General features: G+C 36.9%; 1 protein-coding gene, 2 long non-coding RNA genes and 2 other non-coding genes across 9 annotated transcripts; 4 read left to right on the forward strand and 1 right to left on the reverse strand.

Annotated features, from left to right (window-relative positions):
* Positions 1-1,021: 1,021 nt before the first annotated feature.
* On the reverse strand, positions 1,022-44,229 carry IL7 (interleukin 7). 4 transcript variants are annotated; one of them, XM_010951596.3, is made up of 6 exons: positions 43,574-44,229; positions 38,057-38,190; positions 10,493-10,573; positions 9,349-9,480; positions 6,726-6,779; positions 1,022-4,721 (listed from the first exon to the last, which is right to left on the reverse strand). In XM_010951596.3, the coding sequence occupies exons 1-6, from the start codon at positions 43,581-43,583 to the stop codon at positions 4,602-4,604; spliced, it is 531 nt and encodes a 176-aa protein (XP_010949898.1). In that variant the 5' UTR covers positions 43,584-44,229; the 3' UTR covers positions 1,022-4,601. The 4 variants fall into 4 exon arrangements, with proteins under 4 accessions (XP_010949898.1, XP_010949890.1, XP_074211139.1 ...); XM_010951588.3 differs by lacking the exon at positions 10,493-10,573; XM_074355038.1 differs by lacking the exon at positions 6,726-6,779.
* Positions 9,674-170,115, forward strand: LOC123615789 (uncharacterized). Of its 2 annotated transcripts, XR_012503205.1 has the most exons (6): positions 9,674-9,814; positions 36,192-36,303; positions 39,878-39,911; positions 41,782-41,842; positions 132,508-132,885; positions 169,439-170,115. It is a non-coding gene; the product is annotated as an uncharacterized LOC123615789 (long non-coding RNA). The 2 variants fall into 2 exon arrangements; XR_012503204.1 differs by lacking the exon at positions 169,439-170,115 and having other exon boundaries at positions 132,508-133,351.
* Positions 62,874-62,951, forward strand: TRNAA-CGC (transfer RNA alanine (anticodon CGC)). The gene has a single exon. It is a non-coding gene; the product is annotated as a tRNA-Ala (tRNA).
* A 32,877-nt stretch (positions 170,116-202,992) lies between the features above and the next one.
* LOC141575523 (uncharacterized) lies at positions 202,993-219,270 on the forward strand. The gene is made up of 3 exons (XR_012503157.1): positions 202,993-203,076; positions 207,624-207,696; positions 217,259-219,270. It is a non-coding gene; the product is annotated as an uncharacterized LOC141575523 (long non-coding RNA).
* A 23,866-nt stretch (positions 219,271-243,136) lies between these two features.
* TRNAS-AGA (transfer RNA serine (anticodon AGA)) lies at positions 243,137-243,211 on the forward strand. The gene has a single exon. It is a non-coding gene; the product is annotated as a tRNA-Ser (tRNA).
* Positions 243,212-288,358: the final 45,147 nt, after the last annotated feature.

Genomic DNA, 288,358 nt, shown 5'->3' on the forward strand with positions numbered 1-288,358 from the left:
ATTTTTAAGATTTTCTTTTATCCAATTAAAATTTAAAGTAAAATGTTCCTGTTGGAATCAGATCATTTCAGACATAAGAAAACTTGTTATAAGCGTTAAAGGTGGAAACTGGGAAACACATGTCCATTTTCCACATGGCAGTCTTTGGTAGGTTATTGAGTTGTTTGCTGAGCTGAGCAGTGGAGGCACAAATTAAGGCATTGTTAACCACCGCCCCGCCCCCCTGCCCCCCTCCTCAGGAAGGTGTGGCAAGGCTTCAGAAAGGCTGGGACCCTTAGAATGGGTCTTGAAAGAAAAGGAATAATCAGCAAGCAAGAGTGGCAAGCCCTGGATGTGAATGTTATCACTGATCTGAACTTTCTTTACTTCGACTGTCATAGAAAATTAACTCACTTTTAGGATAATATCTTAAAGAACCCTAAGATCTCTCCCACATAGAAAATTTCTTATACAGAGAATGTACTTCTTTCTTACCATTTTGTATGGAGGGGTTGCAAAACGAGCACCAGGTTATTCCCAAACCAGAATAACCGTCTTTGCATTTTTCTCAAAAGCTAATTTTGTGGATCTAAGTGAATACATGTATTTTGATATTTAGACATTAAAAATTGTTGGAATTGGCAATTATCAATGTGTCTACCTATTTTGTTTTTCTTATCCTATAATATTTCCACAGATTCCTTTTGATCAGAATCACAAGTGAAAGATAATAATGTTTAGAAATCAAAGTTTCATTGAGATTGTGAGGTTGTTTTTTGTAATAATTTATAAGAATTGTAATTTAAAAGAATGCTGTCATATCCTTTTAAATTAGCTATATTTTACGGCCCTTGTCGTATCTATAGTAAATTATATTGTAGAAATATATTTTCTGGATTATTTAAATAGGCTTTATTAATGAATTTCTAAATTAATGGAATTCATCTTTATTAACTACCATATGTGTGGCTTTTTCCATTAGGTGATGAAAGGAACACAAAAGATCATATATTCTTTCAGGAGAGAGAAAACATTTTAAAAGTGAAGAGAAAAAATATTTAATAATAATTGTATTTAAAATAAAGTGATAAGATGAATCAGATCAAATAATACATGATACAGGCAATAAAGTGTTATGAACAACCAAAGGAAGAAATATTAACATTACAGGCAAACCTTGGCGATATTGCAGGTTTGGATCTAGACCACCGCAATAAAGTGAGTTGCATGAATATTTTGGTTTATCAGTGCATATAAAAGCTATGTTTGCATTATTCCATAGTCTATTGTGTGCAATAGCATAATGTCTAAAAAACAATGTACATACCTTAATTAAAAAATACTTTATGGGGGGAGGGTATAGCTCAAGTGGTAGAGCGCATGCCTAGCATGCACAAGGTCCTAGGTTCAATCCTCAGTACTTCCTCCAAAAATAAGTAAACCTAATTACCTCCCCCTACCAAAAAAACAAAAAACAAACAAAAATACTTTATTGCTAAAAATTGCTAACCATCATCTGAGCTTTCAGTGAGTCATAATCTTTTTGCAATAGTAACATCAAAGATCACAGATCACTATAAGAAATATAATAATAATAAAGTTGGAAAAATTGTAAAAATTATCAAAATGTAACCAGAAACATGAAGGAGCAAATGCTGTTGGAAAAATGGTGCAGATAGACTTGCTTGACACAGGGTTGGTACAAATTTTCAGTTTGCAACAAACCCAGTATCTGTGAAGCCCAATAAAGTGAAGCACAGTAAAACATGGTCTGTCTTACCTAGAATTATCATGGACTCCACAGCAACTGAGGAGAAAGGAATCAAGGTGCCTCTTGACATTTGAACAGGATGTGGATAGAATCTGGAAGAACTTTCTCAGCAAGAACATGACTAAAAACATGAAGATTGCATGGACAGAGTACCATAAGGGTTGTCAGACTTAAAGTAGAAGATGTGTGTTTCTGGAGAAACATTTACAATAGGTTTGATGAAATGTCCTTAAACTGGTTGTCACTGAAAGTATGGCTTAAAAGAAACACTTCTAGTTTCAGTAGAACTATCTTAATCCTGAAAGGAGTACATTCTTCAGCAAATTCCATGAAAGCTTGTTTTAAAAGACTTTTAAGTCAATCCCTTTGTATAAGGTAAGGCAATATTCCTCAAAGTGTGCTAGGTTAGTGGTTTTTACATACAAGTGGTGTTCTCTACTCAAAATTTGGAAATTCTATTAGTGTTAAACTTTTTTTTTTAAGCTATGAGTTTACAGAGCCTTTAATAAACATATATTATGTAGTATACATACTACATAATATACTTAAATTAATATACTTCTATTAAAATTGTGAATCTCCAGAAGTAAATTTATCTGACCTCAGAGCTGAGAATCCTGAGGTTTTTGTTTGTTTTCTGTTTTTTATTTTTTAGAACCAAAAAAGATTGGGGTTTCTTGGGATAAACTTTAGAAAATGCCGATGTAAAGCATCCACATACACATTTGAAAGAAAATGTTAATTGAGAATTAAAAAGTCTAGCTGAGGAGTAGAAATAATAAAAATGTCAAGTCCAAGACCATTATTAACCAGGCTGCCTTGTCTTTCCTTGCCTTGTTAGTGGCTAGGAAACAAAGAAAAGGGGAAATGCGGCCAACCGTAATTTTTTTCCCAAGCATTTGACACACTGTATGCTAAATAAACTTTTTTGAGTGTGAATTTTCTCCAAAGCTCAATTCTATCATAAACACATGATAAAAGTCAAGGCCAAAAGATTAAAATAAAAATCAAGGAAGAAAATTTTATTAACTTTCAACAAAGCATTTTAAAATATTATTCCTTCTTTTGCCACAATCTCAGAATGTTAAGAATGTTATAGATGGCCTTCAAGGAAATACTTTCAAGGACAGTTTTAAAAGATCCCTTTAGAAACTTAGTATGTCCCCATTTCTATAGCTGATGGCTTACCAACAGCACCAGTTCATCAGGGTGGGGATGTACCACATAGCTGACCATGTCTGGTGGTAGAAAGAAGCATAGCCCACTGAGAAAAGTCCACCTGAAGAAAAGTCTTGGTGAAGTCATTTGCTCCTAAAAAAGTGTCAGTCAACTCCCTTTTCTGGAGTTAATAATGGAAACCAAACAGAAAACATTTGGTTCAATGCCTCATCAAAGTGAATTCTACACAACTGTCTGTACAACTCCATCCAGCTGTCTGTACCCGTGAGGAGGAAATTCCACGTGGGTTGGGGAGAGTGAGAAAGAGATGCAGGATGACACATGAACTGAGAGGAAGGTCCTACATCCACACTTTGAGGATGGCACTGTCTGTAGATCAAATAAAGCCAGTCAGCACTTAACCAGGTGGCTATGAGGCTGTGGTGGCTGTTTAAGAACTCTGGCCTACCTAGAATAGTGTTTTCAGTTCCCTTTATAAGTAAGTGAAGACTATTGGCAAATCTTTCTGGGTCTGTTTAAAAGGAACAAAAAGTTTCTTTTCAAAGACTAAAATTCAGCATAGAAAGTAAAGCACCGTCCTGTTCTTATATAGTTTGGAGGTCCTGGTCTCACGTACATTCTTGGTAATAAGATATTAAAGGTCATATTTCAATGAAAGTGAGAAATCTAATAATTGTACAGCACTAAAAATCTTGTCTTAAAATTTCCTGTTGGGATTCATTAAGTGAATCTGACAGTGTTAATACATAGGCCATTTATTATCAAAGGAGAAATGTTATCCAAAGTAAGCAATTTGTAATACTGTATGAAAATATTTTATATACAGATATACTGTCAAAATTAAATACACAGTCCATTAATTAAAAGGCTAACATATATTATTCTCTTAAAAATATACTTCCCAAATTGCTAACTCATTTAGACAAATTTTATTACATATAAATGACAAGAGTGACTCAGTACTATGGTCTAGCATCCTTAGAACAGATGACTATTTTGTGAAATTATTCTTTATTTTCATTTAAAAACATTTGCTGAATCATTTATTAAAGGCACTCTGTTACACATTCATACTTAATTACATCTCCTGATATCTTCTTGATAAAGGAGTATCTTGGGCCCTTTATGCTTATTGCTTCTTTAAGGTATATGAGTCTTGTTCTCATGGGCTTATCCATATCTCACTGTTAGTGAAACGTTTCCAGCACAGAAGACAACAATTTCCACTCTCGTTGCAATATACTGATGCATAGTGGGCCATAAAATTATTTTGGTCATAATGCAATGTTATTTTTTAATTCTTGTAACCTTTATATACTTCACAGAATTTATATGTCTTCTGGAAATTTTAAACAGGTTTAAAAAGTATTAACGCAACTAATATCTTACATGGATTGCCTTACCTAAGCCAGCTCAGAATCAATACCGATTGATTAATACCGATGTCTGCATATATGTGAAATAGTTTGTTGATTGCAACATTCAGGTTCCTTTGTTTATGTCCATCTTCTAGTACTACAGTAAGGATTTCTCAATTGCTGTAATCCATTTTTACCAGGATGCATTCAGTAACTTCCACGAGGCATTCTACCCTGGAAAATTGCATGAGCAGAGAGATCCTTGGAGTATACAACTTAAGCTCTTAAGTTTTTATATTGCCACTCCATATTTTTCAGTGTTCTTTAGCACCCCTCAAAATTTTATTCCAACAAGTTTTTATCTTTTGTAGTAGTATCTTTAGGAAACACAGGTCATTCAGTTTTTTCTGTTCCTTTACAGATTTATTTTCTTCCTAAAGAAATACATAAAAAAGTTTTTAAGTTCACATTTTTATAAAAAGACACATTTTAAAATATTCAATCTTTCTATCATGCTAGGTTATACCAAAATTTTGGTTTAATTAAAAAGGAGAAGCCTCCATGATATTTTTTTCAACTATTATTTCTAACTATAATTGTGATCACTGATGTGTAGGAAATTCAAGGTTGTTGTGGTGTAAGATCTAGGGTTAAAGAGCTGTCAGGTGGCTGCCATTTTCACCACTGCAGCAGTGGACATAAGAATGCTGTTTAAACATTTGTGAGGAAGGTTTGTTTATTACTCAACTGAGATTTTTTAAATGGAAAAAAATGTATTTTTGTGGAAGAAATAATTCTGAAAATATTTGGTTTCTTTTGGCAAAGATTAATAAGAATCTGCCTGATTGAGCTTGTGCACTCGTCTTCACTAGAGTATTATAGAAGCCTGCTTCATAAGCTAGTTTTCAGCCCCTGATGAAAATTTTAAAAAGGGTTACCTGTACCATATTTACAAAAAGTGGAGAAACAGACACCTCGCATGGAATAGACTTATAAGAGCAGCTGTGCCGAAACTGTTATATTCCTCTGAGTCCCTGGGAAGGGGATGAGTACTGGATAGAGTAATTACTTCATTTAGATAACAACCAATTATTGGGTGTTTTCCAGGTCAGCTACTGTGTTCAGTGCTTTATATACACTATTTCATTTTATCTCCTTAATAACTATGAAATTGATGATCTCATCTTTCCCATTTGAGGAAGCTGATGCTTCAAAGAGGATAAATCAGCTACCACAGTCACATGTCAAGTAAATATAATGACTGGGTCTTGGGCTTGTTTGTCCTATTTTTAGTTTAGTCACAAATTCAGATCTCTTACTTATATATTTAGTAACACTAACACATACCCTTTAAATGATGTATTTCAAAGATTAAAGATTGCAAAGATATATACGAAGGAGGAGAGTTTCTCATATTCTTTTTAATGAGGGTCCCAGGACATCTTTTAAAAATACAAATTGAAGTTTATGTGACTAACAAGTTTGAAATACATAGATGTGAAAATGTCATGACTTCTCAAAGACCAAGAATGAACATTCATTAAAAAGAGAAAGAACCATGATTTTGCCTCTGTAACCCTGGGAACAAAGATGTTATCTCCTTTTTCTAAACTTTCTTCCCGAATTCCCTCAGTCAGAGGTCCTCAATGTAATATTATATTGCTCATGTATTCATTTCAACTCTTCCACTTCAGGTGGAATTCCTAGTTTCCTGAGTCCCAGGGTGTGCAAACTCACCCCACTTCTCTAAGACAAATAAGGAATTTCCATGCTCCCATATATATAGATCAAGTAACAATGCTAATGGGAATGTGAATGGAGAATCTATCATTCTCATGAACCAGGTATGTTCATTTTTCCAAGTCTCATTCTAGTTAATACATCATTTTAATGTTCAATCAGATTTAATTAAGTATTCTGACTTTCATTCTTAAATATTTTCTATATTGCTATATAATTTAGTGTAATACCCAATAGTATATATAAATACATATAAATATAAAATGTTCATATCCTGTTATACAGCATGTATAGTACATTCTGTGAATACTAGTAAAGTAGGTGTAAAATGGGTTCTCATTTTTAATTTGTGTTTCTTTATTAGAGTGGCTTTTTTCTTCATATACTTGTCTTCTGGTTTATTTTCTCCTACTTTGTTCATGTCCTTTGCCTATTACCTATTAGTGTTTTAATTTTGTTTCTTTAAAAAAAATTGATGCTCTGACATTTTCCCTAGCTTCTTTAATTTTAAAATAGTGTTTTCTAAAAATGCAGTTTAAAGGGATCCAATTCTTAGGGGTATCCCCCTTCTCCTTTTACCAACATTATAATGAATATTTTCCAAACCAACCGTATAAAAGGAAACAATACAAAGAGAAACATAAGGAATTAATTTGAGTAAAAATCTGATAAAAAAAGAAAAGTACAGTCACTCTCACCAAATTCTTAGTGGGTTGGGCTTCACCCAGGGAAGGCGGTTTTCTTCCTTTAACCTTAAGAAAAAAGTCACATGTACAGTATTGATTATTAATCCTTTTTTGCTCCTCCCATTAGTGTAATTGCTAATTTTCATATTATTCTCAGCTCACCTAATCTGAGAATCTACTTTAAATTATTTATTATTAGTATGGCAGAATACTAATTTCATTTAGACACAGACTATCAGGGAAAAGGAAGAAACAAGAGAGGCTGGTCTTCTGAATAACCTGGATCTGTAATTTTGCAGGGATGCCCAGCACTGTGTTCAATTGCTGTGAGGTATGAAAAATTAATATAGAAGGGTATACTAACAGAGACAAAACTAGAGTTTTAATCAACATGAAAATAACATTAAGTTGTTAAATCCTGACCATAAATTGTATTAAGCTTTACCCATCAGAAGCAAAATGAAATAAACACAGTAAAAAGCTTATAGCATGCCTAGCTCATGAAGAAAACTCAGTGTAGCTGAATGTCTTTAACATCTTGCCTTATCATTTCAAGAAAAAGGTGGATTGTATCAGGTTAATTTTGTAACAGAATTTTGTTTAATCTCAAGATTTAAATTATTTGTGTATTTTCTTTATCTATAATTAGTTGATTTTGGAATATGGTGGTCCATGCAAACCTCAAAACATGAGAGAAAGAATTGCAAATATACAGCATATTTATAACTGTTAACCCTTCCTAGGCCAAAAGGTGATATTGCTAGTTTGCTCTGCCATCTTCTCAGTTAAGCCCTCACTTGAGGCTTATACTCACCATAGTGTTTCCAATAGTCACTACTAAGCAGTCGGATGTGTAAGCAACATGAAAACGAATTTGCTATTCCTGCATTAGATGGTACAGTAGTCCCCTGTTATTTGTGTTTCGTTCCAGGACCCCCCTGGGTACTCCACTGGATACCAAACTCCAGGAATAGATGCTCAAGTCCCTTATATAAAATAGCGTAGTATTTGCACATAACCTTCACACATCCTCCTGTCTACTTTAAATCATCGGTAGATGACTTGTAACGCCTCATACAATGTAAATACTATGCAAATAGCTGTCAGTGTGGCTCGACAAATTGAAGTTTTGCTTTTTGGAGCTTGCTGGGTTTTTTTAAAAAATGTTTTTGATTCGCAGCTAGTTGAATCTGAGGATGCAGAACCTGTGGACAGCTGACTGTACATCAAATCACTCTAAATAAGGATTAAGAGCTGGTATGCTAGAATATAAAGTCTTCATGAATCTTAAGCTTGGTCTTGAAAGATGCATAGGACAGGACAGATCAGATTTACAGGAAAGAGAACAGCAGAAATTCTATGGAAGGGACTAACATTCATAAGGGGACAAAAACGGAAATAAGCTCAGCAAATCCAAGACACCAAGAGGAGACTGGCTTGCATCAAGCAAGTAACGTAATGATAAATGAAGTGGTCCAACTTATATCATCTTATGGCCTAACATGTATTTTCATCCCCGTCGGTAAGGTCAAAAACAATCTTACCATTTTACCTTCTGTGGGCAAGTACTAGTATTAAAAATTAGGTACTTTGAGATTTGCGGATACTGGTATATATAAAATAGATAAACAAGTTTTATACTCTATAGCATAGGGAACTATATTTGATATCTTGTAGCTTACAGTGAAAAAGAATATGAAAACAAATATATGTATATTCATGTATGACTGAAAGATTGTGCTATAAACCAAAAACTGACACAACATTGTAAACTGACTATACTGCAATAAAAAAAAAATTAACACACACAACCCTTTTCCTATCATAAAAAATGTTAAAATTTTCTTTTAAAAAAATCATGAGAAATCTTTTGGCTTTATGTGGCAGCTGTAAAATTCCTGAAGAAGGAGTAATAATAATAATAGTAGTAATAATAATAAAACACTTACTGAAACCTTTTTAGCACTAAGCACTCTATATAAATTATGCTATCTAACCTTTTCAACATCCTATTATATTTTTCTCCATTCAGTAGATGAAGAAACTGTTCTATAGTCTCAAGATAATGTCTTCCAAATTCTATTTTGTTGTTCATATTTCATAACCACTAGTAGAGAAGTAGGGAAAAAATTAGCCTTATACTTACCAAATCACTGAAGCAAAAAAATTGAAAATTGTTGGACGTAAATATGCCTGTTTTTTATATACAGAGTATTTGTTAAACACATTTGATTACCTGTTTTATGAATTCTTATGTGTACATATATAGATTGAAATTATTAAGACATTTCAGAAATAAAAATTTACCATTTCTCACCCAACTTATCACACTAGCTGCCTTAAAAGTTATCATGGCAATAAAATACGCTTTCATTTATTTATTTATTTTTAATTGATGTATAATTGATTTACAGTGTTGCTGTAATTTATTTTTAGTCTGCTTTTATAAACAATTTACCCTAGCCAAGAGATAAATAGATACTTTACAAGTTGAGACTTTCCTTTTCTAGAGCTGAGTAGATGTATTTCAGCTTCCTTATAAGCACTTAGATTTCTATGCTCATGGATATGATCATCAGAAATGGTTAAGATCCTATCACAGGAGTCGTTTCAAAGTAAACAGTCCTCAGCTTACCTTGCTGCTGCAGTTCAACAGTTGTAACGTGCCCTGTGAAACTCTTGATAGGTGGAAATTGAAATCCTCACTGTTATTCATTTTAGGAAACTGCTTCAACTTTCGAGCAGCACGATATAAAAATGAAGCTTCCTATTACAGAAAAACATCAGAAGGGCTGTGGTTCAAATAAAATATTAAGAAATGATAAGCTTTCCTATGGAGCCTAAAGCCAGCACTGTGTTGCTAAATACTGCCCCACCTCCACCCCACGTTCCTTCTATTCCCCGTAATCACATGACTGACAAGTAACTAGACTGAAACTGCAGCTCCTGGGTGACAGCCTGAAGTGCTTAGAACTTGGTTTAATGATTATCTGACTTTTTTTGTGTGATCTTAACGCTTATGAGTGAACATGTAACAAGTTTATTCAATTTTGAACAAGATAACTAAAGGAAAGTGCTTCTGGAAGCAATGATAATGAAAGGTATGTGTGATTTTTCTTATTGTTATTATTTTTTGCCCCTTTTGATCTATGGGTGAATAACTGTCAATAAGAAAAACAAGTTTTTCAAATATTTAATGTAAGACAATTTTTTAAAAAGAATGTATGGATATACTATTAAATGCCATAACGTTAACTCATCTATTATGAGTTTTTTTAAAAGGCTACTGAATAGTACACCAGTTTTTGCAGAAAGAAATGAAACAAACTTTCGTTGGAAGCTTTGCAAATTGTAGTATTACATTAAATAGAAGTAGTAGTGTTTTGAAGATAAGTAAATATTAAAAGAAAAAAACAAAATGTTTACAACTAAGTTACGCCCATTACTTATGTTTGTGTCTGTGCAAGCAATCACTGACAAGCATTTTCCTGCATAAAAATTTCAGAAATAAGAGATATGTGTCTTTGAATTTAGCAGTTCTTCTAGTATTTTCAAGGTGAAAAATGAAATGCTAAAACTGAAAAGGATATTTATCAAATAAGCATTTATAAAAGTATAAAAGACCATAGTATAACTTAGGAGATCAGTGGGAATTTTCGAGTTAGAACCAAAAAACTATATTATTAATTTAATCAGTATAATTAACAGAGATATGAAAAATATAAGCTTCCATGAAATCAAGCTTGAATGACATATAAACTCCAAATAATTATCATTACCTTATTATCACCACATGAATGTTTTTTAAAAAAGTTAGATTCGTTATTCAGGCAATTGCTATCAAAGTCTATCATGCTGTCCTGTAATAAATAATATAAAATAATATGGTTAAACTGGGGACTTTTCTGATATGTAGTAATTATAAAAATAACAATGTTATAATACCTGCTATTTATATGTGCATTTTAAGGAAAATAACTAGCCTAGCTTAGCTGACTAGGCATGAAGAATAGTTTTCTGTAGTTGAAGAATAAACAAGTACATACACAAACCCTCACATTTTTAGAGCTTCCCCTAGACTCCACAGTTTAATCCCAGAACATGTTGAGAGAATCTGGCTCATTTGGAGAAATAAAAGTACCTATTTAGCAGTTATATTCTATAGGCAAAGTACTATGAATTTTGAAATCATGAAGTTAAGATGCATTTAATAGGTTTTTTGGTCCAATTTCCTGCCACTATCAAATAGCTAAAAATGGGAATTTACATTAGAACGAAGGGAAAGCCTCTTGACATGTGAGAGTAAAGTTGAAATTCATTCTACAGCATTTTTAACAATCCAGTTTGAGGGAGGATTTTGCTGGGAAAGAGTGGGATTGAACAGGTGAATTGTAGGAGTGGGAAGGCAGACTGGCGCTTCCTCATTTTTCTTTTCTAAGGAATGTAATATGAGAAGGTAGGGATTACCTGCAACAAGAATGTAGTTGACATACCAGGAAGAATTTTCTAAGGATTCAGATTCTTTATACACAGGGCTGTACTAACTCTGTCCAGCAAACTAGCAATCCCATGCTGTCAGGGCTTCTAGAAGGACTTCAAGCAATCTTAGTCTATATGCTGTCCTCAGAGGAACAGATAAAAAGTGGAGTAATGGCAGGATTTAATAATGGGCTTCAATATTCCTCTGCCTCCCAGAAAAGTATGCATTACTCTTCTCGCCTGTGCAAAGTATAAATGATCCCTGGGTTTATATATATTATCTGTTTTACCTGTAGGAATTATAGCCTGAACACGTAATCATTCATAACCATTCAACACTTACTACAGGCCAATGTGCGGGGACCTCTGCCAAGCTCTCTCAGGAAACAAAGATAAGAAAACACAATCCCATTTTCCTGTGCCGTTCCATATAAGGGCCGACACTGTATCCCTTAGACACTTCCACATCATTTCCTATCTTTGGAAAAGTATGCTTATGTCAATGGAAGATTTGTTTGTGCCAACCACCCCAGTCATGCTACAAATATCTCAAGTGCTAATGGATATATTTTCTATAACTATCTTCATGTTGCCATGATACACATTCCTGACGAGGTAGTGGAGAATATTTGCCTGTTAAATTATTTTCCTGTTGACTTATATTTAACCCCAAGAACATGCATACACTTCTCTTTAATAAAACATGCATGTCCTTTAATCCATACCATCCCTCAGAAAAAGAAGATAAGCAAATGTGCAGCTAATCTGTATGATATTTTCCAATTTACCAAAAATATTATATGAAAATATGTCACAGAATTAGTACCTATTTCTTGGAGCATTTTAACAAATCACATGACACATGAATATTTGAAAAACCATATTGGTTAAGCCAATGCTCCAGGTATTTAACAAAACTCTTTTTTGGCAGATACAGAAAGGTAATATTATACCAAGTGATTTGTTTGCCAAATGTTTGCAGCAGTAGATAAAGCTGCTACAATATACTTAAAAGGTTGACTCATCTAAAAGTTACAATTATAATTGACTAGTTGACTTTAGCGCATTTTGTGAATAAATTTAACATAAGCATACACGAATGCCAACTACAGTCACTTTCTGAAGTTGTTTTCATTTAAGCCCTATAAGAAAGATGGTTCAGTCTAAGACTTAAAGAATCATAGAGTTGGAAAGAGCCTTGTATATCCATCTTTTGATTTAACAAGTAGTAGAATTACTTTATCAGTAATAGTTTTTATAGGCATCTTGATATATTGGAATATTTCCTCATATTTATTTTGAATATGGAAAACCATGAGAGATAAGCCAAGATCACATGGACTGTGAACTCAGTATTTTCCAGTATAAAACATTGTTATACAAGTTGTTCCAAAATACATAATGTCCTTTCAATTTGTAGAATTACATCATCTTTCATTTCAGCATAGTTTTCTTCTATCTTTTAATTTTTTTCTATTGCATTTGTAGCAGTCTCTTCCTCAGAAATACTATTATATATACAATAGATTTTCTATTTCACTTTTTCTTTTGTACATTTTCTTTGATTTTTAAAAATTCCATTTTTGTGTGGTTTTCTCTAGCATGTCTTCCATATGCCTGTTCCAATGCAGCACTCATTTCTGATTTTTCATTTTTTCTCTATTTCCCCCCAAACCTACAGCTCACTTTCATTTTTTCTATTATCTGTTCTCTGATATTATATTGTTTTTAGCTCTTTTTACTTGAGTTCCTTAGAGAGTGTTAAGAAGAAAAATTTTGACATTTTTTACAACTTTTATGGATAATTAATCTGTGGTCTGAATTCCTCATTTGCTTTATTTATGTATTGATTTGATTATTATGCATTCATCTATTTATTCACTTATTTTAGTAATATCCGTATTTAGTGTTTCCTTTTTGATTTTCTAATTATTTTTTAGAGTGATGTTCAAATAAATTAGATTGTTGTTCAGCCAATATTCAACTCATCCCCTTAAGCCATGGGAGAATGTATTAGTTTCTTACAGCTGCTATAACAAAGGGTACCAAAAACTTGGTGACTCAAAGCAACAGGGTTATTCTCTCACAGTTCTGGAGGCCAGAAGTCCAAAATCAGGGTGTCAGTTAGAGAGTTATAGAGAATCCATTGTTTGCCTCTTCTATCATCTGGGAGCTGACAGCATTCTTTGGTGCTCCTTTGCTTGTGGCTACGTGGCTCCAGTCCCTGCCTCCACCTTCACATCACTTTCTTATGTGTGTGTATGTGGTGTCTCCCTCTGCTTTCTCTTAATGAGGACACTTGTGATGGCATTAAGAGCCCATCTGAATAATCCAGGATAATCTCACCAGGTCCAAATGCTTAATTTAATCACACCTGCAAAGACTCATTTTCCTTATAAATTTCCAAGGATTAGAACCTGATACCTGTGGGTTACCATTATTCAGCCTACTACAGAGAAGATTTCCCTGCCCATTGATGTTGAGTTTAACCAAAAGATTTTGCTGTAGGTAGTGGATATTTGCAGATTGGGCAAGAGCACAGACTTAAAATATACCTGCAACTTGCACAACTAAGTTTGGTCCCTTGCATTCTTGTCTTTCAACATTAGGAGAATAAGCCTGTGGTAGCAGCTTGTGTTCATTACCTATACTGCACAATAAATTATCACAAAATTTAGTAGCTTAAAGCAACAAACATTTTTTATTGCACAGGTTCTGTGGGTCAAGAATTTGGGAAGTTAACTGGCTCTGCATCTTCCATGAAGTTGCAGTCAGGATGTGGGTCATGTCTGTACTCACCTCAGGCTTAACTAGGACTAGAAGATTGATCCACTTTCAAGATGTCTCATTCATCTAGCTATTGGCAGGATGCCTTAATTTCTCCCCATGTGGCCTCTCAATAGGCTTAACTGAATGTCCTTTCAAGACAGCGCTGGCTTCCCCCAAAGTATGCAATTCAAAAGACAGCAAGGAGGAGGCCAGAATGCCTCTTATGACTTAATCTTGAAGTGACACACTGCCACTTTCATTTTAAGTTATTGGTTCGAAGTCCAAACTCAAGGGGAAGAGAATTAAGCTCTCCCTGTCAAAAGGAGGAGTGTCAGAGAATTTTGTGGATGTATGTTAAAACTACCTCCCAGCTGCTCCTCCATCCAGTGACCCAGAATGATACGTGTGGAGGCAATCGACCCCAGCCAACTTGCATACCTGTGAATCTGAGATAAATGCATATTGCTCTCTATATTTTGTTTGTTATGAAGTAAAAGCTGACTGGCACAAAATTATTGCTTTTTGGATTGATTAATTGTTCAAAATGAGGTGGGAAGGTGCAAGGGTAATGGACTGGGGCAGCCAGCACTTTCAGTTCAAGTGTATTGCCTCAGAACACATTCCTAACCAATTGCTGTATTCTCTGTCATAAAGAGACAGTCATCTTCTTAATTTTTTCATGTTTTCCCCATCAGGAGAGATAGTCAGTCTGAGTCACTGTGAATTGTTATGGTCACATGTGATCTCAGTGAGCTAATGTCTATTTACTGACTATAAATCTCACCAGCAGCTACATAACTGATGGCTGTTTCTTTTGTGTTCACCTTCTATTCATTTTGTAAGTCTGGGCCTAAGGACTGGGGTTTTGACCTAGAAAAGAAAGATTCAGTCTCATGTCTTACTATTCTTTGGAAATGGACTTGGTCCCTACAGAAATATTCTTTATTTCTGATCATCACTATCACAACCCATCCATGGCCCAAAGCCTTGTAGCATATAAAGACCCATATGGAGGACATTTTGAAAAGTGAGACTTATTTTTAATGAAACTTGAACTCTGTATGAAATTTGAAATGGTCTATATCATTCTTAGAATCCTATTTCAAATGTTACAAATTTTTGCCATTTTTCAGGTAGCTTCTCAGATTATAGTATGAACTGGTAGTTGATTCCTAGCTTAAATGAAAAGTCATTCATTTATTCTTCGTTCAAATACTTGTTGAATATCTACCATGTGTCATATAATAGTGGAGACAGAACTGTTATCAAAATCACAGATAGGTTCTTCCTTGTAGAAGTTTACTGTCTGGTGGTAAAGACAGATACCCATCCAATAACCACAACCACATCCTAACTTGATAATTGTTATGAATGAGAGTTATATGCTACCGTGAAAGCCTATACAGGACGTATTTTACTTAGGAACTTCAGTAAACGCTCCCCTGAGAAAAGAACTTTAACTGAGATCTGAAGCTTGAGTGAACTAGAGAAAGAGAAAATAGAGGAGGACTGAAGATGTAGAAAACACCATGTATGGCTATAGTTTAGTGGGAGGGAGCAATGGCAGGGGGGCTGCTGGGAGAAAGAGACCAACAGAAAGCAGGTTTAAAGCTGAGAAAGCAACAGAAATCACTGGTTCAATATGAAACCAGAAGGTCTGGAAGAGACTAAATTATGCAGGAGGGGCTTAAGGACATGTTCAGGAGCTTTGTCTTGATCCTAAAAGCAATGATTGTTGACTAAATACCTTTTACAAAGATCATATTAATAGCAGCATGGCGAATGGTCTGGAAGGGTTCAAGAACATATATGTGTTAATATTTAGGAGGCTATTACTTAGTGCTCGAGATAATGGTTTATTGGACTTGGTGGTGGGAAAGACCGTAGAGATAGGTGAACAGATTTGAGAAATATCTAGAAAGCCAATATAACATGATTTGAGAATTAAAGTTAAGGAAGATTGACATACCAGGGATGATTCCTGGGTTTCTGGTGTGTGCAACAGAATACACTGTGTTGCCATTCACTGAGATAGGGAATAGTAGATCAAGTGGCGTGAATAAAGTATGTGCTTGGTCTCAAACAGATGAAGTCTGAGTTGACATTTAGAGATGCAAGAACAGATGCCAAATAGACGTATACATAGAGAAGCCAGAAAGTTAGAAAGAAACCAGGGGATAGATTGTTTTAAGATGGTGGTGATCTGTAGTGCACAATGCCAATTAAAAGGCCAAGTAAGTTGAGTCCCATATAAAATCTATTCACATAAAGAAAGCAAAGCTAAAATAGAAAAATAACTGATAATAGATGGTAGAATTAATGGTGAAACATAAGGTGAAATATTAAGCAGATATGATATTTGTTTTGAGGTAATATTTATAAACAGGGGCATATGCTTATAATAAAACTTATGCCTATAATAAAATCTTTCAAAAGAAAAAGATATTATGTATAAGCATATATTCAAATGTATATGCATATGCACATATATGAGGATTGATTAACTAATCCCCATTTAACTAACTTTCTGAGATAATCAATCCCAATCAAACGTATTGACTAATGCCCACAGTATACAAACTAGCAGTCTAGTTTCTGATGTATTTGTGTATTTTTGCACTCACAATTTGAGTTGCATATGTACTAAGTCAATTCCTTAACACTAAGTTATATTTATTATTTAATTATATCACTTAATTAAATACTATATAAATCAAAGAGATAGTATGAAAACAGAGTTGCTTGTAGGACTTCTAGTTTCCAGTCTGGCACATAAGGAGCTCAGAAGTCACCACTCGATCATAACAACAAATAAAAAGCTAAACAATACACAGTATAGCAATACTACCCATATCCATACAATAATATATCACCTTGTATTTATTATATATTACACACACACACACACACACACACACACACACACACACACACACTTCTCTTTGAAAACAATGCTTGTAAAATAAACTATTTTTAGGGACTTGTTTACTAAGATTGTTCACATAGACCAGTGGAGGAATCAGCAGAAAGTTAACATGCTATCCTTTAAGGACTGCACCTGTGATTAGTCTTGCAGCCACAGTGACTGATTTCTTAAGAAGTTAAATGTTTTTAAATATCATTTAATATCAGCATTCCACCCAGAGGTGATTTTACCCAGAGAGGTGAAAACCAAGATAGGAGTGTAACATTTCTCTTGCCTGTAAAGCGGCCCACCATACACTGAAAGCATGAATTCCAGCCTTAGCTACATCAAACCCCAGACTTTTAAAAAACTGAGACATTACTGACATTTGACATTAGTTTCAGGTGTTCAACAATATATGATATTTGTATATATTACCAAATAATCACCACAGTAAGTCCAGTTTGATAGGTCTGGTTAACATCCATCACTAAACATAGGTACAATTTTTTTCTTGTGAAGGGAACTTTTAAGATTTACTCTATTAGCAGCTTTCAAATAAACAATACAGTATTATTACTATAGTCACTGTGCTGTACATTACATCACCAAGATGTAATCCCAGTTTTCTGGGATTGTTCTGGATCATACCAGAATGACAGCCTATTTGGTTAGCTCCCCCGTTCATTCTTAAAAGTGTTGTGAACAAAAATACTGCAATGTGAGTGAAAATACTGCAGACATATCAGTAAACAAAGAATGCTGAAACCAAGGCATCAGTGGCTGCCACCACCCCCCAGCGGGGACAAGCCTGCAGCCCGGCCTCTGCACCCACTCACAGTGGTGCACTCTGAAGGGACTCAGAATAAGAAAGGACAGGACACTGGCCCTAGATAGCTAGGTGCTTGTCAAAGGAATGAATTCAGTGAGCCCAAATGTTTGCTTCCTCCCATACACAGAAAAGCACTAAATTCTTTAACTTGAGATGCCTGGTTTTCTTTAGATAACAAGTAATCTTTTGTTGTTCCAACTACCTGGTTTTTATTGTAAAGCTCCTATATATCCTAGATCCTCCCCCACCTCTTCAGAGCAGTCCCTCAGAGCGATCTGAGAAGCTGTCATCCCGGCTCGAGTCCTCCCGCCAAATAAAACTAACTCTTAACTTGTAGGCTGCGCATTTATTTCAGTCGACAGTGTTTAAGTTTGGGCAATAAAGTATTTTCTCGCCCTATTTGTACTATGGTATTTTGATTCCGGTTTGCATGATATAGTTTTCCCATCTTTTAACTTTTTAAATTATTTTGAACATAACTTTAAAATGTTCTAATGCCATGTATATTGCTGGCTTGTCATTATTCAAACAACACAGGTATATCATGAAAAATTTTTCAGTTTCTCCCCATTGCCCCCACTAGAATCACCTATCTGAAGTGATTAATATTAGCAGTTTATCTTTAGATTAGAGAATATCTTTCTTGCTTGAAAAACCTATGCATATGTGTAATGTGCATACATGTATACAAAATTCACACATACACATGCATACAGAGGGCTTATGAAGGTACTTTCCTTTACCATTTAAAAAATAATATAGTATATACATTATTCTTCAACTTGGTTTGTATTATTTTCACTTAATATTATGATCATCATTCTAGGTCAAACACATCTAGAACAGTTTTTCCATAGCTGCATAATATTCTATATTAGGTATATTATTCCAAGGTTTAGTCCACACTTCTCTTACTGATGAACAAGGTCAACATTTGCTACAACAAGCAATGCTATAATAGACGTCGTTGTGTGTGAATGTGTGTGTGTGTGTCTATGTGTATATTATCTCCTTTTACATAAATGTTTGTATTTTTATAGAATTGGTTCCCGTAATGAGATTTGCTGAAGGAAATGGTATATTCATTTAAAAATCGTGATGTTTGGTAAAAACGATTCACGCTTCCACTAGCAAATAAGGGAGCCCATTTTGTCACATCCTTGCTAGCACCAGATGTCATAAGCCTGTAACAATTTTACCAATCCTGATATGTGCCTCATTATAGCTTAAATTTGCATTTCCATGACTACTAAGGGATTAGCATCCTTTCATGTTAATCGACAATTTGCATTTCCTTGCCTGTGAATAGCCTGTTCTTAACTGTTTTCTTAGGTTGTTTGTCTTTTAATGATCAGTTTCTACATTTTACAGTAAGAATTTTTTTTTTTTAAACTTTGCATGTTTCGTTTCAGGAGTATCTCTCATATAATGTATTTTTTTCATACAATTAGTCCTACTTAAGTTCAGAGTTTAAAATAATTTATATTTATTGTCAGGTATTCATTACTATTTCTTTATGATCCTTTTCATTTGTTTTGTAATTTTGGTTTATAAAGAAGAATTCTTTTGAAAGTGTTTTCCAAAAACTTAAAATTTCGTTCTCTCTCAATAGAAATAGTAAACATATCTATTGGTCATTCTGCTATAAGAAAAGAAATTTATCATTTTGTTTACTTCCTCTCAGACCTTCAGTAACCACATGGTTGAATTTTAGTTTTTAAGTGAAGCATATTATTATTGTGTTTCTGTTATTACAATAATTAGACATCACTAAATAGTTCAATATTTAATGGTGGTCATTTTATATCACCATTCCTCTATTACTGATGTTTATTAATATCTTGTTTGGCTGAACTAATCTGAGGGTCAGTTTTTGTTGTTACTGTTTAAGATACGTAAGTTGTATCCTTACTGAGATTTGTGTATCTTTGTGTTCTTTGGCACATTGAATAAAATTTCCTAGGACTAGGATTGTGGATTCATGCCCTTGCAATCACAAATCAAAGTAGAAATTGGTCAACTAGAGATAAAAATTGGTTAAAAAAAAAAAGTAGGGTAACTTAACTTTATTTTTCTTTATTGGAAACACTTTCTCTTTATTCTTCCAGAAAGGATGCTTGTTGAAAAATTTCTCCTTGATTTCTCCTAGTGTTTGTCTCTTGTTATTATTGTTGATATATAATCAACAGACTATATATATATATGTGTGTGTGTATATATATATACATATACATATTTTAATACAGAAATATATCTCAACTCTGGAATTGTTCCGTCTTTTTCATTTGTTATATTTTCTTCAGAATCATTCATTATTCATAGATTAGCTCTCTGGACTCTATGGTATCAATTACCTTCTCTTAATTATACATATCCATACATACATAGACTAATAAGCATATATATATTTTTGGGGGTGTTGGGGAGGGAGATAGGTAGAAGGAGATATATATATATATAGTTGTATAAAGTCTTTGCCTTTTCTTTTTGGGAAACTTTTACATGTGTGTCTATGCAACGATTATAATATAAAGTCACTCTTCTTTTTTATACACACATTATCATAACAAAAGCCTTTAACTTCCTACCCTCTGAAGATGAACTCCTCTCAAAGTGCCATGTCATTTCTGAAATTTCCCGTGGTTTATCTCATGGGTGCTCTGTGATAAACTCCTCAGATTCTTCCTTTTGGTCTCCTCGACCTGCTGACAGGAGCTGCCTCTAGGGGTGGTGACCTTCATGAAATCACCACTTCTTTCGTGTAAAGCTGTTTCTCTAGTGACAAGCAGGAATGTTTCCCTCCAGCTGTGGAGAAGGATCATGGCCTTTACTATGTCCAAGTCATTTTTCTGGCTGCTGGAACTACTTACACGCCTATTTTAATGGACATTGTGGTTTTCTTTCCACATCTTACCTCTCCCTCCTGTCTTCATTATTGTGCAGTCAAATGGGCTTTTTTTAAATGAAACTTAAAGCCACTCCTACCTCTGGGTTGGGCTTTGAGTGGTCTAAGACTTAGATACCACGTCGATAAGAGTTATCCCATCTTCCCTCCTAGGGCAACTGCCTCAAAAAAACCGAGGTCTAAATAGTAATCACTGCCTTGGAGTTCTACTGGCATAAGGATTGTTTCATAGGTAACCCAACGTGAATATAGTTAGCATCTTGGTTAGTGAGTTATAGGCAAAAGAATGTTCATTTTTATGGATCTGAAAGAAGCAAGAAACCCTGGTTGCTACTGATAGGCCACAGCTTAAAGCCAAACGACTCATGGTGATACAGTTCTCAGAGCTTTCTGAGATGCTCTTCCTGGGTTATAATCCTCAAATTTGACTCTAATAAAATTTTCTATTTCTTTCTTAGATCGACTGATTAATTTTTCATCAACATATCGCAGAAATGTCCTCTTCTTAGAATGATTGATGATGTTAAACAATACACAACACCACAACAGTCACCAAAACCATTACACCGCATAATCCCAGACAAAGCGAGTTCATAAATAGGTGGGAAAACTAATGATAGGCAAAGCTACCACACAGACACAGGTTCGCCCAGTTACAAAGCCCATGCTCTTTCTACTACACCACGTTTGCCATCGAGGTAGTGTGAGCTTCCAAAGGGACCTGCAGTGGCAGAGTGTTTGGATCTGAAAGGATGCCAATCCTTGCACTCTTTTCCAGAGTAAACTTCCCCCAACAAATATCTTGAGCCTCGTGTTAAGTCCAGGTAACCAGTCAAGATTCCTTTCCCTTGCAAAGAATTCACCCTGTCAGTGGATATCAGCCAGGAACAATCCACTCTTTCATAAATAATCTAATATCATGGGACCTCAAGAAATAAGAGGTTGGTTCTTAATCTCATTCCACCTAGAAAACTGTATATAGATGTGTAATTATCTCCTCCTTAGCAATCAGTTGTGCATAAAAGAGCACATTGGATTTGTAGAATTTATGTAGCCATAAAAGAAGTTCTACTAGTCTTTTATTTTTTAATTAATTAATCATTTTATGCCATTCTTTTAAAATAGACTTCACTTTTAAAAGCAACTTTTGGTTTACAGAAACACTAGAAAAACAGAGAGTTCGCATATATCCCCACCCTCCAACCACTGTTTCCTGTATTATTGATGTATTGCATTAGTATGGTAGCTTTGTGACAATTCATCACATCAATATTGTTACATTATTATTAACTGAAGTTCATAGTTTATATTAGGGTTCACTCACTGTGCTGTAAAGTTCTATGGGTTTTGACAAATGTATGTCATGTATCCACCATTAAAGTGTTATATTGAATAACTTCACTTCTCTAAAAGTTATCCTGAGCATTACCTAGTAATCCCCACCCTTCTTCCCCAATGCCTAGCAACAATTGATCTCTTTACTGTCTCCATAGTTTTTTCATTTCTAGAGTATCATATAGTTGGAATCATACAGTATGTAGCCCTTCAAGAATGGATTCTTTTGCACAATATGCATTTAAGATACCTCCATGTCTCTTTGCGGCTTGATAGTTCATTTCTTTTCATCACTGATTACATTCCACTGAATGGATATATCACATTTGTTTATCCATTTACTTGTTGAAGGACATCTTGATTGCTTCCATTTTTGGCATCTATGAATAATCAAAGTCTCTATGAACATTAGCATGACACTTTTAATGTGAACATTAATCTTCAACTCATTTGGGTAAATACCTAGGTGAGGTATTTCATGGTATGATTACGTTTACTGTTGTAAGAAACTGCCAAACTGTCCTCCAAAATGGCTGTACCATTTTGCATTCCCACTGACAATGAATGAGAGTAGCTTTTACTCCACATCCTTGCCAGCATTTGGTGTGAGGGTTTTCAATTTTAGTAATTTATTAGTTGTGCGGTGCTATCTCATTGTTTTAATTTACAGTTCTCGGTGGCATATGATCTTGAGCATTGTGTCATATGCTTATATATTATGTGTATATCTTCTTTGGTGAGGTGTCTTCCAGTATTTTGCCCATTTTTTTTTTTTACTGAATAGTTTCCTTTGTTATCTCTGAGTTTTAACAGTTCTTCGGATATTCTGAGTGCAAGACTTTGATCTGATACATGTTTTGAAAATATTTTCTCCCAGTGGCTTGCCTTTTCATTCTCTTAACAGTGTCTTTCTCAGGGTAGGGCTTTTAATTTATTGAAGTCCAACTCCATTTTTTCTTTCTTTCATGGATTGTACTATTGAGTGTTAAACCTACAAAGTTATCACAAAATCCAGGATTACCTAGTTTTTTTCTTATGCTATTTTCTATGAGTTTCATAGTTCAGTTTTCCATTTAAGATTATGATCCATTCTTAGTCAATTTTTGTGAAAATTGTAAGTTCTGTTTTTTTGTGTGTAGCTGTTCAATTGTTCTAGACCATTTGTTGAAAAGACTATCTTTTTCTCCATTGAATTGGCTTTGATCATTTGTCAAAGGTCAGATGACTGTATTAGTGTTGGTCTATGCTGGGCTCTCTATTATGTTCTATTGATTTGTATATTCTTTCATCTATACCACACTTTTTTGATTATTCTAGCTTTATAATAAGTCTCAAGTTTGGGTAATATCAGTACTCTGACTTTGTTTTCTTTTTCAATATTGTGTTGACTAGTCTGGGTGTTTAGACATTCCATATACTTTGGAATCAGGTTGTTCATATGCACAGAATAACTTTTGAATTTTGATTGGAATTGCCTTGATCAGACTGGGAAGAACTGACTTCTTAACAATAGTGAGTCTTCCCACCCAGAAACATGGAATGTCTCTCTATTTATTCAGTTCTTTTTGATTTCTCTCATCAGAGTTTTCTAGTTTTTCTCATATGGATATTGTACATATTTTATTAGATTTTACACCTGATTATTTCATTTTTATGTTAATGTAAATGGTGTTGTGTTTTTAATTTTAAATGCCAATTGCTCATTACTGAATGTATATAGAAAAGCATTGTCTTTTGTAATTAATCTTGTATCTTGCAACCTTGTCTTGCTTAATTGCTTATTAGCTCCATGAGTTCTTCTGTTGATTCTTTTGGATTTTTTTATGAAGATAATCATGTCATTTGTAAACAAAAACTTTGTTTCTTCCTTCTGTATGTATGTTATTTCCTTATCTTATTGGATTAGCTAGAACTTCAAATGATGTTGGAGAGGTGAGAGGGTACATTATTAACTTGCTCTTAGTTGTAAGGGAAAGCATCTAGTTTCTCACCATTAAGTATGATATTAACTGTAGGTTTTTGAAAAATAAATGTTATCAGTTTGCATAAATTATTATCCATTCCTAGTTTACTGAGAATGTTTATAATAAATCCCTATTGGATTCCTAAAAGAGCTTTCCTATCACATAAGGCCATCGTCAGGTTTTGGTATTAAGATGATGCTGGCCTCCAAGAATGAGTAACTATTCTCTCTGTTTCTATTTTTACAAGAGTTTGTAGAGAGTTAGCATATTTGCTTTCTTAAATGCTTGGTAGAATTTATCAGCGAAACCATCTGGACCTGGAATTTTGTGTTTTGGAAAGTTATTAATTGCTGACTCAATTTCTTTAATAGAGAAAATAGACCTATCCTCATCATCTATTTCTTCATGTGTGAGTTTTGGCCACTTGTGTCTTTTAAGGAATTGATTCATTCATCTAAGTTATCAAATTTTTGGACATAGAATTGTTCATAACTGTATTAGGCAATGTTCTCCAGGAAAACAGAACCAGTAGAACCATTGTATATATATAAAGTTTTAAAGTAACTAGCTCATGTGATTGTAGGGTCTGGCAATTTCAAAATCTGCATGCTAGGGCCATAGGCTGGTTGTCCAGGAAAGCTGATGCTGTAGTCTTGAGCCTGAAGGCAGTCTGGAGGCAGAATTCTTTCTTCTTTGGAAGAACTCAGTCTTTACTCTTACAGCCTTCAAGAGACTGAATGATGCCTTAGTCTGCTCAGGTTGCAATAACAAAATACCACAGACTAGGTGGCTTAGATAACATATTTATTTCTCACAGTTCTGGAGGCTGGAGAGTCCAAGATCAAGATGTCAGTCAATCTGGTTCCTGGTGAGAACCTTCCTGCTGGCTTGCAGGGAATCATCTTCTCACTGTACCCTCACACGATGGAGAGAGGAGGCTCTGGTGTCTTCCTCCTCTAATAATGGCACTAATCCCATCATGAGTAGTTACCCTTATGACCTCATCTAATACTAATTACCTCCTACAGCCCCCACCTCCTAATACATTTGAGTTCAGGGTTTCAGTGTATGAATTTTGGGAATAACATACACTTCCAGTCCATAACAAATGAGGATCATCCACATCATAAAGGATCCCTTAACCTGTTTTCCTCATAATCTATTGATTTAAATGTTAATAACATCTAAACAATATCTTCACAGCATCATCTGAATTGCTGTTTGACCAAGCAACTGCAAAGCATAGCTTAGCCAAGTTGACACATAAAATTAACCATCATAATAATACTCCTCTTTATTATACTTTTAGTATCTGTGGAATTAGTAGTAATGGCCCCTCTTTTATTTCTAACATTAGTAATTTGTGTCTTCTTTCTTATATTCTTGGTTAGCCTGGATAGAGAGTGGTTTACCAATTTTATTTATCTTTGCAAAGAACCAGATATTGGTTTCATTGATTTTCTCTATTAATTTCTTGTTTTCAATTTCTTCAAAATTTTTTGCTAATTCTTTTCTTCTAATTAATTTAGTTTTAATTTGCTCTTTCTTTTCTATTCTCCTAATATGGAAGCTGAGAGAAGTAACTTACATCTTTCTTCTTTTTTAATATATGTATTCAGTGCACTAAGCACTGCTTTTACTGTGTCACAAATTTTATTAATTTGTATTTTCTTTTCATTTAGTTCAAAATACTTTTAAATTTCTCTGAGATTTCTTCTTTGAGCCACTTGTTATCTAAAAGTGTGTTTTTAAATCTCCAAATATTGTGGGATTTTCCATCTATCTTTCTGTTGTTGATTTCCAGTTTAATTACATTTTGGTTTGAGAGGATAGTTTGCATAATTTCCATTTTTTTTAATTTGATAAAATATGTTCTGTGATTCAGAATGTGTTCAACCCTAGTGAAAATTCCATGTGAGCCTGCAAAAAATGTGTATTGTGCTCTTGTGGATGAATTATTTTACAAATGTCAATTAGGTGTGGTTAATTTATAGAGCTTTTTAGCTCAATTACATCCCTACTGATTTTCTGCCTGCTGAATCTTTCAGTTACTGGTAGCGGGTGTTGAATTCTTCAATTATGATAGTGGATTTATCAGCTTCTTCTTGCAGTTTATCAGTTTTTGCTCCCCAGATTTCAGTGCAGTTTTTAGGCACAATCACATTAATGATTGTTATGTTTTCTTGGAGAACTGACCCCTTTCTTATTATGTAATGCCCCTGTTTATTCCTGGTAGTGTTTCTTATTCTGAAGCCTTCTTTATTCTGAAGTCTGCTCTGTCTGACATAAATATAGCTACTGCAGCTTTCTTTTGATTAGTATTAACATGGCATATCATTCTCCATTTTTTCACTTTTCATCTATGTATGTATTTATATTTAAAGTGGGTTTTTTGTAGACAACATATAGTTGGGTCTTATTTTTTTTATCTACTCAGAGAATCTCTGTCTTTTAATTGGTATATTTTAATTTAATTTTTATAACTTAAAATGTCATTAATAGAACAAAAAGACTCATCTCTTAAAAGTTTACTCCTGTTAAATTGCAACTGCTTCAGTCATGCTGTTAAATTTTGTACACAGGAAATGTGTTTTATCTTCTAGCATAACTTGATTTAGTAAAGAATTTACCTTTTATTTTAGTCAATTTAAATATTTTCTCTGTTAATTACAATTTTTTAAACAATATATTTATAGATATTTCTAAAATAATCTTTGATTGGAATTTGATCATTTATTTTCTTAGCTGCCTCTGTTAGCAAACCAATCAAATGCAAGATCAAAGTCTGATTGGTATTAAGGGAGAGAGACTTTAAAGTATTAGAGAGTTACTGAAAAGGAGAGAAAGAGAGTATCAGATTTGAATTTTGGGAAGATAACGCAAGTGTAGTGAAGAGGACAGATGCATACAAGAGGCAGGGAGATCAGCCAGGGGTCTACTGAAGGCTACAGAAGTGGTTCCAGTAAAATTTGATGAGTACTTGAACTAAAGCTAAGGTAGTGGAGGTTAACAGAGTAAATAACTCATACACGTGTTAAGGAGATATACTTTGTAGGATTTGGTGATGGGTGAAATGAAGGAGTAAGGATGTCAAGAGTGATTCCAGGATTTCATGACTAAATGAGCAAATACTGTTCCCTAAGACAGAGAATGTAGAAGGAGGAACATGCTAAAAGTGATGATAATTAGTCTTTAGTTATGCATGATCTCCCACAGTACATCTGGGTAGAGATTTCTAATTGGTATTAGAATTGAATGGTTCTAAAGTTCATGGAAGAGGTACAGATCTGAGGTTATTTGAGAATTACCTATGCCAAGATGGAAGTTAAATCTGTGAGAGTTGCTGGAATAGAGACACAGTTAAAGATATTGGAAATTGTAAAAGCCAGTTATAACTTATTAGTCATTAGACCTTATAATTTAATAACATAAAGGACAGCTCTTTTTATGCCTGCAACTAGACATACCTAGAAAGTATTTGGCCTTCTCTAATAGCCTTTATATTTTTAACCAGACTTTGCTGTGCTGACTAAGAGTTACATCATTCAATCATGAGTTATGTTTAGGCAAAACAATTTTTTATGTATAAAGTAGTATTGTATAACATCTAAAACTAGTTTGTATTAGGTATCAGAAAAGTATCTGACATTTGACTCAACAAATTTCCAAACAAACATGTTCAAGAAAAAAGACTTCTTAGCCTATTTGAAACAAGTTCTGGGTTTCCATTAATTTATGGTGTTGATTTACAACTCACAAATTATTTATTATATATTTTTACAATTAATATTATTATTTATATGAAAAACTACTCTGTGTGTTGGATACAAAGATGAATCAAACATAAGCAGTCCTTCAGATACTTACAGACTTGTATGGGGAAATAAGCCACAAACTTAGGGAAGTATACAAGGAGTACAGAGTTAAGAATCACAGACAACTTTAAAATAAAATTAAGAAAACAATTCCACTTATACCAACATCAGAGACACATAAAATATTTAGGAATAAATTTAACAAAATGAGCTCAAAGCTTACAGTCTGAAAATGACAAAATATTGTTGAAAGAAATTTTAAAAGATCTAAATAAATGGAAAAAATATCCCATGTTCATGGATCAGAAGCATTATTATGTAGTGTTAAAAAGACAATACCTATCAAATTGATCTATAGGTGGAATAAAATCCTTGGCAAAATCCCAACCGACTTCTTTTTAGAAATTAACAAGGTGGTCCTAAAATTAATATGGAATTGCAAGGGACAGAAATAGCCAAAACAATCTCGAAAAAGAACAAACCAGAGGTATTCACACTTTCTGCTTTCAAAATTTACTCCAAAGCAATGATAATAAAGACAGTGTGATACTGGAATGTAATTGAAGAGTCCAGAAATAAACCCATACATCTGTGGTCAACTGATTTTTGACAAGGGTGCTAGGACTATTCAATAAGGGAAAGAAGAGTCTTTTCTTCTCCAAATATAGTTTATTTGTTGCCTTGTAAGATAACTATCTCTGAATAAATTTCACTCCAGTCTTTGATTATATGGCCATTGGAGACTGACAGTTTGTTATTATTTTATTATTACTGTTATTCTTTAGAAGCATAATGTTTAACACAGAGCATTCCATATAGTAGAGAACTGATAAATATTTATAAAAGGAGGAATATAATCAATTTCAGGCCAGTAATAAGGAAAAGGAGGAAGGGAAAGAAGAAAATAAAATGTGATTTTTTTTCCCATGTCTCAAAAAATTTGAGCACTATAATAGACCCCAGAGATAATTTATAGGGGATTGAAAAGTGCCAAAGAGGTTAAATGAAGTATATAAGATCACAGTGCTTGCTAATAACAAAGCTAGTAACAAATTAGGTCTTCTGATCCTTCACTCAGTGTCCCTTACACTGCACTGCAATGCTGTTTCACAGAAAAGCAATCTAATCAAGGCTGTCAATGAAAATATATTTTCCCATGCTGCAGAAGATTGCTTTATTTATCCTTAAAATAGATGTTTAATCATGGATTCTAAAATGAAAAGGGGTAACTTTAAAATAATGGCTAATTGAATGTATGGTCTGTTTTTTAGTTACTTGGCTGAGCTAAATACTGAAAAACAAAGAAACCTCTTAGCAGCCGATACCTAAAGTGTAATACACAGCTCTGCAGTCCTGATGCAATAGAATTTAAGAGTCAGACTGAAATCAGGGTATTATTTTAAATTCTGTTCATAAGAATTTCTGAATTCTTTCCATGTGAGTCAGGGACATGCATGAAGTTATCCAGTGGAATTCCCAGATCATGAAAATTCCTCAAAAATCAGAGTCTCTAGGAGTAGGGCCCAGCAATTTGTGTTTTAATGAAACTTTCAGTTCATTCTGAATCATCCTAAATGAATCACTGCCTTGGTCCACACACATCGATAATCTTCATCTAAATTACTGAAGGTGTTTCCCACTGTCTCCTTGCTTTCCATTCTAAGCCACAAATTATCTACATCATTGCCAGAAACCAGTTATAAGATAAAAGTCTGATGGTGTTATTCTTCATTCATTCATCAAATATTTATTGAGACTTCTAGCCCTTTGGGATACAGCAGTGAACACAAAGGACAAAGATTCCTATTCTCGTGGTGCTTATATTCAGTGTCTTTCCCTGCTCCAGACTCCTCAGTGACTTCCTGGTACTTAGAAAGAAAGTCCAAATTCCTTTGTACGATGGGCACAGGACTCAGTGGTCCAGGCTTCCTCTGAGGATTTGGTTCTCATCTTGCATCCCACAACCCAACTGCACCATGCCAGTTGGTTTCTTACTGACATTCCTTTACAAGATGATCTATCCCCTCCCTGGGGGAGCACCCCCCCCAACTCTGCTCTGCTCCTTTTGGCAAAATCTACATGTGTTTTAAGATTCAAGAATCACGCGTGACCAAAACTCACAGAAGAAGAAATAGATGATCTTAATAGTCCTGTATCTATGGAAGAAATTGAATCAATAATTAATAACCTTCCAAAACAGAAATCACCAGGTCCAGATGGGTGCATGGGTGAATTCTAACGAATATTTAAAGAAGAAATTAGGCCAATTCTCTATAACCTCTTTCAGAGGATAGAACACTTCGTAACTCATTCTATGAGACCAGCATTACTTTAATACTAAAACCAGACAAAGACATAACAAGAAAAGAAAACTACAGGCTAATATCTCTCATGAAAATAGATGCACAAATTCTCAAAATATAAGCATATCAAATCCAGAAAAACATCAAAAGAATTATATTCCATGCATGCAAAGCTGATTCAACAATGGAAAATCAATTAATGTAATCCATCACATAAACAAACTTTAAAAAAAAAAACCACATGATCTTATTATTTGCTGCAGAAAAAGCACTTGGCAGAATCCAACACCCATTCATGAAAAACCTCTCAACAAACTAGAGAAGAGGGAACTTCCTCATCTTAACAAAGACTATCCAAAAAATCTATAGCTAATGTCTTACTTAATGGTAAAGAACACGAAATTTTCCCACTAAGCAGGTAGAAGGCAAGGATGTTTCCTCACACCACTCCTTTTCAACAGTGTGCTGGAAGTCCTTGCTAATGCTCCTACCAAATGATGGGATTATCAATAGAAGCCAATAAAAGAATGGCAAAGAATCTTGAGGATGATAGGGAGAAGATTTCCTTAAGCTGGTCACCACTCTGTCCACTGTCATTGTTTTTGTCCATGCCTCAGACTTGGCTGTCCTTGAAAGTGTGTTTTGTGGTGTTTTGTGGTTTTTTGTGGAGTTTTATGGTTTTAATTACTGCACAGAGGCATGGCATCACCAGAGTTTTGTACTGTATTTAAATTCTAAAGTTTTGTAATAATGGAATCCCTTAAAAATGTAAACAATTCATGGAATAAATATCAACAATTGACCTAGTATAAGTGATGAGGATCCCTAAGAGCCAAAACAATCTTAAAAAAGAAGAAAGTAGTTTGAGGACTCACACTTCCAATTTTAAAACCAACTACTGAGCTGCTGTGATCAAGACTTGTGGTACTGACATAAAAACAATGGAATGGAATTGAAAATCCAGAAATAGACCCGTATATTTTGGTACAATTGATTATCAATAAAGGTGCCAAGACAATTCAGTGGAGAAAATAGTCTTTTCAACAAAAGGCATAGGAACAACTGGAAAAGAATGAAGTTGGATCCCTTCCTCATATGTGTACATACATTAACTAAAAGTATATCAAATACCTAAATATGAACCAAAATTATAATACTGTTAGAAAAAAATATAGGCATAAATCTTTGTGACCTTGGATTAGGCAATACTTTCTTAAATATGATGTCAAAAGCTTTACCAAAAACAGAAAGCATGACTTCATCAAAATAAGCTTTTGTACTTCAAAGGACAACATAAAGAAAGTGAAGACAACCCACAGGATGGGAGAAAATATTTGCAAATTGCAAATCTGATAAAATGCTCTAGTATCCAGAATATATAAAAAATTCTCACAACCAAACAATAAAAAGAGATTCAAATTTATTTTTAAATTGTTTATCCTCTTAATAGATTTTATTTTTATTTTTTATTAAAGTATAGTTGATTGACAATGTTGTGCTAGTTTCTGGTGTATAGCATAGTGATTCAGTTATACATATATATGTATTCTTTCTCATTATAGGTTACTACAAGATATTGAATGTAGTTCCCTGTGCTATGCAGTAGGTCCTTGTGGTTTATCCATTTTATATATAGTAGTTTGTATCTGCAAATCTCAAAATCCTAATTTATCCCTCCCCCTTACACCACTTTCCCCTTTGTTAACCATAAGTTTGTTTTCTATGTCTGTGAGTCTCTTTCTCTTTTGTAAATAAGTTCATTTGTATCATTTTTTTAGGATACACATACATTTAGGGTTCCACATATAAATGGTATCATATATTTGTCTTTCTCTGTATGACTTACTTCACTTGGTAAGAATAATCTCTAGGTACATCCATGTTGCTGGAAATGGCATTATTTCATTATTTTTTATGGCTGAGTAGTATTTCACTCTCTCCCTGTATATATACCACATCTGCTTTATCCATTCATCTGTCTGTGGACATTTAGGTTTCTTCCATGTCTTGGCTATCATTAACAGTGCTGCTATGAACATCACTGTGTATGTATCTTTTCAAATTGGAGTTTTCTCTGGATGTATGCCCAAGAGGGGGATTGCTGGATCATATGGTAAGTCTATTTTTTAGTTTTTTAAGGAATCTCCGTACTGTTTTCCATAATGGCTGCACCAAATTACATTCCCAACAGTGTAGCGGGGTTCACTTTTCTCCACACTCTCTCCAGTGTTTATTGTTTATGGTCTTTGATGGGGTTTGATGGCCATTCTGAGCAGTGTGAGGTGATGCCTCATTGTAGGTTTGATTTGCAGTTCTCTGATAATTAGTGATATTGAGCATCTTTTCATGTGCCTATTGGCCATCTATATGTCTTCTTTGAAGAAATGTTGATTTAGGTCTCCTGCCTATTTTTTGATTGGTTTGTTTTTTTGTTATTGAGTTGTATGAGCTCTTTGTATATTTTGGAAATAAAGCCTTTGTCAGTCGCATCATTTGCAAATATTTTCTCCCAGTCCGTAGTTTGAAAAGACAACCCAATGTAAAAGTGGGCAAAAATTTGAAAAAAAATTCTTCAAAGAAGATACATAAATGTATACTGTATCAATAATAATAGTCAATATTGAAGAGATGATTGACATCATTTGTTATCAGGGAAATGTAAACCAAAGGAACAGTGAGATATCATTTCACACCCACCAGGATGACTAAAGTTAAAAACAAACAATAAGTTTTGGTGAGGATTTGGACAAACTGGAATGCTCATACACTGCTGGTGTGGTGCTGGTGTGAGTGGCTGCACCACTTTGGAAATAGTTTGGTATTTCCTAAAAAGTAAACAAAGAGTTACCATATGACCCAGCAATTCCACTTGTAGGTATGTATCAAAGAGAATTGCACAAAAACTTGTACAAGCAACATCTGAAGCCAAAGAGTTGAAACAACTCAAATGTCTATCAGCTGATGAATGGACAAACAAAATGTGGTAAATCCATTCGATAGATGATTGATCTATAAAAAGAAATGAAGTACTGATTCATGCTATAATATGTGTGAACTTTGAAAACATTATGCTAAGTGAAAGATGCCCAATACTAAAGGCTACATATTGTATTATTCCATTTATATGAAATACCCAGTAGAGGTAGATCAGTAGAGACAGAAAGTAGATTAATGGCTACCAGTGTCCAGTGATGGGGAATGGAAAGTTACTGCTAATGGTTTTATCATCCTTCAAGGTGATGAAAATGTTCTAGAAGTAGATAGTTGTTGTGAATATACTTAAAGTCACTAAATTGTACACTTTAAGAAGTATATTGAAGTTTATCTCAATGCAAAATAAACAAACAAAAACATAAATGATGAATATTGCAAAAACAGTCAATATCACTAGCAACCAAAAAAATGGTTGTTTTTCCATTGCCTTGGCAGATATTATCAAAAATAAAAATACTCAATGCTAACAAGAATGATGATCTCATATACTGCTGTAAGAACTGTAAATTGATAGGTCCTTTCTGGAAAATGATTTGGTAATATATATTAAGAAGCTTAAAATGCTGGCTCTATTTAACTTAGTCACCCCAGTTCTAGGAATCTGCATTCCTTATTTAGTAGACCATATAGAAAAGGGGCCATTATTTATTAAACACCTCCCATTCCTTCTGAGGTAGGTAGAAAAATGAGTCTCACCCTTACCCTACACCCTATTTGGTCTCTATGTAATAGTTCCCATCATTTCTGTTTTCTTCCTTCTACAACTAATTCCACCTTACTGGTCTGCTCTGGATGATTTTAACAGTATTCAAAACATCTGTTCAGCTCCCCATCACCTTTTCCTGCAGTTCAACTGGTCCAGTCACCCTCTTGCTGTTTCTGATACCCTTCATTCATTATGTTATCATCACAACTCTCTATCATGTGTTCTCCCTCAAAGGAACAGGGCTATTTCCTGTTTTGCCTCATAATAATGAGGGCTTTTTCTGGGTTTGAATTCTGGGTTTGATTCAGGTCTCAGTTTCCTCATTGCATGGTGTTGTCATAAGAATTATATAATCAATACACGGAAAGTGCTTGGAGCAGAGCTGGCACAGAGTGAAACCTGAATGTGTGTTAGTTATTATTATCACCTCGTAGAGATGCTGCGATGCTCAAATAAGATACTGTGTGTGAAACTGTTTTGTATTGTACTGCCATTATTATTTTGTATTATAGTGACATGTGTATCCCTCACCCTCATAGATTATAGAAAAACAAGGAGTATTACTTATTTTTAATGGCTCACATTTCACATAATAACTGCTCAAAATTTAAATTTTAGTTAAATGTTACTTTGATAATCAAATCACTACTGACCCTTGGTTATGTCTAAATACCATCATATCAAGGCCACTCACAGTCTTGCTATAACATGTTTCCACTCATGTCTTCCACTATGTCAGGGGTGTTTTCAAAGCTGAGTCCACAATGGACAATCCACTGCAGTGTGGGAGGAAAATTTTTAGAAATTCTATCTACATTAAGTTTTTTTCTCATCTTTTCATTTTCATTAAATTTTCTCAAATTTTCATTATTTGGTATATACCATTACTAATGGATGCAAAATTACTATGAAATTGCTAAAATGTGTAAATAAATGCTAAACGTATATTGGAAGTGCAGGTTCAAAATATTTTTACTAACGCGGTGTACTGTCTAAAAAGTCTGGTGATCTTCACAGTATCCTACAACATGGTTTCTCTCCTAGTGCCAGACAGCTCCTCCTAGAACACAGTTTATATCTCTTTGTTTCCAAATCTGACTCACAGCCAGCCTGTCTCAAATGACAGTATGGCAGCCACTCCTTTTCAAGCTGCAGCTTGCGCTCGTCACACCAAGACTTAACCATCACCAAATGTAAGCTGCTTAAAAGAAAGGCTTATATCTGGTCCATCATTGCAACTACTTCCAAACCCCTTCCACCCTCCACGCCAAAGGGTTTTCCATAATAACTGGCACGTAACAGGCTCTACATAAATGGTTGCTGAATAAATAAACTGACACAGAGATTGCTACTGGGAAGCCGGGGCGTGTGCTGGTTAACAGGAGAGGCTGAGATCCTGGCTCTGCCTCGTGAGTGGGTGGCCCCAAGCCTTAGATCTTTCCTCTGTGAAATGAAGGTGATGAGAGCACCTCTCTCACAGGGGCGTTGTGAGCGTTAAATTAGTCAACACCTGGAACATAAAAAGCACTTCCTAAAGGCTAGTATTATTATGGTCTCCCTGAGATTTAAACCCAGTAATGCCTATAAAGCATCTAATACACACTGAGTAAGTGACTGAATCTTCTCTACCTGTCATGCTGATAGAATAATTCTTTGTGACTTTCCCCTTTTCTCAAATTTATTACCTCATGTTGATAGAAATCTTGAGATGATCGTGGTGCTATTCACTTGGGTTAATTTGTTCATACACTCGTCCATGTCTCGTAAAATAATTTCCTTAAGCAGAGGAGCCACAGTTTGCTTTGTGAATAGCGTCGCTGTTGCTGCTGCTGTTCCTGTTGTTGCCGCGTATTCTAAGGAGATAGGCTGCTTTCAATTTCCAGAAAAGAAGTGCTATCAATCTGGTGGATAAAATTCTCCTTCTTTTGAATTGCCAAAAGCATCTTTTCTTTTTTTTTTTTTTTTGCAGAGTTTTACACACATATCATTATTTAGAAATGTTGTAGAACTAATAATAGTTGATTCCCTACCCAGATGATAACATTAAATTTTAAAAAATTATCTTGATGGAAAAAGATTAATTTAGTAGATCAATTAATGCAGAAAATGTCAAAATTTTATGAAATATGAAATGGAGCAATTAGCATTTAGTGTGCACTTTTGTTTTTCTTGTCAATGGGCAAAATCAGCAGTTCTCTGTGGTACAGTGTTTAATAACATCTTGAATTTCCCACGTCCCTCCAAGAGGTGCAACACTGAATTTCCCAAAGTGGTATGCCACTTCAGTCTGAGAATTTGGAGAAGACAGTAGAGTGGAAGGAGGAGAAAAATTAGACAATTTCTCCCACCTTATGAACATTTAAGAGGGTTTTTCTTTGTCATTTGGGTCTTCAAGTACTCATTACTGCTAAATCAACATATCCGATTATATTAATACAGCACTTAAACTGTAAAAAAATTAATTTTTGTAGGTAACATGATTGTCTATGAAGAAAACCCCAAAGAATCAAGAGCAGCAACAACAACAAACAACAACAACACCTCCTGGGAGAAAGCAATCACAGCTAGGCTGCAGGATACGAGGTTAATATACAGAAGTCAATTGTTCCCCTGTATACCTACAATGAATATTTGGAATTTGAAATTCAAAACACAACACTGTTTACAACAGCATCAAAAATACGAAAATACTTAAATACAGCTCTAGCAAAATATGAACAGAATCTATATGAGGAAAAGTAAAAAACTCTGATGAAAGAAAGTTTTTTAAAAATCTAAATAAATAGAAAGATAGTCTATAATCATGGATAAGAAGATTCAGTGCTGTTAAGACGTCAGTTAAGATGTGACTTCAGATACCTCACCAAAGAAGATACATAGATGGCAATAAGTATATGAAAGGATGCTCAACATCATATGACATTAAGGAATTGCTAGTTAAAACTACAATGAGGTACCATGACACACCAATTAGAATGGCTAAAACTTAAATCACTGACAACACCAAATGCTGACAAAGTTGTGAAGCATCAGGAGCTCTCATTCATTGCTGGTAAGAATGCAAAATGGTACAGTGACTTTGGAAGACAGTATGGCAGTTTAATACAAAGCTAAACATAGTCTTACCATATGATCCAGCAATCATTCTCCTACGTATTTATCCAAACGAGTTGAAAAGGTATGTCCACACAAAATCCTGCACACGAATGTTTACAGAAGCTTTATTCATAATTGCCAAACTTCAGAAGCAACCAAGACATATCCTTCAGTCAGTGAATGGAGAAACAAACTGTGGTGCATCCATTCAATGGAATTTTATTCAATAATGAAATGAGTTATCAAGCCACAAAGAGTCATGGAAGAACCTTAAATATACATTGCTAAGTGAAAGAATCTAAAGGAGCTGCATACTGCATGACTCCAGCTGTATGACATTCGAGAAAGGTGAATCACAGAGACCATAAACAGATCTGTGGTCGCCATGAGATCAAGGAAAGGGAGAGAGGGGTGAATCAGTGGAGGACAGGAGATTTTTAAGGGCAGTGAAACTATTCTGTATGATACTGTAATGGTGGATACATGACACCATGCATTTGTCAAAACCCATAGAACTGTGAGACACAAAAAGTGAACCCTGATTGATGTCAACTATGCCCTTTAATTCATAATAATGTATCAATTTTGGTTCATCAGTTGTAACTAATGTACCATACAAGTGCAAGATGTTAATAATAGGGGAAATTGTGCTGAGAATGGGTACATAGGAATTCTCTACTTTCTCCTCAGCTTTTTTGTAAAAGTTGTAAACCCAAAATTACTTTAAAAACTAATCTCTATTATCAATGTCCATAGCAAGTAAAAAAATAACTCACAGCCAATTTTATATATACACATATGTATAAAAATATGCAATATACATGCATATACACACATTCAGATAAAATAAAATAACTATACATCTCTTTTCATGATAATTTTAAACGTCAAATCCTGTTATTTTCCCTCTCCTAATATAATGCTTTTACAGAGACCATCAATAGGAGGTGAGGAAATGCACATAGTTATGCTAAATTGTTTACAAACATTGTAGTAGTGAAGGAAACCAAGATTTAGAAGGATAATTGTGAAAGTCTGAAGGTCTATGAAAGAATTATTTTTAAAGATTGTAATAATGCCAACTCTAAAAATATATTATAAGCAGCTCATTCACTTTTATTCTTTAGTTAGTTCACTTTCTTTCAAGAAATATAAATTAACACTTGAATATGAACTGAACGCCAACAGTACATATCAAATTTTCCCAATGAGTTAAAATGTGAGGAAAAGAAACACATACCAAGTCATCGATGCTGATCATAAGAACATTCTGATACACTCTGCCGTCTTTACCTCCAATATCACAATCAGATGATGCTACTGGCAACAGAACAAGGATCAGGGGAGGAATTCCAAAGATATACCTAAAAGAAACTAAATTAAACAGTAAGTAAGAATAGGCCAAATGTCGTGGGTCATGTTAAATCATTTGATAGAGGTGTTTCAACTGGCCTGACCACTTATTTCCAATAATTAAAAAAATGCATCTTGATTTTTGGATAGTGTGGGAAGAACTCTAAAGTTCAATATTATGTAACAACCAAAGTAGGACACCTTTTTAGAGTTTAGGTATCTTTCAGTTTTTATTTAGAAATGAATCTTTGGGAAAGTGCAGAACAGGTGTCATGACAGCAGAGTCCCTCTGATTCACTGACAGGAAAACAGGTAAATTATTGGTAAAAAGTTATACATTTTTGAAATTTTATAATCAATGGCATGTGATTGTGTATTCATGTAGAACGTGATGGTTGTTCAAGTGTCCAGCTGCTTCTTAGAGACAGGGAGTTTAGCTCCATGCTACTGCACTGGGTTGTATTCTTTCTTTTTAATGCTGGACATTAAAGGGCTTACTCATCCCAGGACTGTGACAAAGTTGATATTTACATTATGAGAATCCTTATCTTTTCAGTATTTTCTAAGTGCTCAGAGACCCATATTCTCTTCAAACACAGTTCTGTCTAGCTTCGTGATATATTAGAAAAACCCAGTAAGTAAATTCATACCCTGTTAACTAATTATTTACTTTTTTTTAAATAAGTGTTTTCAATTAGGGGCAATTGTTAATCAAAAGGAATGGAATTATAAATGATGTCAATTGAGGCAGCACTAATACACTGATAGAAAGCATTAAAATCTGGTTACACAGGGACTTGTTTCTTCATAAGCCTGCCAGTGTCTTTTTGCATCTTTCTATGAACTCTTGAATTATGTTGACCATATATTTCCTGTGAATTTCACCAATGAATTTGACTGTACTTGTTGAGTGCAAGACATTTCACATGTACACCTTCTCCCGACTAAAATTCCAAACAGTACCCCTGGAACCCAAGGAACTAATATTGTGACAACAACCTAAAGTCTGTTAAATATATCGTAAGTTTCCCAATAACATCATCACTTATTACATAATTATCTGTCATATAAAAATTAGTAGCACTTCCCAATAAATTATGTGCTATTGGTGCACAATATTTTTACAATAGAGAATGTAGGAAACAAACATGAATTCCACATCTCATCTTCACATGTCACTACCACTTGACAAGGTAAGAAAGAGGAACAAGTGAGACATAGAACCTATTCACAGCTCTGCCACCAAGTGTCTATATACATGATGAGCAAGGATTTACTTGGGAGATTAATAATGATGATCATGCTATTTACCTTTAACTGAGTAGCTACCATGTACTGAGCACTGGTCCCTGCCTTATACTTACTATCTCTAAGGGTCAAAAGGGTCCTGCCTGCTATTTAATCTTTTTGTAAAACAAGATAGTAGGTACCAAGTCTGGATTCTAACCTGAGCTTGCTGCCTCACCCGGACTTGATTGTTAATGTCCGTAATCTTTTGATAACATGTAATCACACTGTTCTTCTGAATGAAAATCACTTCCAGGCACTATTACAGAACTCTGTCTCCCTTTGTCCTACTACTGTCCCTTCATCCTGAAGATTCTCAAACAATGATACCTTGCTAATTATTTACTTGGTGCTAACTTTATAACCAGATTTGTATAGACTGCACAGAGCCAAACCTTTTCTTTTCTCTGTCATCTTACAGATGTCCAGCAGGTAGACTTTGGGAGGAGCAAATGGTAAGGAAAAGTTACACAGTATATAACTTGAAATGAGCTTTAAAGGAAATATAACAAAATAATTAAACATTAGAATGAAAAAGAGCCATTTTAACCATTATACAGAAATGTTATTTCAAATGTCCACATTTTATGTTTGAATAAAGGAGGCTGTTTTATTTTTTATGAGCATGAGTTATTATCTCCTCTTCATTACAATTTTCAGTAAATGATGCTCCCAAATTCATATCAATCATTCACTTGATGGCATTTTATCAATGCGTTCAAATGATGGCTTGGAAAATTCAGTCTTTTTTGTATACTACAAATAGTTTCTCAATTTTAAAACATTATTTGCCTTATCTGTAAAGAGGGTCTTTGGTTGTGAATAAGTTAGTCCCAGATAAACTCTGGTGATGCAAAACACAGAGGGAGATCTGGGGCTTCTGTCTTGGTATGACAGTGGTTGTGTGACTGAATGAGTGACAGAGCATCTTAAAAGCTTCAGTTACCTAATTTGTAAAATGAACACATGATCTCTTGATGTCCCTTGCAACCCTCAAGCAGCCGAATTCTGTGAGTCTACCTAGCCAACCTATTACAGTAACTTTATATTTGAAACCACCTGATGGACAATGTTGCAAACACACCCAGGGTTTTGAACTCACATTTCATTGGTTTCTAGTTCTCTCATTAATGACTTGCAATTTGATCTGCAATTGAAGTCTTTTCTCTACACCACATAGAGTGCAACATATTAATATTGCCTAGTTTGAGCATGCTTTTGACATTGTTGTCACAATAGGAAAGGACTCCGTTTTTATTTTTGTTTTTAGATTATACAGAGAGATCCACCCCCTCCTCCAACCTTGAACTTTCCATTAGTTTACAAAAAAATAAATAAATAAATAAATAAACCATAAGGAATAATGCGAGGCAAGCTTGGGCTTGTGGAATTTTCTTTAGATTTCCTGAAGGGACTGAAACTAGAGAGCTTGTTTTCAGTAGGGAATTTGGTTAAACCAGAATGAGGGCTCTCTAAAAAAAAAAAATTCTTGCTGGTTTTTAATTTAAGCCAAATCATACATCCAATCCTCAGATGCTTAAGTTATGGGGTCAAAGTGAACATAAACAAATTCGTTTCTATAGTCCAGCAACCCCAATCTTTCATTAGTCTTTAAGACCCATTAGTGTTTATTGACTGTCTATCATAAATGTTACATAGACCTATTTTCACTGTGATTTTTAAAAAAAATGGTCAAAAGAGATTCAGGATAGAATGACATTGTCTGAATATGTAAGAATTAGCTTTAATATGAACAATTGGCACAAGTGAGTGAGTACAGTTAATAAACAGTAGGAAATAACCATATGTTATATGGAAATCAGCTTTTTAAGGTCATAAAAATGAGTTTGATTATGCTCACATGAGGAAATCTACTATTTGCCACAAACATATTACAACTATATTATAAATTCTATCCACAAGTCCAATGATAAACAGTTAAAGACATTTCTGAAGCCATCCTCTAATATTGCATACAGTGTTTCATTTAATCCCATAACCATTTCATGAGGTAAGTACCACCAATTATTAACACTTTTGCAGATGGAGAATCTGGGGCCCAAAATTTTTCCCCACATAAAATAAGCCAGGATGCAAATCCAAATTTGTCAGGGTGAAGAATCCAGAAACTAAGATTTTAGCCACTGAGCTACACTGCTTCCTACAAAAATAACTGCATGTGTGTAGTCCAGGGAAATGTACAAAAACCCATGTTCCTCCACATGAACCTCACTAAGGCACTTCCTTGGCCAAGCTCTGAAACACTGCATCACACACTTTTATTTCAGGAAACAAGACACTAATTATTTGCTCTTATTACACTAGGTTATGTGTCAGAGGTGAGGCCAGAGAAAACATCTCACATGCAAGTGTGTGAATTCAGCATGTAAGTTGGTCCTATGAAATAACCTTTTCTATTTTTGTTCAAGATGTTTCAACATTTATGTGTCACTGTGTGTGCTTCTCTTTTATACTTGTTCAGGCTTTCTAATTATTCTCAGTTCTCCGTTTTTTATTACTATTCCAGTTTTTTGGTCTTCAGATATGATTAAATTACCTAAACTAGATAGCACAATCGAGGACCACATAGCAGGTCCTCAACTACTTCAACTTTCAGAAGAAGTAGCAAAGAAAAAGGGTAAAAAGTAACACTATCCGTAAGCATCTAGTGAAATCTCTTGGAACGAAGAGCAGAAAGCCATTCATAATCATTATTATTAGTTTAGAATTCTAATGCTTTGGTGGCTGACAACTTATGATACATGATGAATATAGATATACTTCAGGAAATAAAGGTTCCTTGTTAGTAATGGGCACCCAGCTTCCTTTTCTTGTTTTACCTCTCCACTTTAGATCAGAGGTGACAGAATTAGAACTGGGAAAGGCCCAGAAAGAAGCAATTGCAGGAGATCCAGGGGCATTGTAAGGAAAACAGGGGTACACCTAACATCAAATTCATGGGCTTCTGGAGGACACTCATTACAGATCTTCTATCCTATAAACCCGCTCCCCCTTTATTTTGTTCCTGATCTGGTACCTCTCGGCTGTCAATTTCTGATGCTTTAATACCGATGAGAGGGGAAAGGACTCTTTTGATATAACGGTGCAGCCAGAAAAGGGCACAGACCGGGCATCAAACACAAGGACAGTCTGCTCCCTATCCCTGCACCCTCCCCGACCCGTCTCCTTTTGCTTGAGGAAGCATTTACTGTAAGACACTAGAATTGCCCTCAGCAGATCCTCTCCCCTCACACCTCCTTTACCCCTTTGTCCTTCCAGTCGACTTTTTGACTCTCCACGTTGGCCATACGGCTGCCAGCGGAATCCAGCTCGCCTCAACTCTGCCCTTGTCCAGTTTAAGTCCGTATTCCGCACAAATAAAATACAATAGATCTCAGCAAGGGTCTACAGCTTAGAATTATGCCTGTTAATCCTGCCTCCAACAAGGAGCACCCATACAAGGAAAAAACCAAACATCCGAAACTGGCCTTTCTCAGTGCCGGTCCGAGCACTTGGGTTCCCAGCAAAAGACATAAGGCACAGCCCCAGTCGGAAACTCCCAGCCTCAGAGCGGGGAGAAAATGGGTTTTTCCGGAGACTTGTCCCCTTGGGGTTTAAAAGCGCGTCCCATGGGAGCTTCGCTTTCACTTCTATAGGGAGTTGGAGCTGCAAGAGCCCAGATCCTCGCCGATCCCGGGGGGCCCGTGAGTAATGCGGCGCGGCCAGGAGCCCGGGGAGGGTCGGCTGGGCGCCGGGTTGACAGCGGGCAGCACTGGGGGAGACTGGCGGACAGCACTGCCACCTCTGGGACATGGGTGCGGGCTGCCGCCGCTGAGCGGCGCGGAGGCTGCAGCGCTGGGGCAGAGAGCAGGCGTCGGGGACTGCTGCTCGCACGCAGCCTGCCGGGCGCAGCAGCCCCAGGTGCAAGTGGCTACGGGCCAGGGTACTCAGGCGCGGCTGACGGCTGCCCGGGGCAGAGCCAGCGCTCTCCGCAGGTGCAAAGTGCAAGGCCGGGCTGTTCCCGGACGCGCCCGGGCGCGGGGCCCCGCAGCGCGTCCCGGAGTCCCCGGGGCGTGCCGGGCGCGCGAATGTCTGCGCCCGGGAGAGGAGCGCTTACCATGGAACATGGTCTGCGGGAGGCGGGCGTGGTCATGATGACCGCAACTGCAGCAGGAGCAAGCTCTCACCGCCCATAGTCACTCCCAGGACCCTGGTCTTCCGCGGAGTTGCCGGGAGTCCGTGCCGGGTAGGGCCGTCTCTGCCGCTGGTTCCTCCTACCCACGCCGCGCCTGCTGTTTCATCCATCCCAAGGGGGGCGGCACACACCACGGCCCGGCTCTGCGCTTCGCCTTTCCCATAACTTCCGTAGGATCAGCCAGCAGTGTACTTTCAGTTTCTACTTTGCGCTTGGTCTGCAGGTTCGATCTCTGAGTTAATCACTGGGACGCCTTTCTTGCCACTCTTCTTCCCTCTCCCGGTCACCTGCGTCCTCCCCTGGCTCTTCCTGTGCACCTGGACCAGGACCAGAGGAGGGCGCGAATTCCCAAAGCACCTCAGGAGGAATGAGTTGGCCTTCTAAATCAGGGCGATTCGAAGCAAAGGACTTTCCAGATGACCTCTAACCGCCTTGGCAAAGCCAGGCGACTAGGATCTAAAAGCATCAGTTGTTAATGTGTCCACGAAGCTACAAATGTGTAGGACGAAGGCTGGGCTATCACAGGCGGACGCCAGGGAGGAGGCGTCGCAGCTCTTGCCGCGGATGTGGTGGACGATGCCAAGTCGTCTGGTAAAAAAAAAAAAAAGAAAGAAAAGAAAAGAAAAAAAAGGAAGTAAAGAATGATTAAGAGGGCCACTCCCTCAGCCTCCCCAACCTCTCTAGGCTTTTTCATCTCTGCCTTTTGTACATGCACCTGCCCAGGTGAGACCTCAGAGAAAAAAAAATCCACTGCGTCAGCCTAATCTGGTGCTATCTTTGGACCTGAAAATCAAAGCCCAAATTAGGTGGAGGAAGTGGAGACTGCCCATAATAGTTCATAACAATGACTCCAACGTGTGCATTCATCTGAATTGGCTAATAAATCAAATTATCCATGTTGAGTGTGTGTTATGGTGAAAACCTTTTTCTAGTCCTGAATTATTTAGGTATTTTCTGTTTTGGTTTGATTTCTGATATTCTGCAGTTACCTGCTTAAATGAAGGGGGGGGTAAAGTAAAGTATAAACAGTGATGATAATATTACGACTCATTTATGTAGCATTTGCTCTGTGCTAGTATTGTGTATTGTCTCATGCTTTTTATGTGTAGCATCTCATGCAAAATTTTCTGTGCGGTAGAGAGTTTTCTTACCTGCACTTCACAGATGTGGGAACTGAGGCTACCTTAAGTATCTGCCAGAATTCACTTAGCTGGTTAGTAACAGAGCTTGGACAAAAACCTACCACACACAGGTTCTAGAGTGGGGGCTTGGACCCCCTGAGTTGGGAGTTCTTTTGAACAATGTGGAAATTGATACCAGGAGGAAGCTAGAGTCACTTGTCATGTGGATGTGCCTTTGCTCCAGTATGGGGACCTCAGGATAGATTTCTGGAGTTTGTGAGGTCTCAATTGAGACTCAAGCAGGAATTAACCTGGGGATGTGCGCATTCCAGATTCTGCTATAGTGTGAACAAAGAAACGAGGAAAAGAAAGGAGAGAGAGTAACAGTGAAATAGAGTGAGACAGCATTGCTCAAGGCTGAAACTTGGATTTCTGATTCCTCTTTTAGTCTCACTTCCCATGTCCAATCCATAGGTAAATCCTGTCAGCTCTACCTCAGAATTAAATTCTGAATCTGATCTGTGCACCTGTGAATTGCCTGCTGTCTAAATCTTTCAGCTTTCACTCTTGCCCACATGCCCTTGATTCGCTTCATAGCAGCAGAATATCTGATTTACATTTGCCACCCTCTGTGACCACCCTCTGGCCACTTCGCACTGCGTACCAGGCTTTCCAGGCCCCGCTGCTGTCTCTGACCCTCTCTGGTACCCATGGCCTTTCTCCTCCCTGTGCCCAGCCAAGCTGACTTCCCGTTAGAAGAGAATCTAGCGCACAGGCACGCAGAAAGTGACAGAGAGAGAGAGAGAGGACAGTTGAGTGGGATGCATGAATGAGAACATGTGTGGAAGAGAAAGTACGTGAAGGCAGAAGGGAAATAGAAGGAAAGGGGTAATGAGAACAGGAGGCAGAATGGAGTGGGAAAAGTCACTATTTGCATCTGACTGCAACTTAGCATGGAGGTGGACAGTGGAGAAACAGAAGGCCGGAGCGACTTGTAAAAATGAACTCTGTAACAAAACACAACTAGGTGGGTATTTATGTAAAACCCCTGACAGCAGCATTGAGGTAGATAATTGCACAGAGCCTGCACTTTTTTCCTTTCTAACTTGTCAGGGACAGATGAAAGAGTATCCATCAGTAACTTGTTCAACAGGAAATCCGTCTTCCTTTTTCACGCAGTCGCCATAAAACCTGGCTGAGAAAGGGCTTGTGCGTAAGTGAACTCTTGGGAAGCATGAGGGGAAATTATTCACAGTGCCAGGAGAGACAATGTAAATTCCTCACTAGCTCTGACTCCAAATGTGAAGAATCACTCTGAAGAGAATAATATTCATAAAGCATTTGGAATTTTTATTGTTATATGAAAATGGGTGCATTCTAACTACATCAACTTATGATTTTTCTGTCTAATGCCACTTGGAAAAAATTCCAAAATGTAGTCTTAAATTCGTAGTTGATATTTTGATAAAGTAAACATTATTTTTCATAAGACAGATGGATAAGGATAAATTGTTTTATGAATTTTTATATGCTAATGTTCTGTGATTAGAGAACTGGAGTGCTTACCATCATGTTCACTCATAGATTCAATGAACTGTGCAGAAAAGTCAACATGAAAACAAAATAGTATATAAAGTTTATGGATTATAACTCATGAATATTAAGAAGGAAGATAGCATTCTCAGAATAATCCATACAATGTACTAGAAAAAAATTGAAATAAAATAATATGAATGTCAACTTAAGGGAATTGTTAAAGTTTGACCAATATCTTTTGAAATGTTCTACAATCTTTGATCAAAATAGTCAATTATTGGTAACCCGAAAATCTTTTCTTGATAATTATCTGAACTATTTTTACCCAACTTAATATGACTATTCTCTGTAGTCTGAGATCTGAATGCTAGCTGTCATTCTGTTTATAGATAATTATCTGAAGTCCCTACGACTCAATTTTCCAGGCATAATATTCAACATATTTCAAACACACACACACACACACACACACACACACACACACACACACACACTCACCAGGATTACTTATGGGCATGTGTTCTGTGTGGAACACATGGGGCCTATGCTTAGAAGGGCTCTGTGTTTGGTTTAATGTTCTGCTGTCACTGTCCTGAAATTCTTAATTATTTTCAAACAAGAGGGCTCTCATTTTCACTTTGCATTGGGCCCCACAAATTCTGTAATTGGTCATGCACACTTACACATATTAAGCTGCACATTGTGGGTAGCAATGCATGTCTTAAAGATAGTTTCAGTCTAGTGGGGAAAACAGATGTTAAATGTGTAACTTCAAAAATAAATAATATTATGGAAAGGTTAAGGTTTATTTCAAACCAGAGTTTTAAGGCAATCTAGATCCATTTTAAAAATTAGTGAAGGTCCAAAAAAGGTTAATATTCCTGCCCAGTGGAAAAATAGCCATAAGAGGATAACCTGTAACTATAAATCAGATCTGTTTGATTTTCAAGCCTGAGCTTGAGGATGAATTTTAAATTTTATCGAGTGACTACTTAACATCTATTTACATGTTTTTTCTTGTCGCATTCCTGAATAAACTGCAAATTTATCATAATGTTAAATTTAAATTGCTAACATTTAACTTAGAACTTTGCAATTGTATTCATAATTGGTGTATGTTTGTTCTTCATATTACAGTCAACTGAGCCAGGTCTATTTCTGTCAAATTTTCTTAACTTACAAAAGAATTTGAGAATTCTGTTGTTTTCTAGAAACTGTAACTGTTTAAGCATTATACAAATGACTAGAGTTCAACAATAGAACACAACGTAATTTTATAGGATGTAGCCTAGGGGTAGGATGAGACTGCCAGTTTCGAGCATTATAAGAGTGAAAATAAAAAGGTTTCTTCTGAAGGTGGAATCAGAAAATGGCCACATCAAAATATCAGGGACTTGGCTGAAAGTGTATGTCAGCATTTCAGTGACTGCTTGAGCTATGGAAATAAATGAAGTGACCCAACCTGAAACTGAGGAGAGGGGAGAGAGAGAGAGCTAATGCCAGGAGGAACGCTGAGACATGGACGCTAAGAGGAGATGGAGAATTGGGTGCCAGCCAACTACCTGACAAACAGTAGGCAGCGAGGCAGGAGAGGCAGAAGTCGGCGTCCCAGAAAGTAAAGGGAGATAGAATTTCAAAACAGATTAAGTCGTCAGTATTTCCAAATATCACAACGAGATTGAACAAGATGAAGACTGAAAAATGTGTCTACTGAATTTGTCAGAGTAGAGGTTGTCCATAGTCCTCATGACAACAGTTTGAGGAGAGCTGTTTAGTTGGAAGCAATATTCCAGTTTGTGGGAAGTCAGGGAAGATGCAAATAAAATGAAAGGAGACAACTTTTTAATACATCTGGTAGAGAGCAAAGGAATCAGGTAACGGTTTGAAAGGCATGTAAAGCATAGTGGAAGTTTCCATTATGTATGAGAGGTACAAGAACTTATTTACATATTAATGGATGAAATTAGGTTCTTCTGAAGAAGTAGGGCAGGAGGGAACCAAGAACCCAAGATGTGATTAATTTTTTTCTTATACTCCATTTCTCTCTCCTCTTTCATTTCATTTTATTCTGTAATTCTAAATCACCAGTATCCACTATAAATCCACTATAAACCCACTATGCCTAATTTTATATTCCTTATTGAAATGTTCCCAATGACACTCATTTGTCTACTTCTGGGTTGAGTACTGGCTAGTCCAAGGGAAAAGTATTGCCTGAATTGCCTTTCAGAAGGAGCAATGGTAGCTTCTGTAAATTTTACTATCCAATCCTTCAGTACACTAGTGGATGTGTTGTTGACAATCGCCAGGGAATTCCATTTACTGATACAGTCTATTGAATTAGCTGCAACTGCACAACAGGAAAAGTACCAAAAGGGGTCTACTTGCAAGAGTAGGTTTGCCATCAGGTTTATTTATTTCCTTTCACAGTTTTTCTTGCTGTGTTGTATTTGCATGCATTTTTTAAAAAATTGAAGTACAGTATAATATTCAATAAATATTTACGAGGAGAAAGAAGAGAAGGCCACCAAAAGACCTAGAGAAAACTAAGGTCACAATAATATGGTGGTCTCAATGAAGACACAAAGCAACTATAACAATAACAACACTAGTGGATTATGAATTTGATCTGTTCCATAGCTCCTGGCACGTTTCTAGATTCAACTTCCTGAGATTTCTTTGAGCCTCTAAACTTCTTTTTTTTCCTTTAATAGTGATCTTTGTGGCTCTTGGAAGCCCTCAGTTTTGTTTTGTTTTGTTTTGTTTTGATTGTTTTTACTTAAAGTCACTGATTTATATCTGGCTATTATTGAAGAATGCCTGCAAAAGCCTCTAGTCTCAGAGGATCATTCTTAAATGACCAATGTACAGAACTCACAATATTCATTTTTGTCCTTTCTTTATGTTTGGGCCTCATTGTGGGCCACTTAGACCATGTATACTAAGTGAAAATATATATACTTAAAAGCTTAAGAAATAAGTTGAAATAGCTTTATACATAAGGACCTATCTGTATGTGGTAAACAGCCCTAATTTCATAAAGTTTACTTTAGAATAAAAAAGTTATAATATGGTTAGTTTGGAATTAGAATCAAAGAAGCCTTACTTTTCTAATCTGAATGAAAATTTATAAATCTCAGGGAATGAAAATGACACAGAATATCATTTTGAAAGGAGGGAAATAAATAGAAAATATTACATCACTGGTAAAAACAGTGTCTTACTTAGGACAAATCAGGGAGAAAAAGTGTTGGTCAAAAAAAAATCTAATGAGGAAGACATGGTTAGAAAACCTGTTTGTTAAATATTAGGTGAATAGCTAACATAATAAAACAAACAAGGAAATCAGAGCATATAGTCGCTATTTCTTAGGGTTTATCAATCAAGACATATGTGACAACTCCACTCCATTGTTTGAAGAAATTATTGAGTCTTCCTGGGAATAGTCAATATATACATAAATGTGCTCAAATTTCTCTCAACCCTAAATAACCCTTTTAATTCAACATATAGTTAGGTAATACTATGTGTCACACACTGTTCTATATACTTGGGATCTATCAGTGCACGAAACAAAAATAATTTGTTACATTGAGTATACATTCTATTTTTTTAAACGTTTTTTTTTATTGAGTTATAGTCATTTTACAATGTTGTGTCAAATTCCTGTGTAGAGCACAATTTTTCAGTTATACATGAACATACATATATTCATTGTCACATTTTTTTCACTGTGAGCTACCACAAGATCTTGTATATATTTCCCTGTGCTATACAGTATAATCTTGTTTATCTATTCTACATATGCTTGTCAGTATCTACAAATTATGAACTCCCAGTCTGTCCCTTCCCACCCCCCACCCCCTTGGCAACCACAAGTTTGTATTCTATGTCTATGAGTCTATTTCTGTTTTGTATTTATGCTTTGTTTGTTTGTTTTTTTTAGATTCCACATATGAGCGATCTCATATGGTATTTTTCTTTCTCTTTCTGGCTTACTTCACTTAGAATGACATTCTCCAGGGACATCCATGTTGCTGCAAATGGCGTTATGTTGTCTTTTTATGGCTGAATAGTATTCCATTGTATAAATATACCACATCGTCTTTATCCAGTCATCTGTTGATGGACATTTAGGCCGTTTCCATGTCTTGGCTATTGTAAATAGTGCTGCTATGAACATTGGGGTGCAGGAGTAGGATTCCATTGGAGGTATATAACAATAAGAAAGTAAAAATTATATAAAATATTTGAAATTTACTAAGGTCTATGGAAAAAAAGTAGGATCAGGATAGGGAATTTGTGTATGTGAAGGCAAGTGTGGGATAGGGGAAAATGTGATTTTTAAATGGGCTTCAACAAGTAGGTGACATTTGAACAAAGACTGAAAGGGGGATTGAGTGAGTCACCTGGATGTCTATAAGAGGCATCTTCTGGAGAGAGGAAAGCCAACACAAAGCTCTATGGCAGAGAACGCTTGGAGACTTTGATCTGTCTGCTTCTTTTTCTCTTTTTTTTTCCTTCCTTTTTTCTGTACCTGACACATTCTGAATAGCTCACACTTACAGTTTCCACTCCTATTCATTCATTCTCCATTCCCCTGCACCCAGGGGCTCTGGCTCCCATCCTAGTTCATCAGCGAACTGGTTGGCTACTTGTCGGTGATGTTACTTCTTAAATTATCTTTTAAAAACTATAAAAACAGAACACGTAAAGTATAAACATTTAATAAATGGAGACAAGCAAAATTTTAGAAAATTGATCCTCCATGTAACCATCACACTTGTGACAAGCATGCTGTTAATATGCATTTTTAACCAAAACAGGGTCATACTGTACATGTTGTTCTGCAACATGCTTTGTTTTCAGTCATCTCTCTCTTTCCATAGTTCAATAAATTCTTATCTAATACTCAGATATTCCAATTTCCAGAATTTCCCCCCAAACAGTCATTGCACTGGAGCGCTCGTTTTTTTGGCAGATTAGTACAGTAGAAACCACAATCTGGGCACTAGAAGTGCTTGTTGCCTCTGGGCCCTTTTAGTGGTTGCAGCTGGAAACATCGTGAGTTAGTGTTGATCTTTCTAATTACACTTTAATAGTTCAGCTTTTGTCACTTAATTGTTTTAATTTAGAATGTTATCCGTTTTCTCTTCCACTGAAAAGATTGACTCCTAATATCATTAACTTAATCACTTCTTTTTAAATAATTTATATAAAATAATCATAAATTATTAATGCAAATATTACATTAAATAACAAATTCTAAGGGAATTTTAAACCATCTTCATGGTTCTTTCTGGTCCTTGGGTGCCTCCCTCTAAGGATATATAACATCAAAATTCTGTATTCCAAAGACACTTAAAATAAATCTTTTCTGGGGGGGAGGGTATAGCTCAGTGGTAGGGTGTTCACTTAGCATGCACGAGGTCCTGGGTTCAATTTTCCAGTACCTCCATTAAAAATAAATAAAGAAAAAATTTAAAAATCAATCTTTTCTATTTATATTTATTTAAACAATTTAACATATGATAGGTTCAGTTGTTTTCAACGGTATTTTTAAATTTCACCTTATAGGAAGCATAGTACAGAGGAGTTCTATGTGGCAAGTCCTGCCTCTCTTTCCTCTTCTATTCCCTGAGTTCTTCCCCTAGTAGGTAAATATTTTCTCCATACCAGACCATAAAAACTTTTTCTGGTTTTTGTTTTATTTTGTAATAGCTGCATTATATATAAATGGCCCATAATTTTTTTAAACCTATATTCTCCTGCTGGCCACTTGGTTTGGACACAGTCTTGTAAAAACATTTCGGGTACCTTTCACCACTTGGCTTACTTGACATCTTAGAAGCACTGGACACTTAATCACTCTTTCTTGGTTTTTTCCCCTCCTATGTTTCCATTGAATCATTCTCCTAATTCTCATCTTGTGGACTTACAGTCTTTCCTCATTCTTTGGGTTCTCTTCCTCTGCTTGTCTGTTGTAGTATTTCTTCTCCTCGGGGTTCTGCCCCTGGCCCTCTCCTTTATGCTGTGCTGACTTCCTGAGTCACCTCATCGACTCCATAGTGTTAACCACTGGTTTATGCTCCTTGCCCACATTTTACATGTCCTGCCTTGTCCGGTATGACCTTAAATTGCAACCCTGTTATCCAACAGGCTATGGTGCATTCTCTATCTGACTATCTCAAAGGTATTTCAAACTCAACCTACACAAACACACACTTATTTTCGACTTCATTCTTCCCACCTGATATGCTTCCAGAATAGATACTTTCATTGTACATTTCAGCCCCAGGCTAGAACCCTGGGAGCCATAAAATCAATCACTATATCCTATTTGATGACATTTGCCTGCTATTTACTGTCCTGTCTTATCTTTTCCTGCTGTCTTTCTTTAGGTCCTCTTCCTATGTCTCCTCAATTACAAAAATCTCCTTAGAAGATGTTTTTGACTGAGATACAGATAACAAGGAATAGCAAAATGAAGGGGAAGGAGAATTAAGTTAAAATTAAATCATTATTATGTCAAACATTTATTTAAACATTTCTATGTTTAAATAACACCTATTGTTAACTTGAAAGTGTTGTCATTTTGGTTGTAAGACCAGCTTCAGTTGTTTTATCCTCCTCCTGTTCCTTCCCACAAACAAATGAACCATTTGAAATTGAAGAGACTGGCTCTAAAAATTATCCCAGAATCACTTGTTTTTATTTGCAACGTCTGGTTTGTGGGAATTATTTGGTTATAGTAATATTTATGATGACTAAGAGTGGTTTCTAGGCAGCATTGTAAATAGAATTTTGTAAGTAGGTATCTTGTCAGTTAGAAGGTGATGTTGCATCAACTGAGTTCATCAAATATGTTTTACAAACTAGTACAGGTATCAGTTTTCACATTATTTTAAAATTTATTTGCATTTTGGAATTGTGAATTTGAAAAACTATTCGACCTGAATTGGATGGGTAATAATTTGATAAACTTCATACTGCATCCATTGATGAAAAGATATTTGCATTGATTGGTAATTTAATTTGGTCATAATTCCTCCATGTTGTCAATATATATTGAATACTTTCGAAGTATGAAATGCCACTTTTGTTTCATTATATTTTAGTAATTATGGTAAGGTAAGGGTGATCACAAGAAGCAACTGTGCTCTAAAATCAACAACTTATGTTGAAATACAAATATACCCATTGAACAAAATGAATATCTGTATAATATTATATATCTTGATTACTAACAGAAGCTATTAACACTATTTTAACACTTGGGAAAATTAATTAATTAATTAATTAATTAACATTTTTTATTGATTTATAATCATTTTACAATGTTGTGTCAAGTTCCAGTGTACAACACAATTTTTCAGTTATACATGAATATATATATATTCATTGTCACATTTTTTTCTCTGTGAGCTACCATAAGATCTTGTGTATATTTCCCTGTGCTCTACAGTATAATCTTGTTTATCTATTCTACGATTTTGAAATCCCAGTCTATCCCTTCCCACCCCCCCACCCCCTTGGCAACCACAAGTTTGTATTCTGTGTCTATGAGTCTGTTTCTGTTTTGTATTTATGCTTTGTTTGTTTGTTTTTTTTAGATTCCACATATGAGCGATCTCATATGGTATTTTTCTTTCTCTTTCTGGCTTACTTCACTTAGAATGACATTCTCCAGGAGCATCCATGTTGCTGCAAATGGCGTTATGTTGTCAGTTTTTGTGGCTAAATAGTATTCCATTGTGTAAATATACCACATCTTCTTTATCCACTCATCTGTTGATGTACATTTAGGCTGTCTCCATGTCTTGGCTATTGTAAATAGAACACTTGGGAAATTTTAACTTCCTGATGGTGTTTTCCCTTCAAAGTAACTACTTTATGAATTTATAAACCTATTTTATTATATTCTTGCTATCATGCTTCAAAATGTATCTTGGAAATCCTTATAGAGTAAGTCGAAAAAACCTCTAGTATGTTATTTAAATTTTCTTCTATTGTGATTATGGGCTTGATTTGCGAAAACAGTGAAAAAATAAATCAGAAACAAAAAGAATTATGGAAATTCTTGAAAACTTAATTATTAGTTGATTTTTGCCTGGTCACAAATTTAAATGGCTGCAGAGGGCAGGTAGGTAACGTAAGGTGCATGCAGACAGCCTGCTGGGGACTGTGATGACTGGAGAGCTCAGGCCTCGTCCAAAGGAGGCCAGAATGCATGGTCAGCATTGCCTGGTTTTCCAGTCTTGAGGGTAAGGCTGAAACTTTGCATATTTATTTACTGGACCCTCCCAATTTTTAAATGTTGGCTCAGTTCTTTTGAACACTTGATTTGCAATCTTGACTTTACAGTAAGACCTCTTCATAGTGCTTATCCTCTATGTAAGCTTGTCTTACATTTTCATACATTCAGCTCTCTTCACACCGACTGTTTTCCTCTCTAATTAATCAATAGCATTACAGCGAAGAGTGAGAGCAAAGGAGAAACATATAATGGTTGTTTCATCAGTAAGGCCTTCCCCCTTATAAAATAGCAATTCCCCCCGACCTTACCCCCATATACTTTTCTCCATGTAATTCATCAACATTTGACAGATTGTATATTTACTCGTTTGTTCCCTTTTTCTCTCCACCATAACATAAGCTCCATGAAGACATTTTTTGTTGTTGTTCAATGATGCATAATTAGTTGCTAGGATGTTTACTGGCAAATAATAGGTCCATATTAAATATCCATTAAATGAGTGAATGTTTCATAGATAGTTGGCTACATAAGGGAAATAACTAAAGAATCAGAGATATTTAACCTTGACAAGAAAAGACATAATCAGGGATACAATCAAAGGGTGCTGGCACTGGCTCTTACTGGCCTGGAGGAGCTGACTACGCACATCTCTTCTTAGCTCTGCATTCAGTGACATTCCATTGGTTGCTTGAAGTCAGCCATGGTGAAAGTATTTCTGTTACAGAAACCAGCAAATGATAAAAATGTATCATTTACCAGCACATCATTCGGTACCAGTTGTGAGAGAATGTCTTAGCAAAAGAAAGCACTTCGTTACATCCAACAGTGGAATGGCCTAAGTCACAGGCAGTAGTTAGCTCTATTTTAGAGATTTGCTTATTGAGGATATACATTGTAAAACTTATTCAGGCATGTAGAGCTAATGGGTCATAAGATATATCGCAATTTTGAAAATAATCTGTGCCTTTCCCTATGGCCCTTTAAACATTTTCCTTATTGTTATTAATTTTTATAAAGTCTTACTATGGTGTGTAGTAGGTGTGGATTTCTTTTTATTTATCCTGCTTTAGATTTTTAGAGCTTCTTGAGACTATGGTTTGGTATCTTTTATCAGTTCTACAAGATCTCAGCTATTATTTCTTCAAATACTTTCTCTGCCGCATTCTCTATCTCCTACTTCTTAGATGTTGTATTTTCTCATTGTACTCTCAAAATCTCTTACCACTTCCTCCGTATTTTTCATCCCTTTGTCTTTCAGTGCTTTACATTGTTTAGTTTCTTCAAATTCTTCTTTCAGTTCACTAATTCTTTCTTTAATTACATCTAATCAAATGATAAATCCCATAGAAAAAATTTTCCCACAATTATTATGCTCTTCTATTCTTGATTATTTTTTAAAATTTGGTTCTTTCTTAATGTGCTGTGTCACATTCTATAGTTTATAGTTCCTGCTGAACTATGTAATATTGGTCTTTTATTTTTTGTTGAATAAAGTAAGTACGTATGTCTTATAGTCTTTCTTGCACCTCCACTCATTTAGGATAAGGATAGTATATAAGTGCTTGTAGGTGTGTTTCTGTCTCCTGCTTTTTTGCTTATTTGCACTCATGGTGCCTTGCTTCTTTGCATAGCTGCTTATGGCTTGTCGTATTGTGTGCTGCACGTCATTTTAGAAACCTCATTTGTAAGAATAATTTGAAGCCTAGAATGGTGAATATCCTCCTCCAGAAAGGACTTTGGTTTGTTTTTGTCAGGTAACTGGAGGCACTTCCAGTGTGCGACCACCTTAATCTGAGCTCAGATTTGGAGGTTTCTTGGATCATCCAGATGATGAAAAGCCTGGCTATATAGGTCTGTGCAAAAGCTATGCTACTTACAGTGCCTGCTTACAATGAGGATAAACCTTTTTGGTGTCTTAGTTTAAAGTAGTGAGTGCTTAGTTAGAACCCCTACTTTTGAGTTATTCTTTGATTCTTCCCTTTTTAGTATAGAAGCTTTTTCTTGATTTGTGGCCGCCATGTTTTCTTTTATGTTGAGAGACAGGGACAGAGAAATTGGGGGAGAGTATAGCTCAAGTGGTAAAGTGCATGCTTAGCATGCATGAGGTCCTGGGTTCAATCCCCAGTACCTCCTCTAAAAAAATAAATCTCATTATCTCCCCCTACCCCACCAAAACAGAATAATTAATACAGAGGCAGAGAGAGGTTTAAATCTCCATTTTTAACTTGCATTATTTCCACTTTTTTGAGGTTTTTTTTTTTTTTTTTTTTGGTTGTGTTTGCTTTGCCTCTTGCTAAAAGCAGACAAGAGTCTTATCTCTTAGATGAGGGTAGTTGATATAAACCTGTCTACCAATGCCAGGATGGAAGGGAGCGGTCTGAAAAGCTAATGCAGACTTCTCCTTAACCTCCTTTTTATCTTCTCTTCACCATAGTCCTTCCTTCTACTTTGCTTGTGGTTCCGAAGTTCAGTCCCTGAGTTTCTGTTTCCCAAGAAAATAATCTTCTGACTCCTATGAGGGGCTGTGGAGGTGGGTGGAAACAGTAGTGGTCTGTCTCTCCTGGTTGGGTTGTGAGACTGGAGTCAAACTAAGTTGCATGGACGCTTGTCTCCAGTGCCTCACTGTCAGCCATGCTCCTTACTGTTGCCTTCTGTACACAGAGTCTGACACAGGGCTTTGTGCTAAGGAGAACCCGTTCTCTTCTAATTGACATCACTTTTTTCATTCTGCTAACCTCTTGTTCTCATTGTCTTTGTGGAATTTTATGATCTTTTTTATTCCTTTAAATGTTAAGATGTTTCTGGACATAGCAGAAATAAATGCATGTTTCAATCCACCAAGTTTTAAAGTGCAGGTGAAATTAGGTTTTAAAATGCTGTATATGGGTCCCACTTACCATCATGTTCATGCTTGCTCTTAGATCTGTGTTTCCAATTCCAAATCCCATTCCTGTACAACTACTATTACTATACAAAATAATAAGTTCAAAATTTACATAACACTTACTAAATGTCAATCACTGTTTTAAATATAACATGTATTAACTCATTTAAACCTCAGCCCCATGAGACAGTGTGTCAGTTATGGCAGCAAGAATGCTGTATGGCAAACCACTCAAAAACTTAAAAATGTAACACAATTTACAATAGCCATAAGTTATTTTTTATAGGACAGTTTCTGCTGATCTGGGCTAAGTTCAAAAGACCTTGGCATGGCTCACTCGTTTGTCTGCAGTCAGCCACCACCCTGGATGGGAGCTGTGGGTCTAGGATGACCTCAGGTAGGACAACCTGGCTCTATTCTATGTGGTCTCTGATTTTCCAAAAAGTACCCTAGGATTATTCCCATGGCCACAACAGGATTCCAAGAGAGAAAGAGTGGAACATACAATGCTTCTTGAAACCTAAGTTCCTGCTGCACACGGTCACTTTTTACATATTCTATTGGACAGAGCAAATCAAAACACTAGTTCAGGCTCCAGAGGTAGAAAATAGACTCTGCCCCTTAATGAGAAGCACTACAAAAAGCCAAAGGGCTATGTGTATGGGTCCAGGGAGGACCTGGAGCCTCTCATGCAGCTTTGACCACATGTTGGTTTTATTGTTATCCTCATTTTAGAAGAAACTGAAATATGGAGAAGCTAAGTAACCAGCTCGAGGTCATGGAGCAATTCGATGGTGGCACTAGTGTTTGATTTCAGGCAATCTGGCTTCAGTCTGTGCCCTTAACTACTGTAATTTACTCTCTCTCAAGTGACACATTGAATCGGTTGAAAGAATGACAGAGAAAGAAAGACAAAAGATATCAAAGGGGCTTTGAAGTAACTCTACAGAGAGAAAGAATGAACAAGCCACAGAGAAGAAGAAAACAGCTTTGTGAGAAGATGGAACTGAGACTCCTCTTCCCTTTGTGAAATCAGGGAAAGTTTGCACGTAGCCTCTGGGGTTTGGAAAGAGAGAAGGCACACTGTTGCAGATAGCTGGCTTCCTGAAGTCTGCAGCTTGTTAGAACCCATCAAGCTACAGTAACTGGAAGGAGGGCACAGTATCCAAAAGCATCACTCACGAGGATGAGATCTGGGTGGTGTGAGTAGTTGGGAAAAGGATTTTGCAACCCGTAAAACATACTTGGCTCTACCTTCTCAATTAAAAAGACGATTTTGGTGCTGTGCTTTTGAGTTATTTCTTAAACAGCATCATCATGACATTACATATCCATGCATGGCATTCAGGAGAACCTGGCCATTTAGCACTTCGCTGAAGGTCTGTCCAATCCAGGGATGCAGAGGACACCAGAGGAGGGTGGGCAGGAAGCAGAGACGTTTCCAGTCACGAGGGGAAATGCCTGATTCAGTGAGGCAAGCAGTCTGGAAGCAGAACGGGAAGCACCTCTCTTCCTCAGAGCCTTTGTAGTTAACACTTTCTTTCTTCATTTGGTCATTCAGTCTTTTACATGGTAGGAAAATACAGATTGAGGACTGAGAAGCATTTGCCAGCCTAATGGGAAACACCCTTGGTTTTTTTCACTGTTATGTGAGTGAAACACTCTAGTAATTTACCTTCATGGCAACTTTCACTATGCTTTGAGATAATCACAGTATAGACAGTGAAAAGTTATCTCACTTTTTTTTTTCAGTTGCCTGTCGTGTATTCTAAGACTTACATGAGGAGGTAGTAATACTCAGCTCTCTAACCAAGACACAAAGAGCTGATCAGGACCATGAGATCTCTAAGAGCCTACAAGACTGAGAGTCTACAAATTGCAATCAGAAATGTGTCTGAGTAATGGTGGTGGGATAAATGTGATGTGTGTGTGTATGCGTGTGTATGTGAGAGAGAGAGAGAACCTAGGCAGTTGCAGCCTGTCCAAAGGCAGGTTATTTACCAGCTCCACAGTCTTTTGCTTTAGTAGTGAGTCTTTGTCTGTCATGAGATGGAACCCTCACCTTATCTTAGCATGACATTTTGCAAAGAATTTCTGGTGACTCTGGGATACAGTGATTCTGGGAGAAAAGGAAGATGGAAGATGAGCCTTTTCAGCAGCACTAACACAGAGAGCTGGTAATACAGCCACATTACCAGTTTTCTGCATTTGTAGAACCATCAAGTCCTACAGTGTCAGCTTAAAATGCTACTTTCCACTGTAATTTCCCAGGAGTTGCAACTGGAACTCTTCATAGACTTGGTCTGTTAGTTTAATATTAGAATGAAAAATATTGACATTTGTTTTGTCAGTTATTTATTTATTTATTTATTTGGAAATCCTTTGTATTTTAAGATCCAGAAAAGATGAAAACAAGACAAAACGAAACACATGCACCAGCGATGTTTTTGTGCATTAAAGACAGGTCTTCCAAAGTTTAACAGGGTCACATTTCTAAGTTTCTCCAGAAACAGACCAATTCTTTAAATAATCTGGTCTCATTTCTCCAGTTTGATATCTTTGAAGCAGGTTTGTATATTCCACAAATCAGAAAGCATGATCCATTCTTTATCACAAATTGATACTTGTTTTAACATAAAAATTTAGTTGGAACATGTCTACCTACAGTCAGCAGATGGTCTGAATTCTTCCAGGGTCGTGTGGGAAATTACCTTGGGGCAATTTATACTTGTAACCTCCTAGTGAGTTTACCACCAGGCAAATTATCTGTACCAGAGGTCACAGAGCAGATGGGCTTACAGACTAAATTATGTTATCTTGAGCTACATGTTTTATCAAATAAATTTAAAATATACTGTGGCAATCAAAAGGAAAGAATGGGGTAAGTCAACAATCTGAGGATATCAGGCAAGCAGGGTGGAAAAGCCACAACTCCTGAATCCTGGGTTTTCAAAAATCAAGCTTAGGTTTCAACAAAAATTCAGCTGTTTGGAAATATCTTGTTGATTTTATCAGCCTTAATCTGTTTTTCTAGAAAACCATTTTGCTAACTGTAAGAGTAGAAAGACCTATGGAATAAAAACTTTATGTACACAATGAGTAAAGTGCTCAGCAAATGTAAGATGTTACTATTTTTGATATTAATAATAGGGTACAATGACAGCATGACATTCTTCTTCTAAATCCCATTGTGGTAACGACCTACTCAGTTAGATTAATTCATTTACTCGCTCACTTAACCATTTATTGATTTACTAGGTATAGTTCTGAACAGTGGAGATAAGGCAGTGAACAAAACAGCAAATATCCTGTCCTTAGCAGATCTTCCATTCTGGTCAGGGAGAGAGACAATAAAATATAGTAAATAATTAAGTTGTGTGCTATGTAAAAGCATTGTAAGTACAATGAAAAAAATAAAGCAAAATAAGAGGGTTTGGGAATACCCAGAGGGCTAGGGTGTTGCAAAGAGATTGGGCCTAATTCTGAGCAGAGCAAGCCCTACAGATATTTGAGGGGAAATGTGAGAATGTTTTTGTGTTAGGAAGAGTTAATTTGGAGGTGGAGTTATCAGGGTATGTTAACAGATTGCACATGTAGGCTGTGAGAACAGCAAGTACAAAGGCCCTGAGGTAAAAGGTCTCATTTCTTTTAGGAGCAGCAGCGAATCCATTGTAGCTGAAGCAGGAGGACCAAGAGGAAGCAATCAGGAGATCAGAGAGGCAGTGGTGGGGCCAGATGTGTAGGGCTTTGTAGGCAATATTAAGAATTGGGTTTTGCTCTAAAGTGGAGGGATATTTATTTTATATGTAAGGTGTTAAGCAGAAGAGTGATATGATATGATTTGCATTTTAAAATGATAATCTAACTGCCTTGTTGAGAAACAGACTGGACTGGGTTGTGGATGAAAGCAGGAAAACCAGTTTGGAGGATGTTATAATAAGCCAGGTGCAAGAAGTTAGTGACAGTCTCGGGTGACAATAGTGATATTAGGGGGAGGTTAGGTCCTATATATAATTTAAAGGTTGAGTCATTAGAGTTTGTTAACAGACAGGATGAAGGGGTGTGAAGAAAAGCGAGGAATCAAGATGAGTTTAAGGTTTTTGATCTGAGTACCTGAATGGGTGATAATCCCATTAACTGAGATGGGAAGAGAGAGGGAAGGAAGATGGAATTTGGGAGAGGAGAGAAGCTCTGTTTTTGGATGTATTACTCTAAGTTGTAAGTGTCACCTTAGTTAGAACCTGAGATTTATGAATATGTGGTTCAGGGGAGAATTGTGAGCTGCACAAATAAATTTGAGTGTTGTCCATGACAGGGGAATATTGAAAGCCATGGATCAGGATAAAATCACCAAGGCAGTGTGGTTTAAGGACTGAGTGTGAGGCTTGTAAGCACTGAAAAGTCTGGGAGAAGAGGAAGGATTGTAAAGGAAACAGAGTAGGAATAACCAGGAAGAGGGGAGGAAAATAAGAAGTGTGTTTTGAAAGCCAAGTGGATCAAATAAGATGAAACCTGAGAGTTGACCAGGGGATTTAGGAACATGGGGAACAGTGGAAACCCTGAGCTGAATGTGATTCAATGGAGTGGCAAAGTCAGAAGGAGAGAAACAGAGGATGGCATGGACAAGAGGTAGAGTGGTGGATGGAATCTGAAGGAACAGATAGGAATGTCAAGAGAGTGGAATGTGCGTCCTTTCTTGAAAAATAATAGTAATACGGAAGAAAGAACACAGCTTGAACACTGATGGAAATGATCTGGTATAGAATGGGAAATTGATGATGCAGGGAGAAGAAGAGAGATTTGAGGAGCTGTATACTTCCATCGCTAGGTTGGCTGTGACCTGGTGCCTGACTAAGGGGTTGCCTTAGATACGGAGGCAGGGAGTTCATCTATAAAAACAGGAAATCAGGGTGGGGGAGGGTAGTTACCAAGGGCAAATATGATGGTGGGAGCCTGTGAGGATGTCTTCTGATTGTTTCAATCTTTTCAGCAAAGTAGGAAGCATAACCATCAGCTGAGAGTGATGACAGGAGAGGTATTTGGAGGGATAAGGAGGGAAACATTTATGAGAAGAGTCATGGAGGAGAGTGGATTCGGTAATCATAATGCACAAGTGCAGGTGGGCGGGAGGTGGCCTTCTCACCATCACGGCGCTCGGCAATTCGGTACTCTAAGGGGGGGTCAAAACTTGCTGGACCCCTAGCCTCTCTCCTCTTCTGCCTCTGCTTCCTGATAAGTAAACCTGCAAGCACGCTTCTTTTCCTTGTCTAAACTGTACTGCTCGCACTTCTGTGATTTACGTACATCCCAGGCACTAATTGTTTGCAACTTGTAACTTATTCTGCTATTTTCTTAATAATTAATGTTGACTGTGGTGGCAATGTTTAGCTAAGCTATAATTTAAGACCAGATTTACAAAAAGATGGGGGTGGGTATATAGCTCAGTGGTAGAGTGTGTGCTTCGCATGCACAAAGTCCTGGGTTCAATCCCCAGTACCTTCATTATAAATACATAAATAAATAAACTTAATTACCTCCTCCCCTCCAAAAAAAAAAAAAAAACCCAAACCAAAACAAACAAAAAAAACCCGAAAAGAGATTTAAAAGAATGATTTTTCTGTTTCTGCATCTGGTTTGTGGATTGTAACCATGGAAACGTGATTATAAATTAGTATAAACACGTTGTTAATAAAACAATATCTAGCATCTGGCTACAAAACCTTTAATTCTGTTTAAAGTGTTTCATGAACGGGCAAGGAGGACATGTATTTGTGTGAATGGATATGTCAGCTTTGTGTTTCTGTTCTTAGATGGCTAGAAAGGAGAGCAAGGGGCAGAGGAGGCACTGGAAAGGGGCATATTTTACCATTTTCAGTTTTATGGACAGCAGAAAATATATATCTCATGGCTGTGGCAGCATGGTCAGTGTCAGGTAAGGAAAGAATTTGCAAGAATGTTTGATGCCAGGCTAGACTGAATCCTGAAATCTCCATTGATAAATTTTGACTCCAAGCTCAAAGTATCAGTGTGAGTTGAAAGAAGTGTTTTATTAACACTCTAAAATCTAAATCAAATTAAACGAAGACCTTTAATAGCTAAGTCTTATTCTTTTTTTTAAATTGAAGTATACTCAATTTACATGTTATGTTAATTTCTCCTGTACAGCATAGTGTCTCAGTTACACATATACATTATTCTTAATATAACATTAGAGAGTGAAGTGGATAAGAGAAATTAGGTAAAAGCAAAGGAAATATGGACTCAAAATTAGAAGTCCTGGGTTTTAATCCTGGCTTTGTTATTGACTAGAAACCTCCAGCAAATCTTGTAAACCGAGAGGCCCTAAATTTCCAATTTGAAAATGACAGTGTGAATTAGACATCTTCTAAAAACTCTTCTAGAACTGAAAAATAATTCTACAAAGTGAGTCTTTATTAAGGACTCATTTTTAATGTATCAACTGTTAAAATATAAAGATCAAATTTGTTGATGTATTTAATTTTTCAATTTTTAAAGAAAATAGATCTTTAGTTTTTTGACAATAAAATTAATACATTTTTAAAAAGCAGTATAGAAAAGTAAAAAAGAAGTGGAAAAAAGATGTAATCCCATCTTTCACTGGTAACATTTTGATGTCTGGAAGGCATAACAATTGCAATTGTGATTAGAATGTATTATTTTCTTTAAAGTAGTTATTTGCTGATAGAGGAAAGATATATTTAAAAATATTAATTTTATAACGATGCTTTTGCAAAACTCTCTTATTTTAAGTTACTTTTAGTCAATATTTCTGTTTCCTTCATGCAGAAACAATTGTTATCTGCAAATAAATATCATTTAACAAATGTTGAGCCCCTATTATGTAAAGACTCTTTTTAATTATTTATATATCCTATTCTTAGAAAACATTTTAAAATAATTATTTTGTTATTTCTAGAACAATATTTAGAACAATATGCCATTTCTCGGACAATATTAGTAGTGTTGACAGTAAAAAGTTCTGGCTGTTACTGAAGTTTTTTTTTTAATCATGTTAAAGATCTTTATTAAAAAGTTAAGAAAAATGTAAAACAGGTGTTTGATGACTTTTTGGTACCTGTTATGATTACAGAGTATTTTCCCTTCATCTTTTTTGAGAGAAATTATATTAACAAGCCTTCTAGTATTAAAACCATTCATACATACTGGAAAAGAACATCAGTTGGGCAAATAATGGTAGGTTTTCAATCAGCAATAGATTGCAAATATTAACATTTTACTAACAATTTCTGCTGTTAAATTTGTATTGATATGAGCCTGTGGTTTTATTAGTGCTGTTTTGGCCTGGTTTTGTTTCAGGCTTAAATTAACTTTACATAAAGTAAAGTGAAACTTTCCTTCTTTCTCTGGACTCAGTGAAGTAAACTCTTCCTTGAAATCTGAAAGAATCCTCCTGTAACACATTCTTGGATATTATACAATAGCTTCGTCAGTGCTTTATTTTATTATTGACTTGTTTTGGGAAAATTTGCTTCAAAATTTCTTTTGAATAGATTTTCAAACTTATAATCATAGGGTTGAATACTTTATATAAATTTAATAACTTCTCTGGGAACCTGAAAACAAGGGGAATTACCTGTAGATAAGAGTTTATATCATTTCATGTATTTATAATTCTCTCAAAGCTATAGTTTCTCTTTAGAAATTCTTCTCTTTCCTGGAGTAAATCTTTTTAGCAAAGAATATGCCTAGTCTATGTTTTGCATCCTGTGCTTTCTGCCATATTTTAAAACTATTGTATTGTAAAATAAAACACAAAGAAAACAAAAAAAAAAGAAAGAATGTAGAGATTAATGAATGCTTATTAAGTGAAAATCCTTTTAAAACCATTTTATTAAGGTATTATTGACACATGAAAAGCTGAATATGCACAATTATTGCATACAAATTCATGAGTTTAGGGATAGATAGACACCCACGAAACTTCAAGGCTTGGAAACTTCAAGACCATAAACGTATCAATTACCTCCCAAAGTTTCTTTCTACCTCCTTTATCATTATTAGTTTATTTAGTTGTCTGTGATAAGAGCACTTAACAGAAGATCTTAGCAAGTTTTAAACGTACAGTTCAGTATTACCCATAGGAGATATGAAATATATATCTTAAGAACTTATCTATCTTACTGAAATAAAATGAATAATCTTGACCGTTACTTAGGTCAAGAAATAGAACTTTAGCTGCCATCCCAGAAGCTCCTTCATTTCCATATCCTTTTTTGTTGTTTTTTGAATCTTATTTTTTATTGAGCTGTAACTGATCTATAACATTGTATTTGTCTTAGGGGTACAACATAGTGATTTGGAATTTGTATATATTGCAAAATGATTACCACAGTAAGTTTAGTTAATTTCCGTCACCTCACCTAGTTACAATTTTTTTATTCTTGTGATGAGAACTTTTAGAATCGACTCTCTTAGTAACTTTCAACTATATAATGCAGCATTATTACCTATAATCACTATCCTGTTCATTACATCCCCAGAACTTGTTTATATTATTTTCCGATCTTAATCATGGCTCTTCTCCCTCCTAAATTACCTACCCTAAATTTTATAATAAGCACTTCCTTGCTTTTCTTTATGATTTTATCACAGGAGTGCATGGCCACTTTTAAAACTTTGTATTACTTTTGTTTTTTTTTTTAATCTACACATTCTATTTGCCTTTCTTTCCATTATAATAAATATCTTGAAGAATCTGGCGAATTGGACCTAGAAAACTCTTCACAGATCATCATATTTCTTTGTCTTCCACATTTCCTGTAAATTGGCAGCTGGATCCAGATGCTTGACTAGACTGTTTTGATTCCCTTGGCAGACCAGAGGTGTGCTGTGTTCTTTCCTTAAGATTTGTGATGAGGAAAAGTCACCAGCTTTCACTTCTAGTATATTGCGTGAGTTCCAGTGTGTGTGGATTGGTGGTGAGGGCTTGGGGGGTGGATTTTGTGTATGTTCTGCACCGAGAGTATGAAGGGGGTACCTCCTTGATTCTGTATTGCTTACCTACAAACCAGGCAGGTGTTACGGACTGAATACTTGTGTTCCTTCAAAATGCATATGTTGAACTCCCAACGTGGTGGTGTTTAAAACAGAGGCGGATTTGGGGGGAGGTGGTTAGGTTTCCATGTGGTCATGAGGGTGGGACCCTAGTGATGCAACGAGCACCCTTACGAGGAGAGGAGGAGAGAGCATTCACCCCCAGGAAAGGCCATATGAGTGCACAGTGAGAAGGTGGCGTCTGTGAGGCAGGAAGGGAACATTTGTGACACCCACTCTGCCAGCACCTGGATCTTGGATTTCCAGTTTCCAGACTGCAAGAAAATAAATGTCTGTTGTATCAGCCACTCAGCCTTGGTATTTGCTTATAGCAGCCCAAAAATCTAAGACAGAGGTGAGAAGTCAGGTTGGAGAAAAGCTACAGGGCCTAAGGGCTTTTAGTTTGGTGAGGCCACATTCTTCCCCCTGTTTCTTGGCACGACCATATTTCCATCTGTCAAAATCGCTCACCCTCGCTTCTGGAGTCTCTAATGGTGGGAATCCCTTCCCCGCTGGCAGGTTGGAGAAACGGGTGACCGTTAAGGAGACTGGTGTCATTAAATAGATAACAACCGTGTGCCCAGGAGTGGTGGCTCATTTTTCTGCATTTGCTTAGCCTGGGGGCAGGGACAGTCCAGGGCAGAAAGCCGTTTCTTGCGAGACCTCCTCTGCTTCCGGTCCTGCTCTCCGTTTACTCCCTAGTAGTGAGAATTGACAGAATTTGCGTTAGTGACTTCTCTGGAAACTGCACATTTTCAGGAAGGGAAGTTGCTCATCAACCTTTAATGCTTTTCTTCACACTGATTAAAATTTACTGTATTTGGTAGTAATTCCTGCCAAAGATTTGTGAAACAGTATCATTGGCAGTATTTACTAGTTTCAGGGCTGATAAACATTCTCTTTCCCGTCTTCATTGCCTTTTGGTTATATCTGTCAGCTTCCAAGAGGAGGTCTTTGTAAGGGCTTCTCATCAGACATTGTCCATGCTTTTTTTTCTTTCAAATAAAAATGAGTAAATAAAACATCTAGAAGGCACTTGATTATTTGCACCATGAGACAATAAACTTCTTATGCAGCAGTTCTCAAAGAATGTTCTTGCGAACCCTGTTCCACAGCATATTAATAGAAGTTACAGGAGAAAAGGTTTTTCATGGTCAGATAAATGCTAATAACACAAGTGAAACAAAATTAAACATGATTCGTTACTGAAGGACTTTCAGTACTGTAATATGCAAAAGAGCATCACTGTGAGCGTATAAGACAGAATATGCAGTGTTTCTCAGAACTTATTTGAATTAAGTACCTTTTTTTTTTCCTATAAAGCATCACAGAGAAAAAATAAATTTGTAGAACAGATTCTATAAAATTCTGGTATAACAACATCATTTCCTAATTATAGGTGAAGACTTGAGAATAAAGCAAAAGTCTTTCGCGTGTGAGTCTCGCAAGCTTAATCGTTAGACACATTTAACTCCTCCTCCCTCTCTGCTTTCTCCTTCCTGCTATTCATACAGCAAATGCTTAAATTTCCTGATGTGCAACACATAACTGCTTATTTGACTCATGCATGTGTGTATATGTATACACACACACACACACACATATATATATGGAACTTTTAATATGAGGGAAATAATGTGTTCATCTCCCACTTTACAGGAATATTGTGAAAATGGAATGAAACAAATGCATGCAAAGTGCTGTAAAAAATCCCACTACCCGTCAATGAAACTTATGCACCAACACTTTTCAAATACGCTGATGTATACACTGACACGCTGTGCTTCATTGTGAAATATGTCGCAAGCTCCTAATAGTTCCAAGTTTGTGACACTGTATAATTTTCTTTTTAAAGACAAAACATAGTGTGTTTCACGTTGTCCTTATAATAACGTCGTCATCATCATTCTTTGGTTTCTTAAGTGGGAGAGAAAGGGGAAGAGTTCCAGCTAATCTTTTGGGAATTGCCCTGGGGATGGATTGTCCCTGTCATTGTCACCTGGCATGTGGGGTACCACATAAGGACTGCAAACAGAAGCAGAAGACCCTGTGCCTTGGAACAATGAACATCATTTTGGTAAATTAAGAACACTTCTCAAAGTGCATGATTCAGTGACTTGAAATGTTGCTGAGACATGGATTTAATCACATGAGGCTGGATAGTAGAGAATGAATCACATGATAATGACTGAATTTAATAGCTCTTGACAGAAGTGTGATTTGAGACAAAGTCCGAAGCTTGTACAAATATTCTTGCGAGCAATATGGGATGAAGTCACCTGCTTGGCTACCACAATTTTGCTGCCGGTGAAATATGAATACTTTAAGGAGAATTTTTATGTGTACAAGATGATGTTACAAGAAACCATGACATCCCTTTGCCACCCTAGGTTTTTCTTTTTGGGCTAAAGGATTTCATATAGAAGATGAGTTATAAGCTGCCAGGAACTAACGTTTAAAGCAGATGAAATCAAATCTTACTGGAAAACAGATGTTGAGAAGATGCCAGCCTTGGCATTTAAAGGAAAAGGACATAGCAACTTTTCTACTTGGTTGCAATGCAGCAGATTTGGCAGACTGGTTCTGCTTTTATACTAACCTAAAGGCCTGTAGCATTGAGAACAAGCGCATTGTCTGGAGAGGGTGTAGAGAAAAGGGAACCCTCCTGCACTGTTGGTGGGAATGTAACTTGGTGTGGCCACTATGGAAAACAGTATGGAGAGTCCTTAAAAACTAAAAATAGACTTAGCATATGATCCAGCAATCCCACTCCTGGACATATATTTGGAGGAAACTAATTCAAAAAGAATCACGCACCACAATGTTCATAGTAGCGCTATTTACAATAGCCAAGACATGGAAACAACCTAAATGTCCACTGACAGATGAATGGATAAAGAATATGTGATGGAATGAAATGGAATATTACTCAGCCATAAAAAAGAATGAAATAATGCCATTTCCAGCAACATGAATGGACCTAGAGATTAAGTCAGACAGAGAAAGACAAATACTATATGATATCACTTACATGCGGAATCTTAAAAATGACATAAATGAACTTATTTATAAAACAGAAACAGACTCAGACATAGAAAACAAACTTATGGTTACCAGAGAGAATGGGGGGAATGGATAAATTGGGAGTTTGAGATTTGCAGATATTAACTACTATATATAAAATAGATAAACAACAAGGTCCTACTCTATAGCACAGAATTTATAGCATTTATATTCAATATCTTGTAGTAACCTATAATGAAAAAGAAATGAAAAAGAATATATGTGTGTGTGTGTAAGTGAATCACTATGTTGTACACAAGAGACTAACACAACATTGTAAATAGACTATACTTCAATTTTAAAAAAAAGAACTACAGTATATAAAATTGTGGCATGGCACAATCCCTTTGGGGCAGATTTCATTAGCGCACACTCTTCTGCAGACAGCATCAGAGACATGAAGCCAGGTAGATTTTTATTTGCCAGTTCTCCACGCTGAATTACCCCTCATTTATCTTGATTGCTATATATTCTTTTAGATACTGTAAAAATGTAAAAAAGATTTCAGTGTCTTGTTATTCAAGATGCCCTTTGGAAAACATGTTGCCAACAAAGCATGGTTTACCTATGTCTACCAAGGGCTACTGATTTTGTAGTTTAGCTAGACATTTGGGGAGCCAAATATGCCAATGGACACTTTAGAAGTCAAAGTACTTTGTTCCTAGAAATGGCCTTTGTCATGGTATTCAGCATCTCAGGAAGATTCACAGATCCTATTTAATACACAATGTATCTGACGTTACTAATGTATTAATGAAAATGCAAAGCTAATTGCTGTTAATACATAATGCACGTGGGGTTTTACAGTTTACAGAATGTTTTTCTCACACTTGCACTCAATGTTTTCAGGGTAGAGTGTTTACAGTTCCATGCTTGGATGCAAGTATCCTAACAGGCATTAGGCTTGCTGAGGCTATGCTGGGAGCTGCGGTGTGAGCCAGACCCAGGCTCCGGGACACTGACCTTGCTGCTGGGGCTGGCTCAGGGGGGGACAGTCAGATGGTGATGAATCTATCTCATTTCTGACTGTAAAGGGGTGCATCCTGAGCTCTGTGGTCATTTGCATGGGGCGGGTCAGGTGTGATTCACTTCTTGGATAGAAAGTTTGAGCCCAGGTAGCATGTGTCTCTCCTAGTGACGTTGGTTTAGGCGTACAAAGGAAGGGCCTGGAAAGAATGACATTTGGTCCCAGGACTCAGCCACATGACCGAGAGTCCAGGAAAGGCTTCAAGCCCTAGAGGGAAACCAAGAAAATTGGGTAGAGGAACAGGCAGACTGGGAGTGGTAATTAGCATTTCAAGAGACAATTGGGTTTTATGCTTGGGGAGATCAGTCTCCAGGCTGGACCCTGGCAAATGCTTCTTGGCGTCCCTATTTAACCCACAGTCCCTCCATCCAGAAGTCACGGTGGGGCCCTATGGGAAAGTGTCCGGAAGAGAAGACCTGATCAAATGGAAAGGCAGAGGCTGTATCCGTGTACATTGGGCTCTCCCCAGGAGATTTCAGGGTTAAGAAACACATCACTGAGATGCCTTACTCTGCTTCCCCTCAGGACTTACCAAGAAACTGAAGCTGCATGTGGGGGTCATGGGAGGAGCCATCTGAGGGCTTAGTCATGGCAGTGTGGGGAGGAGACTAGTCCAGAAGCAGCTGGGTCCTTCCCGTCTCTCCTTGCTTTTACTTCTTTCGTCACCATTTCTCTTGCCCCGTTGAACCAGCTCGTAGTGAAGGAAGGAAATGATGACATTTCCTCAGCAAAGACATTGGGCAAGAATTGGAAAAAGGGTGGGAAGAAAACCAGGGAGCTGTAATCAAGAGTAAAGGGGGTGTCCTTTGACTCTTTATGTTGAACTTGCAACTTGACTATCTGGGTCCTTCTAAATATATTAGTGTTTGGGCCTCACCTTCAAACATTATCAGAGTCATTGGGTGTGAGACCCAGATATTTTTCAAAGCTCCTCCAGTGATTACAATATGCAGCCAGGGTTGAGATATAATGACTTCTATCCATAGGCAGTTTCAAGGGGATGTAAGAATTATAAATTGGGCACAAGAACCCAGATAGTAGAACATGGGGAAATCTTCATATATATATATATATATACCCTCAGCTATGACATCTATCTGAATTCTATTGTGAAGCTTTCCCCAGAGTGTGCCATGTGGAATACCAGTTCCATGCAGGGTTTACGGGCTGGTGTTGACCATGGGGACCACCATGCTTTCACACTGTGGTCATGGTGCATCCTGTGTCCACCCACTTCACCCATGTACACATGTAGGGAGTGGGGTGTTCCAGAATTCTCCTAGCCCCAAGCCTCTTTCTTCCCTTTCATCATTCTCTCTTTTTCAGATTCTGAACATTTATTCTCCCGTCTCCCCCTCCTCCTCATCTTTTTCTTCTTCATCATCCCAGTCATATAATATGAAACATTCCATAGCTCACTTGATTGTAAATGTATTTTTTCTCCCTCGGAGCATTGCTCTACAAGTGTCCTGGGCGTCATACTTGGAAAGGTAGCATTATGGGCAGAGGCTGAGAGAAGGGATGAAAATATCCACTTAGAGGGTGGTCCTTGCTGTCTGTGGCTTCCCCCTTAAACATTTGCCAACTTTCCATCTCAGGGGTGGTTCTCCGTCTCAGTTTATCTCTTAAATTTATGAATAGCTCTTAAGATTTTTCTCATATTGTTCATTTAATAGCTCAGTGGATTCCTCCAGAAGGCGGGAGGAATCCAACGTAATGTGACCTGGTGAAGCAGATGTCCTTTCTTCCCCTTTTACTGTTTGCCCTAGAAATGGCCTGGGTTACAAAAAGATGGATGTGTAAACAGACATTCTATGTAAACAGATCCTGATTCAGCAGTGAGGGGCAAATATGTTTTCCTCACATGAGAGCTTTTGGTGACTTGGAGGAATACTCACATTCTTATAAACATGAAAAAATGATTTTAGTTTTTCATATTTGAGACCATTTCTCTCTGAAAAAGATTTTTAATTCTTAAATTACAATAATAAGAATTCATTTCAATAGAGGACAAAAGAGGAGGGGACGAATGTATCTGTCTTTATGGTGTCCCTTAGGACACCATGTGAAAAAATAAGCAGGGAGAATTTGGTGAGACTGGAGTGATTGGGAGAAGGAGGTGTTCTTTAAATTCCTGGAAGATTTTCCAGACATAAGAACCACCGTCTCACTGCCATCTCTACTTCCTGAACACCCACATGTCACCATGGTTAGTGCTATTTATGTCGCTGGTCAAGAAGCCATATATGATAAAGAACCCTGACAATGGCAGGGATTCGATGCTCCCTGTAACTTCAACAGAAGAGAATTTTTAGCTCCAGGACCCCATAATCCAGTAAGCACTCCACTCTCTAAGGGACACTGACAACAAGGATAACACTCCATCACTGATCAGTGGGAAGGAGAAAGGGGCTAAGGAAGAGCTGAAGAACAAATCCTGTTCTTTTATGAGAACTAGGAAAGAAATCAATCCTATCAAACAGACTTTCAAATGATGACATCACTAGTAAAGCAATTATAGCTTTGCTCTGGGTGAACAGACAGAAAAAATTGGACAAAATCATAAAGTTGTAGGGAAGACATTTTGGCTATAACAATGAAAGTATAATTAGTATTTTTATGGTTGTTGATATGCAAACGCTTTGGAATTTTTGGTACAGTGTGTGAACCCCAGAATGGTTTGTCATTTTGCATATTGCTATTGAGAATTTTGTTCATCTGTGAATTTTATGCATTTAAAAAATTTGTAATTTGCTTTGCCTCCTCTGCTGGTTTTTGCCAGATTGTTTTTAGCTGGGATTGTGGCAATCCACCCGAGTCAGAGCTGAGTAGAATCCTCCATCACCATCACCATCCCCATCCCCATCCCCATCCCCATCCCCTGATGGCTGTCTTATCTTCGAAGGACTTTCATACTCTACAAGAAGTAATTTTATGTAGATATTACCCTTACTTCTTTTTGTTTGTTTCTTTAGCATTACTAATATAAAAATGATATTTTATTTAACCACCAGAGGGAGTCCCCAAATCTACAGATTCTAAAAGGCAGTAAGATTAAAATAAGTAAGTAGGAAATGCTATGTGTTCTATGGTTGACTATCAACAATTCAAGCAGCTGTGTGTTATGTGGGCTCACATGCTGGGTCTTTTACACATAAGGAGCCTAAAACCTTGATCTACTAGAGATGCCATGTCATTTGAATTAACAGTTATTAAATAATAAACTATGGGTTTTTTCCCCCTAAGAGAATCAAGTCATCTAAGTTTTTTTTTTTTTTTTCCCTCAAAAATATTTTGTGGGTGTGGAATGGGAAAGGAAATGATTCAAATGTTTCCTGTAGGCAGAGCAGGCCACTACCAGGCTGGTTTTCTCCAGGAATGAAGGATCCTGGATCTGCCAGGAAAAAAAATTTCCTTTCATATGTCAAGCATATTATAAGCAAGCCTGGGAGCACACTGGCATTTATCTATTACCTCTGCGCCTGATTTTAAACTTCTCAAAGTTTTCTCATGCAGTAACTCCACCAGCTCTATTTCATGGCCATGACAGTTGTACACAGTGGTTAAGCAAATTACCTAAGGCCATGCAGCAGATGAGCAAGAGACCTGGGATTGGATCCAGGACTCCTGACTGTGCCAGTGGGTATATTGCCTTCCACTGCATCCCAAGGCTGGGAGCTGGCCTGCTCCTTCCTGTCACACGTCCTTAAAATCAGGTATTTTAATTCTCATTTCTGAGTTGAAGTCAATGATATCTTACCACCATAACCAGGAAGTTGTCTCAATAAAAAAAAAAAAAAATTACAAATACTGATTAAGGGTGAAATGTCTTCATTCAGGGTCAGCATTGATGTATTCTTCCTTCATTACTTCCTTTATCCTCTTATTCTCTCCATGCTGCTTACAAATATATCCAGTGTATCAACAACAGGTTTTAATAGAGACACTGACTGAAGATGAACATTTTGGACCAAAAAAAAAAAACAAAAAAACACTATTCTGCTTGATAGCATAACTCTGCATTTTAACTAGGTAATTGAAAAACTATTTGTAAATAAAGTAAAATATTAAATACATAATGTCTCCCCGAAACACAAGGAAGTAGCATGGTCTGCAATCCTTGGTGATGAACCCATGGACCAGCATTTTCCCAGCGGAGGTCAGTGCCCAGGAAACATGTCATGGTCAGGCCCTGCAATATTCTGGCTCCCTCAGAAATGCGGGACATCCTGAGGGCTGTATTCCCCTCCCCTAGTCCTCCACTTGGCCTGCCACACCTTAAAAAGCCACAGTGCTGATTGCATGCTGGAGTCCTGGGGTCCTCAATAGCACACATCCTGTAACCTGCACTGAAATATGCACAAGACTGCTGCCTCCTCAGCTCACCACAGGGGGCAGACGCCGACCGAAAAAGTGTTTAAAGAAACACATTCCCAAGGACAAGCAGGGAGTTACAAAAATGTAGGAAAAATGAACAGAACAAATTTAAAAATACGTTTTCTGGTGTCACCTTTAATAGCCCATCCCTTGAAATGGAGCTGATTTTACTTATTTAGAAGAAAACAACTCTTCGTTAATGCTGAAGGTGTATGCACTTCAGGTTTGAAGTCAGGGTGAATTAAAATTTTTCTGCAGAAACATACTTCTGGATAGTGTTTGGTTCTTTTTTTTTACACTTTGTATTTCAAATTTAATAATTCTGTGACTCTGTTTCACTCTGATGTTATAATCCCCCAAATGAATAATGCATTCTTAGAAAATGTCCTTCCCAAAGGAGAAAGTCCGAGAACATTCATCTTAATGTCTCTTGCCATTGATTTACACTTTTTACTTTCTAAAAACCTGAACAAAGATGCATAAGGCATGGCTGTTCTCCATGAGATGAGTTATATGCAAAAATCAAACATCTCAAATCTGTGGAAAGCATTATGGAAAAGTATCACACTGCTGGCTATTGCTCTGTACAGACTTTCCTATGTGGCCTTAACTTTCCTTTTTAACATGACGGTGATGAGCATGGACACTGAAGCCTGACTGCTGGGATCTGAAATTTTGCTTCTTCACCTAGTAAGTTATCTTAAACACATTATACTTTCTCTGTGCCTCAGTTTTCTCATCTGTGAAATGGAGACAATAATAGTATTTATCTCATCATGTTGTTCTGAGGATTAAATAAGTTGATATTTGTTAATCATGAATATATATTTAAAAATAGACAGTGCCATACAGTGGTATTTGTTTAAGTAAAGCACAACACACATACATTCTTTCATAGCATCACTATGTGGTAGGTCAACATTTTCATATTAATGATTGGATCTTTTCCCTGTGCATTCAGAATGCTTATCTTTTAAGTCCCTGTGAGAGTGAGATGCAGTCAGGAGCTGTCTGGGCTCAGTTTTCTCATCTGTGAAACGGTGATGATGACCTTGTCTTGGAGGTGTGATGTGAGCTGGAGCGAAGCAGCACACGTGAAATGCTGGGGAAAAGATATGGCTGCAACAGGCGCGCAATGAAGTCTCACTGACAAATTGAAGTAAGTGTGTGAAAGTCATCAGAAAAGGTCAAACAACCCACGTGAAGACTCAAGGAAATAAAATAAGCATCACGGAAACAAAACACTTGTCTGTTAAAAGGTCTAGATTCTTTTGTTCTTTTAACAGATTCAAGCTAGAAATTCTTAATCCACACTTTCGAAAGAGATTATTCAGACAGAATTTCTGAAAAATTTTATTCCGCTGGCTTTTGTAGCTCTTCCTTGACTTAAACAGAATAAAAATTGCCAATATATTAATAATGAATTTCTACTTATTGGAAAGCCTTGACGAAATACTGTTAAGGTTTACTTAGATGCCCGCAAAACTGATGGAGATACTTGTGTGTTTCTCTCTCCTTTGTGATACTTAGTGGTGGAGGAATAACCAAGCATTCAGGGTTCCCCTTGTGAAGATGATTAGACAAAAAATGAAAAACACACCAAAGTACACTTGGATTACTTACATGGGAAAAAGAAGTAAAATTATGTGGTGTGGAGTAGGCACCATCTTAATCTGAATGAACTGGATTTCAGTATCAGATGTTGAGGAATGCACCCTAGGCACCCCCACTTATACATCATGGCATATTTAGTAAGCTACTGTGCAAATATTTATTGCTTTCACAGAAGCCTTTAGTCACCCATAGACAATTCCAGATAAAGCCTTGAGAATTGCCTTAGTTCTGAGGAAAAAGGAGTATTAAGTTAGAACTGGGGGCTTGGTGGATGGTAGGACAGACTGAATTTTGGAATGTAGGTTCTTAGGCCCACATAGGCCCAGTGAGGTATGGCTGAGTTTTTTTGGAAAGACTCTGAAGTGCGCAACTGGAAGGAAATGAGAAAACACTGATGAAAGGTGAGGTCAATGGCCAAGAGTCACATGGAAAATGGTAGGCTGAGAACTGCTGTGTAGGGAGACGTCCAGCAGCACCATGTAGATCTCATCCTGTCATGGTCTGTAGTTAGGTGGACCGATAAAGACAAGATAGCACAAAGACCTGCTAGAGAAGATAGAGCCTTACCAGGACAGAACTAGTCCTAGTCACTGAAACTGAGCTCCAGGACAATTGTCTGATTCTACAGATTAGGAGAGACCACGAGAACAAGGTTAAACACGTCCCTGCTTAGGTGTAGGTTATGCTTTAAAGCCTGGGTTGAGGCTAACTTTACAGACAACAGCTTTACTGTGCAAAGTAATTAATGCCATTTCACCACTATCTTACTGTGAAGACACTTGCATCAGATGATTTCCTATAACACCCTTCACAAAGGCCAATGGCACAGGAAACCAAGTGCAGTTCAGTAAGAGTCAAAGCAGGGCCATTCGGTATGTATTCCATTGGATATACACCATCTACTTTTACCCCAAGGAGTTTCTGTTTTGTGTTGGTGGTGCCAAGACTTAAGAGGCTGGGCCATACATCTTGTCTTATGAAGAGCAAAGGTTGGATTCAGAAATATACAGGAATATGGGAAGATGAGGATAGGAAGTAAAATAATTTTTACTACCTGAATCAGGAGGTGAATGATGGAGGTGAAGCAGACTTGTAGCGTTACACTTGAATTGTTTTTCTCCTTTTCAAGCATACAGTTTTGGGTTCTATCAGTAGAATTAGAGGACCGCGGCATTAGCTCTTGGCATGGACAGTTCAAATCAAGCAGAGTGTTGCCGGCGTGGCGGCTGGCTCCTGACATCGGTGGACTCCAGTGTTGCCATGCCTTCTCTCTGGTGTGGGCCACTGGGCAAATGGTGAGTCATATCCTGTCAGGGCTGGCTTCTTTTATAGGCAAAGACAACAGGGCAGAATTGGCAGAGAGGCAGAGGCCCTACATGACTGATGCAGGGATCTGATAACCTCACTTTTTCCCCAGGGACAACTGGATCTCTGACCTAATATTTTTAAAAGATCAAAATAAAAAGCCATCAGGACATAAGAATTAACCCTCTGCCACTAAATGCCTGCAGAAAAATGGAGGAATAGATTTTCTGAGGGAAAATGTTGCCACTAAAAAATCCTGTACTCAGCCAGATCATCGGTCACGTGCTTTGGCAACCAAAAGTTCTTTTCTCGTATGCAAGCTCTCAGAAAACATGCTGCCAACATTCACTTCTGAAAAAAAAAAAAATAAATTCACCAGTTGAACAAGAGGTTAATTAAAATAGAGATCACAAAAATGAGGAAGTTGCGGTATAAAATGTCAGCCAGTAAGCATCGAAACTATTTGAACATTGTTTCATTTAATCAACAGCTGTAAGAATTCATGTGTGTATAAAAAGTAAATTAAGGACATGCGTTAATATCAAACTGGACCTAAGAATCCAGATTTTCTTTTATTAAAACTAGGCAGTGGGGTGTGGTTGATGGCAGGAGGAGAAGAAGTAGAGCTAAGTTTCTCATCTTTCATAGGAGGAAGGAAGTCAATGGATGACCTTTCTGCACTGATGTAGAAAAATTTAAATGTATGTATTATAGTACACTTTTAAATGTTAATTTTTAAATAATTGGTAGAAATATAAAAACAAGGGTGGCTTCTAAATCACTACAGAAACTAAGCAAACAAAATATCTGTATAGAGAAAGACAAGTGGAAAAGAAACAGAAAGAAAGGAGGAAATAAACAGAGTATGAAACACAGTGATGCTCATATGTCTGAATATTTCATATACAACCATAAACAAAAAAAATAAAAAGGTTAAACTCACTATTAAAACACAAAGATGAAAAGTTGGCCAGTCCAAAATATCTAAATATGCACCATACACAAGAGATAACCCCAAACAAAATAGCAGAAAAAGTAAACAATAGAAGAATGGGCAAAGGTATATTCAGCAAACAAAATCTATTATTTATTAGGAGTGAGACTATGAATATCCACTGAGATATAATTCCAAGACAAAACCAGTAAATAGAAGAAAGATAAAAGCTACTGTCCACACTGAAGATATAACAGAATCAAAATCTAAGCAGCAAATAACATGGTATTAACATATAAAGAGCGGAAACTTCTAGAGAAAACAGGAAGAGCGTGAAACAGTGCCATAGTTTTAGGATATGTTACGACCGCTTTCAAGTTTTGACAAGTGATAAGACACAAAATAAGGACAGAACACCCTAAATAGTAGATTTAATTATTAGACTGGTCATTGACATTTCTTCCTTTAAAAATAGTTCATCCTTTTCATTTTCCTTAAAACATTTATTGTATTAATGATACACTAGACCACACAAGAAATCCCCATAAATTCCCCAAATGGGTCATATTTTAGAATAACCCTTCAATAAATCTCAAAAGTAAACAACCATACTCACAACTATGTGGACATTAAAAACTATCCTTTAAAGAACTCTTGTATCAAAGATGAAGTTAAAATGAAAATTTCAGGACTTATATTTGTGGCAATAACACAGAATACATACCCTGAAAAGCTTCACTATAATGTATATTTCAATGTGGATGAAATATAACAAATTATATTTAATGTGTTTGTGCTAATGAAAGGGATTCCCTAGAGGCAGGGGAAAAAAAAAAAAAAGAAAGAGTTAGAATAGTGATTGGGAAATAAAATTGAAGTCCCTAACTTCCCTGCAGAAGAGTTTCAGAAAACCAAGAAGCTCTCCCAGGAGACCAGGCATTAGACCTAGGCAAGCAGAAGGAGCTTGGAAGTAAAGCTCATAAATAAAGCTGAGAATCAGAAGGGCTAAAGTATTACTAGTAAAGGGGAAGATGGAAAAAAAATAAAACAAAGCAAACAAAAAACAACCACCAAGAAATATTTCTGTGAACAAAGTAGAGGACAAAGAAGCTTATTTGTTCTGGCAACTACCTTCAGTGGGCAAACAATGAACAGAAAGGTCTCCACTGAGAATGTGTAACCACACTGGTTTTGGATCTCAAATTGACACTACTCCTGTGCTTTAGGGAACCACAAGCTTAGAGCTGAACTTAAGTTGATTCAAAAGCAAACAAACTATAACATGCACAGCAAAAAACAAATAAAATGAAAACAGGGGAAAAGGGCAAAGTAAACAGCATGAAATAAGACGTTGCATGTATGTTGTAAGAAAAATAAATGTCCCCCGAAGAGGTAGACCTTTTCCCAGGCTAGGTGAAAATTCTGCAGTAAAGGTCTACCGAATATTAATTCACAATTAAAAATAAAGCACACATAGAAATTAGTGTTTTGAAGTCTCTTGTTATTTGAAAAGAGAATAGAGAGAGAATATCTTAACTTCTAAGTTCACTATTAAAATTTTCAGGATGACCATTGGGAAAATAGAAGCAAGGTGCATACATTCTGAAAGAATAGAGGAGAAAAATGAAATAAATTAAAAAAAAATTAAGGCTACTTGTGCCTCCATTGCCTGAATATCAAGAAGTGTCTGGGAAATTATATTTCCTGGGTGTGTCCGTTTACCATTCATTGACAACGCGTGGGCATATGGAAGCCCTGGTTTCCTTACTGTGGGTCTTAGCTTACACATCACAGTTCCCTGTGGGATCAGATGGAAGGTACATTATGCGAGACTTAACCTGAGATTGCATCCTTGCTGGGCCTTTACCCCTTCCCCATCCTCCTTCCCTACTCCCTTGCTAGTTTTCCATGGGAACAATTTCTTAATCTATTACTTGCGTATGCATCCTTGTGTCTGCATCTGCTTTTGAGGGAACCAACCTAAGACATTAGCAATTACCTGTTGGAAAATATGATGGAAAAATAACCTCTTTCATAAAAAAATCACAGCAAGGATGTAAAATGTCTATAAATAACAATATGAATTAAACTATAAAATGTTAGTGAGCAACATTTAAAAGAAGGTTTGAAAATGGAGAGACAACTGTGGACCTATGTAGGAAGATTAAATATCATATAAACATTTTCCCCTAAATCTGTGTAAAAAATTAAAGCCCCTCCAAAGTTATTCTAAAATAATACGGAAGAATTAACACATAATAATTCTATTTACCATACTGAGATTACCATGTCAAAATTTATATTGAAATGGTTACATTAAATTTATTTCTAGTAAATCTTGCGGTATTTTGAAAATACACTTGGCATGGCAAAAGGTGCTATTTACAAAGGGAAAAGTAAAATAACTTCAGAGAAAACTTCTTACCAAAAAAAAAAAAATCAAGAGAAGATGTTCTCTAATTATTAATAATAATAATAGCAAATACTTGCTTAGCCTGTCATATATGCATATCTGTGGTATATATACATATCCACATATATGTATAATCATTTAATCCTTACAATCTCTCAGTAAGTTTTGTGCAGATTGAAAGAAATGGAAATCTATACATAGATGAGTTAAATAACTTGTTAAAGGTCTTACAAGTAGAAATTGGTAGGGTTGGGATTTAAACTCAGGTATTTTTGATTCAGATTCCATGTTCTTAATCAGTTTGCCTTGCATGCATAAATGCTAACAATCTGTTACCGAGGGCAATATAAAAAAATAGGACCCATCAAAAACAGATCATTCTATTGTATGGAAGATGCATATCGCTACCAAAAGAGGTGTTTTGAAATGATTTTGAGCAATGACAATTATGGAGAATATTGTATATCTGCTCAGAGTAATTGTCCTGAGGACCAGCACCCAATGGATGTAGAAACAAGACTCAATTGGATTATCGCTCTTTGGTTTATTAAAGCCATCTGTCTCATGTGCCAGTTATCTCTGTATCTTCAACAGCCTCAGTCCTCAAAATGCATTTAAAAATTGACATGATAGTTATTCTTTGCTCTTCTTCATCTTCTACTTTATCATCTACAGTATTTACTAGCATTGAACAGAGATTTATTGATCTACTCAGACTTAGAGCAATGATTGTAGACGTCTTGCTGAAAAATCTCTATGCTAGTTTCATCCAGACACAGAAACAGGATCACCAGAAAATACTTCCATCTGTTCTGTCATGCTGTAAGACTCACTGTGACTGTGGGTAGTTGAGTGACCTACAGGACATTTGACCTCTACCTAACATTTAGACCATCAACTGACAAAATGAAACAGGTGTTACTCTCAAGGTGAGGTTAGATTTAGTTATAAAAATTTAACTCCTTTTTTTTGGATAACCTTTTCAATCACATCTCCCAAAAGGCAGCACTGAAAAAAGCTTACTCTTATTCAAGAGACAGGCACTATGATTCGAGTCCTATATTATTTTTAAAAAGTATTTTGGTATCAAAAATTACTTATATTTCTTGGTCATTTTTTTTAATATCCATTTTGTCCTAAATATTAAAAATTCAATAATCTTTAATTGTATGATTTTTTGAAAATATGGAAATATTAACAATTTTAGTTATAACAATTGACTATAAATATTATACTTATTAACATGTATATTGTTCCTTATGTGTGGTATTACAGTCATTTAAATTTATTGAGAGCAGATGTTTTTCAATATCATTTTTAACTCTGTATCATTAATAAAAAATCAATTGGTAGTTAATAGCTAATTATTCTATCTTTTCTGAAGATGATACTGTTATAATTTGTGAATAGGAAGACCAGACACTAAGCTTCCTATATCTGTTCTCTTATTCTGGTCACCTTACTCTTAAAGCCAGATTCACTAAAAAGTGAGAAGAGACAGGGTTAAATACAGCAACAAAAAAAAAATGTTTTTCATTTGGTACAGTGAGAGGATTACCAATGAGGGTGATGATTGTGTATCTCTATGGATGAAAAATGGCCGAGTGGTGAGGAGTGAACATTCTGGCAGGAAGCAGACACATAATTCACAAGCCAGACAGTGAGAGAGAAGCCTCAGAATAAAAATAAGTGTGGACGTATGTGCTGATGGCAGAGAGCAGTAGGGGAGGCTGCTGCTCCTGCGGGAAGGGCAGTGGCATGGAGGCTCTGCGCACTGTTTCATCTGCAGATACTAGAGGGCAACCTACAATGTGAAAGAATGTTGGGTTATAGAAAAGCGATGGAATTGTTTCCAGAAAGAATAATGAAGAGAGGCAGCTTTAGCTTCAGTTTCTCCTCATGCATCCTTAACAAAATTTGGACTTAGTTTGTACTCGATAGGAATGGACTTTGAGAGCTTATCTAATCCGCGTGCGTATGCGCAGCATCATACCTGTAAGGAAACTGAGGCCCAGAGAAGCTGTGTGGCTTTCCAAGGTCCTGAAGCTGGACGGTGGCAAAGCCGAGACTAATGCCAACACTGTTCAGACGTCAGATTATGTACAAATGTTTGTACTTTGAATACTAATCTTCCACCTTTGCTTTTTTTAATTGACATATAGTTGATTTACAATGTTGTGTTAGTTTCAGGTATACAGCAGAGTGATTCAGTCATACATATAGATATCTATTTTTTTTTCAGATTCTTTTCCATTATAGGTTATTACAAGATATTGAATATAATCCCCTATTCTATACAGTAGGCCCTTGTTCTTTATCCATTCTGTATATAGTAGTTTGTATCTGCTAACCCCAAATTCCCAATTTATCCTTCCCTCCTCCACTTTCCCCTTTGGTAAGCATAAGTTTGTTTTATGTCTGTGAGTCTGTTTCTGTTTTGTACATAAGTTCATTTATATAATTAGTTTAGATTCCACATATAATTGATATTATGATTTATGATATAATATCTCTAAATCTATGCTACAGCAAGTGGCAAAATTTCATTCTTTTTTATGACTAAGTAATATTCCATTATATTATAATATATAAGTAATATTCCATTATATATATGTATATATGTATACACACACACACAATCGTATTTTCTTTATCCATTCATCTGTCGATGGACATTTAAGTTGCTTCCATGTCTTGCCTATTGTAAATAGTGCTGCTACGAACATTGGGGTACATGTATCTTTCCAAATTACAGTTTATTAATTGAGCAAAATATGCTAATAATGATGAATATCTTTATCTTACTTTTGTGGGGAACAATTTCTTGAAGGCTATACCGAAACACTTAGGACATACAGGCGATGTAAAGAGGAATAAAATGATCTCATTAATGGAATCTTGTTTTAATTTTAAAATTTCAAACATTTATATTAAATAAGGATCTTATTCTTCCTGAATGAAATGTGCGTGTGGGGTTGTAGGTAGAGATGGGATCAGGGCCTGGATGTGGTGTAGAGAAGGCTACACCAGGTGGGGTGTAATCAGCATCTCAGAGGAGCCAGTCATCCTGCAGATGATCCTGATTTGCTCCAGGGCCCTTATTTTCAGTAGGAATGTGTCATGAAGTTGCATCTTTAGTTGGTCATTCCTTTTTGAATTAAAAAAAATCACCGGGCATGGATTAGGAGGTCTGAACTGCCTTTGACCATCTAAATGTACTTACTGGGCTGTAGATTCGTTGTCTGCAAAATAAGGGGTCTAAAGTATAATATTTTATATTTCTACTGATTTGGGGAAGCATGCTCTGTAAGTCAATTTCTTACCAGTGATGTCACCCCGCACCACTCCAGGTGGCCCTCCCCACACAGAGTACATGGCAGCCCAGATCTGATGAGTTAGTACTTTAATTAATCCTATCTTGTTCTCGTGGCAATTAATTAGTATCATGGCCAGATTTTACTAACCATACCGGGTTTAATTTACAGACACATAAATCACAGACAAATTCCTTTGGCATTTCAATATAAGAGATACTCAGCTTTCTCAATGGATCTTTTGATATCATTTCCATTTTGAAAAATGAATTAGCTGGAAATTGAAATTAAAATAAAGAAAAACATGTGAAATGAGGAAGATAATGTTATAACAATAGTCCATTTTCTAGACTAGGAAATATTTGCTCTTTTTTTTTTTTTTTTTTTTTTGGTCAAGTCTTTTCTGAAGGTGAACAATAAAGAGCAAATACAGAACTAAGTGAAAAGTTATTCCTTCAGATCTTCTCATGGCAGGGGCCGTCTTCTTAGTTCAGGACAAGCTGCAGCAGCCAGCAGTTACTTCTAATCCTGTGACTCTAGCTTAATTCTCCTCATAGGATTTATCACAGTTCTATGCTTTTTGGTTATTCATTCATGTATTATCTGTAGCACTATGAAAACAAGCTTCATGGTTTTGAGGATGCTGCCTATCTTGTTCATCACTGTATCCTCAATGTTTAGAACAGCTCCTGGAACGTAGCAGATAGGCAGTTGATATTTGTTTAAGAAAGAAATGAGAACAGTCTCCTGCCTGTCTGCTGAGAAGTCGTAGAGTGTGGTGAATTGTGTCAGCTTCACCAGAAACCAACAACCCAGTTTCCAACCAACCCAAGCAGGATCAACTACATAATTTGCCAGGCCCCATACAAAATGAAAATGCAGGTCACCTTATTAAATATTTATTAAGAATTTTGAGATAGTGACAGTAGAGCAATAAATCAAGTGTGGGCCTTTGTAAATATAGGGTCCTTCTATTTCCTTATTTAAAGGAATTTGTGACAATTAAGTGACCTAATATATGTAAAACTCTTAGAACACTGTGCATGATGAGTACGATATAAATGTTAGTTCTTGCTATAATAACTACATTATTTGATGACACATCAAATATATACATATATATTTGATCACATCTCTCAATAATTACTGTTTTGTTTTATTAATAGCCCTGTGCTAGTGGGTTTTGTTCTGTTTTTGTTTTAGCCTCATTCCAACTATAAAACTATATGAAGGACAGTTAAATCAATGTACTTGAATGGATATCACTTGCTAACTTTTCTAAAGGAAGATGACAGCTCTTCACATGTAAATAATACAAGTGCATAAGAGTCATTTTGCCTTATTTTTGAAGCCAGTACTGTGCTCTGCGTATTGCAAAGCTGCTTCAAGGATGCTATCTTTCTCCAAAAGCACATGACTTGAGAGGCCTGCCTCCTGTACTGTATTCTTCCTTCTGCTTTGAATGATTAAAAATAGTTTGGGTTACTTTTATGAAAAAAAATTTAATGCTATAATGTAATAACAATAACAACATGATTATTATTATCATATTCTTTTCTGCTCTATTCCTAGAGCACCTACTAAACAGCAAGGGCTTAATTAACCACACTGAATAAGAAGAAGGAAGAAAGAAGGAAAATCCATGTTGTCAAATTGAGATGCTCTGCACCTCTAAGACATGGCAGTCAGAGGCATAATGAAGACTGCAGAGAGTTTTTTCCTTAAAAAAGTTACCTATCTTTACTGAATTGTCAGTAGATACCAATGTAATCTACATCTTTATCTCAAGGCATCATAAAAATAGGAAAGGAATTAATTGAAGATGATTAAATCCATAATTTTGGAATAAAATTTTATTTACCGTATGCAACCAATCTTAGTATGAGAACACATACATAGGCACATTATTTACTATGACATTAGATGCTATGTGATAAGTTTCTGGTGTTAGTTTCTAATCACTTCCTAGCACAGAACAGATGATCTATTCTGTCCAATGAAAATAAGAGAAATATCTGTATTTATCTGGATTCCTCCTGCCATTTCTCTTATTATCTGGCCCTTTCCATGTTCCAAACCTATCTCTTAGAATAGGTGTTCTCTTGAATAAGGGGCCTTCATTGTTGCAAATTGCTCGTATTGCCCTGAAGACATAATGCTTGAGCGGTAGAGTGTGTCTTGCTAGGTAACTAGTGAAAAGTCCCCTTGCTATCTGATTCTAGCTTAAAATATCACATCCACCTTAAAGTTCTTTTATTCTGGCAACCAAAAATCAACTTTGAATCTTTGAATCTTGTTGAAGTGTGTTGCAGCCACCAGTGATCCAGCCTCTTACAATATACGCGGTATTCATGATGTGCCCCATTCACGACTGAGCACAAAAGGGGAAATAAGATTCAGGCTCACCCCTATACTTAAAGTTGAAATCCAGCAAGGGTTGCTTCCTGAAGGTTTTTTTCATCTTGTGCATCCAAGTCCATCTGGACTAAAAGATAAAGCTTTATATAGATCATGTAAATGGCACATGCAGTTTACAGTCTAGAATTGTCATTAAAAGGCTTTTAACAAGTGGGAGATGTTTAGTGTCATCCAAAGGTTGTCACTACCCTGTAGCTTCCTCTAGAATTAAATCACAATCTGAGAGCTTCAATAAGCCATTTTTTGTTTGTTTTTCCTTAGTCTTGTCAAAAGGAAGGTTAATGTGCAGTTTTCTTCCACCCTCAGTACAACTTTTCTTAAAGGAATGTGGTGTCTAAATCAAAATTCCATTAAATGCAAAGAAACTCACTAAGTGTGATCATCTTTTCACCTCTCCTCCAGTTTTCCTCCCTCTTAGATTTTTTTCTTCCAAGTAAGCAACCATTTACTCCTGTTTAACCCTCCCTCCACACATCCAATCCTGTGATGCTGAATATTACAATCCTGAGTCTTACTGCAAAGGTGGGGGAAAAAAGGTTCTGCAAAATTACAAGCTAAGGGAAAACACCTGTAGGGTAATTTTACAAATGGAATCACTAAAAACCAGTACTTCTTGCTGGGTAATAGCACAGAACCTTTAAATCACAGAAATTAGAGACAGGAGACCCGCCAGGTCACCTTGTCCACCCCCTCTAGCAGCTTTATGCATGTCATGTGAAGTGACATGAGCAGTGAAGCATCTGCAGGAGCCCTGGGGAGACTCTACTTACTCTCCAGCAATAAGTCTTCCTGTTGAGAAAATGTCGCTGAGAGCTGTCCAGCTTTTCTTTTGCTTAATTGCATGTTGTTCTGCTCTGCTATATCCTTTAAAAGTGCAGCCACACTTTTCTTTGTTCCCCCATCTTTAAAACCTACAACCTTGAAATACTACAACATTATTACTGTCTTCCTTTGTAATTATTTGAGCCAAGCTATACAAATTTGCCTCTTAAAATACTACCTTATAAATCAGTCCCTGTTGCTAAATCCATTTACATCCATTGCTTTTCTAAAGGGTTATTCACTACTCTCCCATTCATGCTCATTCAGGAACTTTGCTTCTTATAATTTTAGTATGTATGTGTTTACAGAATAGACTTTTGCTCAAGTTTTATGGAAAACGAAGGCAGTGCTCAAGCCAGTGACTGGACGTCACAGTTCCACCAAGATTCAGAGAAATTTGCTGTCAGCTCCTAAAACCATGATTTATTTTTCTACAAAACATTATTACATTCAATATCCCACAAATATAAATACTTTCTGGAGTATCAGGCTGTCCAACTATATATATGAATAAATATACTGTCATTTACTACCTCTTGATCTGGGCAAAACCTGAGGCTAGCTATGTGACTGACTCTCGTATAAGTTATTCCATCTACAAGTATTTTAAAGTGCTGTGCATTGCACTACTTCTATGAGCTAAAGCTCCACATTTTGCAGTTACAAAACTCCCACTTCTGCTAGTTTGGAAATGGAGAGAGAAAAATCTCCACTTAAGGTGTTGGGGTGGGCTGACCCTCAGCTGAATCTTAAAGATCCAAGTTTCATTCCAAGATACTTGGGCTTGGAAGTGGACAGGCTCTTGTTATTGTTTCTGTTTCTTTCATACCAGCACCACCACCACCACCACCATGCTGGCCACCAGTCGTGCACTGCTAACTGCTTAACACCCTGACCCAAGCATGGACACGCAGTATTTCCCATAATTCCCAAGGGCAAGGATATAACATTTAAACCAGACTATGGTGAAAACTTTGGACAACCACAGGGACATACATACAGAGAATCTTGCACGCAGATTATAACCTGAATTCTTGGAATTCTAGATCTCATTCCATGTTAACTTTTGGCCAAGGTCCATCTGAAGATTTTCTCTATTGCCCAGGTGCCCATAATGTAGACATTATGATGCCTCAAACTTAAGACTCTCTTCTGAACCTAAGAAGGATGATGCTAAGAGGGAAGATATGTATCCTACTCTCTTAAGACTTGACTGAAGGTAGGATCTGGATTCTATTGTCTATGCAAAACAGTTGAATAGTGGGAATAAACTTTCATGACTTCCTCTCTCGGAGGTGGTCAGAATACCGTTGCTCCAATAAAACAAAACCCCCCAACAAACTTGTTTCAGCTTGCACTACTGTAAAAGGAAAGAAGGAAGGGGAAGAGATTGCTGGAGCAAGGGGAGGGAAAGGAGATCAGGAAGAAATGGCTGGTGAGTCTTGAGAGAGAGAGAAGTAGGGGGAGAGAATGGTGCTGAGCTCTCACCACACAGGCACATACTTGCTGTCCATTATCTCATTTACTTGTTACTGAAAGGATTTGCAGGTAAGTAAATGGACAACAGGTCTGTCTGACTCCCTGGCTCATACCCTTCATACAATCTCGCACCATTTTTCAAAGACGTGAGATTAATGAGACAATAATGTTGGTAAAGTGTTCCAATTTCCTTTGAGAAGAAAAGCCATAAAACTTTATTGTTATTGTTACTCTTATTATTGAAGCTCCGTGAATGCTCTGATAGTGCCATGGATGGAACTAATATTATGCTTGTTTGTTTCATTTAGAGAAATAAAGTCTAAAAAGAGGAACAAGCGTATTTACTGGGCTTTAGATTCAGCCCAGTTATTTGGTGTAACTGCAACTTTTGGCAGATCAAGACCCTGAGGACTAACTCTCTCAGCAAGGTCTCCAGTGGTCCTAGGGGCAGATGTGAGAACTGAGGTCCCCCGTAGGTGCTCTTTTTAATGATTGGTTCTCCCAAAGAGTGAGAAGGAGGTGGATTAAGGTGAAAGGCCTGAAATGTTGTCTTTTTAGTCTATAATTGTTAAAGAAAGAATGTAGCAAAAATTTGTTTTTCAGTGGAGTAACAGTGGGTTCAATTCAGATAATTTGTTTCCCTGAGAAGGCAGACATTTTTTTCCCTTTCCCATGAAAGAGAGTTACTTGTGTTAATTGTGAAAAAAAAAAAATTATGCAAAGGACAGAAGGGCTTTGTAAAGGGACACGGAGTTATGCACATATTCAAGTACCAACAGGAACCCTGGCATGGCTTATTTCCGTTTTGCCATTTTTAACAGTCTGTATTGGGAAATAATTCAGTTTCCTTAATATCACCAGCTGGAACTGTAATTTAATAATGAAAGAATGAGAATTTGACTTGAGGTTTTAAAGTGGCTGTTATATGTCTAATGAGCATTTACCTAAGCTTGGATTTGATTATGTTCAGATTTTTTTCAACATGCTCTATTTTTTTTTTTTTTTTTTTTTTTGGTGAATGAAATTCTGCACTTTGTTCGGTCTTGTTCCTGACTGGACCTTAAGCAGAAAAGAATGTTCATATGATCATCCTATTGATTTCAGAGAATAAAACTGAGGCCTAGAGAAGACACTTGCCCTAGCCAAGGTCCCATAGCTAGCAATGCTTGGAATTTAATCAAGCTCCCCTTCCGTTGCAACCTTCTCCATTTCATTGGCTATAAATTTGGATAGACAACTCTTAATTTACTTTACCTTGAGTTTCTCAGAAAACTTTTCCTAAAAAGGCAATGCAAAAAGTGGGGACAAAATTCTCTGCTGGAGTCACTGCGGCTAGTGAAGGTGGAAGGCACCCAGTGGCCCTGGCTGTTTTTCCTCTGTGTCCCATGTGTGCATAGTACTAAGCCAGCACATTGCATTAGGGTCAGTGACTACCAGGTAGCCACACATACGTCTGGGGATAAAAGCTCACTGATCGATGCAAAATCTGCAAGAGCAAATTATTCCTTCATTGTGATCCATTAGGCATTTCTCTAGGTTCCTCTGTTCCAGGTTCCTCTGTTTTCTTTCTCATTCTTGCTAGGGAACATGTCCAGCACTGAGAACTGGGGGGGAAGTAAGGGGAGAGGCACAGGAAGTGGCCAGGAAGAAGGGAAAAGAGACTCCAGCAAATGACTTTAAGCATGTATGGAAATCTTTTTGGTATCTTGGGCTAAGGATAAATCCATTGTCTTCAACTCATAGCACCTGCCTGTTATTTTTTGGTAATCCCACTTTCTTACTGGAAGAAAAAATAATTCTCTCCTTCATCACTTCCTTTTATACTCCAATCCACCTTCCTAAGAATCTTGTTTTCTTTAACCAGTCTATTTTCTGTAATTGAAAGAAAGGGAAAGGAAATCTTTTTTTGTTTTATAATTTAGCAGCTTATATTTACTTTGCTTAGGGGAATGTTTTAACTTTTCCAGCTAAAACTCTAATACAGTATCTAACAAAGATTAGATAATAAAAACCTCTGTTGGGTGGGCTGATTGGATTTGATGATAAGTTTAGTAGTCATTTTTTGAATATCTACCACTGGTCAGGCTTTGTGGAAGGGGAGACAGACAGTCCCTGTGAATCAAGAACTTAACTGTATTTAATGGAAGACTCATACAGGTAAACACAGTGCTACCTGATAAACATCATTAAGAGATAGAAACAAAGCTCAGAGGAATCATTAAAAGGAGGATGACAAATTCCCTAGGGCAGTCGGAAAAACTTACAGAAGTATTAGCCCTTGAGTTGAATCTTGAAGGATAACTAATGACTCTCTCGGAAACATATGTGGGAAAAAGCTATCAGGCTGTGAAAGGACTTGGACACTACTGGAACTTGACATCTCTGCTGGACATTAAGAAGTCAGTGTGTCAGGAGCATTAAAGGAAGTGGCAGAAGATGGTATAGAGTGGGACTAGAGTTTGAAAAATTTTGTACGTCATACTGGGGAGTTTGGATTTTATTGGACAGCAGATAATAAACGGAGCCTTTCAACCTGAGAAGTACTATGATCAATTTTTTTTTTCCTTCTGAAGAAAGGAGACCTAGAGATGATATAAGGGCATTGACAGAGAAACTAGTTGGAGAGCTGTGTCAATAGCCCCAGTGAGAAATGTTGAAGATTCTCAGAGGTAGGGGACAGAGGCCCTTGTACACACAGACTTTGGTGACTGGGTAAGGAGCTGGCATAGGACTGAGGCTCCTATGACAGTATTTGTCAGGGAGGGAGACATTTCTCCCCACCCCTCCTTGAGTGGTCTAATAATTAAATTGGCACAAGACATATTAACAGGAGAATAAAACCAATCTAATTTGTATGCACTGAGATCTCACAGAAATGAGACTCCTGAAGTGACCAAAGCAGGCTGTTAATATATCATCTGTTGACAAAGAAACAATTATTTGTGAAGATTTAACAAAACAATGCATATTTTGTTTGGGGTAGCAGATTAATGAAGAATTAAAGTTTGTTTATACAGCTTTTGAGACAGGAAGGAAGAGGGCAGGACTCAACCATTAAAAGAATGACACCGCAATTGAGGACAAGGCATAAACTGGTTAGAATCAACTCGGCCCAAGATGGTGGAAGATTTGACTTCCAGTAGACCTTGGGTCTCATTATAGGCTGGTTGTTATACATTATTAGCCTGCTAAATGACTCATCGCAGGCTGACAGGGCAAAGAATAAAAAGTCTGTTGGGGCCCAATTCCTTGAAATTCCCTTCTCTTTCCCAAAACAGTTGGAATAATCCTCCGACTCGTTAGCATATGAAGTTACCCAGCTATCAAAACTAACAACCCCTTACCCTGCGGCTGTCTGTCTTGCCTTCTGAGACAGCCTGCACTCTGTCTCTGAGGGTGTATCTCCGTGAAGAAATCTGCTTTCACTCTACTATGGCTCCCTCTTGCATTCTTTCCTGTTCAACACAAGAACCTGTTCTCGAGCAACACTTACTTAGCTTTGAATTCCCTGATTGTGGTGATAAGGATGTTTCCTGTCCCCTTGGTATAGGCAAGAATATTTATTTCCCACTTTCAGGGGGAAAGAGTGGGATTGCTGTTTTAATCATTTCCCCCCCACTGGCTGTTTCCTACAAAACTTTAACTCAAAATAATCCATATCCATTGAGGCATATTTGGGGGCAGCCTGCCCTGAGCCCCAACAGTGGTACATCATTAATCTGAGAACTCAGATGCAAGTAAGGCTGATTATCTTCCATGTGCCAGGAGTTGCTTAGAAACCTGGCATAAGATGACTGAGAAATAGTTCTTACCATCAAGAACCCCTGAATTTGAAGGGGATGGAGGATATAGGATTAAAAAGTAAATTATGTTGTGGTAAATACAATAGTGATTAATAATGGCCAAACTTTAAAGGGACTACTGTGTGCTAGACAGCCATCTTAGTCTTGTCAAACTGCTATAAAAGAGTAACACAGACTGGGTGACTCAAAATCAGAAATTTATTTCACAAAGTTCTAGAAACTGAGAAGTCCAAGACCAAGGTCCTGGCCAATCCCATCATCTGGTGAGCGTGAGCTTTCTGGTTTGCCGATGGCAGTCTTCTCATTGTATCCTCATTTGGTGGAGAGCAGAGACAGAGACAGAAAGTCAATTCTCTAATACTTATTTTAAGGGACACTATTGTCGAACCCAAATTCCTGTGCTGGATGCACAGTGAGGCTGAACAAACCAAAATGTTGGAGTTTGGAGTGAATAAAATTTTATTGCAAGGCCAACCAAGAAGAACGGGTGGCTCATGCTCAAAAAATCCTGAACTCTCTGATAGTTTGAGGGGAAGAATTTTTAAAGGCCAAATTGGGGGTGAAAGCTGGAGGGTGTGTGACTTTCTTCTGATTGGTTGATAGTGACAGTGATGTCTCTAGAATCTCAATCTTCTGGTTCCAATCAGTCTTGCGTCTATGTGGTGATGTAGTTACCATCGTCCACCTGGATGGGGGTCATAGTTTCTGTAGAAGAATTCAGAGATATGTATCAGATTGTTATCTATATCCCTTCAAAAATCCTGTGATTCTATTGTCCTATTAACTGCTTGAGCCTGATCTTTGGCCTCGGGGAAGCCCTAGGAGACTGAAGACTTTTTTTACCCCCTTCCAAACATGAAAGGGGACTCCGAGTGGCTTTTGTACCCACAGAGTCCTGCTCATTTTCAGCACTAATCTCACTCATGCCAGTTCCAACCTCATGACCTAATTCCCTCCCAAAGGCCCTCTCCTAATACCACTCACACTGAGGGGTTAGGATTTCAACATATGAATTTTGGAGGACACAAACATTCAATCCATAGCAACACTCTTATCAACATTTTACAGGAACAACCTCTTTATAGCTTTATAACAATCTTAAAAAGGAAGTGCTATTACTGCCTCCACTTTATTCGTGAGAAGGTGAAGCGCAGAGAGGTTAGGCAACTTGTCCAGAGTCATGGAACTGGTAGTGCGCGAGTCAATATTTAACCCCGAGCAGTGTGGCCTGAGAGTCTGTCTGTTGAACACTAACCACCTTCCTCTCTGATAGCAGTATGGGCAGGACACTCTGTATGCGAAGGAAGGTGTGGTAAGACGTTTGTTCTAGATTTCAGGTTGGAGCAGTGCAATATTAAGGTTTATTTTCCCAGGAGAAAACTGGATATTTGGGTTTAGAGACTGGAAACGAGATGAAAGCTAAAGACATAATTGAAGTTTGCATAGAATTAAAGCAATGAGAGTGTATGTCCAGGGGAGAGTATTTGGTCCAAGTTTAGAAGACCCTAGCCTAACACACAGTGAATGGACAGAAGACCAGCCAACAAAAGAAAGAGCAGGAATGGCCACAGGATTACTGGACAGTGGAGAGTGGACTACAGATAGGAGGGTGGAGTTTCTAGAAAGAGGGAGTGGGGGTGAACAATGCCAAGTGCTACAGGGAAGTATGTGGGACTGAAAATAGGCGGTTGAATTTAGCAACTGCGAGTTTACTGTTAATTTGGGTGAGAACGATTTTTATTGCCTGATAGTGAGGATAACCACATTGCAAAAGATTGAAAACAAAAGGTCGTCCAAAGAGTGATCGACAATTCTTGTTTGAAGAAGGTAATTTATAGAACAAAAAATGCTATAGTCTGTTAATGCCAGATCACTGGACAGAGCTTGAGGAATTGTCTTTAGAAGGGAAGGAACAGAAGAGGACAGTGTATCTCCCATTCTTAGAAAGGAACAAGTTAGGCCTCTGGATGGACTGGGGGTGGTCAATCACAGTGTCTATTACTTGTATCTCAGTTCCATCAACTAGCCAGAGACTTAGCAATGTATTCATAATACACTTTCATTTACTAACTCATTGATTCATTCATTCAGTAAACATTATTAAGCACCTGCTAAGTGCTATGCATGCAGACTGGATGTGTGTGCAAGTGTTGGTGTGTGTTCAGGGGGACAGAGGAGGAAGTGAGTGTTAGAAGGGGAAGTTGACATGGGAAGCCTGCCAGGTATTTAATGTTGATCACAACACTACAAAGCCAGAGAGAGCAAAAGGACACTGTTCATTCAATTGTGTCCAGTCCAGTGGGCCTGGAGTGTACGGGGGTTGGTGAGACACAGCAGTTTTATTGGCAGAAGATAGGCAAGCCAAAGTCAAGACTTGATGATAGGGGGCTAGTTGGCATCAGATTTTATTAAAAAAACAAAACAAAGCTACATATACTGACTTTAAGATTAGTACTAGCAACACTAACATCATATGTTATAGTTCTCTCTCTGAAAATAACATCCTATTTGTGAATGTGGGAAGCATCTTCCACAGAAAAGTAATTTTATTATTAAGTTTTAGTGTTCTCAAGTTAATATTTCAATATTTTATGTCTTTTATTCTTTCTTATTGGTAACAGTTGTCCATTGTGCACGAGGATGGCACTGCCTCCTGCGCAAAGCTGCCAACTCAGATGGTTCAGGGGTGGCAGGTTTCTCCCTGGATCTTGACCCAGTTCGGGTGATGTAACTGCATGGGAAACAAATGTACTGGCGTGAGGTGGAGAAACAGCCTACGTGGCAATGAATGCGGCTCTCTGAACCCTTCACAGCCATCATTTTTCAGGAAGGAGAGTTAAAAAAAAAAAGGAAAAAAAAAATGCCATAAAGAGGAAAAGTAGAATGAATGGAAGTCAGGGAAAGGCTAGGGAAGGAGGAAGCGAGAGAAGAGGGGACAGGAGGTCCTGGAAGAGGAAGGGCAGCTAGAGAGCCTCTTTGTTATATTTGGCCTCAGGACAGCACGTTTGAAGAAACGTGAGGTGCTTATTTTGTTTCTGGCTTTCCTACGGTGGTAGAGGGTATGTGAAGTGTTAATTTGTTGTAGGTTAAAACTTGAGACCCTAAATAGCATGTAGTGTTTTATTTTCCCGTGACGCCTCTTGGCCCCCTAAAGACAGAAAACAAGGGTGTTCATCATTGCTCTAGGACAATCAACACAAAACAACAGAAAACGAACACAGGATTTTCAGCTTCTAATGTAAAATGTATACACTTCTGTGTGGTTGAGATACAAGAAGGATCCCTGAGAAATATGGAGGAGAAGGGAAACTGACATGTCCTTAGCAGTTGCTTATCCCAGCCCCCAACATCATTTGAAAATGGGAAGACAGGTGCCTCGGGGTGTTACCTCAGGCTTCGTGAAAACCTCTTGCAGAGCATGTCACGCGCCACTGTGATCTGGGGGGGACATGATGACAAGTACCTGACTTCTGGGCTGGTTGGTTTATTGATAAACCAACTGGTCCCATTGGGAGCCAGTCTCAACAGTGCTGACAGTGGAATGAGGGAAGGGGAAGTTATCTTGACATGATTCACTCAAGAGGGCTTTCTGCCAAGAATGAAGGGAGAGTTTGGGGGGTGGACTTCCAAGCGCAGAGGTCGAAAATGAAGGTGCTTTACTTTACAAGCTGCTGGCCAGGTGGAAGGAGGCATTTCCAATTCCATGAAACTGTAATCAGAAGTTCTCATTGAGATGGATATTTCTGAGAATTCTGTAGCAGCACCTCATGAGAGATAAACCAAAGACCAGATTAAAATCCTCAGGATTAGTCTCTTAGGACCTTTGCTGACCCCTAACCTCTCTGTTGAACTCCCATTTACACATTCCAAAGAGGCCAGAACCTACAGCGACTAGGAGAGAAACAATAAACGAGCTATTTCACCTAGGACAGACCCAAGCTGAGGGATAAAGATGTCTTTAATTGGCAGAAAGTTGAGCCCAATAATATTGGACTTTGAGGTCATGTTATTAATTACATATTATTTAATAGCTAGCATTCAAGGGAATGATAAGAGAAAATAAAATTGCTTTATGTTAGTAACGCACCAAGCCCACCTCATCCAGTAAATCGGTGTTCTTTTACTACATCAGTAAGTATCTTATTTTACATCTGAAAGATAAAAAGAGTGGTACAATGAAAAGATTCCTCAAATTATAAAAAAAAAAAAAAGAAAAGAGAGATTGGAGTTTGAGTGTCAGGTCTCTTTCTTAGCTAGAATGCCTCTCTGAGCTTTAACACCCTCACATATAAAACAAAATGATCACTTCTCTGTTTCACAGAGATTTTCTAATTTCTAGTTTTATATCGCTTTACTTTTAATGTACTAAATCTGTTAGGGAAAAGAAATCCTGTTTGGGATGATGTTTTAGACTGTAGTTCTTCTGCCTCGTCCATGACTCTGACTCTTGTGTCTCTATATATGGGCTCTTCGTCCATGAATCTACTATATTTGGTTTTTTGTGCGATGTTGGACCTTGTTTCTTCATCATGTCCTGTTTCTGCATTCTGTGTGTTATCTCTGATTCCTTTGAGTTTGTTTCTAAATGTTAAAAACTATAGCAACTTAGCCATTTACCACACACAACAATTATATATATGTGATATACAATAATTATATACAAAACACATACATAACATGTATAAACATAGTTTTATATATAATGTATATAAACAGTTATATATAACATGTATAAAACATGTAACATAAAACAATTATATATGTAACATATATATTCTGCTTAAACACTGATTAATCACTAACTCTTGGCATCCATCTCTTCCCTCCTCTGACCCCCACCATCTTCCCCTCCTTCCCTCTCTCCCTCCTTCCCTCTCTCCCTCCTTTTACTCTGTCCATCCTGATTCCTGATTCCTTAAATATTCAACTTTACCTCCTAAAGGATAATGAAATGGAATTTGGAAGATTCACTTCACGCCCTCTCTTCCTTGCCTGATTCTTTTCATTCAGTTTTCATGATTCTCCTACAAAGCGATTGCGTAATCTGTTTGTCTAGCTTCTCACCTCACTATGCTACTTTGTACCTCACCTAAATTATTACCACAGATGATAATGGACCTTCTCACCTCCAGGCTTTCACACTCCGATCTGTACTGCTGTGACATCTCTAAGCTGCACTTCTAATCCTGTCACTCCCTGGTTTAAAACCATCGTATTTTTCCACATGAAATTTAGAATGGTTTCCCACTTCTTAGCACGCATGCCATTGGAGGCTGTTGACAGTATGACCGCTACTTGCCTCACCAAAGCCATCCCATCATTCTCCGTGCTCAGGTTGCACTGTTTGGCTCCTTTTCCCAGACTGGCCAGACAACTTCATGTCTCTTGGCTTTTCCTCGTGCTCTTCCTTCCACCCAGATCCCAGCTGCCCTTTCTTATTCAGTTGTCAAATTCCTCTTCCCCATATTCTGATCAAAAATAAAATTATCAAATACCGTCTTCTACAAAGCTTTTCATCTTACTTTAAGCAAAATTAATCACCTGCAACTGTGTTTCATTATACCTTCCAAATCGGCATTCCTCTGTAGTCAGTCATCTCTGGCTCCTCCAGAGATGATCAGGGCCTGTGGACTGAAAATAAATTTGCTCATCCTTTTAAACCCTTATAGGCCAAGGAAATGCTCTACATTAGTTATTAGAAAGTTAATGTGTTTTTAGGGTTTACTATGCACCAGGCACTGAGGTCTTTGCCTACGTTTTTCTTTTTTAATTTCAACAACATTCCACTGTGATTTCCAGAAGAAAGAGATGTGGTTTATTCATTGTAGGTTCCCCAGTGTCCAGAACAGTGCTGAGCACCTGCAGATGCTCAATAACTCTTTGTTGACTGATGAAACAAATTAATGAGTAAACACACAGCTCTACGAGAAATGGACTATCATAACTCCCATAGGACAAATGAGGGACATGGAACTAGTGAAGCTGTGATTTGATTGTTACACATTAAATACATTGCAGTTGAAAGCATGTCTGCTAACACCAAAGCCACTGCTTTTTTTTAAATTGAGATATCACTGGCTAATAACATTATGTAAGTTTCATATATACATTATATTTTGATTTTGGTAGACATTACAGCGTGCTCACCACCAAAAGTGCTGATTTCTATCTTCAACTGTACAGCTGACCTTCTTTACCCATTCACCCTCCCCCCACCTCACCTCTCCTTGGTAACCACTAATCTGTTCTCTGTATCTATGTGTTTGCTTTTGTTCATTTATTTTTAATTTTTTATGGTTCACATAGGAATAAAATTATACAGTGTTTGTCTTTCTCTGTCTGACTTATTTCATTTAGCATAACCCTCAAGCTTCATCCATGTTGTTGCAAATGCCAAGATATCATTTTTCATAACTGAATAGATTCCAGTGTGTGTGTGTGTGTGTGTGTGTGTGTGCATGTGTGTGTGTATCATATCTTCTTTATCCATTCAGCTGTTGATAGGAGCTGAGATTGTTTCCATACCTTGGCTATTGTAGATAATGGTGCGATGAACATAGGAGTGGATATATCTTTTCAAAAAAAATTTTTTCCCCTTTGGACAAATACCCAGAAGCAAAATAGCTTTTTAAACACTAACGCAATACTGCTCTATCCAACTGGACTGGACAATGGCAGCTATTTAGAAGCAGCCTTTGGAAAGGGGGCAGCACAGATGTCAGTACCTACACAAAACAAAACAATAACAACAAAAGACACCACACACCACCACCAACACTTTAATCAGAAATAAGATTTGAGCGCTGCAAGGATTTTCAAGTTGAATTTAATCAAACTTAATTTTCAAGTTTAATTCATTTAAGTGAACTTAATTAAAGCCCATCAAAATCAAAATTAGAAGAACGAGTGGGATTTCAGATATCCCTGCTTCATTCACCAAGGGAAGGTGTTTTGTAACCCAGTGCCTGCTGATCAGGATCTGTGTGTCAAGTAATGGCTGGGCTTTATGATTAAAAAAAAAAAAAGCATTTTTCTTTCCATTGCAGTAAAAAAAAAATTTAATTGCATTTTATCCACATATAATAAATGCATAAAAATACACACTTAATTATGTCTTCAAATAGTTTACTCCTTCATATCCCTCAAATAATAGGATTTCCAAATGAATGGGTAGAAACATTGCTTAAAAATATTATCTTTAAAAGAAAGAAATTATCTCAAAACATTGCTTAAAAATATTATCTTTAAAAGAAAGAAATTATCTCACATTATTGTAGGTATGTGAAGTTCCCAGAGTTGAATGCTATAAGAAAAAGATCTGAACTTATTTTAAAAAGCATGGAAATCCTACTCACTGATCAATAAAGTGGATCCCAGTGAAAAGCTTTATGAATCAAGAGATAAAAATGAGCTGCTTAGACACTGAAACCGCCAAAAGTTCTTGCGAGGTGTCAGTTTTGTAAAACAGTTTTGTAAAACATGTAGTTTTGCCAGCTACATATAAAAGAATGAAATTAGAACATTCTATAACACTATACACAAAAATAAACTCAAAATGGATTAAAGGCCTAAATGTAAAACCAAATACTCTAAAACTCCGAGAAGAAAACATAGGCAGAACACTCTTTGACATAAATCACAGCAATATCTTTTTTGGCTCCAACTCCTAGAGTAATGGAAGTAAAAGCAAAAATAAACAAATGAGACCTAATTAAACTCAAAAGCTTTTGGACAGCAAAGGAAACTGTAAACAAAATGAAAAGGCAACCTATAAAATGGGAGAAAATATTTGCAAGTGATGTGACCCACAAGGGATTGATTTCCAAAATATACAAAGGACTCATACAGCTTAATAATAATAATAATAATAATAATAATAATAGCCCAATCAAAAAATGGGCAGAAGACCTAAATAGACATTTCTCCAAAGAAGACACACAGATGGCCAACAGGCACATGAAAAGATGCTGAATCTCACTAATTATTAGAGAAATGCAAATCAAAACTACAATGAGGACCTCACGCCAGTCAGAATGGCCATCATTAAGAAGTCTACAAATAATAATACATGTGTATATATATATATATATATATGTCTGTATAACTGAATCACTGTTGAACACTTGAATCCAGCACAATATCATAAATAAATTACACTTCAATTAAAAAATACAATAAGTATTCAATATTTTAAAAAGCACTTAGTAGAGTGTCTACCTGTATAGTCCAGGGTCATGTCTGATATGAAACCAGTTAGTAAAATTGGTTGTCGTTGTTTGTGAAGGGGGGGAAATCAAGACAGAAAAAAAAAGTAGTTCTTACGACAATCCAAATCTGTGTCTGCTTTTACCTCTTCAGATTTGTTTATGCATTAATAAGTGAGGTAATTTTACAAGTGAGACATTGTGAAAGGCACTGGACATGCAGAACTGACTACAAAATGGACCTTGTCCTCACACGACAAGCTGTGGTGACTCACAACCTGTAATAACAACACCAGCACTCAGAGTGGTTTGGAATTGTTTATAAAACCTCCATGAAATTCTGTCTGCTGACATGAAAACAGCATTCCATTCATTTTGATAGTATTCTAATCTCTTCCTTCTCCTACCCATGGCAGTCAGCGATGGAAAGAACATGCACCTACTACGTGCTAGCAGCATTGCTCCTTATTTAATTCACATCTGAAGAATAAGGGGGCACTCAGCCAGGTCTCTGAATAACGATTCTGAAAGTACCTATGAAATAGTCTTCTACTAAAATCAAAAGTGCCAGCCTTTCAGAGCAAGAGGTGGTTGTCTCTGCAAACTTCCAGCAATGCAGGTTGGGAAGCAGATCATATATTCTGCGTAATGCCACCAATCTTGCAATTTAAACTTGGAAAGATTGATGTGTATCATACAATTCCATTTGGGCATTTTATCACTTACTGTTTTACATTTGTGAAAAAAGCCCAGCTTCTTAAAAAATGCCACTGTGATTATCTTAATAGTTTTGAGTCACGTTGGGCTTTTTGGTAGTGGCTCTTGGAATCTATCAAAAGGGTGACTTTTTCTTACTTGAGAACACTGAAGTAGAATTTGGTGCCTCAAGTCCAAGTCAGAGGGTTTCAATGGTGTGGTGTGTTCTTCTGTGACAGGCCAGATCTTGAGGACATTTTGTTTGAGCATGAACGAGGCACTAGGAACTGTAATGCTGGCCAGAGACATATTTTTCACAGATCATACCAGCTACATAGTCCACATCATACTTAAAATATTATATGTTAGATCTGCTTTTGCCAAAATGTATTTTCTACTCTCTGCATCACCAGAATTGGGTTGTTTCAGGACACAGCCTATGACGTTGGGATTTTATGTAGCATTGTAACTGTTGTGCAGTCTGTGGATTTTAAACTTGGTTACTCTGTAGAGTAAGGGCATAGGGAACGCTGATGCAAAATACACTAAGGACATCTTAAATCCTCCTCGCCACAAAACAATATAATCACACATCAGGTCTCTATAAAAATTCATTCCACAGAACAGGGAGAGATCTTGCATTTCACATTTAGCTACTGCTGAGAATATGCTAAAAGCTTTTCCTCAGACAGACTGTCATTTCTACAAATGTCAGGCTTACAGACATGCCATACTCCAGAAACTCACTTTAATTTGGATAATAACTAAGAGCTTGTCACATGCTAAGTCACTGGAACTATTTTCTGTTCAATTCTGCAGTAAAGAAAACAGCACGCTCTCCCCAAGCCTCTTCTATTTCCCTCCCCACGTCCCACCATCAAAACACATGATTTCATATCACACGAAAAAAGTTTTTGGCATTTTAGGTCTCCTATGATACATTATTTTTTTTTTTACTACTTTATTCCTGTTATTACAGGCTTCTCTGCCTTGTTCTCTAATAGTGACTTCTTATTAGAAACATAATTCTTTCTCTCTCCTGAGAAATCATGAAATTGCTGTATTAATATTTATTCTGCAACAGAAAACAAGACATCAAGGAGAGGCTACGCCAGGGTCACATGTGGATAACGTGCAGAATCTAATGTATAAGTCATCAGTTTCCACATAGATTTGATATTTCTCTTATGACTTCTGGGGAAACTGGCTTGAAGATGAGCTACCTCCTCTTTCTTCCTGGGGATGGAGATTAAATAAGGAGCAATATTGATCCTGAGTTTGCATTTCTGAGAATTTTAAGGCTTTATGCCCTTAATTAAACACTGTCACTAGGGGAACAGATACTCCCGAGTTACAGGCAATTATGCAAGATTGGTTTTATTTACCACAAAGCAGTAGGTGGCATGTGCTTTAGGAATGTAGCCTTGATATTACTTCTCAATCCCTGGTTTGAATCTCTTCAGTGTCTTCAATGACTACCCAGGGACCATCTGCTGGCTCGTCGCCTATAACCAAAGTCTGGGTCTTGGGAAAAAGGGAACTACTGCAAATGGGACAGCCACCAGTGACAGATGGCATTCATAGGCCTTCTAGGTATTTTAAGAAGCCATTTGATGAAGGATCTTGGCTTGGCCAATGGATATTCTAACCTAGTACTTTGAATATAAAGTGAATGATGCAAAGAGGCAGAGTCAGGGACTCACCGCTCCAGGGCTGTGGAGTTGCCAGCAGCATCTTTGTTCAGTGGCCACAGTAGCAGCAGCCCCCTGAAGGCCAATATCAGGTTACACTGTGACAGTGGTGGCAGTGACAATGTAAATGTCATTGTCCCCAGACGGTTCTGAGGCCTGAATTGAGTGATGCTTCTGGCCACTCAGTTTCCTTTAGTTCCTAAGACTTAACCTAAGCCTTTAGAAGACTGACAGAGGTCTTTGAATTTTGTAAGACTAACTGATAGACATCGTCAACATGTCATGAGTAGAAAGGGAGAATCAGGGAAGCAATACTATGTGCATGAGGGACCATGGAAACTGGGCTAGTTTGGGTGGGCTGTTTCCTATATAGACAAATATTTTTTCTTGTCATATTTTAAATAACTACGGTTAAAACTGAAACACGCGTGTAACCAAAGTGCATGGCGGCCTTAACACAGACTGGCACTGAGACAGGTTTTGGCGTGTGTGATCAAATAATGGGGGAATGGGCTTCCAGAAAGCAATTTTCATGAGGCATTTTGTTGTTGCCATTACCTCTGAAAAGAGACCATGTCGGGGAAGGAAAGTGGCTTCAGAATGCTAAATACCCAAGGGAATCCCTAGTCATTACAACAATCAAAATATCTCCTCACCGATTCCCAAAGGCTTCCTTGAAGAAACTTCTATTCTTTTTCTCCAGCCCTCTTAAGACACAATATATAAATCCATGATGTTTAACTATTGCTCAGAATGATAATAGTTAATACCTATTGAGCACCGGTTCTATGCACCACTGGGCTAAGCCCAAAACCTACATTATTTTATTGATTTCTCTTAGCAAACTGTAAATTTCATGCTATTATTTTATTCCTCTTACAGCTGAGTAAACTAAGATTACAAATTTTAGGTGAGTTGCTTAAATCCACACAGCTGGCCAGGGTTTAGTGTTTATATCTGAATACAGGATGTCAGAGTACATAACCTGTAAAATGATCTTTAAAGAACAATTTACTTCATTTAACCCTAGTGGGGAAGATAAGAGCTGAAAAGGGAAAAGCCACAGAGCATTCCTTTCAGATATTTCTTGACTGTACAAATGCCTTTACCAAGACACACGCTGCTAACATGAGCTGGGGGTCCTCTGCTGGTTTGGGCTTCAGGAATCCAGCGAGGCATTGGAGCGATGAGAGTAGAACTGGAAAGTAAGAGTCCGCTCAAATCCTAGCTTTTCATGACTTTAGGCAGTCACTCAAGTGGCTTTGCTTTTATTTTTTCACCTGTGAAGTGGGTAAGGCCACATGAAGTTCACAGTCCTGAGACGTAGAACCTTAAAGGACTGAGACTTACTCGGAAGATTCTAGAATGCTCCCTCTCCTCCACATCTTACCTCCATGCCAACAGCGCTCTGGAATAGCACTGGTGGATTACAGTTTAAAGAGCTGCCAGCTGCTCTCTCTGATGAACATTAGGGAATCTTGAAATAAAGAGAGGGGACCAAAATCAAGGACATTAAAGGAAGTGGAGGCCTCTGACATGTAACCACAAGAAATATGCAGCACAGCCCAACTCCTAGGTTAATGTAACTGCTCACATCAAAGTTTATTTCCCTCAGCTCCTGTTACCCAATTACAACATGTCCAACTTTCAACAACAACGACAAGATTTGAAGGCATTATATTCCTTGCTTATGCCTCTGGGAGTCAGAAGAAAAAATTTAAACTGTTTCCTAAAACTGATATGAGGTCATTACTAACCAATCCCGCATCATTTAAGAAAATGCTAATATTATAACCAATCACAGTGAAGGATAAACAGTCACCGCCTTCCCACTACCTAAACTGCTTTGGAACGATCCACAGGGAGCCTCACTCCATGTTTTGGTTTGAGGGCTCCTGGTCCGTGAGCTGTCTTTGTGGTGTGTGCAAAATAAGCTTTTACTAATTACCCTTTTGGTAATTCATTGGCTTGAATTCTGTTATTTATGAATTTTTGATAAAGTTAAAGAAGTAAGTCTGTATCGAAAAAGGTTTCATCATAGATGGCTCCATTTATAGGACATTTTTAGAATAGGAAAAATTATGGAGGTAGTACATAGATCAGTTGCTGCAGGAGCTGGGGAAAGAGGGGTTGAGTACGTGAAACCCACAGGATTGTTTATTTGTGATACTGTAATGGTGGATACATGACACTCTGCATTTGTCAAAAGCCACAGAACATTTTGGCACCAAGTGTGAACATTAATGTATGCAAAAAAAAATCATTCAGAAGGCTGGGGGATTCTGGAGAGGGAATGAAAAATGTGACACAAGAATCTAACTGTCTTAAAAATTTAAGACATACCCTCGCTGAATGGAGTGAGGGAAAAGGTGTTAACCTAAAGTAACTTGGGAAATGAGGGGAAACTGACTAAAGATAAAAAGAGCCATGTGTAAGCACTGTGTTCTAGTTGACAAAGTTGTTTTCCATGAAGGTACAGCCTTTCTGAAAGCATTGTATATGTGTACTGGAATTGAACAAATAGGTAAGTGGATGGTGTTTCTCACTTTGAAATGGGAGTTAATAGACAGGCAAGGGAAAAGGCTAGAATGATCCATGTGCTAATAATGGATTAGAGCTGGAGGCATCAGTATGAATCATGTTAAGATTAATATAGATACAGATTGTTACATACAGAAATACTTACAGATGTGTGTATATACATGGACTAGTATACACACATTTATTTCCATACTCTGTCATCTCTCAGGGTCTCTAAAAAAACCTCAGTAGCAACAGGCACACCAAACAACCAGATCTTGGTTTCCAATACCATTCTTCAATAAGAGCAACCAGGGCTCACTGAAGAAATGACTGATTCTAGGCTGGAGCAGGGAATATGCAAGCTGAGCTAACAGACAGAATTTCCATTGACCCAAGTTGAAATTATTTGAATAGAATAAATCAAGTAATATTAGATGATAATAAGTTTTCATGAGTCCATAAGTGAAAAAAATAAATAAATGGGAGAGAATAGACAAATCAGTGCAGTCATATTCCGAATAATGTATGTGACTACAGCGCTGTCGATGAAGTGGAATACAATTCTCCATTCCTTTGAGGTGGATTCGGTATACTGATTTCTCTCCAAATAGTACCGTATTGAAAGAGGGAAAAGTGGGAAGCAGAACTGTACAGTATAGAAATGTGACAAACACCACTTCAGCCAGAGGTTCAAGGTTAACATCCATGGTAAGGGGTCGTGTTGACAGTATGTCCTCAATATAAGATGTGATGATAATAATGCTTTACATCTGTATCCTTCCCCTAAGCCCATTATCCCAGTCTAATTCTGAGAAATACATCAGATAAATCTCAGCTGAGGAACAGTATTCCTCCAGACTCAAGGTCATCAAAAACAAGAAAAATATGAGGAACTGTCACATCCGAGAGGGGCCTGAGAAGACTGACAACTAAATGTACTGTGGGAAAGAAGAAAAGATATTAGATAAAAACTAAGAAAAACTAAATAAAGTGTAAGCTTTAGTTGATAATAATATATCAACAGTAGCTCATTAATTATGACAAATGTACTAGACTAATGTTAGATATAAACAATAGAAAGAAGGGGGTCCAAAATCTTTCTATACAATCCCCAAATCCAAAATTTCTAAAAATAAATATTTTCAAGATTTAAAATAACTTTATTTGGTGGCAAAACATTACCTGTTTTGTAATGTAAAATGTAAAACATGGCCATCTTCATTTACCCCATTTTGGGGTAAATATGTATTTTAATTTGGAAATATTATTGTCTGATTGCAGCCTTTCCAGAAAAAATATAAAATATACTACATAAGTATGCTATTGCCTTTCTATAATCCAGAATATTTAGAATTCCAGAACTTGTTTTTTCCCAAGGGTTTTGGTAGTAATTATGACTCTTTAGGGTCTATTCCATTGGGTAATGTGAGAATTCTACAAGATAATTCACATGACAAGACTTAATCTAGTACCTCTCACATAATGTACATCCAATCATAATTTATGATTGTTGTCATAGTTGTATTTCCTAACATTCCATGAATTAAACAAAATTTCCTCTCTGTAGCCTGAAATCCTGGGATATCTCAGCTATCTGGAAAGGCTTGGGGGGATCTGGTACCCCAAAAACAAGAAACATACTTTTCCAATGAGCACCCATTCCCACTACTATATATATCTTCACTACGTGGACATTAGAGAGATGTTGGCTTGTGCCCCTGCAATTTAAGCTTTCCTACTGTTGACTGAATCTGTGTAGTGATGTGATTGATTGATTGAACTGAGCTGAGCTCGAAGATGTCTGAACATCTTGGCTTAATTTGTGCTTTTTTCCCACAAATTTTAATATACTTTGATACATCCTTATCCTAAATCTTTGAGGTAAAACGCGTGCTCTCTCTGCTCTTGTTTTTAGTGATATAATTGTGCTCTAGCATTTTTCCTTTCCCACAAGAGTTATAAGAGAATAGAAAGCGGAAGGAATCCATCTCTAGATCATCACCTTGTTCTGGTGATGATCCAGGTGGCACCAGATTTATTTTCATTTAGAGATAACCAAACCCAGTGAGGACGTGCACATTGTTGTCCTTTTTTAGAATCTGACTCAGATGCTTCCTTTGCTTCCTGTTTGTAAGCCCTGGTGGTACAGGGCACTTGATATTGACCCAGCACTCACAGTTATTGTCCAGTTGCCAAGAGTGCCTGACTAGGGGACATATTTTCCACATGTTTTTGACTGAATGTGGCTGTCCTGGTGTGCGTGATTCTTCCTGCTCTGAAAACAAAATTCCTTTACGATCACTCTCTTTTCTTTCTTCCTTTGTGTTAATTGCTTTCTCACCATTTTCTCTGGTCTTTTAGGGCTTCCTCTATTTGGGATTGGGCTTTGCCATGGGATAGAAATAAACACTCTGCAACCAGCCCAGACATTTTCTTTTGAGAAAAGAAGTCCTTTAGGGAATAAGTGTTGGCACTGACCTCATTTCTTCAAGACTAGTTAATTGGAGAAGACTGAATTTTCTATTTGAGAGCCTGTGCCCTTCAGACCATTCCAAATGAATTATAAAATTTCTGATTGCATTGGCCATGCATGTGTATTACAGTGATCTAGAGGTTATTTGCCTGGAAGACCAACAGAAGCCATGGCCATGTCTGCAATGGTTTTGGCTGTTGAGTGGCCACAATGGTCTTAGTAAGTTGTACGTGGAAATAGAGGAAGGAGCAAACTTGTGGGTTGCTCTTAGTCCAATGACCATAACTCTTTCCACCGTGTCTTTTAAAACCCCCTCTATTTGAGATTTAGGAGCCTGACATTTTACTCAATAGAGCTTTAACTTAAGACTTTGACCCCTCTTATAAGTTAGCATTGTTATTTAGAGTGAATGTGAGATCTGAAATTAAGTTTCAAAGAGTAGAGGGAAGTCAGACGAAGAAGGCGTGGGGGCTTGGGGTAGATAGCAGTGGCATTGCCTGAGTGAGGGATGAGGTGATGGAAGGAAAGCTGGGGACGTAGATACTGTATTGTAGAGTCTACACTTCTGAAATTACCTTTGTTATTTGGTAAACTTTATTTTTTCCCACTCTCAGTTAAAAAAAAAAAGATATCTATCAGTCATCTCAGCAAAACCTGTTTCTGAAAGCACTGATTATTTCCTTCAATGGAAGAAAAGAAAAAGGACCGTGACACACGTAATGTGGGCTGAAAATCTTAAATGTATTCAAAACTGTTCCAAAAATCAAATCTGAGTCTAGCCTTCAAATACGTGTTCTGTTAACTACCATCAGTTTGGACACATCTGAAACCACTTCAGTGATTTGATATGATTATTATTTAGTTTTCTTCTGTCCGTCATTGGGTGCAGAGAAGATCTTAGCTCTTCCCCTCTGTCTGATCCTAGTCTTCTCTGCAAATAAGTCTACCTGTGAGAAAAAAGAATTTCTGTAAAACGAAGAGTTGTCATCACTGCTACAATCACATAAATAGTAAAATTTAAAAAACTTAGTCAATTATTCTGATAATTCATGTGAAGGTGCACCTTAACCTTTGAAATTATTAGGATAATGGTGGCCATGGTTTTCATTTTCCAAGAATCGATAAATTCTGGTACCAAATATTATAAAACTTTAATGCTCTTTTCTCAAATTTAACATTTCCTGTCAAAAGATTTTAGATCTGCATTAAAAAATAAACCATATACCAAACCATATGATAAATTAAATTTGGTGATTTAAAAACTGAAATGTTGCTGTGATGGACAGATTGCTTAACAGGAAGAGAAAATTTGGCCAACGTAAGAGAGAGGTTCCGTGAGCATCTTTTTGGAAACAAAGCATCTGTTCAGTTGGTTTATTTTTCTTCTTTTCAGATCTACCAAAAAGTAACTTTTCTTTTTAAGTCACAATTCCAAGAGAGCTCTTAAAGACCCACATTTCTGTCCATTTGTCCTGGAAACACATTATTTTCAAAAGCTGAATGTCTCCTAATGTAATTACTAAACAGAGCTTCATATTGAATTTTGGAATTTCCCTTAATTTTTAGGGAAGATTCAGAATGGTCCACAAAAACCATTTTTTCAGTTTTAATTATTATAAAACATCTGAGTGCCAGGTTTAGCCCCCTTTGCTGCCACCTGTTGTTCTACCAAAGAAATGACTCACTGGAAATATTTCTTCCTAACCTAAATTACTCATCAAAATAATTATTTCCAACATTAAGAAGAAATTCTCCTTGGGATATTTTTTTCTACAGGGAATCTTCTCATCTCTAACAGTTGGGGAAACAGGTTTTCAAGAGCTCATGCATGACCATACAGAGATTTAGATTTTCCTCTTGGCACATGCAGTAGACATTTGAGAAGGTTGAATAGATAGAAACAAAGAAAGCCTCTGATTCCTAAACATGCTCATCATACCCCAAAGAGCTTGTAAGCTAATCTTTGCAAAGTGACAGCATTTAACTTAATGACAGCACTCTTAGCCCTGGAAGTCAAATTTAAATTCAAGATGCCCCTCTGCCCTACAATTGCTGTGTCTGGGGCACATGGTTAGAAATTGGAAATACAGGCATGGATGTAACATGATCCCAGACTCTGAGCTTTTCAGAATTTAAAACAAAAGACACTATGCTGAGAGAAGGAAGTCCCTTATTCATGTCAAAATAAGATATGTTGGTGAGGAATCAGGAAATCAAGCTAGGAGGCAGTGACAGAAGTCCTGCTGTGAAGTAACGAGTAAAAAGGAAAGTATTCATTATAGGAATGGAGAAGACACAACAAAAGAGGTAATTTAAATATTGAGACTTGGTGATTAAAAGGCTTAGGAGCAAGATGATTTCAAATTTGGATGAAGGCGGTTGGAAGGAGGTGCTGGCTGGCAGATAAAATGGTTTTTTAGCTCAATTTCACTTATCAGGAAATCCACACTACTACAACTATCTGAAATATAACCCCCCTCAAAAAACAAACCCCAATAATAACAAACAAATACAACTCAGATGACAAACAGTTGAGTAGCTCCAAAACAGTTATGACAAAGATATCTTAAGCTCTTACATTCTATCCAGATTAGGTTATTTCTGTCTCTGGCTAAGATGGTAGTAACTTTTATTTTAGAAACAATTTTAACTTAATTAAAATTTTAATGCAGGGAAGATGAGAAGCAGGAAATTAGGGTGAGGAACAAGGTCAGGGAAATCATTTCTGGAGGCAGACACGCTGGGAGCTGTAGGAGTCATGGCTGATGGTCCAAATTTCTAAATATTTTAGATTTCAAATTTAAAAAATTTCACCTGACTTTGTGTTTTAATAGCATCCTCTTTACCTTCTTCAGAATTTTTACCATTCACCTTGGTCTTAGACTGATGCTTCAGCCAGGAGAGTTCAATTTGGCAAGAGTTGGCAAGAAGTGCTGGGTTGACAGCTTCTGACCCAGATACTGGCCCACTGCATGACAATCAGATCTTTTTTTTGGTTTCTTTTGTTTTTATTTTTTATTGAAGTATTTTTGATTTACAATGTTGTGTTAGTTTCTGGTGTACAGTAAAATGATTCAGTATATATATATATATATATATATATATATATATATATATATATATATATATATATATATATATATTCATATATATATTCTTTTTTGATTCTTTTCCATTATGGTTTATTATAGGATATTGAATATAGTTCCCTGTGCTATACAGTAGGACCTTGTTGTTTATCCATTTCATATATAATAGTTGTGTTTGCTAATCTCAAATTCCCAATTTATCCCTGCCCCTACCCTTTCCTATGTCTGTGAGTCAGTTTCTGTTTCATAAATAAGTTTATCTGTGTCATATTTTAGATTCCATATTAAATATCATATGGTATTTGTCTTTCTGTCTGACTTACTTCATTTAGTAGGATAATTTCTAGGTCCATCCATGTTGCTGCAAATGGCATTATTTCATTATTTTATGGCTGAGTAATATTCTGTTATGTATATATATACCACATCTATTTCTCCATTCATCTGTCGATGGACATGTACGTTGCTTTCATGCGTTAGCTGTTGTAAATAGCGCTGCTAAGAACACGGAGGTGCATGTATCTTTTCAAATTATAGTCTTCTCTAGATGCCAATCATGTATTAACAACACCATAGCAAAAATAATGCAAACACTTATTTAGCATTAAGTAGGTGCTCCGCACTGTTCTAAAGCTTTACAGATGTTAATTTATTGAATCCTCCCCATAACTCTCGGAGGTCAATGCTATCCCCAAGCCTGCTGTACAGGAAGAACAGAACACAGAGATCACACAGATGAGGAGAGGTGCATCTGGGATGCAAATCCAGAAAGTCTGGGACTAGAGCACAAGCTTTTACACACTACACACTACACACTACACTATAGTTTCTTAGAGATGACAGCTGGTAAAGAGCTTTTCCAGAGAGAACAAGATTCTATTGGTCCCAAAGTATTCAAAGCTTGCAACCTGCAGCTATCTAAAGCTAATGATATTATGTCAAAGCTGGTATTTTGTGTTTAAACCATCCTTTCATTTATGGTAAAAACAGTCTACGCTATGGGTTATTTTCACACAGTTGATGTTGCAGGTAGATATATTAATTCAATGAATTAACCTGTCTCTTAGTAAATAGACCACACATCTATAAACTGATACTGTGCTGTTCTTGCCAAATGACCCTTTGTCATTTTCAGGGTTAATAAATATTTTATTGAGCACACTTTGCCCCCCAATTTCTGATTAACCTGTTGTATTTCTCTAAATAGATTTCACATACATTCTAAATGTTAAATTTCTCCTCAGATTTATGGGGTACCATATAATAAGGATGCGACAGAAATAAAAGGAATAAAAATCAGAACAGATTAGTACACAGCAAAAATTCATTGTTTCTTTAGTTTTTCCCTACTAGATTATCTAAATTATAAAACTGGTAAATGCTCACTTTAAAGAGGAAACTACAACACAATTTATTTAAAGAACCCATCTTTCTCTATTCTTCAGTTTCTACTCATGATTATCTCACATTAATAGGCTAGCCTATGAAAAGACAGGGGAAGAAGACTGGCAAGTAAAACACAAAAACACAATATCAGACCCATATCGAAAAAGCAAAAAAAATGCTCCCAATATTTGTGACACGTCACTCAGCTAAAATTCTGTGTGTGGAAGTGATCAGAGAGGAAAAAAGAAATCCACCTCACACATGTGCACACACTCACACTTGTCTTTCACTTGTATTTCAGGACTATCCCTGATAAGTGGCTTAGTAAAAACAGCAAGTCACCAATACATGCAGAAGGGTTCTATTTCCTTACAAACAAGCAAGCCATTATGTGTGTGTATATGCCTGTATATATTCATATTTGTTTAAGCAAGGTTAAAGACTAGGGAGGCTACACACTGGGCTGTTGGCATTTGTTATCACAAAGGGTGGCATTGGCAAAAGGGATCAGAGAGGTGGAATGAAGGCAATCATTAGCTTTCCTTGGCATATCTTTGTACTACATTGCTTCAGTTGCTACAGCAAGGATTTTTTACTTTTTAAAATTAAAAAATATAATTTAAAAGAAGGTTTCAAATGGGAAAATACTGAATAGCAAGCAATATGCACACAGCCTAATAGGTGTGTCTTCCCACACTTTTATTCATGTTCTCAGACATACATACACATATATGTAAGATTTATTTCATATAAAAACTGAATTATATTATATACTTTAGTTTACAACTTGACTTTTTACTGAACAATACAACATATGCACCCTATCAGGACAATAGACACATGTCAAACATAACCTTTTTTAAAATGTATTTTTATTTTTTAAATATGTTTATTTATTTATTAATGGAGGTAATGGGGATTGAACCCAGGACCTTGTGCATGCTAAGCATGCAACTCTACCACTGAGCTACACCCTCCCCACCAAACATGGCCTTTTAAATAGTCACATCCTATTTCAAAGCTCTTCCATCCGTAAGAATTATACTAGCTGTATAGTACTGAGACAGGAGGAAAGGGGGCAGGGCACAATCACTGAAGGAATGACACAGCAATTGAGAACAGAGCAAACTGGTTAGAACCAAGATGGAGGAAGATTTGACTTCCAGTAGACCTTGAGCCTCCTAGCCCACACACAGGCGCCATGACAGTTTCAAGGCTGACCATAAAAGGTCAAAAAGTGGGTGGGAGGCCCAATTCCTGGAAATCCCTGCCCCTTCCCCAAAGTCGTTGGAATAATCCTCCTACTCATTAGCATATGAAGTTATTAAGCCCATAAAATCTAACAACTCAGAACCTCGTGGTCATGTTCTCTCTTGCCTTCTGAGATGGCCCGCATTCTGTCTACGGAATGTGTGTCTCTATAAATAAACTTGCTTTCACTTTACTAAGGCTTGCTCTTGAATTTTCCTGTGTGAGGCAAGAAACTATTTTCCAGCAACATTACTAAAACCAATGCTGCAATGCAGGTCCTATATGTATACATTCATTTTTGTGGATAAATCTCAAAATGTCTTTCCTGGGGCACAAGTCATAGTACTTTTAGTTTGAATAAATTTTGTCAGATTAATTCCCAAAGACTGTAGCAATTAATGCTCTACCAACATAAAAACTTTCCTGCATTTTATTGTATTATTTTAATTTAGAAAACCATTTGCCATTCACTCATTTACAAATAAAGATAATTCAGCTTACTCTTGAAAATTTATAAGAATTACTTATGTTTATTGTGTTGAAGCTTTGTCTAGGAGGTCTTAAAATAATTTTGAATTATTAGTAAAGACAATTTTTTTTTTGTTTTTCATGATCTAATGGAAATGGGTACAATGTTTCACCATTTATCACATTTGCTATTGATTTGGGATAAACTTTAACATGTTTAAGTAATATTTTTGTAATTAGGACTTTTATCAGGAATGAATTTGAATTTTATCATATTCTTTTCCAGCATTTATTGCTATAAGAATTCTATTTTGCTCTTTATTTAATGGTGGAATTAATTATGTTGACAGATTTTGTGCTGTTGAACACACTAATAACTTTAATAGAAAATTTAGTTATGAATCATTTCCTCTGAATATGCTACTGGTTTTGATTTGCAAATATGTAGAATTTTACATTGTCATTCACTAGTGAAACTGGCCTGTGGTTTTGTTTTTTACATTATCTTTGTCAAATTGTGGTGTCAAGGTTTTCCAACTTTATAAAATGAATTAGAGAAATTTCTATTTATTTTTAAACTACCTGAAATGGTTTAAATAACATAGGAATTATCTGATCTTTAAAGGTAGAAGTCAGCTGTTAAGTCTAGGCTTGTTGCCTTTTAAATTAGTAGATACTCAACTGTTTCATCATTATATGATTATTGATCCACTCAGATTTTCTCCTTGTGTCAAATCTGGGAGGTAATCATCATTTCCTCTTGCTGCCCCATATGGTAGCCACTAACTGTATGTGACTATGTAAATGTAAATTAATTAAAATTGAATAAAAATTTTTAAAGTTTACTCCCCCAGTCTTACTAGCCACATTTCCAGTGCTTCAAAGCTACATGTGGCTAGGGGCTACCTCAGGGACCATGCGAAGAGAGAAGTTCCCATCATTGAAGAATTTATTATTATTAGGCAGCGCTGTTCCAGCTGTTTAAATATGTTGTTAGGAAGTTGTGTGTCATATCATCTTGTAATTCTTTTAACTGCTACACTTTTTACACTTACATTCCTTAATGTAACTTTCTTAAGATTTCTCATTTCCTTATTCAGATTATTTACTTAATTAATCATCAAAGAGCTAGATTTGTTTTTATTAATATTTCAATATTTCATTTGTATTCTATTTTAAGTATTTTTACTACTCCTCATACTATTTATCGTGAAAAATTCCTTTTCTGCTTATTTTTTCCTACTATTTTCTTAGATTAAAGAGTTCACTTATTTTTTAACGTTTCTTCACATTTATTCGGTAACATTACAGTGGTTTTAGTACTTAAATTTTACTTTATCCATCTTTTCCATTACTTTATTCCTCTTTTTATCTTACTTTACTTTTGTGGTCTTGGGCAAATTTTTCTTTTTTCCCTTTTACCCTTACTAACGGCAGAATTTGATTCTGATTTGATGCCCTTCCAGTCTTTACCAATCAAAATTAAACATGTGTTTTGAGTATTTTTGGAGTGTTAAATACACCCTTAAAAGCTGTTTCACTTGCTCTCTCTTCACACTTCATGTAGAGATAAAACTGTTAGAAAATATTTAGTTTCTTCCTTCCTTCCTTCCACTCTTACTCCAAATCCTTAGTTAAAACAATTTAGAATTTTTAGTATCATGCTATTATGAGACTGTCTCTTAAATTATGTCTTTTTATTTCGACAGTTCTTTTAAAATACATTTACAAAACCCTAGTCTCCATCATCAATGTAGAATTAATTCTAATGAAAGATGATTTAGAAAGTGCATCTTCTATCTTTCTTGTGTAATTGTCTCTCTGATAGTTGTAAAATTTTCTATCTCCTTGCATTCTAGAAATATTGCTATGATATGTCTAGATGAGTGTGTGTGTGTGTGTGTGTTCATTAATCCTGCCTATGCATGGTGAATTCTTTTGATATGGAAAACTTTTGTCTAATATTTCATCTTCCATCTGCACTCCACTGCCCTTCTAATCACTCGTAATATGTTCATTCACTCGCCCGAATCTGTTCTGCATGTTTCATGTCCTCTAACTCAGATTCCGGGTGTGTAGAACTTAACTTTTTGTTATGGCCTACTGCTTTCTTTTAATCCCCGAGAACCCTAAATAGCCGATTAGTGTACATCATTCTTTGTTTTTTTCCATTTTTAAAATTTAACTTTTTAAAAAGCAGAAACCATACTCATTAGTTTTAGGAAGTCTTTTTGGAGCTCCAGTTCTAGCTCCTGGATGTCCCATATTACTTTCCGCTTAAAGATTGTGTTTATGTTTTCCATTGGTTCTGTTTCACTGGAAGCTACCAGTTTTTGTTTCTCTAAATTGATTTCCCTCTTTCAGTAAACATTCTGTTGTTTTGCCTTAAACAAGTTCTATTTCTTCTTGTTGTTTATCTGTTGATGCCTTTCCCCAGGTGGTTGCTACTTGATAGGTAGGGCAAATGGGGCTGTTTCTTTTCTTGTGACTGACTGCAAGGGATGTAAATGGTACCTTTCCACTTGGGGTGTGCTTGCTGCAGTCATTTCTTTCCCGGCTGCCAGGCCAGGGCTCTCTGACCCGCTAGCATGTAGCCCCTCCAGTTCACTGCTTTCCATGGGTTGGTGGTACTCAAAGACCCACAGGCGGCAAGTGGTGAGAAACATCCCTCGGAGACCCTGAAGAATTCTGCCAGCACGTCATCGGCATTTGAGAGAGAAAAGAAGCCAGTTAAAGAAATGTTTTAAGATGTGGATTCTACCTGGAAAACAGATAACTTTCAATGTTCAGTAAGAACACTTAACTATAAAAATTGTCCATAGCTCCAAGTTATCTAGACTTCAAAATTTATGAAAGATACAAAAATATCATTTTACTCTGCTTTAAGTAATTTAACCCTCAACCTGTAAAAAATTTTGTTTCCTCATGTGCAGAATAAGTCTGGAAAATTCTCTAAAAGAAGGGTTAGGAATTGACCTTTGAAGTGAGACTAGTTATAATTTTAATGATTTGCTAGGCATGGTTCTGAAGATCTAAATTGGATGCAGCACATCTATTCACCATTTGTAGTCCATGAATAAGTCATTTAACCTCAACATAACAGCATTTCTCATCTAAAATATACAAAACATAGGCAGGGTTTCAAGGATTAACTGAGCTGACCCAGGACTTACATAACATACTCTTGCAAAACAGACTCAGAAATGTTTTTGCCATGGCTAAATTAAAAATCACAAGATCTCATGGTCCTATGAAGTTTTATTTTGTGAATAGCGAAAAACCTGAGATGCTAAATTTGTGAATACCATGGACCTGTGCTCTAATGCTGGTCTCACTTTGAGTTTTCAGCCTGTGTGTATGTGGCGTGAGTGTGTACAGACATGCACAATGTGGGCCAGGTGAGGATGGGATGCCAAGCCATGGACCTGATCAATAAAAACTACCAGAAGGTCAATACCGAGTGAAGAAAACATTGTGGAAACCCTACAGAATGAAAAGTCAAATTTAAGAAAATCCAATTCAAGCTTCCTCCCTGAGAAAGGAACAAGTATGGAGGACACTAAAAAGGGATAGAAATTTGGGCAAAGTTTGAAAAAAAACTATAGATTGATACCTATAATGCTAGAATGTTTTGCACCCAATATTTCTTCTTTTCTCCTGAAATTCTCTTTGTATTAGCAGTTCCTATCAGCCTTTGAGTGATTTATTGGAACTACTTAAATTTCCTCCTGGCTGTCACAGCCGAGTAGACTAATAGGCCCCTGGGAGATTAACCACGTCCCATTACATTGATTGCTTTTGTACCCTCGGTCTGGCAAAGATATTGGCATAGACTTCAGCAGGTAACAACCATGCACCTAAAAAGGGATTGGTGGTGGGGGGTTAGGAATGAGTGAGGTACAAAGATTGGAGCCTGGCTGAATGTCTTGCTAAAGATTTAGAAAATAGTACACTTTAGCCATGAGTGACCTTTATAGGCAAATATTTTGATTTTTCACAAACGAATGAGAAAAATGCATCGCTCTTTGCTCATCTCTGCCTTGCCGCCCTTCCACTGGGAGGCTGAGACCATCTTTTGGGGGCCCTTGGCTCTTCTATTCTGAGAATGAATAGCTGCTGCTATAAAGTGTGCAACTGTTCATAGTTCTAGCCACGGTATATATTTTCTGCTCAGCAATGCCACCGAGAAACATGCCTTTCTCCATTCTTTCCTTCTAATGATATACAAAGAGGAGTCACAGCTTGGTCTCTGACCTCTGCAGTTACCACGGGCTGATTTTCTCATCTCTGCATTGCTGCTTTTCGAAAAAATATTAAAAAAAGAAAAAAAAGGAGAGATAGAGAGAGATTGCTTGCTTTGTGAGAATCAATATTTAAAAAAAATAATTTTCATTAGCACCTTCCCATCATTACCCATTATTATAGTCATGAGCACAAGTCAATCTTTTACAACTGGACATTTAGAATCCAGGCGCTTTGTGTAGTCTGTCTACCCACGCCTCACACACACCACCTCACATACACTCATTTTCCTGAGAAATTAGATCTTTGTCTGCTGCCTGACAACTTAATTTTATTCTGAAAGAAGCCCAAGTAATTGGATCAGGATATTTCTCAGCAGGGCTGCTCTTATGTTTCTAAAGATAGTGTGCTCACTGCCAATTTTTCTATAGGTTGCCTGCACATCTATGCTGGAAACAAAGAGAGATTTGGTGCCTAATAGAATATTCCTCTGTTATTTTCTTATATGTGACTATATCACTAATTCACTTCTTTACCTTGGGGTTTATTCAGTCCATGTACACTACTAAGTGATCAGCAATTATGTGTTAAGAGCCTTCTTTAAGCCCTTCTAAAAAAATATGACATATGATAACTATTTCCTGGCAAATGAGTAAGTGTTGTGTTGTCTGTTGATTCTAATCAGTCCTGATTTATACCGAGATCAGTGCCGACAGCTTCTTGGTTTATAATTTCATTTATCTCTTCTTTTGACTGTTAGCATAGCCGCATGACAATCAGTTGAAAAGTGAATGTTCTTTTTGTCTGTTAATTACTTTGTTTACATAGGACTAAAATACCAGTTTAACTATTTGTTTTGTCATAGCTAAGTGATGTAAATTTTAGCAGGAATTTAATTTTGGGGTGGTGGCAGTGAATAACGAAGTCAACTGTTATAGTAAAAATAAAGTATTTTTAAAACAAATATACAGATTGATGTGGTTTAGCATAATGATTGAAAGGAAAGAAGAGGGCAATTTCTTGAAACTCACAGAAAGTATTATCTTTCTTGCTGTAGAGCCAGCTTAGGACAGCTGGTGTTGAAGTGAAAAGCCTACCACTGCAGTTCAAACCTGGACTTCACTCTGCTCTGTCATGGGGCTGCGTGACTTTGCTGATTTGTAAAGAAATTGTATTATTTTTCACTTGGGCAATCAGTTTAAAGAAAATATATTTCATCAGGTCCCTCTTATACGCATTAATTTGACATTAAAAGGATTTTGTGTGTAGGAAGAAAAGGAGTAGTTATGAAATATACATTGGAGTAAATGTGACCCAATGAGTAGACACATCTGGAAGCCATGTCTACATCTCACTCTGAGTTGCTTGGACAATATGCTACCCATGTGCATGGGCAGGTTGGGGTCAGGGAAGGTCCCTCCTTCTCCTGGCTGGAAAGGCTACACTTGAACTGAATTCCCCACAGGACTGGAGAAAAGATTCTACTTTCCATGGACTCCAGGTTGGCTTTCCAAGCCAACTCCTCTGGCACTGAATCCCAAACTGATTGGAATTCGATTTTCTGTTCATCTACCATTTACCATGTAAGCATGAAGAATAATAAAGTGTATGAGATTCTTTTACTCAAAAACACACCATGTGTCCATCAGTGCCTGGGTCTGAATTTCTTCTCTGTGGGTTGATGGAAGGGGTGGGAGACTGAGGCCTTCATATGCAGATTCTTGGCTTGTAAATTTTTCTCATAAAGCTCATTATTTGACCTATACTGTGTGACCTAGTGGGATTCCTTCCTTCCGAGCAGTGGATCATCCCAATCTGTTTCCTTACCCTCTTCCCTCCATACCTCATCCAATCTGTGTTTAGATCTTGGACAGCTACGAAGTTTGTGATACCGGATAAGAAGAAAAAATTTCCAGGCCTTACAGAAGGCTTTGAAATCAGGAATCTAAACTGGGCCGTCTGTGTTGCTGTGGGTTGTCAAGGCCAGACGTTTTTATTTTTCTCTCCATATTCCTTTTCCAAGCTCTTCTTTTTTTTCCCATAGGGATAGTTGACAAAAAGGACTTTAAATAATGATGATATGAACTACTATGGCAGAAAGATCTCATAGACACATTTTCCTATATAACTTCCTTAAGTTCAGCTACAATTCCTAGAAATTATATGTTAAACAAACAAAAAAATTATTAAAGGCGGGGAGACGCAGACCAACTAGAAACCACAGCATGGTGGTGAGGTTCCTGGATTTTCTTTTTGCCGCATCTATCCTGGACTGGGTGTTGGAAAAGCCAGCAACCCATAAACACTACTAGGAACCAACAGGAACAAACAAACAAACAAAAAAACCAAGAATGAAAACTTGCTCTCTCTAGCCAAAGGACTAGGGAAGAGGAATGGTAAGAAAATTTTAGAACATAACTGCGTTATTCTAGCCAAACACCACAGAAAAATGTATGGTCCCACCCCCAACCCATATCAGCAAAGGCTGAGCGGGGAGACTGGAATTCCACCCTTCCCTTGTGTAACAGGACACTCGTTTTCCAGGTTGGTGCCAGAAAAGACCAAGTGGGGAGTTGTACATTCCTCCCCTCAAGGCAGTAATAAGCTGTCTCCATCTCTGTGTCAGTGGAGAAGACATGGGGAGCCTGGACTTCCATCCCCACATTGCAGTAATGAGACATCCCTGTCTCCCCCTGCTAGGACTGTGTCAGCGGAAACCCAGTGACTAGTCAGGACTTTCACTAATGCCCAATGATAATGAGACCACATGATACAACATCAGTGGAAGCCGTATGGGGGCAGTAACAGGGCACCCTGCCCCTCCTATCTCCATGGTGGTATTAAAACCCAGCAGGACCCCATGGGGCCCTCCTGGGTACAAAAGTCCTTATTTCTGTATATCTTTCTTTTCCTTTCCATTTGAGCCTTTGTAGGGTCAGTATGACCTGATTTAAGCTAACAAATTTTGCAGGAGTTGCCCAAGACTGCTCAGCCTTGAAGGGGCAAAGATAAAAACCTGCAACTTAAAGTCTATGGGTGCGAGGTGCAACCTCCTTGTCCAAGCTCTGGAAAGCACCCCCCAACTCCCAGCCTTAGCCCATAGCCACTGTTTTTGAAATTAACTGACCTAATCTTAGATATTTTTTAGAAACATTCCAGAATGGCTGATGCATGCAAGAACTCAAGGTTGCTGACTATATCTGTGGCATTGCGGAGACAGCATTGGGACTTTCATAAGACATCCAGAGCTGAAGCTTAACAACCAACACTGCTTCCTCTTTTCTGCTTCTTTGTTCTGCCTTCTCCATTAAAACCCTTTGCCTGTGCAGGGATGTTAAGATGGTTTTTAAGGATACAAGTCCACCATCTTCTCAGTTAGCCGGATTTCTAGAAGAAAGTGGTTTTCCTCGACTCAACACCTTGTTACTCGACTTATTGGCCTATTGTGTAGCAAGTAGCTGGAACCTCGGTTCTGTAATAAAATTTTGAGAGCCAGCCAGGACTGATCCTTTGGGGCCTTCAGGGTCTGCCTCAGTTCTCGACAAGCAAACAGCAGGCTATGAAGTTTGCCTGGGGAAACTTATGTTACCAGGAAGGGGTGCCTGTGATGGCTTTGGGGCAGCTGGCCACTCGCGGTGAGTCAGCCCCAAGGCCAGGGAATATCAGGGTCTAGCCTGAGCAGCCGCTGCAATGACTTTCATTTCGGGGAGACCCCTGCCCTTCCCCGACTGCAGTGTTGGTTGCCCAGTGCACTACTGGTTGGAGCAAGAAATCAACATCTGAGCAGAGCCAAGGAACTCAGGGGCTGGGTAAGTCGGTGCAATGCGCATGCCAGGAGCTCACTTCCACAGCTGTCTTGGGTCAGGTTATCTGCACAAGGAGTCTGAGGGATTGCAAGACATCTCTGTCTGCTTGAGCCTTGGAGGTTAGCCAGGAATACTCAACCACTGGAGACCTAAATGTTATTTTGTTAGTACCATTAGGCAGTTGAAATAGTTGTTGAACAGTTACCCCGGGCTAGGAGTGCTCCTTCTGGTTTCCGTGTATTTTTTGTCTTTGTATGTTACCTGCGGCGAAAGCAACTAGGTGGGGAAACCACTCCCCACCCATTACCTTGTGTCGCAACTCAGAGATCATTGGGAGAGATCTGTTTCCTGCAGCTACAAGTCTGGTGCAGCTCTGTATTGGGTGTTGAGTGGTGCCCAAAAGAACTGGTTTGCTCTCAGTGGCTTGCCTTTTTTCCTCCTTGCCTCCTACCACCAGAGGCTGCAGACTCTGGAATTTTACTACAAGGACAGAAATAGCCAGGTTGGTCAGTTATTGACAGTAGTAGATAGCCTCTTGTTACTTAAGAAACTTGCAGCAGCAAAAATTGAGTCCTGCTTAATCACTGAAGGGTTTCGATCCCACCCATGGGCAGCCTGGTGTTGATTTAAAGCTATCTGAGTTAATCACTTAACAGGTGAAATCGTGCGACATTTGTGTGCCCACCAACCATAAAGCTTGCCCTTGGGGAGTTGGCAGAAGGTCTATAATAAAGAATCTAAGGTGTGGAAATTCAGAAACAACATAAAAAGTGGGAGGACTGATTTCAATTCCCCCTAAGAGCCCTTTGGGACACATCCTAGGTAAATGATCTGACTTTAGCTGTTTCCCTGCAATTAAGAAAGACATATGTAGAAATCAAAAAAGGCGTTTGTACCCTGGAGGGTCCTGCTTGATTTTAGAGTCAATGGAGACTTAGTGGGGGACCTGAACTCAACCTTACCTAGCAGTGACAAGGTGCCCACCACCCAGGGGCTACCAGAGGCCAACTGGGGAAACTGGAGTTCCAATGCCATCTAGCAGCAATGCCTAGGGTCCCCTTTCCCCCACTGATGTGGTGCCAGGGAACATCTACTAAAACAACAGATTTAAATAAGGTACAGAGTCTTATAACACAATACATAATTCAGAAATGGTACAGCCACTCTAGAAAATAACTTGGCAGTTTCTTATACAACTATAGATGCGTTTATCATATGAACCAAAAATTTCATTCCTAGAATTTTACCCTTAAGAAACTCAAGTATATAGCCATATTTAAAAAAAAAAAACTATAGATGTATGTTCACAGCCCTTTTATTTGTAATGGATCAAACTGGAAACAATCCATGTGTTCTTCTGTGGGTGAATGCTTAAACGAGCTATGATATATCCATACCAAGGAACACTACTTAACACTGAAAAGGAACAAGCTATTAATGTACGCAACAACTTGGATAGAACTCAAGGGTATTAGGGGAAATGAAAAAAAAATTCAGTCAAAAATATCACATTTGGCTTCACCTGCTATCGAAAAATACAGCATTCCTAGGAAATCTTTCCTGAGCTGAAATAGTATCAAGCGAAGAAGCAATTACCTTAAGACACAGATGCACAAAATAAATTGAGATAAAGTAAGACGCGGTTCAGAGCTATGGAGGCTGACGCTGAGATGCGGAGAGTGGTCCTCAGGGAAGGGACTTGGTGCTGCCACTCTCGCTGCCTGGGGTGCGCGCTGCCTCTTAATGGCTGACTGCCAGACAAATGCTGAATGCTATTTTTGCTTTTCTTTTCTTTTTTTCTTTTTTTTTTTTTTTGTAAAAGCGAAAATTCTCTTTGGATTTCTTTCACTTAGGGAAACAGATACCAATATAGATAGTCTTTTGTACAAGCAAAGTGGTGTAAAATAAACTTTCGAAAAGTGAGGGATGCCTGTATTGTATGATTCAATTTATGTAACACTCCGAAAATGACAAAATTTTAGAAATAAAGAACAAATTAGTCTTTTCCAGGGACTAGTAAGGAGGGATAGGGTGGGGGTAGTGGCTATAAAGTGGTAAAATGAGGGAGATCTTTATGTTGATGGAATGGATGTACATTCTGATTGTGGGAGAGGTTATACAAATCTTCACATGTGTTAAAATGGCATCAATTTACATACACATTGTACAGTGTCAGCTTCCTGGGTCTGCTATTGTATGATCACCAGTGGGGGCAAAACTGGGTGAAGGACACATGGAACTTCTTGCACTAACTTGCAACTTCCTGTGAATCTGTAAAATTATTTTAAAATTAAAAGCAAAAAAATAAAATAAAATAAAATAAAAGGAATGAAAATGTCATGTTCTTTGGTTGGAAGAGCTGGGATCATGAATTACATCTGGGGAATAAAATGAGTAGTTACAGTCAAAATAATACTATGTCCGGTCACCTTATTTCTTTGCATTAACACTATATGCTGCACACAGTGATACTGATGAGAATACAAGAATGAACAAACTGAGTCCTCTTTCCAGCTAATGGAAACTGGGGAAGGCAGTACAAAGGAGTAAATAAGCAACTGGAATGCCAAATAAGAGCCCCAGCATAATGACCAAATGCCATGGCTATCTTACAGACGGTCTCTTACAAACTCACCCCAGTTCAGTTATAGAAATATCATATCCTTCAGTGTCAAAAGCAACTCTAAATCTTTCTCTTTATGTTCTTTTTAATGTGCTGGGTGGTGTGCTCAGTATCTCACACATATTGCCTCATTTGTGTTTTGCACCTCTGTAAGGGAGGTCCTATTACTGAGGTATGGGAGAGACAATAAATTCTCTGTGTGTTTGCAGTCACACAGTTGGAGGTCTTAGAGTCAGGATTTGAAACCCGGTGGTCTGATTCCTGAGTATACATTCTTAATCACTGTCCTAAATTTCATGGTCTGTGTGTGTTAAGTTGGGGATAACACTTTTTGTCTCGTCTGTATGTGAAGGCACATGAGTTGGAGTCTCAGTCTGACATCTCATACTGCACATTTTGTGGAAGTTCATAATATGCACTTATTATTGAAGTCTTTCTAACTGAAGGGTAATTCAGGTACCATCTATTCAAATTCCCTGTTTTCTACTCTAATAAAGGAGAACACCCATCAGTCAGCACGTCTGTGTAATTGCTTTTCAGTGTCACCTTAAAGACTTAGGCTTATTGTAAAGGAGGAAACTGGCTTCTGAGCCCCCTCTCCCCTGAATCACTGAGGGGCAGAATTAGACTGCACTGAATACTGGCGGATATCCACAGTTGCTATATTTGGCTTATATTTCTAGCTTAGAAAGCAATTTTTTTCTGATCCAGCTCCATGCTGTACAAATATCAAACATGGCTAAGCCCTTCTCCCTGCTCTTACCTGTATTTTTTTCCCAGCTGAATCATTACAAAGAGTGGATTGAAAACCCCTCTTGCCTCCTTGGGCTAAGGAAGAAGGACACTAAATAATTTACCCCAGGACTCAGTATCTCCCTAAGGAAATACAGAACTTCTAGTCTTGCTTCTATATCACCCTATGTTCCTTTTCTATTCCTGTTGCTCAAGTTTTCTCTTTTGAGCAGAAGAGAAGAATGGATGTTAAAGGAGGCAGTGGGAGAGAGGAAGGAGAGTTGCATGCAAACAGGGACCCAGATGAAAGGAAGGGGAGGAGATAAAGAAGGAAGGGGAGAGGGGAGACACCTCCTTGAGAGACTGCGGCAGAAACGCCAGTAAGTTAAATGAGATTAAAGACATGTACATGTATATCCATGAAGAATTTCACTTGATTTATTTCTTAAAAGGAGGAAGGGGAAAGCAAGAGCTGCTTGGAGAGCAATGTGGCCAAGAAGATGGGAGCAATGGCTGATGTTGCTCCTTTTATCTGTGTCATCCACACTTAGGCTGACTACATAACTAATCTTGAATTCTAGAAAGCTCTATACATTTCTAAAAATGGGAAAGAGAAACTCTCTCAGGTACATTTAAAAGGTGGAATAATAAGAAGTGAAAAGGAAGGAAAGATGGGAGAGAGAAGGAAAAGAAGGAGAAAGCCAACCATTAGTCAGAATGCCTGTCTTCTGTTCAAATATTGATGAGTTACACAAATAATTCTCTTAGAAGTTCAAAAAACAGAATACACTCTGCATCATGGTATGAATCAGGCATAAGAACACGTTTTCTAGTATGCATTATCTATTTTGGGGAAAGGAAAAAATCTGGGTCATACCAAGCAAAAATAGCTTGTTTTGTTTGTTTCTGAAGGGAAGAATACATCTAATTTATCCATCTTAAAAATCAGTCATCAGGACTGTAGCCATTATTAAAAGTTTTTTTCTTTTCTTAAAAAAAAAATCATAATGACTCAAGTGGTTAAAAGTATGAGTTCTACTTATAAGAGCTGTCGCTTACCTATGTGACCTACGTCCAGTTATTTCCCTTCTGTGTGCCTGTACTTCATCTGTAAACTGGGATTAATGGCAGTACCTCCCTCTAAGGACCATTGTGAGGATTAAATGAGATAATCACTGTAATGAGTTTAGCCGAATGCCTCTTATGTTGTTGCAATCCCCAATGCCTTGTACCCTCAACACATATTGGCATCATTATTATTATTTTAAAGGAAATATACAGAAAGGTGTACTATAGTCATCATAAATAAGGTCAACCACCATAACATAAAATCGTTTTTAAAACCCCCAAGAAATAATGGAAACTATTCCAGAAAGACCTAAACATTCATCACTAAATGTGAAAATCTCAGGAGCAACAGAAGGATTTAATGAAATCCTGACAAAGCCAAACAGTGAACTTGGTTGTTCTCCATCATTGACCAAATAAAATGCTTCCTGAAATTTGCCAGATAGGAAATGAATCTAAGCTCAGCTTTATGCTAGACAAGCTTAATTATCTTAGCAATGATTTCACAGGACACAAATTCAATAATTGATGCATTCAAAAATTTATAAGGCAATATGCCACATCTTTGGCAGAGATTTGCTTAATTTCCTACAGCTGAAGTTTTTGGTGACTTGGTCTCAGGATATACTGTTAATGAATATTTTCAATTTTCTTTGAGTTTTTTCTATTGTCACCATTTCAGATTCAGTCTAATCCTACAATTTTCTCATGCCAATTGGTATGTAGTCTGCTTAATTGTAATAGCAGTAGACAGGTGCTTCCTGTCTACATCAATTAGGGTTCAATCAGAAAAGATAGACCCATTAGGAGACACATACAAGAAATTTATTCAGTAAATTTTCTTGTGGGAGATGTTTAGGCAATTCCAAAATCCACAGGGTGAGCCATCAAGAGAACAGGCTAGAATTCTTGGGCGTTGGCTGAAGCTACTGTCTACAGGCAGAATTTCTTCTCCCAGGAAAGCCTCTGCCTTGCGTTCAAAGCCTTTTAACTGATTGATCAGGTCCACCCAGATTACCTAGAATAACCTCCCCTACTTGAGTCAATTGATTACAGACTTTAATTACATCTACAAAATAACTTCACACCAACAACTAGATTAGTAGTTCAATAACCCGGCCAAGTTGGCAAGTCAAAAACACCACCACAATTTGGCATCTAAAAAAATCTACTTCACTCATACTTAAAATCCAAATCAAGCCAGTTGCAAAGTGTATTTCTACCCAACAAGATATAACTATCCTGTTTAAAAATGGAAAGGCACTTACCTTTTTCCCAGAGGGTACAAATTCACTCTTCCCCTTTGCTATTCAATAACTTACTGTGATGTAAAATTAACTAACATTAATACATTTCATGATGGTTGATAAGGGAGTAAGGGGGAGAGAAGAAAACAAAAATATTTGGTTAATATATATGCAAACTTATTCAAAATTAAACAAAGAACTACATAGAACTGGTACAGTCCTTGTTTCTGCAACTGGTCGAATGATTGGAGCTAGCAAGCAGGACCGCTGTCTTCCACTACCCATTCCATATCCTCTGCCCTTAGCAAGCATCTCAGCTGGTCATGGTTCTTTGCCTGGTGACATAAACAAAATCTTCATCCCCAAAGTGTTGATGCCTTAAGAGGCCATATTCAAGATGCTCTGTTAGTATCTTCTGTGTGTGGAGAGAGAACTGTGAATAATCTGAGGACTGATTTTTTTATGATTTGTATTTAATCACTTGAATAATTTTCTTTACTAGTGAAATTGTAAGCCATTCTGGCACCATTGCTCCAGAGCAGGTTGAAACAGGACTTTTGTGGTCTGAAAAGATGGCAACACCACTTGGTACAAGGATAAGTTTCTGTGGGAAGAAGTGAACCGATGTACACAGAGTCTTATGGAGGGGAAAGAAGTACCAACCTGACCTTTCCCTCTAGAGAAATATTCCTGATGGATTGAAGTGGTCCAGATCAGGTTCCCTGGAAGGATGTACCTGGGCTGGTGACTGGAGCTTAACACAAGGACCAATGTGATCTTGGGCAGTGGCTGGTTCTGCCACAACATGAAAGAGGAAACAGAAACCTAGGCCGATCGAGCTCCCTGGCAGATCTGGGACTGTTTACTGCAGCAGCAGTCATTTTAGAGCCTCAGGGTTTGGCACCAGTGTATCATCTTAAAAATAATCTGAGTCTATGCTCTTGTGCCAAAAGCTCTCTTATTATAGGTAATACTTAGCATTTTATCTGTGATAATTCCAAAATGCAACATAATATGAAACATGTATAACTATAGACACATAAATAATCATGTGACTCTTGTGTACAATTAGCCCTCTAGGAAGTACCTCCTTTGAAATTAACTTTCAGTGTCTACTCAGTTTCTCAGCAGAGTCATCCAGTGTTACAGAAGCATGTAATGCTGATTACGCTAAAAAATAAATTTATGTGTAGGAAAAAGGAAAGGGCTGTAAGGGTATATACCAAATATTTAATTACATTTGTGTTTCAGTATTTATTTTTCTCCTTTTGTTCTAGTTTCAAATTTAATTACTTTTTTATTATTTTAATATTGCATTTAGTATTAGTTTTATAATGAGGAAACTGATAGAAATTTGAAATATAATTTTACCTTTCAGTTATTACATCATACGCATTATTTATTTAAATATGCTTACATTTTTACAGTAAATTATTCCATTTTGGCATATATTTAGGTTATTTGGAATTTTCCTTTGGACTTTGCCTATTGCATATACTAAAATGAAATGTTAAGAATTTTCTGGGGAATTTGGTTAAAGTGACACACAATCTTTTTCCTCTGTAGGTGGGATTAGCATGAGATACCACTAACTTAACACATCTCAGTACTTTTACAAGCAAATTCTATGAATTACTGAATGATGAGTTGGATATCTTCCATGTTACCCTCCAGATAGAACTTGTACCCTTGCTTGTCCTGTTGTGTACTGTGGAAGGCTGCCCCATGTGGACTGTATCAATAACCTTTTAGATCATCTTCGCCTTTAGATTGTTTTGGCTGATGAGAGGTTCTGGCAGGAGTTAGAGAGGGGGAAAGGAAAGTGATGTTGGGTTATTTTTTTACCCTGGCTTTGTTCATAGTTCACATCAGGTAATTTGTTTTATACAGCTCTCTTGTTGGGTTCTAATAACTGTTCCTTCCCCTTGGACATCGAGTTTATTGTTAGTAACAGATCTCAGCTTTTGCTGACCCTTGAGTTCTGCACAATTCCTTGGTGTATTCCCTAAATCTTGCCCGTAATTCTCTGCAAAAGATAATTTATGAAATAATGCTCAAAGCCAAAGGAACCATATGTTTTGAGATCTCTGACAATAAAGTAATTGGTAGTAGGTATAAGCTCTAAGAAGCAGATGCTCAAAGTAACATTCTGGGTTGCTCACATATTTGAGGTGTGTGGATAACCTTCTTGCTGGGAGTGAGGAGCGTGGTGATCTATGCCAGGTGCTACCATCACAAATATTCACACTACCCCTGGTGGCTGCAGGTGATGATGAGTATGGAAGATAAGCCACTGAGAGATTGAATGGCTCAGTAATTCAGTAGTTAGGGAAACAATAGTGATTATTAATATTGTATATATATTTGGCTTCTTATAAATGCTCTGCAAAACTTACATGAAAAAACAAAGAGGAAATGAAAGTTGTAAAACTCAAACTCAGAATATGAGTGGAAAATGATAAAATTTTGATATCAACTTAGAACAAATTTCCCACATCCTAAAGTGCCAGAGAAGATAAGCTGAGGACCAGTACTGAGACTGGATGTTGACAGTTCTTATCATAGTGCCAGTGAGATGCTCAATTGATAAGGTCTCAGGGGTGAGAAAGGCATTGCTGGGGAGAGAATGGGATTCCAAGATACAGAATGAAAAGGTTGTGGCAAACATGACAACGCTGAGAACTTCAGTTTTCAGATTTCCCTAAATCTCCCTTGTCTGTCATCTTACAACTGTATAGCTATACACAGTCTGGGAATTAACTCAGCCTGCTCTTGTCAAGTTGGACTGCTTTCTGTGCTAATCTCAGATGGAGCACATTTAATTATAAGATCCCTCCTGTATCTGAGAGTCAGTTCATGAGAGCACACTGTAGACTGGCCTCTTTACCTCCAAGAACCCAAAATATGCACAATCAGACAAGTTCCTCTACGTGCCTGCAGCAGGCAGAATTCTAAGATGGTCCCCAAGAGTCCCACCTGTCTTAGTCGGCTTGGGCCGCAATAACAAAAAACCATAGGCCGGGTGGCTTAAACAACACAAATTTATTTCTCACAGTTGTGGAGCCTATGAATCTCAAGATCAAGATGATGGGTGGCTAGGTTTCTGGTGAGAGCTCAATTCCTGGCTTGTAGATGGCTGCCTTCTTGATGTGTCCTCAATGGCTGTTCCTCAGTGTGAGTACAGGGAGAGAGAGAGACAGAGAGAAAGTAGGCTCTCCGATGTCTCATCTTACAAAGGCACTAATCCCATTGTAAGGGCCCCACTCTCATGACCTCACTGAACTCTTGTAAACCCCGTTGGGGGTTAAAAGGCTCATTTCCAAATACTGTCACATTGAGAGTTAGGGCTAAAATATATGAATTTTGAAGGGGTACTAATAATCAATCTACAACTCCCTGCCTGTTGTATACATTCTGTATAACACCCTCTTTTTGAATGTGGGTGAAGCATGTGGATATGATGTGATATCACTCTCATTCTTATCTTCTATTACAAAGAAAGGGATTATTGTAAATGTAATTATAGTATCTGAATAGATTAATTAGAAAGGAGACTCTCTAAGGTGAGCCTGATCTAATCAGGTAAGCTCTTCAGAAGGGGTCTAGAGTTTGAAAATGTTAAGAGTCAGGGAGATGCTCTCCTGACAGCTTTGAAGAAGTTGGCAGATAGCCATTTTATGAACTGCTATTGAGGGGAGCGGCTTTTAGGGTCTTGGGGCCTCAGTCCTATAACTGTAATAGTGAAGAACATATCTGACTCCAAATTAGATGTATTCCTTTAACTCTGTTTCCTGGGTCAGTCCTGCTGGTTCTGCACCTTTTATAAAAGAATGTTGCCTGTGGCCTGAAATGTACAAGACAGCCCATTCTCAAGGCTCTGACCTTTAAGGGTGTAACACTTTTCTATTCATACAGAGATAAAAAGTTGCAGAACAAAGGATTTCCACACCAAGAAGTTTGAAATAATCAAGCACACCCTTCCTCTTTTTAGTATAAAAGGAGCCTGAATTCTGACTTGGGGAAGATGGTTTTCCAGGACGTTAGTTTGCTATCTTCTCAGTCTGCTGGCTTTCCAAATAAAGTTGTTATTCCTGCCCCAACTCTTTGTCTCCCGGTTTATTGGCCTGCTGTGCAGCGAGCAGAACAAGCTTGGACTTGGTAACGTAGCTACAAGGAACTGAATTCTGCCAACAATTGGAATGTGCTTAAAAGAAAACCTCAAGTTCTTCATGAGACCCCAGCCTGGCTGACGCCTTGAATTCAGCCATGCAAGACTCTGTGCAGAGAACCCAGGTGAGCCCTGCTTGGACTTCTGATTCACAGAACCGTGCAATGATAAAGGAGGCTGTTTTGAGACACTCCGTTTGTGGTGGTTTATTACTTAGCAGTATAAAACTGTTGCAGTGCCTCTGACAAACAGCCCTAAACTGATGGAAAATGTGGTAAGGCCACCATTCAGCAATCTGTTGTGAGTTGTTATGACATTCTCACTTAAACTTAATAAAGCTGAATATCAAAGTTAAGTGAATATTTATTTATAGTTTTTAGAATTTGAAAGTTTCTTAGAGATTAACAAATACAGCCTTCTTCACTTTATCTGAGGAGAAAAGGGGATCAAAATGATGAACAAAATTTGTCCCAAATCACACATGTAGTCCATGGCCTGGATAGGACTTGAAGCCAGTGTATTAGTTACAAATTTGGCTCTCTTTTAACTAAAAAAAAAAAAAAAAAAAAAAAAAAAAAAAAAAAAAGGAAATATTTTTTAAAAGATTTCTGAACTTTATAAAAAAATTCGGGAATTAATGAGAACGCAGACAGTGAGTGCAGTGGGCGAGCTGTGCTGCCCAGATCTCTTTGTAGGAGTGAAGAAATTATTTCTCCAGCTGCTGAAGTGCTTCCAGCAGACAGCTGTCAGCTTTCAGCTCTCTCCTGAAAATGTCTCAGCTGGAGACAGTCCCTTTGCCCAAGATCTTGTCCCCTTCCTGGGGCAGCTCATGTGCAAAGACTGGTCAGGGAAGGGATATGAATTCTGACTTCCTTCCACAATTTGGGACAATTCTGATGCACCATGTGAGCTTTAGCTCTCCCCATAGGAGGAGTTGTGCCCATCGTTAAACTGCCCCAAACCCAACTCTCTCTCTAACCAAATCCTTTCCATGTATTGATACCACGAACCTTCCTTTATAAACTTTTCCACATGCTAATCTCTATTTCAGAGCCAGCTTTCCAGAGAACTTAACTTACAAGATCTCTGTAAAATTAGAAATAAGAGAATTACACAACTCTGTAAAATTAGAAATATGAGTTAAGTGAAATAATGCATTTTAAGCCACTTTGCTTTCAAGAAAAGTGTAACTTAGAAAATTAGATGTTATAGTAATTTATGTACATTATAATATGTTATAAATTATAGTTTAAGGAAATAAATTTGCAGTTAAGTGACATTTGCATAAGGCATAAGTTATGGTGGTAAGGGATAGAGCTGTTTATTTTTGTGCCTCAAGATAATGCTCTATCACCATCTCATGTCAAAGTTAATTAAATCATACTTATTGAGAAAATATTTTAAATTACTCATTAAAAAATTTGTATTGAGAACCTATTACATGCCAACCATTTTGCTAGCCTATTGTCTTCATGAAAATATATATTCTACTATGGGATTTAGATGGAGTAACCATAATCCTGCTACATGTCTGGTTTACATCTGTGGTTGTGGCATCCCATATGATTTAGCATTTTTTCTTGGTTTTTCATATTTTAAGGAAATATTTTTACTAATGGTTTCCGTAAAATAAACTGGGGTGGTTTTGCTGGAATTCCTCTTTTTATTTTTAGCATGGTCTCAATTAGTAACATGCAAGACATGCAAAGTGAACAGAGTTTTCAAATTAACATGCGGTTAAATCTCAAAAATAATCAGCAGTAAACTGTCTCCCTTTCCTTCAGCCTTTTCTTAAATGCATTGTAACTAATATTTCCCTTTAAAGAATAGCATCTATCATGTTGTCTGATTGAACAATTTAATGTGGTATAGCCATACAATAAAATATTGTTCAACAATAACAAGGAATAAAGCACTGATTCATCCTACAACATGGGTAAAATGTGAAGCACAAAAAAACCTATGCTAACTAAAAGAGCCAGTCAAAAAAGACCAAATATGATATGATTAAATTTTTATGCAATGTCCAGAATAGGCAACTCAACAGAGGCAGAAATAAACTAGCAGTTTCCTAGGGTCAGATGTGGGGAAGAGATGGGGAGAGAATTTTAATAAGTGTGGGTTTCTTTGTGGGTGATAAAAATATTTTAAAATTAGATTGTGGTGATGGTTGCACGACTCTATGAATATAGGACAAACAATTGAATTGTATACTTCAAATGGATTAATTTTATGGCATACAAATTACATTTCGATAAAGCTGTTAGAAAAACTGATTCTTTGACATGAGTGGTTTTGAGGCAGCCAACTTCTTGTGGATCCTGGTGGTGGTGGTGGTTGAAATATTGAGGGCTGTAGCTCTTGGATCGTTTGGTGAACTAGCCAGTGTGCCATGACTGTGTGGCTACAACTTGATGAGGACAGTGGGAAAAATGCAAAATTGCAACTTATGTGTGTAACTGAGTAGTCCTACTATGTAATACATAGAAAGCAATCTTAAAAAATGTTTTAAATATTGACCATATTATTTAATTCAACAGCTATTTATTCTTTCAACAGAAGTAAGGTGTTTTTTTTTTTTTAAAGGAAGTGCACCTTTAATGAAATGTAAGAACTATATTTCTCTTTCTCAAGAAAGTTGATAATGAATGCATAAATTGCACAAGACGTTTGTTGACATTTACTACTACAGTGGTGTCTGTAGTGATATAATTGAGCACATGAAAACTGAATATCATATCAGCTGAAATATCACCAGCATCTATTTCAAATGTTAGCAGTTATTTTTAAAAGACTGTCCAAAGATGATGATTTAACATATGCAACATCAGAAAGTAGGTTTACATCTCTCTCTTTAAAGCCTGACTTTTCATTTAGGTCAAATGATTGCTCTTCTAAAGTGATTTCACTCTTTACTGATTTTGAGGATTGTTGTGCATATATAAGACATGAAACAATTGGTATTTTTATGTTAATTCCTTTAGCAGATGAACTAACAGTTAAGTGATGCCACTGTCATTGGCTGTTTCAAATAGAAAATCAGTTAATTCCAATAACAGATTGAGTTTTCATCTAAATCATGGACTCAAAGTAAGATTTTTCTTCCTTTCTTTTTTTTTTTTAACATTTTGAAACATATAATCTTTTAATGTTGCAATGCATTTTTCTTCAGATGTAGTATTCTACTTTCTATGGTACACAGAAATTACACTTGCCGCATACATATTGAATAGATCATCCTTTCCTCAGATTAATTACATTGTCAGAGAAAATTAATTGAAATATATTTTATTTTATTTTTAAATTTTTAATACAATTTAAGGTTACATTCTACTTACAATTATTACAAAATATTGGCTCTATTCCTCATATTGTACAAAACACCTTTGGGTCTGTCTTACACCCAATAATTTGTACCTCCCTCTTCTTGACTTCTCTATTGCTTCTCTCCATCTCTCCCCACTGGTAACCACTAGTTTGTTCTCTATATCTGTAAGTCTGCTTTTGTTGTTGTTGTTGTTGTTATATTCACTAATTTGTGGGATTCTTAGATTCCACATATAAGTGATATTATACAGTATTTGTCTTTCTCTGACTTACTTCACTTTGTATAATGCCCTCTAAGTCCATCCATGTTGCTGCAAATGGCAAAATTTTGTTCTTTTTATGGCTGAATAGTATTCCATTGTGTGTATATATAACACAACTTCTTTAGCCATTCATCTGTTGATGAACACTTAGGTTGCTTTCGTGTCATGATAATTGTAAATAATGCTGCTATGAACATTGAGGTGCATGTATCTTTTCAAATTAGTGTTTTTCATTTTTTTCAAACTATATACCCAAGAGTGGAATTTGTTGAACATCTGTCATTATTGTGAATGATAATGTAAATAAGTTTAGAAATTCAACATTGAAAGTTTTTTTTTGCAATGGCAATATGAATACAAAGTCTGGTGAAACAAAATATGCATGATGACAACAATGATCTTACTAAGTTAAAAAATTTTTAATTGGAAATGTACTTGGAATTGGTTGTGCCACGCATGTTATTCATAATTAAAATCAACATTAAAATAGGAACACTAGCTGTCAGAGTAACTAAACTATGGCATTTTTGTGATGAGATTGGCTTTCAAAACAAACAAATCATGGAGGCTATATAGTTGACTTCTGTGTTGGCCATCGTCAATCATCTTTAGCCTGTTTGAGCATTTGAAGAACTACTATATAACTCAACCTAAAGGTATTTAACAATGTTATGCTAAAATCTTCAGTTTATAAAGTTTTACCAATTTGCAATTCTTGAAATCAAAGCTTGCAAAGAAGATGACTTTGAAATTGCTCTCTATAGAAGTAAAGTAGGAAATGAACCAATTAAACAATGAGAGCTCAAACAATGGAAAATACTTAATTATGAAATTCTATTATTGGACTTCAGAATATTTCAACTTGCAGGAAGTATCTTAATAACACTCCTACTTTTAATTGGATAAGCTTATAATATTTACATGAAATTAAGAATGCATTTTGCATAATATGAATAATCAAAATGAAGACTTCTGTGATGACTTTTATCTAATAAAAACATCTATTGAAGAAAAGTATTCCGAATGGAAGCAAAAAGACAGTCTTTACGAACATTTGGACTGAAATATTTAAACACTTCAATATCAAAGGAAACATTTAAATTGAGAATATGCTCTATTTAGCAAATATTTCTTGAGATTACCAGGTACTTTGGTACATGTAGGAGAGTATTTTCTCAACTAAAAATACCATGTTTTACAGACACAGGTCAGTTAAAGATTTCAATAATTTCAAATTGGTTAACATAAAATACAACTTTGAAGATTGCAGGCAACTTTCTGAAAAAAATGAAAACAACACAAGTGTATTTCAAAAAATACATTTTTCACAAGTAAAATAACAGGACACAGTAGTATTTTACACAAAACTAAGAAGCCATTTAAAATATATGAATATATAAGAAGAATAACCATTCTGCTTATGCTATTAAAATGTTCCATAACTAAACAAAGAGGTTTTTTTTTGCTTTAATGAGTACAAATATGTTGCTTTTTTAAAGAAATAATTTTATTTTAAAAATACTTTTATAGAATGTCTATAGGTCCAAAATCTATTTGTCAGCTAGCAAATACTTAACTTTTAAATACATAAAATTGTAGTAATTTTTTTTATCCATTTTTTTATTTTAAAAGTGTTCAGGTTTGGGCAATAAATTCTATGGACCTCTTAATTACAGACAAATCAGAAGGCAATTATTACAGAGTGATACTAGGGTGAGAGGAATACAGAATTCTTTAGTAACACAGAAAGACAGGTGCCCAACTTATTCTCTGGTGGCCGGGGGAGCTGGAGGAGCGGTAGAGGGGGTGGGACTCATGAAATGTTTTCTAGAGGAAATGACTCCATTAAGACCTGAGGTTAAGAAGGAGTTATCCAAGTGCGGAGACAGGGAAGAATAGTTCAAGGAGAGTGAATACTATAAAACTGACTCAGAGGCAAAATCAAGCCTGCCCATGAGACAGGCAGTCTGTAGAGTTACATAAAGGAATTTGGAATTAAACCAAAAGCAAGCAGGAAATCAATGCAGTGTTTTAAACAGAATAGTGTCCTGAGGTAGCTTTTCTGAGCAGCATTTAGAAGACTGTCTCTAAAATACACGAGCTCCCTCATTCTTTTACTGATGGATTTTCTAGTCCAGACTGTTGGACCCCTGACCTTGCGCTCCCTTCAGGTATGGCTTCCCTGGGAGCAGCAATCCCACAGTGCAACCCTCTAAAATTATGGAGCGTCCCTACCTCATGTGAGCGACAGACATGAGCTCATTACTACATCTGTACACATGTGGCCAGAAACTCTGAGACTGGACTAAGCTAAACAGCCTAAATGATAAGCCCAAGATTGACAACGTGGCAGGAGAGTTTTGAGATACATTCAGGCTGAATGTTTTCACAGGCTCTAAATTGCTGGTTCTGGGAAGAGAGCATCTTTCACTAACAAAGGCTGAAATGCTGTGCAGCACACAATAAGCACTCAATAAATATTTGTTGGATGAACAAAATCAAGCATCTTGAATATGTTTTTGCCCTATCACTGACAAAGAAATTTTAGAACACCATTGTTCTTTTCATTTATTTATTTATTTTCTTTCTCTTGTCTTTTTTAATTATTTGTTTTGATGGGTGATGAAAATAATGCTTCCCTTAGTAGAGATGCTTAGAAAAAAAGGCTCCGTGAATATGTATGTAGGATGCCATTACTCACTCATAATTGACAGTTGTATAGAACAGTGATAAACAACATGATTGTCAGTGACAATGGGATAATTACAGTCTTGTATTCCTAGAATAGCCCTTGATCACCACTGTTGCTGGTTTTCAGTCATTATTTGGTGTCACGATTCCCAGTGGACCAACAATGTGCTCTCTTCCTCCTGAAATCTGAAATCAGTTTTGCTGTGTAACTAAGCTGTCACATCTCTTGTAACAATTCAGGAATCTTGGATAAATTTATTCTTCAATAGACCATAAAAATGGTTGCTACAATTGAGAATGGACCAGGTTCCGTCTTGTCAAGCAGAAAACTTGAATTAGGGAGGCATGTTATTCAAAGTAGAAAAATATATCAAAGAATAGAATTGTCGAACACAGTTGTGGTTGTATTAGCAGGCAGTAGACTGTGAATGAAAGTCAGCCTTATGAAATTATACATGTGATATAGAAATACTAGGTTACCTACTCAAACATTTCTCTAAATCAAAAGGAGTCCCTGAACTTGGAGTAAGATCACTCAACTGCAGACATAAAAAATTGTTCATGGGCTCAAGTGGGATGATAATGATCAGTAGCAGTCAAGCAGGACCCCTAGAAATGTGAGTGTTCCCTGAGGGATCCCCCCAACCCTCCTGCAAAATTTACAACCTCACACTTCTTATCTGATTTGGGACCATTTACGCTGATCTCATGAGGCCCTTTATCTTGTCCTTATCTCTCCCCAGGAGACACTTGGAACTCCCAGGCCAGACTCATTCTACTTGGACTACAGTTCCAAATTGCTTAAAAGAAAGGCTCCATAAATACGTACATAAAATGTGCACTGTCTGGAGTCCTTGCACAATGCTCCCCTGGAAATCAAGTTTCCAGCCAAATACCTTATATCCTTAACCCCTTCTATGAATGTTTCCTTCAACTTCTAACATTAATTGAAATGTAGTTCTTGGCTGAGGACACCCTTCAAAATTTAAAAACAAAACAAAATAAAATAAATTGTTAAAGCATTTACATAAATTGTCAAGAGCATAAAGACAATATAAATTAAAACTATGCCAAGTAATTCTCAGGATAAATATAAATTATAAATAATTGTGAAACATAACTGACCTTATAATTTAAAATTAAAATCACTGGGAGATTTTATTTTTAGACCCATACAATCAATAACTGAACAATATATGTTAAATATTATAATGCCTTGATGGATATAAAAATTGTCATAGCATTCTGGACAACCATTTGATGAGACTAAACATCTGTAACCCAGTGAATTCCAGGAAAAACTAAAGAGGCACACAAAATTAATATACAAAAATGTTGGTCATATTTTTATTTTAAATAAATAATCTAATTTTAATATATTTATAATGGAATTAATAGTAAGCTGCAGAGAAGATTACCTTTAAGAAAAATGTAATGGCTTAGGGAATATTCATGGTAAAATGTTAAATGAAAATCAGCAAAAAATGTAGAAGCAATATTATGATTTCAAATTTGAAATAAATATGATATATATGCTTATATGTATTATGTGTGTAATTTATATATATAATATCTCCTGTGCAGTGAAATATAAATTACATATTCTATGTTTTTATAATTTATATATAACTGACATATAACTATATTAGTTTCAGATGTAGACTATGATGATTCAGTATTTGTATGTATCGAAAATTTGTCAACATAATGTGTAGTTAGCATTCATCACCACACATAGTTAAAATTTTTTTTCTTGTGATGGGAACTTTTAATATCTATTCTTAGCAACTTTAAGTATACAATACAGTATTATTAACTATAGTCACCATGCTGTACATTACATTCCCATGTCATTTATTTTATAACTGCAAAGTAAAAGAGTGACAAAAATTAATTATTTCAGAGTGATGGAGCTGGATTTTTTTTTCCTTTGTAATTGTCTGTATATTGTAAATGTGCAGCAAAGGAAGCCATCAACAAAATGAAAAGGCAACTTGCTGAATGAGAGAAAATATTTGCAAATTATATCTGATTAGAGTTTAATATCCAAAATTTATAAGGAACTTTTACAACTCAAGAGCAAAAACCAAATAATCTGACTAAAACACGGGCAGAGGATGCAAATAGATTCTTTTTTGTTTTGGAAAATGTTGGTGTTGGTGTTGCCTGAGGCAGGGGCTGGGAGGATGGGCAAAATGAAGGAAAAGGGTAAAAAGGCACGCATTTTTAGTTATAAAATGAGTAAATCATGGGGATGTAATGTATAGCACGGTGACTGTATTGATAATATTGTATTGCATATTTTAAAATTTCTAAGAGAATAAATCTTAAACGTTCTCATCGTAAAACAAGTTTTTGTAACTGTGTAGGGTGATGGATGTTAACTAGACTTGTTGTGGTGATCATTTCAGAATATATATGAATATTGAATCATGTTCTACACTTGAAACTAATGTAGTATGTCAATTATACCTCAGTAAAAATAGTTACTGATTTATCTTAAATTCAACACAGTTTATAAAGTGCAAGTTAATTTCCTATGTGCAAGTTTGTACCTTGTAACTGTTTTTATTTCAAAAAGGCTAAATTAATCACATAATATTGTAGATTTTCTGCTGGATTATATATACTCTATCTTTCTTATTGGATTGTTTCTTTTTTAATGGTTTAATGTTATTAGACTGCCTTTTGTGGCTTATTGTTATAGCGATACTATGGCCAAGCTGTATCATGTTGTTATGTCAGTCTAACATTGCCTAGCTCTCAAAAAACAAAACAAAACAAAACAAAAGCTAACATTAGGTTGGCATTCTATTGTGTTTTTATTGTCATCATTGTCTTGGAGTCAGTACAGATTGGCACCTGATTTCCTATTTCTCCATGGTCATTCATGTTCAGCTTAGCAGATTAAAAGCAGTTCTTGGAATAACACTAAAATGTGAACAACACATACACATCTTACTCATGTCTAGATCTAGGGATCCAAATGAAGCCATAGCACTTGGGTTGGCATGAGCTTTCATTTCCTCTAATCCAACCTCTTCTTCCGTGGGTGGGGAGAAGGAACTCCCAGGAGGTGAGGCCAGAATGCAGACTTATTGACCCCTACACTCAACTACCATGTGGTTTGGCCAATAGAAGGATCAAGCTTCTCCAATACCATGTTAAGCTTGTGCATATGCACACTGAGAGCTGTAGGCAATTTGATGGGCTGCTGGAACTTTCCATGATCTAAGTGTTTAGATACAAATATAAAAGGAACAGCCTCACTCATAAGCCCACCTAAGATCTGCAAAGCCACCCTTAAAAATCCAGTCTGGAGCACCGTCTCTGGGAGGGCAGGTACCTCCTGACTCCAGTAAACACCAAACCAACCACACAGGAAACTACAAAGAGACTCCACTTATTGTGAAATGCAACCACCAGGAAAAAGCAAACCATCCCAAAAAGAAAACAAACCAGAAACCCTCATATTTCGTCACTGAGCTTTAAAACCCTTGGCAATGAAAAAATAAAAGGAAAAGGTAACATTCTTCACACAGATACACATGAATACACACAGAGTGAAAGGGAGAAACAATTACTCTATTTCAGAGTGGTGGAGTAGGATTGAAATTTTTTTCTTTGTAATTGTCTGCATAGTGCAAATACCAAGTCTATACATAATTCATAAATACTTGCTTTATAATCTGTTATTGTTTTCATGACTTCTGTGGATTCTACTATTGAATATTTTCTTGGCGCCCCCAAATTTCTCTGTTGTTTGTCTAACTTTGAGCTTTAATTCCCTCCATTGTGCTGCGCTGTGTATTTGCGTTCACAGCTGTACTTTCTCAGTGTATCAGGTCTTCATGGTCTCAGGAAACAGAGGGCTCAGGATCTGTAAGCTGAATGGTCACTGCTTGTTCTCTTTTTCTACTCTTATGAACCTCCCTGTCTTTATGAGTTTTGCTGATGTGGTGTTTGGAACACTAAGCCAGCTGCACTTCCCACAATGACTTCTCTTTTATCTTCACACTACTTTTGTCTGATGGGCTCCAGGATCTATTCTCACTCCAACCCAATATCGGTGTGCCTTTTGTGTTATAATAAAACTGGAGGTTTGCTATCCTAGTGCACTGAAAAGGAATCTTTATCTTGATACATGATTTAAACCAAGAAAGTTTCACTTTAAGGAAAAAGTGACATTACGCTATCTCTTTGTAAATAAGTCTCTTTTCTCCATGTTTTCTTCCATAATACTTTTTTTTTAGCTGTCATCTTAGCAGGCTATCAAGAATTAAAGTCAGCAAAGGCAGGCTAAAGTTGGAAACCTATTTCTAAGATATTTAATATCTTTTCTGATTATTAAAGTTACCTGTGTATGAAATTTGTTAAATGGGATTCATTATTTTTAAAAAGGTACTCTAATATTCCACTTTCTAGAGATAAGTACAATTCATATTTTCATGTAAGTCTTTTCAAAATTTTTACATAATTGTGTGTATGTGTATGTACATGTGTGTTTGTATGAAATGTTGATGCTGAGCAGAACCCTGAGAATCTTTCCCAAACACAAAAGCCTTTCTGTGTCTCCCATCTCTTGTTTGTAGGAAAAAAGCTTTCAGCCTCCTAGCCTGAATTCCTGTCCCTGAGTTCCAAAAGGTAGATTCAGTTACTTATTAAGGGAGTGAGGGAATGCAGAAACAAAGGAAAGGTGGTCAAACAATAGTGCAGAGTCCTGTTTCCTCCTCAAGGGACATACATAACACTCTGATAAATATCTCTGAGCTCTTCTACAGGAACTAAGCCCCCCACGCAGGTAGAGGATGGGAACTTCAGGCTGAGCATAAGCACATGGACCTCACACTGGTTGGAACCAGAAGGTTGATGATTGAGACTCTGAGAACGCTGCCTTGTAACCTCACCACCAACCAATCAGAGGAGAGTTACACACCCTGCAACCCTCCCTCCCACCCACATTTCACCTATAAAAATTCTTCCCTGAAAACCATGGGGAAGTTTGGACTTTTGGAACACAAGCTGCCCATTCTCCTTGTTGGCCCCTGCAATAAACCTTTCTTTGCTCCAGACTCCGATGTTTTGGTTTGATTGGCCTCACTGAGAGTCAGGCACAGGAACTTGGGTTGGACAACAATGTGTTTTACATACTTGAGACTATTACTGCAACACTTTTTGAAAGAGTTTGTCCAACTCTTTTTGGTAGATGTGAGATTTAGGACTGATGAACTTGTAATCTCACAGGGTCTTCCTTTAGCCTTTTTTAACGTGGGATTTTTGTCCCTGGTGGAATTGTTTTGGACTGAAGATTCTCAGTTTTTCCTTGAAAATTTAAAATATCCCTGGTGGGTGATATCTGTTTCAATTGATTTATTTTCATTTATTTTTTCAAATCAAATTAGAAAAGTCTCAATATTAACTGATGTTTTATGTAGAATCCTCAATCTGCTTATTTCCAGAAAGAAGGAGAAGAAATAAATTAGTGTTCATTGAGTGTCTACTGTGAGTCAGATGTGCTCTAGGCGCCCTATGCAAATTCTATTTAATTCTTATGGTATTTAAGTCATTGTGTAGGTATTTCTATCTTTCATGAGGCATCTGATGCTGCAGAGCGGTCATTTTGCTACAAAGTATCTGAGTCTTATTTAAACCTCAAGGCAGCTTGTTGCTGGAGCCCAGGTTACTTCTTACACTCTCCTGCCTCCATACACTGTCTCCATAGAGGATAAGTAAGGGAGCCATGATGATGTAGACCTCAATACCATCTGAAGAGTGACACCAGGCCATCAGCTACATTCAGTATGATGCTGTCTGTTCTCATGAACCCTCGGGCATCGAAGGATGCCACCTGTTCAAATATTAATAGAACCTCTCTTGTTAGATTTGAAGTAGCTCATAAAACATTCCTCAAAATCTTTTTATTATTTGCTTCTTCCTCCATACCCCTTTCCCTTGTGCCCCAGCCTACCCTTGAAAAGTAGATACCTAAGAGACAGTTTTATTATCTCAGTGACCACCGACATCCAGAGACAACAACAGGATATTTCTAAAACCCTCCAGAATCATGTGTGCTGTTTATAAAAAATAAATGAAAAGAAACACTGTCTCTAAAGGATTTGTTAATGGAGTTTCACAATGTCTACTCTGAAAAATTGCAGGATTAAAAATAAGCAAGTACTTACTCCAAGTTAAATAAAAAACGTAAAAGTTAGAAAAAATGTTTTAATTAGTTGAAAATAATTTTTAATAGAAAACTAAAACATGTCTTTGTTTCACAATTCCTGCTGGTGAAATTTGGAAAACTAAAGAAACTAGCTATTAAGAATTTAGTAAATATGTTTTTTTATAAAAATGAGTTTGTAATCATTGATATTGAGAATGGGAAGGAGTTTAAGTATGAACTACTACAATTATTGCATTTACTAAGACCAACTATTTGCCAAAGGCAACATATATTGTGTCATAAATATGCTTAAATTTGAGGATATAATATTTATTCTTCCCATAACTAAAAAAAAATCATTTAGTTGAAAAGAATACCAAATATTGTACCTTCACTTTTATGTTGCATAAAGCTTTTTATTGAAATATAACAAACATAGAGAAAAATGTACTGCTAATCAAAATTTTAGAAATGGAGACCTGATTGAAATATAAAGGTGTTTATTTGGGGTTTGTTAAGACTGCAGCCCAGGAGACACAGATTCAAGAATCACTTGAACTGCATTCCACTGGACTGCAAAATGGGGGAGGCTTATAAAGGGAGAAAACCACAAGTTACAGTTAGTTACATGAGCTGTTTATCAGGAATATAATTGGCCCTGGCAAAAAAGTAAGGTTACTTGTTAAGTAAGGATTGGTTGAGGTCTGAAATGGTTGCATAGTTATGAAGCAAGACCATGAGACCATAAGGTTGCAGCTGGCAGAAGTTTTCTGAATACAGCTAATAGTGTACTCGGGTCTGGTACAGTTCAAAGAAAGTTCAAGCCTCAATAGTGCAGAGACATTTCTGAGACCAGCACCTTAATGGCCACCCGACTCCATTTTGTATGTCTGAAGTGTGATTACTCCATTATAATTTTAATTTGTCATCAGTACAAATCACAACTGTACAGCTCAATTAACTTTCATAAAGCATGCACACAAATTTAGCACCCCCAAAGACTCATTTGTTACCCCACCCAGTGACCACTATTCTGGTTCTAACAGCCTAACTTAGCTTTATATTCAGAGAATATGGAGAAGAATATAATTAGATTTGATTTAACTATGACCTCAGATTTGTCAAATATTAACATTTTGCCCTATTAAAATAGTTTAAAATATTTTAAAGTTTATCTCTTCAATTTTTATGCAGTAACTCACTTTCTGCTGTCTAGGTCTATGAGTTTTGATAGATGCATAAGACCTCATACATAGTGAAGATACAGAACATTTCCATCACTCTCCAAAATTCCTTCATGCTGTGTTCCCTTTGTAGACAACCCTTTCCTTCAGCCTTAATCCCTGACGACATCTGATCTATCCTGCTTCCTTAGATTTTGTCTTTTCTAGAATATTAAATTAATGAAATTGCACAGTGCATACCCTTTTGAATCAGGCTTTTTCCACTTCGCATAATATATCCATGCTATAGCATGTATCAATTGTTCACTTTTATGATGAACAGTATTTCATTGTATAGATGTCAGCAGCTTGTTTATCCATTCGCCATCTGTAGGATATTTAAGTTTTTTAGACTCTGGAGATTATAAGTAAAGTTCCTATAAATATTCATCTAAAAGCTTTTGTGCAAACATAAATTTTCATTATTCTTGAGCATGGGATTACTGGGTCATATGATCAGTGCATGCTTAATGCTATAAAAAAAAAATGCTGAAATGTTTTCCAAAGAGGTTGTGCCATTTTGCATTCCCACAGCAAAGGATGAGGGTCTCAGTTGCCCTCCATCCTTACCAACACATTATTTTTTTCAATGTTAGATATTGCAATAGATGTTTAATTGTATCTCATGTTTTAAATCTGCATTTAATTAATAGCTAGTGATGTTGAGCATCTTTTCATGTCCTTATGTATGTTGATGAAATATTCTTTTATTCCAAGTTTGAGGAGTCTGACCATGCATGGATGTTGAACTTTTTCACATGCTTTTTCTGAATCTATTGAGATTATCAATTTTTTTTTCAGTCTTAGTACATTCATATAATGAATTGCATTGCTTGATTTTTGAATGTTGAAACAATTTTGTATCTTGGGATTAACTCTGCTTGGTTGTGATATACTATCTTTTTTATATCTTGCTGGATATGATTTTCTAGTATTTCATTTGGACTTTTTCATGTATTTTCATGAAAGATATTTGTCCTCAGTGTCCTTATTGCAATGTCTTCTTGGTATCAGGAAGGTGTTGCTCTCATTAAATAAATTGAGAATTATCTCTTCCCTTTTATTATTTTCTAGAAGATATTGTGTAGACTTGATATTACGCCTTCTCTAAATATTTGGTTGAGTTCACCAGTGAAACCATCTGGGCCTGGGGTTTACATTGTTGGGAGGTTATTAAAAATATGTTTTCAAAATCTATTTTGGTAATTTGTGTCTATCAACAGATTGATCCATTTCACCTAAGTTGCATTTCTGGGCATAAATTGTTAATTAGTGTTCCCTTACTATCCTCTTAATGTCTGTTGTGACTGTAGTGATATCTTGTCTCTCATTCCTAAAACTGGTATCAATTATATTGCTCTTTTCAGTAAATGGCTTTTGACTGAATTTGTTTCCTTTATCTCTTTTTCATTTTTCATTTTATTTATGTTTGTTCTTATTGTTATTATTTTCTCCTTTTGCTTGTTTAAAATTTATTTGGTTCTTTTTGTAGTTTGTTAATATCGAAACAGATTTATTTACTTGAGAATTTCTACAGTAAACAATTATTCCTATAAATTTCCTTTAAAAAATTGCTTTAACTGCATCTCACAAACTTGGATATGTTGTACTATTACTTTTCTTCAGTTTAAAATATTTTCTGATTTCCCTTAAGATTTCCTCTGTGACTCTTATTTATTTAGAAGTGTGGTGTTTAATTTCCAAATATATGTGGATCTTTCAGAGACCTTTCTGTTACTGATTTCTCATTCAATGTCATTATCACTTATGAAATATTTTATATGATTTCAATTTCATAAATTTTTTATTTTTTTTTAACAGCCCAAAATATAGTTTGCCTTAGTTCTAGGTGTCTTGTGTTCTGGGCAGAAAGAAAGATTTCTCTCCTGGTTTGTGTTGATGGTGCCAGCTGCATAGCTTCTCCATTTAAGCATATTAATCATGTGTTTCTGATGTTCTGACATCTGGGGCCCTGCTGATGCTGGAGAGGCTGCCCCTCCCATGGCTAGACAATTCTTAGATACAGTAGACAAGCTTTCTGTTGGAGCTCACACCCTCCTCCTCTATCAGGTTCTTACACTCTAAGCTACTATTCTTCTGTCTTATACATTCCTGGACCAGTTGCCAGACAATGAAAGGTAGCTTCTCCATCCCAGCGTCCATTGAAATTACTCAAACTATCCCATCTTAGGCCTGGTTAGCTTGCCTTACCTGTTTCTTCCCACAGAAACCATAATAAATGCTCTTGCCCTGGCTACCTCTGTCTTCTGACCATCCCTGGTGCTTTACCACATGGCCTCTGAATGGTGCCACATGCCTCCTCCTTTCTGGAACTGTGAGTAACAAACTTTCTTTTCAGTGGCAGTTGTCTCCTGTTCTATTGGCCTCACCAAACCTAAATAATGATAAAACCTGTATTTTTAAAATATTGGGTCACCCTCAGGCCAAAAATGGAAAAAAAAATAAAATAAAATCAGGAAACTCTGCATTGCATTGATTGTTCTTCAGTTTTTAACTTCTCTCCCCAGATGTGTTTTTATTTGTCCTCCTATTACTTATTTTTTTGAGCCCTTGAATTGCTGCTGTTTGTCTTCTGTCTGGAGGTTTTAGTCATAATCAGTGGGGAAGATAATCTGTAGTGGGTTTACTCTACCTTGTCAGGCAACAGAAATCACATAGCTTAGTTTTACTTGTTTTTGAAATTTATATAAAAGGAAACTCACAGCAGGTACTCTTTCTTTTTCAATTCCTTTCACCCAGCATTATGTCTGTGAGATTCATCTATGTGGGTCCATATTGCAATGTCTTATTTGTTTGTATTGCAGTAAAATTCTGTCATATGAAAATGTCACAATTTATTTTTCCAGGATGTCTACCAGAATTGAAAAAAATCTAGGGGTCTCAGATTGAAGATTCACAATAAGCCCTAAGCAGGATAAATAAAACATTTACTCCTAGTCATTCTTTAACTGAAACCACTGAATATCAAAGAAAAATGGAAAATATAAAAAGTAATGAGTCAAAAGACAGATTATCTACAAGGTAATACCAATGAGACTTCTTATCTGCAACAGTAGATGGCAGGAGACAATTGGGGGGGGTCCTCAATGGGTTGAAGAAAAACCTTCATTGATTCAAATTTTATACTGGGCTAAATTATCATCTAAGAGAGATGCAAGAAGAAAGATAAGTTAAGGTAAACAAATGCTGAGGCTGTTTCACCATTCACAGACTTTTGCCCAAAGAACAACTACTAGATATACTTCAGGAAGAAAGAAATTAAATCCCATGAAGCAGTGGTGAGGGGGAAAAAATGTTAAATATATTCAGCCATCCTTGACTGAATAAAAGATAAAAGCAATGATGATTTACTTGGAAGGATTTAATTATAGGTTGAACGAAAATAATAGATAATATGGGTTAAAGTGTTCTATAATTATTTTAGTTATTCGAGCAGTGGAAAGAGACAGATTGTTTAGATTTGTCAAGGGAATATAAAGTTTTAAAGCTAACCACTAAAAAAATGGAAATAAAACCAATAGCATCAAAAAAAAAAAAAAAGAAGGTATGCAAAATAAAAGCTTAAAAAATGCTTATTTGGAAACACCAAATGTTAAAAAAATAAGTCCAGATATAGTCATAATGAAGTTAAATGAATTATACTCTTCTGTACATCTACAGAGTGCCATTTAAGAAAACCTAGCCGTAGGTTGCTTACAAATATTTGGCTACAGTGCTCCATACTGACTCTGAATAAAAGACTGGATAGTCTTGATGAATATAACCAGTTTATTGAACAGTAGGGTATTACCACAAAATGTTTTTTCCCAAATATTATTTTTAATCAAGCTCTGTTGGTACTTTTTCCCCCTGCTCCTTAACAACATCCGGACCTGATATATAAAATACCCAATTAGATATATTTATTAAATGCCTAGCCAAATATGGCTTAAAAATTCAATATCCCACTTGATTTCATCCCCCTCTTCCCTCTATCTCAGGAAGGGGGCACTCTAGTCTCCTTTGGCCAAGTCCAGTAGTCTAGACCCTCAGCCTCCTCTCCCGGTGGGGTCCACTTACTTGTCCAGAGATTGCCTTGGTGATGTTACACATTCTGCCTCCTCCTTTTACCTTTGAACTCCTTTTAGCTATGGGATCCTTTTCACTGAGGACCTCTTCTGAGAGCATGATGTCCTAAAGTGGAGCATTCCTATTTATTTATTTTTTTTACTATACCATGCTTGTTACCAATATACTTTTATTGGTTCCTGTAGCAAAATTCCTGAATTCAAACATCTCCAGGCAAGAAGTATGTCCTGAAACTACAGAAGGCATGAAAACTCCTCCAAGAACTCTCTCATTACCCCCTGCTCTGCTCATGGGCATGCTCACACGAGCTTCCATCTGGCATACATCTGCTTAGTAAAAGGCCTCTCCCATTCTTGTGGTATCCCCTTTTCTTTGAGTGATTGTCTTAAACAGCTCCCCTCTCACACAGCTTTGAGGGTATTACATTAAATATTTCTCTTGGCACCAAGCTTATTGCCTGTAATTTCACTTATTTCATTGCTCACTGTTCATGCTCTGCCCACTGTGCAAGTTCTGGGTGCTTTAGATGTGAAGACAAGTGAGCCGTGGCCTGGCCCCTCAAGTCCCTCTAACCACTCTCCCGAAAAACTAGCTTGTGAGTTACATCTGTGTGTACACATTCCACAAAGACCATGGTACCTTTGAAATATGTCTATTTTGCTTAATGTCCATATCTTTTCATTTTTCTCCATTTAAATTGGCAACTTAATGAGAAATGAAAACTTTCTAAACAATTGGATAGGATGCTGGATTATATGTTAGTTGTGTTCTAACCCAAGAATACACTGTACTTATTTCTTATGTCAGATTATGTAAGATTAGGCAATACCAGGGTAACAAACTCCAAAATTGTAATGGCTTTTCTGAACAAAAAGTTTGTTGTACAGGAAAATGTTGGTGGGAGTTGTCAACACTCAGGAGACACTACCTTCCATGTGGTTACTTCACAATCTAGGTGGCTGTGATCTTGTTGCCATATCATCTCAGAACAAAGCCTTCACAATGACTGAGGCGGGGGAGGCGTGGAGTTGAAGAATTACTATATCAGCCAAGAATCTATTATTTGACTATCATGGACTAGGGGACTTCCAAAAGAATGAGTCCTTATGTATTTATGGGAAGATTTGGGAGGAGCTGGGAAAGTAAGCGTCTGAAAGTAGACTTGACAAATCAAGAGTACCTTCCTTACACATTGGCGTGTGTGGACAAGTTGGAGTCTGCAAGGGAATGTGGCAAGCCTGGGGTATCGAGTTGCCATAGTAAGGCTCCAAAGAGTTGCTGGTGGAGAAGCATGCAGGGGCCTGCTGACTCTGTACCTGGTGGTGGATCTGGGTTTGCCATAGCTCTCAGCAGTCAGGAAGAAGAGCTGCACATGGAGGGTGAAGACTAAGGGCAAGCTGGAAACTACTGGCCTTGCTTCATCAATCTTTTGCCACCTACTCACAGAGACCTTTAGACGGCAATTTACTTCTGGCTTTTAAATATTTCCATGAATTTCTCTTTGGGGAGCTCTAACTCAGAATCATGCAGAAATGAGAATTCTTCAAAACGTGGTTCCAGCTTCGTTAAATGCACACAGTCAACACAAACCACCACTCCCACCTCCCAGTTCTTAACATGACGTGGCCTGCAATTGACACATTTCATTTCTGCTCATTGCCCATTGCACAGAATCAGTCATGTGACCTCACCTAACTGCAAAGGGCTGGGAAATGTGGGAAGGCACACAGACATTCCTTCAGCAATCATTCAATGTCTCTGCCACATCTACTATGTCAGAAGGAAGCATTTATAGATGTCAGAGTTCCACAATTAGTATAAGTGATCAATTTGACCTTTTAACAAGATATTTTGTTTGGGTGCATGTATATGTCTTATTAAAATTTTTACACTGATGTTAGAACTATAGTCACTGTAGTCAGGACATTATCTGTAAGCTGAAAATCCTGGTTGGTACTCTTAGCTTTTTTTCAGGGAAATACCTCTCTGGAAGGAAATCTTCAGCTCCTTGTCATCTCTCTCTCTGTCTTTCCCTTTTCGTTGTTGTTAAAGCAGTTTCCAGCACTGAGCTTTCCTAATTGCAACGTTCAGCAGCCCTTGGAGTATAGTTTTACCTATATTGTCTTTGGTGGGTGGAGAGCAGGTAAGAGAAATAATAAAATGGAAGATTAAAGAAACCTTGCAAATTAGAAAACTAATAGAGCATTTCTGTATATAATCTTGTGGCAAATTTGATATTACCTGGAGTGGAACTCTGAACATTTAGGGAAGGTATATTTTTACTGCATCTTTGAAATGCAAAAGTTAGCCATTTTATACTACTGGTATGAGTCATTCTGGACATTATGAAGAGTGCAATATATTTTTCAATGTACGATTCTTCCATTTATGACTGTTTTGCAATAGCAATAACAGGCAGCCAACCCAAAGGAATTGCAGTTACTTTCCGGATGACAGGAAGAAAGAATTAAAGTTCTCTTTCAGTTAAATAAAAATTTTAAAAAGACACCATCATCAAGGCAAATAAAACTTTCACAGATCTGTTTAGCCAGCCCAAATTTATGTAACAACAAATTAGTATAGGACTTTACCCAATTGAGATTAAAATTACAAAATTACAATATAACATGGATGTTTCTCCTGAGAATTACTTTCTTTGATACATAAAAAATTAAAGCTAGAGCAACATCACTGGAGGGTTCTTGCTGAGTGTTTTTAATCCACTCAGATCTAGCTGAGAAGACAAACATTAGCCAGCTGAACTTGAAGACATATTCTAGGAGACCTGGACTGGAAGTCAGAAGTTTTTAAACTTAGTCTTGACTCTGACTAGCTGTGTGATCTTGGATAAGTCCCTTAACCTCTCTGAACTTGGTCTTCTCACCAGCAAAAATAGCTATGTTGATCATCTATTTTCTAATGCATTATGTCCAATAGAAATACATGAGCTGCACATATAATTTTAAGTGTTCTAGTAGCTGTATTCTAAAAAGTAAAAAGAAATAGATGAAATAAATTTAGTAATATATTTTATTTAACTTTATATATCTAAACAACATCATTTCAACCTGTAATCAATACACAAAATTAGTAATGATGTATTTTACACTCTTTTTTTTTTTTTTTTTTTTTTTACTGTCTGATGTGTATATTACACTTACAGTGCAACTAATTTTGTAAACTAAAGTTCATCGGAAATACTGGATCTATATTTAGAAAATAATTGAAAACATAGATTCAAAGAGATATTTGTATACCTGTGTTCACAGCAACATTATTCAAGATAATCAAAAAGTAGAAGTGACCCACATGTCCATCAAGAGACCAACAGATAACCAAATGTGGTGTATACATACTATGAAATATTATTCACTCTTAAAAAGGAAGGAAATTCTGACCCATGTTGCAACATGAATGTACCTTGAAAACATGGACAAATCTTGCCTGATTCTACTTTTAGGGGGTACTTAGAATAGTCAAATTCACAGAAACAAAAAAGTAGAATGGTAGTTGTCAGGGGCTGAGGAGAGGAGAAAATGGAAGTGGATGTTTAATGGGTACTGAGTTTCAGTTTGGGAAGATAAAAAGACTCTGCAGTTGGATGGCAGTGACAGTTGCACAGTGCCAATGTATTAATGCCTCTGAACTGTATGCTTAAAAATGTTTAAAATGCTGAATTTTATGTTAGGTATATTTTACCACGATAAAAAATAAACCAAAACATAACTTCTGTAACAGTAGAATTCAGAGTCTTAGAGATACGAAACCATTAAACATAATTAAATGTAATTATGAACATATGATAGGTTCTAACTACTAGTAGATTCTTTATCCTGAGAAAAAGCACCTGGGCCTATGGAATGTTGACTTTCAGTATACTGCAGCTGGCTCTTCATTATTTCCCTTGTCATCTGAAGTGAGTGCTTTCAGATAATGGGGGAATAAAATAAGACCAGGGAATTCCACTGACATCTTCCCATTGCCCACTTTTGAATTTATTCATTTCAAGGTGAAATTTGTGGGTGATAATATTAAGATGCATAAAGCATAATTTAAGACATGGTGGTTCTGCTGCAGAATTACAAATGGAGAATGCTAATTAAAGTCAGATTGGTTAAAGTGTTTATGCCGGAAAGGACAAATTGCTACCCAGTCCTCATCTAGAGATGCTTGATTTAATCTGCTTTATACCAGCCAGCTGACCCCTCAGCTGAAGGCAGATGTTACCCTGGGAACCTGGAATTGTTGACTGCTGTTAACAAATTCAAATCCCAGCAGAGGCAGCAATCATACCAAATTTGGGAATGGCTTCATCCCGGCATAGCTTATCTCTAAGCTCAGTGAAATATGTGTTGAAAACCCCTGAAAAAATAGAAAGACCCCCGGAGTAGGAGTCATCAGTATTTTAAGCACAGCTGTGCCACTAAAAGCCACTGGGAACATCAGGAAATCTCTCTCTCTCTCTCTCCAGGTTGAATTTTCTGGTTTGTAAATGGAGATCTTTTTGCCCATCCTTTGCATTTTCAAAAGTCCGTGATCTACTACTGATCCACCCACATCTATTAGGAACCTCAAAGTGGTTCATGGAATAACAGTAATGAGTCAGCTAGGCTTATTCATAGTTTGTTGTGAAAATAGAAATAAATCCATCCAAAATACTTTAAATTCTAAAAGAAAGACACACTTGGTATAGGAACATTTAGCTTAAAAATCAATGAATGCCAGTGATGACTCTGTTTTGACTTAGAGGCTTGAATATATGTATAAAAACAGATTTTATTTACATTATGCTCTGTACTTGATTTTCTTATCACACATAAATAATACTTCTCTCTTTTTGGTGAAGTAATTGAACAGACCTCACAGAGAAGAATGAGAATTTTTTCTTCTGTCTAAATGGACTGGAATATGGTAACACATCCTTCTCCATCTAAGGCTCTTTCTTTGATCCTTTTCAATAAAAACTTCCCACTGGCCTCTCTTCTTCAGAGTCTCCTGGTCCTTCCAGCTCTGCCTTTCACTCAAAGCTCTGTATTCAGTTCTCACTTTGGCACCTGCCTGTATCTGTGGTCAAATTGCACCCACGCCCTCATTCACATAGCCCTTTTAGAGAAACTGGACCGGCTTACAGTCCACTAGACCGCCACATGCCACACGGGGGAAGTAGGAAGGCTCTCTGTGCCCTTTGTCCACTGGAACTTTCTTCTCCTTTTTGGGATAGCTACAGAACAAAAGCATTTCTCTTTGTTCACTATCTATGTTTTGGGGGTACACTTTCTATAATACTAACAATATCTGTATCAACAACAGAGATCATAGCACAATGAAAACTCTTTTTCCTGTCCGCATAATTCCAAATAATGGTAAATTACATCATTGGTATCATATCCAGCAAAATTTGCGATCATAAGATCTGATTTTAAGTGTATTGGCTTTTTGGGGGGGAGGGGGAGGTAAATAGGTTTACTTATTTGTCTATTTTTTTAAATCTTTAAAAAAATTTTTGTAATCTATTTTTAATGGAGGTCCTGGGGATTGAACCTAGGACTTCATGCATGCTAAGCATTCATTCTACCACTGAGCTATACCCTCCCCTCCATTGGTTTTGCTATTTATTAATTCCAAGCCCTTAGGGGAGTATTTTAATCTCTGTTTGTTTCCATTTCTTCATCTTTTAATGGGGAATTAACTTACAATAGAAAAAATCTGTTAAAAGTTTCTAGCATGGTGTCTGGACCTGGATAAGCATCCATCAGAGCTCAGTCCTTATAATTCTATAGGTAATAGAAATCACTGTCCTTTGAGTCTGTATTGCAGTAATTGTTTATCATTTTTCTTAAAAAATATTTTAATAGAGAAGCTGCTTCAAGTCCCGGTATTTATTATAGTTGCTGCATTGTTGGGTAAATTCTTCTTTGCAAAAACCGAGAGTCCCAAAAACCTAGTCCCAATTCATGGGAAATTTTTCGTACTAACCGTACATAGTCATTGTACTCATAGTCATTGCTATTTTGTGTAGTTAATATGAAAAATTTCCAACAAATGATAGTAATGAGTTGTGGACTGCTCTTTGGGATTTTAACCTTTTTATTGTAAAAAAAAAAAAAAAAGGCTCAATCCTATTCTCTCCTTAAAAAAAAAAATCCACTGCAGATTATGTCTGGAAGCTGAATTTCATTAAAGCAATGTTTCCACCCATGGACCATCCAAAACAATCCATATACCAGGGCCACACCCTGGGAAATTCTGATTCAGCGACCCTGAGTGGGGTTTGGTAATACATAATTTGAAAACACTCCAGAAGCTATTATGGTGCACATTTCTGATTGATAAGAGCTGAATTAAATCAGTGCAGGGGAGCATGGGCTATTACAAAGCTCAGAAGGTTTCTCAGTATCATTCTTGATTTTTGGATTCTTGTGCAGTTTCATAAAGATGAGAATAGAATTTTAATTGAGGCTCTATTTCCATGGGAACAAGAAACCCAGTGCTCCTTCCTGTTCCCAGTTATGTCTGTAACAAAGTATCCTATTGTTCCCTCCAAACTGCTGCAATGCAGTGAACACTACTGAAACCATTTTTCTGCTTTACATTGCCCGTAATAGAATACAGCTTACAGGTTCTTAATTGTAGATAATGGTTTGTCTCTGTGAGATTTTCCATTTCCTTGGATTGTCCTCATAGACAAAGAATTTTAGAGCTGATGCCCACCACTGTGATTTTACAAATAAGGTCATTGAAATCTATGGTGAATAATGACATTGCCTAAGGTCACACAGGTGGGTGAATTTTTAAATCTTTTTGAGGGTATACTATATGTAATTAGCTCTTATTTTTCTTGCAGCATGGAGAAATGAATACATTTTATAAAAAGCAACAAAAAGAAAAATTGTCAAAGTACAACAGAACTGTCAGCAAACTTCAAAGCATCCAAGATATTTATTATACTTCACAATTCATAATACTTATCTGATTCATTTTCGTACAAATCCTCTAATTAAAACAAAACCTATAGGCAATTGGGAAAGTGTAAAGCATAATGTAATACTGTTCTGTTTTCCTCTTATCATGAAGAACATCTTGTTGGTCATCATTCAATCACAACAGAGCAGACAGAGAAACTTGGATTTTTTATTACTTAATTTCTAAGCAGTAGGTTAAATTGGTGAAACACAAAGTAATACATGAGATACTTGGTAATAGAACCCAATTTATTTTTATATAGTTTTTCATAGACATCCTCACAAAATGCTTGTCGGAGAGTGAGTTGTGAACAAACAGATATAAGATGCTAACATTCTTTTCCTTTTTTTTTTCTTTACATAATGTTGAGTATATTCAAAAAAAGATTATACTTACTATCTGTAGGTATAAAAAATAATATAACAAACACCACTGCCAGCTTAAAAAATAGAAAATTACCATTATCTTTGAAGCTTCTTATTTGTCCTACACTTACTCTATTCTCTCTCCTTCATTGGAAATAACAAATATACTGAATTTGGGGTTTATCATTCCCTTGTTTTTTAATAGTTTTGCCATATACAGGCATACCTTGAGATATTGTGCATTTGGTTACAGACCAACCACAATAAAATGACTATCACAATAAAGTAAGTCACATAAATTTCCCAGGGCAAATAGAAGTTATGTTTACACTATGCTGTAGTTTATTTTATTAAGTGTACAACAGCGTTTTTGATATCTAAAAAATGTACATACTTTAATTTAAAAATACTTTACTGCTAAGAAATGCTAACCATAATCTGAGCCCTCAGTGAGTCACAATCTTCTTGCTGGTAGAGGATCTTGCCACAATGTTGGTGGCTGCTGAGTGGTCAAGGTGGTGTTGCAGAAGGCTGGGGTGGCTGTGGCAATTTCTTAGAATAAGACAGCAATGTTGATATTGTTAATGTTGATGTTAATGTTGATATTTTGACTTCTTCCTATGAATCAGCAGTGTTCTTAATGGCACCCAGAATGGTGAATCCTTTCCAGAAGGTTTTCAATTGACTTTGCCCAGATCTATCAAAGGAGTCACTATGTAAGGCAGCTAAAGCTTTACAAAATGTATATCTTAAATAATTCGAGTTGAAAGTCAAAATTACTCTTTGATCTGCAGGCTGCTGAATGCACGTTGTATTAGCAGGCATGTAAACAGTGTTAATCACATTGTCCATCTCCATCAGACATCTTTGGTGACCAGGTGCATTGACAGTGAGCAGTAATATTTAGAAAGGAATCTTTTTTTTATTTTTTTCTGAGCAATAGTTTTCAACGGTGGGCTTAAAATACTCACTAAACCATGTCATAAACAGATGTGCTGTCATCCAGGCTTTGTTGTTCCACACACAGAGCACAGGCAGAGCCCTAGGATTTTCAGAGTGACAAATGAGCATCACCTTCAACCTAAAGCCAGCACCTGTATTAGCTCCTAACAAGACAGTCAGCCTGTCCTTTGACGCTTTGAAGCCAGGTGTTGACTTATCTTCTCTAGCTATGAAAATTCTAGATGGCATCTTCTTCCAATATAAGGCTGTTTCATCTCCACTGAAAATCTGTTGTCTAGTGTACCCACCTTCATTAATAATCGTGGCTAGATCATCCAGAACACTTCCTGCAGCTTCTACATCAGTACTTGCTACTTCACCTTGCACTCTTATTGGAAATGGCTTCTTCCCTAAAACTTATGAACCAACCTCTTAGGAGTGGAAATGCTGGATCCTGGGACATGTGTACTTCACCTTACTAGATATTATGTTTTTGTTTTGCAAAGAGATTATAGCAATTAATATACTTAGCAAATCTGTATGAGAGTTCCATTGCTCCATAATTGGTGGTAATGACAATTTATTACATTACAGTTTTAATTTGCATTTCCATAATTCTTAATGAGATTAAAACTGTTGTTAATGTTTTGTTCATTTCTGCTTCCTTCTTCAGAGAATACCTATTCAACTATTTTGCCCATTTTTCCACTGGAATGTTTGTCTTTTTACAAATTAATTTATTGCAGTTCTTAGTATAGTCTGCATTCCAATTTCTCATCAGTTACAAATATATTCTAATTTACTGCTTGATTGTAAATTTGAGAAGGGTCTCATTGAATAAAAGTTCTTAATTTTATTGTAATTGTATTTATCAAACTTGGTCCCTTTTGGGTCTTACCATAAAAATATTCTGTTATTTTTTCTTCAAAAATTGTTGTATCGTTCACATATGAATCTGAATCCATATGAATATATGAATCCATTTGAACCATATGGGTTTGCTTTTTCTGTATATTTCACTTAGCTTTTTTTCCTAAGTGGACAACCAACTATCCTAGTAACACTTGTTGAAATATTTGTCATTCCTTTACTGAATTTTCACATCAGTTCTACTAATAATTGAATATTCACTTATGTGTGAATTTGCACTGGACAACAGAATTTATAGCCAAAGAGCAGGGTGTGGTGGAGGGGGGGCGGGTGTCAGTGAATAGAAAAATCATTAGAAACATCAGGGATTGGGAGGTTCTGGCTAAAATGACCTAATAGGATTCTTGCTGAAGACACTCCAGAGTGATAAGACATCAGCTAGGAGATGATGGAGGATGAAGAATTTGATCACAAGGGCAATCAGATATTGAGGGGGCGGTGGTGTTCTTGCTAAACTTGCTTGCAGAGTTCTCATTGAAACTGGATTTTATAAGAAAGTGCCCAGATGGGCCTGAGAGATGCTCATGAGTCTGACTAAAGTTTGATCAAGCAAAGAATCTTTAAGTCTTTGCTGCCCATGTTTCTTCTGCATCTTATTCATAACGTTTTTGGGTTTTGATGTATCTTGTGTGTAGGTATATTTCTATCAGTTTTGTGTCTTTGGAATTTTCTCTCTCCACATTCTTTGAGAACTCTGTTGCAATTCTGACATTCATGGTTGTTCAAGTTGAGTTTTTGTGTAAACCCAAGAAGTGCTTTTCACATAGTGATTACAGCATTCTCATAGAGCTATCATAAAATAGGGTGTTCTCAAGGTGGTGGTAAATTTTTTGAAGAAGAAAATCTTTTCCTACATTGTAACAATCACATTTGGACTCGCAGTAGAACTGGAAAGTTTTGTGCTTGTTTCCACAGCATGCCTGAGAGCAGCATTGAGCCACTTCACTTTAAACCAATTCTGTGCCTTTTTATTTTCTTTGTTGACAACTAGGTAGTATGAACTATGCTGCAGACCTCTGAAAAGGTGCTTGTGCTTTCAGCATCTCAAAAGAAAAATTTTCCCCTCTATATAATTACCAGGCTTGGAAATATGAATATTTCCTGCTAAGGATTGAGGTTGGTGGGGGATGGTGTACTTCCAGCTCATCTTTATACTGATTTGTTCTATCATTTTGGTGAGACCTTCGGTTTGACTTCCCATCTTGGGCTGGCCCTAGATTTTGTTTCCCATCTGATTATGTCAGTAATCTATGAAAAAGTTAAGAGCAAGTCACAGAGACATCACATTCCACAGGGTTAAAGACTGCTTCTGTGTTTGCTGTGTCTCCAAGATTCCTACTTTCTAGTTTAGCCTATGTATGCTTACATTTTTAAAAATTGTAGCCATCATTTGTAGTTGTTTTCAATGGAAAATGGAAACCAATAATTTATTTATTTACAGGAAGGAAGATAGCTGATATTTTTAGTGAAGTAAATAGAAAGAGGGACTTCAAAAAAGATATTTTGTTGCTAGGACTTAAGCTTCAACTAGTTGACACAAACTTCTTAGAATCACAGTCTGTTTTTTTTTAAAGGAGGACTTAATTTTTTGAGATAAAATTGGTCAATAGCCATTTATAAAAATGTATGCTACACAGAGCAAGTGCTGAATATTCGTTAATTGGCTTTTCTCACCAAGATTACTCCACACCCCAAGTGACTATCATATATTGAAGTAAAATGTAATGTTGTAAAATGAGTCTGTAAGAAGAGGCGAAAGACGTCCCTTGAATATAGGAAATGTTTCTTAATTACGTAGGAATTGCTTGATTGATTTAGAATGGAAGAATGATAGACTTCTGAGATCCAGAAGGGGCCTTAGAGAAAGTCTGACCCCACTCTTTCATTGTACAGGAGAGTAAACTGAAAACCAAAGAAGCTGAACAAATTGCCCAAAGTTACACAACTCAAAGACAGAGCTAAAGCCTGAGCCCAGGTCTTCCACTTCTAAATTTGATCTTTGGGAGAATTCCTCGCCAGTTCTATCATGACGTGCCAAGTTCTAGGTGGCCTAGATGCTTGCCAAGAAAATTTGTTTACCAATGTCTTCCCTGGTACTTTGGGGCTTACATGAATGCCAGTTACCATGATAGGGGAGCAAGCATAATTTTTTATTTTTAAAAGTTTGCTTTAAGGTCCCAAACCAGATAGTTAGTAGGTAGTAGCCATGTCTTTAATGGAACAGAACTTTAGTTCTGTTTTTCAAGTATGACTGTATTTTTCCAAAATTCACAAGGAAAGTTATGAACTAAAACATGAGAAGTGTTTTGGGGAGTAAACATGCAGAGATTTTGGAGTCATTACTATTTATTGGATTATTTATTCATCACAAGCCTGTTAACCAAAAGGCAGATCTGGAGGCAATATGATGACTAAGTCCATGGTGACCTACGAGGAAAAACTTGGTACAGATCTGATGCCATGAGAACCCTCTGGAGACAGAAGAGTCACTGAGGCACTTCAGAGTTTCCAGAAGTCCGAATATATTAATGCGGTCATTTATTTGGGACAGACTGTGGATCTACTCCCATTTGGCCTGCATTTTGTTTTTTTTTGTTTTTTCCAGTAATAATGACTTTTAACACTTTCTAAGGGATACTGGTGGACTACAGGCACCTGATACAGAGAACACATGCTAGTTGAGCAAGACCTTCAATTTCCACTTCTGATTGAGACTGAAGTTACCTGTCCTACACATTTCTGGCCCCAGTGGAATGGCTGCCAAGCGTAGGGTTGCTTTCTCTGCAAAGACTTTACTGACTGGTTCACAGAACTGTTGATATTTCAAGAGCTTGAGCACACTGTGCAACACTTAGGGTCAACTCATTTTTACTGATTACCTACAAGTACTCTGCTGACTGCTTTCATATATTCTATCTCATATAATTCTGAAAACTTTTGGCACTGTCTCAATTAAACAATAAGGAAAACATAGAAATACTACCTTTTGTCAAATTCACAGAGCCAAGAAGGGGCAGAAACAGTATTTGAAACTGGGGCTCTCATCCCAAGTTGTGTCTCTAATCATACGTCAAGCCACCTCTGAAAAAAGATACTCCAGTAAGACCAGTTATTAGTTTTTGTGACATTTTAGTCTTATCTTTTGGAAATTTTGGAAACAAATTCTTATCACAATTACAGATGACAGGCAAGTTCATGTGACAATGCTAATGCCAAAGACCGACTACCCTGACTGAATGGCAAAGAAATTAATTGAATGTTTGTGAAATGAACCAATATTTACTTATATTATTCTTTTATATGCCTCATAATGCTATTTCTCCCCCCTTTTCTAACAAAAATAGTATACAATTCATATTCCACACCAATGTGGAGTTTTACCCAAGAGTCTTTTATCATCCAAACTTTGACTCTTTTGTATATGAAAGGGAATGAGGAATGCCTACGTCAAGGGACAGACATAAACTAGGGTTGTCCTCGGGAAACCAGGAGGTCTGACCTGAGCAGTAAGGGATTTTGCCTTTCCCTGATCTGGGTTAGAATTTCTGTTCTGTAACTCTGCCTGGATTTCTTATTTGACTTTTGCATTTTCATCCTCTCCACTGCAAATGAAAGCTCCTTAGGGGCAGATATTAGATCTTACAAATCTTAGTATTTATTTTTCAGTTCTTTGTACACATAGTTCATGGCAATTGTAAGGGTATAAATATACATTAGTTGATCAGGTTATCTAAAATGAGACTTTGCTATACATTGTGTATAAGCTAAATTTTTGAGGTAGAATTTTGGCCAGATAATCAAGTAAAGAAATCAAGGTTAAAGTGTATCAGTGTATAAGGGGATAAACTATGAAACTGCAACAAACAGCCTAGTGCAAGGAACACATTGTTCAAAGTAAATCTACTTTGAATTAATGTCATCTCACAATCATGGGAGACCAAAAGGAAATTTCCAAAAATGAGAGACTTATGTTTTGATGTGATAAAATATGCAGGCTGGAGCTCTTTCACATTTGCCCAAATGTATAAATCATTTTGAAATAGTCCTAATAACTGTATTCAGAATATTAAAATGAGGCATAAAATAATTGTTGCTTACCCAAGACTATTGAGCATAATGATTGCAAAATCAAAGAACGTTGTTTCCTGGTAGTCAGTACAGAATTAATCCTGAGAACTCACTCCTTTTCTTGTATGACGTTTTGACAAATGGGAAGTAAGTGAAAGGAGAGAAGAGAGAGGAGAAGCAAGTGTAAAGTATTTTTTTTTAAATTGTTTTTGTTTTGGTTTGGTTTGGTTTTAACCATTGGAGATCCTGGAGCCTCAGAGCAAAAATCATTGACTCACATTTTCTCCTTTTTATCATAATAAATTATAATTTCATATATGTACATGATTTTTTCAATCTGTTCCATAACTACAGCATTTACTTCAGCTGTGTCTTCTGAAAGTTAAAATATTTAAATGAAGTCAGAGTTTAAAAAGGCATATTTCATTCAATTCACTTTAAATTATTCCTTTGATTCTACAGATTGGGTGTTGCTATTCAAAAGGAGAGAAAACCTTGGAAACTGAAGGGATATTCATTCAAGAGCAGACAGTAGCTGATTTACTTTATCTCCCAAGTGATGTGGCTATTTCCATATGACACCAAGTAACTGTTTGAAAAAGGGAGAAAAATCAATCAATTACTTTTCTTCTTTAGAAATGCAATAAATCAAAAACTCAGTTTTTTTATTTGTATGTTTCCTGACAGATTTATTGTTAGTTGAGTTTTGTGATCAGTTAGTCATAGTGCAGCAAAAGTTTTAAATTCTTACTCATACATTTTGCTTCTCTGGAATGACAAATTTCTTCTCTTATGGAAGCTTTTCCATGGGTGACAGTTTAACCTGTGACAAATCTGTGACAGAACAATCTAAAAATAGTGTTTACTAAGCTGGTGCTTGCACTTGAGAGTTTAAAAAGTTATACAGTTGGATATTTCAAAATTTTATTACAATGTCAACAACTCCCTGGATCCATCTCATTTATTTGTTTGTTTGTTTGTTTGTTTGTTTATATCTTTAAGGATAGCTCAGCATGTGGCACATAGTAAATGTCTAATCTGTCTTTGATGGTGGAGACTTTTTCAAAATACTCAGTTTTATATCATGAATATTAGACCTTAAGGAAATAAATTCTGGAATATTGGATTATCAGCTGAAGACATAAAGTAGGGCAATTACTTTCCCAAGGATTCTGATTAACATAGAAATTGTACATAAAGTGAATCCAACATCTTCCACTGAAGAAACAAATAGGAAAATTAATATGAGTATTAAATAAAATATTTCTTTCCAATTTAAATAAAAGAATCTTTGCCAAATGGAGGGCAGGAATGAGATGGAGATGGAAGGAGTATGCTGTGTTTTCTGAATAAAGATAATCTATACTGAAGTAATTTTTTCTGGTGCTTTTAAAGTTGTGGGTAAGAAGCTCTGAATGCAGATACACACACACACACACACACACACACACACACACACACACACACATACATATATAATATATATTAGAAGTTGCTTTCATTAGCTTAAAGAAACAAATTAGTCTGTATACATTAAGAATTGACAACAAAATGATAAGTTAATAAAAGGTTTTGTGTTCAAATAAAATTTGGGACCTTTGACAAATAAAAATATTTAAACTTATTTTAAAGCTGCAAATTGCTCCTAGGTGCTTATTTTCTAGAGGATTCCCCCCAAGACAATTACTAGTTGTTAAAACTGTTTTGTTCTTTTAGTCAAGAATTAAGTAATTGATATTCAGTCCAAGTAAGAAAAATGCTCCAGTAGATTTAACTTAGTTAAATATGTTATTTTATATACTTCTCTTCATTTTTTAATTCTTAGGGCCTGATTACTTAAATTATATTTTCAAGTTTTAAAGAGTGAATAAACCTCTCTTAAAAGGCACATTTGCAAATTTTAAAAACTTAAAGGAAGCAAATACAACATTTAACATTCTAATCATTATGAGGACTGCCTTTCTGGGTTTCCCCTGCCCTCAGGAAAAAGTATACCATTATAGAAAATCATCAAACCACAAAGGAAGAGAGCAAGAGAGGGAGAAAGAAACAAAGGAATTACAAAGCAACCAGAAAGCAATTAAAGATGGGAATAGTAAGTCCATACCTATAAATAATAGCTTGAAATGTAAATGACCTAAATTGTGTAGTCAAAAGATGTAGTGTCCAAAAGGATTAAAAAAAAAAAAAAAAAAAAGGAAACGAATAAAACATAAGAGAAAACATTTATGACTTTGGGTTAGGCAGAGACTTCTTAGCTTTGACATCAAAAAATATGAATCATAAAAGAAAAAAATGATGAATATCAGTTCATGAAAATTAAGAACTTGTTTTTCAAAAGACACTGCTAAGAGAATAAAATATGAAGCATAAACTGGGAGAACAGGTTTGTAAATCACATATCTAAGAAGGAAATTGTAGCATATATAAAAAACTCTGAAAACTCAGTAAGACAACAAAAACCTAATACAAAATGGATAAAAGATTTAAAGAGACACCTTGTCAGAGAAGGTATGTGAATGTCAAATAAACGCATAAAAAACATTCAACATCATTAGTCACTGGGGAAGTGAAAAATAAAACCACAATGAAGTATGACTATTTACCTATTAAAATTTTTTTAATTAAAAAGACTGACCATACTGAGTGCAGTATGCAGGAAGTGGAGGAACTGTCATAGACTGGGAATGTAAAATGACACAGCAATCTTAGGCAACACTTCGGTAGACTCATAATTTTAATTACACACTTACTGTAAGACTCAGCCTTCTCACGCCTAGGTATTTATACAAGTGAAATGAAATTCTGTGCTCTCACAAAAATCAATGCACAAATATTTGTAGTGGCTTTATTCATAATTGCTACAACTGGGTACCACCCAAATGTCCTTCAGTTGGAGAATGGAGAAACAAATCTGTCACATCCACACAAAGGAATAAAATTACTACTCAGTGATGTATGAACTACTGATACACACGACAACATGGATGATTCTTAAATGCATAATACTGAGTAAAAGGACCCAGAATCAAAAGGCTACATAGCCCAGAATCAAAAGGCTACATATTGTGATTCCATTCTCATGATAGTCTTGAAAAGGCAAAGCTGTAGGGAGATAAAGTAGGTCAGTGGTTGCAAGGAACTGGGGGCTAGTGGAGGGGCTGACTACAAGGGTCATTGGGTAATTTTTTGGAGTGAAGAACTATTCTGTATTTTGATTGTGGTGATGGTTACAGGATGGTATGTGTGTCAAAACCTGCAGAGTTATATTTTACTAAAAAGGGTAAAGTTTATGTAAATTATACCTTAATATTTTATGGGTGACAATAAAAAAACAAACTAAAAGATCAGCATATGATGGCAAATTGCTTCCCTGACGAATGTAATTCTGAATACACATGAAAATTACCCCTCACTGATTCTGCTCTTGTTGGATTCCAACTCAGCACTCCGTAATGCTCCGGATAATGGTTCCACCCAGTGCTGACTCATTTGTACTTGAGCATCTAATTCCTCCATCCTGGGCCTGACTTGAGACACTTTGAGGATAAACTGAAGGGCATGTGATATTAACCTAGAGAAGTCCAAAGGCCAATGCAAAGACAAACAATGTTCCAAAACTGTGGGACTGATTTAGGTCATACACAAGGAAAATCTTCCCCACAGGTCTCTTCTAGGAGACTCTAAAATCATTGCAGAGGAAAGTATAAGCACTTTCTCAGAACTCAAATGAAAGAGTACGGGCATCCGCCCACACGAATCCTTGCATACATCACGTACTCATGAATATCTCCTGGGCACCAGGCTCAGGCAGGGCCCCAGGAACACTGATACAAAAGCTAAGTGATGTTCTATCCTCCATAAAAGAAGGAAAAATGGGGTATACAGCCGTGAAAATAAATCCACATGCAGATAACTCAAATTACTGCTTTTGCAAGTGCCAGGCTGACACAGTCGTTTGCAGAGATTTCTCTCCCAACAGAATCAAATGTTGTAAGTACTTTTAGATAAGCATACATTCAGGAAGGAAAGGGACTCAGGTTGGCGGGATGAGAAGTGTTCTAAGAGCCAGGCTGGCACACTGACTGCATGTGCAAATATGTATTTAATTCTTTTCATAAGACCATCTATTTCTTTTAACTGTTTCTCTAATTAGGGGATTAATACAATCCAGCTGACAGCTACACTACACTATCTACTTTTCTATAAATTATGTATAGAAAAAGTCACACACTGACAAACATAAGATTTTGAGATTAAAATGTTCTGTGATAGACGATGTTTCATGCAAAGTTAGTTTATTTAATGCATTCTCTTGGAACCTTTTTAACGTCCTATTGAAATTACACTTTGCATAAACATAAATCATTCAGTTAAGTCAATTAATGTGGAGTATAGAGCAAATGAGAGTCCTAAACTGCTGTTTATGGGCACGCTTTTCTGTGTTTATGGCTGTAATTCTCACAAAGCACAAGCCTGTAGAGCCATCACTTCAGGAATCTGGAAATGTTCTGGCATCTGCTGTAAAGAAAGCAGTATCTATTCATGTTTACAGCAAAGGTGTGAGCTGAATTCTAACACAATGCAACCCAATCTAATCTCTTTCAACACATATGTCAGGGGACACCGTTCCAATTCTCATCTAACTTTCATCCTGCAAGCACACAGGCTCATGCTGATGCCTCAGAGGCACAGACTGACTTATCGAGCAAAGTTAATGTCCTACATACGTACTTATCAAATAGTTATAGAACTCCAGGTTCATGGAAGGCTAAGGTAGACAACGTGGGGAAAGGAGGAAGGGAATTGTCATGTGCTGGGCACGATTCTAAGAAGGTGCTTCTTGTATCATTCACATTAATTATCACAACAAACCATAGAAAAAGCTATAATATCATAGTAGATACACTATCCTCATGTCATATGTGCGCAATCTGAGTTATCTGCAACCTCTGTGGTGTTCATTGAAGGACAGCTACAAGAACCAGGAAGCTCTTCTTCCCAGTGTCCCTCTAACCCTAACCCATCCTTCCAGCTACTCCCCTAAAGTTTCTGAGATTCAGTGACTGGCTCCATTGGATTCAGGCAGTGTTCTGCTGTGTTGCCCACTCAGGACATTAGCATGACCTAGGATGCTTGTAAAAGATGCAAATTCCTGTGCTCCACTTACGTTTGTAAATTGCTAGGATTTGGGATTTGGGAATGAGAAACTGGATTCCCCATAATCATAAATTATTCTATGTTTTTCATAACACCTTGTTCATGTGTTTTTAGATAATAATGAGTGACCATAACAATATACAATGAATCATTTTTCTGTGATATGATTATCCTAAACATTTCAGTGGTTTTCTGTGAAAAAGAGGTAACAATAAATACATGGCCACTAATTATTCTTAACAAACATATTGTGTTGAGATTACATATTTCAGTAACTCACAAAAATGTTCTGTACTTGATATAGATTTTGGGAATAGAATATATTAAAATATGGGAACACTGACATGAAATAAATATTATACAGATGCCATTAAAAATGGAAAGATTATACCACAAATATTAAATGTTTAAAACTGTCATTTTAAAATGTAATTTTAAAACATGTGATGTATTAATTGTCCCTTCTGATAGTCTTTATTTTTGTTTCTTGACAGATATTCTGAATGTAGAAAAGTTTCTTTCATTTTGGTTGAATTGTTAAGAAGGCATCCAAAAGCTGCTTCAAGTTGGGAAATAAGGTCCATATACTGGAAATAATCGATTTTCCTCTTACCAGGAAAATACTTCATCTGTTTGCCCTGATTTATTTGTCTGTTTCTGACTGAAATCTATATTACTTTCATTAATCTATATTCACCTAGAACAAATATTCAGATACTGAAAATGCCAGGTAATATTGTTGAGTGATACTCAAATGACAAAATATCTGCATCTCCTAGTAAGATTAATAGCAGTGTAGTAAATCACACATCAGAACATCAGAAATGACTAACTTTGTTTCCAAAACTTGTTATTTTTTGAGATACTACTCATAGAATATATACTAAGTACCTTGTGCATAAACCCATTAATATTTATTTTAATTGCAAGAATGACTCGCTCTCAGCAGCAGACAGGACCATGAATGCACACTCAAAATACAGCAACAGTTCTTAGCAAGACTGGCTGATGAGATCATGACCACTGAGTTGTTTCTCTTTCTCTTCCTGTCCTGGTTCCCAGAATGGTTGACCTTGACTTTCAGCTCTAAATGTCAATGTTTCCTAGTGTCCTTGACTTGAGTCTTTGAACTGGGAGAGATTTTATTCCCATTGTTAACCTTTAATCTTTAGAGAGGAATTAAAATACTTTTTTTTTCCCTGTGTTCTTGTCTTTTTGAACGATTTTTCACTGTATTGGGGAAAACATACACACTTCCTGAGAAACATCAAGAAGAAATTCCCACATGGAAACACTACCTCACATCAGAGATTGCAATGGACTGAGTCTGGGGCAGTACCTGATAGTCTGCCTTTTTAACAAGCATCCCAGGGAATTCTTAGGATCACCAAAGTTTAAGAACAACTGGATTGGCTTTTACAGGTATTTTTTCATTATCTCTAGGTAGGTTAGTACAATAAATTATTTTCAATTGCTATCACCTCATAAAGACTATATAGTTGGCCCTTGAACAAAGAGGTGATTGGGGGCTACCAAATCCCCACCCCACCCTCCACAGTTGAAAAAATCTGTGTATGAATTTACAGTGGGCCCTTTATAGCCAAGGTTCTGTACTCAAAGATTCAACCAACTGTGGATTCACCCAACCATGGATTCAACCATTGGTGGACTATGTAGTACCATAGTCCATATTTATTGAAAACAAATCCAAACTTGCATTGTTCATGGGTCAACTGTCTTACATAATAGCTCTAATTTAGGGCAGAAAGCTGAAGGATTTTGAAGGAACTGGATTTCTAAAGGAGGTCTTGGAGGAGAAAGGGTTAGTTATGAGACCAGATCTAGATAAGAATTTCCTTGTGGGTGCTCTGGCCAACTACAAAGAGAACAAAGCACAATCAATAAGATGGAAGAAGTAGAGGGGAAGTTTATGTGAAGGAGAAGGAAACAGTGAATTGCAGATCGACTTAAGGGACCTCAACACTTGCCGAGGATTTTTTGACTAAAACTGGGAGTTTGGAGAAGGAAAGAAGTTGAGGGTCTCAGACTGTAACTGCTGGTATGTGAGGGCAGCAAGGAGCTGCCCATGGGAGGGAGCTTTAGCAGTCTGGGTGAGCAGATGTTTGGTCCATGGGGAAGAACACCATCCTGAGATCATCACTCTGGAAGTCAGGATTTGGAGTTGGGGAGCTTCATCGAAAAGGTGGCCACCTAAAGGTGAGCAAGGTAAGCTTTATCAGTGAAATGGTACTGGAGAATCTGGAAAAAACTGATAGATTAGCCAAATTCAGTCAGAACAGCACGATGGTTTGTATCCCAAAGCTCCTTTTGGAAGGTGTTTTGAATCCTCTTTTTCTGCTGCAAATGCACCTGTGTACAGATGTTCTCCATAATACCAGGAACTAACTTATTATGAACAAAGGCTAAACATGACAGGATGGATTCTGTTCTGAAAGAGCTGGAAATTTAACCTTGATGTTCAAAGTGTGGCCCATGGCCCAGGAGTATCAGCATCACCTGGGAGCTTGTCATTACAGGCAGAACCTCAGGTCCCATCCCAGACCTGCTGGATCCGAATCTGCATTTTAACAAGACACCCAAGTGATCACATTAAATTTGGGGAAACATTGGAATAGGCAGGGCAGGAGTTCTCAACTGTAGCCTGCCTCAAAATCTGCTGAGGGGTGAATTAAAGCACAGTTTGCTGGGCCTGGGCCCCATTTCTAGAGTTTCTGATCCAATCAGTCTGGAGTGGGGCCCAAGAATTTGCATTTCTAACAGGCTCTCTAGAAGTGGACCCTGATGCGGCTGGTCCAGGTGCCAAATTTTAGGAATCACTAGTCTAAGCAATGCAAACTCTGTTATAGTCCTCTCATTTCCATAACTCTTTGTTTGTTTGTTTTTTTCATTTTTAATTAAAAAAAAAAACTCGGTACTTCCATTACCTGGTTCTCATATTTTATTTCATTTTATGCCAGCTGTAGCTGACTCTTGATGTTTCTTTCCATTTGGTTATAACTGAGATTTAGTTATAACATTAGGACAAACCTTGGGATAGATGCCCCACCTACAGACTCTTATAAGGAGATCTCATTTGTCTTAGGTGATTCTTCAACCACAGGGTTCTATCCTGATTCCATATGGCCCTGTTAGCTATAGCTGATTGGACAGGGGCAGGTCATGAGACTCATGAACAGCCAGGCTACAGATTGAAAAGTAGCCCATGGAAACAATTGTAAGAAAATCTCTATTCAAATAATGAAAATGGTGAATAATTTGACTTATAAAATTCCTTCACTTGGAAATTCCAACTGGCTAGGTAAGGAGAGAATTTTTTAGGTTGCAGTGCATTGTGAGGGAAAAATGAATCATGAAAATTTCTGGCTGGCACACTTCCTTACTGACACAAGATCCTCCAAATCTCTTTACCTCCGGTTTGGGACTAGCAATATTCCAGAGGGTGAGCCCCTCAGGCTAGATCTAGAATAAGGACCATCCAGAACAAAGAACCACCTTGATTCACAGCAGAAGTGTAATACGAGTGAGAAATTATCCTGTATTTTATTTCTCTGAGATTTGAGAGATAGCCTCTCCCTCTGGTATAATTTAGTTTTTCCTAATACAAAAATAGATACTGGTTCTTGTGGGGAGGTAAGTTTGGAGTAGAATATTCTTTCTGGAAAAATTGCTTTTCATTACCATATATTTAAGATTGAACAAGGAATTTACAGGTTATGACTCTATAGATTATGCAAATTTCCTTCCAGATTATGACTCTTCAGATTATGTGTTTTAAACTAAAATTGACTGTTTCCATTCCCTAGGTGAATGCAAAATGAAAGAGGTTATATAATTTTGTGAACAAAGTTGCTTATAAAACTGACTCTAAAATGCTTACAGTTGAAAGTGGCTTTTATATTTCACTTTGATATTTTGAACGAATATGTCATTAGGTGAGATGCAGTTGATCTAGATCTGGAATTTCTTTTAAAGATGTTCCCCATTTCAAGATACAGTACAATCAATGCAGATACTTGAAACAGTGTCAACACTGAATGAATATGACTTGGGCTGTTTGCCAATTTCTTTTGTATTATCTCTATCCAAGAGATGGTCTTCCACACAGAGACAAAATAAAAGGATGTCTCAAGGTTAAAACATTCATCTTCCTCAGCCAGAGTACTGATGAAATAGATTTCTATCCTATATAAGTGTTCTCTGAAAGCACTATTATTATTTCATCTCTATTCATGAGAACTTTAAGAGACAAATTCTGGAAGGAAGATACCTTTCTTTATGTTGGCTTCTTTAAGGCTCAAAGACTTGTTGGATTGCAGGACAGAATTAACAGCAGTTCAAACACTCCATCTGCAGATGATTGGGGGGTAGGGTGGGTAGGGAAAAGGGCTTTATTTCCCCATGAATTGTCATAGGAGGAAATGAAGCTTGCTAAAAACATATCTGCTATGAAACTATAACAGAAAAGAAAAAAGAATACTTCCATTTTTCCAGACTTGATCATCGTAATTCTCCCAAGAATGCTATTATGCTGAGATTCCTGCAGAAATTGCATAATTGGCCAATATGTTTGAGGTGTAGGTGGCATAATTTTACAGAAATTATTATGGTTAGTACTGTGGAGTAATTGAGTCGTTACTTTTCTTTTATTTTCTTCCTTTAGTGTGTCTCATCTCACAACAAACTCTTTAAAAACTGTGCAACCAGGGGAAATGAATCTAATATGGCTGGCGATTTAGAAATGAATTTTTCAGGAGATGGGTATTGACTTATTAAAACATTTATTTTATTAGTGTTTCCTGGGATAACAATTAAAGGCAATAAAAGCTTTAATACTGCTTAATAGACACTCACATGTTTGGAATAGTAAATATGATTAAATTTTGCAAATAATTATTTAGGAACAGTGCATATTTGTGAAGGATTATTATTTTGGATTTCTAGTAGATAACATAAAGCAACAATATTTTAATCTAACAATCATGTCTTTCAAGCATTTAGTATTATGACTTCACAGATTTACTAAGTAAAATAATACTAATTTATAAAAAATAGCTCTAAAAAAGTAAATACAGGAATCAAAGTAGTGGTTATCCAGATGTATGTTAGCCTTTTTTGTACTTCTCCCCATGGTTTTGTTACCAAAAGCATGTAATACCTTTGTAATTTTAAAAAGTAATAAAGAAAATAGAAAAACCACAAAACAGAGAGTAAATGGAAAGATAAAGTATGCCTTACTGCATTTGTGTTTGATAAGGTTTGCCTGCTTTCTTTTGTTTCTCACTAGGCATAATTAAAATCATTACCTATAATATCAACTCAAATACAATTTTCTGATTTATGATTTTTAATTCATTCTTATTATTCAAAATGAATTTACTAAAGCTCCATGCGTGATTTTTTTACACTTTAAATCATTTAATATTTAAAATAAGCTTGAACACGCCCAGTTATACAGAGAATATGTTATCTTTGCCCCCTTAAGTTTTGCTGAATTTTTAAAATTTAACTTAGCCTCTCTGTAAACATGCACAATATTCATTTTTGCCCTTTAGAAGAACAATTTGGGTTATGAATATTTTGGAAAGTGGTTCAGCTGTTTAAATAACAATAATGGATTTTCCTCAGCAATTTTGTTTGTTGGAGTTTAATCATGCTCTCAAGCACACTTAATTTGTGGATTAGAGCTTTTTGAACAATACAATCACAAAGACAGTTACAAAGTGTTACAGAAATTATTTGCAAGGCAAAGAACAAGATGGTCAGCACAACTGTTCCAGGCAGTACCAGTGAAGCAGATGTGAAGGATACGTGAACAGTCACCAACAGACTGTTTACAAACTTGGTCATGTATTTTTGCATTCATTTGTTTGAAAATTGCTTGTTGAATACCTACTCTGTTTCATGCAGTGACTGTGCTAGATCTTGGCTTTATATGGATGAGCCAGTGTAGACATATCCCTACCTCATGGAGCTTTCAAGAATGAATTAGGCACCAGCCATGCTGAACATTGGCAAGGAACAGGCTGCTCACTAATATGCTCACTTCTTTTTGTTCCCACTTATTCAACTGTGTCTTTATTAACATCATAGAGTTTGTTCTTAAACTTGATTATGCCAGTTGGACTCGTTATTTTAATTATATAGTTTTCATAGTAATTCAATTAACTATAGCTTGAACAAACATAATCTGATTGCAAATAGAAAACTGTCTCTCTGGTCTACTTTCTGCAACCTGCCACCCTAGCCTCTCCCAACATATTTCCACGGTTCTGAGTTTACTCACAGCAGTGTCTCTTTCATGGCTCCAGATCCTGTTGGAAAAACCATTGATTCCTACTTACACTACATGACCCTGGTCTATGGGTACAGGCTAAACCATATCCTCTAACCCAGGAGTGACAATGTTTCCTGTTATGGCTTATTTCTGGGTTAATGAAACCACAGGTCTTGACATCACCTATGCATCTAGTTTTCTGTATTAATATCTCACTGTTTTAAATACTTATTAGGGTTCCTGTTTTCCTTGGTCGACCCTGACAAAGACAGAGCTTAACCACAAATGCTTTTGAATTTATGCATGTTCACTGATTATTATCCTCTGCTGCCTAGGGTTGCTCTACTTTCAGATTATAATTCAATGAATTGACAGTCGGTGGCAACAGGAGTGGGGCAGTAAGTATATTGGTACTCCAAAATGGGAATTGCACTCAATTCAAAGATTCCACATTGATGGGAATACTACACAGGGGGCGGGTCATGGATCCTTAGATCAGTGACCCCAGCAGTCAGTATGGATCTGTTGAATTACAAAGCAAATTTATCCATGGTACTTGGAAATTAAGAGAAGTGATGGTATGTTGATGGTTGTTGTCTAAGCCTTTTGCTTATTGTGAAATCTGGACAAGATGTTTAATGTACTCAATTTGTCTTCGATATTTTTTAAACTTCAAAAGATGCTTTGGAAATGACTAGTGGGAGAGGAGAACAAACAAATGTGGAGGAGTAGAATATATTGTGCAAGATTAGAACTTTACTAAAGGTAAATGTGCTTAATCTGTTGGAAGTAGGGAGAGGGTTGCTAAGAACGTGTAGTCAAAGCATCATGTAAAATAAAAGCAAAAATAAACAAGTGGGGCCTAATTAAATTTATAAGCTTTTGCACAGCAAAGGAAACCATAAGCAAAACAAAAAGACAACCTATGGAATGGGAGAAAATATTTGCAAAAGATGAAATTGACAAGGGCTCAATTTCCAGAATATACAAATATCTCATACAATGTAATAAGAAAAAAAACAAACAACCCAATCCAAAAATGGGCAGAAGACCTAAACAAGCAACTCTTCAATGAAGACATACAAATGGCCAATAGGCACATGAAAAAATGCTCCATATTGCTAATAATCAGAGAAATGCAAATCAAAACTACAATGAGACATCATCTCATACCAGTCACAATGGCTGTCATTCAAAAGCCCACAAATGATAACTGCTGGAGAGAGGCTGTAGAGAAAAGGGAACTGTTGGTAAGAATGTAGTTTGGTGCAGCCATTGTGGAAAACAGTATGGAGAGTCTTCAAAAAACTAAAATAGACTTACTATATGATCCAGCAATCTCACTCCTGGGCATATATCTAGAGGGAACTTTAATTCAGAAAGATAACATGCACTCTAATATATACATGCACTATTACAACAGCCAAGATATGGAAGCAACCTAAATATCCATTGACAGATGACTGGATAAAGAAGTTGTGGTATATTTATACAATGGAATACTACTCAGCCATAAAATATAATAAAATACTGCCACCTGCAGCAACATGGATGAACCTGGAAATTGTCATTCTAAGTGAAGTAAGCTAGAAAGAGAAATAAAAATACCATATGATATCATTTATATGTGGAATCTAAAAAAAAGACAAATGAATTTATTTATAAAACAGAAATAGACTCACAGACATAGAAAACAAACTTATGGTTACTAGAGAGGGAAGGATGTGGGAAAGGATAAATTGGGAATTCAAGATTTGCCGATACTAACTACTATATATAAAATAGATAAACAACGAGATTATACTGTATTCAATATTCAATATCTTGTGGTAACCTACAATGAAAAAGGATATGAAAATGAATCTGTGTAGGCATATGTATGACTGAACTATTACACTGCACACCAGAAACTGACACAGCATTGTAAACTGACTACACTTCAATTAAAAAAAGCATCATAATATGAATTTATTGAAAAAAATTCTATCAGTGAACCAGTGCAGACTGAATCCATGTTGCTCAAGGGTCACTTTCACTCTATCATGACCAGCAGGAAGAGGAAATAACCAGGCTGTATTTCCTTTTCCTGTTTCCTTTATTATTTGATTGGTACCAGGAGTAACCAGCAACGTGGCTCTGAATATTGGAGGCACGAGGAGGTGCTAAAAACTATCACAGTGCTAGCCTACCCAAATCTCTTTTATCATGTTCCCACCACTAAAAAAATGACAAATAGATTTAATATAACATTGTGAAAAAGCAATTTCAGCGTAAAATATTTTCCCTTTTGAAGCTGTATTTGACCATTAAATGCACACAAATAGAAACAAGAAAATATCTTTCCAGCACCACACCTAAACACAGCCATCATTAATAATTTAGTGTTTTATCTATAAATAGTTCTAATCTTTTAAACACGGAACGCAGATGTCCTTGAGTTTGTAAGCAAAAATGAGGTTGTAATTTTTTCTCTTTCTTTAAACTTTTCATTGAAATAGACAGAGAAAAAAGTGAAAATAAGTGTCCAGATCAATGCAGGTTCACAAATTGAACACAACCAATACCAGCAATCAAACCAAAAAACAGGATACTATCAGAACCTCAGAAGCCCCTTTTATTTCTAGTACCTGCACCCCCTTTCCCTGCAAGGAAAAATGCTATTATAACTTCTACAGCGTGGATTGGTTTTTCCTATTGTACTTTATGTGCACGAAATCACACAATACATATTCTTGTGTTTGCTTACTTCCACTCAGCATTGTGTTTGTTTGGTTTATCTATATTTTTACAAGTGATTGTAGATTGTCCATTCTCATTGCTGCATTCAGCTCTGTGAATATACATGAACTATTTATCTATTCTATTGTTACTGGGGATTTGGGGATTTGCAGATTTGGGCTACTTCATATAGTGCTCTTATGAAAGTTTCAGTACAAATCTTTTAGTGAATATATGCACACATTTAAATACTGCCAAACATTTTCGCACAGTAGTATACCAATTTACACCAGCACCAGCCATACATGAGAGTTTTGATTTTGACATCCTGTCACTGTTTGTTTTATTTTTCTGTTTTTTTTTTTATTTTGTTTTGTTTCCTTTTAGCCATTCTAGTGAATGTGTATTGTTATCACATCATGGTTTAAATCTGCACTTCTTTAATGACTCACTCACATACCACTTCTTGCTAATTTATATTGGCCATTTGGAAATACTTTTTGTGAATAACTTATTCAAAACTTTTGCACACTTTTTGGAAGTTATCTTTTTTTCTTATTGATTCATAGGGCTCCTGACATATTTTAGAAATTAGTTATTTATTAGATTGATATCTAAGGCTCCTCTGAAGTTTGCCTTTTTATTCTCTTTATGGTGTCTTTTGATGAACATAACATTTTCATTTTATTACAGTCTAATTTATCAATATTTTTAATAGTGATTTTTGTGTTTCACTTTTGTCCACTCCAAGGTCATAAAGATGTTTGACTTAATTTTATGCTAAATATTTTAGATATTTTCTTTTTTACACTTGTATCTGTCACCCATCTGGAACTGATTTTTGTGTATGATGTGATATTTTTTGTCCTGTGTGATCCAGGCCTCGGCAAATTCCACGTGTAAACTTAGCTGTACTTTTGAAAAATGAGAGGATTAGTAGAATAAACTGCTGTCTACATGGCCTGTAGTTTGTCCCAAGGGCATAATGAGCATTAATCATCTGCCTTCTCTCCCATCCCTTCTATATTTCTCTTACCTCTGCCAGCCCTTCATTTGCACAGATTGCCTTCATCATTTAGAGCTCTGAGCCTCTGGTTATCCTGCTTTTGTCAGGTCACAGTTGACACAGTGGTCCCTTTTCTACTGTCAGTAGACGTGGGAAGGCCAAGAGAAGCCCAATGTGCCTTAGAGTTCCAGAAATAGCCCTCCCTACTGCTGTCTTTTAGCAGAATGTCAGCTCTTTCGGAAAACTGGAGCCAATTACTCCCACTAGTATAGTAGCTCTTTTCTTTGACTGTTTGAGGAGCTAAAGTGGCCGAGTGGTAGTCCCAGCATGAAGTCAGCAGAACACTTACTGTATCCATACCGGAAGCACCAGCCACCTTTGCCACCTCCCACTCACTTCCAGTGTTTCAGAACTTCTATTCCCACAAAGGCTAAAGCTGCAGCAATAGAAAGCACAGATTCCCCAAGTGAATCCCTGAGAGTGACGGTGAGAAGATGAACCTGTGTATTTTTGCTACTCGTTATATAATACCATATAGAGGCCATTGGTTTAACATGCCTGCCACGTCCTGGAGGGCAGTGCCTGTAACTTGCAGGATGTTGTCCCCAAGCTGAACCTCTAAGAATCTATTACAATGCTCTATCGTGCTGCTATATAATAGTTACGAGGTTGGAAGAACCAGTGGGTCCTCTGATCAGCACCCATGTTTGCACCTAGTTAGCTATGAAATGGGATCCTAGGTATGATGCATTCACATAATTTGGGCATCTCCTGTTGATCAGTCAAGCAGATCAGGCCCTGGGATAGTGGTGCTAGCAGAGATAAATCCATATCTAGGATCCCCCTGTCTCTTTCTTTCTCTCTTTCTCCATGCATTTGTCCCCATTAATAGCTTCCATCTCAAGATATGGTGTGTTTTGAGAAAGATAAATACTGTGTGATATCACTTATATGTGGAATCCAAAAAGTACAATAAACTAGTGCATATAACATAAAAGAAGCAGACTCACAGAGATAGAGAATGAACTAGTGGTTACTAGTGGGGAGCAGGGGAGAGGCAACACAGGTTGGGGGCAGTGGGAGGGACAAACTGTTGGGGGTAAGACAGGCTGAAGGGTGTATTGTACAACACTTGGAATATAGCCAGTATTTTATAACCATAAATGGGAAGTAACCTTTAAAATTGTATAAAAATTGAAAATTACCAAAAAACCTTCCACGATATGGTATATCTGAGAACAGGGTCTGTCTACTTTAATTGAATGGGACAGCCTTTCTACCCTGTTTCTCCTTGTCTCTTCACCATCAGATGATGACTGATAAGAGACACAAAGGTGTGCACATTGTGTACCCACTCTCATGTCTTCATCCACATACATTTTCTCCAGATATTCAAGTCTCAGATTTTCTAAAATTATTCTTTTGACTCCTTACCAATGAACAACATCAGGAGTGGGTGAACTCTTTAATTAAAGGACCAGAGAGTAAATTTGCTGGGCTCTGCAGGCCAGGATGGATTTTTCTACAACTACTCGAAGTAACATTCCACCAATAAGTACAATACTTGCCCTTGATTTGAAATAGATGCTCTATTTCATATTGATACAATATAATTTTGTGGATAATTTTGAGGAAGCTTAATAGAAGAATGAATTTGAGGATTTAATGCCTTATTTTTATTACTTAATTTTCTTATAGTAATGGTGTATTACGGGAAAAGTTTTCCAAGTATGGAACCAACTTCCCCTTTTGAGGTAAACTATATCATGCCAATGTATTATTCTTTCAAAACTGCTACTGAATTATATTCATTAATATTGTATTTAGAAATTTGTTTCAATAGCATAAATGAACTTTTTCGCTTTTTTGGTTTTGGCACAGTGCGCATTTGACTCTGTTCTCAAAACATTTATCTAACATGTGCATTATCAACATTTTGAAAGTTTGGAAGAATTTATAATAAAAACCTTGGGATTTCAAATGTTTGCGAACTTATCAGAGTATATCTTATATAAATTTCTAATTCTAATACATTAAACACTATTTTCAAGAAAATTACATTTTAGGCCTTAAAATGTATCATATGTCTTAGATTTCTTTTTTTAATTCTTACAATTTGTAAACATAAAACAAAATCAGGGAAGAATGTTATGGTCGACTGATTGTTTTGATGTTGCTTGTTTGTACTTTTGTTTCTCCCTTGGTTATATTTTTCCAGAGAGTTTTCAATTTTGCTGCTTTCTTAAAGAAACATCTCTCAAATTTATCAATTTCATTTTTTCTTTTGCATTCCTGTGTTTATTTCCTCGTGAGTTTCATATAATGTTTTGGTTATTCCTTTTATAGACTCTAGACTTTAGTGCTTTTCTCTGCTTAAATACTGACCATACTTAAAGTGATGCCCTTTGTCCTCATCTCCTATGCAGAATGTATAAACAACTAAAATGCAGTAAGTTGCACCCTGAACTCGTTTTCTTTTTTGCCTGCAAAGGATGGCACAAATGAGCTATGTGCTTTATCACAATAATGGCATGAGTAAGTGCAGCTGTCTTTTTCATACGTGGGAAAACTGAGGCTGAAAGATGTTAAAAAACTTATTTAAAGTTATTCAGCTAGTAAGGTAGAATGTGTATATCGTATGTGTCTATATTTCTGCTTCAGGAAAGAAATCCCTTCCTTCTTTAGTTTCAGTGTTAATTGTAAATGGATCTTGTAGCCTGACCTTAAATATTTTGCATACCAATGACTGGTTTATGCAGCTATATGTGAATTCTATATCTAATGATTTTCTAGACTGAAACAATTTTAAGCAATTAAAAATTCACAAATAAGTGGAATGAAAAAAAATTAAGTGTAAGTCTTCAAATAAGGGAGATGCCATCACCTGAGAATTCATAGCTAGGGGTCTTGGGGAGAATTGTTTTGCAGAAACTCAACTTCCTTTGTTTTGAACTACTTGTACAAGGAAAGCCATTAAGGAAACTTCAGAGGAGTAATTTCCAAAACAAAATCTAAAGAATAACTTAAATTAACGCAAATGACTTGATTTATTATTATTTATTATTGTCCTGGTATCAAATATGTATCTACTCGGTTGCTTGGAAGTATATGCTTCCATAAATTCAACATGTAATGTGCTAGAAAGTTTTTTAGAATGACATTTTCTGTTCATATAGTTATTTCTAAGCATGTATTACCAAAAGAAGTAGCAATGTTTGCCCGGGATAATAGGATCATGCATTTTGACTTGAAAATATGATAAATCTCAAAGTGAATAGTGAAATTTTTTTTTAAATTGAAGTACTATCATTTACAATGTGTCAATTTCTGGTGTACAGCACAATGTCCCAGTCATGCATATATATATATATATATATATATACACACACACACACACACATATTCATTTTTCATATTTTTTCATTTAAAGTTATTATAAGATATTGAACATAGCTCCCTGTGCTATACAGCAGAAACTTTTTAAATAATCTATTTTTATATATAATGGCTAACATTTGTAATCAAGCTCCCAAATTTATCCCCTCCTATCCCCTTTCCCCAGTAACCATAAGATTGTTCACTATGTCTGCGAGTCTGTTTATGTTTTGTGAAGAGTTGATAGTGTCCTTTGAAATCTTAAATAGCAATAAAACAAATAATGAAATTCAACATACGTGACATGATTTCTCACCTTTTTTAATATAACACATTAAGGGTGTTATCTATACAACTATGAAAACTTTAGTTTTGTGTGTTAGACTAAGGATATAGCTAATTGTGTGAATTACTTCTGGCTTCTTCTCTCCCACAGCTCCATCGTTTCCTGCTCACCCTGGCAATATCATAGAGGTCCTGGGATCTATTTCTTTCCCAGAGATATTCTGGTTAGAAAGGAACAGAAAATAATTGGGAAGAATTGTTTTTATCCATAAAAGGACATTCCCCGTGCTTTTTCACAGGAGCGATGAGAAAGCAGAAGTGAAAATCCTTCATCTTTCCACATACTAATGAGCAAAATATTTTCTCTTATCTAAGAGGTCATGTGTTGCAGGCTCTTCTCATTTGGAAATGTCAAAGGATATCTTAATTCCATTTGATCTGTTGAGGCAGCTTGGAGAGCAACCACTAACACCCACTGGGCACCGTGCCTTCTCCCCCAGAGAGATATTTGTAGCCTTGGGTGTGCTCACCAGCTGCAGCTTACAAGTGTCAATGGACCAAATGACGGAGGTGGGTCTTCAGGATTTCCCTGCACTCCTACTTGAAGCATGAGGCTGTGCTCCAGAGATATAAATGTAGGACCTATGTGCTTCTGCACATCTCATATGTTAATCCAGCCAAGGGATATCTGTATGAACATACAGCCCTTATCCTGCCTGGTGCCAGGAAAGAATGAGTTAAAGGGAAGAACCCATAGGGCTGAATTAGAAATACACGCTCATTTTCTTCTATGCTCTCTGTGATTACTTTTGCGGAAAATTGTCATGGAAAGATGAATGTCATAACAAACACTTCCTAGTCTGAACTGCTCTTCCATCCTCTTAAGCTTTGTCCATTGGAGAGAAAAAAATGTTTCTTAGTTTTGCAAAAATTAAATACCTCCTTCCGTAGAAGACCAGGTGGCGTAAGATGTAACCCTTTATGTTCATGGCATCTAACAAACCCAGGATACCATAACATAGAAAACTCAACTCTCAGTTCCTGAAAACTGGATTCCGCTACCTCTCAGCAATTGACAAATCCTTCTTCCTGCCGCGAGGGAAGGCGTCGTAATTAAGAGATAAACCTGAGTGTCAGGCCTGACTCCCACTCTACCACTTATCAGCTACGGGTCTTAACTTCTCTAAGCCTCTGTTTTCTGGGTAAAAATGAAGATGGTAACTGTTACTGTGAAGACGAAATGAGAATTTATACAAACTTTGCTAGATCATGCATTCAACATTTATTTGTTAATACCGATAAATTGCCAGGAATTGAACTCACTGCTTGAGATACACCAGTGGACAGCATGGTCTCAAACACGTGACTTGCATTGCATTCACAATCTAGCACCGTCCTTGACATAAAGTAAGCCCATAGTAGTCGAAACCTCCTTCACTTGTAAAAGACAGACATCCACCTTTAACTAACGCAAAAATTGGTGAAATTCCCAGGTCATTGTGAAGAGATAAGCAGGAGCATCCGATTTATGACTCCAAAAACTGAAGTTGTCTGGCTGTAAACAGAAGGGTTGGTGCTCAAATTCAGCTTTTCACTGAGTGGGATTCCTTGTGCTACAGCCCAAATCCAAATTTCCTGCAAAGATCCTGGATGCTAGCAGCTAGCCTTCTCAGATCTTAGAAAGCTGGCACCTGGGCTCTGAGTGCCAGATACCTGAGCATGTGGTATTTTTTTCTCTAGACAAGACTATTTCCGTGTTGCAGTTCAGCATCCCTCTCCTGGAGCAGAGATCATCAGTGTCCAGTACCTCCATGCACAAAGCCTCTACACACGTTCCCACGTGATGCTGAGAGAACAAGGGGTCACGTGCCTCCTCTTGTCAACTACATGCACATTTTTCCAGTGAAGCATCTTCTTCCAAATCATTTGAAGTTGTACTATTATCCTTCACCCAACTTATCACATAAACCACCTCCAGAAAGGGCAGGGGTAGGGTCAGCCTCGTGTACAGGGTATAGGGACTCTTTGTTTTCTCTCATTATTGCATTCTTTTCTTACTACTCCTCTCTGTCTCTTAGTCCACCTTCTAAGGTCCTGACTGCCTGCTTGAATCTGAAACCATGGCTATCAGCAGCACTAAGCTTATATCAAAATATGAAGAGAGACTTCTTTCTTACTGGCTATAATGGAAAATTGTGAAAAGGCACTCAGCCCAGATGGGGGTTATGTGCCCATACCTGGATCAGCTACCGTGTTTACGGAGCAGACACTGGAGACACTCAGGCTTGGGTGTCCTCACTTGTACTTCTTTAGCATTCAACAAATGCTAAGTGCCCACGATGAGGCACGCACTGCTCCAGGGCCTGGAGATATAAGCACATGTAATTAACGGTGGCCACCCTCAAGGAACCTATGGTCTGGTTGGGAAAGAGATGGTGACATTTCTTGAATATTAACAATACACTGGGCCACCTCATTATACATTATTACTAACCTTCGCAAAATTCTATGGAAAAAAATTTCTCTGGAATTGCTTTATTATCACCTTTTGATAGAGGAATAAATTGAGTCTTCAAGTGAATCTACCATTAGCAGTGACTTATTAGAGGACAGACGATGTGCGAGGTATGGTTCTTAGTTGTGGGGACCAGAGGTAAACAGAGAGATTAAATAACTTAACTTTAGTTGTTATGTTTAGTTCATTTTTCACGCGACCCCCTCCTCACGCCCCGGTTTTTGTATCATTTGTAATTGATGGAATTAAGCATTCTGTCCCACATTAAAATGCAGTTGCCATGGAAACCTCAGAGCAAAAGGCAGAGCCATGACTTAAACCTGGCTTGTTTGGTTCCACTACACTGTGGGTTCTTTATCACAACCTGCCCTCCAGAAGGGCTCTGAGGAAAGTCATTCATAGGGGTGTCCACCACTGATAACTTTCTGATGACATCTTTTTGGAACACATCTTGAGGTCAATAAATGAAAGAATCATGAAAACAGACTTATTTTGATTGAAGAATTGGGACAGGTTTTTTCATTACTAATATCAGTTCAAAAAAAAAAGCTGTTTTTTATGATGTATTATCTCTTTTGTTTTACTAATTCCAGGTCAGTCTGAAGCTGAGCGAGAAATTCAGTTCTGTGGGATTTCACCTCCAAATCATGATGAACCCCCTTGTGGCCTGGCTCCTCAGTGCTTAAATACATAACAGTGGAGAGATATCTAAGAGAAACGGTAGGGAGGTTTCCGTCCTCTTTTATCAGGGAAAAAGAAGTAGCCATATGAAAGACTTAATTAAAAGATGACAAAGAGATTTTTAAAAATGAGCTTTGCCATAGGATATGGCACTTTGAGTAAAAGTAAAAAAGCAGTACAGCTGTGGCCCCGACAAAGAGAAACCCGTTTCTCCTCAGGTTCAACAAAAAGATCCCTTTTCAAAGGATGCTATTAGAAGTGGTGGGAACATGTCGTATATATTCGTCCGATTGTCTGGTAACAACTTCAAGGACTCAAGCTGTCTAAATCACTTTTTGGAACAAAGGGTGTGTATCAATAATGAATCAAATGTGGCACAAGGATTAAACAAGAGTTCCTTGGCAGGCTTAGTGAAAACATTTAGGTGCCATTTCTCCTCATCCCCTCTTCAATTTAAAAACGGCACAGAATTGTACATGTTAATATGTCGCGCTGCGTGCTCTTACATTGGCACTCAGTCTTTCGATACCTTCTGAAAACAAAATCCCAGAACTCCACTGTTCCCATGGCAACTGCATTTTAAGAAGGTGAGGTTTCCAGTTTGATGGAGCTGAAAGGCTATTAACGTCAGGTCTCAATGATACAGAAACCATGGTGTCAGGAGGAGTCAATAGAACATAGGAAGCTCAGTTCGACCCCGCCCAGCATTCGTTTTGCTGCTGGAGCAGGGCTTAAAAGCCAATAATATAAATTATTAAAATGGTAATTGTTATTCTGTAATATCATGTAACATTAACATTAAAAATACGTAATTGAAATTCTAATCTAATACCAACTGTGAGGAAATGTTACAATCAGAACCTAAATCCTTTACCTAAGGAATTCCATTGCATCAGACCTCATAATGGTTTTATAAAAAAGCACAATATGCTTGATCAATGCCACCTTCTCCGTTGTGCTCCAAGATCCACAAAGACTTTTAAATAAAGCTTAGGTATGGAAAGAAAAGGGACCAGAAATATTCTCTAGAAGAGAAGTTATTCTCTGGTCCAGTGAAAAAGAAACATTCCAGTTGAGCAGGGTAGGCTAGTTGGCTAAGGCTTCTGGAACAAAGCACCACAAACTGGGTGGCTTAATCAAAAGAAATTTATTGTTTCACAGTTTGGGAGGCTGGGAAGTTCAAGATCAAGGTGTTAGCAGGGCTGATTCCTTCTGAGGTGACATAGAACCTGTTCCAGGTCTCTCTTGTAGCTTCCAGTGGTTTGCTGGCAATCTTTGGCATTTCTTGGCTTACAAACATATCACCTTGATCTCTACCTTATGTTCACATGGCATTCTGTGTGTGTGTGTGTTTGTGTGTGTGTGTGTGTGTGTATGCCCAAGTATTTCTCCCTTTTATAAGGACACCAATCATTTTGGACCGGGGCCCATGCTCCTGCAGTAAGACCTCCTCTTAATTAATTGTATCTGCAATGACGTTATTTTCAAAGAAGGTCACATTCTAAGGTATTGGAGGCTAGAACTTCAACACAGAAATAGTATTTTTTGCCTATCACCTTGAGTAGAAGTCCGAACACTTCTGCGCACAGCATCCCGGTATCAGAGTGGCCGAGGTAAACACAGCACGCGGTCAAGCACTGGATGGAGCGAGGCTTTGCTCTTCACAGAGAAGAGACAGCGTAAGATCAGCTTCTGTCATGGGCGTCAGTCTCCCAGGTCCAGCAGGTCCCTCAGCAGCCGGCACAGGGCAACTGTGAGCTGCCACAGAAGGACCCCATCCCCTCCCTGCAGGGGACAGAAACAGCATTGGGGTTGGCCAGGTGCCACACGACACCCATACTGAGCAGAGCAAAGACGTACACGCTGAGTCTGAAGCAGGGAAAGACAGTTTCCCATGAGGTGGAAAACCCAGCACAGACTGCTCTTGGGCTGTTGGAAGGACATATCCCAGCCCGTGGCCCATTCTTCCGTGGCCAAGAGTGGGGTCAAAAGACTCTGCCCCTGAGACCACCTTTCCCAACGGAGTTCAACACAGGGCACATAGGTTATGTTTTATCCCAGAGCTACGTATGCTGTGTTTATGATCTCATTTAACCCTCATAATGAATACTGGGTTCAGAAATTTAAGTAATATAAATTCTTCTTAAATATTATGAAGCTAATGAGTCAGCTGGGTGTCTTGTTAAAATGCAGAACCCATTCAGTAGGTGGAAGGCAAGGTCTGGGAGTCTGTATTTTGAACAGTTCCCGGGGAAAGCTCATGACTCCAGTTTGCACAGCACTTCCAACAGCAAAGACTAACGCAGTTGTGCATGAGGACCCTAATTCTGAAACCCATACTGTTTCTACTACAACATTCCACCCCTTAGAAGAAAAGGAAAGAAGAAAGGAAATAGAAAAAAGAAGGAAAGGAGGAAAAAGAGATGGAAAGGAATACGAATAGGACATGGGATTTTTGCGAGAGTGTTTCTATCTAGAGCAATTTAAAATAAACAATAAAATCCATCATCGAAAGAAAAAAAAAAAAGGAACACCTACATCTTGTTCCAAATTAGTTTACATTCCACTTCTGCACATCACTAATTTTTAACCCTTCTAGTATTTGGGTGAGCTGCAGAGTAGGGAGCTACATGGTACTCAGGAGAGTGACTAGGTACTTGCTGGATGTGGCAATTCACACATCACCTTTTCAACAATCTATAACAGAGGTCAGCAAACTTCTTAAAGGGCCATACAGTAAATATTTTAGAGTTTGCAGGCCAAAAGGCACAATCAAGGCTATTACGCGAGGACTTACATAACTAAAATGTGATCATTTAAAAATATAAACCGTTCTTTGCTCACAGACTCTTTAGGAAAAAAAAAAGACAGAAACATAAACAGGTGGTTTATGGACCTCTGATCTATAATGTAGCAGTTCATACATAGAAAATCTAATGTAATTTTCTAAGTTAAACTGGCTTATTAAAATGTCTAGCACTGTGTTCTAAGGGAATATATACTGGGTCCAAGACTGAACCAGATCACCATTCGTACAGCATCTTGTCTATAGTAAATATTAAATAAATGTTAGTGAATATATTTTATCACTGTTATCTTACGTCAGAAAAAAAACTCAGCTTGTGCTCTAGGTTGGAACAGGTGTAACCTGAAGATACAGATTTTTCAGCCATCCAGGAAAAAGAAAAATAAAAGACCAGACGTAGCCAAAATGAAAGGCTCTCTCAGTGACTTAACTGCCCAAGCTGGTTCATAATAACTCTCTCTAGCCCTGTCTCTATAAGACATTATGGACTACATGCTTGTGTGGCCTCAAAGTTCATACACTGAAATCCTAATACACAATGAGGTAGTATAAAGATGTGAGGCCTTGGGAGGTAATTAGGTCATGGGGTGAAACCATCTTGGTGATGGCATTAGTGTCTTACAAATTAGGGTTTGGCAGACTCACATTATATAAATGTATATAAAATAGATAAACAACAAGGACCTACTGTAGAGCACAGGAAACTATATTCAATTTCTTGTAATAACATGTAATGGAAAATAATCTGAAAAGAAAAATATATATATATATGTACATGTATAACTGAATCTCTCTCTCACACACACACACACACACACACACACAACAGAGTGCTCTCTCAGGCTCTCTTTCTCCCCCCTCTCTCTCTCTGCTCTCCGCCGTGTGAGAATACAAGAAGACAGCCTGCAAAGCAGCCAGAGGGCTCTTACCAGACACACCTTGATCTTGGACTCCCAACCTCCAGAAATGTGAGGAAATAAATGTTTGTTGTTTAAGCCACCAGACTATAATGATCTGTCATAGCAGCCTGAGCTGACTCAGACGACATCTCACGTCTCCCATCAAATAGCTGTCATCCTCAGCCATGCTGCAGCAAAGCCGGTGTGTTGCATCTAAAATATGTAGGTCAGAAAATGCTTTCCTCTGGGTGAACTGAGAACAGCTGAAGGTCATATTTCAAAGGCACTCCAAAGCTTCAGAAAACAGCAGCCATGTCGCTGCCTGATAACTCTGTTTATGAAAGGAAACAGAAAAACCTGGAGTAGTTGGGATTTCAGTAATTGTTTCTCTTTCAAATTTTTGCTGCATAAGGGTGTATGTGCACCGTCATCCAGCCTTGCAGACACAAGTGTGTATTTGCATCCGGTAACAGGCATCTCTTCTGTGCTGCCTGGTGCCAACTTCGGCACAGCGCGCTACTCCCACCGCTCACTGCAGCCAGACTCTTCCTGGTGTCTGCGGGGGCGGGGGGGTACTTTTCTGGGAGAAGGAGGCGAAGAGAAGCTACATTGGTTCCAGAACTCTGTACACAATGGACTATTAATATATCTTTCTTTATGATGATAAAAATCATCAACAGCACTGTAGCTCATGGAATGGCAACACTTCCCAAAGTGGACACTAGAGAACACATTCCCTTTGCTTTTCTGTTACCCAATGTTTCTGAAACTGATTTGACTACAGACTTTTTTCTCCATCAAGAGTTATAAAAATCTTACAAAAGTTCAGAATTTGCAGATACTAACTACTGTATATAAAATAGATAAACAATAAGGTTCTACTGTATAGCACAAGGAACTACATTCAATACCTTGTAATAGTCTATAATGAAAAAGAATGTGAAAATGAATATATACATAAAACTGGATTACTGTGCTGTACACCAGAAATTAACACAACATTGTAAACTGACTATACTTCAGTAAAAAAAAGAAAAAAGAAATATAGCATAACTAAAAAGCATAGCTCATCAATTGCCAAGATTTGTATATGTTTGTTTAGATGATAAGATAGCATGGCCTCATGAAGCTGAATGGCTCCAGTATTTCACTTAAGACAGATGAAAATCTAAGGGCAAGAAACTAGATGATTTCCTGATAAGATCAGGAGAAAGGCAAGGATGTCCACTTTCAATTGTCCTGTTCAAAATTGCACTGGAAGCCTTAGCTAAAGGAATTGTTTTCTTATATATCAGTATTTAAAAATTGGAATTTGGTATTAAAAACACAACACTATTTACATTAACAGGAAAAAATGAAATACTTAGGTATAAATCTGACAAAATACATACGGGATCTATATGAGGAAAATTGCAAAACTGATAAAAGAAATCAAGATGTAAATAAATGGAGATTTAGTCCATGTGCATGAATAGGAAAGCTCAATATTACCAAGATGTCAGTTCTTCTCAATTTGATCTGTAAATGCAATGTAATCCCAATCAAAATCCCAGCAGGTTACTTTTTGGATATTGATAAACTGACTCTATCATTCATATTGAAAAGGTAAACAACCAAAATAGCCAATGTAATATTGAAAGAGAAGAACAGTCAGAGTATTGACACTTTGTGATTTCAAGACTGACTACAAAGCTATATAATCAAGACAGTGTGGTTTTGGTGAAAGAATAAACAGATCAATGGAACAGAATAGAGAGCTCAGAAATAGACACAAATATAGTCAAATGATCTTTGACACAGAAGCAAAAGCAATCTGATGGAAAGTCTTCTTAACAAGTGATTCTGGAATAAATGGACAAACACATGCAAAAATAAATAAATAAATGCAGACACAGACCTCAGACCTGTCACAGAAATTAACTCAAAATACACCATACTCCTAAATATAAAATGAAAAAAAAAACTATAAAACTCCTAGAAGATAACATAGGCAAAAAAAAAAAAAATAGGTGACCTTGGTTTGGGGATGACTTTTTAGATTCAACACCAGAAACATGATCCACGAAAGAAAAATTAAGAAGTTGGACTTCATTAAAACTGAAAATGTCTACTCTGTAAAAGACACTGTTAAGAGAATGAAAAGTCAAGTCACAGCTATACAGAAGAAACTTGTTGTTTATTCTATACATAGTAGTTAGTGTCTGCCAATCTCAAACTCCCAAGGGAAAGAGGGCTTGGTGCGCAATGATCCTAGGATAACAGACATAAACTAAGACTATCCCAGGCAAACGTGGACATGTGGTCACCCTTTTCTCGCACCAGCTATATAAAGAAAAGTTCTCTTCACGTGAAACCTAAGTGCGATACATCCAAGAATAGAACATCTTATATTTCAGATAGAAGCTGAGCTTCAGACAAAGAAAGCCTCAGGAGAATTTGCCTAAAATTCTTTAATTACTTTCATGGGCACTAGAATCATTATTAACTTTTAACATAAGAATCTTCAATATTAAACTCTAATTTCTTAAAGGCATTAAAGATAAATATAGACAAATATTTCTCATCTATTCCCCATTCAGATTTCCAAAGACCAATTCAGAATCTCCAGATTTGTAGCTAAATTAATATCAAGAATTATTTTTAAATTATGCCTAGTATTGCATTTTTGAAAAGCTAAACACTGGCAATTTACATAAAACATTTTCTGTATATTTGTGTCATGTTCAAGATGTTGGCTCACAAGAAAAATTCATGAATGGCAAACATACAATTAGATTGTGGCAAAGCTCAGCTGCCGTAACATATACAAACTGGATTCCCCTATCTCCCAATACCAATGCAGTGATTGGTGGACTTTAGGGCTTTCCTTATGAAGACAAATGCAGGAATTTCATATACTTATAGCTATAGAAAATTTTAGGACAAAAGTTCAAGTCTTTATGTGGGTCAAAATATACCATAATCTGAAATTTTTAGTTCAGCAAAACCACCATAATCACCAAAGATATGAATAAGTCTGTCCTTGTCAGTGTGACTTGGTGGCTGGGCTTTAATCAACAGTGTGGGATACGGTTTCCCTGAAACCATCTTGCACTGGGCTGCTGACATGAATGGGGTCCTTGAGACTTCCATCATACTTTAGATCACCATCCCAGGCCTTAAGGTAAGGTTATCTATTTTAGGTACTTCGGCTACATTTGACTACCCCTCACTTTGATTTTCAACTCCCATGACTGGCATGGTTAGGAGAATACAAGGACTATGCTTTGGGCTATCTGGCCTTCAGTTCAGTGCTCCATTCATTGGCCAGAACTGGTTAGAAATAAGGAGCAGGGGACACATTCTGCAGATCTAACTTCCCAACAAAAGCTTCCCTCGACAACCTAATGATTTCATCCTATAGACTACCTGCTATCCACTCTAGCATCCAAAACTCACTGTTCCTTCTTTTGGCTTCCTCAACACCTCTCAGTAGTTAACCATGAGGACAGAGGGTAGGGAGATCTTCCCAATTTTACTTCTGTTACCAACTGCATCATTTTAGGTGAACTGCTTATTAGTAGCCAGAGAGCTTCATGGCCATGCACATGTGTCTGTAAACACACACACACACACACACCAGCAATGGAAGAGTTTCTCTTTTATTCAATCATAACAGAAGAGGAGGATGCATACTTCACGGGAGTAGATGCTGTGCACATCAGTTACCTACATTTGTCATTCAGAGTTCTTCATGTCAAGATGCTACTGAAATATTGGTATCTACACAGGAAAGAGACCTACTAGATTCAAGAAGCTTTAGTTTCATTGTGCCTCATCCCTTTTATATCCAAAGCTTTTATCTCCATTTGGGAAGAATTTAAACTAATAGTTTATGCCTTTAGAAGAAAGCATTCACCTGTGCTTGAGCCAAGTTCAGCCTCAGAGAAATCATATCCCATCAGGAGAGAAAGCAGAGTTCCTCCCTGCCCTGCTGTCACTGAAACATGTCTCAGCCGCCAGCCTCTCAGTGTCCTAGAAAGCTCACATCCCAATAGAATTAGTTTGGTTAAAGGCCTGTCAGATGAAAAATTCATATGATCCTTCCCAGAAGCTATTTTTAAAAGTGTTTCAGGGGCAAGACCTAGTAGTATTGTTGAACTTCAACCATACGAATGGCCCTTGAAAATCTAGATTTTGTGAAAGGTGCCTGATAAAGAATTATTCTTTCTCACTGATAGGTTTTATTCAATAAAGAGCAGAGGAAACAAACATGAAAAGAGATTTACTTCCTTGAATTTAATTCTAAATTATAAGAAAGAACCGAAGGATTATGTAGATGTGATTAAAAAAAAAACTTTGGAGAAAAGTGACAGGTCATGTTAGTTTCTAAATAATTAAGAATGAAAATAGGCGTGTTCTGACATATCTTATAGTTTTGTTCTGGGTATAAAAGCTAAGAAGAATAATACCTATAAACTATGGCAAGTGAGTCAAAAAAAGCACCCTATTTCAAAAGAATAGTAAATTCTAAAATGAATTGCAAAGGAAATATGAGAGGGGATAAGTAAATAAGCCAATACACCTACCCAGAGAGTTGTTTCATGGTCTTTTATTTTAAGACTACATAGAATGGTCATATCACCAAGGATAAAAGCAAAATAAAAGTATATTACAAACCCTAAAGAACAGGTCAAGAAAGCTAAAGCTCAGGCTTAAGAAAAACTATAAAGAAAAAATGAAAAATGATATTTTAGCTACATTGTGGCAAGAAGACATACAAGGAAGGGATAAAACACTGGATAGCTGTAAATAGGAGAGGGAAATAATATTGAAGGAAAATCTCTTACAGCTCCAATACTCAGCTAAAAAAAAAGTGTAATCTTGACAGTGAAAAAAAAAACTGCAAAGACATTATTAGCAGTCCCATTTTACACAGAGGAAATTGAAGATCAGAGACATTAGGCAATTTTCAGAGGCTATGCGGCCAGTAAAGGAGCTGCTGGTATCAGATCTTCCCGACCCCCAAAACAACAGAGAAAAAGTAAACAATCAACACCTATTTCACTTACATTTTCACTACCAAGGAACACAGTCTTCAAACTGAAACGAGTCAAAAAACTGTAACTAAAATGAAATTAAAATTTTAAATATACAAGAAGGTAATGAAAACCTACTCTCCTTGGAATAATTAAAGGCTTAAATGGAATTACATCCCAGGCTATTGAAAGAACATGTGTCCTGTAGATACCTCTTTTATAAAACGGGATACATTTTACTGCATTTAGGGGGAGCAGTTGATCATTCACAACGGATTGTGAGCTTCGTTATATAGCCAGCGACAAAACCACTGCTGGTGCATCCATATGGCTTTCAATTAACATGTGTCTCATAATGGAACCAGTGTTTTGAAATCAAGAACTAGACATGTATTCAAAGTCATAAAGTATAAATATGTACTGACATTCAAAACCAAACAAGAGGAAAACTAAGAAGGTAACTACTGCTTGAACACCTACTATGTGTCAGTTTCAGATCAGTGCTTGGCACTTTACCTGTATTGTCTCATTTAAGCCTTGCAATTACCTGCGTAGAAGATTTTGCATACTAGGAAACCGAAGTTAAATAGATTTAAAGATTCTCAGATTTCAAATAGCTAAGATCTGCCAGAGGTGCTGGATTTTAAACCATCACTGGAGCTGAAAGCACGTGCTGGAGTCCTTACTGGCCAAATGATGTTGGAACAAGTTTCTTAATTGCTCTAAGTTTGACTTTTCTCTTCTGCAAAATAGGGATAATAACAAAACTCAACTCATAGAAACACGGCAATTATCTTTGTTAAGAATACCCAAATTTGCATATCACTTAGCAAGTGCTCAATTACAGAAACAGCATCGGCAATTCACAATAATTTAAAAACTGCCTTGTTAGGTAGCACGAAGCCATTAATAATGTGATTCCTTTTCATTTGGCTGTTTGTTTTTCCTTGTATACAGGGAACCCCAGAGAGAAGGGGGCTTCCACCTCTATCCTTTTCTAAGCCTTCATCATATAGGAGTCCAGGGAGGGTCAAAAAAATATTAAAACACCATGTGCCAGAGCTGTTTAGCAGATACACCTGCACCTGATGGTAGACAAATTGTAGATCATTGCAGCTGAGTTTAGCAAGACGCAACCTATGCAGGGTCATTGTGTACCTGAGCAGAACCTAAAACAGGAATCTGGTCTTAGGTGCAAAGATTGCTCCCCTTGAGAAAGAAGCTTTCTTGTCAGTCTCACTCAGCAGAGAGGCTATCCCTTCACATGGGCAGCTTTCTACAGAGGACAAAGCTTTGCCAAGCAAGCTCTACTAAGTATAGGCTCTCCCTCAAGCACAGTCGCAGGCCAAGGGACAGAGCACACCCTCATAGACCCCAAGCATGAGCGATCAATTCCTCAGAGATGGTAAGAAAAAAAAATCAAATGGATTTCCGCCTCTAATTTCTCTTTATCTTTTTACTACGTGGGCTGAGGGACTCATGGCGAGGATAAGTCTGTCCTTCTACAAAGAGAAAACAGCTTCTTGCTGCTGTTGGGATAGTGTGAAATAACCAAAGTCATCTGTAAAATAATTTCCGATGTGTCTGAAGAGTGTCTCTGAAAGGGTCTCAGGGCCCAGGCTAAGAGAATGTCGGCATCAGAAAGCATCCAAGAAAGCCTCGGGTTACTGTAGCATTCTTAGAGTCACCTGGCAGCAAAATCAAATTCATTTAAAAATGATCGAGATACAAATTATATACAGTAAAATGCAAACATCTTAAGTTCATTGAATTTTGCCCATATACGTATACTTGGATAGACACACCCAGATCAAGATGCAGAATGTTATTATGGCCCCAGATAGCTTCCCTCTGTTACGTTTGGGGCATACACTCAGAAGCGGGATTGCGGTATCATATAGTAATTCTATTTTTGTTTATGTTTTTGTTTTTTTGTGGAGACTCCATATTGGTTTTCATAATGGTTGTACCAGTTCACATTCCTACCAACAGTGTGCAAGTGTTCCCTTTCTCCTCATCTTCACCAACACTCATTATCTTTTTGATGATGGCCATTAAATATGACTTGAAACAATAAAACTCCTAGAAAAGACTTAGGGCACTGACATTGTCCTTGGCAAGGATTTTTTGGATCTGACACCAAAAGCTCAGGCAACAAAAGTAAAAACAATCTAATGGGACTGCATCCAATTAAAAAGCTCTGAGCAGCAAAGGACAGAAGCAACAATGAAAAGGCAATCTGAGGATGGGCTGGGGGAAAGCATTTACAAACCATACATATCTGTAAGGGGTTAATCTCCAAAATATGTAAAAAAAAAAAAATGATACAACTCAAGAGCAGACAAAACATCCAACTTAAAACCTGAACAAAGGACCTGAATAAACTTTTTCTTTTTTCCAAAGAAGACATACAAATGGCCAACAGGTACCCCAAAAGGGGGTCTTTTCATCATGACTAATCGTCAGGAAAAAGCAAATCAAAATCATGATGAGATATCACCTCACACCTGTCAAGGCAGATTTCTTTAGAGGAAATCTAATGTTTAATCCTAAACCCTAAAAGTGTGCAGTAGGGGCCACTGCCTCTTAACCCCAAACTTGGTGAGGGGAGCTGGAGTTGGGGCTTCAGGAGAACCACGTGAAAGACATGTGCAGCCCTTGCATTCAAGGGACCTGGTCCTGATGCACGCGGAGAAAAGGAAGTGCACCGCGGTGTCAGGGCTGCAGCTGTGTCTTGGGAGTGATCTCTCACATCCCTGCCAGCCAGCCAAAGGCAAGGGATCCAGTGGAACTGGTGGGCTCAGGTGGTTTAAAAGTGGTCTTTCCCAAGAGACTGCCTAGCAGAAGCCATGGGAGGCCAGAACTCAGATGTTCCACAGAATACTCCCAGGGCAGAGCTGGAAGGGGTCTGAAGCTGCCCTGAAAGCCAGACGACACTTCAGAAGCAGGAGGGAATTCATTCCCCCTGTGAAAACTTGGCCCAGGGGAAAACAAGAGTGAGGAAGGGGGAGGCAGATACATTCTCATCCCTCTGCACCCAGCTCACATTTCCGAGGGTCAGTGGTTCCAGGGAGTCTGTGAGGAGGGTGACCTGTGTGCAAAAATCAGTTAGGTTTCCGTGCAAGGCCTGGAGCGGGTTAGTAACACACCCAGCATCTTCACATGCTTCCCTTCTCCCCCGCCCCAGAGCGCCCCCCTCTCCCCTCACTCTTGCTGTCCTGACATTGAATCTACCAGTGAAGCCTGAGCTAAAGCTTTGCCTCCGCAGGTTTTCTATCAAAGACAGGCTACGCCAGCCTTGCTCTGGGACTTGCCTTGTGACCAGGAGTGCACAGGAGCCGTGGACTGTTCAGAACTTCATTTGCTCGTGGTTCTAAAGCGACATCTTCTCGGCCGAGTTATCAGTAATAAAGCTGACATTTTAATCTCCATTTGTCCATATTCTGTGTCTCTTACTCAGCTGGTCTCAAAATCAGTAGATCTTCTCAAAGCCCGATAGCTTAGGTTATTTTTCTCTCTGCTTTCAAGCACCATGTACAACCAGTACTCCACGTAAAATCCACCTTATATTGTGAGCTATTCAAAGTCAGTGGCCCTAATTTAGATTTACATATATTCCTCACAATGTCCAATACAGTGTATTGAATATAGTAGGTGTATGACTACTGAACTAGCTCAAACTGTTTCCCATTCCCCATAAAAATCAAATAATCCATTTCCATAAAATAAACCTTAATATTTGGTACCCATTTAAGAAGACATGAAAGAATTGAGATTAAAAAAAAGGGGGGGTGAAGACAAAGGACAATAAATACCCTAAATCATTTTTTAAAATCTCTGGAGCTGGAATCTTCAGCTAGAAAATTGGAAGCAAATATTGGAAACTAAATCCTCTGAGGTGTGATGTTTAATTAAAAGGCAGAGCTCATTAAAATGAGTACAATTTAGAACATAGTTCCAGTCGCTAAACTGTATCTTTGCAGTTACATTTAGTTTTCATTAGATGTCAGAGGAGGGTTTGGATTTCGAAGATACGGAAAAGCAATGGCTTACAACCAGTGGTCATATAATTGCTCTTCGGCATTAGCTGTTCTTAGAAAAGGAAGTTTTGGGAAATGTGCTGCATGAGATGAGAACAGAATACAATTATGCAGGGTAGGTCAGAGTAATCAAATTTTCCATGATGCTCTTGTGTGTGTGAGTATATATTTTGTATTTGTGTATTAAAGATGGAATGGCATTTTCCCCAATATTCCTCCCCCAGAGTGACAGTATAGACATCAGACAAGCAAAAGAGAAATAAAAAGTGTCAAAGCCAGAGCAGGGTGATTTTGTTTCTTGGATTCAGTCTGGTAATTATCTTCAAAATAATAATTGTAATAACAACAGCCATAACAGTAACAGCTACTACTTTTATAATCATAACTATACCTAATCATTAACCTAAGCATGTGCGCGCACACACATACACCCATATTAACCTCAAAACAAACATACGAGGCAGGTACGGTCCCCTTCTCCAGTCTATAGGTGAGATAGCTGGGACAAAAATGAGTTAAGAGACTTGTACCAGTTTACACAGCTTGTGTGTGTCAGAGCCACGATTCATACCAGGTCGTCTGGCTGTAGCCTCCTTCCTGTTCATCTTCAGCTGAAAATTGTTCCAGTCATTTTTCTCATGTCCTTAGGAAAATGCTTCTGGGAATATTCTCACGGAAAATGTGCCATTAGAGTTTCCCTTAAATCTGAGATGATTTAAGCTGACAGATTCTTGGAAACATTTCAGCCTTTCACATGGCAGCTTCCGGTTCTAAGTCAACCCATGACCCACCACCAAGTGTGTGCCCTTTGACTCAGCAGTCCTACTTCTAGGAATATATCCTAAGGGGAAAAAATATCTTTCTGTGATTCTAGTCAAGGCATTTTTTACAATAGCAAATAACTATACAACTCTAACTATCCAACTGTAAGACACTGACTAAATAATTTTAGCTACAGTCATGTCATAGGATCCCAGGCATCCATTACAAGTACCTTGTAAAGAATACTTAATTAAATGTGAAAAATTATAGAGTATATTGTCAAGTGAAAAAATTACAAAATAGCATTATAATATTTTCCATTTTTGGTCAGATATGAAACTATAGTTATGTGTGTGTATGCACAACACACACACACACTGAAAACCCTGAAATGTATATACACTAAAATGTTTTACATTGTTTATAGGTTATTTAATTTTCTTCTCAGAACCAGTCAATATTTCTTAAACTTTTCACAATGCATAATTAGCTTTGAAATCAGAAAAACAAGGATTAAAAAGTAAAAAGAACAATTTATATTTGTATAAATATATATGTGTGGTTCCCAATGAAATATTAAATTGCAGTGGTATAAGCAAGTCTTTCTATTCCCAGATTAATTCATCACAGTAAAAGATTTTTAAAGTACATGTCCTCCCTGTTCTGCATTTTGTTCATGTCTCCTTATTTAGCCATAACTGAGGGAACACAACTCATACTCTTATTACATGGGCATTTTGCCTGTGATACAGTAAATTTTTTATCAAGCCCTTAAAGACAAACCGCATTTGAAATGAATAGTCCAAAATGTCCATTTTTGTAGCGGAGAGTTGCTTTGATCCTGTTTCTCACCTGAGACTGGACGATCATCCGTGTTTGATTTTTTCCCAAACCCACTGCTATTTCTCTCCCCTTCTACTAACCACCTACTGTAAGTGTTACATCAGGATCCCCAAGTATATGTTTACTGTTTTAAACTGTGTGGCATCTTTTGTGTGAGTGTGCTTTGTAATTTACAGAAATGGCACAGTGCAGATTTTCTTCTGTTTCTTACATTTTTTTTAGAGAGGACTGTGTTTCTGAGATGCGTCCGTGTTCTAGGATTACTGCATCATACCCCATAATGCCTGACAAGTGCATCTTACTTATTCATTCCCTTGTTGATGGACACCTAGGTTACCTTCCTCTGTTTCCTCTCCCCAAAAAACACTCACGCGAGCAGCTTTGTACACATTCACTTAGTTAGTCTTGAACCAGACTTTCTCTGGAATGTTAACCTAGCAGTGTGATTGCTGGGTCAGAGGTCATATGTATAGTCTTTTTCACAAAACACTGACAGATTTCCTTCTTGAATGACCATGCCAGTTAACACTCTGGACAAAAAAAAAAAAAAATTAATTAAAAAAAAAGTTGCAACTGTTTTCTCATTCACATGGGGCAAAAGAATTCATTTTTCAAGAAAATTTTGTTTGGGAAACATTTAAATGGCTCCTTTGGAGTTATTTAACAGCACATAACCAGTCTAAAAAGGAAAGTTGGAGACAAAGAAAAGCTAAATTGCTTTGCCTCCTAATAGAAGAGGGCTTTCATTTTGGCAAAGAACTCTTTGTGCGTGATGATGCTTTTAGAAAAATGTATTTAATTCTTAATATGGACAAAGACCATGCTATCTCAGAGAATTACTATTTTCTCTCAGGAGAGAGAGAGAGAAATTAATTACTCAGGAGGAAAGGAATAGAGACACAAGGACTAGAGGCAAATGAGGAAACATGTTTTTCTTCTATTAATAGGTCCTAGAAGCATAGTGGACATCCTCTTTATCCATTCATCTGTTGATGGACACTTAGGTTGTAAGTTCTGCTAGGAACGTTGGGGTGCACGGGTCTTTCGAATTAGTGTTCTGTTCTTGCTGTTGTTGTTCCACCCAGAGGTGGAATTGCTAGGTCATATGGTAGTTCTATTTTTAATTTTTTGACAAACCTCCATGCTGTTTTCCACAGTGAATGCACCAATTTACATTCCCATCAGCAGTGTGGGAGGGTTCCCTTTTCTCCACATCTTGCCAACATTTGTTATTTATGTTCTTTTTGATGATGTCCATTCTGACAGATGTGAGGTAGTTATCTCATTGTGGTTTTGACTTGCATTTCCCTGCTGATAGCGATGTTGAGCATCTCTTCATGTTGGCCATCTGCATCTCCTCTTTGGAAAAATATCTATTCAGTTCTTTTGCCCATTTTTGATTGGGATGTTTGTATTTTTGATGTTGAGTTTTATGAGCTGTTTATATATGTTGGATATTTATCCCTTATCAAGTATGTCATTTGCGAAGATTTTCTTCCATTCAAGGGTGTCTTTTCATTTCGTCACTGGTTTCCTTTTCTGTGCAAAAGCTTTTAAGTTTAATTAGGTCCTGCTTGCTTAATTCTGCTCTTATTTCCTTTGCTTTAGGAGGTGAATCCAAAAGATACTGCTGTGATTTATGTCAAAGAGTGTTCTGCCTATGTTTTCCTACAGGAGTATGATGGTAACCCAAAACTTTTAAAGAAGATAGAAATGTTCATTCTCTTAATTATGATGATAGCTTATACACACATCAAAACTTAAATTGTGAACTTTAAATCTGGATAATATATTAGACTTTAATTTTATATCGATGAAATTATAAAAAGCAAATAAGGAGAAAAGAAAAAGTATTCTTGCAGTATGGACTTGTCACATAGCAATATTTATTCCATTGCCTTCCAGAAATCTGCAAAGCTAAGTTTGGCATTATAATTTGCAACTCTAGACAATTGCAGGTGGTAGAAAGGACTTTCCTTTGTTAAGAGGTGGTAGTCAGAAGAATATAAAACATCTTTATCCCTCACTTTGCTTATCAAAACTCCATAAAAATACTATACTTGGAAATCCATTATTTTCTTCTTTGATGCTACAGACATAAACATGCCACCACCTGCAAATACACTGGCCTGTAAGAAAGAAAGTGACTAACAACACCAACATAGCAATAAATGCCATCAAAATTATTTGGATTTTTGCTTTACAGTTACTAATTTTTTTCAAGCACTATATTCAGAATTACCACCATATATCTCTTTTCTTTAACAGGCAAAGGATTCAGGACTATTATCCTTGTTTCAACAGATTTTCTTCAATTTGCTTTTCCTGTTTTTCTATAGCTCTTTTAGCGTGATGCTCATTCTATTTTCCTCCCTCTATGAAAGTTAGATTAACCTTGAAAAACTGATACTGAAAGCCAGTGAGTTATTATGTGAACTGAGTATCTGGTGTCAACACAGCTCCTTGTATTTGAAGCGTCACTTAATTAGTACAGACTTGTAGAGGTGGGAACATTTATCTTGAACTGTACAGAATCTGAATAGATCATTTGTCTAAGGTTATCACTTTTCAGGAGACAAAGTAGTTAATTAGCTAATTATTCAGTATGAAGGATAAAAGTCACTTCTGCTTTTATTGTATTTACTCTGATAATAAACAGAAAGTTTCAGTACTTAATGTTTATTCACTCTCTGGCAGCTCTCCTAAGTACCAAAAAATAGTTGCATTTAAAGTGCCAAAGATTTCCTGGCAGTAGAAGTCAAAAACTTCCAGTAAAGATCTTATATAACTTGATTTTTGGAGTAATTACACATCACTGGAGACATCTTGTAATTTTGCAGCTGAAATTGGCTCCAAGAGATTACCTGATCCAGCTGCCTAGTTTCCCAGGTGAGTCAACAGCAGCCCAGGTGGCTAGCGACTTATCCAAACCCAGTCTGAGCTATTTATATTATTTTTCTCTTTATGCAATTCTAGAATGTCTTAGTTTAGCATCTGAGCTAATAACTTACTAAATCAATACCACAGGGGAGCATAGTGAGTAACTTATTTTAAGATATGATATCTGTACTTTGACTACCCCAGGAAATAGAGGTGTATGATGACACAGACTGAAAAATAACTAACTCTCCCCAGTCTGTCTTCCAATATACACAATCCAATATTATAAATAAAGCTTCTACTTTCTCGAATGTTACCAAAGTAGACTCAGGATTTTAGTATCATCAGGCTCCTGAAAAGGTCATGGTCAGTTTCCACATACGTTATCCATTACCCACTTCCTTGTTCCAGCATCCAGTGAACGCTAAGTACAACACAAGATTACTTTCTGCTTGAATGGGAGAGGATCTAATTTAAGTTTTAAAAAGCTTGTAGCTGCTTCTGTGTAGAGGATAACTTGCAGGTGTGCCAAGAATCGAGATAAGGATGGTAAGTTAGGTATCTACTGCCTTACTTAGTGTGTTGTGAAGTGGAATATAGAGCAGTAGCAAAGAAGGGGCCATATCTGGATGGCATTTTGAATGTGACGTCGACGACTGAACATGAGAGGGAAGAAAAAGAGAGAGATTACGGATGGCTTCTAGGTTTGGGTCATGGATGGCTGAATGGATAATGGCCTAATTTACTGAAATAGAGAATATCAGGGAGGGTGGAAATAACGGATTTGGAGGAGGCCAATATAAAGAATTCCATCTCAGAAATAATAGATTTAAAATACAAACTGAATGAAAAGAAGTCAAGTAGGTAGAAAAGGTCAATGTTAAAAATAAAAACGTGGGATAATCAGTGAAATGTAAATGCACGAGAGAGCTGTGAGTTTCACGTTTATCGCAGGACTGAGAACTGCAGTCTGGGAGACGCCTCTCAGTTGGCTCTGAGGAACTGCTCCCAAGAGGCGAGGGGGCAGGTCAGCACATATGTGATTTTGGAGAAAGAGTACATGCAATCAAACACATGTCTCGGTAGAAGGTTACTGCTAGTCATGAGGCACAGATGTCTTAATTGATGATTTCAGTGCTCTTCTAAGTATAGGAAGATGTTAAGAATCTGGGCTCATAAAGTTTTCTCCTGAAAATATCTCACTATCTGAAGGCCTGTTCTACCAGTTTGCTGCCCTGAATTCCTGAATTCTCTGTCCTGAATTTCTTTCAATGTGTGTTGAAGGTCAGGGACTTCAGTGGTTAAAGACTCAGTTCTTTAGTTGGCATCAGCATATAAATGGTATTTAAACACAGGGACTAGAGGTTATCGCCTAGAGAGAGAAATTAGGTAAAACCATGACAGTCCAACAATTAGAGTCTGCGTGGGAAGAAATCAGCAGTAAGACTGAGAAAGAGCAGCAGGCAAGGTAGGAATAAAATCGGGGGGGATTTTCTGTCAGAAATAATAGATGGGCCATTGGGAAAATGCATAGCAAAACCACAACTGAGATACCACTTCACTTCCACTAGGATGGCTATAATTAAAAAGCGAGATAGTAACAAGTGTTGATAAAGATGCAGAGAAACTGGAGCCCTCATAAATTGCTTGTGAAAATGTAAAGTGATGCAACCACATTGGAAAAAAGAGTCAGGCAGTTTCTCAGCATGTTAAACATAAACATGTGACTAAGTAATTCCATTCATGTATACCCCAGAGAAACAAAAATATGTTTATGAGCAAGTGCTTCTTCCACTAAAATATGAGGGAAGGCAAGAATATGGATTTAGATTCAGGTTGGTTGGTAGATTTGCTGATGGAAAGATGAGAAATTTTCTGATGGTTATATTTTAATAATGTTTAGATATACTGTTTCTAATATAATTAAATATTAGACTAGATGGTTAACTAAAAGGATGAGGGAGGAAAAGGATTTCAGAGTAAGGAAGTATAAAATATTCCCTGTAGAGAATTAGAAAATTCAGTAAATGTGGTTGCTCCATTGAATTTGGGGGTCAGGACCTAAAACTACAATTGTCAGCACATATGTGAAAATTTCTCCTATAATGTTTGATTGCTGTCCTGTAAGTAGGTAATAAGTAAGCAAATAATTGGGTTCAAACATATTTGAAATCTTATTTTTCACATACTTTCACAATGGAGGAAGAAAAGAGCAAGTAAACATATGATATTCTGTGATGACTGTTCTGGACCATGGCAGGTAAGTAGGGAAAAGAAGGCATGAGATGCACAAAAATGGAAGAGTTACAGAGTCAACAGACATCTCAATGGGAAAATAAGAATTTTTGACATGAAATTATTTGAGAAAATGAGGTATATTAGGTGTTATATTCAGAGTAAGAGGATTTAAAGAAGCTATTTGAGGTCCTAAGATATTAGAAGTGGTAAGTCTAGGCTATCACTGTGAAGGTATGTGACCAAGGTGGAGCAGATAAAGCCCACCAAGGATGGAAGTCAAGAATGTGAATGGCCAAGGTGTTGGATAAATCATCCTGTATAGAGACTGAAATCACAAAAATTAATGCAAGAATGATGGGGGAAGAGTAAGTCAGCTTTAAAAATTTTAAGGTAATAAAGAGATAGTGAACTGGTTGACAAATGGTGGTCAGGAGGAAAGAGAGCAAGTGATACCATCTGATGACACAAAGAATCTGCATCTTTTGAAAGTGGAGATAGGATAAATTGTCTAGAAATGGCAATAAAAAACAAAAGAAACTCTCATTTCCTTTCTAGGGACTAAGGTTTTCCCAGAAATTTGCTAGTGATATATCTTCATTTCTAGAGAAATAGAAGAAAGTCTGGGGAAGGTACAGAATGAGGCATTAAATAGTTTGGGGTTATGATTTGGGTGATGATCAGTGACTGGACCTGGACTTTGGAACTCAATGAATGAGGTAAACATGATGCATTATATTTCTAAGCTAGAGAAAAATATTGATATAGAAGTATTTCTATTAAAGCTATTTTTAAAGAGTTAAAATGATTGATAAATAGCAATCTTCACTAGAAAATACATTCTGGAAAAATTATTTAGTGCTTTTTGATAGCTTCTGGCTATTTCTAACCAATTTGAGTTGAAATAATATGGACAATATGCACAGAAAAAGAGTTGGGGTTAAGAAAATATGTTTGAATAAAATACAACATAAGTGATTTTTTTAAAATGAATAACCTAAAACTTTTTAGCATCAGGGGCAGAAAGCAGAAGATTTATAATGAAAACAGCTTTGAACCAAAGTAAGCATTTCTGATAGGCAACTAGAGAATCATCAAGAAGTCATTACCTATGTTCAGTTTCTCGATCCTAATTACAGCAGCCTCATGGGTTGACAGCTGAATATTGACAGCATGGTTATTTACAACAGGAAAAATATCAGGATTGATTTTTGAGGAGGATAAACAAAAGACAATATTATAATTTTATGTTACTCATCTGAAAGACAAATGAAAAGAATAGATCTCATAATTGAAAAAAAAATCTTTAAAGATTTCCAAATTGTGGAACAGAGAATTATTCTTTTTTATGTCATAAGGAAATAGTCTGCCTCTAATGCCAAATAAGTTTGAATAAAACTAGCTGTTTTTCCCTTTCTTTTGTCTTATGAATAATTGTGCCTGTTTGCCCTGGACGATTCTATTTTTGCCTACTTTATAACACTGAGTGATCTATGATATATTTGATGTAGAAATTGTGATAGAATTTTAAGGACCATTGGTTGCACTGGGTTTTATATTTCTCTTATCTTTCAAAATTGTTACTATAATTCTCCACATATAGCAGATACTTAGTAAAAACTATTGACTGCTGAAACAATTTGAGTTTTATTAGTTATGAATTTTATCCAAGATAATTGCAATTAAATCAACTCAATTCAGCATATATTTATCAGAATCTCCTCCATACCAGTCACATCTCGGGTCAAGATACATAAGGGCTTTACATTTTCAAGGCAATTACATTCTAGCTGGGAAAAAGCTAATTAATAAGTAAAGAAACAAGCAAACAAAAAACATGGTTTCTCATTGTGGTGTGTATCAGGAAAGAAACAAAGTAATGGGAATAACCAGTGCAGGTCACCATTCAGAGATATCAAGAAAGGCTCCTTGGAAGAAGCACTATCTGAGCAGCCATTTGAATGAAGTAGAATGAGACATGGAAATTATCTTGGGGAAGAGTGCTTGGTCAGGAACAGATGCCAAAGGAGTGACATTTGCATATTTGAGAAACTGCAAAGTGGCTAATTGCCAGAACACTGTGATCAAAAGATACAGTAGAAGAGGATGAGGTCAGAGAGCTATCCCACATGGAGCCTTGAGAACAATATTAAGGAGTTTGGGATTTGTTCATATGTGATATGAAACACATATTGATTCTGTTTGGAGCAAGGAAATGACAGGCTCTGGTTTATATTTAAAATAGATCATCCTAACTTCTGTATGGAGAATAAATTGCAGGGAAAGTGGGCTCCAGGAGACAAAATGATAATCTATTGCAGAACACGAGGCAAGATGAGACGGCTTGAATCAGCCTGGTACCCAGAACAGAGGATGATGAGAAGCAGATCCAAGGTAAATATGTGGAAATCAGCATTGGTAGGACTTTCTTCCTAACTGGTATGAGACAGTCTGATAGGACCAAGTGTAACTTCAGGTGATTCGTCTGATAATAGATGAAAAGAAGATGGTGACAAAGAAAGAAAATGTTATGTCAAAAGTAAAAATTTACCAGTGAAAAACATTTTGTCAACATCACTAAGTAGTCTAGTTATTTGGGAAATAAAATTTAGTTAGTACACATTTTTGAGCACCTAAATTGTCAGACCAAGTACTATGTTAGGTTCTCACAGATGGAGATAAATGAAGCAATTCATACATAATTCATAAGGTAGTCTTAAACTGTCATACCTTTTAGAAGATTGAGATTTTTGGCTTTGGTTTACATAGAAGCCAGAAATAAAATCAATGTTGCTTCAGTCTTCTAACATAACTTCCATAAGTCTTAGCTGATCACTTATTCTCTGCACTTCTCTTCCAATAAAAGCAAGTGCACAGAGAGTTATTTGGCTTTGAATAGAAACTCCAACATAAACATATTTATGAACTGTTCTCTTTATAGTTTATTGATATAAATTATTGGTTTGCTTACCGTAGTGCCTAACCCCCAACCTAGTAAAAAGAAACAGAGATAATGAAAATAGAAAATTGCCTGTCTCCCATTCTACCTCTTTCTATGCCAAGCGTCCATTCAGCATTAGGTGGGAGGACCACCCTGTGTGTAATAATCTATACAGCATGGAGAAGCATGTAATACAGAGAACAGCAGTAATCTAAAACAATGTACACCCCAGATGCAGAACAAAACTGTGTCATTGAAGAAATTCAAAAAAATGGATTTCAATCTTCCTTAAAGAAAAGAGGCAGACTCCTCAAAATGTCACTTCAACCCTGGTGTTGCAAACTAGGACCCTTTTGGCTAAATCCAACTAGAGGCATGCTGGGTTTAGTTATCCATGTTTCTTTTTTAGTGATGTTTAACTGGTTGCCAATATTTGACAATCAAAAAGATTTTACATCTTTCTTTAAGTTAAAAAAAAAATGACAACCCTGGAGAAAAGATCTATATTCCTGTAAGACAGCTAGCAGGAGCTGATTAAATGTCATGTCTTTAAAGTTAGCAGTTTGTCACATTTCCAGATACTCACTGTTGTCGCCCAATTATTTAGACCAAAGGTCAGTTTTAAGTTGTCCAGATCGAGGCTGATGCACTCAGCTGTTTTTCCTTTGTTGCCACTCTTCTCCCAGAGGATAGATTGTGGAGTAATCCATCCTCCACACATCAGCATCAATTGGAATGATCTTTCTAAGTAGAAATCAGATTATATGATTCCTCTGTTTCAATGTCTCAAGTGATTTCACATTGTCCTTAGAATAAAGTCTGAACTGATTCAGGCTCTACCTGATTTTTAGAGCCAGGAATATTCTATCAATAAATATAATTCATCTGAATGTGGTATTCATTTTTGGTAAGTACTTCGTAAACCCTACTTAGAATACTTATTGGGTAATTTACTTCTAATACAAAAAATAGATGATTTCATATGATGGTCATATAATGTTACTTTTTGTTTGGTATATTTTATTATTTTTATTGAAGTGTATTTGATTTACAGTGTTGTGTTAGTTTCTGGTGTACAGCATAGTGATTAAGTATACATATATACAAATTATTTTTCATATTTTTTCATTATAGGGTGTTACAAGATATTGAATATTGTTCTCTGTGTTATACAGTAGGACATTGTTGGTTATTTTATATATACTAGTTTGTATCTGCTATCCCAAATTTCTAATTTATCCCTTCCCTCCCTTTACCTTTTGGTAAAATGTAGTTGGTTTTCTATGTCTGTGAGTCTATCTCTGGTTTGTAAATAGTTCATTTGTACTATTTTTTTTAGATTCCACATATAAGTGATATAACATGATATTTGTCTTTCTCTGTGTGACTGACTTCACCTAATATGATAATCTCCAGGTCCATCCATGTTGCTGCAAATGGCATTATTCCATTCTTTTTTATGACTGAGTAGTATTCCATTGTGTATATATACCACATCTTCTTTATCCATTCATCTGTTGATGGACACTTAAGTTGCTTCCATATCTTGACTATTGTAAATAGTGCTGCTATGAACATTGCTGCATGTATCTTTTTGACTTAGAGTTTTCTCTGGATATATGCCCAGGAGTGGGATTGCTGTATCATATGGTAACTTTATTTCTAGTTTTACAAGGACTTTCCATATAGTTGTCCATTGTGGTGGCACCAAATTACATTTTCATCAACACTGTAAAAGGGTTCCCTTTTCTCCACACCCATCAGCATTTATTGTTTGTGGACTTTTTAATGATGGCCATTCTGACAGGTGTGAGGTGATACCTCACCGTACTTTTGATTTGCATTTCTCTGGTAATTAATGATATTGAGGATCTTTTCATGTGCCTATTGGCCATTTGTATGTCTTCATTGGATAAATGTCTATTTAGGTCTTCTGCCCCTTTTTTTTTTTATTGTATTGTTTGGTTTTTTGTTATTGAGTTGTATGAGCTATTTGTATATTCTGGAAATTAAGCCCTTGTCAGTCACATCATTGTTTAGTATATTTTAAACAAATTTAGAAATCTACTTTTATTGGTGCTGTAAAGGGAATTGTTGTTTTATTTTAAATTATATAATCTAAAATATATTAATAGGGTCATTGGAAAAATTTCTAAAGTCATCCAAGAAGGTACTTATTTTTAATAAAGAGAAGTTCTTCATATGGAAAATAGTGAACTGTTGGAATGGAAATTACTAAATCCCCAAAGTAAATTATAACCTATCATTTGTTATTATTGTTATTGTTAAAATAGTCTCAAATTCAAGCTTGACATTTCAAGTATTGGCTGTAATTTCAACCATGTGATTTCCACTACAGGCAATTAATTGAATTGATATTTCCCAAAATAATTCCTTGGAAATGATCTAGTCTGACTTTTAAGGCCAGAGGTTGAGACGATAATATATTATTTTTCTTTATTTCTTTGTCAAAGCAAGAGCCCTAGTAAAAGGGGAACAGCTTTATTTTTTTCCTTCAAAGATGGGAGGTAATTATTTGGAAGAAATATAATTATTAGTTATGATTAGTTTTTTTTTCTTTTTCCCAGCCATCTGTTTCTTTCATGTATCTATCCAAATCTAAAGAAACAAATTTCCCATTAAGTAAGTACACATGAAGAAAGAGTAAAACAAGGTTTGGAAGCAGCAGAGTCTTAGGCATTTAATACATGTCAGTCAATGCGTCCTGTAAAAAGAATCTGTACTTATTCCATACATTCAGAATTTATACATTTTTCTTATCCTGACATTTTATCTATTAGCCTTACCATCTTACCAATAGCCATGGTACCTTTTTGCAACATTCTCCTGATATGTAATCACATAACGATAACAACTTTTATTCATCTTTAAAGTAGGAACAAACAATTGCCACCTGTCATATAGGATGGTTGTGAGGGTTTAGAAAAGATTCAGACAAAGGAATTCTGTAAACTACCCAGTAAGGAAAATATTATTGCTCTATGTATTTATCAAATTTATCATCTTTTTTAAAGATGCTTTGGAATAATAATCAAGCAACCAATATAAGCATGGCTTGTCTAATGGCTTTTTATATTTATTTTGCTTATTCTCTGAAAAAGTCCAGTTGAATTATCCTTCAAAATTCAATCATCTGAAAGACAGGGGGTAAAAAAGGAACTTTGGACACTATGTTCCAAAGCAAATCATCTGTACTGATATAGACAATAAATGCTTCCTTCATAATGTCCTTGGCTGCTGTGGCAGAATGCCTGAAATTCTTCTCTACATAATATGTAACTGATAGAAATATCTTTTTCTTATTCCTCTTTGTATGCATACCAATGAGAAAAAGTTATGTAATTTGGCAATGTCAAGGGTGAAAGGGTAAAGTAAAATATTAGACTCAAGAATTTTCTTTGTAATCTGGGATGTGTGTGTGTGTGTGTGTGTGTACACGCACACACATATAATCTTTAGGATACATATTTGAGACATGTTATAGTAGTATATAGACATATAATTTTTTTAGACCTTTGTTGTATTAATCCAGAGTCATGCGATATCCCATATCTATATAAATGTTGTATATATAGAATTATTTTGTGACTCCTGACATATCTGGGGCAAAGATCTAGAGAAATTGTGCAAGTAGGGTCCGTCTAAGGCCAAGTCTTCTGTAGATGACAGTGCAGCTTTACCAGTAATTCCAGTTCCCAGTTTTACTTCATTTTCTATCAAAACCCCCCAATATAAATAAGCCTCCTGCAGTGATAAAGCAAGAGTTATGAGTGCCAAAGAATTTAGAACCTTGTCACAGCTCTGTCACTAACATGCTGTGTGTCTGGTAGTAAATCACTTTTAAATATATAATCTTTTCCATATTTGTCATGTCAAGGATGGAAGATTTGAACCTGAAAATATTCTCTAAATTTTAACAGTTTTAATAATCTCTGATTAGATCTTGAATTTCTCTCTAGTTCTTAATTGAAGTATTTGTAATCTTCTTAAGGCTCAAGATATTCAACAATAGTTGTACCTGTTGTACAATTTGTCTTCCAATTACTACGTAGCTTTAGGACACCCTGAAGTCCAAAGACTTTCTCTGTAGTCCATGAGTAGCTGTAAAATTTCTGTAATTTCCTTCAGATTGTATTTCAAATGTTTTACATATGTGCTTTATTTTAGGGGGGAGGGTTTACACATTTCATCAGCCTTTCATTGGTGTGTATTGGAAGAGTTTTAGATTTTAGGTATCTAAACAGCTCAAACACAGCAATTTAATGCTAGTGATACTGTCTATAAATGACATCATGAGCATGTGGGGAATTTTTTTCTTTTAATTCAAAGCTATCTGGAACTGTCCTTGGTTCTAGACTAGATTGCTAATGTGAGATAATACTGCATTAAGGCTCTATCTTTTCAAAATTCTACAAAATAACATTTATTATTTTAACCAATAGTTACTAGGTATCTTATGTCTAGTAAACATTCTTCTAGATTACAGAGTGTCAATTTGAGAAACAGAAAGGCCAGTAGGGTTGGCTGGCAAACAGTGAGCAAGGAAAAGACTGGTACATGATGAGGTCAGAGAGAGAGGCAAAAGTCAAATTATATCAGGTATGGGAAGAAACTTGGATTTTCTTCCCTTGGCAGTAGAGAACCACTGGAAGGTTTTAAGAAAGGAGATTCTTAGATATTATTAATATTTTTAAGAGATCACTCTGCCTACTAGGGAGAATACATTTTATATAACCAAATATGGGGACAGAGAAAATATTTAGGAAGCAAACATAATAGTTCAGTCAACAGATGCTGTGGCTTGGTCTAAGTGACTAGAAGAGGAGATGGAGTGACAGTATATGAATATATCAGATCTATTTTTGAAGTAGGATAAATAGAGCTTGCTGATTGGTTAAAGATAGGAACTTAACTGGGATAACAGGGTATTAACAGCATTTTTACTTGGTTTACATGAAAATCCATGAAAATCAGGGATTTAGCTCTGAAATTAGAAAAGTCAACTTTTTCAGCAACTTCTACACAAGGTAACAGAAATTGAAATTAGATTTGAGTCCCTCCAACAATTACATAGAAAAGAACTTGTTTTCATGGTTTTTTTAAAACCTGAGGGTCTCTGAAATCCTTTCAAGGGATCCACAAAAAATTATTTTCATCATAATGCTAAGGTTTTCTTTGCCTTTTTAACTGTATTGATATTCGTACTGATAGTACAAAAGCAATGCGGAATAAAATTACTGGTGCCTTACCTCAAATCAAGTTAGTGGCAACAAAATATATTTATAATCATTGTATTCTTCACCATAAAATACTTACAATAAGAAATGCAAGTTTTATTTAAGAATGTCATTCAGGAAATCAACTGCAAGGAAAAAAATTGCAAAAAACACAAACACTTGGAGCTTAAACAATATGCTACTAAACAAGTGATGGATTACCAAAGAAATTAAAGAAAATTTTAAAAACCTGGAGAAAAATGAAAACACAACAATCCAAAGTGTAAGATGCAGAAAAAGCAGTTCTAAGAAGGAAGTTTAGAGTGATAAAAGCCCACCTCAGAAAAGAAGAAAAATCTTGTATAAATAACTTAACCTTACACCTAAAGGAAGTAGTAAAAAAAAAAAAAAAAAAGAATAAATGAAACACAAAGTCAGCAGAGGGAAAGAAATCTTGATTAGAGCAGAAATAAATGAAATAGAGACTTAAAATAGAAAAATCAATGAAACTAAGAGTTGGTTCTTTGAAAGGATAAACAAAATTGATAAACCTTTAGCCAAGCTCATGAAGAAAAAGAGAGGGGGCCCAAATAAATAAAATCAGAAGTGAAAAAGGAGAAGTTACAACTGACACCACAGAACTGCAAAGGATCATAAGAAATTACTACAAAGAATTAAATGCCAACAATATGGGCCACTAAGAAGAAATGGATAAATTCCTAGAAATGTGCAATCTCCCAAGACTGAACCAGGAAGAAATAGAAAATATAAACAGACCAACTACCAGTAATGAAATCAAATCAGTAATTTTAAAACTCCCAATAAAAAAAGTCCATGACCAGACAGCTTCACAGGTAAATAATGCCAAAAATTTAGAAAAGAGTTAACACCTATCCTTCTCAAAGTATTCCTAAAACTTGCAGAGGAAAGAACACTCTGAACTCATTCTATGAGGCCAGCATTGCCCTGATACCAAAACCAGACAAAGACACCACAAAATCAAAAATTACAAGTCTATAAATTTTTATAGAAACACAAAAGACACAAAATAGCCAAAACAATCTTGAGAAAGAAGAACAAACCAGAAGTATCATGCTTTTTGATTTCAAACTACGTTATGAAGCTACAGTTATCAAGATAGTATGGTACTGTCACAAAAACAGACACATACATGAATGGAAAAGAACAGAGAACCCAGAAATAAATCCACATATATATGGGCAACTAATCTATAACAAGGAAGCAAGAATATACAACGGTCAAAAGATACCATTTTCAGTAAATTGTGTTGGGAAAGCTAGACAGCTACATGCAAAAGAATCAAACTAGACTACTCTCTCACACCATGCACACATCATGCACAAAAGTTTAATTTATTTATTAAAGATTTAAATGTGAGAGTCAAAACCATAAAACTTCTACAAGAAAACATAGGCATTACACTCTTTGACATTGGTCTTAGTAATTTTTTTTGGATATTCCTCCTCAGGTAAAGGAAACAAAAACAAAAATAAACAAATGGGACAACATCAAACTAAAACTTTTCCACAGCAAAGGAAACTGTCAACAGAACAAAAGGTCACCTATTGAATGGGAGAGGATATTTACAAATGATATATACAAAGAACTTATACAATTCCACATAAAATTAAAACAAACAAGGATCTAAATAGACATTTTTCCAGAGAAGACATACAGATGGCCAACAGGCATATGAAAAGGTGCTCAACGTCCCTAATCATCAGGGAAATGCAAATCAAAACCACAAAGAGACATCAGTTCAACCCTGTGAGAATGGCCATTATCAAAATCACAACAAATAGCAAGTGTTGATGAGGATGTGGAGATAAGAAAACTTTTGTGCACTGTTGGTGGGAATGTTCATAGGCGCAGCCACTATGGAAAACACTATGGCGATTCCTAAAAAAAAATTAAAAATAGAACTACAGTACCACCCAGAATTCCATTCCTGGATATATACCCAAAGAATGCTAATTCAAAAAGATACACGCATCTCATCTCCATTGTAGCATTACTTACAAGTCAAGATATGGAAGCAACCTAAATGCCATCAATAAATGAATGGATAAAGAAGCTGTGATCCATACACACAATGAAATATTACTCAGCCATAAAAAAGGATGAAATCTTGCCATTTGTGACAATGTGGATAGGCCTGGAGGGGATTATGCTGAATGAAATAAGTCAGAGAAAGACAAATACTGTATCATTTCACTTATATATGGAATCTAAAAAAACAAAACAAATGATCAAACTTAACAAAACGGAGATACAGACAACAAAGAGTTGGTTGCCAGAAGGGTGGTTGGTAGGGGGAGGAGAGAAATAGGTGAGGGAGATTAGGAGGTACAAATTTCTACTTTCAAAATAAATGTCATGGGTATGAAATGTGCAGTTAGGGAATATAGTCAATAACTATGTAATATCTTTGTATGGTGACAGTATATAACTAGACTCACTAGTGGGATCATTTTGAACTACACAGAAATATCAAATCACTGTGTTGTATAACAGAACCTAGCATAATATCAGAGGTGAATTATATTTCAAAAACAAACAAGCAAACTCATAGGAAAAGAGATCAGATTTGTGGTTACCAGAGGTGGAGGGGGAGGGCGAGGGAATTAGATCAAGGCAGACTGATTCATTAATGATTTCCATCAAGACCACAAAAATAAATATACATATTTATTTAAACTCTGATAACTGCTAGGAGTTGAAACACTGAACACTACGCATGTATGTAACTGGAGACGTGATTTAGTCCAGGAAGGTTCAGGTAAAATCCAAAGGGTGACTGTGTAGGACCCAGTAGCCTTCCAAGCAGAGGGGGGAGGCTGTGAGTTGGTAGGCACGATGTTATTCCAGGAAACTGAAAGAAGGCCAGTGTGGCTGAGGTACAGAGAGAGGTGGAAAGAAGAAAGTAAGATGAAGAGGCAGACGTTGGCAGGCACCAGATCGTGCAGGGCTTTAAGCCATGTTATGAGTTCAGGTCTTTATCCAAATAATAATAGGAAGTCTTGAAGTGTTTAATATATAAGCAGAACAAGTAAATATAGACAGACAAGAAAGAGTGCGTAAAATTATTTCCAAAAATGTTAAGCAATAAAAGTCTTTAAATTTTTTTTCCAATTTTGAATTGGATTGTTTATTACTCCACTATTGTAATCCAGGCTAACCCTAGAGAAATTAGATAAAGCATGTGGAAAAAGGCCTTCATGTAAACATTTATTGAACAAATATGTTAACAAACATAGCTTTAGCACTTTCCAATGACCCTGGGTTCATAAAAAGCGCAGGCGCTCAGGATAAAAGGGTGAGTAAAACCGACAGAGCTCCTGCTTTCCAGGAGCTCACAGGATAAAAGGAAAATGAGGGAAAATTCTTGTGAATTCATGAACTCTTAGTGACAAGCAAGTATGATCAAAGCTAACTAATGAACTGGACAATCTTATCTGGACAGAATAGGTAACCTGGATACAGGAGCCAACCTGACCTAACTGCATTTGTTTTCAAAACATATCCATTTGACCGCATTGCCCTTGGATTCAGGCATTTGTCAACCACCACGTTGGAGGTTATCAATTATTAGGCTAATTCGTGTTAGCACATTGATCAGAGAAGTAATACGTCACATCAAATTCATCCTGAACCTTGATGCAAATTTTGATATAGCTCCAACCTAAGAAGACTTGTCCTACCTTGGTACAGAGAGTGAAAATTAAAAGAAAAATTTCGTTTCATTCTTTCTCCCCAGGACCATCTGAGCTTTGAGCCGGTTTTATGTACACTGAAGCACAAAAGACGCGTGGTCTCTAAGTGTCTCATCGCTGTTTATACTGAAACAGTGACAAAACCTGGAGGATAGAAATGTCAAGATGAACTTGAAAAAAAAAAGGAAAAGATAAACCTGGATAGTCAAGCCTTAGTGACCACCATAGACTAATTTCACATATGGAAGTAAAAGGTGTTTGTATATTAAATATTCCTCATTTTGGAGATTCAGTCTTGTTGCAATTGCATAATTGTATACTTGTGGCCACATAAAACCTTGGCTGACTGTTATATTTCATAATGCTAGTGATAGCCCTTCTACTAATATTGGTCATAGCATTTATCATTTGTCAAGTGCTCATTATATATTAGGAACTTCAGATATTAGTTTTAATCCTTATGATAATCTTAACAGAGTTGACATTACAATCGCTGTTTTTTTAGTTGAAGCAATCAACAGGACAGAAGAGAAGCCTAGAATTTGAATACAGAACTACACAACTTTCAAAATTGTGCCTTTTGTATTTTCAAAAAAAGACTTAGTCTGGAAATTGACACATTGTAAATTGACTATAACTCAATAAAATAAAATTTTGAAAAAGACAAAAAAAAGACAGTCTAAGTGAAGAGGATGTTGTTAAAACGGAAGCAGACATTTCATACAATGTTTCCACTTTCTGTAAAGTTGCCTTCTACACTTGCTCATGAGGATGCCTCGTTTGCCTGTGTGATAGATTGCAAAGATGGTCCAGATTTATTCACTCCCCCTATATCCACACCCTTTTCCATATTTTTTTGCAGTGCTTTCTCACTATGAGCAAGGGAACATCCTCTGCCCTTTGACATTCAATCATGAGTCTCATACAAGCTGAGACTTCTAACAGCCTTGCTCTTTGGGCTTGCTCACTCTTAGGGCCTTTGCTTTCATCATGAGAACAGTTCCGGCTGGTCTGCTAGAGGGTGAAAGACTGTGGAGCACAGCTGAGTCACCACTATTCCTCCAGCCCCCAGATATGTGAGTGTACCCAGTCGAGATCAGCAAAGCTGCCTAACTGGCAACCAACACACAAAAGATTTGTAGGCAATGAATTCAATGATGTGTGTCACTGCGGTTTTGTGATTGTTTCTAATATAGTATTAAAGTAATGAAGCATTATTGTGGCAATCAATAACTAAAACATCTAAAGTCAATTTGTGTAGAAAGAGAACTGTATCCTTAGAAGTCATCCATAGCATCATTTCTAGATTCAGCGATTCATGCATGTGATTTCCTTAAAGGTATGTCTCCCAGCATCATGGCCATGTCCTCTGAACAAACCTCACTAAGTCCAGACTCAGATTTTGAACCCATCTGAGCAAAATCTACATTTGGATGCCTAACTGGACAGCTTTAATTTAACATGCTCAAATCAGAACCCTTGTTTCCCCCACTCTTTCCCTAGTTTCCTGCATTTCAGTAAAATGGCACCATCATTAACTCGTTGACTGAGGACAGTCCTCTATGAGTCACTTTTGACTCCTTTTGTATGCAATCTGTGATCAAAACATTAGTAAGTCCTATTGGCTCTGTCTTTGATACACAATCCTCTCCTCTGCTGTCTTCTCTCACCTAGAGGACAACACTAGAATCCTAATTGGTATCCTAGCCTCCACTTTTGTCTTGATACAGTTAATTATCCTCACCACAAATAGATCAATTTTATTTAAGCTGTAAATTAGATCATATTACTTTACTGCTCAAAGCCCTTCATGGTCAAAATAAAATTCAGTGTCCTTAGTGTGGCCTGTGAGACACAACATGACCTCTTCCATCAATCCCCCTCCGTCTCTTCTCCTGTATCACTTACATCACTTACTGACCTGCCTGCCCTGCTTAGCTGTCAGGAGTCAGGATGCTGGCATTCTTGCTGTATGTCAAGTGTATACGCATCAAACTTGTTCTCACTTCTCAGGGCACTTACATTTGCAGTTTCCTCTTCCTAGAAAAAAAAGAAAAAACACTCAGATATTTGCCTCACTCATTCACTTAACTTCAATCAGGTCTCTGTTCAGAAGCACCTACTACTGAGAAGCATCCTCTGACGACTTTAATTAAAGTAACTACTCCTACCACATACACAGCATCTCCATTACTTTCAATTCCATTGCTTGTTTTTTCAACCTTCATACTCCATATTTCACTAAAATGTAAGCATCGTGAAGTCAGAGATTTTGTCTTGTTCAGGACAGTAGCTCCCAGGCCTAAAATAATGCACCTCTCATTACAGTTAATAAATAATAGATGAACAAATGAACAAATGTGTAAATATAGAAATTGCCCCAGTAGCTGCTACAACCCTCTCCATAAGAGATGCTCATCATGTCTGAGAAGGATCTGTGTCTTGGTTAATTGTGACGGGCTAGTCTAGCTCTTTTCTATGGCAACAGAACCAATACAAGGAACAAGTGAAAAAAGAAAATAAAATAAACAATTAGCTCCAATGGCACCCAGGTTAATTGTGTCTTCATGTCAGGGGCACTGGAAATTAGAGTCTGCCTTTGCAGGGCATGAACCTACACACAATAGGAGTTACAGATTCAAAGCTGTGGTTCTGTAATGCTTTAAGGTTTCCATGGGAACAACACAATTCTGTGTTCTGTTTAGAAGCTGAAAATATGTGGTGGCAAGAAAGCACCGCTATAACACACCACGTGAGGATGATTCAAAAGATGAAACTCTGTAAAAATTAATGATCAGAGAAGAATGTAGACCAGTAAATCAACAACCACATTATTAAAAACAGAGGATATGTAAGTGGCCACACATGGTCACACTGTAACAAGGCAAGAGTCATTGCACTCTTTAAGTCAGTTACACATTTAATCTGCACCGTGATGACTCACCGGAGGGAGCAACTCCTTCCGCTATGCCAACAGCCTTGTGGAAATGAAATCCTTCCTATATTCATACTTTCCATGGCATTTAATTAGCTGATAAGAAAATGGCTTAACAATGAGAACAGGTCCCTAAAATAAAACCATCCTAATGAGTTACCACCATCACATTTCCTTATAGGTAGAGTGGGCTTTGGAGATAATAAACTCTAAGGATGTAGAGATTTAGAGGACAGGTAACCATTCAGATGGAATAAAATTACTGTGCACTTGAACTTCAGTTAGTTGCTTCATCTTCTCAGGGTTTAGAAAAGAAAGAAAGAAAACAAAGCTTAGACCTTTGGCAGGTCACCACATGATTTGAGAAAGAAAATGCTAGTATATATACCTACAAAAGATCTTCATAAAAATTTTATGATTTCTGTAAGTTACCACAATTTGGGAGACTTCTGGTAAGGCTCAAAGAAGATTCAGAGAACCATAAAAAATACTACTAAAAATCTGCTGTTTGACAAGGATGTTTGCTGGCCCACAAATATTTTACAACCTTTTCTGAGGCTTACCAATATTTCAGAAACAAAGTACTGCTGATAGTAAAAGATGAAAAGACTATTTTTCTTTTAAAATTTTTTCTTGAGCTTTGGCTTGCCCAAAATTAGATTTTTCTATCTCCTTTGGATGAGTAAGTTGATAATAATTTGCGTGGCTGGGTCACATAAAAATAGCTGATAATTATTGAATACCCTCAATCAGTATTTCACTACCTTGCTCTATGCATCTTTTTCACCCTTCTTTGTGAATTTTTTCTTTAGGTAACATGGCAGACAATGACAATAACCAACTCCTGAGCTTTACCAGTTATAGTATAGTTACTCATGGATATTATGTTTACTTTGTCTTAGGTTCAGTTCTAAATTATTGAGGAAGGGGCTAGATGGATGAGTGTAGGTTTAATGACAAACTCTGAAATTGCAACTTTGTCACCAGAATGGAGAAACAAAATTAAGGGAAAAGGGCTGGCTTCACCTTCAGATTTTATCCAGATTCTGACCAATTCTTACCACCTTCACTGCCATTTCTATGAAAATCACAGTGACCTCCTAACCAGTCTCTATAATTTCACAAGTGCCATTCTATGTCTGTTCTCAGCCAATGATTAAATACATTAGGTCAAATTACTCCTCTAAACCCTCCACTGCCTCCCCATCGCACTCTGAATAAAAGTCATATTTCGACAATTACCTACAAAGTTCAAGAAAATCCTTCCATACGATAGTCACGATCTCTCCCCTTCTCCATTCCATTCCTGGTATCGATCTGATCTGACTTTATCCTATTCTACTGCTCTCTTTGCCTCACTACTCTGCTCCAGCAACACTTCCTGCTGTTTCTCAAATTTGCCAAATGCACTCCCACTTCAAGGTATTTGCATTTGCTGTTCTGTTTATCTGGGATGCTGTTCCCTCAAAAAGTCTTAGAGTTGCCTCCTATGGTTCTTTCAAATAGTTAACCTGATGTCACCTTCAAAAGGAGTCTTTCTCTAACCATTCTATTTAAAAATTAAACGAGTCTGTGATAGGTAGGTAGACATTTTAGGAGGTTCCCCTGATCTCCACCTCCTGGTTGGTATTCACAATCTTGTGTAATCCCTCCCCCTTGAGTGTGGGAGAGACCTAAGATTTGCCTTTAACCAGCAGACTATGGAAAATATGACAGGATATCACCATCATTATTGTGTTACATTGTATAAGACTCTATCTTGCTAGTGGACTCATTTTAGAGTCACTCTTCCCATTATTGACTTTGAAGATGCAAACTGTCATGAATTCTATAATACACAATAAAATTAATCTTGCCAATAGTGTGAAAGAGCTTGGAAGCAGATTCTGCCCCATTTGAGCCTTCAGATGAGAATGTAGCATTGGTGGACACCTGAATTGTGATCCTGTGAAACTAAAGCAGAGAACTTAACTAAGCCATGCCTGGAATCCTGACTCATGAAAACAATAAGATAATCAATGTTTTAAGGCACTAAGTTTGTAGTAATATATTACAGGGAATAGAAAATAATTACTGCCTCCCAGCATTCTGGGGATTCCATATTCCCAAGTCCTGTTACATTTTTCTTTATACACTTGTCACCTTCTTACAGCCTATACATTTACTTATTTATTTACTGGGTTTCTTCCCAGTAGAATGCAAGTTCCGTGAGAACAGAATTTTTGTCTACATGATTAGAAGAGTACCTGGTACATAGTAAGCACTCAATAAAACATTTTTGAATGATGGTTGTCCACTACATTTTACAAGCTAGATGAATGTTGGAATTGAATTCACAATCAATTCAGACACACACACACACACACTCCACACAGAACACCTAGTTGAACTCTACCAAAAGACTCGTTTTTATTTTATACCAAATGCATGATTTGAATGAGCTTTTCTCTTTTAGCTGATAGTTTTGACATCTTGAAGAAGCAGCTTCCATTTCTGTTTGAAATAAAATCCACATAACAGAAGGTAATAGCTCAGTGGAAGTGTATGTGCTTAGCTTACATGAAGTTGTGGGCTCAACCCTCAGTACCTCCATTAAAAAAAGAACCCCCCCCAATTCACATAAATTACAGCAGGAATCATAAGGAAGGCATTAGTGATGAGAATTCTCATACACAGACTAGTTTATGGCATAAATTTATAAAATCTCCTTCTTTAGCATATGTTGAAATTAGGGATAAGTAGATGTTTATCTCTCTGAGACAATATAATTACAGCTCTGCTGGAAGCCATAGCTATTAAAACATTGCAAAGTTCATTCTATCTCTATGATATTGTGATTAGAGACTGAGTGAAAGAAACATGGTGCTCTTTATTGGAATGACAAAATACCTCTGCTTTTGCCTAGAAGGAATTAAAATTTTTTGTCTTTTCATTATTTGAGCAATATTACTAGTCTAGTCATAGTTCACTCTGTTTTTACTGTTACCCACAGAGGGAAAATATAAATGTCACATCAAAGATATTCATAAATATTAATGCTCCTGTATCAAGAAGTGTCCCTAATTCTATTTTTTTCTCCTGAAGTGTTATTTAGCTCATTTTAGCATTATATACTGTGTCACATTATCAGATAACGTTTTGTTCTTGTTGCTTTTGCTTCAAACAAATGAAAGATCACTAGAAAGAGAATAGAAGGAGATTGATAACAAAAATAAAATATAGATAAATGAATATTTTGTTGGTTTTTCCTTAAGTTATTGGCACATATTTATCAATCTTTTGTTGATTCAGTAAAACATTTATTGGACATAATCCATGGATCAGTCAAGGTGTTAGTAGATAGTCAAAGGCAGATAGACTCAGTCTTAGTCCTAGAAAGCCTTATAGTGAGAATAACGCTGGGTACATTTGAGGCATGCCAGAAGAAATGGCTCTGTCCTCCATTGTGAAGGCTGCAGCAAATCCAAATGCATCTAAAGGAGATAGATCATTGCTTCAGTTCTCTGTATGTGATCCCTGAGAAGCCCTGTATTTTCATAATGGTTTGGTAAGGGTGGACATCAGTGCTAAGGTGTTGAGGGACAAACTTGTTTTACCTCCAGATCCACAGCATATTTGGAAGTAGCTTCCTAATAACACTATTGAATTTGTCAGAGTACATAGGTGATATGTCCTAGACCTTTATCTTGTGTACAATATTTTATTCTCTAGCTTGAAATACATTTTATTTTTTTCTCCACAGTAAAATCAGCCTGAAACACGCAGGCACATATAATCAAATTGGGCCATCTCTTCAAAGTAAATAAATGTATCATCAGGGGAAGTATTCTGGAATGAATTCAAAAAGTCTCCAAAGATATTAATCATAAACTCCTGAAATGCAGTTGATGAATTTCATATGATAAACAGCAGTACCTCAAACACAATTTCAGATATACAGATGTCTCCCCCAGTTCCCTTTTCTAATTTGGAAAAAGGTTAAGTATTTAGTGTTGTTTGTTCACCACAGTAGCTGCAAAATTCAATTTACATCCAAATGCTCTGTGAGGTTTCCACCTGAAAGTATTCTCTTAACAGCATTTATTTTTAAAATATTTGACACACACTAAGTTTCCAGAATTATGCAAAACTTTCTGGAGAGAAGGATGATCAAAGCAAGCTTGCCTCTGAAATCAAGAAACCTAAAAGGGAGACTGCTGTGGACTTCACGTTTGTGTCCCTCTACATTCTATGTAGAAACTTAATACCCAATGGGATTAGGTCCTTGCAGGTGAGCCCTTGTGGAGGTGATTCAATCACGAGAGCAGAGCCCTCCTGAATGGAATTTGTGTCCTTATAAAGGGGACCCCAGAGAGCTCTCACCCCTTCTGCCACTTGAAGACACAGCTAGAAGACAGCTGTCTATGAAAGAGAAACAGACTCTCACTAGACACAATGTCTGCCAGTAACTTGATATTGGACTTCCAGCCTCCAGAACGGTGAGAAATAATTTTCTGTTGTTTATAAGCCACTCAGTTTATGGTATATTGTTACAGCAACCTGAACGGACTGAGAGAGAGAGACCAATTTTCTCATGGAATGAAGTAAATGTTATAGAGATAAGTTCAGAGTGTTATGAGCATGTAAAGAAGAATCCTTTAGACCAGAGTGAATGACATGTACCTAACTGCCTGATACAAACCCAACACATGCCTTTCTTCTCCAACAAATAATTAACTCCTCTTTCTCACTCAATGGTGTCCCAGTTTGGATAATGAATTATAAGATCACACACCTAAAATACACTGGCAAGGTAAATTTGTTGGGGCATAGGAAGGGTTGAACGGAGGAAGGCTACCCTGGATGACTCCACATCTGAGAAATGCAAATATCTCAGCATAGTGGAGTGCTGGGAAGCCATTTGGGACATGGGTTCCTCTGAGGCAAGAAACAATAGAGTTATGCAGAAGCCAGATAACAAAGGATGTTGTATGCCTTGCTAAGAAGTTAGGCATTAAAAAAAAAAATCCTGACTGTAATGAAAGTTTTTAAAAGCAAAAGCTTCAAGGACCAGATACATACTTTTTAAAATGCACTGTGGCAGCAGCACAGAGCATGACTCACAGATTAAAGACATGGACACCCATTCAGAGGCTGTTTCCATAGTTCAATCAAGAAACAAGTCTCTATCTATGGAAGCAGTAATGGGAAATAGAGACAGAGGTAGAAAATATGAAAATATTTAATATATACTCTGTAGAACTTGGCAACTGATTGGATATGACAAGGTAAGTGATTAGGAAGCGTGAAGATTATATCCCAGTTTCCTTCATGAGCCACTGGGTAAACATTTACTGTGGCAAAACACAGGAAGAATATCAGTACTTATTACTTTGGGGTTCGGGGGCAGTGGGGGAGGGAAGAAGATAATGAGATGAGTATGGGGTATATGTGTTTTCCTTAAGTGGCCTTATGGAACAGTGCTTAAAAGGATGGGCTTTGAACTAGATTATAATTTCCCTGTAGGAAAAGTCAATATGACTAGAAGAGCCAACACAGTAATGAAACAGAAGAACAAAGTTGGAGGACTGACAGTATGCAGCTTCAAGACTTACTATAAAGTTACATTAAACAAGATAATGTCATATTGGTGCAATAATAGAAAAATAGGTCAGTGGAGTGGAATAGAGAGCTCTGAAATAGATCCACATAAAAGTAATCAACTGATATTTAACAAAAGATCAAAGGCAGTACAATGGAAAAAGATAAGTTTTTTCAACAAAAGATTCTGGAACAAATGGACACCCACATGCAAAAAAAAAAAAGTGAATTGAGACATAGACTTTACACCATTTACAAAAATTGACTCAAAATGGATCATAGACCTAAATCTAAAATACAAAACAATAAAACTCCTAGCAAATAGCACAGGAGAAAATTTAGATAGTCTTTTGCATGGCAATGTCATTTTAGACACAACACCAAAGGTACAGTTGGTGAAAGAAGTAATTGATAAGCTGGACTTAAAGTTAAAACCTTCTGCTCTATAAAAGACAACAAGAGAATGAGAAGACTAAACACAGACTGGGAGAAAATATTTTAAAAAGACGTATCTTATGAAGAACTGGCATCCAAAATACACATAATCTCTTAAAGCTCAGCAATCAGAAAACAAGCAACCTGATTAACAATTTGGCCAAAGATCTTAACAGACACCTCATCAAAGATGATAGACACATGGCAAATAAGTATGTGAAATATTCTCCACGTCATCTGTCACCAGGAAAATGCAAATTTAAACAGTGAGATATCACTACACACCTATAAGAATGGTCCGAATCCAAAATACTGACAACACCAAAGGCTGGCAAGGTTGTGGAGCAATAGGAACTCTTATTCATTGTTGGAGGGAATAGACAATGGTACAGCCACTTTGAAAGACAGATTGGCAGTTTCATACAAAATAAATGTACTTTTACCATATGATCCACCAATCATGGTCTTTGGTATTTACCCAAATGAATTAAAAACTTATGCCCACACCAAAACCTGCACAGAAATGTTTATAGCAGTTTTATTCATAATTGCCAAAACTTGGAAGCTACCGATATGTCCTTTAGTAAGTAAATAGATAAATACACTGTGATACATCCAGACAATGCAGTATTATTCAACACCCCCCCAAAAAAGAGCTATCAAGGCTTTAGAAGACATAAAACCTTAAGTGCACATTACTAAGTGAAAGAAAACAATCTGAAAAGGTTGCATGTGGGAGCCCACGTTTGGGTTAATAAATTGTAACAGACCCCAGCCACTTGTGACCTTTAGGAAAAACAAATGTGTTTTGTTAGCAGGCACCTGTGCCTCGGCACTCCTGTCTCCTTGCCGTATAAAGCAGAGATAATGCCTTGCTTGCATAGTTGAGGTTCTACCTTAGGGCTGCTTCTGCATTGGCAAAACCATTGTATGTCCCTTGCTATAAACGCAGGACACAGCTTATTTTAAGCATAGGTCCATAGGTCAGGGTTCACTCTGCTTGATGCAAAGCGATGACCCATGCCCTCAGCTATAAACAGTGGGCATGCTTTATGCTGTTTAGATAGTCTATAACCCTCAAGACAAGGAACTAGCTGGTCTGGTGGTCTGTTTTGCAATCAACATCTTATGTCTGAAGAATGAACCTTGTTCCCCTCCCCCCATGACTGCCCTGAAGATAAATTAAGCCTCTGTGCTCATTGTGGATTTTATGATCTCTACCCAATCCTGTTTTTCCTTAAACTCCTGGATTCCATGGCACAATTGTTTGTGATCTTTTCTTCGACTGTACACAATAAATATGGGAGTGTTTGAGAGGCTCGAGGAGTTGGTCTCCAACTCCCTCTTGCTCTCTTGACTTTCCAAAGTCTTGAGTAATTCATTCCATTTCAGTGGGACTTTTGCTGGACAGAACCAACAGCTACATATGGTATGACTCCAAATATATAATATTCTAAAGACAAAACAATGGAAACAGTAAAAAGATCAGTGGTTGTCAGGACTTGTGGGGAGAGGGAAGAATGGATGGAGCAGAGAGGAATTTTAGGACAATGCAAATACTCTATATGATATCATAATGACAGATACATGCCATTATATACTTGTCCAAACCCGTAGAATGTACAACATCAACATCCTGTGCATTTTGCAAGGTCCATGTGACCCAGTTTGGTACAAAGCCAAGAAAGCAGCAGGGGCTGGTTTAGACTTCCAGAAGAGCCTTTTAAGAGGCATGCTCTTCAATCTTTCCCCCTTTATCTTTCTTTGAGCCTGGGTAGCAGGTGCAGGCACCATCTTTGTAAGCAGGAAGATGAAAGCCAGATGCAAAGAATGGTGGAGTGGAGAGACACCGGGAGCCCGAGATGGGAAGGCTATCTATCCCGTGGCTGCTGCTGCAGTGTTGGGCTGCCTGCTTTTAGATTCCTGGTTACTTTTCTCTTATTTACCATTTTTCTTGACACACAAGCAAAGGCAATTTAGACTAATGCATGGAGAAAGTAAAAAGCATCTCACAAGCTGTTTTCAAATCTGATTATTATTGCTAGGTAAACATGGTCTATAGCTGGACCAATGATACTTAAAGGTTCTCTTGTGTTTAGTGTAATTTTCAAGATTGTCTGATTGAGGGAGCAGAATTTCATGTTTTTAACATTTATGCTTTTTTAACTAGAAACTCATAGAAATATAAAAACAGGTGTGCCTTTATGCTTCATATAGGAAGGTAAAATGTGCTCCCATTCTAATTCAAAACCAAGACTGAAATGCAACCATAGGAAATAAGAAGACTGAAGTGACATTTGATTTCCCCCTAACTACCAACTCAGAGTAAAATCATAAATCCAATAAAATCAGATTCAATTCTTAATCTAGGAAATCCATCTGAGCCTTTAAAGTTGAAGATTGCATTACTGTTGTCTTCACCAAGCTTGCTAATGCTCACTTAGCTACTGCTAATGAAATAGAGTAGCATCTGTCCCTTTATATAAATATACATTATATTACATTTTTATAAGAATTGTCTTCTAGTTTTACTGAATCATTGCAAAATTCTAGACACCAGAAGGCTGTCAAACTCCTTGAAATCATTACCTCAGTGTTCTATTTTCTACCATCAATATATAGTGAATGGTATGGCATTCTTTAGGTCCTTAAAGAAAATGATTTCAAAGAGTATAAACTTGGTGCATTTCTGTATATTTCTATATATAAAATATAAAATGAGAAGCCCATGTGTTCACTTAATTTCATTTACAGCTGACTTGAATTTCTAACTGTTGGTTCATGATACCTGATTTATAAATCTTCTGTACTGTATTGAGGAGTCTTAATCAATGTCCCTGCATCATGAATGCTTTGCACATGCTGGGTTTTTTGTTGTTGTTCCAAATTCTCCAAGGATACAACCTGATTACTTAAAGATTCTTCTTTCTACATTTGTTTTGCAGCAGTTAAATTTGTTCAGTTCTACATGCTCCCATCTTCTATCCAGCTCTTACGAAGTTTAAAATCTTTACGTATGTTACAACAAAGAGCTTCTAAGTAACAAAAGGAAAGGGGTAATATAAGGCACTAAAGTCTTTCTCCTCCAAGAAAATTTCAAAGTGAGCAAGTGAACACTAAAATCTGGAATATACTCCAAATCCGGAATATAATTCTCTCTCTCATTGCACACAAATTCCCAGCTTATTTATTATTTCAGGACAGACAGCTTGATTTTCCTTTAAAATTTCAAATTCAGGGGGGAGGGTATAGCTCAAGTGGCAGAGCACATGCTTAACATCCACGAGGTCCTGGGTTCAATCCCCAGTCCCTCATCTAAAAAGAAATAAACCTAATTACCTCCCCCAACTGGACAAAATAAAATAAATAATACAATAGTAAAATTTCAAATTCAATGGTATGATATTCTTTCAAATCTCAGATGGTGCATTAGCATGGGCTGTTGGATCCTTCCACAAGTTTAATGGTTATAAAAAAAAAAATGTGGTGAAAAAAATGCCAGGAAATAATACTACAGGAAAACTTACTAATTTATTAACAATAACAAACATTGAAGGATAACACAGGGGAGGACAGGTTCTGTAGGCGTGATGTGGAGGGCAGGGTGACAAAGGGGATGAGTGTAGTTATGGAAGAAGATTAAAGAGCCAAAATAGGCAAGGTACAACTGAAAAAGGAGGAAATATTTGCCTTATGAGATATCAGGACTTATTGTGAAGCTACAGTATTTATGACAGAATAGAAATAAAATAGAAATAACAATAGAAAACTGCTCATTACATAGTTTAGAGAGCTCAGAATAAGATCTGTGCACATAGACAACTATATTTATGGCATTAGAGAACCCAGAATAGACCCATACACAGACAACTATGTTATATCACAAACAGCACAGCAGATCAGTAAAGAAAAAAGGGGAAACTGGACAATTAGTGTATCTGGAGAAAAAATTTCCACATGGAAAGAGAAAATAAAATTAGATCCTTATTTCACCGCTATATGAAGATGAGCTACAAATGAATTAAGATCTAAAATTTTAAAGTCAAAATTTTACATTTTTAATAGAAAATATAGGTAAGTAGTCCTTTGATCTTGTGGTTTGGAAAGATTTCCCAAATAAGACATGCACTCAAAAAGTAACCATAAATAAAATAATTGGTAAATTTGACTGTATATCATTAAGAAAAAATTATCCGAATACAATGGAAGTGAAAATATGAGTTAAAAAATTGGAAGATGATATCTGTGATTCATATAACAGACAATTATTTGCAAAATATACACAATTCATATAATTTTAATCAACTTTACCTTTTAAGAGCAGTTTTAGGTTCACAGCAAAACTGAGCAGAAAATACAAAGTTCCCATAATTCCCTACTCCAACATGCTCTCAACTGTTCCCTCAGTTGATATCCTGCAGCAGAGTGGTACATCCGTTACAACTGATAAACCTACACTGACACATCAGTATCGCCCAAAGTCCATAGTTTACATTAAAGTTCAGTCCTGGTGCTGTACATTTTATTGGATTTTGACAAATATGGGATGACATGTATCCACCATTATAGTATCGTACAAAATAGTTTCAATGCCCTAAAAATCTCCTGTGCTCCACCTATTCAACCCTACCTCACCCCTAAGCCTGACAAACACTGATCTTGTTACTGTCTCCATAGTTTCACCTTCTCCAAAATATATGATTGGAATTATACAGCATGTAGACTTTTCATATTGGATTTTTTCACTTAGCAATATGCATTTAAGTTTCTATATCTTCTAAAGCCTTGATAACTCATTTCTCTTTGGTGTGAGGAATACTCCATCATCTGGATGTATCGCAGTGTATTTGTCTATTTACCTACTGAAGGACATTTTTGCCCAAATGTAGTGAGGGAAAAAGAGAGAATGACTCTACTGAAGGCTTCAAGTCAATATCACACACGAAAATCATTAAGGCCATCAAAAAAAATTAAGCACAAATAATTATTTTAAACATATTTCCTCAAAAGGAAAGTGGCAAATTTTCTCTGGTCAGCAAGTTTTTCACTAAATCACGGAGCTGAATGTCAGTGTTTTTCACCTTAGAGGTAGCAACAAAGTTTATTCTAAAATATTGTATCAACTATATACAACATCAAGGTGACTTTGGAGAAAACATTTGCCACTAGTATTGTTCTTAATCTAAATTTAACAATTTATTCTAAGTATATTCAACATTATTTTTTTTAAAGAGCTCTGTAAGCATAATTTACATGGAAGAGGGGCAAGAATTTTGAAAGTCTATATTTACCATTAAATTACAGAATGAGAATTCTGTTGAAAAATCTTTTTCATCTCTGTATCAATTTTTATATTCATTAATTATGGGACTTATTTTCTAAAGGAATGTATTCCTTGAGTCACAAACTTCTAGAGATTAAAAGAGGACTTTAAAGACCATATATTCATTAATTTGACAACTATTTGCTGCAAACCTACCCTATGCCAGGCACTGTTCACAATGCTAGAGACATAGTGATGCAGAAAGGCAGACTCTCATTTGTCTTCATAGAAGTTTTATCCTAATTGAGGGAAAGGGAATGTAAGTCGGAAAAAGAACCAAGAAGAAAACAAAACAAGAGGGAGCATGTTTATGTTTAAACCTTTTTTCACATACCTACCAAATGATCATTAAATCTCTCCTCGGAAATAAAGTTGGTTTAGTTCATATTATGGATTTTGAAATGAGATAAATAACTCTATCAAACCACTCAAGAACATGGGATGGGTACAGAGTGCAGTTCCTAAAATTCATTCTCACCCACAATGCAAATTGTTCTATTGGGGTTGATCTCGCCTTCTAGTCCCAAGAGTTGTCACAAGAACCAGATGTGACTAGTCAGAACTTTTCACACCAACCTCCTCCATGATAACTGATAGAGGACTGGGCATGCAACCCAATTAGGGCAATAACCATAAAGCCTGGGATGTCTTCTGGAACTCTGAGCCAGAAAATCCCCACATCTGCTAGGCTTATTAAATAGGTAAGGTACACACCTAAAGCTGTTTCTTAAAAGAGGATTCCTACGTGATAATCAGGCCAGTAGAGAGGAAGGGATAGCCAAGGAATGTAAGGAGAGGCCATGTTTGGAGGACATCATTTAGGGTGCTTGGATTCAGCCTTGCCTAAAGTTGTTAATCTAACTCTAGAGCCTATATGAGCTCTATATGAGTCTTTTCCCTCCATAAATTGGCAATTTAATCCTGTTTTCTCAAATGTCACTCTACCTTGTATTCTCGCTTTTGTGTTCCTCATGGAACACCACATTTAAGTGGTACTCAAGATCTCTTTTCCCAGACAGGTTACACATTCCTATTAGGCAGAAGTAGCATTATATTTATCTCTATCCCATCATTGCTTAATAAATCTTCTGCCTCACAAAGCATGCTCAACAAGTGAAGGAAGAAGAAAAGGATATGGGAAGGAGGTGAGGGAAGAGAGAATGGGATTGGCATAAAGCCCAAATTTTAGAAGAAGTGTCATTTATTCTTTTTTATTCCCCTTTCCTATCATAGAAAACAAACAAGGAAATCAAGACTTGCCCCTTGGACTTTCCCACTACTCGTACTGCACTCATACAAAGGCTGATAATGTGCCATAAATTTTATTGATAGGGCTGATATTACATATTCCATCTTATTGTCAGAACGATGCTGAATGATGCATCCTCAGTTTTTTTTTTGATTCAGAAAATATGACCATTTTACTTACTCATGGACAAGGGAACTATATTCACCAAGTAATAAATCTTGGCTGTCAGTAGAACCCACAGGCCAATGCATTTCAGGATGTGATGATGTCCCTCCTGAAGTGCAGGATTCCTGTGAGCAATGACAGGTGAGCTGAGATCACTTGAGCTTGTAGAAGTAGTCAGAAGGAATATTTAAAAACATGTTACTGAAATTGGAGTAAAATGTGGTGAGTGGGGAAAAAAATGCTTGCTTTCAGATACAGTCACTGAGAGAGGCTAAATTAAAATGTCAGATGCAGTAACTGAGGTAACCTTCTCCTTGGTTAAAAAAAATGCACAGCAGCCATTCTAGTTATCGGCTAAGATATTCTCCATTTTATGGATCTTTATATCGATCTGCCAGAGCAGATACTAAAGGCAGTGCAATCTTAATTTAAATGTATCTTCAGTTCTCAGTAAGACAGGAATTTCTACAGTTAGGAAGAGCTATTCTGATACAGCTGGTCTTATTGTTGTGTTAGTGTTTCCATTCATAAATGCTAACATAGTGGTCATAGTGAATGTTAAAACCCACAGTTGAAAAAAAATGAATTACACAGGGAGAAATTGAATTAGAGGGGTTCGCTTATAGGTGTTTCATATGCTTCCTGGTCAATTATTAATTCAAAATACAGGAAATGGAAACTGCATTATAGCTAGTGGTAGACGACTGGAACTTGGAGCTTGACTGTTTATGTTTAAAACTTGGCTTGACTATTAGAGGACCCTGGGCATGTTGTGTAACCACTCTGAGTCTCAGTTTTCATGGCTTTAAGCTAAGAATGAAAATCATGGCACCTGTTTGGTAAGGTTGTGGTGAAGGTTAAATGAGTTAATGCATGTAAAGGTCCTGGAATATTGCCTGGCATGAAACAAGTGCTGAATAGAGTATATTTTTCCTGTGTTCTCTGATACACCTATATTTATATATGTGTGTATATGCACTCACATACACATATACGTGTGTATATATACACACATAAGACACCTATACATATATGTACACATATATAAGAACTACCTTATTTTGGAAAAATAGGTTAAAAATCTTTTCTAACTTTCCTCAGGGGAGCAGGACCAAGAATACAAGCCTGTCTAAGGGGTGATAAGTCTAACGTGCTCAGTCTTCCTCATAACTCATTCCTTCCTAAAGAAGCCTGAAACACATGAATGCACTGACCTTCCTGGGACCTTATTAGACATTACTGACAGCCATAGGCTATTTTTCACAAGTGCAGTTGTAACGAAGAACAAATCTGACTCCACATTAGACCTGTTCCTTTAGCTCTAACCCTGTGCTCTGTTTCCTGGGCTCAGTCCTGCTGCTTCTGCACCTGTTGTAAAAGAATGTTGCCTGTGGCCTGAAATATACAGGAGAGCCCATTCTCAAGGCTCTGACCTTTAAGGGTCTAACACTTTTCCATTCACATGGAGATAAAGAGTTGCAGAACAGAGAATAACATTTGTCTTGTTGGAAATTTATGGGATCGTCATGACCTGAGCTACACGAACACCTGCAAGAACAAAGGATTCTGACACCAAGAAGTTTGCAACAACCAACCCCCTCCTCTGCTTTTTTAGTATACAAGGAGCTGAATTCTGACTTGAGGAAGATAGTTCTCTAGGACATTAGTCCCTCACTTTCTCAGTCTGCTGGATTTCTGAATAGTTACTATTCCTTGCCCCAACACCTCATCTCCCAATTTATTGATCTGTCATGCAGTAAGCAGAATGAGTTTGGACTTGGTAATGCTGTCTCTGGAATCAGCGTCTACATCCAATACTTGGCTCCAAAACTTACTAAATGTACAACCTGGAATAAGCTTTCTACTTATTGCTAATTTGAATATTGGATGACTAATAATATTACCCATCAATAAATCTGCAATATTAACAAACCCTCATCATATACAGCCTCCCATATCCTTAAAAATAGGGTGACATCTAAGCGATTTCCAATTTTCAGTGCATGGTAAGAAAAAAAATAGCAAGAGTCCAACCAGCCTAAGTGGCCCTTAATTCCATTTTCACAGCAAATGGCTTTTAAATAAGCCACGAACTGCCATTTACTGCTATTCTTCCATCAGCAGTGAAGCCATGCCTACGTGCTTCAGTGGCAAATTGAAATCCTCTTATCAAAACTGTACACAGAGAACAGAGAGGTAAACAAGAACAGTTACCAATAGATAAAATAAAATCTGTAAGAAGATTAATGGAGCCAAAAGCCAACCCATAGACTTTTCTTCTGCCTCCCAGCCCCAACCCCGATATCCCAATGGGAGGTTTATGCTAATATAAGAGCAGCACAAATGATTAACATTTTGCTACAGTTTCCAGTTGCCATGGCTTTTTTTTTTCTTGCCAATAAAACAAAGCATGCAAAATATATTGATTTGTCTTACTCACAAAATAGGAAGGATTTTGCTGAAGCTGCAGCCAACCTTACTCTACGAAAAAAAAATTGAGTCAGCTTCATGATTTGCGCCAGTGAAAAAACATACTGGGAATGCCATATGTGCTTTGGGTGTGTTGGCTGCCTTGCATGTGGAGTTGAAGAGTCGTGCATTAAAATCTAAATCAAGTATTAACCTCCTGTTTTATGATCAGTTTCTCTCTAAATAGATTCTCTAGGATCTGGGAGTGTGGATGCTTGAAAATGATAATAAGCAAAGTGGTTACCATATCCATCATAAATTAGCAGGATAAGATGACAACTTTTCAAGTATGCTTTTTTATATATTTAGAACACTGACAGACTGTTTTATTGTTAGATTGACAGAAAATCATGTTCATTCCTAAGAAGAAATATCATTCCATGATGTTCAAGCACTTGTGTGTTTAAAATGACTGATTCTGCTAAGTAAATTGAAGAAGTCTGTGTTAGGTAGTAATTAATAAAGACAATGAAATATTTCCAACCAGCCTGTGATTATTTTGTGCAATTCAGCTTCCATTCCTCTCCTTCCCTTCTTTGTTGTTACATTATATGATAACATTTTTTTCACCTGGAAAAAAAAGGAGATGACTCTAACTGAATATTTTAATGTTTTAGAATTTTGTGAGAATATCCAGGTTTTTTTTTTCCCTGTGAAAAAACACTGCAAGGATAAGTTAGACTCAAATGACCAGGAATACATCTAAAGTCATTTTCTACACTATTACTTGGCCAGAACATATTTTATTAAATATTTGTTAAAATAAATATTTTAACTGGAACAGAAATTTCTGGAGGCCAGGTTGACTATACCTTTCAGGGAAACCAGGGAGAGCTAGCATCACTGGGGACAGCTTACGTCTCTGGCTCTCATTTCCATTTGGCTACAGCCTGCAAAATGGCATTTGTCTCTGACAGGACCGCAGGGCATGATAAACGTGCTCCCATTGAAAAACCTGATTGTGGAGAAGCAGTTATAGTAAAGAATTCTAACAAAGTCAAACAGCTTGGCTAGAAGCTAGTTAGTTTCAGTGGGTTCGAATCCAGAAATAGTCATCTCAGCCTAGATGTCACTGTTTTGGGAAGATCCTGTATTTCAGTGACTAATGCTCAGTTGTCAGAAACTTGCAATCAGAAATTCCCTTCTTCAGAGTCAAAAAATACCAAAAGTACCACTGACTATTCCATAAGGTAGGATAAGGAACCACACCACTACCTCAAAGAAAATCATGCATAATACTTTTATGTCTGAAAATAACTAACTACAATTCCTCTTTATTCTTAGCATCCTTTGGTGGCAAAAAAAAAAAAAAAATGCTTTAACGGTCACGAAGGTGCTATTGTCTTACCATTTTGCCCAAATACATCTGTTCTCTTCTGCATGGGAAACGTAAGAATGGGGAAGAAATATTGATACACTTGAACCTCCCTTTCCACAAACACACCACGATCTGTCCCTGTAACCAAAGTCTGTTATTACACATGGACGCAAACAGGATAGCCCAGGATTTAGAAAACAGAAACGGGATGACTCAGGCTTGGCATCTTTCCTCGTGTTCACTGGTAGCTTGTCTCCACAATGACTCTTCTTCTTTAGAAGTTCTGTTCTTCTCTGCAGGAGATTCCTGCCCCTCCATTGCCAACTTACCGTCCATCAAACACTTCAAACCATAAAAATACCTCTGAATTTTGCTATTTTTCTAAAGGATTATCCTCATTTTCTCTCCTTCCTGTAATTTGGCTTGTAGTTCCACTTTGCCATTACTTAATCATTTAAAGTATTTTGTTTATTGCTCTAAAAAATTGTACACTCGTGCCAAAGTTGCACTCTAAATAGACTGTACCTGCTAGAGTCTGGCAGGGCTGGCTACCAAATCTGACACACTAGGTTCATTCATTTATTCAAAATGTATTTACTGAGCACCTACTTTGAGACTGGCACCAATGCTGGCAGAGGGGAAATTGGTTTCTTTCACGGTAGCAACTTCCATTTCACTTGGAAACTTGTTTTACCAGGCTTGAACTCACTGTGAAACTGGTGGATCTGCCTTCATAGAATACCTCAGTGGCACTTTTAGGCAGTTAGATAAGTGTGGGCACCAGACAGATAGGTGGAGGAGAGGGAGGATGGTTTGGAAGTTGGCAGTGTGCCCTCCTTCAGCATAAAGGGGCAAGAAACTCATCAGAACCCAACAGCTGCAACTACGAGGTAGTGACGAGGACCTAACTGGACATGACCCAGTGCTCCTTGTAATATAATTAGCATTGTGGTTTAGGCTCCCTCCTCCGTGGGTTTTTCTGTGTGCATCATGGGTAAGGACATGCGCAAAAGGGAACAAGCATGACAAAGCACTCCAGAGGCAAGAGCTGTCATTCAATCAAGAGACGGCCTCTAGCTGAGGGTATAAGAGAAGGGGACAAGCAGAGGCCATTACTATCCACCCTTGGATCAGCCCGCCTCCCGTTCTTGGAGGGGTAATTTCCCTTTGCTAATAAAACCTTTAAAATCTTTCACTACACAACACTTCTATCTCCCATCTAAATTCTTATCTTTTGGGTAAGATAACAACTGGGGTCTTTTCCATTCCCCTTTTGGGGTAACAGCACCGAGAATAAAGGCAGATGTCTGAAGATATGTAAATAATCTGCTTTTAATCTTAGTGACACTGGGACTATAACCTTCTCTCTCATTAGGCTGAATATACATTCTCTGTCTTTCAGTTATCAAACAGAAGTTTTATATTCACCTTTAAACTCTTAGGCACCATTTAAACCAATCTCAGGAGAAGATTCAGATGGTTGTAGCATTTTGTGACAGCATTTTTCTCCTGGGACCTTGTGGCCATCTTAGGTAATTTGCTTTCAGAGTGACAGGGATTCATGATGCATAATGTTTTTTTGATATTGTTGTTTTTTTTTTTTTGACATTTATCTTTAAAAAAGAACCTTATCTAATAGATGAAGGATAAGATCTGCCAAAGAAACAGCTGCATCAGAGAATTTAGGGAGTTCATAAACTGGGTAAAAATGCTGGAACCCCTTTCTTATATAATCTTCTATAAGCCTCATTCTTCTCAGCCTCATTCTTTGAGTGAAATTTCTTTCTTCTTATTCAATTTAAAACCCTCTTATTAGTGATCAGCCTGTTGTTGGGGCCCAGAGCAGGCTGCCCCAAAATGTGCCTCAGTGACATATTGATTATTTTGAATTAAGTTACTTGAGAAACAGGCAATGACATGGGAAACAATATAATAAAAAAACAAAAAACACTCTGACCTTCCTCTTTCTTCCTGAAAGTGGGAAATAAATCTCTGACATGAAGGTATCCTCCCTATGCCAGGAGGCTAGAAAGCATCCTTCTCACCAGAGGGAGAGGATTCAAGGCTAAGAAAGCTGTGTAAACAAACTCTGCTACTTCTTTATGTGTCTGCTCCTCCAGGGACAAGCTCCTTTGGTAAACCTTCACAAATAATTGTTTTTTTGTCTAAAAATGATATATAACCACCTGCTTTGGTCACTTTGGGAGTTCTATTTCTACGAGACCTCTGTGTATACAAACTTAATTGTTTTTTTTTCCCCTATTGTTAATATGTCTTACATCAACTTACTTATTAAACTAATTACTAGGCCAGCCAAAAGAACTCAAGAGGGTTGGGGGTAAATTGCCCTCTTCCTGACACTGTTGACTTCAAATCCTAATATTAACCAATGCAGTCCTTTAGGGTTGGAGAGTCAATGCAGTGACTTCTCTGGTTCATGGAATCTTAGATTTATAATCTCATTATATCCAACAGCATCTCGTGACAATGGACTACATATGCCTTTCCAAATCTGACTCAAAGACACATCTTTTCACAGAGGTTTTTAAGCTTTTTTTAGTGTCTTCTCTGATCTTCCTGTTCTGTTATCCTTCAATCACCAAAAAAAAAAAAAAAAAAAAAAAAAAAAAAGACAACAACAACAAAAACAACAAAAAAACAAAACCAACAACAACAACAACAACAAAAACCCTGCATTTTCATATACACAACAGGAAAGAAAGTTTTTGGTCTTTGCTTTCCATATTCATCAGTTCCTTCCGACATCTGAAGCCTACCTCACAGAAAATCAAATCATGGACTCCAATCATACCAGAACTTCCAGTGTCTCCAACAGCATGTTCTGGAGATTTCAAGTTACTTGATAACATTAGGTTAAGAACTTGGAATAATGTTTATTTGTTTCTTCTCTTTCTGTCTTTCTGTCAAAGTTAACAAAAATGTAATTTTTAAACCTTCAAAATACCTTACACTTGTTACATCTCCTCTTCATTCCCAACTGGACAGCCCTCCACGCCCTGAGCCTGTGTTACCTGAGCTCCCACTTGGGCTTCTTTCCTCAAGCTTTTCCTGCATCCATTTCACCTGATTATGAATTGGTACCAAACCAAACCTTCTAGACTGTCACATTCCATACTTTTCTATTAAGACAAAAATTACTTTCTTCTCCATCAATTTCAAATCTCTTTGCTTAGTTTGGAAGTCCACCATAATCTGTCCCTGCCTTTGTCACAACACACACACACACACACTCACACCCCTTTCTTTATCAGTATTTCCCTATTATATGTTATTTTTCATCCTAGATTTCTTCTTTATTCAGATAGATGATGTTTATTAGTATATTTATATATCCATGTTTTTCACTTTGTTTCCTCTATCCTCTAAGCCTTCTGCTTAAACATTATTCTCATTCTTCTACTCCCTTAATATCCATTTCCCCTATGAAGACTTTTTCTAACTTCTTCAGTCCACACTATTCTCTCTCTTTTCTGTAGCAAGTGTTAGTAGCACATAAGTTAGTATTTAATTATTCTCTAATTGTATCATATGGATTAAATGTATGTTCCTTGGTTTGATTGAGAGATCCTAGATTTATTCATTCAACACTTGATGCCAAGCACTTTTCTGGCATTGTACAAGGCAAGAAGATAGCATTTCCTGAAAGAATATTAGCTGAGAAGACATGTACAAAGCAGGCTACCCTAGCCCATTGATACATAGGAGGCATTGCTAATTTATCTCAGCACCCTTTCTTACTGAGCTTAAAGTTGGCTTCAGAAGCCACAAACCAGTAATTATCAATTGGCTTAAGGAACACATTGAAATCTATTTGATATGCCTGACCTATAATCTAAATGAAAGTGTGTGCACTGTGCGTGTGTGGGTAAAAATCAATCTCGATTCAGTTCTCTAAAGAGTGGGAACAGATTCTTATTTCTGAATTGTATAAGCAACATAATACCAGGAGAATTTCAATAGAGATGTGGGACTCATTTGTTAACATGGAAAACAAATATTATTTTAATATTCAGGCCTCACAAACATTGTCTACAGCAAACTATGATTTACTCACATAGAGAATATAATAAAGTCCAATAGTCCCACATTGATTTATTTCTTCAACCACACTCAGAGATACAGAGTGGCGTAATTAGCAGCAGAATCTTCAGACACAAAGAACATCAATTCTTATGCATGCATACATGTTGACTAGGAATCTTTTAGAATTTTCCACAGTGCCTGAGTCAGTAGATTGCATATACAATAGACAACCCTAAGTGCATCCTTTCATAAAACGTCTTGGCAAATGCTGCAGATGCTAGAGACCCAGAAACAGAACCACAAAACACAGAAGTGTCTATTACAGCATGATTAATTAGTAGAAGCAGTCGCTAGTTTGCTTCCCAAACAGCAACCTTATGAAAGTGTTTGGTATGAATATATGAATTTGTATTATGGATGAAGTTAAGAGAAAGCATGAAGGCAGAAAAGGGAGAAGGGAGGACACTGGCACTGGCTGTGTATTAGGAGAAAAGAACTAATTGGTGACAGTATTTTGGAAGACACTCTAGTACACAGATTCAAGAAGGTTCTATTTTAGCATGTCCATAACAATTAGTAGGTGGTTATGAGGGAAATATATGTTGGAATAGCTGCTAATAGATGTGCCTTTCTCTATAAATATCTTGAATGATTTAAATGACAGAAATCTTTGCTATTAAAAGGTTAATAAAGGAGAAGCATATGCTTAGCTAGATTTAGGTCTGCAAGCTGTTCTTTAGGCTTCAAAAGGAAAATAATTTCCATTACTCACAAGCCTTCTGATTGTTCTCAGCCTTCTCATCAGCTTGGACAGACTCATTCCTCTACTTTTAGCTGCAGCATCGTCAGCCATGGAAAGTGGATACTGCAGTGCCAAAGGGAAATATTCAGCCTTCTTTATCTTTTATTTAAATTTGATGGGAATATCTTGTCTTCCAGATTTTTGGTACAATTCCCAATTTTTATGACTTGCACAGGCCTAGATACAGTCTCTCTCAGAATAAAAATTCTGTTGTTTTTAGCTGGATATGTGATCAAATCTAATGGACCCGCAGATTTATCATAACTCTTGATTGACACATATATATCCCCATAGATCCAGGAAGGTGCTTTGAACCAGTAGGAACTTAACATAAATCTGTGAAAGATGAAAGTAGATAGTCACTTGCTTTTTATTGTTTTGCTTTAAAATTAAGACATAAAAATATAGCATTCAACTTTACCATTCAGATAAACAATATTAGTTACCCAGAAGAGCCCAGCCTCCTTCTGGAACTCTTCAGACATCCAATTAGTTACACCTTGTCACACTTACAAAGACTACTTATTCATCACAAATATATAGATCAATAAATTAAAATTTTTAGTTGAATTAATTTTTTTCTCCATCCAGGTATTTTTGTGCTGTAAAAAAGATAGGATGGAAATGAAGAAGAGCCTCAAAAGTTACAACCAGAGGCAATTTTAGTATCTCAGAATTTTTTCCTCCCTTGGTGTAGTACAAACTGACCTACTTTGAAGCACTTGGAACATCAAAATGCTATTGCAATGTTTGAACCAAGAGGCTGGATGAAACTAAGTGATTGAAGCACTTCATAATTGATGTAACTCGTATGGTTCCAGCCCTGCCCTAGTTTCAGCTTTTAGCTTCTCTGCCATTTTTTGTTTTTTCTTCATTGAGAACCTTCTAGGATAAAGGGGACAGAACTCTATAGGCAAAGGGAGGGGAGGATTACAAACTAATGGGAAAATGAAGCAAATTAATAGTACTGGTTTTGAATCTTCTTCATATTTTAATATTTGGAGACAAAATAAGTTATTTTGAATTTTTACTTTCAACAGGAAAATGTTTAGCAACTTAGATTAAAGCAGTAAAACCAATGGAACTCACCTGAGGTCACCCATTATATCCCAAGTATCAAAGCTTAGGAGGAAGGCTGGTGTAACTCTGACTTTTGTATACCTGAATTGAATTTGATTTGAAATTAAAAAATAAAATGAACAGAAGAATGTTCATTTTTTAAAGAGTGTTTACGAATTAAAAAGTATAAATAGTACACGCTAGGGCTAGTAGTAGGTACAGTTGGAATCCATCCTTTCCAAAACCTTGCTATGACATCTGTACTGCAACAAAGCTTGAATGAACACCCCTCCTAGAACCTGCCAACCTCTCTAATCCTAGCAGCCTGGAGGAAGTATCTCCCTACCCTTTAGTGTTCAGAAAAATACTCCTCCCTCTCCATTTCTCTTGCTATCTTAAGACACCAGCACAAATTGATCAGTACATGTGAGCTTTAGTCTTTGCAAAAGCACCTAAAATACAGAAAGACAAAAGGTCAGCCAACATGCTTGGTTATAATCAGTCATGACCATGAAGGAAAAATAAGAAAGTATCACTACATGGGGATGGGTATAGCTCAAGTGGTAAAGCACATGCTTAGAAGGCATGAGGTCCTGGGTTCAATCCCCAGTACCTCCTCTAAAAGTAAATAAACCTAATTACCCTCCCCTCACCCCATCAAAATAAAAAATAATTAAATAATGCAAGAATAATTTTTTTAATTAAAAAAAAAGAAAGTAGCACAAGTAAAAGCCTCAATATGTTAACTTTATCAACATATCAAGTGCTCTTTTCCCCACCTACAAAGTGGAAGTTTTATCAACTTTGTACAATTTACTTTTCTCCCTTTGTGGCTAAAACCTGCACCCTCTAGCCCTTGTTAGTGATTTGAAATAGATGAAATCTTTCTTAATTCTCACTAGGACTCTTAGACCCACATAAGAGGCCCCTTGCTTTAGAGGATGAATCATCACAAAGATACAAAATTAAATTATTACAAAATGCATAGACTTGTCACTAGGATCTGGTGTGCAAAGCTGGCATAGTGTGCCCCTGACACCCAAAATCACTGCCTTGACTCACACCAGTCAGGCCCAGGAAACTGCCAGTTCACCTCTTGCCCTTTGCTCTTAAACAAACGTGCCCCTATCTGAATATTGTGAAGCTTTTGTTTTGTCCCACTGTCGATGCTGGAAATAGACAGAGAAGATTTGAATATTAGAAGGTCTTAGATAAGAGGAAAAACATTGACAAATTCTTCCTTTTACAAGGCACGAATCCCAGGATACAGAGCATCCACTTTCTTCCTTTCATTTGTATTTCAATTCACAATTCCAAAGATATCTCGGAATTAGCAGAGTCTTTGCAATAGTTGAACGATATGACCTGGAAATGAAACTGAGCATGACCCTGGGTGGGGGGTACAAAAGCCTTTCTGTGTCCCCTGTTTCTTGTTTGCAGGAAAAGTCTTCAGCCTCCTAGACCTTACATGAATTCCAAAGGGCAGATTCAAATAGTTACTAATTAGGGATGTGTGGGAGTGCAGAAACAGAGGAAAAGCAGTCAAGAAACAACAGTTCAGGGTCCTTGTTCATCCTGGAGGGGTGGGAATAACAATCTGGGAACATATCTCTGAGTTCCTCTACTGGAGCCCCTCCCAGGTGGAGGATGGTAACTTCAGGCTGAGTACAAGCATGGACCCCGGACTGGTCAGAATCAGAGGCTGATAACAGATTCCTGGAACACCACCCGGCTACCTCACTACCAACCAATCAAAAGAAAGTCACACACTGTGCATCCCTCCCCCCAAATCTGCCTTTAAAACTCTTCCCTGAAACCCATCAGGGAGTTCAGGTTTTTTGAGTGCAAGCCCCCTATTCTCCTCATTTGGCCCTTGTAGTAAATCTTTCTCTACTCCAAACTCAGATTTTTCAGGTTGTTTGGCTTCACTGTGCGTTGGGCACAAGAACTTGGGTTCAACAACAGAAACATTTTCAAAATCACTGTATATTGCTGTTAAATTTATAATTATAGTCATCCCTCAGTATCCACAGGGGATTGGTTACAGGACACTGGTGGATACCAAAATCTATGGATGCTCATGTCTCTCATATAAAATGGTGTGATATTTGTATATAACCTATATACACAGCCTCCAGTATACTTCAAATCATCTCTAGATTACTTATAATACCTAACACGATGTAAATGCTATGTAAATAGTTGTAAATACAATGTAAATTGTTGCCAATGTGGAGCAAATTCAAGTTTTGCTTTGTGGAACTTTCTGGAATTTTTTTTTTTTTGCATGTACATTTTTGACCTGAGGTTGGTTGAATCCAAGGATGTTGAACCTGCAGATATGGAGGGCTAACTGTATATATATTTATGACATTTATATATACATACATAACATAAAGAAAGCCTGACATTAGTCTTTACATTAGCAATGATGTTGGATATTAAAAACGAAAATTATGAGTACCATTTTGGTAAAAAATATTCAATAAGAATAAATTTTTCAAAAAATTAATTTATATTCAAATGAATTTTAAATTGATATTTATTAATGATAAATTATATTATTTTTGTTTTTACATTAATTTCTTCTCAAATATCCAAACAGAAAATTTTGGATATTTGAGAAGAAATTGACTTAAATATATATGAATATTATTGTATTCTTTAGATTCACCTTAATTTTTTAATATATTATATTCAAAGTTTATATGCTTTGAACAAAATTGGATTCTTTCATATCATCACTGTCAAAAGAATATAAGTATCTAAAAGAGTCTATTGTAAAACCATGATCAGACAAGAAAAAAGAAATAAATACAGAGTAATTTATAGATCATGGGTGTCATTGTTAATTACTCTTTTAAACATTATAGGTCTATTAACAGAATACCTATATTAGGACAATAAAAATTAAATTCAATTAGAATTCAAATTAGAATTCATTGCCTATTTTTCATCTTATAAAACCATAGCTTTTCATATTTTTTTCTTTTTTTGTTATGAAAGTATGTTTCAATGAGCAGCTAAAACCTACTTTAACACTGGTGGCTTGATGCACAGCTTTCAAACATTTAAATACTTTATATGTGGGTCTCTATTTGTTTTCAAGTCCTGGGCCTCTCAAATATTAGAAACAGGCCTGGGGACTAGAATCGTAAAAGAATGTGAACAGATCCATTTTCCCTGATGCTGACCTTTAAAAACAGCCAGCAGACCTAAACATGATTGATTTCCTGTCCTCAAAAGGGACCTATCGGTGTAACAGGTAAATTTCCAGGCCTTCTCTCACTCTGTTTCCTGTCTGCTTCATTAAAATTCCACCTCTGTTCTGTTGTTAACTCTTGGTTCTCTGACCCCATCCTAATTCCCTGCCTCCGGCTCGTAAATGAACTCCTCCACTGTGTTTGGTTGTTAGCTTTTTGTAGCATAGACCTTACTGTTGGCTTTCCTTTTTTTTCAGTAACCCGAGTGCCTGACTTGAGCTTTGATTGTTGTAGCCTGCACCCCCAAGAGGCAGCCCCTTCACTTCATCATGACCATCTTGAATAAGCAGAGTGCCAGCCACAGGGTAGCCAGATAAACAGCCAGGCCACACGCATACACTTCCCATCAGTTTCCTTTGTTTTGAGAGACCCTGGTTGATTTCAGTAACTGACCATTGGGCCTCTTATTTTCTTCCCTTCTCAGGCTTTAAGTTCTCCTTTCTTGTGTTTTAGATTCATCTATACAGAGTAAGCCCACAAAACCTTAGGCGTGGAGTCTCAACCTCAGTAAAAGCAGAATCCCAGGTCTGCACTTTCTCTTTCTTTCTACCTGTGACCCTACTGTGTGCCCCTACATGTGCCGTGTAATTTCCAGGATTGTAAATAACAATCTTTTTTGTTTTTTGCCAAACTTTCCTGATGGTTGTTACCAAGGACAACTTGCAATAATAATAAAAATCAGAACAGCTGGTTCAGCCACAGCGTTGGTTATTGATAGGCTAAGACCAGCACAAAACACTTTGATTTAGCTTGTTTGATTCATCCCCTGGCTTGGATAGTGAGGGTCAGTTCTGGCCACTTGAGAGCCTGCTCTTATCCTTGGAGACTCAGGGGGCACATGGCAGAATAGCTCAGATCTCCTTGTAGGTGGAGCGTCAGATGGATTAAAACCAACCCATTATCACCATGGAAGCAAAAGAAAGGAAATAACTTTATCATAGAAAGAAAGACATTTTTTTCTTTCTATATAAAAATTCCACATGTGAAAATGCTACCTAAAATTCTATATATGTCATCTACACTTAACAAATATGTATGTCCCCCCATGAAACCTCATTTCTTTACTCAAATTAAAGGACGTCCCTATCTCTGAAACAGACATGCTAAATATTATCTGTCATATATATTTATGTACCCTGTCTTATTAAATTTTAATGTTTGATTGCTCAGTGAAATAACATTGAATAAATCAGTGAAAGTAAGTATCAACATCTAAAATTCCATGTCTTGTGTATAATATTATCAGTCACTTCAGCATTAATTTTCTGCACTTTAGAGAAATAACAGATAATTCAATTACCAAACTACACATGAGAAAAACAAGACAGCAACTAAATATCACAAATACACATTTTCTTGGTGAACACTTGTCCTTTTGGCTGTTCCAAATGCAATCATCTCACTATTGGCATCCAAATTCCTTTTGTGTGCAGTCTTGGTCAGTTAGTGTATTTCTGATGCTACAGAATCCCCTGGCTACACACTCCCTGAACCTCCTACCATCATGTCACCAAGGATGGCCCAAGCTCATCTAACACTATGGTATTAGATGGAGTTTTGGTCTTGAGCTAGAGATGAAAGGGTTTGTGATGAGATCTGATATCCAGCAGGTGTGCACCAGTATGACCCTACTAGGTTTTTAGCTAGAGACCAACCTCATGATTTGGTGCCTGTGCTGTATAAAGGTCTGTGTGTTTTGAAAATCATCCACCTCTGGTTAGAGAATTCTTTGCAGGAATAGGGACGCATGCTGCCAAACTATGCCAGATGCCTAGTGTGTTTTTCCTGCTTCTTTGTTTCCAGAAGTCCCCTGGCTCTGTCTGTTTTTTAAGCCTTGTCATGTATAACTTACCATCTACCTTTCCACTTGTCCTGTGGGCATTCCATTCCATTCTGCCTGAGGCAGGATTGGTATCCTTTGCTCGCAACCAGTATCTTTGATCTACATTTTGGTCTCTTGAGAAGAGACAGTGTCTCTTGAGAAATAATGTTTAGAAAATTGTATAATAAACAATTTAAGTTGATTTACATTCAATAATTACCTAGAACACCCAAGATTTTTACATAAATTTATATTATAACCTATATTAAAAAATGATCCCAAGAAATAATTTTAATAAATAATAATGGAATGCACATACTTGGAGCATTTCAGAGTGCTTTTGTAGCTCTTAATTTCTTTCATAATGGCTACAAGCAAGTGAGACCAGAAGGTCAGAAAATGTTACCCCAATTTTATGTACAAACACAGTGAGATTGAGAACCAGAGAGTCTGAAAGTCTTGTTCTGCCACAGAGATAGTTAGACATAGGCCTGGGGCTAGCAACCAGCCCCTAGACTGTTGAGAATTTTGAAAAGCAAATATATAGGTTTAATTCTCTACAGGCAGCCTATAAAGGCACAAGCAACATTGTCACCTACTGTCTTGTGGAAGTAAGGTGAGCAGGCTTCCTATATCTTGGTGTTATTATCTGATTGCTTAGGGTGTATAGTGTCCTGGACTGCAAGTGGTCACCCTACAATAATGTTCTCATTACCTGGTTAGATTCACTGGATCATTTGTTAGAGAATTTCAAATACCAAGCATTTTATATATTTAGCTATATAACCAGAAACTTGTGTTCAAATGAAACTTTAGACACAAGCTCACTATGTAAACAGAGAAACCCTGATGCTCTTAATGAAACAAACTTTGTAGTCCAGAGCCCTCTGGTCCCCATGCTTAAGGCTCCTCTATAACCCAGGTCTCTCAGAAAGGAGTCTAAACACTGTTAATCTAGCCCTGTCCCCTGTTTTAGAGTGAAAATATCCAAGCATGGATAAATTGGGTGTTTTTTTTTCAAGCCCAGACTTACATAGGAATTCTACAGAAGACCTGGAGCCCTGGCCTCTGACAGGTGTTCTTTCTTTCCTTCTTTCTTTTTTTTTTTTTTTTTCAAATTCAGGGGAACACCTGTATTTCCACATTATTCTTCAAAACTCTCCCTCAAAGGAAGATTCTGCTCAGTGTCTGTGCAGATGGGCCTGAGAGCCACAGTAGGTACCCAAGTTGTATGGTCCTCAATGGACTGTGTGTGCTTCTGGAGGGAGGCGCCCCTGCTCTCCAACACATCTCTATTCCCCATGGCTAGACAGGCCACATAAATTACCTTCCAAAAGAGAATACTTTTGAGAGCGAAAGAGAGGCCATTTGTAATTATAAATGGAAAGCAAGCCAGGCAAAGTAAGATGGATGATTACTCTGTCCATGGTAGTCAAGAATGCTCTATACAGAAGGAATTACTCTATGAAAAAGGCATTGGCATAGAAGCGTCTCCACCTTGCCCGCGGTTATTCAGAATGTCGAACTAAATTCTATACCATTCAGAGGTCTAAACAGTCCCTACCTCATGGGAAGAGACTCAATCACATTCTTGGCAACATGAATATCTCCTGTCTTGTCTGCCTGGAAGGCTTACATTGAACACATATGATGAGGGGCTAAAAAGTGAGGAGATTTCATTCTCAAATAAAATTGGTAAATAATCTAAATAAAACTAGTGAATAAAAAAAAAAAAGGAAAATTAATATCAGTTGAGTTTAGTTTTCTCAGAAAAGTTCCAGTGTTGAAGTCCTGGAAGTCCTGATTACTCCCTCCCACAATATGATTTCCACTCTAGCCTCACTTACTTGCAGTACATTCTGGGGGTGGCCAAAGGCCAGTGCTAGGCCCTTTCTCAGCCCAGGTATAATTCTGTGGGGTACATTTATAAGATACCCTTGCTCTCTCAATCACCTGTCTGTTCTCAGTTACAGAGCAACAACTTTCTGACCTGCTCACTCGAGGCCTTGGGATGAATTAGTCACCTTCTGCTACCACCTAAGTGACTTGGGTGCCCATATTTGCATTTGATGCTGATCAGTCCAGCTCTGCTGAACACCACGATCAATTTCTAATACAGGAGAAAAGGATGATTATTCCCCTGGTCTGTGTGCGTTTTCTTTTTTTTTTAAACTTTTTTTTTAAATTGAGTTATAGTCAGTTTACAATGTTGTGTCAATTTCCAGCATAGAGCACAATTTTTCAGTTATAGATGAACATACATATATATTCATCATCATGTTCTTTTTTGCTGTGAGCTACCATAAGATCTTGTATATATTTCCCTGTGCTATACAGTATAGTCTTGTTTATCTATTCTGCACATGCCTGTCAGTATCTACAAATTTCGAACTCTCAGTCTGTCCCTTCCCACTCTCCTCTCCCTTGGCAACCACAAGTTTGTATTCTATGTCTATGATATGTCTATGAGTCTGTTTCTGTTTTGTATTTATGTTCTTTTTTTTTTTTAGATTCTACATATGAGCAATCTCATGTGGTATTTTTCTTTCTCTTTCTGGCTTACTTCACTTAGAATGACATTCTCCAGGGACATCCATGTTGCTGCAAATGGCATTATGTTGTTGGTTTTTATGGCTGAATAGTATTCCGTTGTATAAATAAACCACATCTTCTTTATCCAGTCATTTGTTGATGGGCATTTAGGCTGTTTCCATGTCTTGGCTATTGTAAATAGTGCTGCTATGAACACTGGGGTGCAGGTGTCTTTTTGAAGTAGGGTTCCTTCTGGATATATGCCCAAGAATGGGATTCCTGGGTCATATGGTATGAGGAATCTCTGTACTGTTTTCAAAAGTGGCTGCACCAAACTGCATTCCCACCAGCAGTGCAGGAGGGTTCCCTTTTCTCCACAGCCTCTCCAGCATTTGTCATTTGTGGACTTTTGAATGATGGCTCTTCTGACTGGTGTGAGGTGATACCTCATTGTAGTTTTGATTTGCATTTCTCTGATAATTAGTGGTATTGAGCATTTTTTCATGTGCCTATTGATCGTTTGTATTTCTTCCTTGGAAAAATTGCTTTTTTAGGTCTTCTGCCCATTTTTTGATTCGGTCGTTTGTTTTTTTCTTAGTAAGTCATGCGAGAGCCCCTTGGGGCTCACCCTGCTGCCTCACTGGGTCAGTGAAAAAGCGATCAGAGTAGTGGTAAATGGGGGAGGGGGGCACCGGGGGCATCCCACTTTTTCTACACCTCTCATGTCTCTTCACCTTGCCAGACTAGAACCAAGCTCAACAGGGTCTTCTTTCCCCACTGATTCTGCCAAGCCTGTTCCCTTGGCTGTGGTTTTGCTGGATAGTAAGTAGGGACAGTGGGAATCTCGCATAAATTCATGCACATCGCTAATCAGATGACGAGGTGTTTGGCTACCTTAAGAGAGTCATAGTTACTCCTGACATTTACCCATGCTTCATTGAATTTCTTCACTTTGACATTCAGAGCACTGGGCAGAAATCACATCGCGTCAATACCTACTGCAGGCCTTCGCAACGTGTGTGTTTTCTTGATTCCTAGATGCCTTATATTGCAAATTTGTTCATGATATTGCAGAGATAAAAGAGAACTTATTAAAGGCTAAATTTTCACTTCTGTTACTATTCTTGGCAATAGATAAAACTAATGATCAGAAGGTGACCATTAGGCTCTGTATCGGAGTATTTTCTAAATCAATACTTAACATTTACAAATGAATCTATGGAGAAAAGAATAAAAACTTTTAGTAAGCAAAAAGTAGATGATCAAATTTATGATGACACTGATGAAGGCTAAAAGCTTATCTAGAAAATATAATAATGTACATTTTTGTGTTTGGTTATTCTATTTCACTATGAAGCAAGAATAAAAATTAAAAGCTAAAGTATGATGGAATTAATTTTCCATTAGAGAACACTTCCATTTCTTTAAGACTTTTAATTTTCACTTTTAACACTTGAAAGATTTTTAACTGGAATCCAAATTATTACTAGGTCCCCAGTCAGTGGGCTTTTTTGGCCATGGAACCCATACCACTGGCTTCTAAGGCAGGGAAACAAATGCACAGTTCTGCCCAATGGCTGACTGTAACATCCAGTCCCACCATCCAGGAAGCCTGGCCAGGGGACCTGGCAACAAGGAACTCACCCTGCAGCCCTGCTCAGGGAGCCGAGCCAGCAGCTCTGCCCAACTGCTGAGTGTAGGCTCTGCCCCCACATAACCAGGGAGACTGAATATTGACCCTGGGCAGCTTCAGAGCCCAACCTATGGGACCAACAAGCTGCAGTGCCTTACCTTCCATCCTTCCCAGAAGTGGAACACAGCCTAGCTTGCCCAACTGCTAAACACAGCCTGTGGCCTCCCCCAGGCAGGGAGCCCAGCCAGTGACCCCAGCCAATTGCAGGGCACAGTTTCCAGCCTCTCCCAACTGCCGGATACAGCTGGAGGCCAAAGGCACTTTTTAAAGAAATAGAGAAAACAATCCTAGAATCCTATGAATCTGCAAAAGACGTAGCCAAAGCAACCTTAAGTAAGAAGAACAAAGATGAAAGCATCACACTTCCTGATTTCAAGCTATATTATAAAGTTATAGTAATCAAAATCGTATGATACTGGCATAAAAAGAGACATATAAACCAGTACAACAGAAACTGATAGTTTATAAATCAACCCATTCGTATATGGTCAATTAATATTTTACAATGGAACCAAGAATACAATAGGAAAAGCACAGTCTCTTGAATAAATGATGATGGGAAAACTGGATACTCAAATGCAAAAGAACAAATTTTAACCCCTATCTTACACTACTCACAAAAATTAATTCAAAATTGATTAAAGACTTAAATGGAAGACCTGAAACCATAAAATACTAGAAAAAAACATAGAGAAAAATCTCCATGACATTGGTCTAGGCAGTGATTTTTTTTTTTTTTTGGATATGATACCAAAAATTCAGGAAACAAAAGCAAAAATAAACAAGACTACATCCAACAAAAAATCTTCTGCACAGCAAAGAAAACCACCAACAAAAGGAAAGAAATCTACAGAATTAGAGAAAATATTTGCAAACATATATCTGATAAGAAGTTAATATTTAAAATATGTAAGAAATTCATACAACTTCAATAGTAAAAATAATAATAATCATCTAATTTAAAAATGGGCAAATGACTTGAATAGACATTTTTCCCAAGAAGATATTCAAATGGTTAACAGGTACATGAAAAGGTGTTCAACATCACTAGTCATCAGGGAAATGCAAATCAAAACCACAGTGAGATACTCACACCTGTTAGAATGGCTATAGTTAAAAAGACAAGGGGTAACAAGTGACAGGGTAATGTGGTGAACAGAGAACCGTTCCGCACTGTTGATGGGAATGTAAATTGGTACAACCACTATGCAAAACATTATGGAGGAGATTCAAGAACATTCTACTTCTGGTATATAACTGAGGGAAATGAAATCACTGTCTCAAAAAGATACCTACACTCACATATTCATGGCTGCATTATTTATATTAACCATTACTTATAGTAGCCGAGACATGAAAACAACCTATGTGTCCATCAATGCATAAACAAGTAAACAATATGTTCAATGGACTATTCAATGTTCAAATATTCAATGGATCTCTCAATTATTTTTTTGTAAAAAAAGGAAAATCCTGCCATTCATGAGAACATGGAGTGTACCTTGAGGGAATTTTACTAAATGAAATGAGTCAGACAGAGAAGGATAATTACAGTATGATTTCACTTATATGTGGAATCTGAAAAAACCAAACTCATGGAAACAAAGAGTAGATTCATGGTTGCCAGGGGCAGAAGGAGTGGGTAGGGCAGGAAAAATGGAAAAAGGTAGTCAAGGGTACAAACTTCCAGTTATAAGATGAGTAAGCTCTGGGGCTGTAAAGTAAAGCATGTTTATTATATTGAACAGCACTGCATTGCACATGTGAAAGCTGCTAGGAGAGTAGATCTTAAAAGTTCTCACTCCCCACTCCTAAAAAAAAATTTAACTCTGTGAGGTTATAGGCGAGTTAACTAGCTTTATTGTGGTAATCATTTTCCAGTGTATGTGTATATCAAATCATCAGACTATACACCTGAAACTGACACAATGTTAAATGTCAATTATATCTCATTAAATCTGGGGAAACAAAAAGATAAACAAAATGAGAGGAGGAATGTAAGTTAGTGATTCTATATAAAAAAGAAAAGAAAAAGAGTCCCCAAATTTGGCAGATTAGAAATTAACACCCAAAAGAACTTCCAATTTTCAGACCTCAGTTGCTCCAAGAATAATGCTGTCATTAACAGAACAGAAAAATTTGGTAGAGATGAGTTTGTGGGCAGGGAGGATGATAAGCTCAAGTCTTAGCCATGTTGATGCTGAGTTCTAGGGAGACATCTAAATGGAAAAATCCAAAAAGAAAGAATGTAGGACTAAAGCAAAATATAAAAAGAGACATAAAGATTGGAAGCGGTAGGGAGCAGCAGAAGTTTTAGCTGAATTCATGAAAATGGTGGAGGCTGCTGGAACTTGAAGGAGTAAGGTCACGGTCTCAAAGGAATTATCATTTGGTCAAATATATGAGTATAATGTTAACTCTGTGGAAGAGTAAGAATTTTTTTTTCTTTGAAATAGGCAAAGCAGAGAAAGAAAGTGTAGGCATGCATTTTATTGAGCTTCGTTGTACTGTGTAGCCTCATTGGAAGGAACTCTCCTTCCTTGACCCATGCACAGCCTACACCCTTACTTTAATGGCCACTCTGGTCATGTCTGGTCACAGGCCAATTGGGAAAACACTGAAATGGCCAAGGACACAAGCTAGCAGATTTCCATAGGGTAGGTTATCCTGTCTAATTGTATGTACTTGAAAATTACATGGTGACAGAGACAATAATTCACGTATTTCGTACCCCTCCCATAATTCTATCCATACACCTCTTCCTAGATCTGTTTATCTTATCCCTCCCATGTCTCCGCTCCATCTGCTTGACTATCTTTGTCTCGTGTCTATTCTGGACACCTCACATAAATGGAATCATATAATATGTGATCTTCTGTAACTGGCTTCTTTCACATAGCATAATGTTTTTTCAAAGTTCATTCACACTGAAGCATGTTTCAGTAGTTAAGTATCTATATTGCCAAGTAATACGTTACCGTGTGGATATTTTGTTCATCCAGTGTGTCAGTAGATGGGCATTTGAGTTGTTTGAAATTTCTGGCTCATAGGAATCATGTTACACAATCAGTCACACAGTGCCAGTCGACACCTGTGTCTGTTCTGCTGTGTGACTCCTCTCTCTGAAATGCTCTCTGCCACCAGTAATCTCCTTAAAGATAATTTCACAGCCCTGAACAGATATTTAAGATATCATATCAACCTTGTTCCTGAAATTTGGCAAAAATCCATTCAAGTCATTTTAACTAATAAATAGTAGGCAGAAATCTATTAAATATTATAAAAAAAATCAGAGAATATTGGGTTTTGCACCTGCAAAAAATGTTTTGTTTAAACACTTCATCATGAATATCTTTACTCTTCAGTCTGTAACAATCTACTTTTTTCTTTTTAAAAACTCTATAATATGTTGAAGAGGTCTACTACATTGTATTAATTGGTCAACTATTTTGGACATTTTTAAATCAGTATTTCATGCTGTAATGGACATGTTCCTACATTTAAGTTTTGGTACCCTTGGCAAAGTTTCTGTAAAGTAAATTCCTAGAGAAGGGATTATTGGCCAAAGATTCTAAGTATCTTAAATTAATTGATAATAGCCTTTACTAACCAAAACAATAGAAAAACTCAGCACTCTCACAAACCCATACAGGAAGCAGTTTTTCCCCACCCCTTCACCAACATTGGACAGTGTCAGTAGATTTTCTCACTCTCAGTAAAGTGTACGATGATTATAGTAACAGTGAATTTAGCCATTACTCATTTCAATCTTGCCCCATTTTTGTTTGCTGTGTTTTTGTTTTTTCAGTGTGGAGAGGCCTGCTAAAGTGAAGTGATTTTTGCAAATTCCTTTTTATTTCAACAGGCATAGGAGGATGCCAGAGTAATTAAAATGCCCTGTTACTTAATTTTCGTTGATTTTCTATGAATAGACTTCCTACATGGTGTTTTTACCATTTAAAAAATGAATGAATGAAATGATACGTTTTAAGGACAGTTAAGCTTTAGGTAAGCAGAGAATGATGTATAATGATAGATGAGCTTTATGGCATTTGTGGTATTTTAAGGCATCACAGGTAGGTAGTGAAGTAACCACTTACTGAGCACAGCGAGCATCAGGAAGCTTTATTATGTAATCAAAAAGATGGGATACAAATGTAACTGTTTTCCACTGATTTTGAAGGGGTGACAAAATGCTCATCACAATATCTTGTTGCAAAGGCAGAATTTCCTAAGTTGTAAAGCATTTTCCACTCAAGCTGAACTTTCCTTGCTGTTTATAGTAAGGGGGCTTACATGAATAGCCGCTTCTCTGAAAGAAATAAACAAATTAGCAGCTGGCAAAGAGGCCCATTGTAGAATAATAAATGTGGCTGTCATGTGGCCTCCCACTGCATCTCACCCAGATGCAAGGCATAAAGCACGTTCTTCTCTCATGAAGCCCATATCCACTACAACAACTAATGAAATGTAAATGAGTTGTCTGATCTCTTTATTGTTCATCACTGTTACAGCAACTGGAGTTCCTGGTTGCAACAAACAGATGCCAACTTTGACTAATTTAAGCACCAAAATATTTTATTTGGAAGATATTAAATACTTCACAGAATCTTAATGTGGGAGTATTAGGAGGCGGGGGAGGAAAAGGGAAGAGGGAAGGCAGACAGCCAAGTCTGAGGATACAGAAAAAGTCCCCAAAACACCACTGTGTCTTGAAACAGATCCTAAAGCTTGTACTGACCATTCAGCCAGCCCTGGACAGAGGAGCAGCTGCCACAGGGCTGCTGCCAGTTCTGTCTCTCCAGACCTGTGTTGACCTCCGCCACCGTCTCCAGGATGCATCCCACAGGCCCTACTTCTTTGCATCGTTACCTTCTCAGGCAGAGGTGAATGCAAGTGTCTGAATAAGCAGAGTGTTACTGAAGGCAAGTTCGTGCGCCCACCCCATCCTGAAGCCAAACAAACTGAAACACCAGTAGTTTGGAGACAAGAAAGGTTTATTGCAGGGCTGAGCAAGGAGGATAGGGTGGCTCATGCCCAAGAAAACCCTGAACTCCCCAAAGAGTTTCAGCAAAGGATATTTAATAGCCAGGAAAGGGAAAAGAGTTGCAGTTAGATGATCAACTTTTGTGCATTCTGTGATTGGTTAATGTTGAGGTAACAGGGCGGTCAGTATCATCAGAAGGTCTGGGGGTCACGTGCTGTCAGTCATCAAGTAGTGGCCTCTCACCCCCTCACCTTCTGAGACGGCCCACCCTCTGTCTATGGAGTGTGTATCTACTGAGCACCCAACCCCTACACCTCACGGCCTTTCTCTTGCCATTTGAAATAGCCTGTACTCTGCCTATGGAGTACGTATCTCTCTGAGTAAATCTACCTTTACTCAAAAAAATAAAAATAAAATCATCAAGTAGTTAATTTCTTCCCTTTGGTGGTGATTTTTAGCATCTGAAAATCTCAGGAACTATACATGAGATACTGTTATCTCATGGGTACTAGTACTGAGTACTGAGAGGAGCTGCAGTAGAGGATATGCAGGAGGAGGCTGACCCTGGAAGGCCCCACAGGGTCCTGCTCGGTTACAAGAGCTCAAAGAAAGATTGAAGACTAAGTGTCTGGTTGTGTGGTCAGGCCATTCAGGGTGGCTGTCCTCTTGCTGTCTGTACGTCCCCTGCTCAGCCAGTGCCTGCTGCCCCTACACCTACTCACCTGAGTGACCTTCCGACATACTTACCCTCACCCCAGCTAATAATTGCTCTAACTTTAGCCACCACGATAGCCTATCAAAGGGGTGATGAGGGCCGTGTCCCTCTGCTGGTCTCCCTGGTAACCGGTGTGCATGCCAACCGGACATCAATTTCCCCATAACTGCTAACCGTCCTCCTCTCCCCTCCCCTCTGGGGAGCGAAACTTGCTGCCATGTTCTGTCCCCACCCCCTCAGCTGCACGTGGTGGAGAGTCACTCCAGGACCTTGCTTCAGACAAGTTAGCTCCCCATGCATTAAACCTTTGATATCTCTGTCACTGACTTTGGTCTTGAAGCTAGGTGGATACATGCCTTGTAGGCCTGCAGGGTACAGTCCAATACAGGCATTTTATGCTTCTATATTAGGGTGGCTCTATGCCACTCATATAGTGGAAGATGAGTCAAACAGGAATTCAGAGACTGGAAAGCCAGAAAGAATGACAGATATTTATTGCAATTCCAGAATATCAGGGCTATTTCTTTATTACAGCTGAAGTTAAATTTTCCCTTATATCTTTTTGCACTAAAAGTGTTTATTTGAATGAAAGGACTACTGTAATATTCATTTTCTTTCCATCCTCTTTTTATCAATATTCATGTTTCCTTTCTTTGGGGACCACATATGCTGGTTTAATTTTTAATCCAACCTGATTTGGAGAGTTCATTTTACCTCTTCGAATTTTTATAACTATTACAATTATACCATTTCCACATCTGAATTCATATTTTCTATTTGTCAAACTTACATGGCTTCTGCTTTTATCGTTTTTTTTTCTTTCCATTAGATACTTTTCCTCTTTGGATTTATTTTTAATACATTCTCTTTCATTTTTGGTTGCTTATTAAATCCTATGCATATATTTCTATTCATATCTCAATACACTAAACATATCAATATTTACATCATGTACTGGATTAAGACAAGTATCTTAGTACGTTCTTACCTCAATTTATTCTTTTGGTATTTTCCACTTCCAATTACCATACAATGCCTGTGCTGTCAAAAACAGTAGCCACTAACATGTGAGTATTTAAATTATTTAGTTAAGAAAAATTTAGATTTTAGTTTCTTTGTTGCTCTAGTCACACTTCATGTGATCAATAGGCCATGTGGCTTCCATACTGGATGGTACAAATGTAGAAGAGTTTCATCATCACAGTTTGATTGCACAACACTGGGCTAAATTTTAATTCTAGATGATTATGGACACATGTTTTTATATTTTATCTTTACTTTTTTAGACAATAATATTTACCAATGTATTAGTAAATGCATTTCCCCCATATCCCTCAGGGTTCTCATGGATTAACTTCTTCTCTTGTTATATACTTCTTTGAAGACTATTTTTCCAAGAGGAAGTTTGTGTATTCAATCATATCAACTCTGTATTCCTGGAAATACCTTTAGTTTATACTTGTATGTCAACATTAACTGTGCATAAAATTCTGTGCCTAGTGTTCTTTCTTTTAATCACTTGGAACATAATTTTCCATTTTCTTCTCAAATCTAGTGACACTATTGAGAAATTAAGTGAGACAATCTCAGTGGTAAATTGAAATACTGACTCCAATTGTTTGCTTCTCTTTCTATTCACATCCTTTGCATGTTAACATCGCAGTCTCTCATATTAAAGGCAGAGAGGACTCACTAGCTCTTTGAATTTGGATTCGGCCACATGACTGATTCTAGTCAATGAAATGTAGTTGAAATGATACAGTACTGGCTCTGAAAATAGGACTTAGAGACCTCCCGGGTTCCCACGTTCCCTTTTGCACCCCTGCCCTCACCATAAAAAGAGCTTCCCCTGGTCGCTGCTGCCCCTCAGACTAAACGATAAAATAAAACAAATGCAAAGGAGATCTTTATGTTAAAATTATATTTTTATCCCCAATATTTTCAATTAGTTCTTATTCATACTAACTCATCTCTTTGAGGACTATGTGGTTATCAACTATCATGACTCTTAATACCTCTCAAGTAGAAAAAAGTCTTAGATTTAGCTTGTCCTCCTCTAGGTGAGTTTTAGGAGGAAATGGTCTCAGGGCAAAGTGTTGCATTCTGGTGTTGTATTTTATTCCATGCTACCTACTGCTATTTCTCCTTAACCCACAAAGAAACCATGATGGACCTCATACGAGGCACTGCTTTCCCCTGAGGAGCCATCATGCTTTTGTGTTACTAGCTAGCTCAGTGCGTAAGGGGGTAGGGGAGCCTTCAGGCTGTGCTGATCAGCCTGAGATCACTGTAAGAATTAGTTCACCCTACTCTTGGTCCATATGCCATTGTTGGCCCTGGTCTGGGTTAATAGCTTTCCTGATCCTTAGGTGGGATGGCTCAGGCAACGGTCCCCTTAGGTTATGTGGATAAGAGAGATGGATACATAGCAAGAGATTTTCACCAACCTAGTTATGGGGCCTCACTTAGGCTCCCTAACATCCATCACCTCATCATACACACACTCTGGGGCCGCAAACCTTTAGTGTCCCCCCAAATTTCTTACTTTTTTATGTGATATGTTGAAACTGATTCTAATATCTACCTGCCTTGTTTCTTGTGAGGCATGTCCCAAAATCTATTTCAGGGAGGGATCAGAATCCTTTGTAGCTCACCATCATATGCTTCAAATATTTTTATAAACATTACAAGTCCCAGGGGTATTCTGAGGAAGCTCACTCCCTGGTATGACAAGGGCAACTCCGAATGATGCATTCAAAATAATTCTTCAGCACATGGATTTAAGTAAAACCAGACACCATCTGGAAGAAAGTCCTTTAAGCTTTACTTTGTTGATTTGAAAAGTAAAAACCACTCTTTTTTTCAGCTCTTTCAATGGTCCTTTCCTGACACGTACATCTCAACATATCTCCTTGGTTATGTTCCATGATATCACCCTTTTTTAGTCTTTAGTCTTTCATTGCTTTACCTGAACCAGAAATCATTGTAATTTTAAAATTTGTTTATTGCTTGTCTTTCTCCATCAGATTGTAAACTCCATGAGTTTACATGAGGGCCCATATCATTCTGCTCTTTACCCACAATGCCTAGGAAATATCTCCTGCATGGTGGATACTTAATACATATATTTGTTAAATAGATGAACAACTCCTCTTTGGGAATTAAATAATCTTACAGAGTTACTGGATTTCATACGAGACTTACACAAAAGGCCATTGCCAGAACCTTCTTGTACATTTCTTGGTATTCACAATAAACCCCAATATTCATTTATTTGGGCTATAATGACAAAATACCGCAATATGAGAGGCTTCAACAACTGAAATTTACTGTCTCACTGTTGTGGAGGCTAGATGTCTGAAAATGAAGGTATTGGTGGGGTTGGTTCTTTCTGAGGACAAGCTGCTGTAGAAAGACTCTATCCCAGGCCTCTTTCCTTGGCTGCAAAGATGGTCATCTTCACATTTACACCACCTTTATCCTTATATGCATGACCATGTGTCCAAATTTCTCCTTTTTATAAGCCAGTTATATTGGATCAGTGCCCACTTTAATAATGATTTAATTTCAATCTGATTACCCCTGTAAGGAATCTATCTCCAATCTGTCTCTTAGAGGTCAGTGCTTTACCATGAATTTTGAGGAGACAGTTCAACTCACAACAACTACTTACATTTCTATCATAGTTCTTCTCTTATTGTGTAGTGATAGGTTGCTTGTCTCTCTTCATAATTAGACTTTAAGACAGTTTGAACACAGAGTAGTCATTCGGTAAATGTACTCCCTGAAGAAAAATTACAGATCTTAGCACCCAGCTTCAGCCTTTCCTATAGTGCTTCTTAAAAGTGAGCAGACAGCCTCCTGCTTCAAAACTCTGTCTGAGCCTAAGCGCCCTTTTTCTGGGCTTTTCCTTTTACCATGTCATAATGAATTTATGAATGAGTAAATTTGAGGTCCCTGTTTTAACACTGCGAGGGCAGGGGCCTGAGTTAACATTCATCTTTATACGCCCAGCATCTGTAACCATGTTTGGAGCATTATAAATGTTCAGTGTTTATTGAATGAACAGAAAACAACAGAACTATGACCCAGATCAAAGAAGTAAGGACACAAATTATTTCCACATGGATATCTGAAGAATGGCTGCAGCCTCCTTGACTCCAGGACACGGGGATCTTTCACTGTTGTGCATTTATTGAAAATTAAGGTCAGCCTAACCTTCGGACTCCAGCTGCCTCCTATCACAGTGTCCCATGAGAGGTGGAAACCAACTTAACATTCAAAGCAAAGTGAAACTCCTTTAAGATCTTGTCCCTGCTGTCAGTTCCTAGGAAAAGAAAAAGTATCGCATTTCATTGTCTCTATGTTACAACAACAATAAGAAAAAAAATAAACAAAACAATTCCCTCATTTTGGATCCTAAGGCTGCAGTGGCATAGGAGTTTGTGGGAAGATGCATTTTTAAGAGAGTTTGGCAAGGCGAGGAAGAGCTGCAACCCACAGCTTTAATGCCATCTTGGCACTGCCTTAATTCCTATTCCAGATGTTCCAACAAGAGGGGTAAGAGTGAGGGTGTCTTCCTGCTGTGGACACTTTTTTCCTCAGAAATTCAGCAAATACCATGGCAGTGTGTAGCTGGTCCTCATCTCCAGACACATATGCTAAAAAGAATGCTTTGCTTGGCACAAACACAAAGACACTCATTATACTAGGAAAAATAAGGCATCACAATAAAAGGAAATGTCAGATTTCACTTAATATTGACCACTTGCCTTAAGGTATATTTTTATCTTAAACCTCTTCTGTGGAGGCTGTAGTCTTGAGAATAAATGAACAAAGAAATAAGAGCATAGATACATACCAGGCAGTAAAATTTTACTTAAAATATCAGAGACAGTTTAGCATTTTATAGAAGCTAAAGCAACCTGGGCACCACCCCCACAACCCCGTATGTGGAGTGGATTTTAAAAAGTGTGCTGAATCCTGAGCAATCTTTCAATTTGCTATTGACCATTCTTGATTTTATGCTGTAGGATCTTCTTATGGTTGAATCTATAATTTAAAAATTAAACACTTCTTTTCAATATGTTGATATCTAAGTCTTAATGGAGACAGTTCCATTGTCTTGCCTGACTTTGAATTTGGCTCTTTATGAGGTCCCAGGAGATTTTACCCCAAGGCGTTCTCTCCAGATGTGTTTCTGCAATTTACGATTGAGTTTATGCAGGCTCATATTCATATTTGAGGCAACAAATAACTCAGTAATGTTTTTATTGATCTTACTTCAAAAAATGGGAGCTTAATTGGCAAGAAGAGATTGGCCCTGTCTGGGTATATTTGATAAGGTAGCCCCCTAGGAAAGATGGTTAGGCCCTAATTGGAGAAAGAAATTGGTCTTATTGCTGTCCCCTTAAGCTGTTTTTGCTTATCTCATTATGAGGGTGGTGATGGGGCTCTGGGTTTAAGCATAAGGTTGACCTGGATTTCATGGAATCACATGGGGGCTGGGTGACCAATGAGAGACTGTTGCTAAGGGGATACTGCAAGTATGCTAACTAAATCAGACTTGACATAAATTTTAAGAAGAGGAGAAGAAATTCTATTTGTGCATTTCTCTCTCACTTGCTCTTTCTCGCTCCTTCTTCCTCCCTCCCTCTTCCTCCCTCCCTCTCACACTTTTAGTATTAGGTACTCTATGTGTTTCTGATTTTAGCACTATTATTTTTACCTCTTGTTTACCCAGAGCTGTTTTTTTCCCCCTTTCTGTCTTACATACTTCACCCATGCTTTTCATTATGGCTACTCTATCTCCTTCTCCATCTACCAACAAAGTCACTATCTCTCAGCCTGACATGGATAGATTGCCAGTGATTTAGTCAATAATAAATCTAAGATCATAAAAATATTTCATCAAATATCAAGAGTTCAAAGTGACAGGTAAATGGTGGTCTACATCAGGGCAGCAGGCGGTAGAGAAAGTCTGGACAGGATCCTAGGAATTGAAATTTCTGATAGCATGTCTAGCTACAAGGTAACACACTTGTGCAAATTTCTTCTTAAATGGGAATCAACAGAAACTCCTAAAATATGCCAAATTATGCAATCACCTCAAAATAATACAATGCCTGTTGCTCAGTGATTATTTGTTGACTATAAATGAATAGGAAATCAATCTTTGCTCTTCAGGGAAAATAATATAGCATGGGTCTTTTATGCAGTCCAAGGATGAGCAGGATGAATCATAAATTTTTGAAAACCTCAATGGTTAGAGAAAATACACTCTCACGTCCAACCACATTTCCCTCACATACTAGCAAACCCCATATCACATTGAGATTCTCTTTCCTATTCCTACAATGAATGATGCTGGATCTTTAATTAAACTGAATATTAAAAGATGATTTCTTTGTTGAATTTTGACATGTTTAAAATTCTTTCCATGATACAAAAAAAAAAGTCTGTCATTTCCCCTCATTTCTTGTCTAGTGCTTTGAGTAACGTTTTAAAGGCTTGCTAAGTGTTTGTAGTAACAGACCAGATAATCTCCCCCCTCACATATGAATGCTCAGTTTTATTACAATTTACTTTAAATTAATTCCATATCTAAGCCAAGAGACTGGAGCAACACCAATAAAGCTATTTATGGCTGATGATGCAGCCAAATTAGCTCTGTTGGCTATTCCACTGCATTGATAGATGCCTTGGTCTTTCCAATGAAAGATTCCAATCCTGGAGCACAGTTAGTAAGAGCTACTGATGTGGTTGCCCCTCCTTGAGGCAGGAGGGCCTCCAGTGGGCTCATTCTCAATCCCATTAAAACTGTTTTCTCATTTATTGTGGGTTCTCCCTCCTGTGGACTCAGGGTGTGCAAGCCTGGCCCCTGAATGCCTAAGGGGGGACAGATCAACCACTGAAAGGTAACCTGACTTCCTTTAATTTCAGAGTGTGTATTCACAATGCATGAACATCAAGTCTGGAGGGAAAAAGTAGTTCCGGGCCTTTGTTCAGCTAAGAGGTGAACTCACATGTTATTTGTTAGACTTTTGGCTCTGTGTTTGGCTTTGAGCTGCCCTAGAAGTTGTGGGATGTTTATGAAATCTGGAAATGTTTGTAATTTGCGTTTGCCAACTCTATTTGGAAATTAATGCCAGTAGAGGAAAAAGGGCAACTATGATATTGCCAAATGTGTTGTTACTCTTTTCCTAAGACATTTATTTTTTCTTGAAAATAATTGTTTTGAAAACAAGTCATGAGGTGTATTAATGGGAAAACAAGAACCATCTTTGCTGTGGTTGACTTCCTAGGGTATGCATGATCAATTATTTGTATCATTGTCAACCCTTTGCCACTATTTGGTATTGCCCCAAAACTCAGGACCTCAAATTTCATTTTGGTTTAGTATTTCTCGTTGGGCAAAAATTTTGCCATCGTGTGCCTGGACCCACACTGTGGTTTTAAGCCATTCCTCTCACTTCTGTTTATTCCCTGACTTATGTTACCTGCTGGTTTTCTGTACCTGCCATCAATTGTCTTGTGTTATCCTGTTTTCAACCTGGTCCAGCCTCCTTTAGTTCTTGCCCTCATCCAAACACTTTCTATTCTTTAAACCCAGATCAGTTCTTTTCTATTCCTGGAAGACTTACTTTAGACTTCTGCTTACACTCACCCCTCTCTGAATTTATGCGTGAGATTATTTTCTCACCATCTAGATGGGAAATCACTTGAGAGTGATAAGTCATCTTCTTCTTATCCTGTATTCCCCGTGATAGTGATAACCTGTACAGTGCTGGGCACAATGCAGACATCACACTTATATATTCACACATTGGCTTTTAAGCCACATATATCTTCCCATATATGTGTTGTGTATAAGCCCCTAACTTCATGTTGCTCTCTACTAGGTACTGTAATGACATGAAATATGAGCACCTCCTCTCTTCCTGTCTTATGGGCATTTATGTTCTAAGATAATAAAATAATAGAATAACTATTATCATTGTCATTATTACTGTATATATTGTATACCTGTTATATGAGCAAACCTCTACATACATCATCTCATTCGATCCTTATGAGAGCCTAACGGGAGATGTATTGACATTGCCATTTTAGAGATGAAGACATTGAGGCTCAGATAGGTTAAATGACTTTCCCAGGGTCTAAGGTCGTCTATCTCTTAAATAGAATAGAAGAATGTGTTCTTTTTCTCATATTGTTTTGATTTTTTTTCTTGAAGTGTAGTCAGTTCACAATGTTGTGTCTATTTCTGGTATACAGTGTAATGTTTCAGTCATACATATACATACGTATGTTTCTTTTCATATTCTTTTTCATTATAGGTGACTACAAGATATTGAATATGGTTCTCTGTACTATAGAATAGAAACTTGTTGTTTATCTATTTTAGATATAGTAGTTAATATCTGCAAATCTTGAACTCCCAGTTTATCCCTTCCCACCCCCTTTCTCCCCTGATAACCAAAGTTTGTTTTCTATGTTTAATTCAAAAAGATACATGCACCCCAATGTTCATAGCAGCACTATTTACAATAGTCAAGACATGGAAACAACCTAAATGTCCATCAGCAGATGACTGGATAAAGAAATTGTGGTCTATTTATACAATGGAATACTGCTTGGCCATAAAAAAGAATAAAAAAATGTCATTTGCTGCAACATGAATGGACCTAGAGATCACCATATAGTGAAGTGAGCCAGAAAAAGAAACAAAAATATCATATGATATCACTTCTACGTGGAATCTAAAAAAAGAGAGGACACTAATGAACTTATTTACAAAACAGAAACAGACTCACAGACACAGAAAACAAACTTATGGTCTTGCCATGTTTTGAAGAGTGGGAGTGAGGAGTCACCAGTGGCCGTTCTTTGTGTGTGTGCTCCTTCCCTCCGTCCCAGTGCCCGAGCCCCCAGGCCTACCCTAGGCTGCCCAGGGACTGCCTCTGTATGGCTTGCAAAGGATCTTCCCACCCTTAGGGAAAATTATCCCTTTTTTTACTCTTCTCCGACTCTAACTGTTTCTCCTGCTGCTCTCCTTGTCTTTCCAGGTGACAGGCTTGCTCTCATCTGATAGATTGATTTTTATACTATACTAAATGGATAATTGTGACTTAATTTTTGTCATTCTTTCCAGGAAAATTTGTGTGTTAAAAATGAGTTCCAAGAATCATAATCTTTTATCCCAAACTAATAAAGTTCTAACAATGAGGATAGTATTGACTGAAGTTGCACATTACCTTCTACTCGGGGAACTTCTGAGGACTCCAGCCTGGGAGACAGCCTCTTGGAGAGCTCTGAGGAACTGCTCCAAAGAGGTGAGGAAAGATTTAGGATATACAGGAGTTTTTGCTGAAAAATAATAAACAAACAAGCATGTAGTCGAACATCAAAAGGTTACTGGTAATCACAAAAATATAGACTTCTCAAGTTAATGATGTTAGTGCTTTTTTATGTATGGGAAGATACAAGAGTCTGGATCATTGAAATTCTTCCTTTGATAAGCATCTTAACTATCTAGGGTCTGTATCCTGTTTTTCTCCATCCTGAATTCCCCTCAAGGCACACCACTGGAAAGCAGCTGCAGAAGCTGATGATTTGAAAGTGGGCAACAGTCCTTGTTTACTGGAATGGAAGACAACATTCCTTGTTTTCTGAAATGGCGGGTAACATTTTTTTGTCCACAATATCATGGTTAAAGAAAGACTTAGAAGTCTGAAGCCGTTCAACAGTGCCACTCAAACCACATCATATAAACAACTGTCTATGCAGAAGGTTGAAGAATGTTTGCTTCTAACTTTCATTTCTTTCCCATAACCTTTTCCTTGGAGGAAAGTGAGATGGAGAGAAAGTATGATAAATACTCTCTCTCTTACTTACAGCCTTCTTTTATTATTTTGTTCATTTTTTTTTCAAATTAACTTTTTTTTAACATTTTTTATTGATTTATAATCATTTTACAATGTTGTGTCAAATTCCAGTGTTCAGCACAATTTTTCAGTCATTCATGGACATATACACACTCATTGTCACATTTTTTTCTCTGTGAGTTATCATAACATTTTGTGTATATTTCCCTGTGCTATACAGTGTAATCTTGTTTATCTATTCTACAATTTTGAAATCCCAGTCTATCCCTTCACACCCTCCACCCCCCTGGTAACCACAAGTCTGTATTCTCTGTCTGTGAGTCTATTTCTGTCCTGTATTTACGCTTTGTTTTTGTTTGTTTGTTTGTTTTTGTTTTTTAGATTCCACATATGAGCGATCTCATATGGTATTTTTCTTTCTCTTTCTGGCTTACTTCACTTAGAATGACATTCTCCAGGAGCATCCATGTTGCTGCAAATGGCATTATGTTGTCAGTTTTTATGGCTGAGTAGTATTCCATTGTATAAATATACCACCTCTTCTTTATCCAGTCACCTGTTGATGGACATTTAGGCTGTTTCCATGTTTTGGCTATTGTAAATAGTGCTGCTATGAACATTGGGGTGCAGGTGTCATCCTGAAGTAGATTTCCTCTGGATACAAGCCCAGGAGTGGGATTCCTAGGTCATATGGTAAGTCTATTCCTAGTCTTTTGAGGAATCTCCACACTGTTTTCCATAGTGGCTGCACCAAACTGCATTCCCACCAGCAGTGTAGGAGGGTTCCCCTTTCTCCACAGCCTCTCCAGCATTTGTCATTTGTGGATTTTTGAATGACGGCCATTCTGACTGGTGTGAGGTGATATCTCATTGTAGTTTTGATTTGCATTTCTCTGATAATTAGTGATATTGAGCATTTTTCATGTGCTTTTTGATCATTTGTATGTCTTCCTTGGAGAATTGTTTGTTTAGGTCTTCTGCCCACTTTTGGATTGGGTTGTTTATTTTTTTTTATTGAGTCATATGAGCTGCTTATATATTCTGGAGATCAAGCCTTTGTCGGTTTCACTTGCAAAAATTTTCTCCCATTCCGTAGGTTTTCTTCTTGTTTTATTTCTGGTTTCCTTTGCTGTGCAGAAGCTTGTAAGTTTCATTAGGTCCCATTTGTTTATTCTTGCTTTTATTTCTTCTAGGAGAAAATTTTTGAAATGTATGTCAGATAATGTTTTGCCTATGTTTTCCTCTAGGAGGTTTATTGTATCTTGTCTTATGTTTAAGTCTTTAATCCATTTTGAGTTGATTTTTGTATATGGTGTAAGGGAGTGTTCTAGCTTCATTGTTTTACATGCTGCTGTCATCAAGACAGCATGGTATTGGTACCAAAACAGACATATAGACCAATGGAACAGAATAGAGAGCCCAGAAATGAACCCACAAACTTTTGGTCAACTCATCTTCGACAAAGGAGGCAAGAATATACAATGGAATAAAGACAGTCTCTTCAGCAAATGGTGTTGGGAAAAATATTTTGTTCATTTTTAAGAATCTGAAATTTTAAGACATCTATTTCCAATGCCTGCCAACTAAAAATTGTCACTTGCCACCTACCTCTACAAGGATGAAGTCACGAGCCACTGCAGTAGCTGACCTTCAACACACCCTGAAAGGAATTCAGGGTGGAGGGCAGGAATGAGGCACCCTGTGCTCTGGGAAAAACTGGCAGAACAGGTCTTCAGAGAGTTAGGTATTTTCAGGAGAAGATTTAATGAATTCAATTTCTTGTATCTTTTCATATCTAGAAAAGCACTAAAGTCATTAATGGAGACATTGGCTCCTTGTGACTAGCAGCAACCAAAATGTGTGCTTGATTGCACGCATCCTCCTTTACTAAAATCATGTATATACTGACCTCCCCTCTACCTTTTTGGAGCAGTTCCGCAGAGCTATCTGAGACACTGTCTCCCAGGTGATTGTCCTCATTTTGCCCCAAATAAAACTTAACTCACCACTCTCATGTTGTGTGCTTTTTTCCAGCCAATGGCCTTCTGTGGCAGATGAATGGACTTGATCTCAGGAACATACCCTGCATAAGAACAGGGACTTGGACTCATGCTCTCGGCTATGGAACCAAGGCTTAGAGAAGTGCCTGATAGAGTAGGCTTCCAGGAAATACTTACCAAATTCATGAATGAAATTTGCATGTATCAAAGCCATTATTGTTAAGGATAGTCATAAAAACTCATATTTATTGAACTAACTCTATGCCAGACATTCTTATAAGCATTTTGCAGACAATACTTTGATACCTAGAACTATTCTTCCATTTACTATATGGATGAAGAAACAGAGGCACTGAGATGTTATGGAGTTTACCTAGTCAACCAGCTAGACCATTTTGGATCTTGGATATGAAACCAGAAAGACTAGGTCCAAAGGATACTAAACTTAACAGCTAAGAAAAGTTGTTCAGATATCAAACCTCCAGAAATATTGCCCCAGCTACCACCCCTGTAAGACAGACTGAGTAACATCTTGCATTGGGGATCACATTATATCACATGCTTTGTATATATCACACTGACACAGTAATAATTTATGTTTATCTTTGCCATCCTTAATTGAAATGAGTAGACCTAAAAAGAAGGTTGTGTAAAAAAAGTTGAAGCAAAATATATAGTTAAAAATCAACTAGGGCTAAGGTCAGAATAACTGGGCATTTTACATCTGGAAAATTATTTTGAATATCATATGAAAAATATAGCTCAAGGCTGATCAGAATAAAAAACAAAAATAAACACTACCGGACTCCAGAGTCCAGTGATTCTCATGTTGTGTTAATGTCTGTGATTTGAATTTGCTGATCAATAGCATCTGATTTTCTCTGTACTTCCAATTTTAGTTTGTACAGTGTTATCTAGGTCAAATTAAATATTGTTTGCTACTGATACAATTTAATTAACTCTATTCTGCTATCTTGCATTTGGTGCTCATCTCCCTTATATTTATTTGATATTTCCCTTATATTTATTGGATATGTTTATGGACATCTTTGTCTTTGGGAAATGTGTTCTCTGAGTTAGCATTCTGGAAATGCAGAGTGACCCTGCTGTGGCTTATTGGGTCAGGTCAGGGATGGAAAGGTCCCAGATGGCTGCAGGATCTTACAGTGTGCAGGGCTGTTGCTAGGAGACCATATCGATCTTTTCTAGCCTCTTTGCAGATGGCTTCTTCTACTTTCTGGTGATGGATTGCCATCATTTACAGCTTTCAGTTGTTAGAGGTTTTACCTTGTCTTCACTATTTATATGTTAAAAAATATAATCATTTGAGCTTAAGATGCTTTATGGAATTTATTTTTTTTACAGCTATAGCAGCCTAGCAAGAGAAATGCCTGCTCAGTTAGTCTGGCCAATTTTGAATATGGTTAAACAAAAAGAAATATTTTCCTACTTTAAATGCCACATGATTATCGACATCAATTTGTTTGTATTAACTGAAGTCAATTTGCTTCTTACTGATCTGAACCAATTTGTTTTTGTGTCTACCTCCTTGCCCGCTTCTTTGTCTTCACAAAGTTCCAACTAGAATGGCCTTTCCCAAGCTGACTCTGTTTCAAACATTAACACGGTTCCACTTATGGAAAATAACAGAAGGCTTAACAGTATCTCAGTGCTTTGATGCCTGGTCCCTAAAGGTCAAGCTAGACAGAGTGGTCAATAACTCGACAGCTAGTCCAATAAGAACCCCGATTCCTCTCCCACCCTCATGGTCTGGATGGAGGAGGTCACTAAATTAGAATGCTGCTCCAGCTGGCCACGGTGGACGCCTGCTCATGATTCAGGTGTTCTGATTACAGTGCTCAGTGATTAAATGCCTATTATAAATATATTTCTGTCTAATATTTTAAGATATTTTAAAATGGAGACAGCCTTGAAAAAGACAGCTTTTTATTAGACTTGTGAAAGATTCCATTTAAGTGGATACCTCAGCAGTATTTTTTCTTGCCCTACCTTGTCTGAGAGAGGGCTTTTAAGACTCCGGTAAACCTTGGCTTCTCTGAGGTTTCCAGGAGAAATAGAGATGTGATGGGAGTTTTCGTAAAAATAATGGCAGTGGATACTACGTGCTTATCTTATGCTGTTGATCTCAATGACAGATAGGTACGGGGTTGGAGGGCTCTCACTTTTCTTATCCACCATAACGACCCTACTAGGTAGGTATTCTTATTTGAAATAAGAAGAGTATATGGAAGCACAGACGTTTCAAATGATTTGCTAAAGTCTATTTTAAATGATTTGCTAAAGTCTACACAGCTAGGAAGCGGTGGATGGAATCAGGGTCAAACTCTGGTAATTTGAAGGCAGAGCAGAACTCCTAACCACCACCACCATGCTGTGCCCTGCAGGAGTGGCCACGATGTCTGAACCTGATCCTAGAACAAAAAACCTTGTTAGTAGAGCTACTGTGTCATCATCAGAGAAGTTCAGGAGCTCTTGGCACTCCATTCACCTCCTCATCAGCCCCTTGATGCTTTGCTGACAGTAGCCTCTATCAAACATTTTATTAACTAAACATATGAGTCTGGGACTGAATCAGGGTAGCAGCGTTTCTCCCCAACAGACGCCCTGAAGGAAAAGCAGGAGTAGGTTCCCAAATCGTGACGGTAGAGCAGAATTGTCATTCTCCGTCTTGTGTGAACAACGACCATGCCGTCTTACATTTCCACACTCCCATTTATTTATACATTTTTATTCAATTGCATTCACCTCACCTTCCTCAGTGCCCCTTAATCTGCTCCCATGAAAAATAGAGAGATGGTTAATATCTGCAAAGCACTAAGAGAGGTACTGGGAATTAGCGTCCAGTTTTGGAGACTGGGCTGCAAAGAGTATATTCTTAATTTTGTTCTCTTTCAAATTCTGTCAATATAGTTTTTACTCCATAAAAGCTAATTCAGGTGTGCTTGAAGGCATGATTTTGTTCTTTTTCAAGCTTCTGAAAACATTGACATATTGAAACTCATGGAAACATGGAATAGAAATTATTTTAAATATATATATATATTATTTAGGTCTCCTCATATGCTGAGGAATAGTGTCTTCGAGAATTTTAGGTTTGGTCAGTAAATAAATTAAGCTCTAGAAAACATGTAGGCATAATGCAATAAGTGAAAACATGTGGCCATCTCAATAGATATATTATTAAGTTGTAGTAATAGTAGCTAGCAGACATCAAGGGCTTATTCTGTGTCAGGTACTGCACTAAGCACTTTATATATATTATCTCATTTAATATCTACACCCACCCTCTCAGTCAGATACAACTGTTATCTCCTTTTAGAAGATGAGAAAACATAGGCACAGAGAGGTTAAGCAACTTTCCACAGGATATACAGCAATTAATTGCCAGAGATAAGATTTGATCATAGGCAATGCAGCTGAAGAGCCCATTTACTTAAGTAGAGTGTTTACATTCATTTTAATAATTAGAGAACTCTTTTTCATTAAGCTTGTCTATCACAGCAAAATTTTCATTGTAATCTGTTCTCATGAGGTAGAGTTAATGGTTTGTTAATATAGTGCCTTAATTGGAATTTTTCTATTGGCTCAATCTTTATTAAAAATCAAGTTTTCCTCATCTTTCACCTCAGAGAATTAATCTCCACAGCAAAACTTGAGTTAAATTTGCATAATATCTACTGTGAAAAATTTGGTCTTATCTCAGGATCACTGATAGTGCAACCAGATCTGAAATATGCTTGGGCAGGGTATATTTCTGCCTGTCTAGTACAAGGTCCTAGAATGTAAATAAATAAATAGTTACAGTTATAGATAGAGTTTTAATTTTATATATAGTTATATACACACATAATTTTTATAGACAGTTCTGTATGTATCTATCTCTGTCTATCTATCTATCCATCCATCCATCTAAAACAGGCTAACAGGCTTCTCCTCCCCGTCGGAGCTCGGGTGCTTTGTAAATAAAGTTGCTTTTTTAAAAATAATTCAAGACATATATTTGCATGCACAACAGTGAGGATGAGCATGCTAGATGGAAAGAAAGGCAGTCTCCTGTCAAATGGAGATCACGATTCTTAACTAGCTGGTTTTGAGACCTACTTCAAGGGGAAGACTTGCTGTGCTGCCTTCGAGGTTAAATCCTTTTATGTGATGCCTAAGCAGGCCTTAAGGCTGGGATAGCTCTTCTAATCCCTTTCGACAGCCAAGGTGGCTTCAACTGGATTTGGTCCACTGGCCACCATTTGCCAACCTCTGAATTAGTCTCTACGCTGCCTGATTTATTGGACAGTAGGACCCTGCCAATGGCATAAGGGGGAAAAAAAACCAAAAACCAAACTGGCTTTCTCAGTGAAGGAAACTTATCATCTCATATAACTGAAAGTCCAGGCATAAATTTAACATTAGGCCAGACATGATCCAGGAATGCAAATAACAACATAAGGTATTTGTTTCCCTCCACCTCCTACCTTAGACTTCTGCTAGTTGAGTTTACCCTTGGGCTATCTGCGATGGACCCTGACACTTCATGGCTTACTTCTTTCTGCCAGTAGTTCCAAGGGAAAATGTATCTATGCAAGCCCCAGGATTCATTGGAACCGAACCAGTTTGGGAGATAGGTGTATTCCTGCACCAGTCATTGTTGGACCAGGGCAATTGGAATTATGCTAATGGATCAATACTGTGCCAATGATTAAACTAGTCTTCCTGATAGATCCCTGACGTTAGGCATAGTGTCATTCCTGAATCATATAGACCAAGAATAGAAGAATAATGGTCCCCAGGCAACATGCAATACTGAGAAAGAGAGTACAGGTGGCAAATATCAATTGTATTTACTTCTTGCAAATGAATACAGTTTCTGTGAAAAGCCATATTAAAATTGAAAAATATGTAAGCAATGACTATCACCGCTTTCACAAATCCAGTCCTGACTCTTAAGAGGGAAATGACTGCTTCCATCTCTGTGTCCCTCTAGTTCTGTCCCCACATCATATCATCACAATCCATTAACACCCTAAATCACTTGCTAACATACACAGGGGTGCCCTCTTATTTGCAGGAGATACGTTTCAAGACCCCCAGTGGATACCTGAAACTTCAGATTGTACCAGACTGTATATATACTATGTTTTTCTCCACACATACATACCTATGATAAAATTTATTTTGTAAATTAGGCACAGTAAGAGAATATCTGAATTGTCAAGGTCACTTTTCTTATGCTTCGGGGCCATTAAGTAAAATAAGGGCTACTTGAACACAAGCACTGCTGTGATTCCATGACAGTCAGTCTGATAACCCAGCCAGTTACTAAGTGACCAAAGGGCTGTATGTGCTGGACAAAGGGGATGAATCATGTCCCTAGATGGGACAGAGAGGGACAGTGCAAGAGTTCATCACCCTACTCAGAATGGCATGCAGTTATGAATTGTTTGCTACTGGAATTTTCCTTTTCCATTTAATATTTTTGGAACTTGGTTGACCTTGCATAACTGAAACTGTGGAAACTGAAACCATGAATGGGTGGCAGAGTATCTCCCCACCCATAACCACCACTTCCATGAGATTTCCTTAATTTTACCCTAATGTCTTTTTTCTGTTTGGGGACCCCATCTAAGGTAGCACACCATAGTTAGTAGTCATGCCTCCTTAGGGTCCCCTTGGCTGTGACAGTTTCTCACAGTGATGAAAAAACACTGGTCTGGTAGTTTATAAAACTTCCTTCAGTGGAGGTTTGTCTACTATTTTTCATGATTGGACTGCAGTTATGAGTTTGGGAGATGAAGACCTCAGAAGTTAAAATTCCATTCTCATCACATCAGGTGAAGGCTACATATCATCAACATGGCTTATGACTGTTGATGGTGCCCTTAATCACCTGGCTGAGGTGATGAGACTTGAGCCTTTTTTCACTCAAAAATGATTTTGTGCCTTCTCCGTGACAGGTACTATATAGATGTTGAACAAATAAAGATGGTCCCTGCCATCATTGAAGGTACAGCTGAATAAGGGGATGTAACCAAATAGTTTCACAACCGATTGTGAACATTCATATCTGTATGTACATCAATATCATCTATACCTGCATCTATATTGTCTCTCTCTTTCTCCAAAACAGGGGCACTTTATTTCAGTTGGTAGGTCAAGAAAAACCTCTCCAGAAAATGACTTTTCAGTGGAAATACAAATCATGACTAGGAGAAAGCTAGACAAAGAGATTTGCAGAGAGAGTTTAAGACAGAATTGCCTATCTGAACACCCTGCTGAGCTGATGGGAAGAGAGAGAGGATGAGAGACAGAGATGTGGGAAATGGCCTGAAATGATCAAATGAAGTTGAAAGGTGACCAAAACAGCCTCAGTATTGTCCTGAGCTTGATTAAAATTAAGACAGGTCTCCTTCCTTCCCCACTATGCATGCCCCTGGCCTCCCCTTTCTTAAAACATTTACTTCAGAAAACTTGTAACTGTAAATTCTTTCTCTGATCCTTTGAAATGTAAGTCATTTTACAATCCAGCTAGGTCTTTCTCAAGGATCTGGGAACCATCCCTTTGAACTGCGATCACTGAAGGAAACAGCATCCCTGTCTCCACTCTCTGTAGGAGGCTAGGTACCTAATTTCAAAAAGGGAAAATTAGCAAACATAGCTGGCCTAATCACCCTGACCAACCCCCCACTTTTCCATTAGCTCACCTCACAGTTTAAAATATCCCCCACCTTTTGTTTCAGCAGAGTTTAATCCCTCTCCCCTATTGCAATAGTCTTGAATAAAATTTCCCTTATTGATTCTTAACTAGTCTGGTGCAAACCAATGTGAAATGAATATGAATATGAATTTTTCATATTTTATGGCAAGCCAAGAAAAATTTAAGCATAAAAAGTCTTCTCTGCCCATTGACCTCCTCTTCCCTCACTGTGCACTGTGTACCTGTATGACGCATCAACCCAACCTCTTCCCTCGGCAGGAACACCTGCTCAACCATAAAAAGCAACCTTCTCCTAGCATCAACATGACAATTCTGTAAATGCTAACATTTCGTCTTGATCTTGTAAGGGGTCACATTTTCCACCAGGATGATGCTTAAGTCTGGGTAATGTAAACCATCAATAATACGTCATTTAATGTACAATCCTGTGTCGCAAAAAATGTTATATAACTATCTTGACTTCTAATGAGTGAAACAGTTCTCAAAGCTTTCCAAGATGCTCTTTCTTGGTTAGAATCCTCAAATTTAGCTCAAATAAAAATTTCCATTTCTTTCTTACATCGACAGATTAATTTCTTATTAACAACAAGTGTACATATCTAGAATAGGTGGGAAAAGTTGTTTAACAAATCAACTTAATGGTAGCAGAGAGTTAGAAAGTCCATGAGGACTTGAGGGGCCAAGACCCCAAAAGAAAAAGGAAGCTAACAGCAGGCAACACTTTTGCCTGCAAACCACTTGAGTAATCTAGGGTGGTGACAGACTGACTGAGAAGTTGAGTAGAATTTTCAGAAGTTTCATCTGGTATGATTGCCCCAACTATTTCTGCCCCTCCCTACACACACAAAAGGAACTTCTCCTTCTCCTTTGGAATCTGGGTTGCATCTGACTGGCTTTGAATGCACAAGTGATGTTGTGAAATTTCTAAGCTTAGGCATTAAGAATGCCTACCTGCTTCAACGTCTCTCAGGGGACACAAACACCACACTCTGAGGAAGCTCAAATCCATGCAAAAAGGTTCACATGGAAGATTCATGTAGAAGATGGCAAAGCTGCTGTATTCATTAGTAGTCCACAGTCCACAGCTGAAACAACCCAAATGTTTAGCAACATTAGAGTAGATACATACATTGCAGTCTGTTCATACAATAGAACTCTAGAGAGAATGAAAATAGCCTTCTGCTCCAGGCAACAATATGTATGAATTGCAAAAGCATAATATTGGGTTAAAAATAAGTGAATCTAATCTATGACCAATAGGTCCCCTTCTCCAGGTATCTATGGTCAGTAGATATGAGAGTAAAGAATGGAAACGTTATCACTAGAAGGCTTCTGGGAAGTACTTCTGTAACACTAGTAATGTTCTATTTCTTTATCTGAGTGGTATTTATAGTGCGTTCACTTTGTCATAACTCACTGAGCTGTTCTGTATATTATAATCAAATTACATTTTTTACAAAAGAAATTTTAGATTGAACCAAAACAGAGGACTTTTCCTTAGCCATAGCTAGTAGTTTTTACCAATACTTTTGGGAACAGGAAGAGAAGCTGGAAGCTTATGAAAGAAATTAGAAGCTCTAACTGTATGCTGCAAAATATATGCAATAGAAATTGGATTTATTTTAAACAGTCTGCTGTATAATCTAGTGTGTGTTGGTGTCAAAAATCTGTCCCCTTTCCTGGTTTATAGGTTATTTCCTTTAATCTTTTGGAGTCCATATTACCAAACATTTTTTTATTTATTGTGGGACCTTAGCTTCCCTTCCTCATCACTCACTGATATTCTGTTTCAGTAAATGGATTGTCTTCTGGGTCAAAGCAGTTCAGATGAAAATGTTCAATTGTCTCATCCTTCGGCATATTTGTTTTCTAATTTACATTTCTCCATCTCATTTATGTCTTTAAATATCACACTCTAAACTGATGGCTTTCAATCTGAGACATGAAGCGTCTCAGTTTTCACAAAGGAAACAGTCTGGTCTGCCCATCAAACATAAAGTATCAGAGAGAAATGTGACTGTGAAGCCATTTCAGCTGGGTCAGGGAGTGTGCTCTCACCTATTCACTTAGGCCATTAAACCTGACAGCTTCCAGCCTTCAAATGATCCCTGTGGTGTTAAAAGTCTAAGTGTAGATTGCACATCATCCAGCTAAGTTACAATGGTTGCTAAGCTATTTCCTCTCCACAGAGATCCCGTACAGCCCCTTCTCAATGATAATTGTACATTTTTTCCCATCTATTCTTTCACTGAGCTTCTGGTACATTTCTATACCATTTGTTGCCATTTTAAAAAATTATAGTTATATTCAGCTTTTTACTCTCTGGTTTTATAAGAGAGCAGATTATTACTATACTGTCCTAAGCATGAGGATACACAGCCGAAAATGCATAACCACAGAGCACAATTGAATTCTTAAGAGACTCTCAGTTGAATGTTTTCTTTAGGAAGAGCTATACAAAGCATCATTATAATATTTGAAAGCAATGACAGACACAACCCCTTAAAGAGGTAAAATAGCAAATAAATTATATCAAGGAAGAACTACAGGACTCTCAAACTGAGTGACCTCAAAGATCAAGCTCCAACCTGCAAGTTTAGAGCTGAGTCAGCTGAAGTTGAGGATGGAAAATGGCTGCCTGGGGCCGGCCTGCCAGCTAGTGGGGAGAGATGAGCTGACACTGAAACCAGGTCTGCTCTACATCACACGACATATACATTTATAGCAAGTGCCAAAATGCAACAACAAAACCAGTCATAAAACTCAGATAATCATCATGATCCACTTCCCTTGATATCCATTGAAACAATTGTGCCATAGTATAATTTTTCTTTCTTGTCAGGCAACCTCCGTTTTCCTCAACAAGTGATATTAACTATCCTGACCTTAAAACCAGAGTGATCTTCTCAGTACCAGATCTCTGAAAACAAATGCTCTCTATAAACATTTTATGTGACATCTTATTTAAAGTGGTGTGGAAATAACAGAGGTCAAACTGTCCTAAATGGAGATATGTTAGGTGAAACATGCCAAGACGGAAAAACCATAACGTAGCCAAGATAGAAAGGGAAAGTAGGAAAGAAAGGAAAGAAGAAAAGGACATAGAAAAAGAGAGAAGGTGGATGAGTAGTTGTAGAATTAAAGAAAGTAAAATCCAAATCGTCCCACTGTGGAGAGATGAAGGCAGACCATTCTGTTAAATTGAGGGTCACACCAAGAGTGACAATGTCCTACTATAGATGTCTTTTGGGGACCAGCCCTGAAGCACATTCACATCATGACATACAATCTACTGATGTTAGATGTGATGTCGCTAGAGTGACCAGTAGACTTTACTAGCACTGGAAATGAATGCAAAACACATGTGAAAGCATAGCCATCCCCAAGGAAATGTTCCATTTCGTATGCAGCAAAGCCACACACATACCAATAAAATCTGGTTTCATTTCCAATGTGTACTTTTGTTTGATATAATGACAATGGGCTATTCTGTTGAAAAATATTTCAGCAAAACTATTTCTTTTTGAATGCTGAAATCATAACAAATAATTTGGAAGAAAATAAGATGGACAGGCCAAAAAATACTCAACACATCTATTCCTAACCCAGATATATTAGCAGTGAATTCCAGGCGAATTGAGATGACTATTGCAGGAATGATAATGATTCTTTCTACATCTAGTAAACAATCCCAAAAAGATGTGTCAACATTAACAGGACATTAAACACTAGCATGAAATGAAGTGGAGGAAGCAAAGGGGAACAGCAGTTGTTAAAGAATGAGTTGAAGGATTAGATCTTTAACCACCGATTTAAAATATCAAAGATTGTTTACTTGCAAAAAGCTATTTGAAAAATAAAATATTTATTTAATAAATTATTTGGACACTCATGGTAAGCAACATGTTGGTTTTGTTTTTAATTTAATGAATCTAACTGAGCATGTAAACTAATTATTTTGGCTTTATATATACAAAACCATTGACTCTTTCCTTTGCATTTTTTTTCCTCCTTTAGTAATCCAGGTAAACAAAAATGAATTAATCATCCTCTGGTTCATAAATGCACAGCCAGCATTGGTCTGTGAACAGTCTACTTTTATTCATTCTTTTATTCATTTACTTTTTAAAATTATTTTTTTAGAAATTGTGGTAACTGCATAATTTACAATTTATGATTTGAAAAAAAATTTTAAAATATAGTTCAGCGACATTGTTTACAATTTACAATTTAAAAAAATTTTTAATGTATGTAGTTCAGTGGCATTAAGTACACTGACATTGTTGTACAATTGTCACCACAGAACTTTTTTTCATCTTGCAATGCTGAACCTCTGCACTGGTTAAGAAATCCCCATTCCTCCTCCTCCCAGGCCCTGGTGACTACCATTCTAATTTCTGTCTTTATGAATTTGACTACCACCTCATATGAGTGCAAACAGCATTTGTCATTTTGTGACAGGCTTATTTTACTTACTTAATGTCCTTAAGTGTCATCCACATTGTAGCATATGTCAGAATTCCTTCCTTTTTAAGGGTGAATAATATTTATTGTTATGTATTTATCACATTTTGCTTATCCATTCATCCATCGATGGATATCTGGGTTGCTTCCCTCTTTTGACTACTTGATTAATTCTGCTATAAACATGGCATGCAGCTATCTTTTTGTATCCCTGTTTTCAATTCTTTTGGAGATATACCCACAGCAGGATCATAGGATAATCCTATTTTTAATTTTTTGAGGAATCCCCACTGTTTTTCCATAGCAGCCTCAACATTTTATATGCCTAGCACCTGTGCACAAGAATTCCACTCTGTTCACATGCTTGTCAGCCCTTGATATTTTCTGCTTTGTATAGTAGCCATCCTAATGGATGTAGAGTGGTACCTCATTTCCACTTATTCATTTAATTTTAATACTACAACAAATACCCCTCAACTATCACCTAACCAGGCCTAAAATAAAACTGCATATTCCCCTTTCTCATTTCTTGCTCTGCCTCTCTCTAGTGGTTATCCAAAGTAATTGCTTAGCATTTTTGTTTTTTATAAATATATATAGTTTTGCCATATACTGTAGGACTAAACTTCTCCTCTTTCACTTGAACCATGGCTATCACTCCTGAAGAAAAAGAGAGTTTAACAGACATTTCTCTCTAAATAGGAACAAAAATAATCATGACAACATAGCCACTAAGAAGACAGTCAAACCCGCTCACTTCTTGTAGTTATAGTAAGTTGATAAAAAAAAATTATGTGCTAATCAGTGAATTGAATTTAAGTAATTCAATTTAATGAAGAGCTGCTGACTGTGCTAGGCATTGCAGAAAAGATCCAAAAATGGATATAAATGGTCCTTCCATCAATATTGTGCTTACAATGTAGTCATTTGTTTATCTACTTCATAAATGTGAGTTCAAAGCTATGGGATATACAAAGAAGTTTAACAGGCATTAGCAATCAATCACAACCTTGCAGGATTATGTGATCTGTAGTCTTGATCTTATGTTACCTGTGGCAGACACAAGTTTTCATTAAGCCTGTTTCCTTTTCTTTTGAGCACATACTTAGAATATATTTTTCGGATCATTTTGTAGTTACTTGTGGCCATGCACCTAGGTTCTGGTTAACGGACTTGGGGAAGAAATGATGCATGCCACCTCTGAGACTGGCAACTTCCACTCACTCTAATCCTGTCTGCTAGTCAAGGACACTGAAGCCTTAGGGGATGGTGGAAACACAAGTTGGAGGAAGCCTCTGTTCCTGAATGAATTTATATATGTCTGCCAGCTGAACAGACACATTAACAAGTTATTGAGCGATAAATAAACTTCTACAGTGTTAAACCTCTTGAAATTATTTAAGGCTTATCTGTTACCATGGCTAGTATTTACTATATCTAATATTCCTCCTGCTTCCGAAAGGATCTAAATTCAAAAATTCCCCCTTTCTTAGCATAATGAGAACCATAATTCTGAAAGCAGTGTGTCTGTAGAAAGAACGTGAAGTTCAAAGTCTAGTTTTGTCATTCTACTAATTTACTTGTTCAACAGATATTTTTATGCCCAAATTCCTTTTAGTGCTGATAAAACAGCAGGGAAGCAAACGAACAGATCACTATTTTCATGGACTTTATTTCTAAAGTGCAAAGACAGATGAACAAGCAAGGGTACTGATATATGAAATAGTGATGATAAGGGTTAGAAAAGCAGTGCTTAGTGAGAGGTTAAGTGATTTTAAATAAAATAAATGTAAACACTGCAAGATAGTAAATTAAATATTTCAGAGAAATATTAAAAAGCTGAACACTATTAAGACTTGAAAATGTACTTTAGTTATTTTAACTAAATCTGACTTTATTTAAAATGTATAAATGGTTATGATCAGTAGAGATATAAAGAGGATAATAATATTTAACTTACGGCGGTGACATTTTTGAAGGAATGCATTTAATGAGATATGTGCTTGTTATTCAGTGAGTATCAAAGAATGATAGCTGATTAAGTACAGAATTTTCTGAAGTATAGTATTTATAAACCTTAAAGTGGCAGTGCCAGCTAAAAAAAAATGTCACAAGTCAGCCATGGAATACTTCCTAAATGGCTGATATAGACCAAAGAATTATTAGAAGTGAGAGGTGGAAGGGCTCACCTGACAAAAAAAAATGACATTGGGCTTGATTCTAAAGGCCGAAAAAGATTTGGTTAGGAAGAATTAAGAAAAGAGAAACAACTATGTCAAGTAAATGCAATGAGGAGAAAGCAGAGATGTGGACAGAGAGACTGAGAAAACCAGTGGGATACAGTGAAAAATATACTTGGGGAGCTCATGTTTGAAAAATGGGCTCGAGCCATAAAAACAAACGGCTTTGAATATCAGGTTAAGGCATCTTGTAAACCCAATTTAGCAGTAGAAAGGTGACACCAACATTGATTCATTCAACTGACAGTTTGTTAGGATAATGCCAATCATTGCCATCCTCCCAGCTTGTGGTATACTTTATAAAATTAAACAACAGTTCTTTCATTCTTGGGCATCTTTAAAAAGTCACTGTCACAGAGCTCTGTCCACAGTCTATACTGAATGCATAATGTTCGTTACATATTTATCTAATCACCTTAACACACAAGCCAATGAGCATCGTAAAAATTATTTCCTTACAGATCGAGGTAGACTAATATTTCTTCCATTATCCCAAAATAAGAAAACATGGAAAGTGAAAAATTTTAGAATACTGAAGAAATTAGATCTGGGAAAGAAACATAGTTAAATTGACTCACTTTGCTTAAATTTACACCTTCACTTCCAGTATAACTGAGTGAAAATCAGAAAAGCTTTTATTTTCCATTAGTATTAAATGGAATGGAAACCTTAGGGGTGGTAGAAACACAAGTTGGGCAATAAATAAACTTCTATAGTGCTAAACTGTCAAAATCATAAAAACAGAAAGTAGAATTGTTACCGAATTGGTGGACTGGACCTGCCTGGGGTCCTTGCCTATGCTGAGAGCCCTTGTCTCAGATTCGCACAGCCAATAACAAAACCAATGCTGATAATGGAACAGCACAAGCTTTATTCAATGGCCGAAGAATGGAGAAGTGAGAACTTAGTTTTCAACCTGTTTTAGGCAGAGACACCATGTATATATAGGAGTGTCCAGGTAGAAGGGAGGCAATTTGAAAGAGTGGGAGGAATATTCATGACTTATCCAAGAAACAGAGGTGTGGTTTGGACCTGGAACTGCTGCAGCATTCCTTTTCAGCACTTGTAAGGGCTTTTCTGGTTGTTGTCATGGCAATTGACAGCTATCATGGTGCAGGTGGGTGTGCCATTTAGCAAGGTAATCTATTACAATGAGTATATAATGAGTCTCAAGGTCTACTGGAAATCAGATCTTCCTCCATCTTGGGCCTAGTTGGTTCTAACCAGTTCTTGTTTCTCTCTTTGCAGCTTCCTCCTGAAACTTAGATAAGAGCAATTGGTTTCCAGTCAAGGGAGGGGCAGGGGTATGATTCTGGAACAACAGCCTTGGTAATAGAATGTTGATTGCCAGGAGCCAGGAGGAGGGGGAAAGAGGAGTCATTATTTAATGGGTATAGAGTTATAAGTTTATAAGATAAAAATATTTCTTGAGATAGATGGTTGTAATGGTTGCCCAAAAATGTGAATATACTTAATACCACTTCATTGCACATTTAAATATGGTTTAAATGGTAAATCTTATGCATATTTACTATAATTGGTTAAAAAGCTGCATGTTTTCAAGAACAAATTGTCTATAAGCACTCACATTTATTTACATATTGATTCATTTTGAAAGGATAATGGGTTTCATTTGAAAATTGCTTTTAGATTATAAAAATAATGTAGCAATATGCCAGAATTAATAGTACATATGACAAAAAGTTTGGCATAAAGAGAAAAAAAAAAACTAATCCCAAATTACATGAGCCTAGAACTATAATTTTAAAATTAAAAAAAAAAAATCTAACCTCCCTCAAAATTTGTTCCTGAGGAAACTATTTCCTTGAGATGTTAATCAGTGCTACAAGGAAAGGGGATTATGGTGTTAAATACATTTGAAAAATAATAAGCTAAACAAAGGGTAACAGTGTTCTTTTGTACAAGGTTCTTTTGTACAGGTTCTCACTGTGCTCTTATTATGCTGATAGAAATAGTGAACACCTAAGAGGATGAATAGAATGCACAGAATATTCCAAACAAAGTTGACTTTCTTGACCACAGAGTGTGTCCTACAACTAGTGCTTTGTTGTATACACTTTTGGAAATAGTATTTTAAGCAGTTATTATAGTATGTAAAGTTTATATACTGCTTTGTAACCTGCCTTCAAAGTGAATGTTTTAACAGTGAATTTCAATTATAAGTGCAATTCACTATTAGCACTGTGCTAGATTCTGAAATAATCATAAGGACTTGATCCTTTTCTGCAAGCTGCTAACTATTTATTTCAAAATGTACATTGAAGTAAATAGGTCATTTCAATACAATGTGACAAGTGATTTAATAAGAGACAAAGTAGTTTTTTTAATAATTCATAAAAACAATTCCTAACACAAGACTGGAGAATTTGGAAAGATATTCTAGAGAAAGTGATGTCTAAACTAAGATTTGAGGTTTAAAAAAGGAGTGGTCTTGGTGAAGAGGATTAGAACAGAGTTCTCCATGTAGAAGAGCAGGATAAGCAAAAACAGGAGGCAAAGAGGGGGCAAACTCTTCACTTTAATGTATATAATATAATATACTTAACCAGTGAACTAAAAGTCAAAGATTTTGTTTGATCAACTTTTTACCATTGTATATATTTTCACATTGCTCATAAAGATATGATGAGTGTGTTTACCTGAAGGTTGTTACATTTCAGATTATTTTCTTTCTTTCTATCTTTCTTTCTTTCTTTCTTTCAACTTTTTTTTGACATATTATGAGTTACAATGTGTCAATTTCTGGTGTACAACATAATGATCCAGCCATGCATATAGATACATATATTCATTTTCATACTTTTTCATTGAAGGTTATTATAAGATGTTGAATATAGTGTTATATGAATTGGAAAACTCACCAGTGGTATTTGCAAATAAGAGTTTTCATGAATCCCCACCATTACTATTATATTTACTAAACTCCTTTTCCTTATAGCACTGATTAACATCCCATGGGAGTATTTAGTGTTCTCAGGAACACATTTTTATGGAGAATAGATTTGAAGAAATCATATTAAAAACAACAGAATAACATGTGTACAATTTAAATAGTTGTAGCTCTGGGCTTATGCAATTATAGATTAGATTTTTCTTCTTTATGCCGAAGTGTCTAGAATATATATATTTTTATTTTTATTATCAAAAATCATTTTTCCCATGAAATGAATATTTTGCTTCTATTCCCCTTTCATAACAAATCTATCTATATCCCTCTATATATATAGACTATATATAGATTAACTATATCTATAAAGTATCATATGAAATACATTTATCTTGTCTAATATAATATTACATGTAATATTACAATATTAAATGGCTAGCATTTTTTAGCATATACATTATATTATTCATGATTTTGATGAAGACTAAAATTCATTTCTCTTTCATGTAAATTCCTGGAGTTGGGCAGCCCAGGGCTGGTATATCGCTCTTCTCCATGAGATCCTTTGGGATCCAGGCTCTCTTCTTCTCACTGCTCTGCCATCCCTAGGCAGATGAGTGGAAGAAAGGGATGGAGTAGTGAAGGAAGGGGCACTTCACAGCTGCTTCTTATGAAAGAAAGATTGCAGAAACCACATTCTTCTGCTCTCATCTATTGGCACGTGGCCATGCTTAGCTGCAAGGTGCAGCAGCATTGAGGGAGTAGGCAAGCTAAATTTGGAAGTCCATGTGTTACCAGAGGGTAGGTTCTTGTCTCTCACAGGAAAGAATTCAAGAAGGAGCCATGGTAAAGTGAAAGTAGATTTATTCAGGAAGGTGCACACCCCATAGACAGAGTGCAGGCCAGCTCAGAAGGCAAAGGAGGTGACCCCAAGCTGTGGGGGTGGTTAATTTTTATGGCTGGGTAATTTCATATGCTAACAAGCAGGAGGATTATTCCAATTGTTTTGGAATAGGAGCAGAGATTTCCAGGAATTGGGGCCCACCCACTTTTAAATAGGAGGTGACAACACTGATAGTCTTAACATGATAGTAACTGTGGTAGTAACAGCACAGAAACAAAGAGCAGTCTCTGGATTCAGCCCCAGGGCTGTCTATTATTTTCTTACATGATGCTGCCTTTCAACGCTCCTCAGTGACCTTACCAGTGATTTTAAAAAATGTTTTTGATTTAACTGAGACCAAGAAACAGGGAGATTAAAAACACTGTTTTAATGATGCTGAAACAGCCCGTTGATTCTATCAATTAATCCAATCAATAGACATAATTGACCACTGCTTAATAAGCCACTGTTTAAAAAAAGTCAATTTACTTTAAGATCCCTGATTCAATGATCTGAATGAAATAACTTGCTCTGCTTTACTAACTTTTCTCTTTTTGTCCCATTACTATTGCAACTCTTAGGTTCAGATAACATCTTTTACCTACAGTAATGGAGCTTAAATGAAAACCTAAATCTCTAGTCTTCTTACTAGATTGTTTGCCAATATATCCTATTGTTGAGCATTCAGCTTAAGCTGAGAGCTTTCCTCTTTAGGCTATCTCAGGGTTTCTATAAAAGAACCTGGGGTTATTTTCCAATGTAAAGATTCCTGGGCAGCACTTAAGCCTTATTCAATTAGAATCTATCATGATGTGACCCTATTATCTACCTATTGGCAATTCTCCCATGTTAGTCTTATGCCTACACACATGTATTTCATCCTCAACCTTCCCTGCCATCATGTCTCCTAGTTACTCAAGGTAACCCTAGCAGGATTAGAACAATAGTCAAGAGTCCTTTTATCTGAAGAGTTTTGCAAAGCTCTCTGCCTCAACTAAATTTAGAAAAATACCAAAACAAACAAACAAATCAAAGACTGATAAAATTCTTTCCCAAGTCTCTCCACATTCACTGACAGACAAAACCTGGTCAGCACCAGTCTGTGAACTACAGGGTTAGGCTAGAAAAGATGGGAAATCCAGCACCTCTAAGACAGCAGGAGGACAATTTCAGACTTTGTCAGCATTCTATTCAAGCCATGAGCAGTATTTACTGAGCAAAACTCAGCATTCCGATCTTGCTGAACAGAGAACTGACCTCCAAGTACATTCTGCTGAGTCATTTTATAGAGGCATATTTAACTGAATGGAGATGCCTGATTTAGTAGATTCCTTCACTTTTGAGTCAAGGATATGACTTTCAACTGGCACAGCAATGACCTGGCAGAACTGAACATAGTGACCACCTTACACTCTCACTAGCATCTTAAGTCTCGCCTATAAACTGTCTTAACTGTTCTCGTGTCATGTTAACTAGATTAAAAGCTCTCTGAAGGCACAGTTTCTTTATTATTATTGTAAAATGTGCATAACAAAAATGTATCATTTTAACCATTTTTTAAGGGTATAATCCTGTCACATTAAATACATTCACCACCCATCTCCAGAACTCTTTTCATCTTGCAAAACAACCTCTGTACCT

This window comes from Camelus bactrianus, chromosome 29 (genome assembly GCF_048773025.1).
Source record: "Camelus bactrianus isolate YW-2024 breed Bactrian camel chromosome 29, ASM4877302v1, whole genome shotgun sequence".
NCBI classification, from domain to species: Eukaryota; Metazoa; Chordata; class Mammalia; order Artiodactyla; family Camelidae; genus Camelus; species Camelus bactrianus.

Excerpts from the sequence above, each read along its gene's own strand:
- IL7 (XM_010951596.3), bottom strand. Across the intron at positions 6,780-9,348 it reads TGTTGAACTGCAGCAGCAAG|GTTAAAGGAAGAAAACCGCC; the intron begins GTAAGCTGAGGA and ends TTTTTTCTTAAG. Across the intron at positions 4,722-6,725 it reads CCCAACCCACTAAGAATTTG|GAAGAAAATAAATCTGTAAA; the intron begins GTGAGAGTGACT and ends GTATTTCTTTAG.